Raw genomic sequence first — 271,866 nt, forward strand, 5'->3', positions numbered from 1 at the left:
GTGTTAGAGAGCTCATGCCGAAGAGCTTACAGAACACAGGAATATTTACACTTACAACATTTTGATATTTCATTTCTAAACGTCTCACAGCGTCAAACAGCATGCCGTTATGAAGACATGGGATGAAAGTTAAGACCAGAGCAGGAGACACCAATGATAATCTAACATGGAGGGTTCTGTCCTCTTGTTTTGGCTTTGTCTTTATTTAGTGCCTTGGAGGTTTGAAAAAAAAATGGGAAATTTGTATATTTTCTACTTATTACTTCTGAGGAACTTGCCATATACATTAGCACATAAAGTCCTAGAAAAGGTCTGCAAAACAACAACAATAATAATTAATAGAAAGGAAACTTGTGTAAGTGCACCATGACCTACGTTGGAAAGCTTTGAACCAAACCAGCAAGGAAAGAAGTCACTAGAAAACTGTGGTGGTGAGATTTAATTGTCAACTGGACACAACCTAGAATCACCTGGGAGAGTCTCGGTGAGAGATTGTCACCATTGAGTTGGCCCATGGGAGTTAGTTAACTTAGATTAATTGATGGGGAAAGGCACTACCTACTATGGGCAGCACCATTCCCTAGTTAAAGGATCCTGACTGATATAAGAGGGGATCAGATGAGCTGAACACAGGCAAGGAGGTAAGTGTGCATTCATTTCTCTTTACTGTAGATGTGAGATGACTAGCTGTTTGAAGTGCTTTGACTTCCCTGCATGATGATTTGCAACCTAGAAAGGTGAGCTGAAATCATTCCTTTCTCCGTTAAGTTGCATTTTATCAGGTTGTTTTTCATCACAGTGACAGAAATAAACAAGAACAAAGATTAAACCCATTGTAAGAATACTCTGTAAATACTCTAGATGCAAATCTACTGGGTCAGGGCAAAAAAACAAAGGCCACTGATCCGTGCTCTTAAACCTATCTACAATTAAAGGTCTTCATTAGGTTGTTTGTCTGTTTGATTGGTTGGTTTTGCTGGGCTACAAAGCCTCTCCAGGGATTTCCCCCTATCTTAGACTTAGTGGAATCACCTGCATGTGTGACCCCTGGAACATTTCTAACGCATTAAGGATCTGTGCCTTCGCAGAAGTCTGTTGATGCATACTTGGCATCGGCACCATGTCAAATCACCATGAGAATTCTACACAGCCAATCCTGGTTCATGTGCATTTCTCATATGAGCAAACCACTCATGGACTTAACTGCTATGGAATGACCTCTGCAACGGCCACAGAGAAGGTGGAGGATCCAAGTCTAGCAGGATGCAGAGGGAGTCAAAAGGATTCAAATCAAGTGGAGAGAGCACCAAGTGGAAGTTACAGCTCAGCTAACAAACGTCCCAGCAGTGTTCCTGTTATCCTAAGGAACTGACGCTTTCCATGTTTAATACTTCATTCCTGGATTAACCAGGGGCAAGCAAGAACTAGTTATAGGTACTTCTCGCTCTTTGCAGATTAGAGCACATTCTTGTGACTATCCCATAAAGGAACGGCTGTCTTTCCAATGTGTCCTGAAAGAAAGAAGATACTAGAAAATGTCATTTGCTACTCTGTCCAGCAAGAAAGATTTTTGCCATAAAAATAGAGCCTGACTCTTTCTTATATTACCACGGGGAGTGGCAAACATCAAGATGCTATTGGGAAAGGAATTGGGCAATAATTACCAAAATTTCACAGGTATTTGCTCCTTATTTAGCAACTGTATTCCTTGGTATCAAGTCTAAATTTATTCTGGTGAAAATAAGAAAAGACACACATACCAGGTTAGGGCTTTGTAGATGATTTCTACTCAAAACCCTTGGCTGAAAGACATTACATGACTCTAAGTAAACATCAATATCAAATAGGTATACAAATCAAACACTTAGTTATAATAACTCATAAAAATTTATTTAGAATAGTTCTTTGGCATATATATTGCCATTTATTAAAGAAGAAAGCAAATGTGCATACTAATGAGGTGGTGGATGTGTTTATTTTTATGAAAAGAATTCAGTTTTTGCCAAATATTTGATAGTACAGGATAGAAATCATCTGTAAGTTTTAGAGTTGATCGGTATTTTAGTTTTATAATCATCAATGCTATGAACACTATTTCACATAAATATATAGTACAAAGTGGCAGAAGTGTCTATTTATACCCATTCCATCCAAATTGAGCCAAGATTTATTGAACAATTTTCTTATGATCTTCAAGTTATCAACTCAAGCAGCAATTTTTAATTTTTAATTTTATTATTTATTTATGTTGGCTTTTTTGAGACAAGGTTTCTCTGTGTTAGCCTTCGCTGTCCTGGACTCCCTTCATAGACCAGGCTGGCCTCAAACTCACAGCGATCTGCCTGCCTCTGCCTCCCAAGTGCTGGGATTAAATGTATGTGCCACCACACCCAGCCTCTAAGCAGCAATTTTTAAAATCAAGCATTCTAACACAATACTACCAATAATATACAATATGTAATATGTGTGTATATGTATGTATGTATGTATGTATGTATGTATGTATGTATGTATGTATGAAATTGTGTGTGCTTTGTGTCCTGGAAGGCATTACAAAGTGCCAGGCAGCCTCCCAACCTGCCTGAAATAACCTGCTGATTGCCACTCTGAAACCAAAGGCCCCTTCCGGCTAAGTGGGGTAGACTTCCCAGGGTCTTCTGAGCTTTGGCAACGTGATGCCTCTGAGCAGTTACCCTTTTGAAAACGTACTGCTGCTCAGGAAAGGGACTCAGACATTTCCCCAGTCTTCAACCACCATTTCATCAGGAGCCTCGCTGGCAGCCGCACTCCAGCTGAGTTCTACACATGGTAAATAAATCCCATGAACAACAGTTCCCAATTTCACATTAATTGTTTGGAATCTCCACAACATCAAACATTTTGTTAAAAGTCTAGGAAGAAATAAGCGTAGCTCTTTTGTTGTCAGTGGCTTGTTGTGCTTTGCTGTGATTTGTTCTAAATACAGCTTAACAGGCAGATGACTGGTTTGTGACTAGAGTGTCTTTTTGGAGATGAAAAAGCAATCCAAATTCTTCCCTCCAAGGACGCGCCAAGCAGGCGCAAAGCAACATGGGACCATGGAATGGGTGCACTTGGGGAAACGCTTATTGCAAATTGGATTGACAGGGAGGACTCAGAGCTTTCCCTAGCACAAGTGCCTCTGAAGGGCTGAACGGGAAACACAATGCTTTAGGATTGAGACCTGGGAATTGCCTAAATATGAGAGTTTGGAATTGCTCGAGCATTAAGAGAATAAGCACATGAAATGAAATATCACAGGAATGGGGTATGATATGACCCAAAGCACATGTAGAAAAATGGAGGCAGCCTCCAGGGCCACACCCAGGGTTGGATCAAGGGCCATCTTGTTTCTCCTGGACAGCCACTCACTTTCTTCCTCCCTTTCCTAGCTCCCTTCTGCACATCACATTCACGCAGAAAGGGAAGATGGATTTCCCCATCCTGTTCAGCTCAGACCCTTATCAATCGGTCTCCTTTTTTTTTTTAACTTATGAAAAATAAAAACTTACCAGAATAAAGAGATAAGTCACAGCCAAGCTATCTATAATGAGACACCACCAGGGCCACAAGATAAGGGCTTTGCCTTTTCCCTTTTGGCTCTTTTAGACAGTGTTAGCAAAAGCATGGTTCCTACTCTGAAAGGACTATGGCCCAGAAACATGGATTTGGGTGGCCTGGGTGACATGGTCCACCATAGCAGCTGTTATGTGATCCCTTATTACTCACAGAACAAAACGCAGGGGTAAGTGAGTACGCTTCCTAAGCACACTGGAGGGCTGCTTACAGTAGGTAGGGAAAGCTGCTTCAAGTTTTAGATGTGATCTTAGGATGCTCTTAACTTTAAGTTGTTGAAAACTAGGAGTCTGTCTAGTTAATACATCCCAAAGCCTTGACCCGATAGTCAAGAGGATTTTAGGCCAGGTAAAGAAGTGTGTGATGGGTGACTATCAAGTCTGCGACACTCCACAATCATGCCGTTCCAGTCAGCCAGTCTGCAGAGTCCACATACTGATGGCTTTCCCAGGGAACTTCAGTTCGCAAAAGTTAATGTGCCAGCGACTTTACAACCAAATGAAGTAGCTCGAAGATAAAGTAATGAACAAAAATTCTGCAAAACTTACCCAGAAACACTGCCACTTCTTTAGGATACTCTTGGGCTAACTTTTCATTTCAGAAACTGCCTAGGAAGATTATTGCTGACTATACCCGTGTTGTAATGTTTGTAAGACATATTACAAAAATTCTTAATTTAAAGAGCTTCTATCATCCACTCATACCCCCCCCCAAAATGAAATCGTCTTTGCATTGTTATTCTGATGAGGCCATTACCCGAGCTATGGCCTGAGCATAGGCACTGGAATTAAGAAATTGATTTTTTTAGGGCTGGGGAGGTGGCTAAGTGGATGAAGCACCTAGCTATCAGGCCGGAGTATGCACTGGGGTTCAGAGCCTTAACACATAAGCAAGTGCTGCTGGACCTGGCAGCCATCTGCAATTCATGCATGTGGAAGGCAAAGAAAGGCTACCCCCAGTGTGAGCTGGCCAATAAGACCAGCCTTACCTTTAGCTGTAGGTTCAACTGAGAGACTCTGCCTCCGCCTCGGTGAATAAAGTGGAGACCAGTCTGATGAAGAAAGGCCCCAGACACCAAACTCAGGTCCCCACACAGATGTGTATGCACATCTAGGAACACACACACACACACACACACACACACACACACACACACACACACCATACATGAGAACCAGGCATGGTTGGACAGGTGATGCCTGCTTGTAATCTCAACCTTTAGGAGGTGTAGGCAAGAAGGTTTAAAGTTTAAGGTCAGTCAAGACATTGTCTCAAAAATAATCAAAAAAGAAAGAAAGAAACAAAGCACCCAACACAAAACAGAAAAACAATAACAACAACACCAAAACCCCAAAGTCGGGAGAAGCCGTGGGGGTGGGGAATGCAACTCCTCTATTAATGAGATCCATGTTGATTCTTGAACAAGTTGCTGAAGCTTTCTACACTTCATTCATTTCATCTGTAACTCAGAGCTGACAATACTGTTGTCCAATCATGGGCCATCAGAATATTAAATCAGAGTCCATGTACATTGACCTGAAAACTCCCCGTTCGAGGGAGACTTGCAGTAACTTTTCTTTTCAAATCATTATTGCCAAGAGAGAAGAGATAGTCAACTGTGTTTGCAGAAGAGTGACGCAGAGGAGGGAGTGAGCAAAGGGAACTTCTGCCCTCAACACACCAGGCTTTTCCTTAAAATCCTAACCCACATTTCTGCCCCTGGCTTAGTAAACACTTGCATATCCCCCTAAAGTTCGAATGTTCTGCTGACAGCTGGCCCTTAAGTGGGAGGGGCTCCTCCCCTGGAATTCTTTGTCTTTTTACCAGAAGCTAAACACGAAAAAGGCTCAGATAGGCTAGTGAGCCCAAGAAGAGCAAAAACAGCTATACTAATTAGTAGCTTCCAGAGCTGTTCAGCTTGGCAATAAGCTGTGAATTTATGGTTTTGTTAAGAGTCGGGATACATCCGAAATCTTTTATATAATATTAGATATGAAAATACACACCATCTGGACCTCTTGCTGATACCTTGAAACGCCTGCCTCTCTCAGGAATCAAACCCATTTTACCTGCTAGGGAATAAAACACCTGTTTCACATACGACTTCCCACTGTGTGATGAACATTTCCACCATCTCCAGCCAGAGAGGGGGGGAAAAAAAATGAAACTGTGGCTTCACATTGTTTAGTGGATTTTAAAAAGCTAGCGGGGTCGGGGGCTGTTTGCTATCTGGTTGGAAGAAGGCTCTGCAAATTGTCCCTAGAACAGCCCCGATCATTTGAGGGGAACCCTGCCTAGTATCAGTAAAAAAAAAAATGCATTTTCTTCTCATTATAAATCTACTGATGAAAACACCGAGTGAGAGGAAGCAGCCGCATCTTGGCTGCTGGCTGCATCTGTAATGAATAGTCCCAAAGTAGGCAGAAGGCTGTAATTCACCCGAGGAACTCGGCTGGTGACATGAAAGAGTTAAACAGTATAGGGCTAGCTCCAGAGTCTTGAGAGGGAGGGAAAGGGACTTTGCCTGTTAAGACATCTGCCGGCATTCTACAGATATGCTTCCTCAAAGCCTTCCTCAAAGCGGGGAGGGAGGGGTCTCTGCAAGTCTTCTGTTTCTACTTCCTCCAGCCTTTCTTTTTTTTGTTTGTTTGTTTTCCTTTTTTTTTTTTTTGTTTTTTGTTTTTATTAATTTATTCTTGTTACATCTCAATGGTTATCCCATTCCTTGTATCCTCCCATTCTTCCCTCCCTCCCATTTTCCCCTTATTCCCCTCCCCTATGACTGTTCCTGAGGGGGATTTCCTCCCCCTGTATATGCTCATAGGGTATCAAGTCTCATGGGAGAATGGCAAAGTAGAAGGATCCAGAGGGTCCTAGAAACCTACAAGTAGAACATTATGATAGGCAGATTTGGGCCCAGGGGTCCCGCTCAAACTAAGGCACCAGCCAAGGACAATACAGGCTGTAAACTTTAAACCCCTACCCAGATCTAGCCAATGGTCAGAACATTCTCCACAGTAGAGTGGAGAGTGGGATATGACTTTCTCACATACTCTGGTGCCTCACCTTTGACCATGTCCCCTGGAGGGGGAGACCTGGTGGCACTCAGAGGAAGGACAGCAGGTTACCAAGAAGAGACTTGATACCCTCCAGCCCTTCTTGTTTTGAGACTAAGATGGCCGAGTAGGGAATCGGGTTTGATTTTTCTTTAATGCAGCCACAGTACTGTTTCTGCCCTTAAAAATATGACAGTCCCCCCTACTAGCTTCAATGATTCCGTCAACACGTGAGCGTGTGGTTGCCTTCTGGATTTTGGAAGTGCGTAGGTTTGCATCAGAAGCTGGGTAAGGCCTGTGCTTCCCCCACACTCTCCACTTATCACACTGCAACCTCTCTGAGAGCCGTTCTCACAGTCTGGCTCATGCTGATGGCATCTATGTGGTGTCATTTGACATCCGCAGCATCAGTCCTTCGCACACGCTCTGTAAGTAATTCCAAGCAAACTCATTGGTTCTCCAGAGGAAAAGCTGGTGGAAACATAGTTTGGTTTGTCACTGGGATCTTGGGAAAAAGATGTGGACATTGTTTCTATCTTCCCAAGGAAGGGATTCTCAGAACAGCATAGATAAGTAGAGCAGAGAGTAGGTCTGATGCATAATGTGGCTGCTTTGGCAAAGTGGGGTGATGAACGGCATTTCTTCTCCTATGTAGTGGCAAGGACTGTTGGGGGGGGGGGCTTCTGGTTTTTGCACCCGCAATCTTAATGATTAATATGGACATGTACAACTTTATTACTTGGAAATATTGACAGATATTATTATTTTAACCCTATATGCTGGTCTTAGGTGTTTAGAACATTTTATAAAGCTAAGCCTCTCCTGGTCAGCTTTTGGCTGCTCAGGACCAACTGACAGAGGAAAGACCAGCTAAGTAATTGACTCCACCCCCTCCCCCCATTTCACTTTTCAAAATAACTGTGATTCTGGCCTTCCTATCTCTTCTTGAAGTGTCAATACAGTGTCGTGGATTTAAATATATCTGATATATTTCAGTAAACTGAAGTTTCGCGCTTGTAGATGGTTTGCTTTTCCTGAAGAGACTTTGGACATACCTAGTGGGAAGTGTAGCCGTCTTGCTGACCTCTCAGACTTACTCTGACTCATCCTGCCTCACGTGTGGACTCATCCACTGCTCAAATGTTGCTTTTCTGTTTCCCCAACAGGCACTTGTATATAGTAAAGGATAGCCCCGAATACACAGTCCTCCTGTTTCAGTCTCCCAGTGCCAGCATCACGAGCGCCCAGCTGGTCCATGCTGCTCTTAAAGGGACTTTCCAGTGTGGAAGTTCAGCAGACAGAGCTGGGAGGCATGCACCTGCCCTGTCCCATCACAGTGAGGCTGCCAGTTCCAATCCAGACAAATTTTACACGAACTCTTCCATCTCAAACACAGTGTGTTGGCGCCCGCCTGGAATCTCAGCCCTCAGAAGGTGGAGGTAGCATGACCAACAAAGTCAAAACAGCAAGAGGAACTCCACAAACACTTCAGTCTTAGTGGTCTTAAGCCTACAGTTCCCCCTTTTGCCAGCTGCCCCAGTTAGCCTATAAGGTTCTGTGGTTCTAGCCTCACAAAGCACAGGCAGATCTGAGGAGAAGTGAAAAACAGTGAGGCTATGAGCTTGAAAGTAGTCAATGAAGTCCCTCCCTCTTTCCTCCCTCCCTTCTTCTCATCTCCCTCTCTCCCTATCATCCATCCATCCATCCATCCATCTATCTATCTATAATCTATCTATTCTTTTTTCCTTCCTTTTTAGAGACATGGCTGGCCCAGGACTCACATGGATCCTCCTATGTCTGCCTCTGCCCCACACCTATTCCATTCAGTTCTCTTTTCTAGTAAGAGTTCCCCCGCTAGACATGTGAGTGATGTGGTTTTTCTGTCACAAGGCTGCCACTGCTGTTTTACTAACCATTCATGCGTACAGTTACTTTTCATTTTCTCCTTCTAAAAATTACTTTAAAATTTTTATTTTTATTTTAAAAGTGTGTCAAATATTTACAGGGTGTGAAAGTCAAATCTACAAATAAGACAAATTCAATAAAATCTAGCATCTGTCTCAGTCCCCTTTTTCCTCTCTTCTCATAACACAGCAAAGTCTTTTCAAAAATTATTTCTCTGTAGGTTATTATGTGTCTTAAAATTTAGGTTATAGTTTAACCCTTAAATTGCTTGTATGTGGAATTAAAAGTTAATTCCAAAAGTCTGTCCATTTATCTATTTATGATCTATCTATCTATCTATCTATCTATCTATCACCTACTTATCCATCCATCCATCCATACATCCATCAGCGATCTACCGCTTGCTTTGGCGGAAGCAGGAGAACCCCTGGGTCTCACTGACAGCCAGTCTAACCACATAGTTAAGCTCCAAGTTCAGTGAGAGAACTGCCTCAAAAAATAGAGAGAGTAGCTGGAGAAGACATCAGGGCTGACATCTAGCCACCACACATATGTGCGTATACATGATGCACATCCACACTTGGGCAACCACACATCCACACAAATACACACAGCAAAGTAAAACAAAACAACCATTTCATTAAGGAAAACAAAGGTTTAGTGTTTCCCTGGCATCATTACTTATCTTGCATGTGCATGTGTGTGTGCATGCATGCATGCGTGCATACATGTGTCCATGTGTGCATGTGTGTGTGCGTGCACGCGCACGCATATGCCTGTGTGTCTGTGTGTGTGCGTGTGTACATAACTGTGTGTGCATGCATGTGTGTGTGTCTGTGTGTGTGTGTGTGTGTGTAATCAGTGCATTATTCCAAGCAGGTTGGCAGGCTGCCTGGTACGTTGTGTGCCTTCCAGGACACAAAGCAAGGCACACACAATTGTACATGCCTTCACACAGACCAGGGAAAGGGAGGATGTCTAATAAGCATTTTATAAGAGTCAGATCTCAGTTGATAGAATCTGAGGCTCTCAGAAACTTTACAAGTATTCTATGTGTCTCTAAAACTCTCTGCACAGACCCTAGAAGGTTTCTGTTCTACTGGACAGGGCAAAAAAATAAAAAAGGCCAGGAATGAAAAAGGATGCATCCGTACCATACAAAATAGTAAAAATGAAATAGGGAAGGTGTGAAGTTAGGCAGTGCATTTATGTGCCGAAAACCAATGCCAAGAATAATTGTTATGGGCCTGGCTCCTAGAGGCGAGATTTGTTAGCAAAAACTGTCTCCAAATATTTATGCTCAGCTAAATAATTGCTAAATAATTCCAGATCTGGAAATATGGAGTCAGGACTAGTGTGAATTAGTAAATCTCTGAGAAGTATGCTGGTATTTTATCCCGGTCAATGATACTTTTCAACTTTGAGCATACAACAAACATCCCTTGTGAGAGTCTTTTCAGGCCCCACACAAAGATGCTTCTTTTGCAAATATTTCCTTATGATAAATGAATGCTTGCAGCAGCCCATTTGTCAATAGCATTTACTTTAAGATTCTTAAAGACATATGGAGGTCTGTGTTCTACCTTGTGGTGATGTATGCTCTTTCTTTAGCGTCTCATGGTCTGTGGAGTTGGACGGGGGCGGGGGTGGACCAGAGTGTGCTTCCTCATCACCTTTGACTGTCACCTTCCTGAAAACCAATATGTGTTTCTAACCTCAACTTTATGGCCTTGACAGGCACTTATCGAACACGATATTAAAAGCAGGACTCCGACATGCAGAGAGTGGAAGAAAATGTTTTGAATGATGCAAGAGACAAAGAGAGAGTATTGTGTGTCATGTTTAATATAGTTTCTGCCTTCTTGCATCAGAGTGGGAGATGGCAGCAGGCTTTTGATCCCAAAGTGAGATATTCTAAATTCAGGAGGAGTTCATTGAAATGGTAACCTGTATTTATATTTCTGACTTGTTCTGTTGAACTCATAAGAGAGGTTTTTCCAATATCGTAAAGAGAGCTGGAGTTTTGAGTGTATCCTGGCATAAACAAGCAATGTGATAAGTTACTTCCTCTCTTGGAGATGTCTCCTCATCTGTGAATGGGAAATGGAATACAATGGTGGCCAGACTTTCCAGTGAGCTCTACCCTGAAGCCAGGCACTTCTGACTTTTTAACACCCTGATATAGATACAGAGCCATAGATGAAGGAAGCCGAAAGAAGAAATCATTTTAGGAGCATAGCTGGAGGCTTGAAGTCAAGTCCTGTATTTTTAAAAATGAAACTTATTACATGTGTATGATGTATGTGCATGTGTGTGTGTGTGTGTGTGTGTGTGTGTGTGTGTGTGTGTGTGTGTGTGTACCATGTCACACATGTAGAGAGCAAAAAAGAACCTTCTAGAGTCAAACCTCACTTTCTGCTATGGGATTCTGGACTTGAACCCAGATGGACAGGGTTGGCAGGCAAGCAACTTTCCCTGCTGAGCCAAGTCTCTGGCCTAAGACTTGATTTTTACTGTATAGCAGAAACCTAGACCACGGCTGTTGCTTCATCACCACAGTATCCTGAGCTGCAGAAGAGCGTGGTATCAAAAAGCACATTTGGAAGAAAGGCTTAAAAATGATTTAGTTAGAGAAAAATGTACACATTATGTGTATTTTAAGAGAGTCTAAGAAATGGAGTCATCCCTTCCATGTGAGACAGAGATACAAGATGGAGCTTTGCCATCTATGCCAAATATATTTTGTCCACTAATGCACAAATAACACCACGTGCATTTCAAAAGCTCTAGCGCTGTTTAAACCAATGTAGGCCAAGTTAATGTAATTTGATATCTGAGCTCTTTCATTGAGCTAATGCCACACTATTTGTTTTGTTTTTGTGAGCACAAGGTGATGAAAAAGAGACTTGCTGTATTGCATCTTGGAATGGTGGCGTCGAGATTATTTTTCCTCTTTAGCTGGGAAGCCATGGCTCTTAAGCTGTGGTTGATTCTCATGTCACAGTACTCAAAGGCATGCCTCTGCTTCACGCTGCTACTGTTTCCAATCTGTAGATAAATGAACACTTGATAAAGCATTTTAATGATGCTAATATTAACTCTTTTCTAGAGTACTTTATCTGTTAGTAATAGTTATACAGATTTTGTTGAGATTTTTTTTGACATCTCATACATTTTAATAGAATATTAGGTTGTGATTAAGAAGAGAAACAGAGAGGCCACACCTCCTTCTCCTACCTTCTCATTCTTGTAGAAATTAGCAGAGGAATACCTGTTATTTTGTGTGCTTTGTAGGCCACTCAGTGTTTTGGTGAATGGAATGGTCTAAACCACAGGACTGCCGTGTAAACAAACATGATCATTAAAAACTATGCTAAATATTATAGCCAGTTGATTATGTAAATTTAAACAGTGTAGGAGAGAGGAATTGCTTATTAAATTAGTCTGTTTTTAGTTCACTCTGGCATTGTTTATTATGCAGCATAGCCAGATATTTCATAAATAGACTCCTTTTACAACTTGACAGTTTGTGGAATGCCAGCTGATTATTGCAATGACTTATGAGCTTGGGAGGCCACAGTAGTAAAAACTTACCTTATGATTACATCATGCAAGCCAGGCCTTCTGTATTTGGGGCTGGGGCTGGGGAGGCAGGTAAGAGGACTCTGATGGGCAGTTCATTCCAAAAGAAACACCTGTTACATTAATCTGTGAACCGGGTGATTGGTACCCATATCCTGCTACTGAGCTTCAGAGAGGCAACACACTAACATTTTCTATGAATAAATTCTATTCATAGATTTGATTTTTCCAACTTGTAACTCAAAAGTTGGAAAATACCAAACATTTCTCAGAAGGATGGGTTACGAATGTTGTCATCGGGGGGAGGAGAGACCTGACCAGGCATGCTGGAGCCTAAGAATAGACTGTGGCATTTCTGCATCATCAAAGCCAAGAAAGGTGGGCCCCATTGGGCGACTGGGGCCATCTTTCTTGTGGGTATACCTTAATTTTACAGATGTTTTGCTCTAACCAAGCCTGATGCTTTTAAGCCAACTCATTCCATTTCTCAAGCTCTTCAATTTCCTAGTGACCCTCGCTCTGTGTTGAATTCATCCCACTGTTTCTTTTGTACTTAGTGTTCGCAATGGCTAATAAGGAGGTCCTTTTGGTTCACAACTTCTCCTTCCCGTCTCTCTGCAGAGCCCTTGAGATACTTTGTGTATTCCTTCTGTGGGTGCCTTCTCCTGCCCCTCCTCCTTCTTGGCCCAATTCTTTCCCAGCTGCCTACAGTACTCTATTTTCTTCTCTGTCCTTTTCCTGTCCTTGTGCTGCGGGTGTCCCCTTGCTGAACCACTCAGACACTCAGAGCCACAACAAAGCGTCTGCCTGCGTTCTGACTGCTCGCATGTACACAAGCCTGTAGTTCTGATTTTGAAGACAACACAGAAACCACAATGTTGAAGGTCTTCCGTGACATCTTTATGCGTACATACAGTGACCTTCTGTCTGCCTGAATGCCTTTTTATGACTGGTTTCCTTTCTGAAAAATTCCCTCCTCCCTTAACATTCATGGTATACTATTTCTTTTTATTTTTCAAACTCATAGATGCATTTGAGCTTCCTTTGTGTTTTCAAAAGCACTTCATAGATATTTATGCTTTGTGTGTGTGTGTGTGTGTGTGTGTGTGTGTGTGTGTGTGTGTGTGTATTGTATCCACTTTATATAATAGGGCTAAATGTGTAATAATCACCATTGCACAGATGAAGAGGCTGAGATAATATAAATGAATTGCTCAGAAAGTCTCATAACTCATAACTAATGAAGTTAAGATTTGACACCAGGTCTGTCTCCAAAGTCTTGTCCTGTACTCTTTCAAAGTTCTGAAGATGGTGAAGACACAAAAACTCACTGTTCCATTGCATCTTTTAATTGTGGCATCCCAGTTTTCTTCTAATGATTTCTTCTGAAGGTATAAGCAAAATTCCTGGAGCTCTCTCATTTCCATGCCTTCTGTACATGTGACAAAGCTGTGTCTGGGCACACTGCTTTTCCTTTTTTTCTGAGACAGGGTTTCTCTGTGTAGGCATGGCTATCCTGGAATTCACTCTGTAGAGCAGGCCGGCTTCAAACTCACAGAGATTGGCTTGCCTGTGCCTCCTGAGTGCTGAGATTAAAGGCTCGCACCAACACTGCCTGGCAACTCCCTGCTTTTCTTTGCAATACCACAAGAGACAACACCTTCTGCCCGTGCTGCTTCTCTGGCCTTGACTTTCTCTCTCGACTTCCCCTTTCTTTCCTAGTTGCAGTGTTTTTCCCTCTCTGTGGCATCATGAGCTTGCAAGCATGTTTTCCTATTTCTCATTCTAGAGACATCATTTCTTGAAGCCATGCTCCCTGGCAGCTTCTCCTCATTTCCACAAAGATTCCACGCTCAGCTTTCCCCATTACATCACGTCTCATGCAAGTTTGATTTATGTTCTGGCTTTTCCTTTCTCAGCTCCTGACCAGACCTGTGGTTACCCTCCTTCCTACAAACAGGTTCACACAAGTTCCTGTCCTGACTGCCCTCAGCTGCCTTCCTGTCCTCTCCTGGGGACTTCTGTGGTCTCGTCTCTTGCTTAACTCTCTCTTCTGGCTCTTTCCCCATCCCTCCTCTGGATCCTGTTCCTCAGCCCTGCTATTGTTAAAGGTTGGGCTCCCCCAAAGTGTGGTCTTTTGCCATTCTTTTATTTCCCATTGACCTATCAACACTGAGGGTATTGTCCAGTTCTCATTTGATGATGAAACTTGCATCTCACCTGACGTTTTCTACTGGCTCCAGAATTCTCTGTACAATACTCTGAGTCAGATGGAAACCTGACATTTTACACTTATCACAAACAATGAGAAATAATCTTAATTTATCTTAAGTATGCCCTGCAGGCATCTGACATCTCGGTACCCACACCCCTTCTCAACATAGAAAGGTGCCATTTAGCCTTGATCCGCCCCCTCTTTTGTTCATTTTCCACACCAAATCCATCAAACGAAGCATCTCCCCCCAGATAGTTTCTAAGTCTACTGTCCTTGTTCTAGCTCTACATGTCTTAACATTTAACTCTTGGACAGACAGCTTGCTGTCCACTCTGGCCAGTCCAATGTGTCCTTTACTCCAAAGCCTGATCTTGAAGCTTGGGTCAGAGCAAATAAATCCCTTGCACCACTCATGCAATTCAATATGAAGCGTTCCTCTCTATTGTGCTCCTCTTCTGCTCTGCCCTTCATCTTTCCCTGTCTTTCACAATGCTCCAACCTCAGTGACCTCTTTTCTTGACTGGTTCCTCTGTGTGTTAAACCTTTGCATGTGCCAAACCTTGCCTCTGCCATGGTTTGCATAGTTGAATTAATTGACGTGTTTTTGTTGCACACCTGAGCTGATCACCTTATAGAAGGTGGCCATCCCTGTACCAAATGTCCATATCCCTGTGTCTGCCCGTCCCATCTTCTTGAGACAGGGTCTCATTGTGTAGCCCAAGTTGATGATCATGACCTCTAGCTCATGATCTTTGTATACTAACGGTGTCTTCTTCATGTAGTTGCTCATCCTTTGTTCTGTCTCCACTCTTTTAGAATAACACTGTCTAGAACTACTTTCCCACCGTGGTTAAAATATTCTTTCTTACTGTCCAGGATGCCTCCTGCAAAGCACATAGCATTATTGGTATCTTGCCATTGTAGGAGGAGTTACATGTCTAAACATAATTCTGTTCAGTCTGTGATGTGAATTGCTCTGTGATGCTAGTGGTTATCACAACTAAGAGAAAACTCCTCAAGTGCCTGTTCTTAGAGAGTATATTTATCTCATTTGTTCATTGTTGTAGCTCCTGGCTCTTCCTGGTAACTGAAACATCAATGTCTGACAATAATCTTCTCTGTGAATAAATGAATTAAGAAGCAAGTTTTGATCAGGACCAACTTTGGGAGGAAAAAGGCTGCTTTGTGCTGTGGCTCTTTCCAGAAGAATAGGACTGAACTTGCCTTTCCTTGATTCTTTCATTAAGATTCTAGGTCTGGAATCTTCATATTGTAAATTAAAATTTTGACCATGTTGAAAACATGCTTGATTTTTCTGCTGTGTTTTGTTAACCAGTAATACAATTATGGTATCTATTGTGTTATCAAACCTAATTAATGAATTAATCAATTTACTCAATTCTCAGGCAGAAAGATATTCTGTTTTCTAGTGTTGTCTACTAATTATGCAGTAAATCAAGCCTTTGAGGAGTTTCAACAGCCATTCATTTTTCATGAATTAATCTTTCCTCGTCTTTCTTCTTCTCTAAGGGTGAGAAAATCATGTAAACATAGAGCTAAGGATATATGAGTGTGAAAGTTGAGAGTATGCAGAAGTTGTAGCTGAATATGAAAAATACATGATTAATTTCCAGATAGAGACCTAACGTCATTGGACGCAGACAGAGTCAGTCTGTGCCACAGGGAGAACCTGAGGAGCAAAGACAGATAAATATGACACCATTGCTTTCTTAGAAAATGATAGAAAAGCAAATACACAACCTCCAAAGATAAGTAAGAATACAATGCAGTACATACAAGAAAAATCAGAATAAATGTCTAACTTACCCCTTTCACCATTTTGATATCAATACCTCCCTGGAGGTAACTACCATGGTTGCTGTCTTAGTTATGATTTCTAATGCTGTGAAGTGACACCATGACCACAGCAACTCTTATAAAGGAAAAACTTTGACTGGGGTTGGTTTGCAAGTCAGAGGTTTAGTCTATTATTGTTATGGTAGGAAGCACAGTAGCACAGAGGCAGACATGGTGCTGGAGAGGTAGCTGAGAGTTCTGCATCCAGATCTTCAGGCCGCAGGAAGAAAGAGTGAGCCACTGAGTCTGGATTGTGCTCCTGGAATGTCAAAGCCCAATCCCAATGACACACTTCCTACAGTAAGGCCACACTTACTCTAACAAGCCCATGGGTCCTAATCCTTCAAATAACATCACTTTCTATGAGGCTCTGGGGCCAAACTAGCACAGTTACTAACAACCATCATAATGTTCCCTTTTAATAAGAAGCTACTATATGCCAGCAGCTAAAGCCACCATCACATCATGCATATAATTCCATTTGATCAACAGATCAAAGTTTAATGTCATAGGTTATGAACAATAAAGCTACTGGCTGGCCCCAACTATAACTGAGAAGTTTGTCGGGGGGGGGGGTTGAAATGTTTTATTTTTAATACATTTTCATTAAAGTATAACTGTATTACTTCCACCTTTCCTTTCCTCCCTCTTGCTCCTCTCTTGCTCCCATCTTAAAATAACTTCTTTTTCTTTTAATATTATAGATACAGATGATAGATAAGGAGACTGATAGATAGATATGTGAAAGGTAGGTGGGTAGATGATAGATCCAGATAGATGGATAGATGGACGATAGATAGATGATAGGTAGGTAAGTTGATAGATAGATAGATAGATAGATAGATAGATAATGGAAAATGTAGATAGATAGATAGATGAGAGATGAGAGAGAGAGAGACTAACAGACCGATGAATGATATGTAGGTAGATGATAAATGGATGGTAGATATAGATAGGTTGGTAGGTAGATGATAAATACATAGATAGATGATAGATGATAGATAGATAGATAGATAGATAGATAGATAGATAGATATGCAGATGATATAATGGTAGATAGATGCACAGTTATATAACACAGCCTGTTCAGTCAGTGTTTGTTGTTTATATGAATGTGGTTTCAGAGCCAACTCATTCTTGGGAGAGGGTTATGCTCCATTTCTCAACAGTTACTGGTTGCCTGTAGTTCTCTGTCTAGGGGAGGGACCTCACGAGACTTCCTTCTTTCACAGTAACTTGTCTGTAACGATATTGTCATTACTCGGGTCTTGTTTATGCAGCCATTTCTGGAGAGTTGGTCTCACAGCAGACTTCCTGGTAATTCTGCCACTCCACCCTTCATGATGTTCCATGAGCTCCAGATGCAGGAATTGTGTTGCATATATATCTACCTCATAATCTCTTGATCTCTGCATTGTGTCCAGTTGTGAATTTCTGTGTGATTCCATTGTAGATATAGAAGATTTAGAAATGTAGTAAGGAACTACAGTGGTCTACCAAAGTGGCAGCAGTAAATTCTCTTCTAAGAACCCTAGGTCACTGACTAGATTTCTACCACCAGGCCTAATTTCCCTCCCGACAAGTGGGACTAAAAAGTCCGTTTAGACAGCTGCTGGCATATAGTAGCTAACCACTAATGTGTGGTGCCACTATTGCACCTTTATGGATATCTTGCCATGCTGGTAATTGTTGTGGTCTATTCATGTCCTGGCTGGGTATGATTATTAATTGCCTCTCTCCCTAGGCAGTTTGTATAGCAGTTTCTGATCCTATGAAATCAAGGCCTTTATGATAGATATAGCTCCAGTAATCTGGGCCCTGTGTTCTAGGTGTACAGTGTCTTCAGTAATAGGATTTTACTATCACCCTCTGGGAGGCATCAAAGGGCAGCAACAATAGATTACACTGTTTGGGGACCAGTTTGGATTCCCCTGACCAACCACTCAAAAGGAAGTTTCTTGTGACTGGTATTGAAACTTTTGTTAGTCTATGGTTCTTATGGGAAGCATTGTCAGCCTAAATGTCATAACTCCATTTAATATATATAATGTATTGTATATAGTTTAGGTAAATATAAAGGGCTGTGTTTCCTTGTGGCTTTATCCAACAACCTTGGTATTATTTGTCCATCATTCTTCATTCTTCTGTACTGACCTCCATCCCAACCTTATAGCCTGTCTTAACTAGAGCTTCCATTGCCGTGGTAAAGCACTGTGACTAACGACACTTGGGGCATGGAGAGTTTATTCCATTTCATAATTTCATACCACAGTCCATCATCAAAAGAAGTCAGGACAAGAACTCCAATGAAACAGGAGCCTAGAGGCAGAGAATGATGCAAGGAGCATGGAGGAGTGCTGCTTACACAGCCTGCTCAGCTTGCTGTCTTATACCACCTACAATGGCATGCCTAGGGATGGCACTGCCCACAGTGAGATAAACCTTCCTACACAAATCAGCTATCAGGGCAGTACCACCACAGACTTGCCTACAGGCCAGTTCCATGAAGACATTTTCTCAAGCAAGAGTCCTTTGTATGTGTAGGGGGAGGGGCCTTGTCCAGGCCACCGGAGATGAGGATGTGCTCAGTCCTGATATGACTTGATGTGCTAACATGGGTTGCGGGGCTCGCCTTTTCTGAGGAGTAGAGGAGAGGGGGAAGAGGGAGGAGGGTGGGACTGGGAGGCGAGGAGGGAGGCAGCTACAATCAGGATGTGAAGTGAATTAATTAATTAATTAAAAAGAGTCTGCCCCAGATATGTCTGGATTTGTGTCAGTTGACAAAGACCAGTCAGCACAATCAACCCCTTGCCAACTCCACACACAAACACTTCACTTATTAAGCCATAACAACTGTGGTCTCCTATGAAATAAAAAATAAGTTATATATTTCCTTACTCCAAGAGTAAAGAACCAGAGCACATTTACATGCGAAGCAAACAAACAAACGAGACAAAAACCAAAATACCCGAAGTCCAAGAGCACGAAGCTCAGTGTGAGACTTCTGGGATTCCTTACCTTCTAGGCTCCAAAGAGCTTGCTGGGGCACACAAAGCATATCCTGTAAGCTCAAGCTGGCTCCCACCAAAGACACCGTGCTGCTAGCCTCATACTAGTTATCCAAAATACTGGAGTCAGCACTGAAAGTGGGCTTACTTTCACCAGTACCCTCTTCTGGGCTCTCTTCAGGGACTGTAACCTTGCCACATAATGACAACCCTAACTTCTCTCCATGATCTCTTCAGGCCTGTAGTTTCTTCCTCAACTGAGGCAGCACAGTCACTGGTGGCTTGTCCACTTTCTATGGCAAGCCTCAACTGCAATCCCTTCATGCCTTCAAAACCAGCACCACCAGGGCAAATATTACCCATTACAAAGTGTGGCTGCCAGCACAGGGTATTGCCTTGGCCCTCTGTGAACACAGCTTCCGAGGACATGCTTTTCAGAAGATTTCACCTCAGTGATGCTGGTCTCTTCCCAATGTTAATTTCTCAGTTCCAACCAACACCATTGGTTGCTTCCAGCAAAGGGTTCGCATTAGTGATTCTTGATGTAGACAAACAAACAAAACCAAACCATGATGGTCCCTGGTGGTTTCTGAAGGACTCTCAGACATCCCTCTGAGATGTCACAGGCCAGGCCTTCATTGTTCTCAACATTCTTATCTTCTAAGCTCCCACAAAACAGCTCATGAAGGCTGAGAGACTCGATGAATTTTTCAGCCCAGAGTTGGAATGCTGTCACAATCTTCCCAAATACATATGGTCCAATCTGTCACAGCATTAACCCCACTCCTTGCACCAATTCCTGGGTTGGAGTTTCTATTGCTGTAATAAAACACCATGACCAACACTCCCTGGGGAGTAGAGGGTTTATTTCAGCTTACAATGCCGTATCATAGTCCAGCGTCAAAAGAAGTCAGGGCAAGATACTGTGGATAGACACCATTTATCAACAGTGCCTTCCTTTTACTCTTAACTTTATTGGCTGATCTGCAAAGACTACACCTCCTCTATGCTGAAGTCTGACTGTGTCCCCCAGATGCATATGTTGAAGCCTAACCCTCAATATGACACTACTGGGGGTGGGAAGGAATTGCGTTGCCCCTTCTACCATGTGAAGACACCACGCGATGGTGCCAGCTTTGAGCCAGAAAACATTTCTAGGAGAATCTTGATCTTAAGCACTTCAGCTTCTAGAATTATGAAAATTAAATTTATTGATAAGTTAACTAGGTTCTGGCATTTTCATTAAAATGGCCTGAATGGTTTGAGACATCCCACACTTATGGAGACCTCACAGAGGTTGATTGTGACACTCCCTTCAAGGGTGGTTAGTGGCATCGGTCCTTATCTCTGTCGTGAGAAGGGAACAGCACTAATTCCTGCAGTCACTTTCTGTGATAGCCATGGCTTACTGACAGGTCTGAAGAAGGAAGCTGATCATGCCTCATAATGTCTGCTTCAACTGCGTATTAAAAGTCTGGTCAATTTAGGTCTTGAGACCATTCAAGATCCCACAGCACACACAGCAGGGCAGAGCTGAATCCCAGCTTCCTGGAAAGTTTCCGAATCCTGGGAGTTACCTCGGTGTATTTGCAGGTCTCCTCTAGGGAGCATCACATAGCAAGCATAAGGTGACCACCAACAGTGTGGTAGCAGACCCTCTGGGACTCTCACCTTTCTGTGATTCTGGGGACTGGAAATCTATAAACCGACTCAAGTCTGCAGTCTGGTGATTGGTTGGGGGTCTCTAGGGTAACAGCTCAATTGGTCCCTCTAATCCCCACACCTTAGTCTTTTTATTGATTTCTTAAATGAATCAAAGAAGACATAAGGGCTTTGCTTATTAGTTTTAATCCTTGCAAGCCCATGCTTAATTAAGCTCACGCATGGATAGCGCTGAGTCAGAGTTGCTTGAAAAACTTTGGTTGCTTCATTAGCCTTGATGCCCATTAGAGTTGGCACTTGTCATTTCTGGCCCTATGAGCTTGTACCACGAAGTCAGCAGGTGTCAGATGCAGCCCTTCCTGTGAGTGTCGCTGTCCTAGTGCCACGAAGTCAGCAGGTGTTGGGTGTGGCCCCCTCCCGTGAGTGTTGCCATCCTAGGAAAAGAGCCAAGACTGTTCTCCCCACTATCCTCTCCTAGCAGTCCAGAATGGGCAGTCCAGAATGGGCTTTCTCCCTGGCACTCTCCTCCAGAGGCTCGGTGTTTATTTCCCAGTGGTTGTGGCGCTTAAACTTGAACATGTATCAGAAAACCATAATGTGTTAGAAGCACATCTGTTTGTGCTTAGCCAGTAAGATTCTAATTCAATAGGTGTGTGTGTGTGTGTGTGTGTGTGTGTGTGTGTGTGTGTGTGTGTGTGTGTGTGTGTGTGTTGGAAAGGGAGAGGGGGCAAAGGAAATCTGGGAGTGTCTGTTTCTGGAAAGTTCCCGAATGACACTGAAGCCGCTCGGGAGGGAACCCAAGCTTCAAGAAACTCTCCTTCTCCTCACGCCCTGTGATATCTCCATCTTTTATTAGAGTTACTGAGGACAATGCTCTACCCAGCTTCCATACATCAACCTTAGAGAAATTCTCAAGCAGTACCTCGCCCCCATGCTATCACATCAATGGTAGGCATTCTGAAGGCACATCCAGATGCAAGGCAGACCTGCATTTCTATTTAGTGTCTTCAAGATCCAGGTCCATAAACAAGCCTTGGCTTTTTGTAACATGTGTTACCACATTTCAGCAACTTTCTTCTTGCCTCTGAGTCCAAATTTGTCCTGCTGGTTTGTGTTAAGACCATGTATCAGGTTTTGGCCAGTGGTAATGGTTGGGAACAGCTGAAGGGAAGATGTGATAACCCACCAGCAAGACTGCCTTCCTTCCTCAGGCAACGGTGAAAATCCCATGAGGAGATGGAGTATTTCTTAGGAATTTTCCAGATGTTAGTAGATTCCAGATATTGCAAGTAGTCTGAATTCTCTCCAGATATCATATTCCTGTTGAGAGTCTGACCATGCATTCACCTCCCATAAGAGACTCGTGTGAGCTATGAATTTAGGCATGACTATAACTCCTCTGAGTGTTATTCTGGGCTTTTTTTTTAGACAGGGTTTCTCTATGTGGCCCTGGCTGGCCTGGAACTCACTCTGTAAATCAGGCTAGCCTCAAAGTCAGAGATCCATCTGCCTCTGTCTCCCAAGTGGTGGTATTAAAGGCATGTTCTACCACCACCTGGCTTAGGCTTTGTTTTGTTTTGTTTTGTTTTGTTTTGTTGTTGCTGTTGTTGTTGTTGATCTTAGCCCTGTATATATAAGAAGCAAGAGATATTTTTCTCCATGATAGTCAAAAAAGAAGTCTGAATTTCATCTTGGGCTCTGAGAGAGAAACTGCACATTCTAACTGAAAGAGGCCAATGCAAGCAACATCTCAGCCCTGAGTCCCTTGTGCCTTTTAAGTCATCTCATGCAACTAAAATGTAAAACAAAATTTGTGGCCAATGGTAAATTATTCTACCATGGTATCTCTTGCCCAATGTACATTTTGGAAGTGTTTTTAACTCCCCAATATACCACATTCCAACTTTTATATGAAGATTCATTTTGAGAAGAAATTAAAAAGCAACAGTGGATGATCTCATTTGTTGGTACCACCTAGCCATCTGGGGGTGGAGCCAAAAGTCAGGCTTTCAAAAGTATTAGGACCAGAACAGCTGAGCCCTGGAGAACAAGGGAGCAGGAAGAAACAGGTAATGTTATCAGAGGCACGTTAGCTCAGTTCTTAAATAAAGATGGACACTCGTATACCGGAAAGTCTCATTTGTCTCCTTCATCATAAGCCTATGTACTTGGTGGGACACACTTAGCCACCTTGATTATCCATCTCACAGGCAGCACATCCAGCTGGGAAAGCAATTTCCACAACCTAGTATGGCATGCTCTATTCAGGAGAAATAGGGAGGGTAGGGACAAATAAAAGCATATTGTGTCCCTCCGACCCTAACCGTACAACCACTGCAATCCTTCCTGGGATGTGGACATGAGGTCCGTATGCTGTAAGGAGCCCATGCGTATTTGGAGATTTTTGTCTTACAAACTGTTTCGTCTGTAGGGAAGTTGATCCTCTAAGCTGCATTTGATTTTCGTTCGGTGCTATCAGCAAAAAGTCATATGCGGCTCCTCAATGAATCAGAGCCTTCTTCATCCAGACAGGAAAATGAGGAAAGACACAGGCAGGTTTCACTATCCAGGAGTGGGATAGCGTAAATCTCCCTTTCAACTTTAACCATACGGGGCTTATGGAGCAGTTAAAAATCAGTCTGCAAGGCGCTAATGGCCTTGACTAAATATAAACAGACATCCAGCTCCCACACGAACAGCCAGGAACAAATGGCGTGATGGGGATGTACAATCAACACAAGTCCAAAGGCTCCATCGCCCGGAGAATGCAGCACATCAAAAGTGAAACCTCTACCTGTTATCAATTATGACAGCAACTTCTATCTCATAGCACGTCACATAGCAACCGTAACCAAGAACATCTGCAGTTTAAAGTGAAGGTGCCTTCTGCGCTAAAGGGGAGCAGGAAAGAAGAACAACACCTCCCCGTGAGCAGAGGAAAAGGCAGCTCATCCAAGCAGTCGCACGAACCACCACTTGCCGTATATGATGTTGGGAAGCAGCATCGTCCATGCTACCCGGTGATGCAGACGAAGCTTGAGCAAGAAGGAAAGGGATACAGGATCCTAGGCTTCTTCTTTTCATTATGCTGTATTTCAGATTTGAGCCAATGCCATGAAAAGAACACCACCTCTTCAAAAATACTGTCCCACCAGAGCATAGCTGATCACAAACATCTTCCATCTAGAAACAGACAAAAATAAAGTGATGCAAACGCCAAGAATTTTGTGAGCAAATGTGACTCAAACTTAAGTGTCTCGGCCAGACGCTGCTGCGCACGCCTTTAATCCCAGCATTTGGGAAGGCAGAGGCAGGTGGATCTCTATGAGTTCAAGGCCAGTCTGGTCTACAAAGCGAGCCAAGGACAGCCAAGGCTACACAGAGAAACCCTGCATCAAAAATAAAATACAATAAAAATGTCTCAAGCTGGAGAGATGGCTTTATGTCTACAGCACTGGCTCCATAATCCTGGAACAGAGTTCGGATCCCCGGAGCCCACGTAATTGCTGAGAAGACATGGTGTCCTGCATGTAATTCCAGGAAGTGGAGATAGGCTATCCCTTGAATAAAAACTAGCCATGCCGGTGAGCTCTGAGTTTGACTGAGAGACCTTGCCTCAGTGAATAAGGTAGAAGGAAGGATTCTCAACATCAACCTTGAGCCTACATAGACACACATGTATACATACATGTGCTCATATATAAGCTCATATAAAAATGGAAAGGAAAGTTAATTACATTTCCCATGATGTTTTAAAAGCAAAATTGCTTTACTGAATCCTCATACACCTAATTGTGAGCCTAAAGAATCCTCACGGTGGCTTTCAAAGGCTTAAACCATTTCTAGACAGTGCTTTCCATGTTACAGAGCATCTGAAGGCGCTTCGCTTATCAAAGCGAAGACCGAGTTCACTGGTGCTTGGTCCAGGCCAATCCCACGTTTCTACAACAGCTACTAAGAAAGCATATCCTTTGAAAATCAGTGACTGCAGGCTGAAGGTCACCATGCACTCTCTGTATGAACAGCAATTTAGAGGTGTATCCTCTGGAGGCCTTGTGTTAAAGTTTTGTGCCCAGGATAGTAGTATTGGAAGACACAGTAGACCTTTAAGAGGCGTGGCTTAGTGAGAGGTCCTTGGGCTGTTGGACGTGTAACCCCCAAGAGGATTCCGGAACTTTGGACTGTTTTTTCTTTCTACTCCCTGGCTGGAGATGCGAACAAACATTTGCTTTCAGGCTGTGCTACACTTGTGAGCGTTTCAGGCCGGTAGAACCAACTGTTGTTATATCTGAACCTCTCCAGATCCATAAGCACCAAATTAACTCCTCTTGACTTGATAAGTAGCCTGTGCCAGGTTCTTTGTCATAGTGTTACAAAGCTGACGCAGACAGGGTGTCACTGCAAGGATGCCTTACTCCCGCTCTAGGTGGAGAGTAGTAACAGCGGACAGATGTTTGGAGAGTTCCTTTACATCTGGCACACAGACAGTTCCTGCCCCAGGTCCCCTTATAGGGTAGGGTAGGGATGCGTCATACATTGAACCTAACTGATCCTCATGTGAGACTGTATTCAGTGACCTAAGGCTAAAGGCTTTACCTAACCGAGGAGAGCATTTGTTTTTCTGGCATCGGTGGCTGAGTACACGGGAGGCCCTGACCGCTGGGCTCTGGAGCAGTAGTAGTGATAGCATTCTCATCATCTAATATTTTACCATGGTGTAGGGTGATGGTTATTGGTCCTGAAACTTTGGAAACCCCTTGGTCTTTTGTTGCTTCTAACAATTCTATGTCTGCCTCAGAAACTCACCAGTTCCCATTTATTTAATGCTGGGGGTCACAGGCAGGGCCTCATGCATGCTGGACAAGCACCTTTGTCAATTGGGATACATCCTCGGCCCCTTTATTTCATTTTAAAATAGCCAAAATAAATTCTCTTGCTTACGACTAAGAAACACTACCAAAATAATAGCAAAAATTATTCTTCTATAAAGAATAAAATCAGTTGAGGAGCACAGTTCATTTTATATCAAGCCAAAGTAAGTATTGGAGCTACAAATTGAAATTAGTATCATTTAAATACAATACTTCATTAACTCCTCTCCCTAGAATAGACAACACTCTGCATGTTTCACAAGCCCATATTTCTGGAAAGATTTACTTGTACCTGATCTTTTTAATGAAAAATAATAGGCCATAAGAATATGGTATGCAGAGCCGGAGAGATGGCTCAGGGGGTAAAATGTATTTGCTTCACAGGCATGAAGACCTGGGTTTAAATGTATCACCCACGTAAAAACATCTATAACCCAGCACTGTGGAGGCAGAGGCAGGAAGATGGCTGTGGCTTGCGAGCCAGCCACACTCCAGGTTCACATGAGAGACTCTGCCTCAAGAGAATAAGATGAAGAGTGGTAAAGCCTGACACATCGTGTCCTTCTCTGACCTCTATGTGATCACATAGGCACGTGCCTTTGCACACACCTAAGTGCACATACACCACATGAGCACACATGATCCCCTACAAAATAAGGTTTTAAAAAAATAGTGTGATATACTGGGAGAAGAAAAAAATAATTGATTAAAATGAAATTGCCACCGTAAGTTTCAAGAGTGAGTACATAGCAAAAGCTTCCACAGAAAGAGAGAATTGGAAAGAGTAGGAGAGTGAACGCCACAACCAAGTTTTCCAGGCAAAACGCTCCTTTGGGAATCCTTGCCAGAAGTGTATTCACTCTGCTCATGTATTTTGTAAAGTGTTACCTAAAACTCAGACGCTCCCTGGTGATACAGAGCTGTACTCCCAGCTGTACTTCCAGGGGCTGGAAGAATGCAAACCTGAGATGTCAAAACTTCCCACGCTGTACCACGCCCTTACGCTGGGGATGGGGATGCACATACATGCCTTACAGTGTGCAGCTTGGTTATAGTAGGCTTTGAGTGTAAGATGCTGTCTGGCTTGTTTCTGGTTTTCTAGTGTGGTGGTCTCCCCTCTCTGGGATGGCAGCTTGTATCTACTGTTCAAACAGTGCCATTTTGCGGTGTCATTAGGGATGCTTCAGGCTGTCGTGAGAAGGAAGCCTTTTCAATCTCTCCTTGCTGGTTTCCCCCACACATCGGTAACACTATGTAACTCTGTAGAGACTGCTTACCAAATGTCATTTGACTCGGAGAAGTTTGCCTCAAGGATTTGCAGTGTGATCTGAGCTGAGTCCTTTGTAGGTAAATTATTGGTTTGTAAGAAAGCTATTTTTGCTGGTACTTTTAGCTGAATTACTTTGTGCCAAGAACCTTCGCTTTCCATCCCTTGTCCCTTTATTAATTAGATACTTCAAGGGGTCTTTTAAAAGCTTAAGTCCTCATTACTACACTTAAATCATATTCTCATTATTATTATTATCGCTTTTAAGCCTCAGTTACTATTTTTCAGTGGAGATTAATTACCATGGAAGTGAATAAAAAGAAGCGGTCCAAGTCAGCGATGCTGGCATTTTTTCCCCATATAAGTTCTCCAAAAACCACAGTTTCAGAAATGCCTAAATTTGAAATTTGCAAAGCAGATTATTCCAGGGTTTGTTTTCACCGTTGTCTGCTCAGAACAAGTGAGCCGGAGGTAGCTGTGCCTGGTGGCTGAGGCCTGTAATCCTACCTATGAGGGTGGCTGATGCAGGAGGATTGCCAATTCCAGGCCTTCCTGGGCAACAGAGTGAGTTTAAGGTCAGACTAAGCAAATTAGTGAGGCCCTGTCTCAAAATAAGAACCAAGAACTTTAACAGGAGCTATGGATGTGCAAAACCCTGGCTCCCACCTCTGGTATCAGAATGTGTTTGAGGCGAGTATGGGGAGACTGCTAGCTCCTTGTAGATCGTTATGTAGAGCTGTTTATAACAGGAAATAATTAGAATGATAGTGGAAGAACAAAAGTCCTCTGGAGACGGTGCACAGCCAGATATTAGCAGCAAAAAGGCATTCTCATCTCTAGGGCTAGAAAGACAAATGGAAGAGGCCAGGCACCCAGCCAGTACGCGTGGGTCAGAGAAGAAACAGGGAGAAAATAAAATTTTTGTTGGATACAATGCAAGAAAATGTTATCCGCTTTTCCTTCTTTCCACACCCAGTTCCTACCAGGAAGTTCCCTGGACAGAGCCTATCTGCCAGTCAGTTGGCAAGGACACCTAGGAAACGTGCATATCATCCTCTGTGATGGCAGAAAGGCAGGCAACTTCAGGGAACAGCCGTCTGAGACCCCCCGCTGCAGCAGTGAGGAGGAGGTCACACTACTACATCAGTACCGGAGCTTGCCTGAAACTCTTCCTTTTTTCTCTGACACATCTCAGCTCTCTCCCCGGCTCCCTGTGGTCAGCTGACAGGACTCACTGTTGGAGAGGCTGCTCTGACGACACACACCAAACGTTCTCCATGCCACCCTCTATTATAGTTGCTTTAAAATGGTCTTTATTTACCTTGCCTTAGCTATCTATTTTTCTTTCCTCTGTATATAGAACCCACTATAGTATCTGTGCTAATGAAGCCTCGTAATAACCATTACTATTACTGTGCTGTTATCTCGGGAACTGGCAAGGGTCCTGTGCTCCTTCAACTCCAGACTGGTTTCCACAATGACATGGCTCGAGCCAACGCCACATCACCATTTCAGAGTTTATCTATGTCCTCTGGAAAAAAAATATTTATTTACAGATTACACTTGCTATTTTTAATCTTAAGGGGGTGCCAGTGTAAAGAAGCCTCCAGATGACAATACTGAAAATAGTGTGTGTGTGGGGGGGGGGAATGTTGTAAATGGTGTTCCGTGAAAGGGTTGTCCCAGAGGCAGAGGAGGAGACAGTGGTGAGGATCAGGTGAAGGGGTGAAGAAGAAAAAAAAAAACAAAGGTCATTTGGTTATTGCAGAAATGTTTAAGGAAAACTGGCATTCTGGGCATGGTCCCAGCTACTAGCAAGACAAGAACACTCCATGTTTTCGTGGATCTTATTGACTAGTTGAAAAGGCAACAATGTAAGTTCAGAAATCAACCCTGTGGGGATGCTGCAGCTGGAATGGCAGTGGTCAGATCAAAGGTGCCGCTTCAGGCCACGTTCTCTGCAGCCATCAGGTCAAGCAGATGTGTCTGTTGGAGATAGAGGCGCACGTGCGTGGGAACACACACACACATTCTCTCTCTCCCTTCCTCTCTCTCTCTCTCTCTCTCTCTCTCTCTCTCTCTCTCTCCCTCTCTCCCTCCCTCCCTCCCTTTCTTCCTCTCTCTCTCTCTCTCTCTCTCTCTCTCTCTCTCTCTCTCTCTCTCTCTCTCTCTCTCCCTCCCTTTCTTCCTCTCTCTTTCTCTCTCTCTCTCTGATTTAGAGTCTGATTTAGGGATTTCTCCGCAGCTGCCCTGCAACCAAGGCTGATCAAGGCCACGGCTGCCTCGGTGGAGATAAGCCCAGAATGCCTAACACTACCACCACCCCCCCCAACCCTGTGCCAGGATACCTCCCCCTCGCAAGCTTCAGGGAGCCCACTGTCCCTGCCCCCCCTTCGGTCTGCAGTATCATCATCCCCAAGAGCTATGTCTAGTCCTTGAGCAACGGGGCCATTAAAATTCAAAGTGGCTACCCGCCAGTCCTCTTTCCTGCCACAGGGCAGTCAACCCGTCTTTCCTGCCCTATGGATATGGGAGAGAAAATGGCAGAGGCTCCTGTCAATGCCTTAGTGGGAGCTGTCCATGGTGACTCTCTCTGCCTCAGCTGACTCTTCACTGCGGCCTCCATGGGAGTTTTCTATGGTGACTATTCCTGCTTCGGCTGATTGCTCCATGAAAACCAGACACCTTTCCTGCCTCAGAAAGCCTGGTGCCGCCTCCCTGGGCCCACTGTGACAACAACCTTTCCTTCTTCAGCCTACTGCCTTCACGATGGACACATTGTAAACTTTATTACCACTCAAGGCAGAAAAGATTGGCCTAAGAAAGCTCCAGCAGCCCGCCCACCCCCCAGACCTCTGTAACTGCCATCTCCAGCCTCTCAGTAGGACTCATCCCAGATTATGCTAATTTGGGATGAGAAGTCTGGACAAAAACCCACCAATCCCTGGGCTTCCTCCAGATCAGGTTTGAAATCCCACCAATCCATACCCAGTAAATCACTTCCCCAGAAAGCTCTGTCCCTTTAGGAACCCTACCTAAAGGTTCTGTCTGCCCAGTTCCCTTCTCTCTTCTCCTGAGAGCAGAGACAGCCACTCTGGATTCCTCCCTTCGATAAATCTCTTTTAAGAGATTTACTGCCTGCTGTGACTCTTTCATCAGAAGAGGAGGAGGAGAAACAGAGAAAAGGGGCTCAGGCTCCAAGTCTCCCCAGTTCCTCAGGGCCTAGGGCCAACCCTTCCCTGGGAGCTGTATCATCTCTGTGGAGGAAGCCTTCTCTCAGAGCTGTGAGGTCCCTGGGCTCCCGTGCCTCAGGATACTCTTGGGACACCATCCCACCTCAGGCCTGGGATACCTTCCCGGCTCTCCGGGTTGTGGACACCTTTCCACCGGAGTACAGGAAGGCAGGTCACGTCAACCACACAACGCACACAAGAACAAACCCTTTTTCAGGTAGCTGTGCTCCGAGGATGAGGCACTGTGCTGAGGAACCCTGAGTGGGCACACAGGAAATCCCTCCCTGATATGGTGACTTTGGCACTGAGACCTGGATGCTGGCCTTGTAGAAGACTGTTCTGGGTAAGCCATCATCCCATTGGTGCCTTTTTTTTTTTTGAATAATTAAAGGGCAACTACTTGGCTAGAACATGAGAGGGAGGGACAGAGGGGAAAGGGAACGAGGTAAGGAGGAAAAGAAGGAGGAGAGGAGGGAGGGACAAAATAGGTGGTTACAATAGCAGTTTGTTTTATTAAACCCACAAATTAAGGTGGAGCCATGTACGAAGATGAATACTAGGCAGAAGTAGAAGCCTATATAAGGGAAGGGTACCAGTGTGTGTGGTAAGCAGAGAGAGTAGAAAGAACTGTGCATTTAAGGGGAGCAGCATATGGGAGGGTTTGGGGGGAGAAAATGCTGGTCAGAATAGAGTTTGGACCATGAGTTTTCGAACTAGGTGCCACCGAGATGAAGCTTTGTTTTTTCTGAAGAGGAAATCGGAGGCTTAATGACAGCTGCAGGTAAGTCAACTGCCACCTGCTCATGAGTACTTCAAAGCATGTCTCTTTAGCATGGATGTAAGTATAAACTTGAAACAACTGCCCTCATGTCCTAAAATACAATTTTTGAGGCAATCCTCATGTGACTGCATTCATTCAGTCATCGTGCTAATTAAATTGTGCCTACCTCACGTTGTGACGCCCCAACTTATTGTAAGCATCTATGTATGTGCTACTGAGCAAACGCCAAGTTGAACCCTCACAGTCGCTATTTCCTTCTTAAATGTACTGGCCAATAAGAAGTCACTATAAGTAGAACTATAATTTTCTTGGAGCCTGAGTGTAATTCTGGGCTTCCTGTCTATAAATAGGTTGGTCCATTCTAAATGGACCCCAATGTGCTTTCTTAAGTCACAATTACTAAGTCACCAGCCACAAACAGCTGATGTTGGGATTGGAGCTCAAGATGAGTACACTTCACATAGGGTATTTGGAGACATGTCCGCGGATGACTAATGCCCTGTATGGGGAGCAGGACACTCAGCTGCTCGGAATTCTTAGCAGCAACATCTGCCCTCACTGTCTGACATGTGCTGAGGAGACTTTAGTGCACCCAGAGCAGGTAGGACCTCAGCCTCCCAGGGGGTGAATGAAGACCCTTTACCCAGCTATCCATATAGACTGAATTTCGGCTTCTTTGAGGATAATGAAAACATTTGTAAATTGAATTTTGGTTTCTGGACGAGAAGGGTTTCCATAGAAAGTCAACTGAAAGGCTCTAAGTATCACATGTGTTGTGTGTTGTGAGGCAGTCTCTGGTTTAGAGTGTGTCCCGGGCAGCCCATCTGCTCTTTAGCATGGCCTTGAGGATATCATGCAACCTATATGGATGGCTTTTTTATATCTGTTTCTAATTTCATTCTCCTTGGTCTATGCCAAACCCCTGAGCATCATGTAAGGCTGTCTTGAAATTCTCCTGCAACTTTTATTAGGAAAAGTTATTGCATATTCCTAGGAACTCCATAATTTTACCACACAGAGGCTCTTTGTATTGCTGTGTCACTTATATGCACTTCTCTAATTAATTCTCACAATGATGTTCCCTTATTCTCAAAGAAAGGAAATGGAAACCAACATCAAGCAGACGGCCATGGGAGAGCTGAGTGTCACAGCTGGAGCTCCTGATTCCAGATGTGTCAGCTTTGCTTCCTCTGTCCGCTGTTCACCGGAACCAGCTTTCTAGGGCTCTGCTCACACACCTTGAAACATGCACTCTTTGAATGGAAGGCCTGGGATCAAGAAGGGCGAGGAATTGAGGGACACTATCCCAGGCTATGTTACAGGCTAGAGTTGAAGGCTAGTGATGTGGGAGCACGATGGGGAATGTTTCTAGTCAGTGCAGCTGTTACTTGGGCAGGACTCGGAAGCAAGCAGGATGCTGGTTCTCATGAGTGTATCAAGTCCGAGACTTCTGTTCTTATTCTGTTTCTATAAAGCTCCAATCCACAGAAGATACATGGCACACATTTTATTTTGCCACGGGGCTGTGAATGGTTTTCTGGAATGGTTCATTTACCTAGGTAGCAGTTGGTGAGTTTCTATTGTGCTCAAAGCAGAGAATAAGTCATGAGAGGTTCAGGGAGATGTCCAGCACCCTTGAACCCAAGCAGAGGATCAGAATTGCAGAACTGTGCACATGGGGCAGGCAACAAGGAAAGCCACTTGCCACGAAATCTGATAACTTGAGTTCCATTCCTGGGGCTACATGGTGGAGGAAAAGAAATGACTTCTGAGAGTTCTCTCTCTCTCTCTCTCTCTCTCTCTCTCTCTCTCTCTCTCTCTCTCTCTCTTCTCTCTCCCTCCCTCCCTCCCTCCCTTTCCCTCTCTCTCTCTCTCTCTCCTTTCTCTGTGTGTGTATGTGTGTGTGTGTGTGTGACACACACAAAGAGAAAAGAATGCCATTTATAAAAGAACTTAAAAATTGCAGAGACAATAGTACAGCTCTAAATAATAATAATGCAGAGTTTTACTTTTAAGCCATAATTACTTTGCAAGACATCTTGACTGTCATGCCTATAGGACAGTAAAATGAAAGCTTAGGGGAGAAAGGGCAAAACAGGTAGCACGTGGGAACAACACGGACATCACACTCTGTGGTAGTTCTGCGTAAACATCTCAAAAACTGCAGTTTCACCCAAGTCAGATGCATTATAGTCAGATGGCACACCAACCAAACCATGGCCCAGGATGGTAACTGGGTAAATACGCAGTATTTTTCTCCTCTCACATATATTCTACTACAACTGACAGAGCGTTGAGGTCATCGCTGTCTCGCCACTCCAGGAGACTGTTCTCTTCCTATTCCTCAGTGTCATTCCTGTAGGTGATTTAGCAGCGTTCCATCAAAACGCATTGTTAATTCATGAGCAGATTACACTCTGAGCAGGTAAGGCTTGCCACTCTGTACAGTGCTGCCATCCATTCCTTAACCTGCACACCAGCAACTGCTCTCTAGCCAAAGACCCATCAAGCCAGCACTGCAGTCTTTGTGTCTCCTGTAGGGCATACAGAATGTAGTTTTCCTATCTAGGCTTCGCCAGTTAAGAACGAGAAACCAACAATTATCAGAAAACATGAGCTTGTCAATAGATTGTTTATTCAAGTGCTTTATTTCTCTTGTCACTTCTGTGCCAATGGGTCACTAGCTAGAATTCGTACCTTCTGTTCTCTTTTTTAAAAAATTTACAGGTAGAAAAGTTGTTTCATGAAGATTATCTCTTGATTGGGAGAAGCACATCATAGGTTTGAAATGCTGGGCTCATGTTAAAAAGAACCACAGGATACGTCTGTGGAGTAGATGTTGTACCTTGTTAACTGTTGTCTCTGTTCCTTGCACGTCATCTGAAGCTTCCACAGCAAGGCACTCAGCATTTCCACAACTAAATAAAACATTGTGTGTGGGGGGGGGGGACGTGGCCATGGGGGCTGGGGAGATGGTTCAGGGCTCAGAGTGCATGCTGCTCTTGTAGGAATTGGAGTTCAGTTCCTAGCGTCCACAAGAGGCAGCTCAAACTCCTTAGAACTCTAGATCCAGAGGGTCAGATGCCCTCTTTATAGGCACCAACACTCTAGTGCACATACCACACACATACATATATACTCATAATTAAAAATAAAATCTTCTTTAAATTGGGTATCACTCTGTGTGAACTACAAAGTCTACTAATGATGTCAACCACCTTAAGGAAACACCTCACTTTTTACAGAACTCAGCGAGATCAGCAGTCTAAGGAGTGAGCTGGAAAGAGCTTTGCCTTGGAATTCCTAAATCTGTGGGGAATCATTTTAGTCAACATATTCTTCATTTGTTCTCCTCTTTGGGCCTATAGAGTTGCTCCCAAACCAACACGTACCAAGTCGGATAAAGGTAAGTGGAAGTTGTGGTATGTGTATTTAAAACACGTGGTAAGAACCAAAACAGCTCCTTTATAGAGGAGCCTTTGGCCTTGGTGTACATCCCATTCCCACAGCCTGTCATCCGCGGATGTACTTATAGCTATATTTATCTGCTTGGGTGAAGCAGAAACAGGGCAAGGTCCTGCTGTTCCCTCTTAGAAGTTCACTTGATCAGGCAGAGGAGTAAGTTTTCCCGTGTGGCTTCCTTCATCTTGGTTGTCAGTTTTTTTAGCAGCGAAAGCCTCATCAGCAGCTCGCAGCATCTCCAAACAAAAGACCGCACTGCCGCTTTAAATTTTCAGTAGGCAACTGGCATTTTATTATTTACGTATTTCATGTCATTATGCTGGATAATATAACAAATGATGCAATCAGATCCACAGGAAATTTAAAGTGGTGTACACCTGTTCTCACCTGGGAGTGGAGCGATAGCTCATCCACAAGCTTCCCAGCTGAACGCCGCAGCTACACAAAGCCTCTGCACAGAGCCTCGCTTCCAGACTGACAAGCAGGCTGGGGAACGTAAAACCGACTCCGTTAGCCTGCTCTGATGACCTTTGGGCTAGCGATTTTGTAAAATGGCATTTTTCTGTCTTCGAAAAATCTGCTTTCCTTTTGCTTTGTTCGGGCAGAGAAGGTAGCTTTCTAAACTATCTCTGACACAGGAGCACAAAAACTAGGTATAAATTACAACTGCTTTTCTAAGGTCCTGCCTGGGTCGGACCTCGAGGCTTGCAGAAGGACCCCTTTTGTCAGTGATGCTGTTACTTCAGCTCGGGAATTGTGTAGTGGACGTGCCTTTGCGTCTCCTGTAGTCTGTGAACTGAAACAATGTGTGTATCTAAATAAATTAATCACGACACATGCCCGAGTAAGTGTCCCACCCCCACCCACACTTCTTTTGAAAATTTAGCAAGTTATTCAAGGATGAAAATAAACCTGTAGCTGGCCTGTTGTATTTCTGTTGTCTGGGATACATACTCAGACACTGTTGGAAGGCTGACAGGCAGGCTGGACGCCCTTGTTTTCAGTTGTACACTGATTTCCAGGCCAGGTTCTCAAAGGAGAAATAAAGTGCAGGTAAAAGTTTTATTTTCTTTTGTAAGACCTTTGAGCCTTGAGATAAAATACATGACACCCATTGATTTGAGTTTTAGATAATCAACAAGTCTGTGGTACAGGAATGCCCCCAAACATCGCATGCTGCAGGTGTAAGGTATAAACCACGCCTCTCAAAACATGGAGTCCCGTGAAGCAACAACTACAGATTTAGAATTAAATCTTAAAAATACAAACTAAATTATATTACATGCGTACATATGAAATAGCATACATATCTCATATTAAATAATTTATTCTGCATGGTAAGTCCCAAATATTAAACAAGGCATATTATTCTAAAACATTGTATTCATTATCTACAATTCAATTTTAATTTTTTTCTCACTTACGCATATGGGTATTTTGTCTAAATGTGTCTGTACACCCTGTCCAGAGAGGCCAGAAGAATGTCAGACTCATCCCACTAGACCTACAGATGGATAATGGCTGTTAGCTGGCATGTAGGTGCCAGGAAGGGAACCTGGGTCCTCAGAAGGGCACCTACTGTTCCTAATGAGCCATCTCTCCAGCCCTGCAACTCAAATTCAACTGGGTGCTGTGCTGTGTTTTGTTCTGTTTTTTAATGCTTAGTAGCCAACCTACTAAAAAGAAAAAAGATTCCTGTTCCTGAGCTCCCTGGAAGCCTAAGACAAGCATCCCTTAGCTACCTTGTCTGGACCCATGAACACATCCCACTCACACACATTGTCACAGAAACACTAACTAGCACCGTACACAATAAGTGAGGCAGTGGAGGAGAGAGATCTTCTCCTCAATGTCTAAAGCTCATGTGTGTAGACTTCTCTCCAAAGATGTTTCCTCCCAAATGTAGCACAGCCCAAGGCACTCTACAATATCTACCAGGTACACAGAGACAGGCAGCCTACTTCAGGGTTTCTGAGCTTTGAAGGCCCCCTCCTCCCCCAATCTTTGCACACAAATCTCCACCATTAAGTGCTGCTGTCCAACAAATGATCTTGGATGTGACTTCTCCGACTCCATGGTGGGAAAATCACTTTCACTAAGAGACAGACTGATAGACCTCTGGCCAGTAGTAATCATAATCATTGCTTTATGGTGATGGGCTCTCTTGAATTTCATCTTGCACGGTGTATTTTTTTTTTTTAATTTTACTTCCCACAACAAACATGTGCAACATATCAAAACCTCTAAGGAAATAAGAGCATGTCTTCACCTTCCTGTTGTTCATCTGGCACCTGCAGATCATATCTTCTGAACAGACAGCTGAGCATCAGAGGGGCCTCACCCGCCCTCTCCCCGTGCCTTTGTTTCTTTGGTGATCATTCTGTAAGAGAGCTCTGCTCTTCTGGCAGTGTTCACAGCAGCCTAGCCACACTCTCACACAAAACCAACCAATCAACATTATATAAACACATCATTTATAATAATTACATAATTTATTATAATACATAATATAACGTACAGCAATGTATAAATTATATGATGTATTATATAAATGTGTAAATACATCTATATTTATATCTAACAAATATATATAGTAATAAAATTTTTAGCTAAATTGAAAATTTCATAATTTAGTCAGACTTGGTGGTGCACACCTATAATCCAGCTCTCAATAGGTAAAGGCAGGAGGATGCAAGCCTGCATGGCTACAAAGGCTTCCATCTCAAAAGATATGACATCAGCAAGGTCAAAAACAAATGTGTGGGATACATACAACTATCAGTGTTTGTGATAATGAATTATCATCTTAAAGTAATACTAATGACAAGAATCAACACCAGCACATACCATCTAGGGAGCACGCTCATGTGCTAATCACTTTACACATTTACATTTTCCAATCAACATATCAACCGATGGTGCAAACAGGACTATAATTTCAGATAAAGAGGCAAGACAGTGGGTAAAGCTAAGCAAGGGACTGGAGAGACAGCTCAGTAATTATGAGTACTTACTGGCCTTGCTGAGGATACAAGTTAGGTTCCCAGCACCCCATTGGGAGCTTCACAACTGCCTATAATTTCAGCTCCAGAGAGTCCAGCCCCCTAATCTGACCAACATGGGTACTCACACACATACACATAGACACAAATTAAAAAATAAAACTTTTTTTTAAAAAGAAAGAAAACTCACTACACATAATAATCAATCAAATCATTGAAGCAGGATTTTCAGCAATCCTCAGATCAGTGATTTTATGGTGATGACCATCTACAATGTCTACACTCCTTGGCTTTACTATGTGTCAGGGTGGGGGGCGGGTGGGGAGGGGGAGGGAGAAGGGAAGGTGAGGCGAGCATCTCTTGTCATTAGGTGAAGCTGTACATGAGTCTTTAGAAGTGCTCAGCATTATAATTCATCTTTAAATAAAGTGTTTCATAAGAATTACAAGATTTTGCAAATTGGGATTTTGTGAATTTATAGCACTCTCCATGATCTGCTAAATACAAAACTTAAACGTTCTTGCCTGAACTCCTCGTTCACCACCTGGTGGAACAGCGAGATCCTGAATGAAAAGTCTTTGTTTTCCATATGCGCAAGAATCCGCTCAAATGTTTGTGCGCCATCCTTGATGCTCATGCCCCACCTCACCTGCACACACTGGTTTTCCAGAAATAAATTGAATAAAAGAGATGTTTGTTTTTCCCTTTATTTTTCAAGCAAGCTGTCTTAGTACAAAGGTCTGTGTGTCTGAGCACACTGCCCAAAATAGATTGTCTCCCAGCTTCCTCACCCTCTAAATCCTCACAATACATGTGGGAGTTCCCACCCACTGGGCCCTGCTAACAGGATACAGGGAATGACGCTGTTCTTCACCTTTGAGCACAAAGTTTCAGTGTGAGTCGTTTGTACTTGACATTCCAGGTGAAAAGGAGTCCGAGCATCCTCATTGCACTTGAGGGGAGAAAGGGAAACAAGGTTGGGATGTGTTGGGTGCAACTGGTTCAGTCTCTGTCACACAAACTTCTAAAGGGTGCAAGGACTTGAGGAATTTTCCATGTGTTATCGTGTGATACTGAAAGCCATGGGGGTAGCTCTGCTTCACGGGGGCTGTCAGGCTAAGCATCAACCTTGAACTGAGTCCACGGTTAAGGTATTCTGCCTTCAAGCGGCCCATAGTTCCCTTTCAAGGCTACAACCAACCCGGAGGTGGGAGCAGTTGCATCTTCTCACCTATTCTGCATGCATTTAGTTACAGGGAAAGCCAGAGAGCAGGATCCTTCCGTGTGGGGGAGAGAATAAACTCCAGGCGATGAGTAGCTGCTCACATTGATGTAATGAAAACCATCTTAGCCCTAGTGACTGTACGCACAGCAGAGCCAATGAAATCAACACCCCAAAATGACTCTATACCACAGACCCCAAGCTAGTTCTACTCCCAAATATTCCAAGACTGTGTACTGCCGAGTTTTGATTGTTGGCTAGAGTTGGACTAAGATAGATGGTAGGCCAGTGAAGCTCACTTCTGAGTGTGCCCATGAGGGCATTTCTAGAGACCAGGAGGTCTTGAGGACTGTGACCTAATCAATGTGTTAATCATCTGATGATCTCCTAAGCTGGTAGCATTATCGGGAGGTAGGAGGCGTGGCCTCATTGGATGCACTGGGTCGCTGGGGAAATATGCTTCGGTCTGCATCTTGGGGAGGAGGACTTTCTCTCGGTTTCACGTCTTCCAGTAAGTGAAAGCCAGCTTCCAGCACATAGCTCTATTGCCATTCCAGCACATATTCCTACAGCACATGTCACCACTCCCAAGCTCACAGGGCCAAGTGGCCGTGGGTTGAGCCCTCTGCGACCAGGAAAATTCAACTTCATATATTCATCCTTTGTCTCTATCAGGCATTTCATCACAGCTGTGGGAAGCAGTGAGTTCGGGTGGGACTAGCTTCACCGAGGCCAAGTTTCCTCATCTAGCTATTATACATTGAAACTGTGGTATTTGTCTCTCAGGTATAACTCCGACATTTAAGCTATTATAGTTATTCTTTAGGTACAATTCCTTTAGTGGCATCTTGATGAGTTAGTTGGAAAAATGGCGGGGAAACTAGAAGGTTGGGAAGAACAAGGCAGCTCAGGAGAACTGTGGGTACCAGATCCAGCCTTGTCTCCGTTACCCGCGGGGAATTCACTGTGACCTCACTGTTGTTCTTTCACCGTTGAAAACAATGGCAGAGAACGCACCTGTGTCCATCTGCGCTGGTCCAATGGGGACTAGAAAAGAGGTGGCTTCATCATAGAACACAGGAGAGCTCCCTCACTGTGGGGATGGGCACACCAGCTTCTGTCATGTAACCTGTTCATATGTTTTTTGTTTTGTTTTGTTTTTCCTGTTTCTAGAAATTTCTTTTATTCTCTCAGGCTTTCCTTTCTTGATCTGCTTCTGGAATATCTGGGTTCTCTGATGCTATTTTATAGGGCGTTGCCTCTGATAGTCTTAATATATTACCTAGTTCTATGGCTGATCCCCTAAATCTGTATCCAGCATGACTTCTCTTGCAATTCAAATGCATGTATCTATACACGCATCCTAAATCCATAGAGGACATCTTAATTGTGTGTGAGGAGGGTGTAGAGGGAGGAGAGTTTGTTAGAGAGAAAAGAGTAATCCTTAGGAGCCACCCATCTTGTTTGTTTTAAAGCTTTATTTTACACACACAGACACGCATTTAAAGAAAAATCAAATACCAAAATTAACCAGGCCCAAAGGCCACACAACTCAATGAACGTCTGCACAGTTAGACACTCAAAATGGAAGCTGTGGGGCTTCACATAGAATTTTATACTTCCACTATCAAATGTATTTTATGTACTTATCTACCACCAAGACCTAAAACTCCATGACAGAGTTAGAACTAGAAAAACAATTAGCTTTATACGCTTTTACATTCGTTGCCGACAGTATTCCCTAACATTTAGCCATCCCTACTATCTATCCTATATGTTATCCTGTACCCGCACATACATTTGTTTACATGTACACATATATTATTGGCTAGATTCCACATATGCAGAAGAACACGTGGTGGTTTTTTTTGTTTTGTTTTGTTTTGTTTTGTTTGCTTCCTTCCTGAGAATGTCTGACCTTGATTCATATTATACTATCTTGGTTTTTTGTTTTTGAGATAGGCTCTTCCTGGCTTGATGCCTAGGCTAGGCTGGGTGGCAGCAATCCCCCTGCCTGTGCCTGTTTTGTGTCCTCAGTTTACTGTCATCCTGCTTAGAACCCTCCCAACCCCCCACCCCCCACCCTCCACTCCCCCACCCCTGCTCACTCCAGCGTTGGTTTACGTCCTCAACCACATCTCTCAGCTTCCTCCATCCCATATCTATGTTCCTCCTCTTTTTATTCCCTATCTGGATGCAAGGCATTACAATCTACACTGCCTCCAAGGCAAAACCGAACCAGGCAAAATCTCAAAGCAGAGATTGTCTTTCACTTTGTCTCTTGGTCACCAACTAGGTATTATCTACCTGATAACTGTCTTGTGGGATGTGTCCAAGGTACCAGTGGCTCTCCCATGGGGCTCTTTGTTCACATTGCAAAGACAAATAAAGTCAGTCCCCTTCCTTAGCGCTCCATATCTGAGCCTCCAGTTCCCCTGGTACTAGTGAACCTCTTTCTAAATGGTAAGAGCAGGAGGTAGAGATTGACTCTGAGTTTAGGGTAAAAACACCCCCCAAAGAAAAGTGACAGTTTCTTTCTCAGCCAAAAGTCAGAAATGTCCTTGGACCTTTCATTCTGGAGGCCGGAACTGTCTGGAGCGTTTAGAACGCAGTGTCTCTGCTTTCTCCATGGCCAGAGGCAGGGATGTGTGGAAGGGGCTCTAGCGTTTCCTTATCTCTTTCCCTGAAGGAACCACACTGGGGCCAGGGCACCTTGACACCTGGATGGAAGCTGGACTGACGGGCTCACTGGGTCCTTTCATCCAGCAAAGACCTAATCCAAAGCAGTGAGGCTTTGTCTCAAAAAAACAAAAACTTTTTAAAAGGGTCTGGGATACCTTAAGGATAGAACACACATCCAATGTGTGTGACCCAGTGCTCAGTTCCTCTTTCTGCTCAGTAAATACATAAATACATAAATAACTGTTTCGCAAAAGCCCAGGAAGCTAGCACCAACTCCTGAGTAGAAAGTGTGAGGGCTGACATGACTTTAGTTCAAATTACTATGCTTCAGAGATCTATAAAATAAAATATTTCTAACCTGCAAGCCTCATATAATTTTCTGGAATGTTGGGGGGCTGTTGTTCATGTATAACAAGCACCACATGTTTTCACTTCTATAAACAAGCTTAGTTTCCCTAACTGCACAGGATGTACTTGATCACAAGTAGGCGGGAGATATAAAAACAGGAAATACATCACAATGTGCTCTTACCCCTGATTGTACATGCGGGGGGGGGGGGGGGAGTACGGAGGCTTGTGAGTTTTGCTGTTTTAAGGCCCTGGGTGATATAATTCAGGGCTATACCTGGGGAATCTCAGGTGTGAACCTGGCCAGTATTTAATAGAGCTTGCTTAAAAATTGGTCCCCAAATTTATGGTAGCCGTCTTATTCTTCCCATTGGGATTTGCAAAAGCTGTTAAAAACCATACTGGAGGATTGCCTTAGGGCTTTTTCTTAACCTTTTAATTACTGAAGTGACCATATTAGCACTGTATCATGTACCCAGGTCATCCTTGTCTCCTCAAAAACGAACAGTGAGAAAACATAACCCAAAATAGAGAGTCTTTTTTTTTTTTTTACTGTGTCTTGGTGTCAGGGGAGGTCAGAATAAAGTGCTTGGATTCCCCAGAGCTAGAGTTATAGGTGTTCCTACGTAGTTCTGTGTCTTTAAATCCTTGATTATTTCTAACTCTTTATGTTCTGACATCATTTCTGTTGCTGTGATAAAATATCCTGACCCCTCCAAGAAAAAAAAATTAGGGGAGAGAGAGTTTGCTTATCTTACAATTCCAGGTTGCAATCTCTCACTGAGGGGAAGCCAAGGCAGGAACTCAAGCAACTGAGTCACCCCCACGGTCAAGGGCAGAGAGGAGTGAGTGCAGGCAGGCCTACCTGCCCACTTGCTCTCAGCCAGATTTCTCCTCCCTAACACTATTTGGGAAGTCCTGCCTAGGGAATTGTGCTGCCCAAAAGGGTCTGGGTCTTCCTAAGTCAATTAGCAGTAAAGACAACATTTGCAGACAAGCTTATAACTGACTTAATCTAGACAGTTTCTCAGTAAGATTCTCCCTCTAGGGTATGTCAGGTTGACAATGAAAACTAGGCAGCCTGCCAGGTGTGGTGGCACACCCCTTTAATCCCAGCACTTGGGAGGTAGAGGCAGACGGATCTCTGTGAGTTCAAGGCCAGCCAGGTGTACAGAGAAACCCTGTCTCAGAAAAAAAGAAAGAAAGAAAGAAAGAAAAGAAAAGAAAACTAAGCAGTACAATTTAAAAACAAATTTTGACATTTATTTATTTACTTATTGATTGATTGACTGACTGACTGATTGACATTGGAGTGGGCTTGAGGAAGGCTTGCACACCAGGAAACACATGGAGGTCAGAGGACAACTGTGGGAGGTGGTTCTTTCCTTCCATCATGTGGGTTCTGGAGATGGGACTCAGGTTGCCAGGCTTGGCAACGGGAATCTTTACCCACTTTCTTACCAGCCCCTCTTTCATTTTTTTAATCTGTAAAGTAATGACAGCCGCCCTCCCTAACCGTGTAGCATCTCAGTGAGCAGTTGATAACAAGACTCACGGGACAGGCAACTGCCCATCTTTAGCCAAGATGAGTCACAAGTTCTGAGGACGTATGCCTTTAGTGCAGTTCACTGTAACAAGCAACTAGTGGAATTAGTGTCTTTAAATCACACAAGAGACACTGACCATTATTGCTTCTTATTAAAAAAACATATTTGGGAGCTACAATCACAATATAAGTTTATATTAAAGAAAATTCCCAATAAAGGATAAAATTTCTATATTGCATGCCCTCATTTTTAACTTTCTGGGTTGTTTTTTTTTTTTTTGAGTGTGGCAACTTAAAAACAAACAAACAGAAGAAAGTCTTATTAGATACAGTAGTTATATTGATACATTGATTCAATATGTGATTAGCCTTGGACTATATCCCTTGTTAATCTTGGAAATGTCCCAGCCCTGCTGATGCTGACTTCTAACTTGTTTGAAATCTGCATCACATTGGGCTGTTCATCAGGACTACTGGGGATAGAACTCCATGGTTACTGAGGTTTTTCTGTGGCCCACATCTACTGAGGCTTCAGACTTCTCTTTCTACACAGAATCTGTGTCTACAGGGGCGAACATCAATGGCTGGGTGTTTAAACACAAAAAGGGCAGGCCTGTACTTAAACTCCTGTCTTTTAAAATGGCAGTAAAAGATACTAGTGTATCTTATTCAGTATGAATCAAGGAGAAGGAGGCCTCCACTCACAAGGGACGGACTCCAGGCTGCTCATATGGAACACTTTCTGTAAGGAACCACCCAAATGAGTGCTCCAGATAGCTCAGTCCCAGCTTGCTACTCAACCCCACCCCCCAACCCCCACACCCCCTGCCCCAGTGCCTTCTCTGAGGCTCTACACAGCAAGTACATGTTATGCCCTAAGGACTGGTGCTTTTTTGCTTTGTTTTGTTTTGTTTTGTTTTGTTTTTCAAGGCAGGGTTTCTCTGTGTAGCCTTGGCTGTCCTAGACTCACTTTGAGGACCAGGCTGGTCTCACAACGATCCTCCTGCCTCTGCCTCCCAAGTGCTGGGATTAAAGGCGTGCACCACCACCACACCCAGCAGGACTGGTGCTTTTTAAAATACAGATCTATAAAGGGGCATGGACAATGCTCACCCTTAAGCTCGTAGCTAGGACCAGGTGGAATGCTCAGGCGTTAGTGTTGACTGCTATTCTATAACTAAATGGGGGCAGGGCCGGGAGGTGCTGAGAGCAGGGTCCCAAAACGCGAAGCGTGAACTCCCCAGAAGAGTGAGTGTCCCCACCTCGAACTTGCCCAGCTCTTGAGCGTCTGTCTGTCTGCTGCTGCTGCTACAGACTGTGTGGTCCCTTTCATGTGAGGTCCTGTGGAGCTCTGGGCAGACGCATCTTCTCCAGCTGCTAGGTGACAACACAACGTGTGGCACGGCTAGAAAGCAAGAGTTCCTCTCCCCTTCTTCAGACTCTCTATTGCGACATGTCTAAGGCCCCGGGAACTGCAATATTAAAAGCAAACTTCCTGCAGTGAGCAATTATGGCTGGAGAAAAATGTTGGACTTTTTGAGACAGGATCTCATTCTGAAAGCTGGCTGGCCTTGAAGTCACTCTGCAGCCCAGGTGGTAATTCTGCTGCCTCAGCCTTTTGAAAGGTGGGATTAAGGTATGGCAGTATCATGCCTAGCAAGTGTGACTTCTTGACAGACAGCTCTCTGAGCAAATTGTATTTGTATGAGAAAGAACGGGGAGGGGGGGGGGAGGGTGAGGACTGTCCATCATGCCCTGCCCAGCTTGTCGGCACGTACTAGCACATCCACACAAGATATAATTTTTAATTAAAAATAATTGTTTTAACTGTATTGTGTATGGGTATCTTGTCTACATGTATGTGTGTGCGTGCCACGTACATGCCGGGTGCCTACCCCCACCCCGATCCCACCCCACCCCCCAAAAACAAGAAAAGAGCAGCAGAGCCCTTGGAACTGGAGTTAAGAACAGTTGTGAGCTGCCATGTAGATGCTGGGAACCAAGCCCAAGTCCTCTATAAGAGCAGCCAGTGCTTTTAAACACTCAGCCATCTTCTCAGTTGCCCTCCCCTTCAGAATACATACACACACGTATATGAGCTACGCATCTATAAAAAGCTAGCTTATTTAGTGTAATATGGTGGTCTCTAGTCGGACCCACTCCCCAGCAAACGGCATTCTTCTTTATGTCTGAATAAAACTCCATTGTATACATATACCACATTCTCTTCTCGTTTCCCTCTTGACAGACACCTAGGCTGATCCCACAGCCCGACTGTCGTGACTATTGCTACCTTAGATACAGATGCGTGGTATCTCTAGGCCAACTGGAAGGGAATGCACAGTATAAAACCCGGTTTTGTTATTATGGTGATGATAGACTTGACTTTTCAAAATAACTTCCATCAACGTCCTGTGACCCTGGCTGGCTAAATGCCATACTCATTCTATCAAATGCCACGCTAGCTTGGGGGTTGCTCACTCTTCGGTTGTTTTGAAGGGTGAGGCTAGCACAAGCGATGCCATTTCAACCCTGTGGTGAGTGCTGCTTTCAAGATGTGACAGTCAGAAAATTCTCACACACAGGAGGGTGTGTGTGTGTGTGTGTGTGTGTGTGTGTGTGTGTGTGTGTGTGTTGCACTTCCTTGGGATGTTTGGTAAAAATATTCTGCCAGTGAGCAGCTCTGTCCATCGAAGTAGAAAGGAACAGTACTGATCTTACCTTCATGACCCAGACTCATACCCTGTCCTGCCTGCCACAGCCAAAGCTATGTTCCCACCCACATGGCGGCTGCGCTGATGCCACCTAAGATCTTCCACTCTGCTTAGCAAACTTTCTGCTGAAAGATGACATTTAGATTGTGCCTTTAGGTATAACTTTTCAGAAATGGGGGAGGGGACTCTATCAGTTTAATTTCTGTTTTTAAACCATGTCAAGCTTTTTTTTTTTTTAGCTAAAACATCAGCTGCTTAATGGGTTGTCTTTTGAAAGCACCCTGACCTGCACAATCTAAAAACTAAATGAAGACCGTCACCACAGAAAACCAGGCAGAGCTAGCCTCTCTACAGGAACAATCCTCATTGGTTCATAAACAATTTGTGTTGAGACAGGGATTGGATTCCAAACAGGACAGTAGAAAACAAGAGCTAAAAAGCCTATGTTGTGACTAGAAAAGAGACTCCCCTTCTCAATGTCTTTCATTCTGGAGTTCAGCCCAAACCTGGTGGAAGGGTTGACATGTATGTCCGAGGGTGAGTAGCATTCAGGAAGGCCAGGCGAGCAAAGAGGTTAGGGTAAGAACAGCAGAGGTTGGACTCAATCAGGGCATCTTTTATCCATCTGTGTCAACATCCCACTAAACTCTACTCATATGTACCATGAATTCATGCTAGACAAAAGTTAAAATTAAAAACTACTCCCATAAAAAAAGAAATTGAAAGAGAAAAGTGTTCAAGTGACACAGCACCAATGACCATCCCTAGGATCCCGGAGCACTCTCCTTCCCTGACAGAATATGAACCTCTGTCAGGGACACTAGTGCATGAGATCTCCCCGGCATTTTTACGCCAAGCTGGTTGGAGGTGCTTTTGTAAATACACATACAGACCTAACATATGCCTTCAGTTGGTTTGTTGAAGGTGTTTCTGTTGAATCGCCCCCTTTAGGCACCAGTATTCTGTCAACCTCTTGTTTGTACGCAAGGGTGTTGGCAGGAAGATTCTGTTTTCCTCATTATACCACGCGTAGTTTGAAGGCTCTTTGATTGTGGTTTTATTTTAATTTTAATTTATGTATGTCTATGTCTTGTATGTACAGGTGCCCTCTGAGATCAGAAGAAGATATCAGATCGCCTGGAGCTAGAGTTATAAGAAGTTGTAAGCCGCCATGTCTGGGTGCTGGGAACTGAACTTGAATCCTGTGAGTGAGCAGGAAGCATTGACCTGCTGAGCCCTGGTACCAGCCTTGTGTTGCTTGTGTTTTGAGGTAGGGTTTCCTGTGGCCCAGGCTGGTCTTGAACTTCCAATCTATCTTACAAGTGCTTGGATTATAAGAATGTACCACCATACCTAGGTTTACCTGAAAAGGTATTTAATGTAAAATAACTAGGATAAGAAGGAGGGGAGAAGGAAGACAAGGAGATAGTTCTGAGAGGGTAGAAGAGAGTAGAGAAACATGGTTGCCATTTTTTCTTTTAAATCAACAGTAATCAGATATAATTTACATAAATTAAACACACCCATAGTAAAATGTAACCCTTTTTATTAGTACTGGCAACTTTTCCATCAGTGTGCCTATGGTCATGGTTGGTAGAACACTTTCATCACCCAAAGGACTCCTTCATGTACCACTGTAGCTAATACCTCACATGTTGCCCTAGACAACCATCATCCTTCTCCCATAGACTGATTTTTCCAGTTGTAATATTGCATGAAACTGGAATTATACAGCATGTGGTCTTGTGTCCTTGGCTTTTATTTAGGAATATGCTGTGCAAGTCTACGTTATGAAACATATCAATAATTCATTCTTTTCTGGTGCTGAGCAGTATTTCATACTATGGCTACACCACCAGGTTCGCTGATTTCCCTGTCGATAGCCATTTAGGTTAGAACTGCCGTAACAAAGCTGTTGAACAACTGTGAGCAAGACTTTGTGAGGATAGCACTTGCGCTCCTTGCAGGTATGTGGCTTGCAGTCAAATGGCTAAATCCATGTGATCCTGGATTTTGAGATGTTAGTAACTATACCTTTCTGCTTTGCATTATCCCGGCTTCCTCAAGTTCTCCCCCAAAAGCATCTCCCTTCAAGGAAAATGAATAGAACTGCCTAAAGAAAAGAAAAGGGAAAGAGAATGGAAATTTGTTTTCTCAGTGTCTTCTGATCAGGTCATTTCAGTCCTGCCACACTGGAGAAAACCCTAGAACTTCCTAAAGTGCCTCCTGGTCTCAGTGACTTGCCCATCAGTGCACTAATCCACCTCTTCTCATGTTCTGTATGACCTTACTCCTTCAATTCTGACCTTGGGCATCAGAAAGATCTCTTCTTCTTGCCATAAAGTCACCCAACAATCCTAAAAGCAGTTTGTTGTTCTTTTGAGACAGGGTGAGCTCAGGATGGCTCAGACTCACTCTGTAACCAAGAATGAACTTGATCTTTTAACCCTCTTGCCTCTACCTCCTGAAGGCCAGAGATACAGACCCTCTGGACTTAAGGATTTCAGTCTAACAACCCTGTTCTAATGCGCATGACTTTATAAGCGACCGTCCAGCAGCTTTAAATACCCTTTCTTTATTCTGCATTTTTAATGTACTTCAAGTCCTGGGAGACCAGAGCCATCAATCCAGACTACTATATCCATCAAGTCTATCTATTAAAATTTAAGGAGAAATAAAAAATTTTCATGACAAATTCACTAAAGGATTTTTATGATTTCTAAGTCAGCTGTACAGAAGATACTAGAAGGAGTACTTCATTCTAAAGGGAAAGATAAGCACCCCAAGAGGTCACAAGGAATAAATAACGTCAGATCAGACAACCAAAAGATATTTGAGAAAATGCCATAAAAACAACAAATGACAGGAAATAATATGTATCTTTCAATAATAACTTTAAACACTCTTGGTTTCAATTCCCCAATACAAAGACACAAACCGAAAGACTGGATTGGAAAACAGAATCTAAGTTTTTACTGTCTCCAAGAAATACACCTCACCACCACCAACAATAGACATCACCTTAGTGTAAAAGGGTTGGAAAGGGTATTATTCCAAGCAAATGGGCCCAAGAAACAAGCAGGTATAACTATTCGAATACCTATCAAAATCTACTTCAACTAAAATTAGTCAGAAGAGATACTGAAATTCATGCTTCTTAAAGAAAAAAAAATCACCAACAATGTATTACAATACTAACATGCATGACCAAACACAAGGGCACCCAATTTATAATTTAAAAAACCACTATTAGATCTAAAGCTTTTAATGAGTAATTTCAGTATTCTATTCTCATCAATAGATGGGTCATCTGGAAAAAACTAAACGGAGACACTCTGGAGTCAGACAACACCATAAATCTAATTAGCCTAACAGATACCTATATAACATCTCTTCCACACACCAAAAAATACATGTTCTTTTTAGAAGCTCATGGAACTTTCTCCAAAACGGAGCACATACAGGAGATAGAGAATGTCTCCACAAGTACAGAAAACAGAATAACATTCTACATGTTATCTGACCATGATGGAATAAAGCTGGATATCAACAGCAATAGAAACCACAAAAACCACATAAAATCAGAGGAACTAAACAACACACCTTTGAAAGAAACGGGGTCAAGGAAAGAAAAGAAAAAAATTTTAATTCCTAAAATTAAATTAAAACAGAAGTACAACATACCAAAATCTATGGACTAAATGAAAGTAGGTCTGAGAGAGAAGTTCACAACACCAGGTACCAACATAAAAACACTGGACGTATCAAGTGAACAATTTAATGATGCTCAAAGGTCTTAGAAAAACAATAACAAAAACCAAACTCAGGTCCTCGAGAAAGAGCAGCAAGCATCCTTAACTGCTGAAACCTACCTCCATCCACTCAACTGATTTTTGACAAATGGGACAACAACACACATTGAAGAAAAAAAGAATTGTTATCAAGTGGCGTTGGTCAAACCGGATAGCTACATGTAAAAGAATGAAACTAGATTCTTATCTCTCTCACCTTGCACAAAACTCAACTCCAAATGGATCAAGAACATCAAAATAAGATCTGATCCTTTTAGTCTGATAGAAGAGGAAGTAGGGAATACATTTGAATTCATTGACACAGAAAATAGCTTTATAAATAGAACCCCCCAGTAGCACAGACATTAAGACCAACAATTAATAAGTGAGGCCTCATGAAACAAGCACTACTGTAAAAACAAAGGACATCATCATTAAAGTGACAACACAGCCTGAAGAATAAAAAAAAATCTCTACTAGCTTTGTTTTATTTTTTATAGAAGTTAGTATCTAGAATATGCAAAGAACTAAAAAAAATCAAAACAAAATCCCCCTCAAATCCAAACACCAAGAAGACAATCCTTTTGAAAAATGGAACTCAAGAGAGAGTTCTCAAAAGACAAAATACAAATGGCTGAGAAATAGTTTTAATATTAATTAGTTATCAGGGAAATGAAAATTAAGGCCACTTTGATATTTCATCTTACCCTAGATTAAAACAAACACACAAGCAAAAATGCTGGAATGTGTGTAAGAAAGGAGGAACTTTCTTATTCCTCTTATTCACTGCTGTTAAGAGCGCAAACTGGAACTGCCACCACGGAATTGCATGGAGTTACATCAAAAGGTTAGAAACAGGCTTACCACGTGTCCCAACTAAGCCATTCTTGGGCAAATATCTAAAAGATTCTATCACACCACATATCCATGCTCATTGATGCTCTCCTCAATAGCCAAGAGACGGAAAGAACCTAGATATCCATCAACTGATGATAGGCTCTGTAGTAAGTTTACACAATGAAGTATTATCCAACTGTTAAGAAAAATGGACTTTAAAATTTGTAGGTAAATTGATGGAGCTGAAGACCCTGAGTGAGAGGACCCAGACTCAGTAAAAATGGCATGGTTTGATCACTTGTGCATGTTGGCTTTGGATCTTCAGATAAGTGTTTTATTTGGTATGCTCCTACCAATTACTAATTACAATTACTAAGAGGATATGGGGAGGGGGATGTCAAAAGATGCCACGATATAAAAGGTTAAGGGGGATAATGAAAAGGAAAGGATAACCTGCGTTAAGGTATGGAAGTGAAGGGTAGAGAAGAGACTATGGTGAGGGAAAAAAATCACATTCATAAGTAAAATTAAAGAGTTTTCAAAAAAGTTGTGAGAAAACCTATTACTGTATAGCTTCCTAAAATAATACATACATACATACATACATACATACATACATACATACATACCATACATACATACATACCATACATACATACATACATACATATAAAAGCACACAAATTGAACTACTCTATAACATGGAAACAATTTCCCACTAGATGCCACAGACTAAGAAAAGACCCAGTGCCAGGATGGGGTAGACACCCACTCAAACACTGTAAGATACTGTGTTGCCCTTCAGAACCTGATGCTAAGGCTCTTTTGTTAAAGAAACCACATACCAAAGAACATAGAGAAATCGATCTGATATGCTCCTGGAGCCTCATCCTTACTATCTAGCTCTTCGTGGTGCTAGAAGGTACTATACACACTCTTGGAAGAGAAAAGCCACCACCCATCTTACCCATCGGTGAACCCTGAAAGCAACAATAATGGTAAACATGGCGAGACACACCTACTGCTGCGATAATGGCATGAAGGTCAAGGAGTAACCAACCACTTTCTGATTGGATTCGAGACCTTCTCCACAACTTGAAACCCATTCTTGGCACCATTATTGGGGCAAAGAACCCATGCTGGACATTTCATAGGCCCTAGCAGTCAATGTGATATTATTACCCTGATAAATGGGTATAGTATTAAACTGCACAAATCTATGTGCAATTTATTATATTAATTAGTCATTAGGAATCAGTTTAATATTATAACGATAATGTTATACCCAGAAATCAGTGCATCTCTCAAACTGCAACAGAGAAACTTTTTCCTTGCAGTAGTTGGTGATTAGAGACCCTCAGCTGTTAAAGGTGCAGAGAATAAGAGACTGCTAAATGCTCAGCCCCACATGGATCATCTGTACCATACCTTCTTCTTCTTAGGCTCAGCTATCATTGCAGAAATGGAGAAGGAAGTCGTACAAGCCAGAGATGGTGGATTTCATACTCATCCAGACACAGTACTGGAGTTATACCTGAGAAGGCACAGCAATTTTTCAAAATCACTTTACGGCCTGATGCCAGCCTCCTCCCCACCTCCTCCCAGTCCCATTCGCATACCCCTCCCCCACCCCCTCCTTTTTCAGTAAAGAGGGGGGCCCCTAAGGGGTACAGCAGTTGTGACAGCGTGCATAAATTCATGCAAGCTCAAACCAGACAGAATCCTAACGTGAAAAGGGGAGGTGGACACAAAGCTCTACCCTTAGCTGAGGAGCTAATGGTGATTGACAGGTGCTGGGAGAGAGAAGGTAGATTTTTCCTAAGGGTGTATTCCCTGGTAGGTTGGTCCCATTCCCGTGGAAGGCTGCACATCCAAGAATATAAGAGCAGCACAAATTGTACTTGACAATTTCTTTTAAAAGGAAGAGGGCACAAAGTCAGGTGTGTAGGGAATGGTGTGTTTCTGGAGGGAGTTGGGAGGTAAATATTATCAAAATACTTTGTATAGAATTCTCAAAGAACAGAGAGAGAGAGAGAGAGAGAGGGAGGGAGGGAGGGAGGGAGGGAGGGAAGGAGAGAGAGAGAGGGAGAGAGACAGAGAGAGAGAGAGAGAGAGAGAGAGAGAGGGAGGGAGAGAGAGAGAGGGAAGGAGGGAGAGAGAGAGAGGGAGGGGGGAGTGAGAGAGAGAGAGAGAGAGAGAGAGAGAGAGAGAGGGGGGGGGAGGGAGAGAGAGAGGATATCTCAATGGGGAGAGCCAAGCCAAACTTGGTGGCATACATCTTTAATCCCAACACTTGAGAGGCACAAGCAGGTAGATCTCTAAGAGTCTAAGGCCAGCCTGGTCTACGTAATGGTGCCAGGCTAACCAGGGCTACATAGTGACACAGCATTTAAAAAAGAAAAACAGAAATAATGAGAAATGTTTGCATACCTCTTTCTGGCTTCACGATTGGGTTCCATTGAACTAAGTGTCTTTCTTTTTGCCAATACAGGACAAATTTGATTGTCGTAATTCTTATGAATGAAAATTGAATAGTGTGGTTTGGAATTGTAATTTAAATATATAGAAACACCTCAACCATTTTAATGCTATTGGATTCAATCTACACATCAACTGGGAGAATGTCCTAGTCCATGTATAAATTTATTTTTGACTTTTGGAGCTGGAAAGAGTACACTACTCTTCCAGATAATTCAAGTTCATGTCCCAGCACCCACGGAGCTCACACTAATTTAAACTCTAGCTCCATGATGATCTGACACCTTTGGCCTCTGGGCACCTGCACTCATATTATGCACACACACACACTCATACAATTTAAAATAATAAAAACTTTAAAAATTACTTATGTCCTTTTCTTCATTGGCATTTTATAGTTTTCAGTATATAAACCCCACATGCATTTTGATATATACCTAAATGGCTATATTTTTGAAGCTATTGTCAACATTATGAATTTTTAAAGACTTTTTTAAAAATTATGTTAAGTTTCTCTAACAATTACAAGTATACATTTTTCTTAGTTGAGTTTTAGTGGCATGCAGATTTTGAAGGATTTTCCTACTTTATCTTGGTTATTGAATTTATGTGTGTGCAATTGGTCATAGTAATTCTTTATTATCCTTTGCCATCTACAGAGTCTGTAGTGATGTCTCCTCTTTCGTTTCTCTCATGTGCAATGGTTCTTTCTTTCCTTTTTTGTTTGTTTGTTTGTTTGTTTGTTTGTGATTCTTCTTAGAGGCTTGTTATTTTTACTGCTATTTTCAAAAATCAACTTTCAGGTTTTTTTTTTGCATTCTTCATTGCTTTTTAATTAATTTTCGCTTATTATTTTCTTCTTTGAACTCAATAATGTTTAGTCTGCTCTTCTTTTCCATAGTTTTTAAGGATGGTATATTACCTTGAGGACTTCTTTTCTAATACAAGGATTCATTTAATTGTAATGTGTTTTGTTTTTGTACACTTCAAAAATATTTTCTATAGTTGTTTGAAATGTTCTTATTTAATCATGGATTATTACAAGTCCTAGTTTACCTTGTACTTAGAGTTTTTTTCTTTCCTATTACCTTTTTTATATTTGAATCCTGTTGTGTCTCAAGGCGCACTTTGTAAAATTTCAATTACTTTACTTAATTGGCACTCTCCACTGCACTGAAACAAGTGTTCTACAAGTGACAATATGAACTGAAGTAGATGAAAATTAGGCCAATATGGTGCCTACATACTAGTGATAGAAACACATTTCCAGCATGTTTATAAAGAAAGTTACTTCATTTGCTATATTTATCTTGAATCAAATGTTTGAAATATGAGAGGCCTGTTATTTCCAGTCATATATGTGATAGACTGTTTTGTGAACAGGATTCAGGAAACCATGCCTTTATCGCTCTCATTTTCACAACTAGAAGGAACTTGATGATTAAAACAAAAACAAAACAGCAACAAATCCCTTAACCTTGAAATGTCTGCAGGAAGAGAGGTTTGGAGGGAGTGTTCTGGTAAAACAGTTTCATCAGGTACCCTCTCTGTAGCTCTTTAAGTGCATAATTTGACTTCAGTTTCAAGTCCTGGTTTATATTTCTTACTGTTTCAAAACCCTTGGCATTGTGGGGGAAATAAACTAAGCTCTACTGATGTATATGGGTGGGAAGGTAATCTAGAAACTAGTGGACTTGGGTTGGCCTTCGCGATGAGTGGGTCTCAACCTGTGGGCTGTGAGGCCTTTGGAGTCATATATCGGAGATCCTATATATCAGATATTACAGTATGACTCATAACGTAAATTACAAATTAGTCATTCATAATAGCAATATTACAGTTGTGAAGTAGCAACAAAAATAATTTTATGGTTGGGGAGGCGGGGTTCACCACAACATTAAGGACTCTTTTAAAGTTAGCAAGGTTGAGAACCACTATTCTAGAGTCACAGTAACTCTGGGTAATAAAGCAACCCAGGATGCAATGGCCTCCAGCAAGGAATTATTTATATCCCTGAACTCCTAAATTCAAGGTCAGTGGTCCTCAGATGGTCTCTGTGCCTCACAGTGAGAAGCCTCTCTACCTCCTCTGGATGACAATCCATTTTTTTTTTAACTTAAAAACTTGTGTGTGTTTCCGTCTCATTTCCACGGTTTCTGATGAGAAACCCACTGCTTTTCACGTAGCTTCCTGTGTGCAAAGTGCTCTTTCTTCCTTGCTATATTTACGACAATTTCTTTTATAGTTTTAAAAAATTTGACTTTAAGATATGGTTGCCTTTGGGTTTGTCATGTTTGGGGTCTGATCAGCTCACTGACTCTGTGGTTTGATGACTCTTGCTACATTTAATAACGTTTCAGATGTTCTTTAAAAAACAAAACAAAACAAACAAAAGAAGTCTTGCCTTCTCTTATCTCTTTCTAGGATCCAGGTGACAGCAATGGCAGCAGAGCTGTTGTTACAGTCTCTCAGATTCCTAAAGTTTCATTTGTGTCCTGGGTAGGGTTTCTATTACCGAGATGAAACTCTATAGCCAAAAACAACTTGGGGAAGAAAGGGTTTATTGGACTTACACTTCGATATCACTGTTCAACATCAAAGGAAGTCAGGACAGGAACTCTCTAACAGGACAGGCACCTGGTGGCAAGAGTTACAAAGAGGCCAGGGAGGGGTACTGCTTACTTGCTTGCTCCAGTGACTTTCTTATAGAATTCAGGACATAGAGCCCAGAAGTGGCTCCTCCCACAATAGGCTGGGCCTTCCCTCATCAATTACTAATTAAGAAAATGCCTTACAGGCTTGCCTACAGCCCTATCTTATAGAGGCCTTTTCTTAACTGAAGTTCCCTCCTCTCAGATGACTTTAGCTTATGTCGAGTTGATGTAAAACTGTCCGGCACAGCTTGGTTTGTTGTTGAGATTCAGTAATGACTACTGCTCTGTCTTCCCTGCCAAGTACTAAGAGTCAACTTGAGGGATGGGCCTGTTTGTGAGGAGCGATTATGACTGCTAATTGAGTTAGGACGACCTGCCCACTGTGGGTGGCGCCATTCCCTGTCTGTGGAGCAAGGGAGCTGAACAGCAGCAGGCATTCTAATTCCTGGCTGTGACCGGCCGCTTCAGGCTCCTGTTGCCTTAACTTTCACACTAATGACATGCTATAACTTTCACACTAATGACATGCTATAACCTTCACACTAATGACATGCTATAACTTTCACACCAACGACATGCTATAACTTTCACACCAATGACATGCTATAACTTTCACACTAATGACATGCTATAACTTTCACACTAATGACATGCTATAACTTTCACATCAATGACATGCTATAACTTTCACACCAATGACATGCTATAACTTTCACACTAATGACATGCTATAACTTTCACACCAATGACACGCTATAACTTTCACACTAATGACACGCTATAACTTTCACACCAATGACATGCTATAACTTTCACACCAATGACATGCTATAACTTTCACACCAATGACATGCTATATAACTTTCACACCAATGACATGCTATAACTTTCACACTAATGACATGCTATATAACTTTCACATCAATGACATGCTATAACTTTCACACTAATGACATGCTATATAACTTTCACACCAATGACATGCTATAACTTTCACACTAATGACATGATATAACTTTCACACTAATGACATGCTATAACTTTCACACCAATGACATGCTATAACTTTCACACTAATGACATGCTATAACTTTCACACTAATGACATGCTATAACTTTCACACCAATGACACGCTATAACTTTCACACTAATGACACGCTATAACTTTCACACTAATGACATGCTATAACTTTCACACCAATGACATGCTATAACTTTCACACTAATGACATGCTATATAACTTTCACATCAATGACATGCTATAACTTTCACACTAATGACATGCTATATAACTTTCACACCAATGACATGCTATATAACTTTCACACCAATGACATGCTATAACTTTCACACTAATGACATGCTATAACTTTCACACTAATGACATGCTATAACTTTCACATCAATGACATGCTATAACTTTCACACCAATGACATGCTATAACTTTCACACTAATGACATGCTATAACTTTCACACCAATGACATGCTATAACTTTCACACCAATGACATGCTATAACTTTCACACCAATGACATGCTATAACTTTCACACCAATGACATGCTATAACTTTCACACTAATGACATGCTATATAACTTTCACATCAATGACATGCTATAACTTTCACACCAATGACATGCTATATAACTTTCACACCAATGACATGCTATATAACTTTCACACCAATGACATGCTATAACTTTCACACTAATGACATGCTATAACTTTCACACTAATGACATGCTATAACTTTCACATCAATGACATGCTATAACTTTCACACCAATGACATGCTATAACTTTCACACCAATGACATGCTATAACTTTCACACCAATGACACGCTATAACTTTCACACCAATGACATGCTATAACTTTCACACCAATGACATGCTATAACTTTCACACCAATGACATGCTATAACTTTCACACTAATGACATGCTATATAACTTTCACATCAATGACATGCTATAACTTTCACACTAATGACATGCTATATAACTTTCACACCAATGACATGCTATATAACTTTCACACCAATGACATGCTATAACTTTCACACTAATGACATGCTATATAACTTTCACACCAATGACATGCTATAACTTTCACACTAATGACATGCTATAACTTTCACACTAATGACATGCTATAACTTTCACACTAATGACATGCTATAACTTTCACACCAATGACATGCTATAACTTTCACACTAATGACATGCTATAACTTTCACACTAATGACATGCTATAACTTTCACACTAATGACATGCTATAACTTTCACACTAATGACATGCTATAACTTTCACACTAATGACATGCTATAACTTAACTTTCACACTAATGACATGCTATACTCCTGAACCATGACCCAGAATAAACCTATGCTCCCCTAAGTTGCTTTTTCCGAATATTTTATCACATCAACTGGAAAGGAAACTAAGATGTTCCTTCAGTGTCTTCTGGTAGGGTTTCTGGTTTTTTGTTTTTTGTTGTTGTTGTTTTGTTTGTTTGTTTGTTTGTTTGAAGCTATCCTTTCACTTTTTATTTCAATTTCAGCTTTATTTTTTCAATTCTAAAGTTTCTTTGTGCTTCTCACTTATAGTGTCTATTCGTTGTTATGTTCAAATATTTCTTCCAACCAAGATTGTAATTTCTTTTTCTTTCTTTGTTTCTTTCTTTTTTTCTTTTTCTCTCTTTTGTTTCATTTTGTTTGAAATAGGATCTCTATGTTACATGTCTCTGGCTGTCCTGGAACTCACTATTTGGACCAGGTTGGTCTCAAACTCCTGGAGATCCATTTGTCTCTGCCTCCTAAGTTCTGTGATTAAAAGTGTGTGCCACTATGCCTGGCCAAGACTGCTACTTCTTAGTGAAGTATTACTCCACAGCTTTTAATCATACAGATATATCTTAGTGGTAGAGTGTTTGCCAGCATGCAATGGGTTGGATAATCACCACTATAAAACAAACATTTTTGTAGATAAGTCTAATATTTCTGTAATCTCAGTTTATATATCTCTATTGTCTTTTTAGTGCTTAATTGATATATTTATTTTGTAAAAAATTTATTTTAATAGTTAACATTTACTTTTTTCAATTTCAATACTTTTTATAAAAATAGGTAAAATGAATATATATTACATTTTTCATTTGGAGTCCCAGTGATTATAGCAGATCTATTTTTTTTTTAAGACTAGAAATTGTTGCTGCAAGTCATAAAAATGTTAAAATATTGTCTATTGACAACTTTGATTTAATCCAAACTCATCTGAGCCTAAAAAGTTGAATAGACTTTCAATTTTGGAGCAGTTTTGGGCTCAGAACAAAAGTGAGTGGGAGGCACAGATATGCCCGGCCACAGTCCTCCATTCTGGTCACATCCTCCAAGAGCGCCAGTTACACATGCTATCAGTCCACTGTTAACATGGGAAAGCCCCAGTTACACATGCTATCCGTTAACTCTCTCCCCACCTTCACCCAATGCATGATAGGAGCATCCTAAGGCTGGGAGGGCTTATTTTGGTTAGCAGTTTGGTATGGGGGGGGGGGGAGGGGACAACAGTAGTCCATCCTGACAGGAACTTGGCAGCATCGTCAAGCAGCTGGTCACATTGCCCCAGGCAGCAAGCAGCATGGGATAAATACCGGTGTGCACCTTGCTTTCTCCTTTTCCTGTTTTTAATCCAGTCCGTGAGATGGTGCCAACAACTGTCAGGGTTTTCTCTCCTCAGTTGAACGTCTCTGGAAACACATAGAGATGTGTCTCCTAGGTGAGCCCAAAGCCAGTCAAGTTGACAAGGAAGAGTTCAACCATCACACACATCATATTGCGTGTGAACCAAGCCCACCGTTCATATTAAGCTGCATTCTACCACTGTGAATATTATGGGTTCGGAGGGATTTAGGACAACGTGTGTCTGATATACAGTGCTGCACAGTTTTCTACCCTAGAATCCTGTGAGCTTCGCCTATTCTTTCTTCACTCTCCTCTAGCCCTTATTGGCTTTTATATCCACTTTGAGAATTTCCTAGATAGTGGTATGATTTTTTTTTCTCCTAAATATGCCCTACTTGGGGCATTACATTATGGGACTCTGTATTTTTGTCTTGTTTTGTTTTGTTTCTCTGTGTAGCCTGGCTGTCCTGGACTTTCTTTGTCGACTAGGCTGGCCTCAAGTTCACAGAGATCCACCTGCCTCTGCCTCCAGAGTGCTGAGATTACAGGCGCGTGCCAACATGCCCGGCTGGGACTCTGCCGTTAATCTTTTGCTTTCACTAGCTTTCTGGGTTGCTGCTCTGGCAAGACGCTGCTTTGTTACTGCCAGGTCAGGGCAGCCGTTCCAGGCTTCCCTCTAGGGCTCTAGGCATCTTCCTGGCTGGCTGACATGGAAGTACCTGTAACTGTCCTCCTGGCAGCTTCCTCTGACATTGCTAGGACTGAAATAAAAGTCCTGAAGGCTTGACTGTGCACCTGATGTCTTTCAGTACCATCCTTAGGATCCGGAAGCATCCTTGTACAGCCTATGGAGTAGAAATCTAGACCTCTGCTTTGCTGTCCAGAGATGGCCACAGGGGGTGACTATGCTTTTTCCAGTGGTGTGTAGAAAGGCAAAGTGTGGCTACTGTGTAGTTTTCTGTCTTGGTAGGATGTCTCTTTTCTTCAAGTTAGAGAGAACAGGCTTTGGTGACTTCTTTTGTGTGTCTCTCTTGGTATTTCTGAATAGTTTACTTCTTTATTGTGTGTGTGGAATAGATAAAGCATAAACAAAACTCAAGGAGGGCAGGCAAGTCAGCTCAGTGGCTAAGAGCACTTGCTGGGCTTGGTTCCCAACTTCCATTTGGTAGCTCAGAACTGTCTCCCTCCAGTTTCTAGAGATTTACCACCCTCTTCTAGTGGTACACAGACATACATGCAGAGAAAAAAAAAACCATACGTATGTATAAAGAAAATGTAAATATTTGTTTAAAGAAAGAAGAAAACCCAGGGAATATTAGATTATATTATTCCTTTATTCTGAAACCCTTAGCTCTCTCTCTACCATCTCCTGGTAAGGTCACTTTCCACAGAAGCCCAAGTCCTTCAGTTGCACTTGGCAAAAAAACTAATAATAACAATAATAATGATAATGATGATGATGATGATGATGATGATGTAAAGCCTCTCATTCTTTTCACTGTAAGATGAACTTACAGTGAACATCTCTAAACATGACATCTATGTATTATGTTTTTGGTGTGTGTGACACTATACTGCACATGTGGAGGTCAGAGGGCACCTTGCTGGAGTCAGATCTCTCCTTCTGTCATGTAGGTGTTGGTCCTCATGCATGGTGGCAGATTCCTTTATTGACTGAGCCCTCTCGATGGACCTGACATCAATAGAGTCAAGAATTTAGGGATTCTTGAGTTTGGGATTTTATGAATAGGAAAACAAAGCAACAACACAAAAAAGATATTTAGATGTGATCTCAATAAAGTTGTTTTCACCAATGGAGCCATATGAACACAATCGAAAACAAATGGACATCTCCTAATCTAACAGTATCTTTTCACCAAAGAGCATTTACACACACACACACACACACACACACACACACACACACACACACACACTCAGATGCCAAAAATCTCAAAAGAAAGCTCTGTCCTTTCAAATGCACTAATGTGGTGTGACCAGAATACGTTACTTTTCTCGCTTCTATGTACTCAGAAGCAATCCAGGTACTGACTGGAAACAGAGAGGGAGGAGGTTCAGCTCTCACAACCTCACAACAGTGGGAATAAAATTGTTCATAGAAGGGCAGTCTAGAATTTTGAGTGAGATGCTTCCTCATTCATCCTGTGGGGCATGCCTCAGGGAAGTTCTTTCTCACAGTTGATCTCTAAAAACCCAAGTTATTTTTCTGTGCAGCGCACTAACCTACATATGCCCATGTTCTAGAATGACTGTCCAATAAGGTGGACCTCAATTATGTCCATGATGAATACCCATGATGATGTAATGGCAGAAGCTTGTTTTTAATTTTTAATTTTTATGTGTATAAATGTCAGACACCCTGGAGTAGTCCATGTTCTTAACTGCTGAGCCATCTCTCCAGTCTTTCTTTGTTGCTATTTTTCTGTGTGAATTTTTATTTATCTTTCTTTCTTGTGCTTTCACTCTGCCCGTCCCCACCCCTGCCCTAACCCTTTAAGCCTAGGAGTTATTGTGCTAGATGTGGGGGTTTTTTTTAAAGCAAAGAATACATAACTAATTAAAATTAAATAAATATTTTAGTGCAATCCCAATGAAATTAGGCTCTGCAACTGCTTTCTGTCAGACATACTGACAGTATGAGTCACCCTGTCTCTTCAGGTTACTGGAGACAGAGTTGAGACAGGCAAAGGCAGAACCCTTGGCTTTGCATCATGGCTCTAGCAGTCTGGAGAAGATTCCCCCAGCATGTGGGCATGGTCTTTGTGGAAAAGAGGGGTTCTCTTTATGGAAAGAAACATTCACACCCCCATAGTCTCTTCTTATATCAATAGAACTCTCTCTAGACTTGCTTGTTTCCCAGACATCCACCATGCCAAGTGTCAATCTCACCTGAGATCCTCCACAGAAGAGCTTGCAGTTGTCCGTGGTGTCAGCTCGGAAAGGAACTGGCTCAGGCTTCCGTAGGGCCAGGAAGCAGAGTTGCAGGAGGGAGCGAATGCTCTCACAGTCTCATCAATACCACAGAGCAGATGGATACAGCAATTAGTGTAAAAATAATTTTGCCAAAAATATTAACACTTCTAGACTTTTTTTTTAACCAGGGAGGGGTGAAGTTTCAACTCAATAATTTTCTGAATTTCTAGAATATTTATGGGTGAGCAACAGGGTGTAGGGGCTTTGGTTTTATATTTATGTGGAGGTCAAGGTAACTGATAGAAGCGAAATGTAGAATTGAGAGCAGAAAGGTTTTCTGGTTAGTATGTGCCATGCGGGGCATGGTGGTGCATGCTTGTAATCCCAGCACTCGGGAGGCAGGGGCAGGCAGATCTCTGTGAGTTCGAGACCAGCCTGGTCTACAGAGTGAGTTCCAGGACACAGGACAGCCAAGGCTATACAGAGAAACCCTATCTCAAAACTATTTTTTTAAAAAGGCGCTGCAACTCTTTAGGCAAAACACTGAAGTAATTGCTTTATTCTCAGTTTTTTTCAAGTTGTCCAGAACAGCTTAGCTTGATGGCTTGAATAGAGACTTTCTGCCGAGGACCAGAGAGAAAGTATCACTGGCTTGGTGGGCCATGCAGTCTCTTACAAGCATTTGGACTTGTCGGTTTGTTGCACAAAATGAGTTACAGAGAAGGTGATGATGGAAAGGGATGATAATGCTCAGTTAGACACAGTTTGCAACACAGGTGGCAGGTAGATGGTGACTCCTGAGCTAGAGCCATGATCTGGCCATTTCAGTTCCTCCATTCCATATAGAAATAATCTGTCTTCTCCCAAGTTAGAGCATTTAGTGGATGTATCAAACTCCTAAACAGCCTACACCTTTGAAAGTATTAAAAGAAGTCATCTTGGCATGCAGTTTCCAAAAGTTTTTTTTTATACAGTAACAAACCCTGTAGACGGTATGCCTCCCCTCTGGTGCCTTACTTACCGCCCAAGCATCCTGGTCTTCTGATATATCCTGATTTTCTTCTTCTAACTCTTTTTTCTTCTTCCTTTAGTATATACTCATTCATTCTTCCTTCTCTTTCCATTGGTCAGGTGGGATTTTGTAGGCTAGTGTGACATCCTGGTGAGGAGCAGTGGGTGAAAATGATGTCAAGAGCAGACAGAAGCCTCGGAGAAGAACCCAGTGCTTGCCGGGTGTGGTAGTACTCGGGCGGCAGAGGCAGACAGATTCCTGAATTAGAAATTCTTTAGACCACTCTGGTCTACAAAGTAAGTTCCAAGGTAGCTAGGGCTACACAGAAAAATCCTGTCCTGAAAAACTAAAGTGAAAGAAAGAAAGGAAAGAAGGGAAGGAGGAGGGAGGAAGGAAAGAGGGAAGGAAGGAAAAGAGGGAGGGTGGGAGAGAAGAAGGAAGGAAGGAAGGAAGAAATCTATCTTTATTTGTATCTAATGTGAATGTATAGAAAATTTAACGGAATCTACAAAAATAAAACTATTAAATGACCTTAGAGTAAATTCTAGGACAAATAAAAGGTTCCCTATATTTAGAACAAAGCATGAAAATATTTTAAGTAATACTTAGTACTGCATTAGAATAAAAATATGAAATAAGTTAAGAGTGAACTTGAGCAAGAGATGTAAGACTGCCCACTGGAAACTATAAAACATTCTAGAAGAGGCCGGGCAGTGGTGGCGCACGCCATTAATCCCAGCACTTGGGAGGCAGAGACAGGCGGATTGCTGTGAATTCGAGGCCAGCCTGGTCTACAAAGTAAATCCAGGACAGTCAAGGCTACACAGAGAGACTTGACTCAAAAAAAACCCAAAAAAGAAAAAATTCTAGAAGAAATAAAAATTCTCAATAAAGGAGAGATGATACCCTAAAATCATCTGTGAGATCCAGCAGGTCTCACACAGCCTTTGGGAGAAACCAGCAAGCTAAACCTAAAGTGACAGGAAACCAAAAAGACACCAAGTCCCAAAAATGACTTCAAGGAAAATTTGAAACTACAGACAACCCAGCTTCCAGGATGGTTCCAGAATTGCAGCAGTCAGTGCAGGTCCAGTGAGCAAAGCAAAGGGCAAGAAAACCAGGCAGGGACTTGAGAGGACACTGTGCAGTCATTGACTCTAGACAAAAGTGTTAAAGTTAATTTAATTCTAGAAAGAACAATCCTTTAAGCAAAACGTACAGAAAAAATTGGTGTGTGTGTGTGTGTGTGTGTGTGTGTGTGTGTGTGTGTGTGTGTGTAAGGGAAATTTGGAAAAGGGAGTAGAGAGAATTCTGATATAGATCTTGTAGCATTTACAGCAACTAGTTCAAGATCGACCAGAGATCTGATGTAAACCCTAAAACTAGAACTTCTAAAAGAGGAGCTAGGAAAGAAATCTCTGTGGCCTTAGACTAGTCTTTTACATTTTCATGTTTTCTGTCCAAATTCTATATTAATTTTAATTTTAAAATTTAAAATTTTAAATTTTTAAATTAAAAAATTTTAAAATACTCTATTTTATGATGATATATATGGCAGTCTTAGCAAATTCTTTTCATGGTAAGATGTAAATGTTGCTATTTTTTTTTTTCAAGAAGATCATGAGAGATGACATTTAAAGACTTCTGGAAGCCTCTTTATATCTGTTCATTTAAAATACAGATACAAAGCTGGTGAGCTGGCTCAGCCTACAAAGGCACTTGCTTCCAACCCGTGACCTGAAGACCCACATGGCAGATGGAGAGAACCAATTACCACAAGTTGTTCTTTGATGTCTACACTTGTGCTGCGGTGAGTGTATATGCACACACATACACACACACACACACACACACACACACACACACACACACTCAATAATAAGCATAATTTCAAAAAGAAAATCAAAATGCACCACAAAGAGGGAGGGCTGTCCATAAGTTATGAATCTTATTCCATTTTGTGTGATCAAATTTTTGGCTACATTGTTCTCACTCGCTCACTCACTCCACCAAATGTATTTCTGGGGCAGAATTTGAAAATACAAGACTCTGCTAGTACACTCTATATAGTTGCAGTTCATGTATTGAATGAAACCCTATTGATGTTAAATGCAGAATTCTGGCATCTGACTGGTTTGATTTTATCTGACATATTATCTTTTAAAGGTAAGAAAAAAATGCCAAAAGCCTCCATGAACTTCAGTATCTGGGGCACAGAACTATTAATGAAACCAAGTTCTTATTCTGAAAAATAAGGTTTCTGAACTGTACCATTTGGTATGTGAATTGCTGAGTGCATCTGGGATGTCGGCATTGCCCAGGCCAGCTTGTCTCTTACTGTGGGATTCCTAGTTCTTCATACACAAACCCCTGTTTGAAGTTTTTGTTTTTTTAATCTCCTCAGGCAAGGAAGATTCCTGTCCTTTTTAATTTCCCTTTCTTGGGCACATTACAAATACACTCCCTGCATTTCTTCAGGCCCGTTGTGGTCAAGCCAATTCTTCATTTTCTCTGCCTCTCACCTGCTTCTATTTATTTGTGTACACGATGTCAAAGGAAAGCAAAAAGCAACACCTCAGAATACCACCTTGAAAGCGAAAATGCCAACAAATTCTTTTCTGCACCTGAAGCTTTTAATTCTTTAATCCACCGTGGAATGTTGCTTAATTACATATTTTATTATGCAGAACTGAAAATTATGTACTTTAGTTTCCGAAACGATATGAAAGCATGGACTGTTTATAAAGAGAGAGAGGCTGGCTTACCTCTGGTTTTTCTCTTAAACATATTTGTGGGGTTCTCCTCTTAAAACTTGGCTCTTTGAGAAAAAAATCTCAGAAAGCTCTGGGGGAAAACAAAATTTTAAGTTTCCTTGAGAAATGAGAAGATTCACTGTTTGGCAAATTTGCCACATGATCTTGCAGCACTTCGGTGGGCAAAACCTGCCAGACAATTGGCTTCTTTCTGTAGATGCTTTGTCTTAATTTCTGTGAGTTTCATAAGTATTAAATAGAAAAACGTTAAAACTGTTGAGTCGGAGGATGATCACGGGGCTTTTTTCCCGTGTTTTCTTTTTTGTGTGTTTTATTGTTTGTTTATTGTTACAATTTTCCTAATAGTTTCTTATGAAAAAAAATGTGTGTATGCCTCTCATTCATAAGAAGACAACAGAATTTGGGGTTTTTACTCCAGGGTAAAGCATCTCACATACTGTTTAAATCAGTGCTCAACTTAAAAAACAAAAACAAAAACAAAAAAAACCACAAAAAACAAAATGCATGTTGCTTTGTATCTGTGAAAGAACTGGGTTGCACTGTATTCAGGAACTTCATTGAGAAAATGGGAGAATTGAATTTGAGGTTCATATGGCCACTTGGTAGCTGAGCAAGTCAGTTAATGTATTGGGGCTTTCCTGTTCACTTGTTTCTGAAGTGGGGAGGTTAGCATCTGCTATAAGTGCCTCCTGGTGGGATGGAGAGCCTTAAATACGACACGGTGACATCTTCTTAAACGAAGCACTTTTGAAATGTTGCTGTCAGCCTAAGCACGTTGGAGGGCAATGCTGGCAGAGAGGCCTCAGCAGGTTAGATGCCCTTGCATTAGAGTTAAAACTACAAATGTGTGGGAGTGACGCACACTGAGCTGCTGTTGGGCAGGTCTGTGGCCTGGACAAGATGGTCCCTTACATGGTGTCGCCACAGGAGCAACACATTAACGCGCACCGTTCATTATGTGTGCTTTAACACTCTTGAGTTAGCAGGCACCGTCAGATCTTCCACAAGGGGAAATCGGAAAGTTATAGACACCACGTTCTTAAGCGTGAGTTAAGGACTGTCACTGAAAGGAAGACTTATTTGAATGTATTTCTGAGTGAGCTCTCAGTAAAGAAATAACACTTGGTGCCAAATCGATCGCTTTGCACTTTCTCTGCTCTTACCTCGCACACAGCTCCACCACATCTCTCATAGCCACAGTGATGCCAAGCCCAGGTCAAGTGCTTTAGTTACAGTGGCTGGAAATAGCCCATAGGAAAAGATGACCTCATACCCATCTTTGGCACAAGGAAAATAGTTACGACTGAATTTTAGTAGTGTTCTTTTCATAAAACTAAATGTGTGTGTGCACGTATATGTAGAGGAATATAAGAAAGGCTTAAAAATGTTGCTCATATTTTAAACATTAATTCCAAACTATTTTTATTTAACATATGGTATTGTTAAACATGTATAGTATTCTTGACATACACCTTCCACCACAGTTTTGTTAGAGGGCACTTTATATTTTATCAAAAATTGTGCGTATTAATAGATTGTAGCTCAGCTTTTGTCCAAAGACATGCAAGTATCCACTATTTACATTTAAAGGGTCGCTTCAGAGGGAACCCTGAACCCAAGAATAGGCCTCTTGAGAAAATTCCTTCTACGAACATTTTTGATGGTTCCTGCCTTGGAGCTGCTGGGTCCCACGCTGCCATCCACATTTCTGGCTGGCTTTAGCACAACAGTCCCATCTCCATTGCTACATTACAGGCCACACACATTTTTGATGGCTCTCGTTGAAAATATCACCAAGCAGTTCATAATATATCATTTATTGAAAATACTGTGACAATCAAGGACCTTGTTATCAGTCAAATGTGAACAATTGGGACCCAGGAAGAATTTAATAATAGCACGTGTGGGACACCCATTTTTAATCACTCCTGAACCATTTCTTTTTTTTTTTTTTCTTCTATTCAAGCTATGTATTTTAGATAAGCATAGTTAACTATAAATACTACTGGGGTGGACACTTAGGCTCAGAATTTCTTAGTGCTAAATTCCAGTGAATACACACTTTATTCATATATACAGACTTTGTTACCAAGTGCCACACAAGTAGGGCACATATATTATTAGTTACCTTTCAAAGGTTATGTGTCAACTCTGCATATTGTGTGGCAAGAAGATACTATCAACATCATTTTTTTTGCATAATGTGCAAGTACTATATGGCCACAGAGTGTAATACAAATTAGTGGCAAAGTGCTGAGTGAAGGAATCCATGACAGACTCAGATGCGCACGGTTGAATATTACCCAGAAACTACCTGACTCCGCTAACATCCTAACAGCACGGAGCACTATGTCCTGCCCAGCATTCAAACATCTCTGAAGTACTGGGACAAGATGAAGTTTGCTAAAGGAATTTTACCAACAGCCATAGGCAACAAGAGAGACATGGGTGACAATGACATTGGGAAACAACATGGATCACTAGGAGAAATCTTCCAAAATACGCTGTTTTCCAACAGTTTTGCCCACACCTTCACGACCATCGTGGTTTGCCAACATGTGCTTTTTTTTCCCCTAAAGTAACAGAAAGTCATGCTGAAGTTCAAACATCTGGTAATTTTTGCTGGCACCATGGTGTTGCTTTCTAACACACTCGTTTCCTAGGAAGTATCATTTCAAAAGAACTCAAGACCGTTAGGAAGGGGTAAAATCTTACTTGCAACCTGATTTCTCTTTCAAAAAAAAAAAAAAAAAAAAAACCAAACACTTTTAATAAGTATTTTGGTATCTTAAGTGTTGGCTGGTTTTTGTTTTGTTTTGTTTTGTTTTTTTAATTAAAAAGGTGCCAATTCTACTTGATGCTCTGTTGACTCAAACCTGGGGAAAAGGAGGACTTGGTGGCATGCTAGTTGTTTGTTTTCTGTTTTTCTGTTTTTTTAACATTTGAATTTTAGCTCGCATTATCTTAATTTAAATGCCTCTAGCTCTAATAATTACTTTTCTGCACCCTGGCAAACAAGAAAGTTTGCATTGTTTTCTCATGTAGTTAAAAAAAAAAAAGAAAAAAAGGATAGGAAATGAGTTTACATCAAAGCAGCAGCAGTTCAGCTATGTTTCAGGGTAAGGTGTTAGTGGAGTTTTCAAGGAGCCCATTTTGGCCCAACAGGAGGGGCCTGCAGCTCCCAACCCTGAGCTCGCCAGGCCTGAGGAAATGGTCCTCAGGAAGAGGATAACTGCAGAACTCTGGCTTCATGAACACACCCCCATTATCACTCAGGGGACCCCCAAAAAAGGGATACAAAAGGCAAACAGAAAAACAAAAACCCAAAAGTTTTTCTAGAACCACAGCACACCTGCCACTGGGGCATGGAGGGCAGCTCAGAAGTCGGTTAGGGTTCTGGGGGTGTTACTCGTATTTTCTTCATGTACTTCTCAGTTTCGACAATGGCAGCCAAAGGAACTCAGGGTTATTTACCTTTCCTACTTAACAACTTGTAAAACAAACCAAAACCAAACCAAACCAAACAGCCCCCTCCCTCCCCTAAATGCTTACTGTGAAGGGTTCTCACACAGAAGGTCTCTTAGTTATGCTGCTAATAATGGCTTTTAAGAGTACACCCTAGCTTAAAGAAAAGTATTGCCGTAATTGAAGGAGTGGGAGGAAAAAGCGGATACAGCCTTTCCAAGTACTTATCAGCTACATTAAGTAATATCTGTTGAGGTCTTTGACTGTCCAGCGTAGTAAGCAAAAGCAGGTTGTTATCTTCTGCCTTGTGACATCCCATACCTACTTAAAACTGAGCATGTGTGCGACTTGAGTTCCGTAAGCCAGGGGAGTATTCAGTTCTCTTTACAGAGCCCACAAAGCCAGCATCACGTACCTACGTGACATGGCCATCCTTGAGCTTGGCTCGAGTTACTTCACATAAGCAGACAAACCCTGCCATGTCATACCGTACAAACAATTTTAATTGTGTAGTTACAGTCAATAACCACTCCTAATCAGCACATTTCTGCATAAAGAAAATTGTGATACACTTATAAAAACAGCAGCTGTAACAAAATAGCTGGTGTTTTCATAGTCATAAACTCATAAAAAAGAAATACACCTTTATACAGAAATTTTATACAGATGTCGCTTTAAAATTGATTGTAAACCAAAGGAAGACACATTGCAAACATCAATTATTTTCACATTAATTGCATAATTTTCTAAGGTGATCTATTAGTTTTATTTACCTAAGCTTATTTGCATGATAGTAAAAATTGCATACAACAACAAGAGTGAAGCTTCTAGAGTGAATTGCTTGGATAACATAGACTTTTATAGGCAACTGTGTAAAGCACATTTTCTCTATTTAAAACTTTTAAGACACTTTGTTTTACTGCCCATCAAAATACAGTTATAAATAGAAAGGAAATCAGTATGCTAACAAGAGAAGCAACATTACATTTAACAGAAATTTCCAAAAACTTAATTACAACATGTTGCTGCAGGATCTACAAATAAATAACGAGGACTAAATTGTGTTTCACATTTTCTTTTCCTTAAAAAAAAAAAAAAAACCAAAACAAAACAAAAATCATGTAACAATGAGAATGAAAGAAAGTACAGTGAACTTTTATTTCCAAAATAAAAAACAAATTTTAATTGCGGCAGTGCCATATAATACAAGGCATTTGTTGGCATATGTCATCTTTTAACTGCATTCCACAGTCTATAGTTCTTTTTAAACATACAATCGAGTAACAAACTCTTTTTTTTTTTCCTTTTTCTCTTTAAAATAAGGGGCCAGTTTCCAAAGACCAGTGTGGAGTGTTACAGAAATAATTAAAGGAAAGGCAGTCATAATCACAGAAGTTATAATGCTTATTTGAGGTTCCAGAATAATAATAATTAAAAGGAAAACCAATCTCTGGTATCATGCTGACAGGGCACAACACCTCGGTGCAGCCCTTGAACACAAATTCTACCACCAAACAATCCTTGTTGCTTCACCGGGGCTGCCAAGCAGTTTGTAAAACAGAGTAAAACCTTGAGTGCAGTTCTGTCTAGCCCATCCGACTTCCTGTTTGCGCAAGTTTCTGAAGATTCATTGGCCAAACGATAAACAATGAAGGGGTTTCTGAAGGAACGCAAGGTGGACTTTTCATTTTGTTAGTAAATACGAGTGATGCCGCGGCTGAAAGGAACGCCTTTCTCTCAGTCTTTCAAGTCGGCATTAATGTCCGTGCTCCCTTCCACTGACAGCTCATCCTCTAGTTTGACTGAAAAAAGGGTGTTGGTGCTTTTATCCTGGGCGTTTTCCTCCAAATCCTTAAGCAACTCTTCATCTTTGTACTCAGCCACATCCACCTCCAAGCCGGAGTTGTCCTTCAGCTTGCCGTGGTGCTTAAGATAGTACCGCTGGTTCTGAAAGAACTTGATGATGGTGTATTTCGGGAGGTCGAGCTGTGCGGACAGAGTCTGGATGGCCTCTTCATCCGGGTACAGGCCCACATCTTGGATGAAGCTCTGAAGGATCCCCAGGGCTTCCACGGAGATTTTGGTTCGTGGCCTGGTCTTCTGCCGGTTCTCCTCATCAGACTCTGCGGACGAGGCCACCGTGGGCTGCCGTGGGGGGAGCCTGGGGCCTGCCTGGGGTTGCGGCTGCGGCTGTGGAGGTGGCGGCGGTGGCTGCTGCTGCTGCTGCTGCTGTTGCTGCTGCTGCTGCTGCTGCTGCGGAGAAAACAAGCAGACAGTCAGGGATGCTGGAGTGAGAGGGGGTGCTTGCCAAAGCCTGTGCAGTGCCTGACAGGGAGGGGCAGACATTCAGAGAAAGAGCAGGCCAGCTAAACGGCCCCACAGCCTTTATTAAATAAACAAACACGCATCTGAGCTCAGAGCTGGGCAGCTAGGAAGCAGGGAAGCTAGCAGGGCTACTGTGCCCACTTACCAGCAATCTATGGAGGAGAAAAACAGCTGGGGGGAAAAAATGTGAGCCATGCACTTGCTGGGAAGGCTATGCACCAAAGGCCGCCACCAAAGCACATCATGATGTCATTAATTAATAGATTTAAAAAGAAGACTCCTTCTTAGAAAGGATTCCACAGACATCGTCAGAAGGTTGAACTACCCAGCCACAGGGAAAGCATTGTGCCTGGCCACACTGCGCTCTCCACCGGGAAAGCTTAGCTGTGCTGCACTCTGTGGCTGTACCATGGAGGAGCGCATAACAGCGGCCTCTCCTATTCTGCACACCTCTTGGAGGTGCAAGGATGCTTTGTGAAACAGCTGCAATTCTCTCTCTCTCTCTCTCTCTCTTACACACACACACACACACACACACACATACACACATGCGCGCGCGCGCTTCCCTACCAAACTGCACTAGGCTAACACTAAGTTTTTTTTTCCTTGCCCCCACCAAATAAAGGTTCACTCCATTCTACGCCAGCTGGCGAATTGTTTTGTCTATAGTAAACTACGATGTGACTAGGCTTTAAATTTAATGTATACAGACACTTTTTTCATAATTAGTATCTGCATATGTGCTGTAATTCCTGTACACAATTATACGTAACAAACGCGTGGCATGTGTCTACTGAGCACTCGGCATCCATAATTCTTATCAGCCAACCCAATCAACCCTGGGTGTGCAGCGCTGCGTCCCATTAGAGCATCCGTCCTGTGCTTAAGCCTTTCTTTCCTCTTATCCCCCTAAGAAGCAATTTTATTAAAAACAATTTACATTTTCAAACAAGTACTATTTTTATTACTTAACATATATCTTTCTTGTCTTTGTTTTAGCTGAAATAGTCGGGTTTTCGGGCTTTCACAATTATTTTAGTGCTTAATATCCTAAGGGGTTCTCTTTTTCAATTTGTTTTTTCCTTAATAAATACTCAAGGATTTTTTCCCCCCTGGTGGATGGATAACTCTATTATTTTAGCTACAGATATCCGTATTCTTCCCGGATAGCAACACCAAGAGGACATGTGGGTGATTCAACCAAGACGCTAGGCAGGTTCCTGGGGCCCTGGAGGCAAGGGCATTTTCCTCAAAGGAGAAAGCTTCACACTCAGAGTAACCCTCAGACTTCAAAAACAGGTTACACAGCTTAAATTCCACTAGAACACGCTGCTAAGTCCCCGAAGCCACAGAAAGCCGCAATACGTGGTCCAGTGCACAACCTTTTAATCAAGTTCCTCATGGACAGCAGCCTCTCAAAAAATAAAGGGCTATGCCGCCACACAGGCTACCTGAAACAAGGCTGAAGTGTTGGCTTTCTGGGCTTTGGCTAGAGCCGTGGCCATCCTATCGATCGCTGTCCTCGACACATCTGAAAACCCTGACTGAGGAAGCTGGCTTTCACGACACCCTCTTTTCTCCCTTTCTCCTGGCACAGGGAACTGGTGCCCGCTCACCTGAGGAGCAGCACTGGGCCATGGTGCAGGGGTCAGCAGGCCTGGGAAGAAAGCGCTTCTAGACTCTCCTTTCCCAAGGGTGCTGGGAGAGGGGCTCTAAGGAAAGACAAACAGACATGACTCGCCCTGTCCTGCCCTGGGATGGGTGGGGAGGCTGTGTGAGGTGAAAGGCAGGATGAGGAGCGTAAAGCAAGATGCCAGTGGGGGGGTTTCCCTACCCCACCCCCTTCACTTGGGACAGGTTCCAAGGTATGAAATGTGCGACCTTCCACCACAGCACAGTGGAGCTTCCTCTCCTCCAGGGTGGTATGGTTTGAATTAGCAAGTAGGTGGTGGTTTAAACACACACACACACACACACACACACACACACACACACACTCACGCACGCGCGCACGCGCCACCAAAAAATACATTCTAAGCTTTTATATTCAAAACCCAGTGCTAACCAAGACACCCTTACCAAACTTAATAGTCCAAAAGGAGGCTCCTGCCATGTTACGGTGCGGAGACTACAACCCAACAGCCGGAAAAGGCTTATCCCCCCTGAGCAAGATGGCAGCGTGTTGCTGTCTCCTGTAGAAAACCTCTATGTAGACCGTGAGAAGAGGAGAACCACTAATTTCCCTGCTAGGTTGAAGGCTTTGTTTATTTAGTGCTGTGCTGAACTGGCCAAGGTAAACGAACCTGAATCTGTTCTGCTGGAACATGGATGATGTGGGGCGGCCTGTCGCCATGGTGATGCACAGCATTGCTCTCCTGCTCATAGATGGCATCGCGCTCAGGCTGGGGAAGGCTGAGGAACCTTCGGATCATGGACAGGTTCTCCCACAGGGTCCTGTTTTCTGGAGACGGGTCTTCTTTCCAGCGCAACAGCTCACATAACCATCCCTTCAAAGCAAAGGGTAACAGGCCAGTTAGTGCTAGGGCTGGAATCTTCCAGAGATGCTAAAATGGAGACCCCAGTAGTTAGCTTTCTTTTTTTTTTTTTTAATCCACTCATCACACTCCAATCTGCTTTAATTTTTTTTTTCTTTTAATCCGTTAAGAGAGGATAGCTGCAGCTGTGGAGGAAGCAGCGGGCTCTGCTTCTGGCAAACGTTCAGATTTACATCTTAATGGGCAGACACATGGAGATGGCTTAAGTGGGCAAGAGCTCACTGTGCAACAATGAAGATCTGAGTTCGGTTCCCTAGACCCAGCTAAAAGCCTGTTACCTGCCACCCCAGGTACCGAGGGCTTGCTTACCAGCTTAGTCTAGTCAAATGGGGAGTTCCAGGTCCAAAAGAGACCCTAACTCAAAACAACAACAACAAACAAACAAACGAAAATAAACAAAAAAGGTGGAGAACCATAAAGGAGATAACCGGCCATCAGCCGTTTGCCTCGGTACGCGCATGCAAAAGCACGGGCAGCCAATATACTGAAGAGTCGTCAGGAGAGGCATTTTCAGGCCCCGAGAGCAAGAGAACACTCAGTAAGAGAGAACTGCAGTAAGAGAGATGGGACAGAAACAAGGAGGGTGGCGACCTTCTTGCTTGCCAGTGCCACCGAAGGTATTGAGGCGGCAAGGTCAGAGCTTTAGAAACAAACTGTCCCCAAAGGCTTTTCTAAGCTTACACTCTCTGTGTTAGAAAGGAAGGGTGGGACAGAACACCACGTGCTTGGGCATGAACATGGTTGGTGTTATTACCATGGGCATCTGGAGAATTCTGCAACAAGAATTTCTTATGGGGAACCCCAGCGTCCTGCTTTTATGCCAGTCAAAGTCCCAGTGTGACCCTGTGCCACTCTAAGATTTTCACCCGCTGAGTGATTCGACAGAGAACCGCCGATGCCATCTCAGACTTTCATCCTGTCTACCCTGCTGGACCAGAAGCGATAGTGGGCTCCGGCTGGATGCTCTCCCTCCCTCTTTCCTGCTAGAGCCCACCAGCCAGGACAGCCACCCTCTCAAACCACTGCACTGCCTGCTCACGGTTGGCTAGACTGGAGACATGTCATCTGGACACACTGGAAGGCAGCTCCACTACTTCGTATCTATTTTCCTAGATTGAAGCCATTTCCTTCCGTTATGTCTGTAAATTTTGCTGCTGGATAGGTTTTAGATATGTACCCCCTGAAGGCTTGAATGTGAACTGAGCTAAGATCGCTTTCCTAACTACCTTGTCTGCGTCCTTCACTATGACCTCTGACAGTACCTGGATGCCTAAAAACTGGTCTTATTTGCTTTTCCAGAGAAGGGAAAAAGCTTTCTAACTTGGCTGGTAGAGTACTGTACTAAACACTGAGCTGCTATCATTTTAGTTTTTTTTTTTTTTAAAGAAATAAATGCTTGTAGCTAAAAATTGTCAAAAGTTAAATTAAGAATGATTCATGTCAGAAAAGCTTCTTGGAGAGAGCTAAAAACACTGATGGTCTCATATCCTTCCGAAACTTCTTTAAGTAAGGCAGAGATCACTCGGCGCTTGGATATAAGTGAAAAACATGTGGATCACAGATGTTCTTTGGAAAAGAAAATCATTAGTTCCTTTAAAACAGCTAATAATAACAGCTAATTCCTAAATAATCACGCTCGTGCGGGTTTAACAAATATTTCAGAAAGAGAACCCTGACTCATTCAACAAACATTTTGCCTATATTGTCACTTCTGTGTCTCTGCACTTCCCAGACAGATCCTTATTTTTATTAATTGCCCATGACTAACATAACACTTCCAGTACTTTGCTATTAACCCCTGCCCTTAAATAATACTTCTAATTCCTTATCTCAAAATAAACGCGACGGATCTGCATTGAAGCGTGTTTCCGCTAGCCTTTTAGAGATAGGACGGGCTGGAGAGACTGAAGTCAGATGCTTCATATAAAAATGTTTGATGGTGCATCTGGGAACTGTTAAAACTCTACAAGGGTCTGTTCACCAAAAAAAGAGGAAGGAATGAAGGAAGAAGGAAGGAAGGAAGAATGAAAAGAAAGAAGAAAAGCAGGTTGTGCTTATGTGATCTTTAACGGGTAACACACATTTTTCACACTTTTTTGTCACAATAGAAATAGACTGATATATGCCCAACTAAGGTTGGCAAACAGTGACTAACTTTATACTAAATACTTGCAGTGCTGTGACTACCTAAATTTGCTTGCTTTTCACTCCACTGGTCATGACAGTAATCTATGATTTGAAGAAGGAACTAAAGAGTATATAAATGCCCTCTGATTCCCCAATACCTTTTTCTTAGGCCAGTCCCCCAAACCTTAGAATGAATGCATTTGGGAAGGTGATGAAGAGGCCTGAATGCTGCCAGCATCTGACAAATAAAACCAAGAATCCCCAAGAAGTACCATGCTGCTCTGATGGGGAGAGAGATAAGAATGGGATGTGGTGCTTTGTTGTAAGGTGTGAGCATCAGCCTTTGAGGAAAGGTCTCCGAGACTTGATGTGCTGTGTACAACCAAAGGCAGGAGGATCAGGGAACTGCTTTCAAAGTTAAATTAGATCACAACTCTTTAAACAGTACAAAAGACGGTGGTGACCTAACAAGCCTTCAAATAAAAGAGACCAACCCATTCTCAGAAAACTAAAATGGCACAAGGAACAACCTAAACTTTAAATGTAGTAAATTTACCAAGCAGCATCACACTGCATCTAATGAGGGCAAAATATAAACAGTAGCCACATGTAAATAAATTAGTACAACTTTCAGGATGTTACTACTTTTCAAACTGACAAAGTTTAATTTGACACCTTCTGTTCCAAACCCTTTGTTTCTATTCAAAATCACGCCTTGAGCTGTTGCTATCAATCACAGCACTTCCCTATTACTTTAAAAAAAAAAAAACAAAAAAAAAGAAAACAAAAAACCCCACAAAAAACAAAACACTGGCATGGACCCTGAATAAGCTGAAAATGCCATGCAGATGAATTCTGAGATAATATGTTCAAACCTGTTATATACAACACAAATCCTGTAAAGTTATGTATTGTAAACCTACATTTATTGAGAACTAAAAGTCTTAAATCCATCTGCCACAAAGGAGATACTGTTATGTACTTTATAGTAACCGACAGCCATCTGCAAATGTCTTGCTATCGTAAGCAAGAAAACAGTGCAGAGGATGCTAAAGTGAAGACGGGATAAATAACATCCTTCTGACTGATTTTGGTTCGGGATCTATTAAGGAAATAGGGAGAAATGGGAAAGAGAAAAAGCAGAGTGACTGCCAAACCCGTGTAACAAAAATCAAAACAAACTCAGTGACAACACAATGGCAATTTATTATGGTCCATGAAACACACGACTGTATGCTCATTTTAAAGGAAAAATTAGCAGTTCCAAACTCAATATTCTAATGATGTGCTTTGCTGACAGAATCTTGTTGTGCCACATTTAAATAAAAATCCTGGCACCTCCATCTCTCAGCTGCTAATTTCCAACCAAGCTCAATCTCTGATTTCCATGCCACTCTTTTTTAGAGCAGTGAGTTCAAGTCAATTCACCGTTAACATTTCAATGCAGAAAGAGATACCCAGTGATTCTGAGGCAGGAAGCGAATGTCCCCTAAGAAATGCATTTGTTGTACTTGCAAATCCTCCCATACACAGAGATACTTGCAAGGTCTGATCTGGAGCAAAACTGGGAGTTCCTAACACAACTAGTTTTCAAAGGGAAAATAGACTTTGATACTATGTGGGGAGAGCACTTAATGCAATATGCATATGTATATAATACCATTATGTACATATACATTTTAAAACTAAGAGCTATAAAGAGAGAAAGAAAAATGGCATGCTTTCCTGCTGCACCTAAGAAGGAAAACACATTTAAAAAAAAAATAGAATGGTAATTTGAGTTCTAAAAGGCAAAACATTTTAAAGTCTGTATCTATCCCCCCCTCCCCCTCATCTTTTATGTGTTATTTGCAGGAGTATTTTCTTCCAATCTCTGGGGCATATCGTATAATATATGATATTAAAAGAAATCAATCTAAATAGGAAAGTATTTGATACAAACATTTTAGTGCAAAGCATGAATTACAGTTTTGCAAGTAGTGGGAACAAGAACGGAGTACATAATCCATTAAACAGTACTTCTAACAAAAAATTCACTATTGTAGACTAAACTACACTAGGCATTTTGAATGAGTACATTTTCAACAACAACTAACTATAAAGCTAGCAATTTATCATTCAGGAAATAATTTCCTACTTTTAAAAGAATCTGTAAGTGTTACTTATGCAAATGAAGACAGTTTTTAATCTGCCCACAAACATGCTAATAGAGGGCAATTTTTTTTATTTACAAAGCTGCCGGCACTCAAGGGTAATTTCACATCAGTGTTCTCCTATAAGATGGGGAAATGGGTTCTAATTGTCAGAACTACCAAATCTGTCACCTTTAGCATAAAGGCTTAAGATGTAACAAAAGATGTCACCTGACTGCTGGTTTTAAACCACTCCTTCCACATTATGGAAAGTGATTTATATGCACTGTACCCTAAATGTACTATTTTAACATATTATTTTGGAAGTCCTCACTTTCAAAGACACTCAAGATCTACAATGTGAGGTCTGGATGGCTCTCAAGCCAACTCGCCATCTTCCACCCCAAAATGCTCCTAACTGAACCCTGAGATGTAAAATCCATGGCAGAGCAACACTGAAAGCATTTTAAATTATTTACTAGGTTAAAAGGGTGAAACGATACTTTAAATACATCAGATTTCATCATCTAGGCCATTTTTTGGTGGCAAAGTGGTATTGATCTTTCCAAACGCTTAAAATTAGCTAGTTTGCAGAAGGTCATTATTTGATTAAAGGCATTAAAGTTGAGGGCATGAGGCGATGCACTTCTTCTTCTCTCTCAATTCAAATCATCATATAATTTAATAAAAAGGATCTCATCTTGTCTTATAATAAGAACACTTGTCTTAGGGTAGTGTTCTTTACCTAGCATGTTAACCTTAAACGCCACAAAGTTCTTTAGAAGCGAAACCTCTGTTAAAGCCAATTATTCTATGGACTAAAGAGAGATTCCAGCCATCAACATTAACGAGGACCCATGTTCTCCTCCAGTGACTCACTGAGAAGTAACTCATCTTTCTCTTCCATTTAGCAGCATTGACTGTAGCACAGGGAGTCTAAGCAGACACTGGAGTGACTTCCCTGCTACCTGAACACTGGTCTTATTAAAGAAAAGATGGAGAATAAATTTGACCAGAGATGTACCAGTAAAAGCAGTTCCACACTGAAAGGGACAAGTTATATTCACTTTCTCCCGAGCTGGGTTCTAAAAGGAAATATAGCTTAAATATTCCTGTGTGCCTCTGATATATTCATTTTCAAGGTGTGGATTCAGATACATTTGTTAAAAAGAAGAAAACGTAATAATGAAAATATTTTAAACTACTGCTATTTTAAACTCTTGAGATTATTGTTTTTTTTTTTAAATTCCCGAGCTTCTTCCAGAAGCTCTCTAGTTTATTTAAGGGACATAATATCTTAGCCAAAAATCTGTGGCTTTCTATATTGGGGTAATAATAGGCCATAAAATGACTGTCTAGAAGTTTCTCATTTGCCCCTTTGTTATTAAGAGGTTAAGCAACTCTAGCACCGCTTCAGGAGATTTATTATTAGCATAAAAAATAGCATTTACACATGCCTAGGAAGGGCCTCTTGGAATTTAGTAAAGTTAGAAGGGCTCCCAGAGTCGCTGCAAACCATCTTTATTTTTCAACTTTGCTTACAACATGATCAGACTTAAAAACAACAACAGCAAAACCAAGTGTCATTTGTTTTCTACTGTTTTTATTCCAGCCTCTTCCCTTCCCTCTCTAAGTCACTGACATAAAAGGCATAGGCGGGGTGGTTTTCCTTTGGCTACACACAGATTGTTCAGTTCATAGCAAGAGTATCAAGTGACAACTTGGCCAGAAAAGCTACAAATGGCTCTTACTTTGAAAGGCTGCAGAGGAGGGAATCTCCAGAATTTAACATATTTTCAGGAGAGAGAACTTGAGAAGGTGAAAAAAAGGAGGAATGAAGAAAAAAAAATGGAATTCTAAAAAAAATCTTCTAAAATACCTACAACAGCAGTTCTCAACCTGTGGATTGTGACCTTTTTGCAGGTCGAATGACCCTTTTACAGGGGTTGCCTAAGACCACCAGGAAACAGATATTTACATTATGAGTCATAACAGTAGTAAAATTACAGTTATAAAGTAGTAACAAGATAAATTTACAGTTGGAGGTCACCACAACATGAGGAGTTATATTAAAAGCTCACAGCGTTAGGAACATTCAGAACCACTAGGCTAGAAGACAGAAATACAGTTGACAGAAATACAAGATTTCAAAACTGGATTTGATTTGATTTGATTTTTTCAAGACAAGGTTTCTCGTGTATCTTTGGCTGTTCCTGGACTTGCTTTGTAGACCAGGCTGGCTTCAAACTCACAGAGATTCACCTGCCTCTGCCTCTCAGAGTGCTAAAGTTACGGGTGTGTATCACCATGCCTAACAAGGATTTTAGTTTCAAAACATTAGATTTGGAAAATGCCCACTATAAAAGTTTGATTTTTACATATACTCCAAATCTAAGACAAGACAAAATCATGCTTAAATGCCTGATATGTGAACATGGACTCTGAAAATCAATCTTACCTGCCCCTCCCCACACACAGATAGACAGACAGACAGACAGAAACACACACACACACACACAACACACACACACACCAGCCAATGTCATTTTTGACGTTACAAACTTTTTAGCAGAATTTTGACATCTGACTCTCAACTCTCTAAGTTTTTCCTCTCATTCTTTATAAAGGGTGTCTCAAAACTAGAGAGCACCTGAGGTTCACACTGCAGTTCTCACTAACTTTGGCCTCTGCTTCCAGCATTAAGAACTTTCGACCGCTAGCTTCTCCCAATTGGAGCGCCTCTTCCTTAACTTATTCTTGAAGGCACCAACGTTCTTCAGTTACTTGCAATGGAAACCTTCTCCTTTCTTGACTTATGGGAGAAGCAGACCAGTGCTGGCCCCAGCTTCTTTCAACAGGGAATTGGCACTATTCACCTGGAGCTAACGAAACCCTCCAAAAAGCAGATGAATGTGATTCATAGCTCAGTCTGCAGACTAGCAGGCGTGCCAGCCCATTAAAGACTGTGACACAACAGTGTCATCTACAAAGCTCAACCCTCCAGTTTTAAGTGAGGTTATGGTTTCTATGCTGAGCTCCATACAGCTGGCTTTGGCCCTGTGGGGCCTATGGGTTGCAGGCTGGGCATACCTACGAGCTCTGAAAACTTCCAGACAGGTAAGAGACCAGGCTGATGTAGCTTTCTTGACTCCCCTTGAACATCTCTGGGAATGCGACTGCAGGGTGAAAACCTCCATTCCCCACATCCACCTTGTGACTGCACAAGCTGCCCTAGCATTCACTGTGACCTCTAGAGGTTCTCAACACAGGAGTAAAGCTCACGCCCCCACAGGCTTGCATTCGGTCCTATGCCTGGCCATGTCCCTCACACTCAGTTGAACTAATTATTAGCTACTGCCCAGCACAGCCTCATGTTCTGTTTTCTATTCTTTTACTAAGGCTTCTTTCCTCTCTCCGAATACTACTTTTTCCTCAAGCCATAGTCAAGCAAGCAGACTGATGGAGAGGCACACAGGGGACAGAAAACTGTAAGAATTTGAGCAAATCATCTCCCTGGGCCTCTGTGAAGACTCTCCTCTACTGTACAAAATCTGGATAGTAACGGCATTACCCTCACAATGGCTGTTATAAAATGAGAGAGTACATCCGGTCTGACGTCTGTTCTGAGATAACTACAGAATGCTGCAAATTTAAGTAAAAGTATGTAAACAACTCATAGTCCATTTGGAAAGACACAATGTTGAAACCCATTAGTTTAAAGCAGCTGTGACAAAGGTCATCAAGGTGCAGACACCAAGCGTGACATAAGAAGCCTGACAGAAACCTTGGGCAGGTTTCTCAACTTCTTCAGATCTCAAATATCTCCTTTGTAAAAGCAAGTCTGATTTTATCACCTAATTCAATATACTGAGAATTAGGAGCGAACACCCATGGAAGGGGCTTGGTACTCAGTAACAGTTTCAACCATAGCTGTCACATATTGTTGTTGACACTATCAAAGGGGCATCATCCCATGGAGACTGGAACGCATTAAGAAGGCCAGAGAGACTATGCTACCACATTCCTTTCTCACCTGGTTACGTCCTAAACAATAGCTCAGTTAACAACACTACTAACTCCACACAGAGGCGGGAGTGTTAAAGTATAAGTAGACACTCTTTCTGAAAGGTGAAAATACAGATGGCAATGACCCTTAAAAGACACATTCCTTTTCTGAGCCAGCAACTTTTCAATATTTATTCCAAAGAAAATGTAATATATACAAAGAAAGCTACATACAAATCCTTTACAATGATGTTTACATTCCCATCATTTGTGAGACAGCAAATGCTGAAAATAACCTAAGCTCACTGACAGAAAATTGATGGCTATTACAATATGCAAATAGACACAACACACACATATACATCTATACACACATATGCACATAAGTACATGTCTGTGTATATAAAGAGCCTAAATCAGGATATTAAATCAGAATATCTCTAGGTGATTGAGGTTATGGATATTTTTATGTTCTTCCTTATGCTTGTATTTTCTGATTTTTCTGTAGTGACTATGTAATAAAAATATGCATAGCAAATGGCTTTAATTAAAAATCTAATTTTTCTTGTCTGTCTCTTCTATAATCAACATGAGTTCCTGTCAACTCTAGCCCTCAGGAAGGCCTCTTGGATTTCTTCCACACTCACTACTCTGGTCCCTCAGCATTTCACTCTATGTCTTAATACTGATGACTTCTTTATCCCAGCCCATCCCCAACCCTACTGAGCTACATTTACTTCAAATAGATGAGAACACACAGAACCCTGTGGGTAGCAAACTCTCTCCTGCACTCCTCCCAGGGGACCTGAAAATATTCCAAGGCTCACACTTCAGTGAGTATAAAACCTTGGCAGAGCTCTCATCATGACAAACTGACATGCCAGTAAGTTGTGGGGCACAGTTATTAAAAATGGCCCATCCTGGGCAATGCTAAAAGAGTGTGCGCACCTCCATAATTCCTGGAGTCTCATGCATGGCTGCAAAGTCGAGCAGTGTAAATTTACAAGGAAGATGCTTTATTTAAAAGAAATAAGGGTTGAACTGAACTTGGTTTCCCAGGCTCGAGGAGGCAAAGGACTCAGGAAGGATCCTAAGGCAGAAGTCTGTGATGTGCTTAGAAAAGGAGAGCAGGCAGCCAAGAAGAGACTTGATACCCTATGAACATATACAGGGGGAGGAAGTCCCCCTCAGTCACAGTCATAGGGGAGGGGAGTAAGGGGAAAATGGGAGGGAGGGAGGAATGAGAGGATACAAGGGATGGGATAACCATTAAGATGTAATATGAATAAATTAATAAAATATTAAAAAAAGAAAGAAAAAGAAAAGGAAACTTGATTTTCCCCAAACCTCAACTCAAACACATGGACACACTTACAAAGTAGATGTGTGTGTGTGTGTGTGTGTGTGTTGCTTACTAATCACTATTAACATTTCATAGTGCTTCTTTCTTACTGAAAATTCTGAAGAGCCTTAAGAAAAGGATGATGCTGAATATTAACACATACCACATATGAGAGGGAAAAAACGTATAAAAATGAGAATTTATAAAATAAGTAATCTTTAGCTGGGCATGGTGGTGCACACCTTTAATCCCAGTACTCGGGAGGCAGAGGCAGGTGGATCGCTGTGAGTTCAAAGGCAACCTGGTCTACAAAAGTGAGTCCAGGACAGCCAGGACTGTTACACAGAGAATATAAATAAATAAACAAACAAATAAATAAATAAAATAGGTGAATTACTCGATAGGGTGACATGTTGAGTTACACAAATAATTTACCACTAGATTGCTTTAAACAAATATTTCTGCACTACATTTTCAACTGATTTATACAGAACTTTTCAGTACTGCAGACAGCTCCAGAAAAGAGCTATACTCTCCATTATGCATAGTTAGGATTAGGGTATTAAAAATTTAAATCTTTCCTTTATGATATTCTAGGAGAACGAACAGAGAGGTTTTAAGCCAAGAGAAGGCAGTCTGGAATTTACGAGTCGTGGGAAGTCAGACCCCAAGAGGGACAGCTATCTATGAACTCCCAACTTGCTGATAAGTCCGTCTCATGGCTCAAAAACCACATGATTCCCTCCAGTACGCAAACCTGCTCATCAGAAATTTATCTAATTTCAGAGAATCAAATCTTGTAATTCGTAAGTAGCTACTGAAGACAGAAGAAAGCGTGACTATTTCTGGAAGTATCCTGTGAGTCAAGGTGGTAATGGCCAAGCCAGAGGAGTTAAGCCTAGGTGCAGGCTGCCTCCACTGTTGCCCACCTAGGCCCAGCACAACTGGAGACAGCCAGGGCAGAAATGCCTCAAGTGTGACCCTGCTCTGTCCTCTGAGCGGGGTCCTCCCGCTGGTCCATACTCTTAGGAATACAAGGCTTGATGAGGTCACTCTACCTCCCTGCACGCAGGTCATCTCAAGGACCATGTCCTAGGCAGCCACAGTGGAGAGGAAGGGAACACATGAGCACATGCGCATTTTTCCTCATCCAATGAGGTAACAGCCATCCAGGATTTGGGTGTACATTGTTATTAAAAGTGTAGCTCAACTGGTAAATAAATTCCCTCGTGAAGTACAGCATTCGCTGTGGGTATCTACGCTGGAGACAAGGTTGTTGGTACCTTTTGGGGTTTTGTTTTACATGTTATTGCAATTATGGCAGTCCCCTCTTACTATGCTTTGGAGTGGCGGGCCCTTGAAAAATAAGCACACCAGAAAGCAATAAACAAACTGGAAGAAAATGTTTCCCAGGTAAATTCAAACATTCCTAGGCTAATATGTTAAATATGTAATTGTTTCCTCTGCACGATTTATCATTGATCTCATCTCTTTGGTGCCATAGACCCTTCTGGCAGTCTGGATAAAGCCCATGGATGTCTCTTCAGAGGAAGGTTTTTATATGTTTGAAATAAATACATAAGATTACAAAGAAAACCAATTATACTGATATACATAATTGGTTTACGGATAACTTAGACAGGGGTCGGGTGGGGGTAAGGGGGTGGGGATGGACCAGACTAAACTAATCTAACAAAAATTTCTGATGTAGCAAAAGGGACGGGTGTGGTGTGTGTGTGTGTGTGTGTGTGTGTGTGTGTGTGTGTGTGTGTGTGTGTGTGTAAATTAATACACTAAACTCAAATTTAAAGCAGCAGCTTCCTAGTGATAAAACTGAAAAAAAAACAGTATTTCAAGAGTTCTGTCGTGACATGAAGATGTTCTGCTGATGGCAAGTTTGTATTACAAATGTTGTTGGGATTTGCTGCTGGTACTGATGAATACAGGAAACACCAACTTGTAGTTATAAGTCACACAAAATGAATCTTTTTTTTTTTCATGCTATTTCATTGTCCCCGTGCAGAACACAGAATAAGAACCCCTGAATGCAATGTGTCCACAATCTTAAATGTACATATGCATACATACCTACACATTTCAAATACATACTAACACACTGCATATTATTTTTGTAATTAATCTAGATGTGAACTCATCAAATAAAATAACTTGTTATCTGTGTATTTGTGAAATGGCTTTCCTCCCCCTACCCAAAGGAACTTGTTTCTAGGTAGAGCTAAACGGTTACTCCTAGTAGGATGGCTAAATCCTACTAGGGAGTCTGAGCTTCCCACCAAAGGAGTTTCAGTGGTGCTGTACCTTTGAGTATGTGTGTATGTGGGGGTAGGGGGTGGTAAGATGGTTCTCATAACATCAGATTCTTAGGTATGTTTGACAGAAGAAAACTTTTATCAGATTTACGTAATTCAGTTCTACTGACGACTGCTCCTGAAACACTCCCATGGCATAAGCAGGGTCAAGGAACAACTACACTCGGGTATGCATAGCACACTGTTTTCCTGTTAGTGGCACAGACTTGAAGACTGAGTTTATAAACTCTAAATGCAGCGTCAGTACTCTAACCTGGTTAGCTTCCTACCTTGATACAGTGACTCTAAAGGTAAGCGAGGCTGGGAGAGCATCCGCTGAGAACTGGGCCCAGGGAAGCCTCGGAAGCACTCGTGGCTTTCCAGACTAGGGTCTCCCAAAGGGAAGGAGATAAGAGAGCAGGACAGAGACAGGAGACGGGGCACAGGGATGGAACAGAGGCAGGGGTACTGGGGGTGGGGACAGGGAAGATGGGAGCTAGCACAGAACGGGAAGCTGCCAATCAAATGGGGCACTTGGCCTGCTCAGTCTGTCCCAAGGGAACAAATGGGCATCCAAGAGGTGCCTTTCAGATGAGCATACAGGGCAGGAGACTGGTCCACTAGAAAGGGGAAACAATATTAAGAATGAAGATGAAAACTGAGTGTAGGAAATGACTGAGAATACATCCATCCCTTACCTTGATATCACAATGATGATCTATAGAAAATCTACCCGGCAACAACAAAACGCAAACTGAAAATTAAGCCTGATGGATAAGGCTTTAGTCTTTATGATCATCCAGGGTCCAAGTTACTTACTTTCTTTAATCAAAATTACTAAAATAAAATTATTCTACATTAGGCTATTACTCTTCCCCCCAATCCAGAAACAAAAATGAACTGCCAACCAGGAAGAGAGAAGGCAGTTTAGGCAGTAACAGCTTGGCATGGTCTAAGCCGCATTTCCTCAGAGCATTTGTTTGTGAGTCTATATTTTACATACAGCCTTTAGTTCCCTGACCTTATTGAGAGCAATTTACTTTTACCTAATCTGCATTTCATTTAGAGCACCAAACTACCCGGGAAGTAGCCAAGGAGACAGAGAGCACTCATGTTGGTGCTGGGAGGAAACCGTGAATGGTTCTGTGGAGCCCTTTGGGGTAGGACACGTCCTAGCAAGTACACATGCGCTGTGTCCCAAGTCATGGGCTGCAAATATGGGTGGGGAGCCTCCTCTCAAGGGAGCTGTCTTCCACATTCCTTTTTCTTTTATTTTCTCCTTTCCTAGCCTCTCCCAAACTTGTGATTTTTTTTTTTTTCTTTCACCAGCCTGGAGATTCTCACACTGCCCTGATTTTTAACTTTTTAACATGCTATTCTTCCCAGAAAACATCCGAAAGGATAAAGGGCAGTTAAAGTGGACTTCAGATGTTGGTTACAAACCTAAACTGACATTCTCACAGACGCTGTTAACAACGTTCGAACCACAGCATCCTGGCAGCCCCATGTCCCAGCGCCCATGAAGCCGTGCCCGTTCTTCCACTGAGTTCCGCTCACCACCTGCTCTACTCTGCCTGGACCGTGCTGGGTTGCTGCATACTATAAGGGAGGGCTTCCAGCCACCGCCAACGAGTCTCAGACCAAGATGCCATCCATCTTGGGCTCGTCTCAGTCTGTACAACACGGAGCTCAGACACAAGAGTCCAACACTCATGCCACTCAGAAACTATTCTCCTTGATCTCAGACCCCAAAGCAGCATTCCTCACCTCACCCCACGCCCCCATGCCTAATGAAACCTTCCCATTACTCAACCCCTTACCTTTTCTGTGGCTTATTCTCAAGCAAAAGCACCTAGGGACAGTACTGTCCATCAAGACAGAATCCTCAATCAGACACACCCCCTAGGTTTTACATTGCTTGCACAAGGGCCTCCACTTCTGTGACAAGAAGGATTCTGGGTGACATCTTGACTCAGTTGTAATAGATGAGTTGTATGGAAGATGGTGGATGAACCCAATCTTCCTCAATAAAGCAGGTCACCAAGAAGAGACCTGATACCCTATGAGTATATACAGGGGGGGGAGGAGGTCCCCCTCAGTCACAGTCATAGGGGAGGGGAGTAGGAGGAAAGTGGGAAGAATGGGAGGATACAAGGGATGGGATAACAACTGAGATGTAATATGAATAAGTTAATAACATATTAAAAACAAACAAATACAGAGGCTGAGTAGGCTATAAAGACAAAAATAAGCAAAACTAATGAATTTACAAAGATAGATGAAGGGTACAGAAAGGGTCAAAGCTGAGTGCGATGGTGTGCGCGCACCTTTAATCCCAGCACTCAGGGAGATAGAGTCAGGCAGATAGATCACTGTGAGTTCAAGGCCAGCGTTGTTAACAAAGTGAGTCCAGGACTACAACCAAGGCTACATAGAGAAACCCTGTCTCAAAAAACTGAGATGGGGAGACATGAAGAGGGGGAGAGAGGCAGAGGAGGAGAGGGAGAGGGAGAGGGAGAGGGAGAGGGAGAGGGAGAGGGAGAGGGAGAGGGAGAGGGAGAGGGAGAGGGAGAGGGAGAGGGAGAGGGAGAGAGAGAGAGAGAGAGAGAGAGAGAGAGAGAGAGAGAGAGAGAGACAGAGACAGAGAGACAGAGAGACAGAGAGACAGAGAGAGACAGAGAGACAGAGAGAGAACGAGAACCTAAAATAACTCTGAGGATGAACACTAACAGCTGAAACAGAAAGGATCTGACTAGTAGGCAAATCCTTTATGAAATGATTAATTTTCCCTTTAGAGTGACACCCCGGGCCACACAAAAGACAAGCAGAAGATGTTTGATTTCATAGCAAACAGAGAACGCACAACAGCCAGGTCAGAAAGGAAGCTAGCTCCAGTGACCCAAGAGGACTTCCACGTAAGAGGAGAATGAACAACGACCCTGGGAGCTCAGCAAAGACGCTGTGCTCTGCAGGAAGAGGAAACCTGCCCCATCAGCCAACAGAACATGGAGGAGCTTGAGAAACCTGCTGAGAGTGGCTCACAATTAAAGTAGTAAGGCAGAAAGACAGAGGGTATTTTGTTTGTCATTTAATGGCTTTGGGCTATATCTGTATTTTAAATGGAGCCATTGGTGTTTCTGTGCCTCCCTGGGCCCTTTCTACATTTTTTTTTTAACCTCCCTTTCCCACCAGCTCTGGTCTTCATGGAGCATCTAATCTTCTGAGCCTGGTGGTAATTCTGGCCTTTTGCCATTCTCCGCTGTGCTGGCACCTTCCTCTAGCTCTCTCTGGTATTCTAGTGCAAAGGCCACCACTCTCCAACTCTATCTTTGAAAGGGACTACAAGCCAACAAGTATTCATGAGATACATTTTTCTGGCTGAGACTGTTAAGTTTGGGGACTGTCTGACATCTGGCCACAAAGGCTAGAGTAACAACTTATTAACTGCAAAAACATCAATAATGAAAACTACCTTTGGAAAACCATGTATACTCAATCTTACAAACTCACTCAAGAAGGGTTTACTCTATTAAAAAAAAAAAGCATAAGGGCAAAGGGCTATTACACAACAACAGAGCAAAAGAAAAATATTTTAAAAAGAATAAATGAATGAAAGAATAAAAGGAAGAAATAACGAACGAAAGAAAAAACGATGCCCCCCAAATCGCCCTAGAGACCACATTTTTCCCCAACTTAAGTTTTGGTTAAAAAAAAGTATAAAAATGGAAAACGATGAGGTTTTAATAAATAATCTGAAGGAGGGGAAACCCTAGGTAACTTCTCCATTTTTCTATACTTAACTTCTTTTGATTGCATTTTATTTTTATTTAAGGACATCTTACACACATATACATACCCCAACCTTTAAAAAAAAAAAAGGGCTGAAATTTTAGTTACACCACATGTGGTTTTCATTTGTGAAAAATGAACAAGCTGTTTGTGGTTAAACTGTCTAATCGCCTGTTATCAATCTAGCGCTGCATTCAAGATTTACAGGATACATCAGCTTCTGTGCCACACTAGCTGGAGGGGGGGAGGAGGAGGAGAAAGCTTATCCTGCAGAATAATATTTCCAATGCAGCCACACTCGCACTACATCTGGTTGTGCTGGTAGCGGCAGTTAAATTGAAATATTTCACAGCGTGTGTCAGAAACATGCAGAATGGTAATTATGACAGATCTGATTAAGCCCGAGTGCCACAAGCTCCCTGGCCAGCGCTGGTTCTGCAGGTGTGACCTTGTGCGTGCCTGCGTGTGTAAATAAAATTAATTACAAGCGAGAGGGTGAAGGCTTCGGTGACATCACAAAGCGGAGAAACTCCCGAGGGGGAGACCTAATGGAATATTTTCCCTCAGTCTAATAATACAGTTCATATTGACTTGAGGTAATTAGTGGGATCATTAAAGCAGTTTTCCCGGCGTATTTGGCTGCCTGATCAGATTAGTGAAAATGTTCTTCAGAACAAGCCCTGTGTGGTCTGCCAGAGAGGAGGAAATAAAGAGCAACAAAGCATATTTTGGAATGATAAGCAGTACTGGACTTTCACTCCAGGAAAACCTCCCTCTTTCCCCCTGGAGTCCACACACCCGACGTCCTGTCCATTGCAATCCTTCCTCGGTGCACTTACCGACATTCCGGATTCTCTCTCCGCCGTCTCCTTCCCCTCATGTTAACTCAGAACCACTTCATCACTAACAGCCATCCTCAGCTCCCCCAACAAATCTCCTCTAAACAAGGCAATTCTAAAACCAGGGGAAACTATCCAAAGTGACTGTTTTACTATTAGCTGACAATATGGGGCAACTGGGAGAGGCTACCACACACATATCACACAGGCAAGCGCACTGAACGGGGAAAAGAGCTGCCACTTAGAAGTCACCTGCTAAACAAAAGCTTCCTCTCTTACGTAACCCTGAACACACTCAACGCTCCTATGTGGATGTCACAATAGGGCTTCACGTAGGAGGACGAAGCTGGGTCGCCCATTCTCTTCCAGTTGAGCAGATCGCAGAGCCTCGTCAAGAAGAGGGCCATTTGTTTGAAAATACTCTGTTGAGCACACTCTACCTTGCGACTGGAATATGCCAAGCGCTGTCACAGATGGCAGGCTCTGACAGTTCCCATCCGTAGTGTCGACACTCGACAGTTCAGCACAAGATCAGTGACATTCTGTCTCATTAGAACCACGCTAATTATCACAGCTAGTTCCAGGGAAACCATGTGTTGCGATGGTCAATTTGAAGGAGTCTGTGCATCAACAAACTGGTAATAAGGATCAGACACCTTATTATACGACAGCATGCTGCCTATGATCTGATTTACGGAATCAGAGGCACTGGGGCGGCCGAGGAGGCTGGCAGTTTATGAAACAGTGTGTTTAAACCCAATTCCTGCAGTATACTGCCTGAAAGGAGAACTGCTTGAAAATGACACAAAAGCAACTGGAATTGTTGAATCAAAAAAAAAAAAAAATCAAAGGAGAATAGATTTTTTTTCCCCCTCCTATTAACCTACAGAAGTAGATTAAGACCCAGGGAGGAAAAACAACTTCATCAATTCGACAATTAGAAATCAACTTTGCAAATGGATTAGATCTGGTATTTTACAAGTTATTTAGCAGCCAATTATAGAATGGCTCTCTTCCTGTAAGTCTTTAAAACACAGACATTTACTTTTTTTAGTTGAAAATCTGATTTTGTGCCATTTTACCAAGCAAAAGAATTACATACCACACACAAAAAAAAAATGCTTAGAACAGATTCTTTTTAAAAAATGTTAAACCGCTGAGGCTACTTGCTAAGGCCCTGATGGCCGGAGAGTGGGCAAGACTCATGTTCTCTGCCCAGGTCCTCCGAGGTACAGTTTCTTCCGGAGTTATTTTTCTATTGTTATTCTGCATAAACTAACTTTCATTGCTCACTCATTTCATAGGGCTTTTATTTTTCAGTTCTCGTGATGGGGGATGGGGGGGAAGGAGCTAAAATTAAAATAAAACCTACCTTCATTATGCAAAACATAAAAGGTGATGACTGAGACTCCCAAGAAAAAGCTCACCTTGCCATCAGGCCGTTTGCTGAAAGATTACACCTGTATTCCATTCTGTGCAGACATTTACCGGGGTGACATCAAGTTTTCAGATGAACTCCAGTTAGGAGCTTTCCCCCTACAGTTTGCTCACTGCCATCTGTCTATGTCAACGTTGCCTGTGAAGAGCTGACCTGGCTGAAGCCTGAATACCCGTGGGCTTCTGAGTCAGGAGCCTCCCTGGCGTTCTCAGGGCACACTTAGTGGCTTATGCTACCATTTTAGGACAAAAGGTGGCCTGTGTTAAAGGAGATGCTTGAAGTGCTTGTGCTTTCTAATGCCCTGAACGACTGCCCTGCGGCCACGCACACAGTCACCTTCCTCATTTCCTCTCTTGAAAACTTTCTTTTCAGAGCTGGTCCAATAGTCACACAATTCTTTTTCTTTAAATTTTCCCTAAAGTTCCTAAAAATGAAAAAACTGTGCTCAATGAGCTGCAATTGTACTTGTTACAGTTAAACCTATTCAGCTGGTACAATAGTAAATAATAATGATAATAATAATAATAATAATAATAATAATAATAATAATAATAATAAATTTGTGGCTTTCAGTTAACCTTGGGGGCTAAAAAGGTCTTTGACTTAGGTAGGAATAGTATTTAAGGGGTAAAATATTCATTTACAGAACTTTCTAGCAAAAAAATGGACAAGTACACACCTTACTTAATAATGCTGGACCTGAAGACTCAAACCTTAGACTTACCAAAACATGTCGTTTGTTTCAGAACACAAAAATATAATCCTATCCACAAATTTAATCCTAACTACAAATTTGGTCCTAAAAACATTATCTGACACGCAATGGTGGACTGCCTGCTGTCAAGAGTGGCTGGTACTTAGAGCCATCAGCACCAATAGGCTGGCTTAGTATTCACCTGGAAACAGACAAATAAATCCATGTTCTGGAAAACTAGAACAATATGGATTCCCGGCACTAGCACACACGACAACACCCTAAAACGGAGACCAATGAACCCCTCCTTCTTAGTCAAGATTCCAGTGCAGGGGCTTCTAAACTTGACCTAGCAGGAAGGAAATGAGAGCTGCAGGGGGGTTGTGCAGGCTCTGAACCTCTTTCTCCTCTTCACTGCTCCTCTTTCCCTTCCTCCTTTAGGCAAGCAGATGTGAGGAACCTGAGCTGCCACTGGCCAAGGTCCGGCTCTCCCCAGCTGGAAGGAAAGACTAGGTACAGCTCCAAGCAAGGAACCTCCACACAGCCAGGAGATGGGCTCTGAGGACACAGCGCCGGGAACTTCTCACAGCCTGCTGCGGAGAGATGTGGCACCAGAAATGAGAGAAACTGTGACTCACACGTCTGCGGGGCCTCCTTGAGTGCCTTAAAATAAGAGTCTGCACAGGTGAAATCGTGCCACAGCAGCGTCTGTGACGTGAACATCCTAAAAGAATGAATTAGCACCCAGCTTGTGCCCGAGTGCCAACTCCGCTTTAACAAAACGAACGGTGCCTTCCCTAACAGGTTAGGATAGAGTGTCACAGGCTCCCTGGTTTATTTCGAGGTGTTGTCACTATAAACTCTTTCATACACGTTTATAGCCCTATTTCTAGCCCACCCTGATTTGTGACAGGTTAATTGTATTTAAGACATCTCAACTAACCAAACCTACAAGTCAGAGCTATGCTTAACTTTTTTTTTTTAAACCTACGACCCAAAACACTGAAGATCTGTTTCTCCTCTCCCTGAGTCCTTCTCACTCACACTACAGCCCTGCAGCTCACAGCCAGAAGTGCCTGAAATTGACAGAAGAAACCAAAACAGCTTTAAATTATCTGGTGTGTTCTACAAGCCAAGCTATTTTAAAGTGAAAAAAAAAAAACCTCTTTTTTTTTCTACCGTGTTTCAAAAATAAAAAATAAACACTACTTATGAATCCAGCTCAAAGCAAGGCAGCCAGAGCCCCCTCCCTTGTAGAGGTTAAAGGTGTGTGTCCAGTCAGATGCACTCACAGCAGCTAGCTCCCCTCCGCAGCTGGAAGAAACACCGTGACCTGTGAAACAGGTGAGAGGAATTGCCTAACGCGGATGGAGATGCAGCACAAAGCCTTGACTCCGCGCATGCAGCTGGGGTCTACAGACTACACACTGCAGACACAAAATTCAATGTAAGAACTGCATGTACAAGGCGAGGCCTCCAGTGCTGCTAATGTCCCCTTGCTGGGCACACACCTGAAGTCTCAGAGCTCTCGGGGGAGGGTTTGCCGTGGAATAAAATTAGATTCTAACATCTGCCACTATTAAGGAAAACCTCCACTTCCATCTCCCATATGAAAACACTGAAGCCAATGAACAGTAACCAAGCCTCGACACAGTAATGGTTATTACCCAAATCAACTTTTTTTTTTAAAACAGTAAAATTAGCGAATCCTGCTCCCATAATAATTTGAATGTTATCAGACTAAATGTTTGATAAAATTCCAATTTGACTCACCTGGAAAAACTGCTGCTTATTTGAATATCCGAAATAGAAAGTGTATTCACTGGTAGCTAGTCGCCATTACCTTCAAAGCTCATCATCTTTTTCAAGTTTGCATTAGCCTGCTTTTCTAGCCAAGCACAAAAGTAGCCTACCTCCCGTCCTCACTTGCATATTTCATTCAGACATTTCTTTCAGAGGAAAGACAACCTCATTTCTATTATTCATCAAAGAGATGAGATTATGTAGTACAGGCTAAAAGGCAGAATCAACATGGGTAGGCTCCGGGTACAGAAAATACTTCATACCTTAGTCACTTGTGGCACATGCTTTACCTTCTAAAATGGAAGGTATTCTGACACATAAATACATGATAAATAAATCACTTTTCTGCATCGAATGTTCGGGACGAATCTATTACTGAACATATTATAAAATGCTGTCATTTGTGTACAGGGCCCTGTAACTTAAAGGCTTATATGCAAATATCATATTTTATACACACCCTACCTGGAGGAATGCTACTCTCTTCTGATGAGCCCTGACTTGCTGTGTGAGGTGTAGACAATTATCTTAGAAGTTACAAATTTTTACCATGTAAAGGTCAGTTTGAAGAAGTTTTATCTTAGCTTTCCTGTTTCCTTTAGGAGACATATGGGCAGAACAAAACTTAAACCCAGCGGCCACCTTTGTTGGTCAGATTTCCCATTGTGATACAGTCTCTGGACTCCGGCTCCCAGGTATCCCTAGCTTTACATGTGTTTCCATAAAGAGGGCAGTATAATATCCAAACTGCATAAGCAAGAAAAAAAAAAACTGCAACAATGCTATAGGAAGTAGAATCCATTAGCAACTGGGGTAACTATTAGAGGGGATGGGAGTCACATGTCCACTTGGCTTGCAGCCTCTAACTGGCCCCTTGGAGTTCCTTCATCCCACTCATAGGAAGAGGAGAATTTGGGGTGTTCTTGCGATTCAGAGAAATGGCACATTCTTAGAAGCTGCCTATCAACACTGCAGAAACATAAAGCCGAGGCTCGGCAAAGGACCGGGCAAAAATGACAACGTTTAAAAACTCTACAGAGCACCAAACAGAGCTGAATTAGCAGACTGCTGCTTCCTACATGGTTCCGAAGACAGTAAGTCAATCCAAAGGCGGGGACCCTCCACTATGACACAAGGAAGAGGCAAGCCACAGGTGGCTGGGCATTCGTCAGAAAGGAAGCCGAGAGGGGTGGGAGGAGCCGATGGAATTAAATGACAGGTGACAGGCCACGAAATGATCCGGTCTGAAAAGCTTTAATAGTAACTTTTGTTTGTTTTGTTTTCACGGCTGACCTGATTATAATAATGTGTATCTTAACTCCTCCATTTTGGAGATTTGGAGAAAAGTGCCTGGCCCCTGTAGGAAGGCAGTCTATTATGTAATTGGACAGGCCGGGGTGAGGTGGGGGTGGGGGGTGGGGGATGGGGGGGTTGGGGTGGGCTGTAGGATCAGAAAGAAAGGCAAAATAATATATATTTAAATAAGAGATCCTCATCATAATTAGACTAAGTAGTCAAAACAGGACTGTGCCGGGTGAGCGGGGAGTGAGAACAGGACATGTCTCCTTAACGCGCAGTCTTGGCATGTAAATGAAGACATCTGAAGAAGCACACAGGTCTGAAGCGGCTCGAACATTCTATCATAATTAGAAACATTTCAAGAGCCCTGTAATTTCCAATCAAAATTACAGTAATTTCCGATATGCGAGCCATGATTCATGACAGGATTTTACATTCCATGAGAGATTACGGTGGCCTGATGTATGACACGCTGAGTACAGCACTAACACAAACAATTCAGTTTAATGTTTAAACAGTACTTGATGTTTAGAATCTCACAATAAAAGAAACATATTATTGTAGAAATTATCACTTTGACAGTGATTGAAGGGTAGGCAGGCATGCGGCCTATAAAGCTATAATTTTTTTACAGTCCACAGCTTGAGTTCAATCATTTTTATATAACATTTCCAAGATATCCCTTAAGTGTTCATCCGGCCTACGACTTAAACAGGAGCAACATGTTCCTAAGGTAAAAAAAGCCCCCATTAAGTGCCATTATTAATGCAGACAGAGTAAAATTTTAGGAAAAGCAGAAAAAAAAATATTGTGCTATAAATTTGTCGTGCTGTGAGTACTCCCAGAATTGTATATTTTATCACAAACTGACAACAGTTAGGATGATCTATAAAAGAGCATTTTGCGATTATAAGAACAGTTCATAGCATACCATTTCAAGTTACCCAACTCTCACCCGAGCCCTTGTGTGCCTCTGAGTCCCGCCTCAGTGTTTCCACGAGAGGGAGGGAATTGTGTCCTCTAAGCCTTTAAAAAGGATTCATGGCTCTGGTGATAGGCTAATAGACAACTGTGAACTTGTCCTACCAGACGAGTCATCCGCACACGAGCAGCACAGTGGTAACAGGCTGCATGACCTAGCCGTTGGTTTTACACTGCTTGGAAGAGTTCCATGGCTGCCAGTTTAACTCTATGCAGTCATGAGAGTTGGTCAAGTTTTCTGAGTGTAGTTCAACTCGTCTTGTGTACAATGACAGAAAAACTAAAATCACTAATATGTAATGGTGTGTGTGTGTGGGGGGGGGTGCTTTGTTCTAATAACTATAGAATAGCTGTAGGTAGACTAACTGCCAAAATAAAGAGTTGTCTGATGATTTGGGAATAAAAAAAGTGAAGGTCACCTGAGGAAGGATGAAACAACAGCACTTCACGCGTTCTGTTACTACGCACCAGCCTAGTAAACTGTAGTCGTGACAGCCCACTTCTGACTCAGAGACTGCTTGAGGTATCCTTGCTGGAGCTGGGGTGGGGGTGGGGGGCAGGGGGGGGTGGAGGAAATCCAGGAAACCCAGCAGCCACATCCTACATCACCACCCCACTGCTCAACAGTTTTCTACATAATACCGGAGGCTGCAAACTTCTCAGGGACGCAAAGTCATACTGGACACAGACATGCCTTTCCCTGACCGTGCCACAGGCGTCACGGATGGACATTCTGATGCCGGGTAGAGGCGCTTACCTGGCTTTTCGTGGCAGCAACCTTTGCAAACAGTGCTTGGGACACTTTAGCACGCTTCATTTCCTGCTGAATCTCGTCATAAATGGAGGCATTAATGTTCATTGTATTGTTCTCTGGCTTCCCATTCCTCTCCGCGGCCAGGGTAGCTGTTTTCACCTACAAAACATTTTGAGCGTGGCTGTCATTTTTCATTAGGCAAATTGATCCGGAACTTGTCGGGCTCGCCATCCAAGCTGGGCATCGTTACCCGTTTTATGATCAAGGAGATCACCAGTGCGGTCACTCAACATTAGTTATTGCCCTGAGATCAGATAGCTTAAGTTAAGGAAGTCACACTGTCACAGATGATTGCATCTGTAATGTGACAGCAACTGCCAGATGACAAGCAGGAAAAAATAATGCCATAAAGTAAGTTTTCTGGAAAAGAGAGGAGCTTCAAGGACTTGAAAACACTAAACTAATTGTCTCCCAATTACCTCCCATTTCAGCCCCTAACAAAGGAAATTTACAATTAAAGTCATAATGCACGGTGCTGTGTCTTCGCTGGGTGCCCAGTGCCTAATAGGCAGTTACTTCACTGATAGCTGTTAAATACTATGGCCTTTTTAATTTCAGACTTTTTTTTTTAAATGCCTTTTCCTCTTGTTTCATTTTAAAATCTTCCATAATAAAGTCATTTTCAGAACTGCATATTTAAATCTTCTATCCATCCATGAAGCAGGTAGAAAGCTTTGCTCAATTATCATAAAGGCTGGTTGCATTTCACACACGATGTCCAAGCTGTTCTGTCTGACTATTTCATCTTCTCCTGGCATTCTGGTTCGCAATGACTTCCTTTTGACTTATAGAACTAGATGATCAGAAAATGTTTCTTGAAATGTAATTGAACATTTGTGTCAATTCACTATATATATACATATATATGTATATATATAAAACATTGGTGAACTCTATATATATATTCAAAATGGATAATCTTGGCTGAAGAAAAAAAAAGTCCCCCACCAACCAAGACTGGGGGTTTGAAAGCCAAATCACAACCTTAAAATCCGATCCAATTATTATTTTTAATCCCAATTTTTAATTCTTATCACGCAGTTATATGAAGCAGTCCTGAAGCTCTTCATATGAATGATAAGCTAAATTTTTCTAAGGAAGCTGATGAAAATGCAATTGAAACCTTAGTACAGAGAAAGGACCATGCTGCTCACAGCAAAATGAGGCAACGAGGAGCTGACTTCTTTAGGGCCCTTTACAGACACCAAGGTTTCTCTAGAAACTTACCATCTTGCAAACTAACTTTGAACAACAGAAAAAGCACATATTACGATAAATGCACATGTAGTAAAAATATCGAACTGTAGTGTTCCACATTCATTTCACTCCGTTTCCAAAATGCTTTGCGTGAAAGGGAGCAGAGGTTACCCCAGAAGGGGATTAAGTTCTTGAAAAATAAATATAAGACCTCTGTGAAAGGTACCTTCTGCATCCTTCTAACATCTAGCCTGGAAGCAAAGTCATGTTTCCCTGACTTATCTCCAGGAGACAGGTACACAGCAAGACACCCTCCACGCCAGCTCCAGCAGCAGAAGGAAAGCATTAGGCTGTGCGGTGGCTGGCTGCACCACAGGAAGTGGCAAGCACAGCAGCGGGGAAGGGAAAACTGTCAAGCGGTCTCAGTGGGAGTGGCAAGAGATCTCCTGGGCTCCTTTTCCAGCTCTGTGTCTATACCGGCAAGGGGTACATTAAGACTGGAGGCCACTAGGAACCCACAGGGCTTTGAAGCCATAATCTGCTAAACAGCAGTTAGGAGCCAGAAGAGTTAACACATTACCATAAATTGCCTACAAAGTTGCTTTGGTGAGATTTGAAACTTTGCTCTGGGGTGGTCTTGCTCTGAGGCAGAGGGATAGATCTGATCACCCCATGGGGTCCCTTCTAATACCTATTTTTCTCACTGCTTTAATGAAAGAGAAAAGCCATTTCAATTGCTTTGAAAATTGAATGTTATGGAAATGGGAGCCCCAAAGTCCAGCACACTAGAAGGAAGAGTTTCCTGACAGCAATAGGTGTAGCAACAGGCACAGCTCTGGCTTTAGGAAACTTGGATTTCACCTGGTGTCAGCAATTCTCACTCGTTTGTAAAAATTAAATTGGAGAGTTTAAGTTTCTGGGATTCTGTTTATAAAAAATGTCTTTAGGTTTTCTGTAAAGCAATTACAACTTGAACCAAGAAGCCAGAATCCTAAATCACACACACACAGAAAAAAAAGCAAAAAAACAAAAACAAAAACAAAACAAAACAAAAAAAAAACATATGCTGGCTTCCTGGTGTGTGTGGTGAGGAAAGAAAGCAGAAACACAGCACTAAAGGAAACTTTAAAAAATAGACAGTACCTGGCTGCATTACTCAGTCAAAAAGTATTCAGCAAAGCTCCTCTTACTGGCCCAGATACGCATCTTATCACGGATAAACCATTAGAATTCTACAACTGCATTTTTTCCTAAACACAGGCGATTGCTTAAGGGGAACTGACTTGGGCAGCTTTTCAAAAAATATGAAAGCTGAATTTTTTTCCCCAGGTAAAAAATGGAAACAAAAATCTTTTCTACTTCACTCTACTAAGTACTATTTTTGCTTAGTACAAAAAAAAAATCTTTAATCCTGGTTTAGCTTTTAATATTATATCATCCATTAAAATTCATAAAGTAGTTCATCCCAGGCAAAACAAACTACTCTACGCTCTTCTCCACAAATAGCACAGGAGGTGAAATAAATGCAGTTGCAATTGGAATAGCTTTTATCAAGGTAGATACACGACTCCATTATTATGGTGGCGCCAGGGAAGCAGTTAAGAGTGGGTGCTTCTATTCACCCTCCCATGCAGGGGACAGGCTCAGCACTGGGGTCTACTTTTCATTTTGCTAAAGTTTTGCAGCAGAGCACACATTTTACATGAGAATCCCACTTTGCTTCTTCACTGATTGCTAAATGCACCAGATCATACTTTCAGGCTTATGAGACTAACACCCCCTGTCCTACGGGCAGACGAATGTGGTCTACCTGACGCAGGAAAAGCTGAGACGCTGCCTGCCAGCATAAGGTGCTTACAAACACGAAACCAAAGTCTTGTGCTCCTCGATGAGTTATGAGAACAGAGGCTGACACTTACTGGCTGCGTTGTGTGTGAACATACATAACAGGCCAAAGTAGGTGCTACGATTCCTCCGCTTTAAAACTGGAAAATTCGTTAGAACAGGTCAAGTAATGTGTACTGCTAGTGGCAGAGCTCTGAACTTCAGTTTGCTGGAGTCTGTGTTTCTCTCAAAGACTGGGGAGTTAGTTAGGTGGCATACATTTTTCTGTGGGGTCTTGTTGCTTAGAAAAATCCTTGGTGATCAAGATAGGCTGGGCCTGCTTTTCAGAAGCTCTTTGCTGAATCTAGCTCATTACATTCTACGTCTTAGAAGCTAATGGTTTTATAGCCAACATAAAAAACTAATCCAAATGTATTTTCCATGGTATGCCAATTACCTCTTCTTAATAATTCTGTGGGCCTACTCAGGGGGTGACAAAAAACAGTCCCATGTAACACTGCCTTTAGTGTCGTGGTTTGAACTTTTTAGACCTGATTTTCTTTCATAGGGATAATATTATTACTTTGCAAATCTAGAACTGAAAAAGCCACACCCTTTAGAAGACAACTGGTAATGAGAAATACTCTACAAGTACGTAACAGCTAATGTTTTCTGAGGAATCCACAAGTGATGTTCTTCTCAGGTGCTAAGATCATGCCTGGAACTGAACCTGGAGTCAAGATGAACCTGGGCCTCATTACATCATGGGGGGATTTGTTTTGAAAAGACAGAACAATACGGGGCCAGATTAACTATATATTCCTTATATGGAATTGGTACACTTTTCAGTTCGTTTCTATGAAACACCATACCTTACTTAGAAAGGAGCTAAAGAACGCAGGAAGAGATGCGAAAAAACCGTAAAGTCTAAAAGAACTATATGGTTCGTTTAAAAACTACAACTTGTCAAACAGCCCTCATAGAAGTTAAAATTGGAAAATGTAACTCCAGAAGTCACCATGTATAAAAATACACAAATAACACAAGGCTATACCTAAAGTAGAAGACATTAGCTGAAGCCCATCTGTTCTGCAGGACAAATCACTCCCAGGAAATAATCATTAGTTTTTATTTATAAAAATCCCTCTATTAAAATCATTAGGCAACTTTCCACAGCATATTCAAAAAAAAAAAAATCTGCCAGACAGATCAAACATTTTCTTATGATGAAGGTTTTGAAAGAGAATTTACTTTACGCTACCAGAAACAGCACTGTGCAATCATTCCAAGTAGATCCTTTGTCAAACATTTAATATACTGCATCTAGACAACATCCTCAAACACTCCCGTTTCCTCTGACTTTCACCCTTTTCCTACAAACTAGGTATTTTGAGATGTCTTGAGGTAAAGGAAAATGCAACAAATTTAATTATGATTTGAAATTTTTAATTAATATATTTCACTTTTTTTTTTTCATTTTTCTCCTAGCATAGGCTGGTGTTAGGATTCAATGAATTAATGCATCTGATGACGCTTAGAAAACTGTGAACCATTATCAGCCACAAGGTAGTTTTCCTTAAAACTACAGCATGGGATTTAGGAAAATATGCTTTGACAATCAGGTTAAGCACAAAGCTTCCCACCCCAAGAGGAGGACAATGACCACTCCTGGTTGCTTGTACTGGATTACCCGAGACAGGACCTCACTGGCAGTGTAAGACTATGACTGGACCAGCCATGAGCTTTGTTGTTTCCTGTAGCTGAGCTGTTTCTCAGTAAGGTATTTTTAGGGTACCCGTCTGCAGACCCCTCAATCTATCCAGAGAAGCCTCATGTTAAAGATGACTTAAAATCCTTGGTCTAGGGTGCCCCAGGAATACTGCAAAACCTTCCGAGGTGTAAGCTACACACTGTAGAAGCTGAAGGGACTCCCATCTCCCAGGCTTGAAAGCATCTTGGGTATCCTGTGAGTCACTCACTAAGGGCCTCTGCCTTTCAACTCTGATGCTTTGTTTTTGTATTTGTTTTTTCATCAGAATCAGAGTCCAAGTCCCAACTCAAAGTTAGTCTCAAAATAGGTTTCAAATGTATTGTTTTACAGGAAATGAAATGCATAGTGATTTCACGAAGACTATTCTCTGGTAATATACAAAACTGAAGACAGTTTTGAAGGCTGTTTCTGTGTGTTTTCTACCTTTTCTTGCCAGTTTAGTTACCTGCATATGAAAAACTCTCCTGGGGTTGTATGTTAACTTCAACTGCTCATTCACAACAGTTCTAACTCACCGAGCTTGAGAGCATGCTTTCTCCCAACTCTATCCATTTTACAGTGAGATAACAGATCAAGAATTTCTTAAAATTTAATGTGCTGCTTTAAAGGGTAGAATGGAACCAATTGGCAGCAAACACGGTTAGAACAATGAGTAATGCAAATGAACTCATTGAGGAAAAAATAAGACACATAGGCCTACATGTATCAAACAATCACCTCTGGATGTGGTTAGACAGCCAATAAAATCGTGCTAAGAGAAATCTGGAAGCATCTCGCGAAGGAGCTACAGTGTCTACCCCTGTCCCGTCCCGTAGTCATCACTGGCTGAACAACCCAGGCGGGGGAGCTTGGTTGGTCTTAACCCCTTTGAGAAGAAAGGAATACAGCAAAAGATGTCTCAACCAAGAACCCTGCAACTTAGGAAAAAGTAAATTACATATGTTTTCTAGCCCACAGAGCATGACATATAGTGTCTTTATAAATACACACACAGGAAAGCTATTGAACAGGATCTTAAGAGTATGTAGAAATTGTTACTTAAGAATTAATACAATTTTGGCTAAGAAAACCCTCAATGAATAAGGATTAGTGTGATCATCAGAATCACATTTAGAAAACAAATAAAATCTTCCAAATCCTAGGAAATGGAAGCTGTATAAGCACTAAATTAAATAATTGGGCAGATTAAAAAGAGAAGATGCTCAGTGGTAAAATTCATATTGTTATTAAAGAAGTACTTTAAACAGCTCAGAACAAGAAAGAGGAAGGGCAGGCTAATGGCCCCAGTTGTAGAACCACCTTCTGAATGGCTACTATAAATAATAATAATAGTAATAATAATAATAATAATAATAATAATGGTATGGTAAACACTGAACATCTTATATTTCTTTATATGATCACCTACACAAGTCATATATATATACATACAGAGTTCCTAATTCTGTATTTTATGGAATCTTTTATAGATGAGGTTGCCAAGTCAACTCAGTAGCTATGTGCAGGCAGGCAGGCTATGTAGGAACACAGCGACCCTTCTCTCGTGCAGAACAGCACTATCGTATTACAGCCTGCTCCTATGGACATCAAGACAAATTGGTTTTCATTAAAAAATTACTTTAGAACGTTAAGTCAACAGCTCTAGACCTTCAACAAGTAGCTGATGAGTGTGTCTGGTCTTTGTTCACAAAGTTCCTATAACAGTTTCGTTTCTTACCATTGAATGGGCTTTTCCTGCATTTCTGTACTTAGAAATATATGAACTTTTTGTTTATTATTGATTAAATGAAATTATTATCATCATATGACTGTGTTATGATATTATACTACATGGGCACTCTGAATTTGTGTTCTGTATTCAACTTTTTAAAGAACTTCAAAGGTTCAAAGGTTATTTTAGTTTTACAGGTTTGTACCTGTCAGAAACTCAATATGGAAGACAATACATTTGCTTATAGATTTTAAGTGTGGTCTATCAAACTTTCATCTAACAGTTTGTACTGAAAGTTCATTTCTTAACTTCTCATAGTAGTTATAAGGATACTTTTAAAATTTGATTTAAAACAACAATACACAACAAAGTTACCTAGCAGGTAGATTCTTTCTTTCCTTCCTAAAAAAGTGGAAAACTTTGAAGACCTAGAATGTGCCCATTTCTGGGAATACAGATAGAATTCTTTATCAGTCCCATTTAAAGCTGCCTTCAAGGATTGTATTAAACTTAATTATGAAAGATTACAAACGAGATGATATGTAATTGGTACCAGCTGCAGTCCGTATTGGAAAGCATAAATATAAATGGAATTGCTTATTTATTTTTTATTTACTATTCAAAAGGCAGTCTTCACACTAGTGACATTAGCCAGGCCTTATTATTTCTGCTGTAACGTGTCTAGGTACCACTGTAATAATGACAGGAGAGGCAGATAGGTCAGTTCTTCAACCCTTAAGAACCTGAAGACTAGGAACAACAGAAAACAGTTTTCTTTCCTCTATCTAATTAGGAGTGGACTGTTTTCCATCAGAATTAGTATTTGGGATGAAATGCTCAAGCAAGTCTACGGAACTTTTAAAAATCTGTATCTATTTATCCAATTTCTTGCTGAGAGCCATCATTAAAAATCTTTTAGGGCAGGAGGAAAAAAAAAACTGCAAAGACGAGGTGGCTGCACCTGGGGAGGGCGGCTGGGTGGTGTGCTCAGCAGCGGGGCGGGACCCATGGCGGAGGCAGCGTTCAAGCTCCTCTCCCTCTCATCCTGGTATATCCGGTCTCTCTCGGCTTCTGGCAACTGTAAGAAATTCTGCATAGCCCGAAGGTTTACCAGCAGAGACTGGGATGCAGTCTTGGGGTCCTCTTCCTTTCGGAGGATTTCAGAAAGCAGTCCCTGCAGGGGGAAAAAGACACAGGGTGAGCTTGCTCCAGCCAGGGTGTGGGGAATGTCCCACCCCTGCCTTTTCCATGCCCTTCAGAAAGTGAGCAGTCAGAGGCTTTGCGTCTGTAAAGGAATATATTAGCTACAACTGAAGTGGTGGAGAAGAGAGCCTCGATTGTGTCCTCGATTTTATTAAGCATCTGCTTTACATAGAGCAGAAACTGAACCGGCCTAATTGGTCTCCTTCCTTTGAGTAGCTTAACTTGCCGTGAAATCTTTCACAGAGAGTTGGTGGAAGGAAGTTAAGAATGAGTGAAATCCCCACAGCACAACAGCATTGAGCGGTATAGTTCTCAAGCTCCGAGACAAAGGCCCAGGGCGACCAACAGCTCAACGTGTTAACGCACAAGCCATTTCTAGAGGGATGAGCCAAGCATATGAGGAAGAGACCAGGAAACGAACCGCAACACATCAATTGAAGACCGTTAAGGCTTTTGTTTATACAGACAATATTTTGTTATTCCTTAATCTTCAGTTTATAGAAGGTCACAGATAGCCATTTGAATTTGCACTTTAAAGAGAAACAGACTACCACAAGCAATTGTAAAACTTTCTATACCATACATATAGGTTGAAAACTTTGCACTTCAGAAACCACAGATCCATCATGAAGTGCATAACCACTCTTCCACACTGTAAAAATTTATCCGATAATTTGACATATTGAAAAGAATATAATCAAATGTCTTTTAAAAACTAAAAATCACTGTTATCAACAGCAAAAATGTACACACACTAGACACTTCTCTTAAGGTGTGTCCTCCCCCCCCCCCCACAACAACTCAATGTTAATAGTTTTATTTTTTCCTTTGGAAGAATTTGTTTTTAGATGGGTGCTTTCCTCCTAATGTATTTGGAGAGTAGTCTGAAGCAAACGTACAGCACCGGCTGCTCTGACTACATGATAAGACTTCAATCTTAAGCCTGCTTCCTTGACTCAGACATATTAGCAAGCCACAGTAGCACTGCATTTGCACAATTTGACAGTCCACCCCACCCAAACCTTGCAGAAATGGTCAAAAGCGTACTTTTGAGTGAGAGAGGGCAAAATAGACTCCCCAAAGCATTAATATTGGGGTCTGTTTACGGTTTCTCAGAACTATTAACCTGGTTTCCTTCCAAATTCCTCACATCCACGCATCATGTCGCCTTCTGCAGTATGTGCGCACAGAGAGGATGAGAACACTGTCCCTTTAAAATAAACCACTTGATTTATAAGCTGGTGTTTAAGGGGAAAAGAACCCCCTGCACTTTCATATGAAATGGTGATTAAGAACTGAGGTGCTGCCGGGTGTGGTGGCGCACGCCTTTAATCTCAGCACTTGGGAGGCAGAGGCTGGTGGATCACTGTGAGTTCGAGGCCAGCCTGGTCTACAAAGCAAGTCTAGGACAGCTGAGGCTACACAGAGAAACCCTGTCTCATAAAACCAAAACCAAAACCAAACAACAACAACAAAAAAGAACTGAGGAACTGAGGTGCTTATCTTTCTGTCCTTGGTGCTAACTAGTAACTGCAACTGTGTCTACTGAGAACAAAACATCCTGCCATCTGAACTCAGATGCAAACAGGTATTCAATCATCCAGCTGTTTGCCTTGTACTAGGCCAACCAATAATCGGACAATTTCTGATGCGTCTTGTGGAAATGAACACACATGTCACACGCAAACTCTGTGTCATTGCTCCTGCAAAAATGCTATATACTTAAAACAAACAAACAAACAAACAAACAAACAAAAACTGCTTGGAAACAAGGCACGGTGGCATGCTTATACTCCCAGTCCTAGGAAGGATGAAACAGTAAGATCACACTTTTGAGGCCAGCTAGACTACACAGCGTGACCTAGCCTCAAAAACATACATACATCATATATACATATCACACACACACACACACACACACACACACACACACACACACACGCACACACACACACAAAACAAAAAAATATGGCTGGTAAAGCAATATATAGCAAGTGTACAGGAATGTGTAAATAGATCAAAACACTGAGTATATACAAAATGCCATGAAATCCTCAAGTATAACACACTAATGCCTTATAGTTATGTTGTTTATACTGAAACAATTATGTGTATGTAGACTACATATAGAAAAGGGGGACACTGGGGTACACCCTAACCGTCATTATGAACTATGACTAATGTCAGGAAAGAATCAAGGCCTTGAGGCCTTCCAGCCAAGGCAGTCGAGCACGTCACTAAAGTCACCATTGTGTGGTACTTTGTAAAATGTCAACCTGCATGATGCTGCTAACTAGTCAGTAAACTCAGAAACAAATCAGGGGCAAAGATACCCTGTAAATATTTCGGTTCTTCCTACAGAGTACTTGAAATAGACGTGTTAACTCTCAAAAAGACAAAGTAATACTTCACGTATCTCTTATTGAAAATGTTCCCCAGCAGAAAGAACTATGGTACGAAAGTCAAGTCCATGAGAAAAGCCCACAAAACACTTTCTTTGAAGTCCTGTTAACAGAAGACTAAGTCAGGGGTGTGGCTCGGCTAGAAGACAGATCATCACTTGGGAGGGAATTTGGTTTGAAATCAGCAAACCTTCCATTTAAGCACAGGAGTGCTGCCTCTGCAGAACCCTTGCCCCAAAACTTAAACATCCCTTGGAGTGGATGTAGGTTTCCTGCCTGGAGTTCACCAATTCTCTGATACAGTGTTGTAAACCCCAGACAGTCAAAGAGCTTAAGCAGGCAGTGTAGACAGTCTACTGTGTTTCAGAAAACTTTTTTTTTTTTTTTTTGGCCCAGAGCTTTCAATGAGGGGAGTGCCCCCTGGTGGAAATGCCTGAAAAATGTTGTTAGAAACCATATGATTAGTGTTAATTTTTAAAAATTACTTAGAGATATGGGACAGCCTGGATGGGTATGAGCAGTGTTAGAACCCAGATACTAGAGTGCACGTCTTGGTCCTCTTCGGCTTGTTGTTGGAATGGCTTATGAATTCAATACGTATGGGACCCCTTTCCCCATCTTATATAGGTAGATACAGTGCAGTCTTTCCAGGTTAGGCTAAAGTCATTTGTATTCATTCCTCTTGACTGACTGACTGACTGGTAGATCATTACCCACAATCCATCATACTACAGAAATGTGAAGGCCATGCACCCTGTCATATCACAGAACCAGCCGAGGTACCAAATTTAAGTTCAGCCTTTTTGTGTATGATAGGTGCTCAATAAATTCACTGAACTACATTAGGTAAAATCATTAGTAATCTTGTTTCCACAAGGAACTCAAAAACTTAAAATATTATGAAGGGAGTTCCCAACACATCATACATATTAATTTCACAGGAAATAAGAAGCTGCCATTCATTGGGATTTCACATCTTACAAATAATTAGATGTGTGTTGTATATATGAAAATACAAATTTATTCTGCATTGTCATTACTTAGTGGTTAAGTGAGAGGCCTGTTTTTTTTTTCTCAAATTCAATTAAAGAGTGCATTTACTTATAAATTCCTAAACCTCTCCTTTTCACATTCCGACAAGAGTTGTACAAGTTATTACAAGTAGAATTCATTAGTAATTGCAAAAGAAAGAAAACCTCCAATAAATATTATCAGTACCTCCAAAAGCTCATTATAAATTCTTTAAAACAGCAGATAAGCGAAAGAGACGGCCAATCTGAACAAAAAGCCTGTCTGGCCTCCAGTTTGTCTCCTCTTTGAACATAATCACTGATTAAAATAGATTTTTATCAGCTCTGTGGAACTTCAAAGCCCTCAGAAAGAAAGAAAAAAAATTAAAAAACGATTTGAGGAAACCTCTCCCCTAAAGAGAAAGATTAGAATATTCTTCGGGCTCCCTGCCTGTTTGGTGAGTTCCTGATCACATGTCCAGGTAAAAGACTATTTTCAAACTCCACCTGCTCATGGAATCATGCCAAGCAAGTTATAAGGAGATGCATTCATCCCTGTCCCCCGGTAGGCTCGTCAAGAGCTGCCACCCAGATAATGGCACCTTTTTACCTTTTATTCAATAGTGATATGGATAGTAGACTTTTCTTAAATTACACTGAAGAATTATAGGAAGACAGGAGTGATTTCTGTTATACTTAAGCAGGTGAATTTCTCTCCACCACATAATTCACAGAACTCAAATTCAATAAAACATTGCATGATGGTCCATTACTGTTATCAGTTTTGAAATAATCCATCTTCGTTCTTTATTTTACTGGAAAAATAAAGTGTGCCAAAGACAGGTGGGAGGAGACTGAGGGGGGAAAAGCCACTGAACAGCATCAGAGTTAAACTCTAGGTTTTATTTAAGTCTGTAAGGACATACATTTTCTTTAACTGACAGCGTTAGAGAGAGGTGAACTGAAAGGTGTAAGGGCTGAAGCACCGGCACTCACGTCTGGCCATAGGTTGCCATTAAAAAGACATCAAGTAGACATAACCGAACGAATGGCATATGCTAAAAGCTACTATCCTCAGCAGCAGTGAAATAACATACGCCTATCATTCAGAAAGGGAACACTCCTTAACACAAGCAATTATATAAATTCCACCATAAATGTTCAGAAATGGTAGACTTTCCACCCCCCTCCAACATCATATGTGACAGTCATGAGGGGATTATGGTTTAATTTGGAAAGCCCTATTTGAGATAATGAGGAAAAAAAAAAAAATAAAGTTGCTCAGAGCTGTCAATGACTAAAATAATCCTAACCGTGCTACTTACTACGCCGATGGACTACCATACTCGGCACAGGGTGCGGTGTCTTTCTCTACCCATATCAAAACTTTGCCTTTTTTTATGCACATATTTTTACGGTAATGTTTGAACCCGGGTTGGAACAGCACGCTGAAACAGGAGCACACCAACTCCGAGATGTGCGATGTAACTGCAGAGCTCTTGTCGCTACATATGCATCAGCATGTGTATTTTCGTACCCCGCACTCACACCCTACTCTCACTCTGCACCTGCTTTTATTGAAATGCATACACTCTGAAATAAACACACTACATGCATTCATATGAATGTATAATCACTGAACTAAATGCAGCTGTGTGTCGGCGCGTGTATGTGGTTTTTAAGTATGACCACTGAGAAATACATACATGCTTGTGTGTGCAAAAGCTGGCTGTCAATGGACATTTAAATATCCACATAAAACATCATATTTAAAAAAAAAAAAATCCAAACAAGGGCCAGCATGTCTTTCCACTAAGACACACCAATCACCAATACATAAAGGTTTAAAATTAAGTCAGTTTATCAATAAACCCAGCGCTCCAAATAATTCTTGAGTGGTGATATTTTTTTTTTCTTCTAAATTGCCCATTTAAAAAGTGGTATATGGTTGAGGCTATACCATGCTGTCAATACTCAGAAAAATGAACTCACTGCTCCTCATGTGAACCATGGAGAACAACCTTTTTAAAGGCACTAATTCATCTAAAAAGAGAGAATTCACCACTTACTGTAATAAATCCTACAGATAGCCACAAACGTTCTGTGTAAGAACCAGAGACAGACAAATAGTCAGCACTTGGCAGCCACAGCTCAGAGCTAACTACGCTGGCCCCACCCTCCACTCTTCTCACACACAGCACACACCCTTTCTGCTTTAGTATACAACTATTTGCTCAATTTTTCAAGGGCTTATCAGTAAATCTATAATCTGTGTCTGTGTCAATGCTGTCTTTGTCTGAAGGCTTTTAATTGAATTCAATAAACATTATCCGACTTTTATGTAGAGTTCCAGTTTTGGGCCCAGTATTAAGCATTACTGGTAATTACTGTATTTACAAAGTAAAGAATGTGACCACAAATCAGAATTTCTAGGGGGTGACTTTTGATGCGCTGATCTTTTAAAATTATCGCCCCCAACTGAATTAAAGGGTCATATTAAATTTACTAGCTAATAATGAAAACAGTTTTAAAGCTGTAAAAACATGGATCTTGGTTTAAGAAAAAAAATACAAAGTTTTAACCTAAGACATAACCCAGTGTAAAATCCATCCTTTTAAAAACAGAACAATGACAAACAAAAAAGCCGAGAACAGAAAACAGTCGAAGAAATTGAGAACAAGGGCTGGGAAGGCCGCACTGGGCCTCCAGGACCTCAATCTAGCTAGTCAGAGCCAGCTAAACACAGGCAACAGCTGGGGCTCTCCCAGGTACAGGAACTCTGCTGACAAGGAATTAATATTACATTATTTTTATACCAGAATTTTATTTTTATAATTGTGTAATAAACAAAATAGAATAAAGATAAAAATTAGTTGGGCAAAAGAAAAGGAAAAAAGAAACAGTAAAAACAAGAAAACTAAAAAAACAAAACAAAACAAAACAGAACATTGTCATCAATGTTAAATGTTCCTATTTTAGTGTGCCTTGGCTAAAAATAAACACCATATACTTTATATTAGGTTGTAAACACACACACACACACACACACACACACACACACACACACACACACATAAAACCTTTATAAACTCTAAGATAAAAGATACTCCCCTGCAGAGAGTATGTCTCACAAGAATTTGCCCAGGAGGGAAAAGGCGTAAACATTAGGGCCATCTGTAGGCCTCAATGGGAAATCTAAATTGAGTATTCAAAACTAATGCCTACAGCCAACCCAGCACAAGGCCTGTTGGATAGATAGGCCTGAAATACCACCAAGCCACACCTATTCCTCCACTGCCCAGGGAGTGCTACAGTTCGATAGGAGGATAAGAGATCTGTTTATAACCGGGCGTGGTGGCACACACCTTTAATCCTAGCACTTGACAGAGGCAGGCGGATCACTGTGAGTTCGAGGCTAGCCTGCTTACAAAATGAGTCCAAGATAACCAGGTCTACACAGGGAAACCCTGCCTCAGAAAACAAAAACAAAAACAAAATTTAAAAATGATTTGTTTGTTTGTTTTGAGACAGGGTTTCTCTGTGTAGCCTTGGCTATCCTGGGACTCACTCTGTAGACCAGGCTGGCCTCCTACTCAAGAGATTCCCCTGCCTCTGCCTCCTGAGTGCTGGGATTAAAGGCATGCACCATCATTACCTGGAGTGAAAAGAGATTTTTTTTTTATGGCTCTGGACTTATATTTTTTTAAGTGTGCTTTCTCTGGTCTGAGGTAAGGTTTGTCAAACCACCAGAAAACCTCTAGGACTCTGGGAAAGGGGGCACTGTACAATGTGCACACAGTGTCATAAGAAACCACACTTTGGCCAATGCATATAACACTACTACAAAGATGAGGGAAAACAAAAGGTTGAGATGTAGAAGAACGTAAGTCACAGAGAAAGGCAAACTAAGAAACACTTGTGGAGAATTAGATGACGCAGGTCACCATCAAGCGATATTAGCATCAAAAAAAGAAAAAAAGTTGTTAAAGAATTTCAACAAAGCACATTATTTAAGTCTGATACGAACAGAAACGTGGAAAAAGACACTAGGCTAGACACATCTTCACCATCTATTACTAACAACTTACTACCCCTATGGGATGAGTATAGACAACGCCCGTAGTTTGGCCCTGAAAGGAGAGCACAGCAAAGGGAAAGAAGTGACAGAATTTAGGCACCACAGCAACGAGCAACGTGATCCCATGTTAAAGGAAGTTAACCCAGGGCAAACGAACAACCAGCAGCATAGATGCGGCTCAGGCGTGAAGCAAGGGAAGGAGAAGAGAGGCAGAACAACCAAACAAAACTGACCTGAGTTCTGTTAAAAGCCACGCGTGCAAACACTGCCTGGGAGATTCCTGCTCGCTTCAGTTCATCCCGCACCCACTGGTAGATTTCTGAAGAGACTTCCGTGTTCGTTGAAACCTGCTGCTCCAAAGGCTTATTCATAGACCTACTGACAGGGGGAGGGTGGTTCAAGTATTGTTGGTTTAAGGACTGCTGGGCTAAGAGTCTGTTGACTGCATACTGCTGGTTCAGCAACTGGGCCATCACCAGCTGCTGGTTGACCAGCTGAGGGCTGATAGGTGTTGACACAAGCCCAGGGTGCAGGTTCGGAAGAGGGGTCCGGACAGAGGGCTGGCTGCCGTGGGAGAGCTGTGCAGGGGATGGAGGCTGCTCAGCTGTGTTCCCTGGGACAGGCTGCTGGCCAAAATTGACGTGGTTGGCACCTTGCTGGGATAGCTCAGACAGACTATCCATTTCAACTAAAATAGGAAATAAAGGAAAATCAAGTTCAGACAGCAATACAAAAAAAAATAATATTCTGATCATTGCTAATGTAAGAAATATAAAGAAGACAGCAAGCAAAGGACACACTGCAGAGTAAGGACGTCACGATACAGGACACAGCTGACTTAGGCTGTGGGTGTTTTCCTCTGCAGACAGTTCCACACAGGCTGAGTACAGACTAGCACTTCTGGTTTGAAGTGTGGCTTAGTTTTAAGGCAGCGGTTCTCAATCTGTGAGTTGTGACTTCTTTGGCAAACCTCTATATCCAAAAAAATATTTACATTGTGATTCAGAATCATAGCAGAATTACAATTAGGAAGTAGTAACAAAAATAATTTTATGGCTGGGGTCACCACAGCATGAGGAACTGTACTGAAGGGTCACAGCGTTAGGAAGGTTGAGCGCCACTGACTTAAGGCATAAAATCTACCATATACACGTTTGTGTGTGTGTGTGTGTGAGTGTGTGAGTGTGTGTGTGTGTGTGTGTGTGTGTGTGTGTGTGTGTGTGTGTGTATGCGCGTGCGTGTTTGCTTTAAAGTCACACTATTTACTGGTTCTCAGTTATAAGTGCAAGAAGGCTTTATAAGCAATGGTTGTTTCTTTTAAGATGGCTTCAAAAATATCGTTAGCTACGTGGGTAACTAGAAGCCATGAGCTAAACTAAAAGCAAATAAACTATGATTTAAAAACAACAACAACAACTAAAGACAAAAATTACAGATACTTCTTTATTATATTAACTCTAGCAATCCAGGCATAAGAAGGAAGCAGTATGTATGATAAGGGTATAATAAGATGGGCATACCAGCCGGCTGCCATGCTTGGCATCATACGTGGCTTGTTTCATTTAAGTCCCATCACAGACACTAAGGACATCAGCAAACATTTCTGAGGACGAAGGGAAGGCATGGAGTAGAGCAAGCCAGCACACCCAAGTGTGGCCAAAGCTCCTGTGCTCCTAACAGAAGCTGTGGTTCTCAGCAGATGCTAAAGAAGGAGCAGGGAACTGTCCTGCTACAGTGGTGGTGGCGCTGTCACCACTCTGCGATTTATTCCCACCTACCCGGGATGAGTGCTTCTCCCCTGGCTAGAACATTCGTGTGGATTGGCTGAGAGTCAGCTCTAACTGTGTCAAATGCTTTGCTGCTACACAGAAGAGACTAGAGGGAGGCTAGAAAGCAGAGTGTAACATAAACAGGTAAGCTTTTTCCGAAGGGCCACATTTCCCATGTATAGGCTCTGTTTGGATTTTAAATCATCATCATTTCTCCTTTCGTGAAACGCGCAGATTTTATAATCAGAGGAACTGGTCATCTTGCTGTACTCAATGATAATATGCAAAAATGTAACGAAGAATGAGAAGAAACCTTAAGTTTCTACCAGTGATATCAGCCCAACTGGGCCACTCACATGGAACAGTGGTTCAAGCAGTTATTCCAAAAACCGGTGCATTGCCTTCATTACAGCCCTAAGCTATAAAAGGCAAAGAATCTGTTTTGGTAGATGGATGGCTTTTCTTCAAATATTAAAAGCTAAAACATGCTCAAAATTCAGGTCTCTTGTCCCTAAGTCTTTAGGAAACGTTATTATTGTTGTTATCATTAAATGAATGTGACGGTGATTAACAGAGATTTACAATAGGGCATGAGGGGCTTTGTCTAAGAGGCACCCCAATCCTGTCTAATTTTAACAGGTATTGTTTGGAAGGTACAGTATGTGAAAAAGGAAGGTACATTAACCTTAACCACAGTGTTTGCTCCCGTGAGCACTAACAGATTCACAGCAGAGAAAATGCCAGACTCCATCCAAATGCTCAGCCACAGCATGTAACTGTGACCTGTCATTTTACACCTCAGCTCATCTTGATGCATGTCCTACGTAACAAGTGTTGACCTAACACAGCATATTCAGAGAAGGCGCTAGGCTGGAACTGAAAGTTCAGAAATGACAGTGTTGGTTCTGTTCCAGATAGGAAAGCAAGTGCCTACCTACGGCGGGGTCTGAAGCCATAAAAAACCCACTCCATCTCAGTGGTAGAAAGCAAACTGTCTTTAGCAAGTCAGATGCACTTACGTATTGTTTAAAGGCTGGTGTGAAAGCAGGCCCTTTCTCTCCCCCCCCCCCACCCAAACAAAAGCAAAAACCCTTAAAGCATGATTATGTCTGTGAGAAATCACAGCTGATATTAGTTATTCAAGGCCTGGTTAGGCCTTCACTGAGATGCTATAAAATGACAGCTCTCCTCCTCACGCCTCGATTTCCTGCGTGTCTGACAACCGAGTCAGCGCGGCTGATTTAAACACAAACATTTATTGAATTTAATTATCTCATTATACTCATACCCACTCCCCCACCCCCAAAGAAACATTCTAAATTGATCTCTAATTGGGCAATCAAAAGATCTGGCTTTCGATGTGACTTTGATAAACCCCCAAATGACATGCAATGGTATGTCGCCGCTGCAAAAGGGGGTGGGTTTTTTTTTCTTCTTCTTCTTCTTCTCCTTTTGCTTACCCATCATATCCTTTGTCTTCTTGAAATGTTTGTACCACCTTCCAAATTCTTGACATTTTGCTGCGGAGACATTTGCATAGTACGTGCTGTTCACAATGGAGGAGATCATACTCTGTGTGGAGAGGGAGAACACGTGTAATACATCATGGCACGAGGTGGAGGCGGGGGGGGGGGGGCGCATTGCCCACAACTTCAGCTGTGGGAACTGCTTTCACTTTCTCTAAATCAACTGGGACCAGAGCTTCGGCGTCTTGGAAGTCATTAAGTAGATCGTCGAATGCTTATCTAAGTAGCAAGCAGAAGCTCACACACCACTGTCTGCTCTAGCAGTCTTTACCCAGTCTCTATCCAGATCCCAAGGAGGCTGGTTTGCAGCATGGTGACTGAATATGACACGTTTGCTGTCCGAAGCATAGTCCAGGCACCACAGCCATGGACACTGCCTGGAGGCCTGCCTGAGATCCAGTCTGGAGGCCTTTCTTTGACCTCCGCTCTCCGGCTGCACCATCCAGCCTAGGACAGAAGGCATGGTCAAGTAGGAGGGATCTTTTTTTTCCCTCATTTTCTTGTTCATATTATAGTGCTCAGCTGCTGGTACATTAACAGTGCTCAGAGGTCCCACTTGAGCCAACTATCAAGAGCCTGTCTCAGAAGATGAGCATCTTCAGACTTGATTGCTGGCTTTATCAAGTAAAGAAAGCTTGAGTTGTGAACTTCAAATGCCCAGAAAATGTTTAAATACATACATTTTTGTGCTAATTAAATTTTAAGAGTTCCATCTACCAAAAAGAAAAGAAAAGAAAAAAAGAAAGATAAAGAAAGGACTATTTGTCATTTTTCCCTTGTTTTAAAAACGAAACAAACAGCTGGGCGTGGTGGCGCACGCCTTTAATCCCAGCACTCGGGAGGCAGAGGCAGGCGGATCGCTGTGAGTTCGAGGCCAGCCTGGTCTACAAAGTGAGTCCAGGACAGCCAAGGCTACACAGAGAGACCCTGTCTCAAAAAACCAAAAAACAAAACAAAACAAAACAAAACAAAACAAAAAAACGAAACAAACAAACAAACAAAACTTGAAGAGCTGGGCATAGTGGTGCATGCCTTTAATTCCAGCACTTGGGAGGGAGAGGCGGGCAGATCTCTGATTCCTAGATAAGCCTGATTTATATTGCGAGTTCCAGTCCAGGTCAGACTCACAGTGAGACCCTGACTCAAACAAATGGAAAAGCACTGAACATAGCCAGCCCTTTAATATGTAAAAATGAAGACAATAATGTTAATGTATCACTAAGAGAAAGTTTAAAGTAAAAGATAGAAAACTCAACCACATTTTCAACAAGCAAAAGCATTTTTCCCAGATAATTTTGGTTAGAGTAATTGCTGTTGACTTCATTCCTGGTTCACCCACAGTCTCTAGTAGCTAAATTAACTCCCTACTGAGCCTTACGAGTGAGACTGAAGCCCCAAGTCTCCTGGTCCTGTGAGCTGATACTTAAGAGCTTAAATTTCAGACTGGCTGCTCTACAGGGGAACAGCTTACAGAAGACTCCATTGTCAGGAGGCCACGAACAACCAGAAAAGCCAGTTTGGGGACAAGAATATTTTTATATCATTATCTTCTTCACGCTACTTCAAATGTAAAGCTCTTTGGGTTATTATTAACTCTGACATCCACCATTGGTGTTAATTTTGCAGTGCACACACATTCCTGTAATGTGCAAGTTTCGGGGATCCTCTATAGAACTAGGTAAGCTGGGGTGCATTATTTATGTAAAACACAGCTATCTCTCCAATGAGGCCCTGTGATAGCTTTTTTTTTTTACCTCCGCACACTTTCTGCTTTATAGTCATTTTTACATTTTATTTCCCTAATAAGACATTCTTAATGCACTCGTGAAGCCCTGCCATTAATCCAATAGCTTGCAATTTCACTAAGAGCCTTCCCCCCACCACCACCACCACCCCCGGTCCACAGTGCAAAAAGACACTTAGCAGGTTGCCAAAAGCAGAGCTAGAGGCCTACCTGGTCCAACAATCCACCAACTTCCGTCTCACTTACTGTACTAAGAACAGATCAACACTATTAGACTACAGTACAACTGTTGAGATCACTGCTAGACAATGACAATCTGCAGATGGAGGACAGCTGATGTTCCTACACTTTGGCCCAATTTCTTAAATAAATAAATAAATAAATAAATAAATCACACTTTACCGAGACATTCTGACACTCTCGTATGTTACTCTAACACAGCATAGAAGTTCACACATGTAGAGACATCCAAACTTGCACATTTTTGCAGAGGTTGTCGGTGACCAGCCAGTCTGCTTTGTTTTCCCTAGTTCTATCTATCACACTTATTGATGCACTGGCCGGTATGAAGAACACAAAGATGGGAAAGACACAGCCTCTGCCCAAGAAGTTTGTCACCTATTAGGAAGTAGGTGATGCACTACGACCTTTCAATATAATGTGACTCTTTGCACGAATGGTGGGAGAGGAAAGGGGAGAATGCATAATGTGAGTGAAAACGTTCTGAAATACTTTAATAAAATTAAAGCTCACGTGTAAAAGTGCTATGCAGTTCACTATTATCCATACATAGAAAGTAACATCCATACGTGCCCTGTTATCAACGCTTCACCCGTCCCCTGCTCAACCCTAAATTTGTAGGCTGTGCTGTAAAGTGGTGTCACTATGTTAGATTACCTGGACGCCTTCTTCACTTCCCTACTTCCTCTTTGGACTTATATTGTATGCTAACACAGATCGGTCAAAGATGCTTTCAGTAGGGCCACTGAAGAGACGGGGGAGCAGGAAAAGGTGCCTGCTAAGCCAAATTACCTGAGTTCAACGCTCAGGAATTATATAGTAAAGAACTGACACTCCTCACACACACTCTAGCACACAAACATGTTCATACACACAGGTACTCACACACACACACCACACACAGAGAGGGGGGGAGAGGGAGGGAGGGAAGGAGGGGGGCAGAGAGAGAGAGAGAGAGAGAGAGAGAGAGAGAGAGAGAGAGAGCCGTAAATAACAGGAGAATAGAAAATTTAATTTTCAAAATTATGTCTTCTCGTGTATGTGTAGGTGTGTCTCTTCCTTAGTTTCAGAGACAGTCTCTTCCTAAAAATAGAGCTCATGGGTTGAGCTGACTAGCTGGCCAGTTAGCCACGGGAACCCTCCTGCTCCAGCTCGTAGGTACTGGAATTCCAAGCAGCTGCATGAAGCTCCCTGTGTTAAGTGCTGGGGATCCATTTCACGTCTTCGTGCATGTGCAACGAGCGTAGTACCCACTGAGGCCTCTCCCTATCTCCACAGAAATCTCCTTAGGAAAATCAAAGGATGCACTAATTCAGTGTAGTACTGAGTCAGGTCAAGGCAAACAGCAAAGAAACACCTTGCCATCTGTTTCAACATCTCAGCTCAATGAAGCTGGGATGATCTCACAGCAGATACCAGGAAAAGACACCCAACTCCTCAGACCTAGCTGTAGGCCCAAAGCTCTTGCAGCTCTGACTAGGAGCTGTCCATCCTTCAGGCTCTACTGTGGCCTGCGTCCTGCCAGGCCATCCCACCTTCCTAACACTGCATACACTGAACATTTCTTCTAGACTTAACCCCAGATGGCCTGGGTGCTCACCACAAGGTTGACCACACCTAGTGATGGCAGAGGGCCACCAAAAGGAAGCACTCCTTTGGGTCACTGGGATACCCTCCTCCCCTTTATCTTCAAGGTCAAAGGCAATAGCATTACTGTCAAGTGAGCCTGTAAATCCCAACCTCTCCAGGTTTTTCTTTTCTTCTTCTTCCTCCTCTTCCTCCTCCTCCTCCTCTTCCCCCTCCTCTCCTTTTTTAGACAGGGTTTCTCTGTGTAGCCTTGGCTGTCCTGGACTCACTTTGTAGACCAGGCTGGCCTTGAACTCACAGAGATCCGCCTGCCTCTGCCTCCTGAGTGCTGGGACTAAAGGCATGTGCCACCACTCCAAGTCAACTCCACAGATGTCTCCAAAGAGGCTGATGGTGTTTCCTGCTCTGCTTCCTTGGTGTCTACAGATATGGGCACTTTCAAAGACACAACTTGTGTGGTCAGTCTGTGGTCAGTAGGGTAAAAACATCAACAATGTGGGAGTCAATTCATCCAACTGACAAAATCCCCACACTATAAATTCTCAGTTCAAATGCTGCCACAGGGCACACTAACCAAAACTAGCCTCAGATCCCAGTGTTGGGAGATACAATTTAAAAGTTGGCAGAAACTGGCCGTGGATCTCCTAACCCTGGTGTGACACAATATTCTCATCCTAGTAGCCAAGTTGTAAGCTTTTCTAAGATCCATAAAGCACACGTCTGCTCCCCATGAGGAGCTTGGCTCTTCCCGAGTCTGCTAAAGTTCCGATCTGTAAGAGTGCCATCTTCCCAGAAACCCCAGCCCTCTAGAAGGGTACCATCTGCCACAGGCTGAGCCTCCTTTTCAGCCAAATACATTATTTATAACCTTTCTAATTGTGAAAAGGTAAGGGTGGAATTTTTCTAAAGCCTGACTTACATATTGTTGGAACATTCTGAACCTTTGCTCGAAAATCTGCAGGTCTCTCAATGTGAAAAACGGAAAAACGCAAGGAGCTGGTTGAGGTTACATAATTTTTCCAAATGTTATCTTCTTCCAAGCCCCGGCTAGGAAGCCACATGCGCCGCACTGTCTATGTATAATGCACTAAGAAATGAAGGAAGGTGGCTTTCGTGTGTAGCTTGGTCATCTCAGTGGCCAACCAGACTGGTCTGGGAGAAGTTCAGCCTTCTCAAGAACAAGATTGCCAACTGGGAAGGGACAGTGATCTGATTACCCTTCAAATTGCTTTGTTGTGCCTTTAACAACCCCCCTCAAAAAAAAAACACCCCAAAACAATGCTAATCAGGTTATTCAATCATTTAAACCAAAACTGTTCAAGCTTTTCTGCCAAATCAACCAACCACAGCAAAATCTGTTATCTCTGATTGCTCAGCTTCCAGTCAAAAAAAAAAAAAAAAAAAAAGAAAAAGAAAAAGAAAAAAAAACCCAGTTAACCCCCACTATTCCAAAAGTTTCCCAAAACACCCAGAAGCAGGCAAGCTGGGGAGGAGGAAGAGGCCAAGCCCTTTTTAAAGGGGTAAGCCCTGCTGCTCAGCATTTGCATAGGACAATCTATTCCTAGATGCCCGTCAGCAGCTCCCTGGTGTTTCTGAGATCGCCATGTTGGCCTTGGGCTCCCTACCGTGGCTGTTCAAACAGGACTGCAATGTCAGGATCATAACTTGCTTGGAACTTAGGTCTGGGCTAACTGAGGTGGGAGGAGAAAGAGGTGGATTCTACAAAATGGTGGTTCAGCCATAGCTGGAAGCTTGCAGGCTCCTTCAGCAGTGAGGGCAAGGGCTACCACACCTTATTTACACAATTATCTAAATACGATTAAACAGCTGATGGACAAATATTAAACTGGAAAATGTATAGTCATTTCAGCTTAATGTAATCCTCTTTCTGTAAACACCCAAGATGATTTTTTTTTCCAACCAGAACAGTCCTGACATCTCATAAGCCTAAGGGTGAATAGCAAGAGATTGTTTTTGATAGTTATAAATATTCAAAAGACATGCAGACCATCTGCTTTCATAATACAGGTAAAGCAAGACTGAAATGGTGGCTGCTGTATAAAAATGATTCTTTTAACAAAGTCTTCCTCTCCTCGAAACTATAAAGACAGATGTCAAAAACTGTTTACACAGAGCAATCAGGAGCGTGTAAAATGTAATATTCCTTTTACACACAGTGCTTGCTAAAGAGGTTTTTTTTTCTTTTTCTTCCCATCTGTGTGTTGCAACACATTTCTACAAGTTAAAAACATTTTTTTTTTCAAACAGAGATCTCATGAATACCCAAAAACATGCGATCTGGTTTCTGAATGCTAATTAATTTCAGCTAAGGAATCAGAGTATCTTCTTCCTGTAGGAAGGAATCTATGTTTTGAATTGGAAAACTCCAGAGAGACAACAAGGGGACTAATGACACACAGGTTCGGTTCCGTAAGGCTAATCTCATGGCTTTACCTCACTAGAGTGTATTTGTTCTGCCCAAGCTTGAAATGAGAACATGTCATAGCCAAAGTCTTTGTCAGAAAGTTGAAAATAATTGCTTTCTGACAGAAATACCTGCACATGGAAAATATACAAAAATAAAAACAAAAACCGACTTTTAAGTCCTGTCTGGTCTGAATGCTGTGGGAAACTCAAGAGTTATTTCCAGTGCTGGAATACTAATCTTGACATCCCCTTTTTATTTATTGTATTGGCGTCAAGCGTCAAGAAGGCATTAAACACATTTTTGTAATTTTCAGTAAAATGAACATTTTCCTAAACAATCTACTGAACTACCAGCTCCTTGGCATTTTCTGTTTTCTTTCTTTCTTTCTTTCTTTCTTTTTTTTTTTTGAGAAGCACAATTCCCCAGGTCTGTGTGTCCTTCCTCCTTAGGTAAGACTTGACTACAGACGGCTGAATCTCCTTACAGTTCTTTATATGTCGGTGGAAAAGTTGAAAGTCAAACTTGAGCTTTCTATCAAACACAGCTGAATCAACCATATGCAAACACTATTGTGATAGAGATTCTTTGTTAATGGGGTCTTGTTGGAATCCCAAAGAACATAAAGTACCACATGCAGGATCTTTCTTTTAAAAAGGCAGAACCTATAAGATGAGGTCTGGGCCTGAGGATGTTGGAAATAAGCAGGTAGTCCCTATCTGGTATTTGGGGATGGGAAGGAGGGAAAGGCACTTTTCTTTATGAAAGCAGGTGGCAGGACCACCAAGTGTCATACCCTCTAATGTCCTTGTTAGCTGGTGTCCCCCAAATTTTTCCCTCTGGGGTTTCTGTTCCATTCTAAATTATTATTCTCTTGGGAGTTACAACCAGAGCACCTTTGAAATCTCAATTTGTTAAGAAAAAGACAGATCACTTGGAAATGTCATTTAAACTTAAGTTGTCAAAGTTAGGGAGGGGTCCTGCCATTCTTGATCAATCCTGGTGCCTGAAAATGGCATTTTCATTCAAAGTAGTCAGGACATACCACTCAAAATCAAAACTCATTATAAAGGTCTCAAGGAAGACCAAAGAAAGTGAAAGAAAACACCCCCATCTCTGCTCTCATTTCCCCCCCCAATATATTTTCAAAAGTGAAAACATCATTATTTTGCAAAGCACAGATATCTTTGTAATAAATATCCAATAACACAAGTTGTAGCTTTTAAAGAAAATGCTGGTGTAGTTTCTGTTTCTCCCATATAATTAAAGCAATCTTACAAAAACCCCAGATGATATCATTTGACCAAACTCTCCAGCCTGCCCTTTTTTCTATAATCAAGCCACTTAAATATGCAAAGAGCATAAACTGTAAAACATTTGCATAAAGGTCTATCATTGGTATTATTAGAAAGAGTATACAATGTTTCAAAGCAAGTATACACTACAGAGAAATCTGAATCCTCACTGTCACTTCCAACAGTGTTCAGTCTGTGAGGGGACAAAGACACCATGGGAGAATCAGTTGTGCTAGAAACACATCACCCCTCAAATATACCCTGTACACATGTCTCCTGTGTTTGCAGAAAGCTTGGAGTCTCTTAGCATCTCGCTTGTGACATAACTATTCAAAATATAAATGTTATTGGGTTAAACATCACAGTAATCTAAGTAGCATTTTCTTTAGATATGCCGAGTTTGGGTAAATCTGGCTAGACACATCTGAAGCTCCGCAGTCATTTACACACTGGGGAGCTGCTTGCTGACTCCTTAACTGGTGGCCTGATGTGGAGGGATGAATGATTCATCTTTACAGAAGAAACAATGTCTAGTACCTGAACCTAGAAGAGAGAAAATATCAGACTGGCGATGAATTCCTCAGGTCTTATACAGAGCTTTCAAGCTTTCAAACTGCTTTAAGATGCAAAGTAAAAGGAGGAAGGAACTCTACTACTTTGAAAGATTCTCCTTTCAAAGCATAAATGCTTGTGCTAGACTCTTAAACTATCCACAAGAATGTCAACTCTTTTTGAATTCTTTTTTCACATGAACTCTGTTAGATCTGAAACCATATTGCCTAAATAGTGTGTGTGTGTGTGTGTGTGTGTGTGTGTGTGTGTGTGTGTGTATGTGTGTGTGTGTGTGTGTGTGTGTGTGTGTATGTGTGTGTGTGTGTGTGTGTGTGTATGTGTGTGTGTGTGTGTGTGTGTGTGTGTGTGTGCAGGGCGGTGGGGGGAGGGGGTGGGGATGCCCATCATATACCAACTGTGAGTGTGAGACCACAGTACCTCAGCTAACCTTTAGGAACCCTCCTCTACCCATTCCCCGACAAGGCAGATTATAACTTTCGGTCTGTACAAGCTCTCAGAACTCTACTGTAGGGGCTGCAACACCATAATCATATGACTACTACCTCACAGGAAACTAAGAGAGGAAGCTTGCCTTTGACTTCAGGGTTTTTGCTTACCTACCACTTTCAGACAAGATTCCCCATGTCTACTACATAAAGGTAAATCGATGTCATCTCTGCATTAAACATAAAGAAAAGTAATAGCACTGATCTGGCTTCAACCCTATCGATGCTAGAACAATCTTTCTGTGTAGGAAAAATGCCTCTGGCCATGACCTCTACAGTGAAATGACACTACTACATTGGGATGGATTGCATAGCACAAAATAAAGAGCTTCATCCGTGCTGGAGGGATGGGTGCTCACCCAGATGGGTGGACACACAAGTCCCTGAGGCTCTTAACAGAATGGCTGAACAGTTATCTATATTTGCAGCTCTCTCTAAATGCAGGTGACTCTGGACCTTTACACAGCCAAATTTAGATCATATGTTTAGAGCCCTAAATGAAGTCGGCCGTGCCAGACACTGGCTTTAGAGCATCGATGGAAGAGTCATGAGCCAACATTGGGTGAGGCCTCCAAGTTGGCAGCCTCAGCACCTGTCTGTAGATGACTGGGCTGTTACTGAAACCTAGCCCACCCCCCTGAATCCTTCCCTTAAATCTGAGAAGAAAATGGACAAATGGAAATAACAGCTTAAAAAAAAAGTATGAGTCTTGAATATGACACAATTGAAACTACTCTGAAAAGACTAAATGTATGCGCAATAATGCTAGAAATACGTCAACAAATGTGTGTGCAATAATGCTACAAATATAACCAACAAATGGATGTGCAATAATGCTAGAAATACATAAGAAAAGTGTGTGTACTAATGTTAGAAATACATCAACAAATGTGTGTGCAATAATCCTAGAAATACATCAACAAATGTGTGTGTGCTAATGCTAGAAATACATCAACAAATGTGTGTGCAATAATGCTAGAAATACAAATGTGTGTGCAATAATGCTAGAAATACATAAGAAAAGTGTATGTACTAATGTTAGAAATACATCAACAAATGTGTGTGCAATAATCCTAGAAATACATAAAAATGTGTGTTAATACTAGAAATACATCAACAAATATTTGTGCAATAATGCTAGAAATACATCAACAAACGTGTGTACAAAAATGCTAGAAATATGTCAAAATGTAGAAATACTTCAACAAATGTGTTGTGATAATGCTGGCAATACGTCAACAAAATTCATGCTTAACAGTGATATAGGATTAACTCATTTTTAGCATTTTTCATACCTCTGGGCCATTGTATTCCCAAGACTATTGTTCTGTTTAAAAACAGGTAAATTCTACAATCTATCAAGAACATTATAAATACACAAAAACACGGGATAACCTGGAATAAGTTTTTCTAAGCAAAGCGTGGAAGTCATTTGCTCCTGGGTTAGGTAAACTTCACATGCATAGCTACATCCAATTGAGAAATGGCTTGCAAAGTCAGACACTGCAGAGGGGAGGTGGTAGCCCTACCACCTACCAACAAAGCTGCCAGCACCACCCATGAAATAAAATGTGGTGCCATCATATGATGTTGTTTCGGCTCAGCAGAAATTCCTGAATCCATGCTATGTCCAGGATCCATGATTGTTGAAATGAGTAAAAGTTAATCCTAGGGCTTGTGCGAGGTCCAGTAGGTAGAGGCACTTGCTGACCTCCTGAGTACAACCCTGGAACCCGTGTAGTGGCAAATGAATGCCAACTCCAGAAAGTTGCTTTCTGACCTCCACACAAGTGTCATGATATGACCCCTCCTCCTCGAACAGGGGAAGAAAAAAAAAAGTGTTTTACAATGTGGGGGGGGAAAAAAACAACAACTTAGTTCTGTTAACACAGTCAATTACAGTGCAGTCTTCCTACTTCACAGGTCTTTCCAGAACAGCATAGTGTTGGGTACATGAAGGGCGGGAAAAGCTGGGGTGCTGAAGAAGGGGGTGAAATCAGCTAACGAGTTAACATCCTCTTTGGCATTGTGTTGTCTAAGGTATCAAATCTGCTTCATTGGCAAATGGACATAAATTGATAACAGGTTTATATATTGAAACACAGGTTTCTATCTCCTCTCACTTTCATTAAAAGTGTCATATTTATAATGATTTAAAGGTGATACTAAAAGTATCTATTAAAGTTGTAACTGACATACACACACGTGTATGTGTATATACACGTATGTGTATATGTGTGTGTGTATATATATATATATACCTTTGCTTTTCACATAAGTTTTAGAAAGAAAGAAGCCTGAATCAAAATAAATCTAACAATAAACTCTTTCCTCTCTCTTTTGTTTTCTTTTTCAAGACAGGGTTTCTTTGTGTATCCCTGGATGTCGTAGAACTAGCTCTGTAGTCAGGCTGGCCTCAAACTCAAAGATTGGCCTGCCCCTGCCTCCGGAGTGCTGGGATGGTATGCACCACCACCCAGCCACAAGCTTTTCTTACACCATGTAGCACACAGAAATGTGATTTCAAGCCACTTGTCCGATTTGGACATACAACCCAAGTTATTTATTGTCCACTTTTGAACTGAGAGTTAATTGTTCTCAGTGGTTTGGGGGGTGTTAGCTCATTCTCACAGCAACAGCACCGTCCTCTCCCTCCTTTACAGATGAGGAAATCCCATCATGGAAAGCCAGTTGTTGACATTTCTGATGTCATGATGCCTGAGCTAACTTACTCAAGTGTTGGGGGAAGGCAGGGACACAGAAACACGGATGTAAAGAGGCAGCAAAAAGTAGCTGAGGGAAGAATTATTCTTTAAAAAGAAAAAAATCAGCACATTAAAAAGCAAAAAGCAAATGAAATCAAGCTGTCAGTAACAGGGGCATCAACACACAGGCAGGTCCTATTGGGATCTGTCACAAAGCCCTTACCTGTGTCAGTCCAGCCCCACAGTTTTGATATACAGTGTTTGATAGACAAACACCAGATAATGGTGCAAGTGTGGGACACAGTCAGTGGTACCTTATAGCGAAAGACCATGTCTTATTTTCACAGATAAAAATGAGATAAGTGGCAATTAAGGCTGTAATTATTTTTTTTCTCCTTTTATTATTTAATTAATTTATTCAGATTACGACTCAATTGTTATCCCATCACTTGTATCCTTCCATTCATCCCTCCCTCCCGCTTTCACCCTATTCCCCTTCCTTAGGTCTAAGACCAAGGGGGACTTCCTCCCCCACTATATGGTCATAGCTCAGCCGTTAAAGGCTAGGCCCACAATCCAAAATACAGGCTGTAATTATTTAATGTCTAAGGTATCATTTGGTTTGCAACTTTAAGCCCTGAGAATAAACTAATAAATTAGATTAGCATTTCTATAAGAAATTATTACAATATGAACTGTTTTCTAATGAAAAAGATGATTAAAGAGAACAAAGTTTTAGAGTAAGAATGAGAGAGAGAAAGACAGCTAAGAGCAGTGGGCTACCTCTTGTATGAGGAAGCATTCTGCAGCCTTGTGAACCGGAAGTGTCCCTGATGGCGCTCCAGCACCCCAAAATAGCCCCGTGTGTTAGACCACAGTCCTCTTATATTTCTGTAGTGTCCTTCAGGCATGTACCCCAGGGTGTTTTACAATCATTATGAGTTAGAATTAAAATCAAAGCACATACAATTCCTAATAGGACTGTTTTAAAAATGCAAAACAGAACAAATAACTTTTAAGCCTAGATTTAAAAGTCCCAACAGCCAGTGCCTTCCCCGCCTCCTTGGCAATGAGCTGCAGGGCAGGCTGCTGCTCTCTCCTGCTAAGTTCCGTAGTTCCCAAAGAAAGAGGAGAAAATTGGATGTGTGCGTATCTGTTGGATCATTCTGAACTGGAGGGAGGGGGCTGTTTATGAGTTTCTTAGGGGTCCAAATCTGCTGCTAAACTAAAGTGAACTAAACAAGCAAATCTGGATAAATCCGAACTTGAAATTTCAGTACTGAGAAAGAAAACGCTCAAAAGCAGCCCTAAACTAGTTCTGTTTAACAAGATAAATAATTTGGTGAGCATGACGTGGTTGTCAGCTCCCCTCCCCATTTTAAAAAAAAGACAATTAGTTCAATAGTCCTTCTCTCAGGCTAGGCCTTCTCCTATGCTTTGGAAGTATCGTGAGCTCACACATCAGAAGGAAAAGGGCCATGCTCTCATGATGGTTATTTTCCTTGTGTTAGTGATCCTAAGGTCAAAGGCAACCTAGTCTGATCTGAAACAAGGTGTCAGTAAAAATGATTCATTACGTGAAAATGAAGGACTTACACATTGTTAAACACTTGAAACTGACATAGCCTGAGCTCTATTGTGAAGATAGAGCCTAGAAAGTATTTGAGATCGATTCATTCGTGTTAGACAGTTGCTTTGTTAAGGTTAGTTTTTAGGATTCATAGATGTGAAGGTTAGAAAAAGCTAACCAAGCTACTCTAAAAAAAAATCCTACACATCTAAATCAGCTAAGGATAGGCCTGATGTGGCTCTTAAGAAAAGAAAACTTGCCATTTGGAGGACATTTTCTTGCAGTTTACATAGACAGTAATATTGCTAAGTGGAAAAGGTAAATGATGTCCTGACTGGTTTAAGAGGTTAAATTATGCAAGTCATGCCAATTCACACAACTCCCCAGGTAGGGCTGGCTTGCCAGTTACATTGTCAGCCCACTCCTGACAATGGTGGTTACCAACTAACAACCAAACGACAGCTATTTCATTTACCGGGCACTTCAGCATCTGACAAAGCAAATACTAATAGAGTTCAAGGCCAGCCTGGTCTCATAGCCAGCTCCAGAACAGGCAGGACTACAGAGGGATCTCCAAAAACTATACACACACACACACACACACACACACACACACACACACACACACACACACGGCAAGGCTCATGATTAGTAGGATTGAGGAAAAGCTTTGTAATTGTAAAAAGGGTGTTGGGGGGGGGGGTCCTCTAGGACACTCCCTCAGAGGTACACTCCCGTCAAAGGTGCCTGGTGTCCAGGCGCAGATTTATAGCTCTGCACTAGGAAGGGGCAAAGACATCAAGAATAAAAAAGCTGCTCTTCAGGATAACTGCCAATGATGTCCTTGAGCAGCAGGGTAGACCCAGCTAAGCTAATGATAAAAGGCTTGCACTCTGAAACAAATCTGAGGAGTTTAACTGCCCACTAGACCCACCAAGACTAAATCTCAACGCCAGGCTTCAAATCAAAAGGCCATCTTGAGCTCAATCACGCCTACCGACCCTGCAGATGTGAAGAGCTGAAGGGAGGTGGCCAGGGATGAGTGACTCTGGACCCTCCCAAATACAGTCTCATCCAGCAGATGCTCCCACCCTCTGCCCCCACCTCTATGATCTAAACCACTCCCCGGGCTCTAAACCAGGGGCCTGAGACAGCAGTCCTTTTTTTAAAAAAATATTTTTTATTAATTTATTCATATTACATCTCAGTTGTTATTCCATCCCTTGTATCCTCCCATTCCTCCCTCCCTCCCATTTTCCCTTACTCCCCTCCCCTATGACTGTGACTGAGGGGGATTACCTCCTCCCCTTGTATATGCTCATAGGGTATCAAGCCTCTTCTTGGTAGCCTGCTTTTAAAAGAAGTCTACACACAAACAAAACCCATGACACAAAACACATGTGAGAGGCAATTCTCTCGAGTTAGGATAAACACAGCGAACACCTACACGTTTGTCAGAGCTCCAAGAAAGCAAGTGTGTCCTGAACACCTGGAAACACCTTTGTCTGTGTGTGTGTGTGTGTGTGTGTGTGTGTGTGACTGAAAAAGACCCAAGGTTTAGCCCCTGGGCTCTGAGTAGGAAATTACTATGCAGCTTATTGTTGCCATGGGCACCCATCCAAACAGTGTGTGCCTGAGGTTCCTCATCTGAACACGGGGCTAGAGCTCTCTGCCACTAAGAGTGAGAGAAACACTCTGTACATCAAAAGCACCACAGGAGTCAACTACACACTGCTAGTTCAGCTACCAAGAAGGATGCCTGACCCACCGGCAGCCTGTCAATATGTTTGAAAAGTTTAATATATATTTTGGAATGAACAAGTGTATTAATATGTGAATACATTTCATAGTCTTATGTGAAATGTGATATATGAATACTGATGATATTCTCAGGAAAGATCACTACTATTAATATTTTAAGCGCTTTTTTTTAACATGTCATTTCAGTCCACATAACTACAAAAAACAAAGTACATCTTTTTTTAAAGTACTTCTGTATTCATACACTAGATTTTAACACTAGGTTACACTGCTGACAGAAAACCAAGTGAACACTGACTTTCTCAAATGCCCGTGGAGATGACTTTCAAGGCTCAAGGAAGGAGTGTGTTTACGGGCTAAGTAAGTGTCAGGAGGAGCAGACAGTGTAGTTTACTATGTGTTTTGTAAGCAACTGATAATAATACTTTTAAAATTAAAAAACAAAAATTTAAATCCAAAATTCCTTGACAAATGCTGTCAGGAAAAGGAGAGCTGAAAAATCACGTCCTCAGTGTGGTTTTCTTCTTTGTGTGTTTGGGGGGGGGGTGTGTATGGGGGTGTGGGTGTGTGTCCGTGTCTTTATGAATTGAAAATAAAAATGACAGTCCTCATTCACTTTATGTAGGACTTGGCTTGGAGCTATCTCTCCTCCAAGTTAAAAAAAAAAAAGGAGAAGAAAGAAAGAAACAAAAAAATGGTCCCAATTCCTTTTAAAACCATGGAAACTGCGGGTGTGTGCATGCACTTGCACACCAGCAAGTGTGATGAAGGATGGAGGAGGGGAAGTTAGGAAACATTCACAAAACAGATTGAAGAAAAGCCCCTCAGGAATACCTGACTTCAACATTTCTAGAAAGAAACATTAATTAGGCAGAAATAACAATTGACCTTTACTTACGGTACCTTTAACAAAATATCTGTCTTTGTAGCAACGTATCTATTTAGCTAATGTTTGATTGAATTTAGTATCTAAAGCTCTAGGGAAAACGGGCATCAAATCTAATGTTTTATTGTAAATCAAAATATTTACTTTTATAACACCCAATTTACATCCTAAATCCGTAACCCTCAAAAGTTTCATGACAACAGGCTTTTTTGTTCTGGAATCCGACTGTTTTCTTCTATGTAGTTGCCACTCAGAATGCAACAACCGACCCTATCTAACCACATCCACTGAAAAACGCAAAGGCGACAACAAAGCATCCAATCTCAGATCTATAATGAGCTAAGCATTTTTAACATCCTAGAACATTTTACAAAAATAAACAAGCACGTGATACAGAGAACTTAATAAACACATGTCACTCTGCTTGGGCAGATTTATGGTAGGAAAGTAGGAACAGAAATAAAAGCATGAGCTGTAAATCAAGCCACATACCCACTTATGGAATCTCTCTGCAGCTGGAGAAACCCTTAGAAATATTATCAGAGTAAACACTGTTGCATCAAAACCTAAGCATTCATTGTAAAAATCAACATCTATTTTTAAATGCGGCATGGGGCAAGAGCACAGCCAGAGGAGCAAATCAGGACTGGGATCAGTCATTAGACAGCACCTTGACTAATCTATAAGGACCCATGCTCCCACACTGTCAAAGGAGGAGCCAAGGGGAAAAAAAAATCATCCCTTCTAACTCCAAGAATCCAGGTTCAACTGGTCATTTGCTTAGCACGTAAAGGTCAATCCTACCAGTGCTGGGGACGGGGCTTGCTGAGCACCCCAGGCAAGTTCCTGGGAAGGCGCAATCCTGTCCCCTCATACTCTCTAATAGCAATAGATTTAGGGTCCAGTAACTCTTGTCACTGGAATGTTTTAACATATTAAACAAAACTTCTAAGGTCTTTACAGTAAGATAAACCTGTTAAGTACTGTGTTAAATGTTCTCATGTCAATGAATTGAAAACTGCATGGGAAAAGTAGACTTAAGGCACGTGTGGGGATCAAGCTGCATTTTGTACATGAACAGTATTTGCTAGGCATTTTTCAACATAGTATTTCTATCACCAAATCTCAAATACAAGAGAAAGAGGAGTTTTGTCAAACCCAGTATGTATTTTGGGTGTAGGTCTTAGGCAGCCTTTATCATTCATCCTGCCTAACTTTACCACAAAACCAAATGAGAAGTAGCTAATAACGAAAACACCCGTGGACTCCTTCCAGAGGAACACATGATGACGCTGCAGAATATGAAATAACTTCATCTGGAGTTCAGTCATTTTCAAAATACTAATTTCAAGTATCTGTTGCTTCTGCTAACATAGGCATGATTATTTCCAAAGATATTTGTGGAAAAAGAGAGACTGCCATTGTAGCTTGGGGTGCAATGTCAGCCTAGCTCAGTCACTTAGGTATGGCTATGGGTCCTCCAGCCGTGCAAGGACATGCTCTCCGCTGAAGGCCTCTCTTTAGAATTCCGCAGGATGCAACGGGCCCCAAGATGAAGCCTCGGGTTTCCTTTTGTCAATCTGCTTACCGTGATGACTGCCCTACGCTCAACTCATTTCTCATGGTGGCATTAAACAGATCCATAATTGATGCATAAGCCACAAGAAGGTGGAGCTCATTGGCTGCGCGACCGTACGACAAATACTCATACCAGATCCTCCTCTCCAGCTCAAAGAACAGATTTCTAGTTTTTGCCTGAGCTGACTTCCGAAATCGATAGGACACACACATCGCATGACAACGCAGGATATTGCTACATTGGGTGTTTAGAATTCTGAGTAACAACAACAACAAAAAGTGGTTCATTCTAGGTCAGTCTTCCAATTTCCAAATGCTAATAAGCAAGCAACATGCTCTCTGGAGTTGTCTTCACAACACAGTCCCAGAAGTAAGTCGCTCTGCCTCATTCTGCATCAGACTGACTTAACTGTTGCAAATTTATTTAAATTACGTTTGTTTTCTGGTTATAAATTCTCATACTCTCTATTCCAAGGATAAGAACAAGATAGTTGCTGACGGGATAAATGAATTGATTTTTTTTTTTTTAAAGTTTGCTTTCAAACACAAGAAAATGAACATTTAATAACACAAGAGAATACGGAGTCTGTCTGTGGCTGCAGCTTAATCTAGATTTGCTCCTTTCCTGGAACTGCTGACACCAAAGCAGGGATCCAGGCCTACAGTGGAGCGAGGCTGAATGCACTGACTGCTGGGAACCGGCAGGCTACAGCCCACAGGCTTCCTCTAAGGTACCCAGGAATCCTCAGGGGCCTTGCACTAAAAACACATGGAATGAACGCCCACCTCAGTGTTGTAAAAAACAAGCTCTGGGACCCTATTCCCCTCCAGAAATGATTATGCAGAGTAACACAAGTTAAAATACTTGCCAGACCTATATTCACAATTACATTTTAAACTCGAATTAAAAGACAACTTTAAACAAGCACTCCAATTATTACTGTATCTTGGAATGCCCTCAACAGGGGTGAAGGCACTAAGGAGTGATGCTGGACCACACTCTGGTGACTATCTGCTGAGTTTTATCAGAAAGGATGTTTGGCTTTAAACTTGGCATCAACTAATAGGAGTTTTAGTCCTCTACCAAAACTCTTCCCAGAAAAATGAAATTCAACAATAATAAATCTGTCTCATTTCAAAGAAAAAAGGAGTCCATTTTTAAAAGGTAAACTAATTCTTCACAACTGGCTGTAAACTCCTAATGGGCAATAATTATGGACCTTTTTGTTCCAGGCAAGAGAATTCTTATATTTATAATTAAGATACATACATAATTTACAGTTATTTTCCACAAACCCTTTCTCATTTTTTATAATAGAGCAAGCACCTTATAATGGTACCATGGTCTCAGGTAGCCAGCATCCTGAAATTGTGCACAGTAACACTGACACCATCCTCCCATACACCAATGCTGAGGAGGTCCTGCCACTGTGAGCCTGCCTCAGAGAGGGCTCGGGGTACTCAGAACTTGATCTAAGTACCAGCTCTAAGAATGAGCTGGCAGAGTGTGGTGTCTTCTGCCAGACTGTGTTTCCTAGGCACAGCCCCCACCCCGCCAAGGGAGACGGGGCATGAAAAACTCTGCTCAGAATGGATCAAGCAGATTTTTTTCTCAAAGGTCACCAGTGGTCAAATCACTTAGCATTTTTAGCAAATTCTTGCTTCAGATACCAGTTGCTTGAAACCAGGGACGCCCATCAGACCTCAAGCAGTAGCTGCCCACGATGCCATTTTATTTATGACACACTGCGCTGAGTACCTGTGAAAGGGGGCACTCCTTGGCCAGCGAACTCTGGTTCATGTCTTTCAGCAAGTCCTTCAGAGCATTCCTTACTGTGGTGTGCGACCATTGTTCGGGAGGCAAGTCTTCTAGTTTGGGGCAACTATTTGAGACATAGATTAGAAAGAGGATTATTACAGGATTGCATCCTGCTGCAGAACATTCCTTTAAGACAGACAGATTTCATTTTGCGCATCAAACAGATGCATCTGGAGATTGCTCTCGGTCTCCTGATTGTTCCGATTAGTTAATTACTTTATACAACACATCTGCTGTATCGATGCATGAATTATACATCAGCTGCCTGTGGTGGCTATTTTTTCATGTTACTTCTACCTTCCTGCTCTGATGCGCTTGGGAAGACAATTTAAGGTGTACTGCTTTCTCACAAGCCACCGTGAAAAGCATTAACGTATTAACTGATTTCCTCCCGCTACTCTGTTCAGACGAACTAAAATGGCAAAAATACATATATATATAAATAAATAAGATCATGGCAAAAGCGAGTAAGGCATTCTTTCACAAATGTACACAGATGGCACTGTTCATGATATGCAAAAATATTTTTTTCTTAAGTAAACTTTATGTAAAATGCCTTCTTGTAATGCATCATTTAACCGACTAAAAGCAAAAAGGTCTTATCTTTCAGTGGCATGCAAAAACACATACATTTCAGGGGAGAGGAGGTAGATTTTAAAGTCCTATGTTGAGGTTAAGAGAAAAATAACAGAAGGGGTGAAGTCACCAAATTAATTTGGATTAGCGTGTCTCAGACACTGAGTTAATAAAAACCGCAAGCTGGCCAGAGAGGCGTCCTGCGCACACAGGTGGGGAGAAGGGCTCCCCTTAGGGCTACTGCGCCAACTCACCTGTGTAGCTGGATTTTGAGCGTGACCACATGGTACACGTCCTGAAGCATGTCTGCTACCGTGGCATCGGGGGCGTCTGTCACATACGACAGTGGAACCGGATTCCACTTCCCCACCTGGATGAGCCCTAGTCCAGATAAAGAGAGGACATGCTCAGTGCTGGCTCTCGGGCCCAGCAAACGAGTGCTATGCTCTTCTGCACTGCCCCCACCACAAGCAATATTGTGATTTCTGTTTCAATGATTCCCTCTCCCTCAAAAAGGCAGGTCAATGAAGATATTCACAGCTCAGCTTTCCAAATTGTGAAATTATGTAAATGACTTATAGGGGCTGTTTATTATTTTGGAAATAAACACCCATCAATAAAAATCTATGCATCAGGCCGCAGTGTCCTAACTTAGAAGGAAGTTCTAATAAGACATAGCCGAACCGGTTCTAAATGGCTTTATGATTTAGATAAGATTCCCTATTGCAGTGGGAATCAGCATTGAAAAATACTTTACAGCCCATAAAACCATCAGAAACAGAATAAAAGAAACAGAACTAGATATTCAGTCATAAATGCAAATTGACTCTCAACAGTCCATCTGCTCAAATACGCTCCTCACTTCCTTGTGGGTCCTCAGTGGAGCAGATTATTAAGGTCAATAAGCATACTAATGATTCAGCTGAAGTAATTTAAAAAAAAAAATCCACCTCGACATTCCACATGAGCAAAATGTGTGTTAACTAAACCAAACTGAATTAAGCCAATTTTTAAAGCCACAGTCTATAAGGAAGCAACATAAAACACAGGCTGCAGCTCTTTGACTAAAATGCTCCCCGCTTTGTCTGAGAGGTAAACAGGAGGACCAGCAACTTCCCAGCCCCACAAGCACGCCATTTACCTTTGGCCTGGGCAGCAGAGCTGTGCGAGTAACCTAGAGACAGCAACGCCATCTCTATCAGCTGATTGAAAAGCATATCCTTTCTCACCAACACAAATTCAGCATGCTCCTCCTTGCAATCATACTCAATGGTGTTTTCATAATGTTCCACCACGCAGAAAACTGGTAGCATGGTTCCTATCAAAAAGACCCGAGGAAAAGATAGAAAACCAACAGTCTTCAGAAACAGTCTGGGGGGAGGAACACCTAAGCTATGAAAATAAATCTTCAGCACAGTGAGAGGAGCCTCACAGCTTCCCAGACAGTCTGGGAAGAGACACTGGCACAAAGACACGCATGCAGTTGTTTATACTGTTTGAAAGTTGTACAGGAAATACTTTAATTTCCTTAACATGAACTTGGTCTTGAGGTAACATGGGCTCACCTCTCATTTTAATAGTGCATCTTCCAAAATCGGGTGAATGCAGAATTACTTATCTGACCAAGCAGCAATGCTGACGAGAGACAAAATAAGTGTCTGGTGTGATCTGCTGTTAAGTGCCACACACGGTACACAGAACTCGCTGTACTTGTCGTCACAGAGCCCACTTTCTTAGTGCGCACACACTTGCGTTATTAACATCCTTCACCTGCTGTGTCCAAATTATCCCAGGACACAATTAGTTTTCTGCCCCTTCTCAGTATTTCCTCTAACTGGTTCCATAGAAGGAACACAAACCTTAACCGAACCAATGCTTGTAGACACTGTTTGAATGCACATAACATAGGAAAATAACACTTCTATGACTGCCCATTTCATCTACCTGAGGGGGGAGAAAAAAAAAAGACATGACAGCAGCTGTACGTCTTTAACATTAACTATTTCTGCTGCAGTAAATATGATACAGATGGCAGAGAGTACAAGGAGAGCTGGCCTTACTGACACGGACGAGAAGCATTGACTGCGTGGGTCCTGCTGCTTCCCTGGTGCCTTACTTTCACCCAGTGCAGTAACTCGGTGGCACAGGCCATACGACTACTGTTGGCACAGAGGCTTGCGCTAGAAGCTAGCATCCACCTGAGGTGGCACTCAAGGTATTAATCCAGTACACTGACAGACTTCCAACAGTTACAGAAAAGGGTTAAAAACAGATGCATCTGCACAGTACTGTGGCACACTGCCAGGAGGGTATCATCTTTAGCATAAATGATGACAAAGGTTACTTTAACAGGGCGCCCAGGATCCCCCAATTAGTTCCACAGTATCCCTCTGCCTGTATCAGCTCCATACTCCGGACCTGCGATGGACTCGCAGACTCCGAACTTCTGAAGGTGTTAAGTGCGCATCGACCATCGACCGCTGCCTGGGATCAGCATTTCCTACTGCCAGGGAGGCTCTTTACAAATTCTCTATTTGCTTGCTTCTGCTGAACAAAAGCCGGTCATAAAACAGCTACATCTTCCCACACGTGTGTCTTCTCCAAAGCTTTGTGAACTGTTCACAGGAGATTCCAGCTCTGACAATTAAACCCCTTTAGGTTTACTTAGAAAAGCTCACAAACTCACTCGGAAGTACCAGCAGGCTAGGCATGAAAAACAAGCCGCAGAGCTTGCCAATAGTCTTGTCATTCATTCAGCTGTTTTATACCAGAGAGAGAACCCGTCAGGGATCAGAAGAGAACTTGGGGAGACCGCAGCAAAAATAGCAATATGCAAACTGGTGATTTTCTTCCTTGGCTTGAAGGTATTTTGGCAAAATCTCTTAAACAAATAAAAACACCCAACCCTTTTTTCTTAGTGCTTTCTCAGCTTAGCCACAATTTTTATCTAGCACCTGTCAAACAGAAACCATGCACATGAAAAATAAGATTTTAAAAAAAAAAGCTGCTTTAGAATTTTTTTTTGCTGTTTGTATTAAGCACAAACCCTTCTAGAATTAAACTATGTTTTTAAGCTATGTGATTTTTGAATGTACGTCATTTCTTAAAGCATTTGAGCAGGAGAGAGATGACCGTGCTCTGCTTCCTCGTCTACTGATGTCTGTAGAGTTGGGTTAGCAAGCCAAAAAACATATATACTGGGTTTTTCCTCCCATGGAATCAAAGAGAGGTGTCAAACAGGGAGCAGCTTTTCAGACCTCAGCTCTGCGAAATAACTGAAACCTTTTCAAACCACTGAAACAGCCTGGATTGACTCTGTGCTTAATTGATCAAATTTAAAGGTGCCTTATAGATACTAAAGGTGGCTCCGGATACGACAGCAACAGGATCATCTAATTGCAAATCCGGTGCTGGAACTGGCACAGTTGCCCTCCTGTTAGTGGGAGTAATGGCAAACAGGAGCCTTCGCTGGACTGCCTGCTTGTTGGAGCTGGTGTTGGGCCAGACTTCTAACTACAACAACTTCATAGCCTTCCTGCACTAGAAAGGGAGAGTACTGGTCACTGCTGAAAGCTAAAAATACCACATGATTTAAACCTGAAGGCAGTCTTACAGGCTTTTGCTGGAGGTTTATGGGCCTGTGTAAACAGCACGGCTGCCATACGGAGCAGTGAAGGCTGTAGAATCCTTGTCTAAAACTGTCCTGGCATTAAAGTTTGCTGTGCAAATATCACATAATACCAGAGACAGCTGAAATCTCCTATTTAGGAATTTATGGAACTTGTGTGTTTGCAGGCGTCAGAAAGTCTTTTTTACAGAGCCTCAGCACTACACAGTACAATATTAATGTACTCTGTTTGAAAAGCCATAATAAATTATATTTTTAATGCTCTTACCCTGGCTTAAAGATGCATACATTCTTGGCAAACAATCAATAAATAGGGTAATCATGAGTAGAGGCCAAAGAATTTGCTGAAGTGCTGTTTTTCCATTTTTAATAGATAAAGATCTAACAATACGGACTGCTGTGTCTGTTTATTTCAGGATCAATATATTCTTTGTTTTCGCCAAACCAAGGAAAAAAATAAATGATTGTATGATAAATGTTATGCATCAAACACAATGAAATTCCTCGGCCTCCTAACTTTCTCTACTTAATATTCGTGGTTGGTAAAAGATGGCATTATTATTCTTTGCTTAGCAAATGCAGGAAAAATCTGACTCCTATATGTTCTTCAATGACACAATAAAGACCCCTGTGAGGCATACAGGAAACCCCACACAGGAACTGTCTTATGGGGTGTACAATGTCCAACACAGGCAAAGTTGTTTAAACTCCATCAATTTAATACTAGTAGAAAATCACTTGTTTATATATTTTTTCCTTTATAAACTGGTCTAACTCTTCCTTCCCTTTACCAAAAATGTACAAGTATACCAAAAAAAAAAAAAATTAAAAACTAAAATCAGAGTATTTTTTCACAGTTAAAATATCACTTTGCTCTTCAGAAAATAAACCACAATAAATTACATCACAAACCTTTGTTCTCATACGTCAGGGCCATGTCCTGAAATCCCCTTACAGTTAGTAATCTCAAGGAAAAAAATCTATGGTGATTCTCAAGCAAACCTCAGTGTCTTACTCTAACTCAGGGTCAGTTTAAACACCAGCCGCCTGCACATCCTTAACCGCAGTAGTATCTACAGATGGACCTTGTGTAAGTGGTGACCACGACGCCTTAACTCAGACTTTTACTATCCAACTATTCCAATGCTTCCTCCAGTCTTGAGTTGGAAAGAGGCACCACTGAAAAACAGCACTTTCAAAACATGACTGACACGACAGCCCAGAACGTCACTTCATTTCACATCCGAAAGAGGTCTAGAAAAAGAACAGTCACAGCATGTTCCAGCCCTCCACCTCCACACAGGGTGGCCCTTTGGGCAGAGATCAAGCAGCTTTCCAGGATTTGGCTGGCCAGTATTTACCTTTCCTAAGGTTGGTTTTCATCAGATGGCCCGAGTGTTTTAAAGGCACGCCCTGCATCTTTGCACCTGTGCTCCCAAGCCTTCCTCTTCCTAGTGGGCTCCCGTTCTGCTCCAGGCGGGCAATCTTGGCTGGTGGGCCCTTCGGATCGCTCACATTGTTAGACATTTCTGAATGCTCTTTCCCCTGAGTTGCCTCGTTCAAATGATCCATACTCAAGTCACTGTCTTACAGATCACCTGCCAGAACTGAAAAAGAAGACGTTATCAGTGGATGGAGGTCCGCAACTACGCCTGCCCCATACACGTCTGGTCCCTAGACGTTCCCCTCCACAGACGACACATTTGTGCAGCTACTGTGATGATCTAACCACACTGTGCTTCTGTATCTTGTGGAGTCTGAAGCAGCACACATGGATGAAAAAGTAATTTCTCATCTAAAACTACAAGGAAAAACGAGCTTACGTTCGGAACAGGGATAACCCGCAAGATTAAAAAGACGTACTCATACATACACTCTCAATTTTTAAAATTAAAAGTTCATGACAGACTGTGACTATAAGATTTTTTTTTTCCAATGAAGGATGGAAAGATTACCAGTGTAAAGCAGTGAGCTTGCTAGGTCCTTCCACTCTGACACACACTGCAATCTCTATTCCAGAAGAAAACCTCAGCGGAGCACTGCCAACACCCATATGCTTCTTAACTTGCCACTTGCTTTATGAGTCAGGGCAGCAAAAAGTTTTCTACTATCTGAGTCTCACGAATTCCGTGCTGTTAAAGAGCTCAAGCCTCTGCTCAAGCATGTGGCTGGATCACTTCAGCCCTAAGCACACAGGAAGGCGTTGAGGAGCTTCCTCAACTATCTTGAGTCTTTTAGCAGGACAGCTTGTCTTTTGGAGTTAATATTTAGGTGTTCATTGCTAACTGGATGCTGTTAGTAATTTAAATCAGAAAAAAAAAACCTGAAAATACTTTATGATAACACATCATAGACAAAACACAATCTCCAGTATTAAAAATTAATCAGCATACAAGGGCATAAGCATCATAATTTCAGAAACACATTAACTTTCAGTTGTATTGAATATCAGACTTCAATTTTGAATACTGTTTATAATAAAGCAACTGCACAATATACTGAAGTTACTTCTAAATTAATAGTTTTAAATAGGGCTGGTCAGTAGAAGTGTGCTACGAGCTTTCATTAGCCTTGAAGTATTGGGGATATTCAGAAAGCCAGAGAGAATATGACGTCACTTTTTCCAGCTGTCTAGTATTTTGAAATATCTTATACACTTTTAAAAATAATTACAATGCTCAAACTCTTTGGCTCTGGGTCAGCTGAGAGCAGCTTGTGTTAGATGGCTTTTCTAGAAACATCTCTCTCTCCTTTAAGTCCACCCTACTTCATCCTATATAATCAAGAAATGGGCTGGACATGTGATCTGGGTGCTTAAAGCAACCTTAAGAATGCCAACCCAGGAACTACAAGGTTTGAGAAATAATAGTTATTTATCTTTGTATTCAAGGGTGGCAGGCTAAGAACTAAAGGTTTACCCTTGATCTTGGTCCCATCTGGTTTTGGTTACGAGGCTCATTAACAATAAATGCATATTTTTAAGACTACATTTTAATCGTGATCACTCCTTTCCATTCTATCAAGCTGCAGTCTAAAGCTAGAATCAGAGTGAAGATTATTAACTTATTCAAATTACGATGCAAAGCTGATTTTTCCAAAATTGGTTGCCTTACCCTCTTACAGAAGACAAAATTTAAAGCATATGAATTGCACAGAAAAAAAAAAACTGACCCTTGGGGCAACTTAAGAAAAAAAAGAGGGGGGGAGAATTCCCAACAGTATCAAAGTTAATACTACAGAGCATCTTAGATAGTCACCAGGCTTAGCAGGGCTATGTGCTGGAAAAGAAAGTGGTGGACTTCAATTTAGTTAATGTATTGACAGTCAAAATATCACACAGGTCATGAAAAGCTGTTTTTTGAATACATACCTAAAGCATCTACTAGACACTAGGTCATTTTCTAAAAAGGTTTGCATTATAAAGTAAAATTACATGCACATAAAACATTCAATCTAATACTCCTTTAATACTCTATGCCAAGGCATATGTTCATCAAACGCCAGGTTGGAGCTGAGTCCAGCCATGGCCAGGAGGCCTCCCTAGACTGACAACACCTAGCACTAACTGGTCTCCACCAAAGCCCAGCTCAAGAGTTTTGAGATACAGTTTTAAAATCCTTTTAGAGCACTCTATGGATGGCACACAGAAAGCAGGCTACTTTCCCAAAAACTCATTTCCCTGTCCATAAAATCAGACCGCGTAGGATCCTTCTTGGACTGAGCTGATGTAGTGAACTGCATCTCAGTAATTATTTCCTTCAAGAAGCAGGAAATAAAAGCCCGAAATTCTGATTTCAAGAAAGTACTTTTTTTTTTCTTTCTCTTTCTCTCTTTCTCTCTTATTTCTTTGCATCGTGGGTTCCTTTTCAAGAGTTCCTCTTAGGGTCCTTTCCTTCCCGACAGAACCCTAGAAGCATATTTGAAGAGCCTGTGCCCTTATCCATTCCATATGGCCGGCACGATCCAGGCCAAGCTTTCACTGTGACCTTTTAAAGAGACAAAGAAACAAACTACTATCTAGCAACAGCAAAGCTGCAGTTTTACTGAGTGAAATTAGCAAAACCGACCTGAAACTCACCACTTCAAAACTTGACAGCATATAAATAACAAAACAAAGGAGATTTCCTTTGCAGCCCGGGTTCTTGAAGTGAAGTTCAAGACTGGTCTTTTCTATGTCCTTTTTATTATTATTATTATTATTATTTAAAAAAAAAAAAAAAAGCAGCAGACCTGAAGGCGACTTCCCCTGAAATTGTATTATTTTCTCTTCCCTTACCCCCGCCCCGCTAAGCGGGGGAAGGGCAAAAACAAACGTCTAGAAGAGTAGATATGGGAGGAGGGGGGTAAAAAAAAAAGTCACAATTCGAAAAACATCATAGCTAGCTTGTAAAATGTCTAACCTCAGAGAACGGGGTTTGGAAGGGGAGGAGGGGAGAGTGGGAAGGAGGGAGGAGGGAGAAGGTAAAATTGATCTGACAAGTGATTCGTTGGGGGGTGGGGGGGAGTCGTAAAAACAAAGCGGAACCCGTTAGGAGCTGTACACTGGTGGTACTGGGGAGGTGGTGACAGAGGACTCTCTTAAAAAGAAAGGGGGGGCGGGAAATCACTGCGGACAAGGACCCTAGAAAGGGTGGGGAGAGGAATTAAAAAAAAAAAAAAAAGGTACCCTCCGCCCCCTCCTCCCGCTGAGCTCCTGAGAGAGCGCGGAAAGTCAGCTTGGTGTCACCCTCGCCAGACTCGTCAGAGACCCCAGAACGTAAGGGAAAGGAGACCTCGCTTTCTTCCCAGCCGCCCCCTCCCCCTCCCCAACAATCGCGACTGCGATTAACAAACCTTAAACTTTTTCCCCACCGCCTCGCACCCCCACTGAGGGTATCTAGCAGGGGCCTGAGAGGGTGAGGGGTAGAGGGTCGCGCCAAGAGCCCCGGGAAGGCACTAGGAGGCCACTTGGGAGGCCGGCGTCACCGACAACCACCCGGGGGACCCTCTCCCTGCCCATGGACTCGGGGACCCGGAGCGCCCGGGAGCAAAGACGAGGAGGGAGGAGCAGGGGGGGGAGGGGGGAGATCCGAGGGCAACCCCGCCGCCGCCTCCGCGGCCACTCGCTCCCCGCCCCCTCCCCCCAAAAGTCGCCAAGCTCTCACTCAGCCCGAGTCGGAGGTAAACAAGGAGCTCGACAATGGCAATGAGACTTGGGGGCGCAGCCGCCGCCCGGAGGCCCCCAAAACTGATGCAGAGTTGCGCGGAGGGCGGTGGGTGCCCGGCTGCAGGCGGGGTCCCCACGCGGGCGGCGAGGCCGGAGTCACCGGCGGCCCGGGAGAGGCGCGCGGGGGTCTGCGCGCGCGTGTGAGCGCAGCTCCCCGGACGGCTGCCCGTCGCTCGTTCGTGTCCCCTCGCGGCCGCTCTGCCCCCATTAAACCAAGAGTTGACTCATCCCGGCCGCGGTGGCCGCCGCCGCGCCGCTCAGGGCTCCGCGCGTCCTCCCGGGCTGCAGCCCTCGCCGCCGCCGCTGCTGCCGCCGCCGCCGCTGTGGCTGCCGCTTCTTCCTCCTCCTCATTTTAATGCGAGGCACCGGCTGGCAGCGCAGCCTCCTCCCGGCCGCCCGCAGCCTGCTACCCCGGCGGGGCCGCCGCGTCCCGGGCGCGGGAGGGGGAGCGCGGGCGGCGGGGGCAGGGTGCGGGAGGGCCGGGAGGGACCGGGCTCAAAACCCGGGCTGGAGGGCCGGGATCGGGGGAGGGGCGGGGGCGGCGGCGGCGGCCCGGGAAGAGCTGAGTGGGGCGCGCGCTGGCGGCCGGGCGCGCGAGCATCCGTAATGAGCCGCGAGCGAGAGAGGCGGGCGGCCGGCCGAGTGTACACAATGCCCCGCGGCCCGGGGGCGCGAGGAGGACTCGGGGGGGGGGGGGGCGCCCCGGGCAGGTGCGTGCGGGCAGCAAGGAGGAGGAGGAGGGGCGACTCAGGGACCCAGGGCTGCCCTGGAGAGACTGGGGCGGGGGCTTGCAGGTGGCACTTGAGGTGGGGGCGCAGAGGGACGTGGCTTGAGGGAAGAGCCCCACGGAGTGCCTGGGTAGTAGAGCAAGACAGGCGAGAAGCCTGGTGACGCTCTCCCCAATACTTATTCTCAAAGGAATGTGGTCTCTAAACTGCCAAGAGTGACATCCACTAACTGAGTTAAGGCTTTCGAACAAGTCAGAGCTACTGATACTTTGGGCTTGTGAAACATGCGGCGGCCCGTAGTGCTGGAGTTAAACTAAATTTGGGTCACTGGAAACACACCTGACTTGCTATTACAAAGGAAAAGATGTCATCATTCTTAAAATACTTCCCATCGGGCGAATATAGGAAACTTTGGGTTAGTGAATGCATTTGTTATGGCAATAAGTACTTTCATGATCAGGAGAAAGATCCCCAGTTACATCATTGGCCATTATTACACAGTATGACCATTTTTAGATAATTAGCTAAACACAGTATACATGAAAATAAACACTATGACATCTCACCCAAAATAAAAAATGCATCTTTTAATCACTAAGGTTTTTAGCCCCACCCGAAAGCAGTTTATCAAGCAAGAGGCAAGTGTTACATTTTGAAGAACTATTTTGAAGAATTCAGTAGTAAAGGAAAGATGTAGATCAGAAAAACACCATGTGATACTTTTCTTTTTTTAAGCAACAAGTTAGGACAACCGCAGAGATAGGGACGAGATATGCAAATGAAGCTCTTTAAAGCGACCAATACACTCTCAGGCACACTGTTTACACTAGAAATCTAAAAAAAGCAGAAGGTAAAGTAGAGGAAATTATGGCCTCTTGGGAAGGGCAAGTTTAGGAGAAGCACAAAGAAAATAGATTGCTCCAAGAGTACCCAAGTTCGACCACAAACCGAAAGGTTAGTCAAAATTGAGAAAAGCAACCGTGAATTAAAAAAATGTGTGTGTGTGTGTGTGTGTGTGTGTGTATAATCGAGGCAGAAACAGAACATCCAAAACAAGGGAAGAAGTTTAAACCACCTTCACCACAAAAGGGTAAGAGTACATTTTTTAAAAGTTAAAATGTGTGGGAAATGTGGAGGCTATTTACAGTATAATAATCAATAAGGAAAAATACAAATACAGCCAAATATAGCACTTTGTGTGGGAGTCTGTATTGTGACTGGAGGCTAAACTTATTTTGAAAGATATTTGCTATTTAAAAGAACAAACATGATTATCTTGATGAGAACAATGTTGTTTTTCAATGGGACACGTTAAAATTTCAGTCTCCAATGTGGATATCTGAATAGCCCTTCAAATTCAAATTGGTAATACCTGACATGTTTCCCAGAAACCTGACCTTTCTTAGTAGGTACAGTATGTCCTAGTGTCCTGCTGGGTGAATTAACATACAGGGGGGGGGGGTGGAGAACTATACTGGCCGACAAGGCAACAATATGTCTCTAGCTCATGGGACTCAACTTCAACTGAATTCTTAGAAAAAGAAGGAAGGAAGGAAGGAAGGAAGGAGCAGACTAGCTGGCTGTTGGTCAAAACAAATTTTGAGCTAAAAGACAAGAACATTAAAAACAAGAGGTTTCTAAGATGTCATATTTCAACAGGGGAATGAAAATACTATAAATGTTTCTCCAATAATTTTACACAAATAAGTATGACAAAATGCCTTCTGATTGCCTCAGACTCCCAATGACCTGATCAATGCTAATGTAACCTGGGAAAGCTATTCATAAACAAAAAACATAAAAGTATAGAGTAAGGACCAGCGTGGCCTTGGGAAAATGACAGAATAAAAGAATGTAATGGCATCTAATAATGACTTTATTATAAAGAATAACAGTATAGCAAAATCATCAATCTACTAGTCACATGCATATATTAATTTCCCTAAAGCAAATTCTTTTTTTAAAGAATAAACTATATGTTTTTTTTAATTGCACAGGTAGAATGACACACAGGCTGATACCTAGTAAGATGCCATAGTGATTATTTTTATTACTTTATTATTATCTTTATCACTATATATGCTCATGATAGTGTGTGTATGTGTGTAATCTTCCTCTTTAGTACACTCGCTATGGCCACTAGGCACTGGCCAGAAAAACTCAATCAAAATAATAAAAAGAAAAGGAAGAAAATTATATCACCTTCCAATATCTGGTAGCATAAGCCATCTTGGGGTGGGGGTGGGGGCAGGATATTACCTGATTCTACAGGTACATCTTGTCTTTAGCCATAAAGATACAGGCAATTGTTGAAAAAAAGTTAAAAACAAGATAGCATTTATAAATCTCGCTATCAAACTGGAGGATTTCAGCAGTCCAAGTCCTGGGGCACCAGGGCATGACCTATTCAGCACATGGATGCAGTCAGAACAGAGTCCATCTCTTCTCATGTGAAAGAGGCATCTAAACTGGCAACACAAACGAAATGAGCATGAAATATTATAACAAACACACAGGACTTTAAAAACTTAATGAAAGGACGCTGCATGTTTCAGATGTTAGCCAAAGGCGCTAAAACACATTTAGAGTTGTGAATAGTGTGTACAGTCATAATAAACAGAGAAGGCATTTAGAACTGGATGCTTTCAGATACGGCAGCTCCTCTGGTGACTGTTTGTAAAGCTCACCAGCATAGTGCTTTCTATAGACATGGTTTGGTTTGGTTTGGTTTTTATCTTTTTAAATTGAAATACAGTTGGCCATCTCCACTCAAAGCAGCTCCATCCACATAACACATTGCTTTTTGTCATGTCAACTCTTTTGTTTTTGGCTTTTGCTGCAGGTGGTGTTTTCTGTGTATGAGTTTCTGGGAATATGGTCTGTGTTGGCCATATAAGGATATCTACTCAAGCCATATGTTTTGCTGTCATGTGTCTCATTTTTGTCTGTCTGGGATGTCAGTACTGATTTCTACATCGTTTCTCGAATGGACCAAACAGCATTTTGCTAGAGCACGGAGGAAACACTGGGGCCGTGGTCCAAACAACTTTGTCAAAACATACTGTCGTGAGGGAATGCAATATCCTGTAAATATTTGCAGCCTCTTGTCTCGCATCATCTATGACCAACATCGTGACAACTGCTTACAGTTTGAGAAAGAAGCCACTTGTTCAAGTTCATAGGTTTGCAGTCTGTCTGCATGCAGCTTTACAAACTAGAGCCCAAACCTTTGGAGGTCATGGCAGAGCATATGCTAATTGACTCACTCTGATCTGTGGGTCCTGCAGTCAACTTAACCCAGCCTTGAACTTGGGGAAGTTCAAGTGCACCCCTCGGGATTTGCTCTTACTAAAGCCCCAACCAATCCTACAAGTAATGGGCCCTGGCATATATTCTTGGAGCAATCTATATTTCTCCTTTGTAGCCGTCATCACATTCTTAATCAACTAACCATCTGAGTGACTATCAGTCAAGCAGGCATCTCCCTGGGGCTGAAAGCCCTTGCGTGCAGAAGTCTCTGCTAATTGCCACAGATGAAGAACTGGATACAGTATCCTTGCAATAGTTACATTATGACTGCGTAGAGAAGAGCAAGGAGCCCTCGGTGTTCTTTGCTACCAATCTTCACCATTAATTGCACTGACAGTACCTATTGAGAATCGCAGGAGCGAGGAAGCAGGAATGGTGCAGAAGGTGCTTGCATCACTTATCTTTCTTTTTCTTCCCCCCCCCCCCCCACACCCAAGACAGGGTTTCTCTGTGTAGCCTTGGATGTTCTGGAACTCACTTTGTAGACCAGGCTGGCCTCGAACTAACAGAGATCTTCCTGCCTCTGCCTCCCAGGCTAATGCTCAATGAGTTAAAATTATGTAAAACTTACAAGTTAGGGTCTGGACAGGTGGCTCAGAGGCTAAGAGCACTGGCTGTTCTTCCAGAGGACCCAGGTTCAATTCCCAGCACCCACATGGCAGCTCACAACTGTCTGTAGCTCCAGTTCCAGGGGATCTGACATCCTCGTACAGATATACATGTGGGCAAAACACCAATGTATGTAAAATAAAAACAAATAAATCTTTTTTATTTTTTTAAAGTTACAAGTTAGTTCTTCCTCCAGGTGTGGTGGTGCATGTCTGGTGGCGCAGGCCTTTAATCCCAGCACTCGGGAGGCAGAGGCAGGTGGATCTTTGTGAGTTCAAGGCCAGCCTGGTCTACAAAGGGAGTCCAGGACAGCCAAGGCTACACAGAGAAACCCTGTCTCGAAAAACCAAAACAAAAAACAAACAACCAACCAAAAAACCAAGTTAGTTCTTCCATCCCTCTTCAAATGCTCCATGGTCCTGCCTGGCTAGTAGCTCACGCAGTGGCACAGCATTATAGATTATAGAACATTTCCCATTACAGAAAGTCCTACTGGACAGCACTTACCTAAAGAACTCCTGTAAAAGATGAGTAAGTGAGCCCAGGATCTGATCAGGAGTCTTAGAGGTGCTGACTGGCTCTCAGACATTCTAATGATGTCTAAATGGAGATCATTTTCCATTTTAAAATTAGCCCATAGATCTGGAATGTTACAAGGAATGAGACTAGTATACCACTGAATACAAATTTAAGATAACTTTCCAGACATGTCTGCATTTGAGAGGGTCCTGCAATACACTTGGAACAATATGCAGTTATTATAAATACTGCTTGCTGTGATGCTTCAATACCATTATATACGAATGTGAGAAACCACAGCCGCTCCACCCGTCGCCCCAGCTTCTTGTGATGCTAATACAGCCCACCTTGGATCTCCGTCATGCTTTAACTGTAGATACCTAGATACCTGGTACACTACAGGAAAAAAAAATGTTAAAGGCTGAAAATAGTTGCAGGAGAAAGCAAAAATATAATGACGATAAGCTTTAGACCCAAGATTTTAAGGGTTTGGGGCTTTTCCCCACTCAAGGAATTTGGGTTTCAGTTATAGCCAGACTGGTAGTGATCTAAAGATATCACCTAATTCCTCTGATGTTGGATGTAAATGCCCAACGGTAGATTCCCAACAAAAAAGAATTTTTGCTAGCCAGGATTTATTGAGTGAAATATTTTCAAAACTACCTTTCCTTCCAGAGACATTAGTAAAAAAATCTTTGACAAGGTCTAGTGGAAATAACTTCATCAAAGTTGCCATTTCTATCTAGACCCAGATCTAAAAACCGAGTAAAAGACCAGTGAAAACTCCTGCAGTTGCCACTGAGTCCACTCAGAATAGGCCTACCATTCTACCTTTGTCTCCAGATGCCTGGCTTTATCTTACGGCTCCTGGAATGAATAAACTTCAGGCCTCTTTTCTCTTGGGACGGCTCAGCTATCCCCTTTATTATACAGGCTAGATTAGCCTTTGCTGTCCCAAACCTGGTACGCTGCAGGGGGAAAGGACTCCAGCTAGAGCTTCAGCTTATTTTCTGCTGCCTCTGCGTCTCCATCACAGGGCTCATCCTACCAGCTCTGTAGCATTCAGGGTTCTTATACAGATACTTCCAAACTGCAGGGATCCAGGCACCTTAAAATGTATCGTGTGTGTGTGTGTGTGTGTGTGTGTGTGTGTGTGTGTGTGTGTGTGTGTGTGTCCGTCTCCAGGTTCTTTCACTGTGCCTGCCGCCACAGGAAGAAATCCCAGAACTGTTTGCATGAAGGAGTGCTTAAGAGTCTTCGGAAGGAAAGGCTTTGGGGGAAATCACAGCCCACTGCCAATTGAATGGTTGAAGATGTGTGAGCCAGGCAGTGTTTTTTTAAGGTTCCCAGGATGTCTCTGCTAAATGATCAGGTCTGGAATCCACTAGCTTAGGCAGTACTCTGGAGACAGGGACTCAAACAGGCCCGCTATGACACCCTTGGACTAAGGTTTTTAACCTAATCCTGGGGACACTTTGAAAGACAGGTTTGCTCCAGGTACCAGCAGTGAGGGGCTCCAAAAGTCAAGAAGTAAAAATGTGCAAGCATTTGTTTCAAACAGACAGAGAGAGGGTTAGGAACAGGATATTAGATCACTGAGTTGGTAAAAAGGGGGATGCTGTCCGAGGAGCCGTGATAAATTAGCATTTGGGCACTTGTATGAGATTTACTGGGGTGCCAGAAATCCTATGCAGGTATGTGATTTATCATCGCAGACATAAGCGACCAACCACAAAATTACACATGGAAGCTCTGCTCTACCACTAGTCTATTATTTACTGGAGCCAGAACTATCCAAGTTTCCTCTCTCTCTCTCTCTCTCTCTCTCTCTCTCTCTCTCTCTCTCCTCTCTCTCTCTCGCTCTCTCTCTCTCTCTCTCCCCCCTTCAGCACAGTTGAATGTGATCACACACACACTCCCCTTCAAAACCACTATTTAACCTTGAGTGGGCTTTTCAAATAATTGAGAGCTTTTCTTCTTTTTCTTCGTCTTCTTTTTTCTTTTCCAGGCTGTCACTGCATTTGAGCAGAACCAAAGTATTCACACTGTACGTGCCCTGGATGCCCTGACACTAAGTGACATTTCAACCTTGATCAGGAAAGCCAGAAGGGCTCTAATTCCAGTGAATTCCAACAGCAACCCTTGCCAACCTTCAGCCAAGACAAACCAGTCAGGCGTCCTTAAAGATGTGGATACTGTCATTAATGTCTTCTGGTTTAGTTGCATGGCTAAAGAGTTTGATGCCACAATAGGCTCAAATAACGTCTATGAGGACATCAGCCAAAAGCAGTATCTACATCTAGTACTGTACTGCCATGAGCAAGGAAATGCCACAGGACACTAGAGCAGGGGATGGCCCACTGCAAAGGAAAGCCACAACCTGAGACAAATCCTTCTCGCCTGGAAAATGATTAGCCCTCATTTTAAAGCTTGAAATCTGATGAAGCAAAGGAGGAGGTGAGCTCCAAAGTAAATGCTATTGGGCTGATGGATTCTTCAGAAGAGCCCAGCTTCCCAGGGCTTTGTCCTTACCTGCCAACAGCCACAGTCCAGTCTGTGCTAGATCATTATTAATTCATAGGATGAGTGTCTGACCCCAGAGATAATTAGCCTGGACTGAGACTCACCAACCAGTATCTCACCCATTTCGAAGGTCCTCCAATGCAAGAAGATAGATACTTTTTACTCAACACAGTATCTTAGCAAAGGAGGAAGAGAGCAGAAAGACTGAAACAAATGAGCACAGTCAGTCCAAATAGTCTGTGTCTCTTTTCCCAAAGCCTAACAATTACATTCACAAAATAGTGCCTCTTCCCTCAGTGGCTCAAGTAGAAATGCATCACTGAGAGGATGGTATAAATGTAGTCTATGTAATAGTCTATACATTGTTTATAGGTGATGACTTTAGACTATTTTTTTTAACAAAGTTCTTAAGTCTAAATTAATTAATTTCAAATTTAGCCAGTTATCTCTCAGGTAGGAATAAGGATGAAATGGTTAACTTCTCACCCAACAGCTACAAACATTCTTTCCTATGTGATGTTGCCCTCGATACAATGTTATAGCAGTTGTTTCTGCTGATTTTGTATTAGGGATTTTCATAATAGCAGTAAAATTTTTAATGAACTGGCAATTAACTTATAAATTATATTTTACTCAAGTTCATATTTATATAGATTATTTTTCTGATATGCATTACTAAGGAATATTAATATGTAGTGAATCTAAATTAAAGATACATTTATTATGTGTAAAAGCATTAATTATTATAAATAGCTTTACAATATAACTATAGAAGGCCTAGTTACCTGTCCTGAAGGTGGCTCTTCATTAACATGTTTATTGTAAAACTTAATTTATTACAAGTTAGGAAAGATGTTTTCTTCAAGGTTGCCAAATACAAATAGCCAAAACAAACCGGGTATGGTGGCACATGCCTTTAATCCCAGCACTCAGGAGGCAGAGGCAGTTGGCTCTCTATGAGTTCTGAAGCCAGCCTGGTCTACAAAGTGAGTCTAGGACAACCAAGGCTACACAGAGAAACGCTGTCTCAAAAAACAAAACAAAAAAGCCAAAACACTATTAATGTAACATATATATAATTCCTGATTATTTCGTGGTTCTTCTTGCTGTAGGTAGTTTATTGTATATATGTGTAATGATAAGTACATATATAAAAATATTAAATTAAAAATTAAAAAACTTAATTTATTAGATAACTAGCATGGACTAGACATTTACATGTAAATTTCCAGCTGATATAAAGCAAAAATTTTATAAATAATACTACACTATAACTTTTATAAAAGAACTAGAGAACCTTGAGGCTATTTTTTAATCATTTAATTTTATTTGTAAAAGGCTTTTTTCATTTGTATTTCTTACACATAAACACATGTGAGAGACAAACAGCATATTTGTGAACACTATTGATAGGGACCAGCTTATAACTGTCTGGAGACTATGCAGCTTGACGGACGGTCAGTACCAACCCTTCTCCCGTCACGTCTACAATAGAAGCAAAGCTCCCTATTCATGGTACATTTAATGTAAATGAGATTTCTTATCTCTTTGAATGTAATTAAGGCTCTTGAAACCAAGTCTTGAGTTCACTTTGTACAAAGAGAAGTTATCACTAAAAAATTTTAAAAGCTTTAAACAAGTGTAAATATCTCTTGGAGGCTGGGAAGAGCCACAGTTTGAGATATAAAACCAACTCTTGTGGAACTCTTAATAGATTTGAAAAACCCAATGGTCTGGCCAATATCCAAGTATGTTTAAACATCTATGTGTATGTATATGTATATACATGTGTATATAATGTACATATGGAATAACATGTAAACATACAGTTAACAGTTGCATAACATGCAAGAGGGGATTACTCAATTAAAAGTGGGACACCATTGTTTTCATCAGAAGCCCTTTAAAACCCACAGTTAATGTAACACCCTATTATTAAGCAACTCCCACAGAAAGGGTATCTGACATAGGAGAAAACAAGAGTGAAAAAAAGATAGGGAAACTAGGTGTGGGGCTTCCTTCCCACTCCACTATCCGGCTGAGTGGCCATAAGCTAAGCAGGATTCAACGCCTATAAAACGAAGGGGCAGAAGAAGCAGGTGTTTAGGGCCAGATCAAGGTATGTCTGCTTTACATTAATGAAAAATTGAAGTTCACTTTAAAAGGGAAAAAACAAGGAAATGTCTCACTGCTACATTAGATGTTTGTCTATATATAAGAGACAGGTGTCAAACAAACAAATTAAAAAAAAAAAAACCACTAAGACAAAGAGAAACTTTAACTCACCAGATTCCATCTGTTACATTTGAATTCATGCATAACTGATTATCCATGACTGGGAAGTTCTTTTCTCAGTAGCCGTCCACAGTTTTCTAAACATTAGGTATTAAATCACTACTAAAGTAGAAGGTATTTCAGAAACAGCAAGGCAGAATAGGAATATTTTTAAATGAAAAATTACATGCTGGTTAATAATAATACAGCTGACCTATGTTTAAGGGAGAGAAATTTTAATCATGTGCATATTAAATATTAATAACCTATTCTGTTATTGTTATAATAAGGTTAAGTAGGCTTCTCCATGCTTAAGGAAAGCGAGAGAAGGAGGAACACAAAATAGTACAAAAGATACAGAGATGAGAGACAGACATAAGGAAAATGTGTCGATAATAAACAAGAGGAAATGAGAAAGAAGGAGAGGATGAGTGTGGAAGCTAATCTCTGTGTGTCATTATGACTGCCAGAGTACTGGCAAAGAAGCAGCATCCTTTTATTTCAATTTTAATCATTTCTGAATTTTAATACCCAGCTCCTTTTGTAATTCTCCTGGCATTCCCCATATGCCTCCATCCCAGCCAAAACACCAGTGTAAATTAAATGGCAGCCAACCACACTACTGATGTAGCCTTCCCAAAGAATCTACCAGGTGACCAAATGCAAAAAAAAAAAAAAAAAAAAAAAAGGTAAGCCTACCTTATATCCCTCAGGACCTCCAGCCAATTAACTGGCTCAATGTCTGCTACTTTCTTTAATTTTGAAAAGGCCAGTGGTTAGGGAAGCTACAGAAGAGAATCGTTTAAAAAAAAAAAATCCAGCAAGCCAGTGGTAATACAATAATCAGTGACCATCAGGGCCTGGGAAAATGAGTTTGCTCTCACTGGCACTAAGGAGCATCACATGATTATTTAATTACAGCTCTAATTTTTGTCTCGTGGATGGCAACATATCAACAATTAATAGGGCAGATAGAGGAGAGTGTGTTTTTAAAGAGACAGAATGTGCGTGATAATGCAATAGGTCACACAGCAGTGCACCACTTAAAGGATATTTTTGTGTGTGTGTAACTGAATAGGAATGCCTTGCAAATAGTCCCACACATGCTTTAAGAAGATAATAAAATTTTTAAAAGAAGTGTCTCTTTTTTTTTTTTTTTTGAGATAACTTTCAAAGAATGCCCGTAACCTCTCTGAAAGTTAACATCCCATCCGGCTACTGAGCCCTATTGTTGACTCTTGTGTGAGTTTTAAGCAATGAAAGGATACACTCTCAAATAAACACCGCAAATCCTATTCTATTGGCAAATGAGATACAAAACTACAGTTTTTGTCTTCACGAATTCATCATGGCTGACATCTACTTATTGGAGTCCTGAGAAAATACCACTGTAGTTGGAAAGAGGAGGGTAGAGATGAAGGAGGCATGCAGCACTCCTGTGCACTGTGCTGGGCTCTGGGGTAACAGCTAGAGCCAAGCCCTACATGGTTGCCCAAAAACAAGTGCAGGCCAGTGCTTTGGGCTGATCCTGAAGAAGTCTGTTAGCACAGCCCAACTTCTAAAGGGAGACTTAACATAATCCTAAAGGAAAGCTGGTGAGCATAAGACAGAAACTCTAGTACTGCTGTCCAAAACACGGTGGAGGACGGAGCCTCCGACACTTAAAGAAAAACTTTCAATAGCCTACCCAGCAGGCATCATGGGAGGATTAGATGCACATCCATCAGCAAAAATGGAAAGCTAAAAGAAAAAAGTCTCTTTCCTCAATAAATCTTTACACTCAATATTACCCAATTATTAATTTTGCTCTCCTTAAATGAGTACTTACTGTATGGAAGATAAGAGATGCTAACTTGCCTATTCAGTCTCTCCTATTTTATCTGGTATAGAAATGTAGCTTGTACTTACTTCCTTCTGTAGTTTAACACATTGTATGATAATAAATAACAGCAATACCTGTAAAGCTTGCCAAAGGATGAATGCTCCTGTGTTTCTAAACGCTACCATACGAGGTTACAAGGTCTACAAATCCATCAAAGGAATTCAGTTAACCAATCCACGGCAAGTGTTTAGGTAGCAAAACCCTGTGGTTCCAGTTACCGTTATGCTGTGACAGAAGCCACAGCTGAAACATAGGTTAGAGATTTAGACAAGGAGCATCATCATGGTGGTCGGCTGTTCAAATATATATTTAATTTATATGGAATTAAATTATATGGGGTTATATGGAATTGAGACTAATGTAATTTGACTAAGGAACATTGACTACAATGATTCCACAAAAAAATATTCATCAGGCTAAATCAACTCCCTAGGCTTCTTGTGGTCCACATTGGCCAAAGTCATCAAGAAACAAGGAAAAGTGGGCATCTCAAAATACAGGGTGGAAAAGCTAACGCTGCAGGAGCGGTAGGCATATCTAATGCCAGGAGGAAAAGCCATGGAGCCAGCGCTAATGGAAGAAGAAAAAAACAAAGGCATTCCTTAACTTGCAGAAGTTTTAAAATTAAAGCAAAGTACCTTAGTGAAAAACCTTTGATGGTTCTTGACCAAAAATGTGACTCCATACATTCGAAAAGATATTTTTCAAGAATCTAGCAAGCAGCAGCTTGTATGCAAGGGTATACATCATTCTTCCTTAACATGGTTGTTAATACAGTTAGCATGTCTCAGAAAAAGGCTGTAATTAACCGTCTACTGCTCTAATAACACTAATAAGCATACAGTATGATTACAATACAATGACTCCATACACACTAAGGCTGTCATTTTTAAACTTTTAAGATAATGTTCTAAATTGTTTCTTAGTCCTCTTAAACCATCAAAAAAAAAAAAGTAGCTCACCTAAGAGTTTTTGGAAGCATGGTTATTAAAATAGGGATCCTGCCTCCCACAGACTAGAGAACTGTTCTATCATAAAGCAGGGTATCTATTGTTTTATTTAGATTATTTTGTGGATTCTACAGAACCTTTAAAAATGTAAAGCAGTAAGCATTTGTATTGTGTGCCTCATTCACTAGAAGAATATTTCCTTGGCAAAGGAACGGCTTGCTAAATATCAAGAATCACATAGAATTAATTGTTGTTGATCTCCAATGATCCCCATTGTCTGCTTCACTGGAACAAGAAAACCCAATTGCATTCAACATCAAACAGCTAATTATGACTACAAATCTACTCAAGGATACCTCCATTTCAGAAGATATCTGCACAGAATGAGTGCTATTTTATTTATAAATATATTACCGTGAGATATTTACAACCTCAAACTTCTTTCACCTTAAAGTCCTTAACATACTAAAAACATTAAAAGGACAAACTGTCATTCACACCCTTTTAGCAGCACACCAGAAACCACTGAGGAAGGTTACAGAAGACTTTCTAGCCATCAGCTCTGGCTTCCAGGAAAACTGCATCTGAAGAATTCCCCACCACACAGATGACACACTAGCTTTTCTTTAACTGCCTCAAGGAAAAAAGGTCTAAGAATTTCCCTCTTGGGGACTACTAGCACATCTCACTACCCAGCAATGAATGCCCACTGAAAAACTGTCCTTGGCACCTGGCTTCAAATCATCCACAGCTGAGAGGGAACAAAAAAAAAAAAAAAAAAAAAAAAAAAAGCTAGCTCCCACAGAGACAAATGCCCAACTACATCACCAGAGCAAAATGCCTGTCAGTCACTGTGGCTGCAACCTGGAACTGAGCGCCTGTAGAAACTTCTCTGATACTTACCCTCTCAAACACCAGAGGCTGATCTTCGACTCTAACCCTAGAAGGTCTTTGATGGGGTGACAGTGCTGAAGTTCCCTCCCTGGCAGGCTAGCAAGGCAGGCTAGTCCCCGAATGAGGTGGTTACCAGTTGCCTCGGAAGCAGCTGGACCATGTCTGCAGATCTGAGGGAGCCCCACAAATCAGGTCATAGCTCTGAGCAGAGTCCAACCCCCCCCCCCTCCTTCAGCTGGGTAGAACGCCCTCTACTTCCTGCACACCTGGGTGGGTGGAGAGAAGGGAGCTGCAGAGGGAGACTGGCTGAGATTCACAGACATGTCTAGTAAAGTCACAACCAGGTGGAGCCAGACATCTACCTCTGTAAGGGTTTCGTCCTCAGCACTGGGGACCTGCACCAGTAGGCACTCAAAAAATATGTTCAACAGTAAGTGGGCTCCAGAATGGGTGATGGGGAGAATAAATTAACACACACTTAAATGCTGTCTCCAGCAAGACCTGACCTCCCCTGGAAACAGAACAGACTCTGAATGTGTGGTTACAAGGTGCTTCTCCATTAAATGTCAAATAACTGGACCAAATAAATCCCAGCAGAAAGTAGTGGCCTAAGTCCTGGGATATATCAGCTAACTACCTTTCATCTCTCATAACGGAGCCAGACTCCCCCGCTAACTGCATCACATCCTTGGAAGTCCATTGAAGGAGATGGTTAGAATTACTATTACAAACCTTCAGACAGCAACAACTGTGCAAAGTGATACAGAATGACTTGAAGGAATAAAAATAGGCCAGTATGCTAGAGAAACGCTCTACTACTAAATCTCACCCGGAATATATATACACACAATCTGTATCTATTTACTCTAAAATGAAATATCTGATCTTAAAAAAGACTTTAAAAAAATAAATAAATAAACAGCAAAAGGTACCGCTGGCATAAGATCAAAAGTACAAAATAATGTGTGTTAATGTGTTGATCACACTCTAAGAAGACATCGAGCTTAAATAGACTCACCATTGAGAACAGCAGTGATATATAAATTACCACTGGAGAGGCTTTTTCTTTGGGAGAGTGGAGGGAAGGGAACCTTGTGTAACGGATTTGATTTACATGCTTGCCGTATTAAGACCATATTCTGCACTGATGTCAGTGGAGTCCGTGGTTAGAGGCTGACAACTGTGTGTAGGCAACAAGAGCGAGAGCTCGTTAGCCAATTTAAACAATAAGCGATGTCTCAAGTTAATCATGAGGTTCGGCACTGAACTTTAGAAAGATTTTGAGGTTTCAGGGGGGACTTTGAAAGGGAAAGGACCAATAAATATATTCAGTATTATAAAATAAAAGTAGCAAATAAAATACAAGTAGCAACAACCCCTATTTTGAGGATGGCAGATTAGCAACAAGAAAAGTAAAGAAGGCAAGACCATGTTTAGAGGGGAGCTAAGAAGCCATCACTCAACCAGCAAGCCCTCCTTTGTAGGCATGTTTGCAGAACTGCATGAAAAACTGAAGTGTTCCATTCCAGAACTGGAAGGGAAGAGGACCTTATCACAGGCGTCATCTAAGGAGTCAGATAGTTTGATCTGTTTGAAACTTTGCAGAAAGTCAATTTAGCAAACACATACTTGACTGTGCTTGAACACATCTGTCCGGGGGATGCCTCAAGATGAGTTCAGTTCAGTGGCATGCCAACGTGCTGGGGGTTTGATGGGGTGCAGAGGAAAAATGTCCAGCATTTCTCCCAACTAGTTTTCACATGACAGAAATGAGAAGATGCTATGATTCTTCTTTAAAGTTTTGCCACTAGGGAGTGGGGAGGAAAACTGTGGACCCCTTCTTCCCTGCCAAGAAGAGTGTGAATCCCTGGGTTACAGCCCAGGTAGATATTAAAACAGAACAGAGCCGTTATTTGGTGGTGACAGGAATATAAATACGTGCACTAACCTATAAACTGGTATTTACTTCAGGAAGGTAAGTAATATTTTTCCTCTGATTGCTGAGCTGTCAGTTTAATGCAGCGTAAATAAACAGTAGGTGCCTGCTAGCTCGAAGTAGGAAGTGCTCATTGCACACGAGGAGCAGATTACTGAAGCCTGGTGCTCATCATGCTGAAACATAACTTTCATTTTACCAGAAAATATACCCTACTGTGGGTTATTTTTCGTGCCTGATCTATTAATTAACTTAACTCTATTCTGTCAAAATGTAAATCAATTTGTAAAAAAAAAAAAAAATCATCATCACAGAGTTTTGGAATAGGAAGACCAAATCAATTTCAAAAGCAAATACTAAAAAGGAATGCTTCATATAATAAGCACAAGCTACTTAAAGGCAAAAAAGGTTAAAGAACATATTTAAATAAAAGAACTGAATAACCTGAGCTATTTACTTTACTCGAATTCTTCCTCCTCTGCTAATTAAAAGTAACTGGCACCTCTAATATTCTGCCACCTTATGCTTGTGTGGTCTCTTCCATATACATGCATAGTTTGCTCTCTGAAACATCTAAAAGGAAACCACTTATGGGAATTAAGCTGTGCTCTCTTGTTTCAATAGGAAGAAGTCTGAATAATCCCAAGAGACTAGCCAGGTCTGAAGATCCCTCCTACATTCATGTACAATGTGGTTTTCTTCCTATTTTATGTATGGTACAAAGCTATTGCAAAATATAGCAACTGATTTTCCCCTTACATATGGGTGCTGAGAGAAAATGTTTTGTGGCATCATTTTAAATGAGAATTCATCTAAAAAAAAAAGTGCCTAGAAGGATTTTCCACCTAAAACATAACACAATTCTGATAACCGACCAATAATTTGCAAAGGAAAAAGGTGTTTTTTTTTAAAAAGAAAGAATACTTTTGCATTCAACTACAATATCTAGACATAATTAGAAGACTGATTTAGTCATATGCATTTATGTACTTCATCAATTCCAAGCACTAATTTAATATTAATTGCAATCACCCAATATAACACGTATGGAAGAAATGATGTGTTTGTACGAAAGGCCTATCTATGTATGTCCTGTTTGGAAATTTACAGAGCAGATGAAAACCACTGGAGTGCTTTAGAGAGTCCCTGTTACATGCCCATGTAGTGTTTAGTTTAACACTGTTTGTAACCAAAAGATTTCTACAATAATGAGGAACAGGTGCCTGTCACCTGACCTTTTTAGGCCTAATTTACAACCCCCAAACTGTCACATGAACAAATAATTGAAATTCCCTCCTAGATTTTTCAGACCTTGCTAGTCTAATGTGGTGTTTCTCAGCCGTCACACAGCAGCATCACAGCTTATTCAGTCACAGGTTCATATAGCTGACAACAGACTTCTTTGAAGAATAAACCAATATTCATTTTGTTGTTGCTCTTGTTTAAGATGCCGGGAGACAAAGGAACTACTTTTGCAGATTATCAACCAAAGAATATATTAATTTATTACGAGTGAACAAAAGGCATTCCTTTTGAATACTTTTACATACAAAGAACTATTATTTATTACATATTTCAGCTTGTGGGAAAGTAAGGAATGCATTGATTCTGGAAATAGCTATGTGGATTTGGGAAGTTCTTTAGGTCTTTATCATCGTTCTCCTTCCCCTACCTCAAATACATTTTAAGAAGCTATTACTTCAGGGAGGAAATTCCTATTTGTTCTTTTTTCATCCATCATCTGTATTCATTATTCAGAAAGGAAAACAAAATTGAGCAGTGATTTTATTTCTCTTGCATAACCTTGTTACATGTAGCCATATTCAAATTTAACAATGCTTTGTATTTTATTGCTCCTGTTTACATATTATGTATTACATATGACTGAACAACTCTACATTTAAAATATTGTTTCCATTAGAAAAAAATGAACTAATAAGTGTCAAATAGAGATGAAGAATAAACATACTTGGTATATTTATAAGATGGAGTCATTTAAAATGCACACAAATAGGATGAATATTTCGCTACTGTTGCATGTTATATAGCATGCACATTGCTTAAAGTGTATTTATTTAACAATGCCCTTAACCAAGTTAATTAAAGTATTTCTGCTTGGTGACTGTGTTAAAGCTTGGGAGGTAGTGAATGATGCCGCCAGTTACTTCTGCTAAGTTAAGTTGAAATTAAGCACTTATTATAACCTTTCCTAACAATGTGAGAAAGACTGAGTAAATATATTAAATTTGTTTCACAACAGATGCTTGGGTTGTTAATATTTAAGATGCCTATTCATGCTATTCCTGTCTGCACATTTGTCAAAAATGTAAGCTTGAATGCTAATGTTTGCCAGCAGACTGGAGCAGCCAGTGTATGCAGTTACTACTGTTCTACAAAAATAATATGCCATAGAAATAAAGAACCGCTGCTAACTCATAGCACGAGTTCCACATGGGAGATTCATAAAGGATTTTAGAGCCAACACCTCAACCCTGGCTTTCCTCAGACTTAGTGTGGCCATGACTGACTTATTTATTTATTTATTTATTTATTTATTTAATTTATTCATTGTAGGAGAATCTGACTACAGAATAAATCTCACTCTTTCAGAAAATCCACTTAGGATAAGGTGTAAATTTAAGTAAAGTTTGGAAAGCTGGGCTACAGTTAGCAGCCCAAAACATTGTAAATCCCAGGTACTGCTTAAGGACAAAACCTGACTCCTAGCAGAATGAAGCTCTGACTCTTGTCCACTCCCCTCCTGCCTTCTTGGGCAAGTCGGGTGCTCGGGCCTCCAAGGATATAAGCATGCAACCCAATCAATCGCGAGCAGGAAGGTTCTTTCCAGAACTAGGTGTCTTCCCTGTACCTATGACTAGGTGAAACCCAAATCCTAAACCTGGGAATCCGGTATGTCCCAGAAAAAGTTCCCCTAGGAAGGGTGCAGAAGTCAAAGTTGTCAAGAGGGCCCAGTGGTTGACATCTTGTTAAATAAAATCTGGCCCTAGTGGAGGCCAGGGCCAAAACCTCTACCCTGAGCTCTACGCTGCTGTCTTCTCGGTCTTCTGGGATCGTCCCAGAAGGTACCTGTTTAGCGCCTTTTGCCAAGCACTCGCACGTGTCACTCTCCGGACCTGCTACTTGCCCCCTCAGTCCCTCGCATTCCGGCTCTCCAAACCCCAGTTCGGGCGCCCTGGGAGCTCTGCAATGGAGGAAAACTTGAGAAGGCCGCTGCTTTCGGGTGTGTACCGTCGCAGGGAAATGAGGAGTTGACCGGGGGCTGCACCTGTGAGACCACAACCCCAGCAGAGACTGTACGCACGTAGCCTAGCTTCCCGCCCAAACCCAAACCTGAATCACCCTCCAGGACCGACCCGCGATCGCCAGCGAGGGCTCGACGAGCGCTGTACTTCGGCTCTAAAACTCTGGGCTCCAACTTGAGCGCCCAGCGCCCGAGTGACTCCCAGGATAGAGAAGTTGCCACAAACTTCCAGGGCCCCTCTCCACCGCCGCTCGCCAGCAGCCAAGTAGGGCTGGCCGGGAAAGGACTAGGGGAAATGGGCCAGGATAGGATGCTGAGTGAACTCCAAATCTGACGCGCGCGACCTTTCCACTCCACCCGGCACCTCGCCGCCTTCCCGGCAACAAGACTCACGGAGCGGCTCCCCTTTCCCTTCTCGCCCGCTGAGGGCTTCCCCCTACCCCGTATTACTTCTCTAACAGGGCCATGCCCACGACCTAGACGAAAGTGTCTAACCATGGTCTGCTGGGCAGGTGTGCCGGAGAAGCAAGGACCCCAACTAAGTCCGCATCCCGGCCATGTCCCTCACTTCACCAGCCCAATCCTCCCGAGTGCCTGCGCGCGCGAGAGAGAGAAGGGCAGGCAAGACCCCGGCACGCGAGGGGCGCAGAGTCGCCCCAGCCGGGGCCACTGAGAACTTTGGATCGGTTCCGCATCCGCAGAAAACGGAGGCGAACCGAGCAAGAGACCCAGAGCGTGAGCAGCACTGGCAGGGAGCAAAGGAGCGGGACTCACTCAGGCGTGGAACCGGGGCAGAGCGGGCCAGCGGTGCGGGCCGAGGCCGGGTCGGCTCCCCGCGCGGGCGCGCCGGGCGGCGGACTTCCCGGGCGGCGGCTGCAGCTGCTGCCACCTCCCCGCCGCCGAACTGCGGCCGCCACGGAAGTTAATGGCAACTTGACTTCAAGTTGTCTCCTCTCCCCATCCGAAGTGGGCGTTTAAAGGGGGCAGAGCGCGGCGAGCTGCGAGCGGGGAGCGCGCGGGGCCGAGGGGGAAGGGAAGGGGCGGGGGCGGGGCGGGGCGCGGGAGGGGGCGCGGGAGCCGCTCAGAGCCAGCAGCGTGGAGCGCAGCGCGGGCGATCGGGGCGCCCCCACGAGAGCCGCCCCCCCCCCCCGACTGCCGCCCGGAGGCCGCGTGTTCCAGGCGCACCGCGCACTCGCCGCTCGCCCGCGTAGGGGGCTTGCGGACCCCGCAGCGGGAGCGACCGGGCCCGGGCCTGCCTCCCCCGCGTCTGTGGCCGCTTCTCCCCCTGGCGGCGGGATCCTGGGCGGCCGGTGGCTCCGAGAGCGCGCAGTGGAGCCCTAGCCCGAGCCGAGCCGAGCCCGAGCCACCACGGCCGCCACATCCCTGCGCGCCGCCCGGGTGCGGGTCGCTGCGAGAGAGCGGCCCCGCGGCCGCCAGGGTAAGTGTGGGCGCGCCCCGGAGCCCCACCGCCCCGGCCCTCACCTGCACCGCCCCCGCCGCGTACCCTCGCCGCCCGCCGCTTCCTCTTGTCGTTGTTTTCCTGGGCTTTGGGGGTGCGGAGCGCGGGGCACTGGTGTGTGTGCCAGCGGAGGAGGAAGTCAGGTGAGAGGCCCCGAACACCCCCCCTCCCCAAGTCAGCCTGTGTGGGGTGTGTCGCTCCCCAGTAGGGGCATGCGGGCCAAGTTTTTCCCCTCTCTTTGATGTTTGATGGAGAAGCTCTTTCCTGGAGGGGAGCATCCTTCTCTTCAAGCTAATGAGCTCTCTCCTCTTTCCCATCCTCTTCTGCTGGGCACCCCTATTGAGTGGACAAGGAAGACGAGGGGGGCTCTTGAAGACCTCCTTCTCTGCCCCAGCCATTTGTATCAGTATCCCTTTCCTGTCGGCAGCTGTAAGTCGATGCACCCCACCAGGAGAAGATGCTTAAGCTGATGTCCAAGTCACCTCTGCCACCCTGGCCCACCCAAAAGCTGGGGCAAAGAGGTCAAGAAATGCGAATTTCATAGGAGGGGAGGCAGGGCCCAGGGATCTTTCAAAGTGGAGACGCTCCAAAGAGCTCTGAAAGATCAAACTACCTGGAGGTTCGGGACCCCCAAGCTAGGGAGAAATTGGACTCTATCAACTTTAGCTCACTCCTCGGCCACTCTTCCCACCCTCCCCCTCCCCCCCCCGCCCCCATCTCTAAGGAAACTATCAGCTAACAGGTCTTTTGTTTCCTGTTGTGTCGCCTCTGGGAAATTTGCATTGAACGTGAAGACAGAAAATTACTACTGTTTACTCAAAGTTAAGGGGGTTGCAGAACGAAAACAGTTTTTACTTTCCTCTTTGTGTGTTTGGCAAGGAGTGGAGCTGTTAGGTTCGTGGCAGGAATTGCAGAAGCTCAGTTGTAAAAAATAAGGACTGTAGAACTGCCTCGGTCTGTTTTTAGCAGCTGCACTTTCTTGAGTTCTTTCACATAAGGCTTGCTCTCTCATTAAGTCCCCATAAATAATTGTATGTGGAGCGAAGACACTTAGGGTGGCAGGACCGAGATTGCTAGGAGTTCCATTCCTACAGCTCAGAGCTGTTTGCAGGGAAGTTCCTGGAAAGTGACTGTGGGCTGAGAATTCAGTTTTTCCTAAAAGCTCAGTCAGGTCCTCATCTTCTACTTTTGTCTATGAATCAAGCACAACACAGGGTGACTAGCGATTTGAGCTTTGGTGGCAAACAGGTTCTATGGTTGTTTGGTTGGTTGGGTTTTTGTTTGTTTGTTTTCTTTTGTTTTTTGTTTGTTTGGTTTTTGGTCTGAGGTCGTTCTAAATGAAGCAGAATGGCAAAGTGCCTGCTGCTCACCGAGAGGCCCCTCCCTTGTCTTGAATTCCCTGGAATTCTCGTCTTTTTTTCAGTTGCTCATCTTTTTATTCAAGAGACCATTCCAAAGACATAAGGATGTAAACAATGATGAACTGACATTCATTTGGGGAACTACAATTCCCCCCCCCCCCTTAAGACGAAAAGCCCCCTGGAAAGCAAAGCAGACAGTTCTGTGTGATTACAATGGGCAAAACAAAGTAAAACATGGGTTTCCCTCAGTCTCCCCCCCCCTCCCCCCGCAACACACACACACAAGTCCTGGGTGACATCAAATCCTCTTGCCTTGATTTTCCAAGAAGCTCAGTTGCCTGGCTAGTACCAGTGTCCCCCCTTAGAAGGACCGCTGGGTGGGAATGGAGGCTGTACACGTTAGCCCCCTCTCTCCCCCTCCCCCCGTGAAGCTTAGCAGACATTCAGCAAAATGCATCAACTTTTTTTTTCTCTTTTATAACCTTATATATTTACCTCGTAGTTCAGATTATCCGCTAAGCCCCATAATTTAGGGTAATATCTTTCCTAACTTAAAACAGGAGGACATTTTTGCCCCAACCTTTTCGAATTTCTTTCTCTTCCCTTCCCTAACAGTCATGTAGAGGCAGCATCTAGGCTCTCTCAGGGTACAGGCATCCCTCCCGCCGCACCCCCCCCCCCACCCCCCACCCCCCCCCCCGCCACAAACACACGTACAGTGAGGTGGCATACACTCACACAGAAACACACACACACCACACATCTTTTTATAAATCATTAGATTTTTGTCATAGGAGCCAGCATGAAGTGGTATAATTAACAGCTAAAGATATTTTAATCATCTTATTTTATGTGTGTGGGTCTTTTGCCTGAATGTATATCTGTCCATCATCGACATGTCTGGTGCCAGTGGAATTCAGAAGAGGGTACTGTTACAAGTGGCTGTGAACCTGAGTCTTTTAAAAGGACAGACAATATCTAAAGCACTGAACCTTCTCTCTGGACCATATTAAGTTTTTTTTGTTTTGTTTTGTTTTTTGTTTTTGAGACAGGTTTTCTCTGTGTAGACTTGGCTGTCCTGGACTCACTTTGTAGACCAGGCTGGCCTTGAACTCACAGCGATCCTCCTGCCTCTGCCTCCCAAGTGCTAGGATTAAAGGCGTGCGCCACCACCGCCTGGCTCATATTAAGTTTGTCTAACAAATCTAAATGCTGCATAAGTAGTTGAAAGACCAGTAAATCTGAAACATACCAAATGATAGATAATAATAGTTAATATCAATAGCCACACTGATTATTTCAGAAAAGAGTACAGTATTGCCTACTACACTTAGTAGGAAAATATCATGAAAATATGAAAAGATAACTGGGTCAGTGAGGGCTTTGCATCAAGGAGAGAGACTTCTTCCCCTTTCTGACTGCCATACAACCCTGAGCATGCCTGGTCTCTAGGGCAGAGGACACTGGGCCTGTGAGCCAATGTGGTGGGTAAGAGGTGTTTGCCACCAAAACTGCCAACCCCAGTTTGGTCCCCAGGTCCCACAGACTCGTCAAAGTTACTCTCTGACCTTTGCACAAGAACCAGGCACACCAACCCATGCAATAAACAAATATAACTTTACGTTTTACTTTGTTTTGTTTTTTTGTTTTTCAGAGACAGGCTTTCTCTGTGTAGCCTTGGCTGTCCTGGACTCACTTTGTAGACCAGGCTGGACTCAGAACTCATAGTGATCCACCTGCCTCTGCCTCCGAAATGCTGGAATTACAGACATGTGCTACCACCACCCAGCTAACATTTGTTTTTAAGGAAAAGAAAATACAGACTGAGGATCTGCGCTTAATTTTCAGTCAAACCTTTAGAGATCATTTAATCAGATGTCTTAAGTGGATTGCCCCCCCATGCATACTGGCAGGGATTTTGGGGTTCAGAGCTTATCACAGAGTAGAGCCACAATTTTTAGTGTAAGAATGAATAAATAATAAAAGAAGTCATTCATTCCATCTTTGTGTGCTTGGCATTTTTTTTTCCTCAAGCTGTACAGATTTGGTGTCCTTGAAACTCACCGCCATTACTTAAAGTCTGGTATTTGTAACAAAACAAAGCAGATTTTTGAGGATGGGCTTTTGGTTTGAGTAACAATTCAGATTTCTAGTATCCTAGGATCAGCCTCAAGTGCTTTCTTGGTCTGTTTCTTTTCACTCCAGGCCTTGAGCTAATGGAACAGTCACCAACTTGAAAGTTTCATGTACCAGGAAAAAAAAAAAAAGGTTACTCAGGAAGGTGGCATGCTGGCACTTGTGAGCATGATTTAGGCTCTGCAGTACTCAGCCAGGACTCACATGGCTCTGCAGAAGCATCCTAAGGTAGTGCCCACTACCTTGTGCCCAAAAGTAGGGAGCTGTGGTGTTCAGGACACAGATCTGAAGACTCCTGTATCGGTGGCAAGCCTTGCTCTCCATCTACCAGCTCAACTGTCCTATCTTGCTCTGTGGCCCATATCTTCCATTCTGGTTGAGCCAGAAGGGGACAAACTTGTAGGGAGACATAATGTGATTCTTTCAATGAGGCACAGCACCCACCTCCACCAAAGTTAAGTCAACCCCATCAATTTTATATCAGTCTTTTACATCGACTAATACTACATTTTCTTTCTTTTTTCTTTTTTTCTTTCTTTTTTCTTTCTTTCTCAAGACTTATTTTCCTGGCAAAGTATGATAAAATAGAACTGTAAGCAACATCTGAAAATGTGATCATTACCAAAATCTGAACATTGACCTTGAGCAGTCACCTCTCACACTGTAAGGATCAAATGTTTTACATACCCTTGTAATGAAAAAATATTTGTTCATTCACCATTTGTGCAACATTTTGTTCATTCAATAAACATTCATTAAATACCTAGTAGAAATCAGGAACTCGGCTAGGGACTGGGAATAAAGACATGATTAAGAGTTGTCTTCAAGCCAGGCTTGGTGACACATGCCTTTACTCCCAGCACTCAGGAGGCAGGCAGAGGCAGGTGGATCACTGTGAGTTCAAGGCCAGCCTGGTCTACAAAGCAAGTCCAGGACAGCCAAGGCGACACAGAGAAACCCTGTCTCAAAAAAACAAAAAGAAGAAGAAGAAGAAGAAGAAGAAGAAGAAGAAGAAGAAGAAGAAGAAGAAGAAGAAGAAGAAGAAGAAGAAGAATATATTCTCCTATTGGTCAGGAAAAAGCCATTTCAATGCTAATAGAAGTACTAGAGCCTATGGGAACACCTAACAAACATTCCAACTAGGGGCATTTTTAAAAGTTCCATAGAGGAACTGACACTTGAGCTAAGTCTTGAGGCGAAGTGGGATTCCTTTAGATAGATAGAAAGGAAGAATACTGAAGCAGAGCGATCAGAGCGGGCACTAGTCCTTGTTTGGAGAACTGTGAGGAATTCAATGAAGGTAGAACTTGAGGGGATATTCGTCAAGACGGAGCCCAGTCTGGTCCACATTATGAAGGGGTTTACAGATCTTCTTTGGAGTTTGCTCATCGCTTATTCCTAGGATGGCAAACGTTCTAATTCTCACCCGGTGAAGCATAAATGTAAATGAACAAAACTGACCCAACTAAGATCATAAACAGTGATGGTGTATTAGTTACTTTTTCTCATTGCTGTGGCAGAACATCTCACAGAAGCAACTTAAGGATTTCTTTGGGGTCACAATGGGGAAGGGGAAGGCCTGGCAGCAGGAGGGTGAGGCATCTGCTCCGAGGAAGCAGAGACAGAGACAGAGAGAGAGGCAGAGGTGCTGGGCTCAGTTCACTTTTTATTCAGTTTCAGTCCAGGACTGTAAACCACAGGATGCTCCTGACCATATTCAGTATAGAGCTTCGCTTTTCAGTTAAAACTCTCTGGAACCAGCCTTACAGACACTGAGTAAGTATCCATGGTGATTATAAATCTAGTTAAAACCTGGGTATGGTGGTGCATGCCTTTAATCTCAGCACTTGGGAGGCAGAGGTAGGTGGATCACTGTGAGTTTGAGGCCGGCCTGGTCTACAAGGCAAGTCAAGGATAGCCAAGGCTACACAGAGAAACCCTGTCTCAAAAAAACCTAAATAAATAGGTAAATAAATAAATCTAGTTAAGCTAAAGGAAGGCCTGGTGGCACAGGTCTGTAATCTCAGCACTTGGGCGGCAGAGGCAGGCGGATCACTGTAGTTCCAGGCTAGCCTTGTCTACAAAGCCAGTCCAGGACAGCCAAGGCTACACAGAAAAACTGTCTTGATAAACAAAAACAAACAAATCCAGTTAAGTTGACAGTTAAGAGTAACCATCAAGCTGGGTGTGGCAGTTCACGCCTTTAATCCCAGCACTAGGGAGGCAGAAGTAGGTGGATCTCTGAGTTCAAGGCCAGCCTGTCTACAAAGCAAGTCAAGGACAGCCAGGGCTGTAATAGAGAAATCCTATCTTGAAAAAGAAAACAAACCAAAAAACAAACAAACAAACAAACAAACAAAAAGCCATAAAGGTGGTGGCGCTCACCTTTAATCCCAGCACTCTGGAAACAGAGGAAAGCAGATCCATGTGAGTTCGAGGCTAGCCTGGACTACAAAGTGAGCCCAGGGCATCAAAGGCTACACAGAGAAACCCCGTCTTGAAAAACAAAACAAAACAAAACAAAACAAGAGTAACTATCCAAAAAAGGACAACAGTGGTCTGAAGAATGCATTCTGTCCAAGAAAAACATCAGATTTTCCAGTTTCTAAAGTACAACTAAATCCCATGTTTATATGAGAAATTGAAATAATAAATATCGCTGGCTTATCTACATGTTAAAGTACACTGATGTTGGCCTGTAGACATACTTTGTGTAGTTTATGTATGTGCATTTCTAGTAAGGCTAGACTCTCTAGTAATCATGGCAGATTATATTTCACATTAGAGTTCTCCATAGTCATATGCCCTAGACTTCTGAGGATTTATTTTTTAATTGACTCAGGGGCTGGCAAGATATCTTAACAGATAAAGTGTTAGCCTAGCCATCAAGCCTTAGAGTCTTAAATTGGATGCCTGGGGCCTATATGTTAGGAGACCTACACACATGTACCATGACTCATAATGCACTCATACACACATATTACATGCATAAATAAATGTAATAAAATTTTTATTGTAGAGGCTGGAGAGATGGTTCAGCAGTTAAGAGCACTGCATGGTCTTCCAGAGGTCCTGAGTTCAATTCCCAGCAACCATATGGTGGATCACAACCCATCTGTAGTGGAATTTGATTCCCTCTTCTGGTGTGCATGAAAACAGAGCACTCATATACAGAAGATAAATAAGTAAATCTTTTAAAATTTTTATTGTAAAGATAAATGAATAAATAAAAATTGACTCCTCCACAGGCAATGAGGAGGGAACTCAGAGATCTTTTCCTCTCACTTCTGGACTGTTTTCTACTGATAGGCTCAGAATGAGGGGTAACACCACCTTCCATTGTGTGGGCCCACCACGGCCCCACCAGGCTTGAGTGGATGGAGCCAGTCCAATATGCACACAGATGGCTTTAGCTAAAGTAAATGGGTCACAAACGTGAAGGGCCACATAACCAAATTACATTTTAAGCAAAATAAGCACACACAGGCAAAACAGCCTAAAGCTGTTACTTCCTCTGTGGCCTTGAGGAAAGCTGTTTTCTGCCTCAGTTTCCTCAGGGTGATAGGGATTGCATACTTCATCTGTAGGAATTGCTGGAAAGACCGTGGAGTTTGAGTTTAAAGACAACAGCTGTTCCTTTGTCACTAGTTCTGTGTTTGTCATTATTATTCTAATGGGAATGGAATTCAAGGACAGAACAAGGAATGCAAAGTAAACTGAATATAGTACAAGGTGTGTGTGTGTGTGTGTGTGTGTGTGTGTGTGTGTGTGTGTGTGTGTAGGGGCTACCAGAATGAGTCGACGGTGTGTCTGACGATAAGTGCAGCCTCCATTTCTTCGATATTTTTTATGTAAATATTTTAGAAGACTTTATAGACCAGGCTGGCCTCGAACTCACAGCGATCCACCTGCCTGTCTCTGCCTCCCGAGTTTACATGAGGTTTTTACAACATCTTCTTCTATGTGCGTGTCTTAGTCAATGTTCAATTACTGTGAAGAGACACCATGACCACAGCAACTCTTATCAAGGAAAGCATCTAATTGGAGCTTACTTACAGTTTCCGTGGTTTAGTCCACTATCCTCATAGTGGGAAACATGGTGGCACACAGGCCGACACTGTGGTGGAGATGCTGAGACTTGGGCATCTTCATCTGCAGGCAGCAGGAAGACAGAGACAATGGGCCTGGCAACCCTCCATGTCACACTTCCTCCAACAAGGCCACACCTCCTAGTCTATGTCACTTCCTAATGGCCAAGCATTCAAACACATGAGCCTATGGGGAACATTCCTTTTCAAGCCACCATCGTGTGCTGTGAAGATAACAAAGGCCCAGGTGATCTGTGCTCTGTGCCAGCCAACGAACGGCCTTTGAGACTCATTTTCACTTTGGGATCCTCTCACACATAGCTAGGAAGAGTAGCACTCACGTGTAATCCCAGACCTAGGAGACAGAAGCCTAGGGTTCTAGAGTAAGACCCACAAGAAAGCCCTGTCTAAAAAGCACAAATATAAAAAAAACAATAATAATAATAATAATAGAAGCTGGAAAAATCACCTGGTTTAGCTAACAGAAAAGGCAACCAAAGCTCTAGTTATGATACAGACAGGTCTAGAGTTCACTATAGAGACCAGAGTAGCCTTGAACTGATAGGGATCCTCCTGCTCAGCCTCCCAAGTACTGGGATTGAAGGCATGTACCACTGTACCCTGCTTACTTTAATAATGGTTGCCTGGCATAGTCTGTTACATGCAAGCTCTGCTCCATCCAGGATGCCCTCTTGTGTTTAGAGCCTAAGGAAGACCCTGTAGCAGACAGTGACCAGGTAAGCAGGCAGCAGTCTGGAACAAACCAGTGCCCTGTTGTCAGACACATCTGATGGGTGTGTTTCCTCTGAGTTTGTGGGAAAAGTCAATTCTGGTGATGAATTTTAAGCCCCCTTTTGTTGTTGTTGTTGTTGTTAGTTAAGCTACTCTGGTTTTCTTAAGCTCATAGCTAGGCGTGGTGGTGCATGCTTTTAATCCCAGCACTCAGGACACAGAGGCAGGCGGATCTGTGTAAATTCAAGGCCAGCCTGGTCTACAAAGTGAGTCCAGGACAGCCAAGGCTACAAAGAGAAACCCTGTCTCAAAAAGGCAAAAATAAATATAAATAAATAAAATAATAGTCTTCTTCTTAGAATTGATTAGTTCAAAGAGTTTACCCACATGAACCTCCCACTCCTTTACTTTCACAAAAGCAACAGTGAACAAAAGGTTCTCAACAAATGGCAGAATGACAGGGCGGGCGTCTGGGAGGAGGGGCCGTGGCTCCATCCCTACCTTGTACCACACTCAAAATTCCTTTCGTGTAGATTCTAGAAATAAATGTAGAAGCTTGGGGCAGATGAAATGGCTCAATTGGTAAGGGTGCTTGGTAGGCATGTTGCATATTAGAGTTGAGTTACTGAGAGAAAAGTTCATTTTCCTGCCTTTTCGCGTGTCTCACAGAAGACTCCCGATTGGCACAGTTGGGTCCAGCATCCATCCTGGGTCTAATACACTGACCAGAGGCAGAATGATATTTAAGAAGGGATATAGCGCCTTTTGTCCATGAGAAAGTAGAATTAAAAATGGCATTTCCAGTTGATGGTCCCTCTGTGTTTCCTCCTCAGCAGATTGGAGGCAATGTGGGGAAGTTTTGTGCTTGGTCGTGGTAGATTTTCAAGGCTGTACTGTTACTGCATATTCACATATTGACTGATACATCTTAGGAGCCATAAACATAAGTGGTTCATTTTACAAATGGGCACATTTATTTGCAAATTATTAGCCAAGATCCATCCACGTGCAGACATGCTTTGTTTCAGTCTGAATATACAATAAAATTATTTTAAATAACTTTAATCAACTTCAAAAACAGCAAATTCCAAGACAATTAGGTTAACTTTAAGAACTCGTATTTATTGAGTTAACAGATGGTAAATTAAAAAACAATGAAGCTAATTTTTAAAATCATTCATTGAATAAAGGAAAAAAACCAGACTTATTTGACAAACTGTTTTTAAGCTGGCTTTTCATCCTAGTAAGCATATTTTAAGATTCCAATTTTGGGAGCTTCTGGAAAGATACCAAATGAGTTGCAGTATATGAACACTCTTCCATTGAATTACTTTTTTAAAAGCTTTGGAATCATCCGAAAAATAATTTTATGTATCAGCAATAAAAATATAAGAAATAAGCATTTCTCCATATTGGACAGATGAGGCATCTGCTTCTACAGTTCTACTCTGCTCTCCAGGGTGTTCCTGCGGTCCTTCACCTGCCTTGGGGATTTCCTGTGCCTGTAGAAAGAAGCCGCTGCTGGCCAGGACTGCAGTTCTGTTTTCATGCACACCAGAAGAGGGAATCAGATTCCATTACAGATGGTTGTGAGCCACCGTGTCATTGCTGGGAATTGAACTCAGGACCTCTGGAAGAACATCCAGGACTCTTAACCACTGAGCCAGCTCTCCAGCCCTCAAAATTGCATTTCTGCCACACAGAAAACTCACTTGTGTGAGGTCTTCTGGATGAAGTCCACCAGTACACTATAGTACGCTATTACGTTAGCTTCCCCAGCATCTGCCCCTCTGATCTTTTCTCCACTTGTAAACATCATCTGAATTTACCCGTGAAGGGATAATTTCTGTGAATGGAGAGGGAAGCCCGGGGTTGAGGTTCTTCGCCTGTTCCCACCAGGATGGGGATTCCTTGACAGTTCCTACACAGGAGCAGTAAACACATCCCAGCACAAAAAGGCTGTGCCTGCTTCCTGTGCTCCGGCTCAGTCGTATGACTTGCCCAGACTAGAGATAACACTATAGCAAGAGAAATATCTGCACTGAGTTTGAGATCAGTCAAATATGAGAACTGGACTGTGGAGGTAGAAACGGGAGGGGTTCGCTAAGCAATTTGGAATATGTCGCTTCATTTTAAAATTGTTTTTACGTTTGCTTATTTATGGGTTGGGGGCAATGCCATGGCATACGTGGAGGCCAGAGGACAATCTGTGGAAGTTGGTTCTCTCCGTCCGTCCACCATTTGGATACCAGGGATTGAATTTAGGTTGTTAAGCCTGGCAGCAGGTTCTTTTACTGGCTGAATGATCTCCATGATCAGGAATGTGTGTGCATGGTTAATTGTTCAGCAGTGGCCTGGTCCTTCCTTGATGATGACCAATTGGAAACTGTGATGCAATTTGTTTCATGGCCGTACAAAGTCTACCTAAGATCTACTCTTCCTTACATTGTCTATGCTAATTAATAATGAATCAGACTGCCATTTTCTGCTTTGGTAAATGTGTTAGTTAGATTTTGGGTTGACGTATGAAAACACATCACTAAAAGGATTCTAGTTAAAGAGAGACCTTATCATTGAAACTTTAGCCTTGGGCCATTTCCCAAATAATTGGTCTTATTATAACCTTTTGATAATCTGAGGCCTCTTAGGAATGTGATTAGAATAATGTAGCAAGAGAGAATTGTTTTTAATCAGACAAGAACAGGTTAAAAAAAATAAGAATAGATTGTGACAAATGAAAAAATACAGTAAGTGAGATTTCTGTACATATCAGAAGCTTACATGGAAAAATATTTGAGTCGTTCCTAAGGAAATAAATATGTTAAAAGAAAAAAAAAAAGGAACCTAGGTAGGCAGGTTGTGTGTTTCAGTGTACAATGTGAATAGATGTTTGCCCCTCAGGGAAGCAAACATCACTTTCCTACAACACTACCACTAACAAGGGTCACACACAGAGTACTGCATCATATATACTGAATGTTTTATTTGAGTGTGTCTTGAATTTATGAGTAAAATAAAGGTTTCTCCTAAAAAAAAAAAAGATGAAACATAAGCTAGAAGAAAATAATGAAATTTATAACAGGAAGGAAAAAAAAACCAGTTGTGCATAAAAGCAGTCTTGGTGGGGCTAGAGAGAAAGAGCTCAGCAGTTAGAAGCACTTGCTGCTTTTCCAGAGGATGGGAGTTCGGTTCCTACCCTCATGTCAAGCTGCTCACAACTGCCTGAACTTCAACTCCAGGGCATCCAACACCTGATCTCAAAGGGCACCTGAACTCATATGTATACACACACACACACACACACACACACACACACACACACACACACACACACGTAATTAAAAGATAAATAAACCTTGCATTTGTTTGCTTTTTTTTGTTTTTTTGTTTGTTTTTTGAGACATGATCTCTCTACATAGAAGCCCTGACTGTCCTGGAACTTACTATGTAGACCAGACTAGGCTCAAACTCAAGAGATCCACCTGTCTCTGCCTCCTGAGTGCTGCAATTAAAGGCATACACCATCATATCCTGCCTGGAAATAAATCTTTTTTAAAAGACTGCTAACATTGTAAGGCTCTTCTTCACAGCAAAATGAAGGAGTGGAGATGAATGCCTTTCATAGGAGGTAAAAATGTAAAATTGGAGAACAAAGAAATGCCTGCAAGTGGATGGGGGAGGGGGCCATGCTGCTGCATACCTCCTGGAATGTGTTTTTTTTTTTTGGCTAATGTTTTCAGTGCTGAGGTAAAAAAGAATTCAGGTCCTTGTGTGTACCAGGTCGGCTGTCTGGGTTTCTGTGTCAAGTTGACACTAGCTAGAGTCACCAGAGAGGAAGGAGCCTCAGTTGAGGAAATGCCTCCGTGAGATCCAGCTGTAAGGCATTTTCTCAATTAGTGATCAATGTGGGAGGACCCAGCCCAAGGTGGGTGGTACCATGCCTGGGCTGGTGGTCCTGAGCTCTATAAGAAAGCAGGCTGAGCAAGCCATGGGAAGCAAGCCAGTAAGCAGGATCCCTGCATGGCCTCTGCATCAGTTCCTGCCTCCTGTCTCAAAAAACTAAAATAAATAAATAAATACAATAAAAGACACCAGGGAAGTGCTTCTGTCAATGAGCTACAACCCATTCCTTGGTTCTCTAAGACAGGCTTAGGTTGGCTTAAAGTCACTTTATATCACAAACTGGCCTCAAGCTCTCATCTTTCCTTCCTTTCTCTCCTTCTTTCTCTCCTTCTTTCTTTCTTTCTTTCTTTCTTTCTTTCTTTCTTTCTTTCTGGTTTTTGCGGACAGAACTATGTGTAGTCTTGGCTGTCCTGGACTCATTTTCTAAACCAGGCTGGCCTTGAATTTACTAAAAATCTGTCTGCCTCAGCCTCCCTGAGTGCTGAGATTACAGGTATGCAGCCCTGCACGTTCCTGGCCTCAAATTCTTAATCCTCCTGCCTCAGCTGTCCCACTCACCTTGTCCCCAGGAATGGATGCCCAGCTTGTCCTCAGCCTTCTTTAAAGATCAAAACCTTTGTTATTCAAAGATTTGAGGTAACCTTTCACGTAATTATATTGGAAGCCAGTTTGTTTCTGCATTTTTTTACACCAGTTATTTAGCTTATTTGTGAAAGCAGCTAAATAAACTTTTAAAATCTTCCAGGTATCGGAAAATAGCAACGAGGAGCTGGTTCTGCAAAAAATTTGAGTGAAGTGCTGTCTATAATTCTGGGGGAGTAGAGATAGGGGAACAGTAAAACAATTCAAGAATGGGAAATTTCATTTTAAAAAATGAGTGCTCAGCACCGAAGGTGAAGACAGACTAGTAAGTGGATCAAGTACAGTGACATCAAAATGAATTAAGAACAGATGCTGTGACTGGAGAGCAATGGTTCAATGTAGTTCTGAAAAGGAGGCTGTAACTAATGGCTGCGGTGCCCAAGGAAGGGGGGGGACAGAAGGTTAGTGCTCAGCCACTAGACAGCAATGCACTTTACAGCACTGGACAACAGTCCCATGCAGGCACCAGCAGAATTGAAAACCTGTTGTTTCTTTTTCTTAACAATTACAGAAGATAATAGTAAATAATGCATAGGAAGCAATAAGAAACTATGGGCAAGTCCAATCAAGATTAAACATTATGAATTATGATAGAAATTTTTCCTGTTCAAATGGAAAAGATAAGAATGAAAGTCTAAACTGGGTGGTGGTGGCACACACCTTTAATCCCAGCACTGGTGAGGCAGAAGCAGATGGATCTCTGTGAGTTCAAGGCAGTCCTGGTCTACAAAGCGAGTCTAGGACAGCCAAGTCTGATCTCAGAAGCTAAGCAGGGTTGGGACTGATTAGTACTTGGAAGGGAGGAGTAATTCTTAGAGCACATGGCACAGAGAATTTTTAATGGTTAAGATTTTTTTTTTCTGCTGTACAGTTTTTCTATCCAAAGTACATACAGCAAAGCAATAATTAAAGAATTTCGAAGGGAGGGGACACAAGAGGAGTTGGATGGAGAAGAGGAAGGGACAGGGTGATAAAGAGGCAACCCACGTATGAAATTCTTTTAAAAATAAAACTAACCAGACATTGTGGCGCATGCCTTTAATCCCAACGCTTGGGAGGCAGAGGCAGGTGGATCTCTATAAGTTCAAGGCTAGCCTGGTCTACAAAGAGAGTTCCAGAATAGCTAGGGCTATTACACAGAGAAACCCTGTCTCGAAAAACCAAAACAACAACAACAATGACAACAAAAAAACTCATAAAAATTTCAAAGTACATACGGCACTATGAATATCGAGTAAAACAGAGCCTTTACTTAGCAAACTGTGGGTTGGGAAGATGGCTTAGTGTTCAATAGAATGATTGTCACACAAGCCTGGGCACCTGTCTTCAATCCTGAGCCATGTAAAGCCAGGCACAGTAGCATGTGTCTAAAATCCCAGCACTCCAGTGGTGGCAATGGGAGACAAAGAATCGTTCTGGGCAGCTGGCTTACACTACACAGTAGTGCACAACACAGTGCACTGACATGCACACGTACACACACTCAAAACAATTTAAAGTAAACAAAAATTAGTTTCCTAATCATTAATAGTGTAGTTAAGCAATAAAGGAATAATGGCACTTAAAAGTATATAGCAAAAGCTATAAACAAAAGAATTTAGCCAGGCATAGTGGTACACACCTTTAATCCCAGCACTGGGGAGGTAGAGGCAGGGGGATCTCTGTGAGTTCCAGGTCAGCTTGATCTGCAGAGTGAGAGTCCAGGACAGCCAGCCAGGGCTACACACAGAAACCCTGTCTTGAAAAACAAAACAAAACAACATCAAAAAAAGAATTTATATATTCTATCTTTCAATTTTTGTTTATTTGTTTGGTTTTTTGTTTTTTTGAGACAGGGTTTCTTTGTGTAACAGCCTTGGCTATTCTGGCCAAGTAGACCAGGCTGGCCTCAAACTCACAGAAATCCGCCTGTGTCTGCCTCCCAAACACTGGGATTAAAGGTATGTGCCACCACCACTAAACAGTGGATTTGAGGGGGATGGGGAGACAGGGTTTCTCTGTGTACCCTTGCCTGTCCTGTACTCACCTTGTAGACCAGACTGGCCTCAAACTCACAGGAATCTGCTGCCTTTACCTCCCAAGTGCTAGGATTAAAGGCATGGGCCACCACCACCCAGATAGACTTGTTTTTTATAAGAAGAACAAAATATCTGAAGCTCCATGACTGATTCTAACCCAGACATATGTGATCTACAGAAACAGAAAGGTTTTTTTTGTTGGGGTTTTGGTTTGGTTTGGTTTTTTTGTTTTTGTTTTTGTTTTTTGTTTTTGATGCTCTTGTTTGGTTTGGTTTAGTTTGGTCTGGGTTTTGAGACAAGGTAGCCCTCCCTGGTCTGTAATCCACTGGAGTGGATCCACTGAGCATCTGGGGAAGGAAACTTTAACAGAATTCTGGAAGAAAAAATAAGTAAAAAAGCGAAACTCATCTCTGAGCAGGAATGGTAATTAGGAGGACCATTCTGATCAATTTATTAAGATGTATTATAAAGTTATAGAAATTATGTGACATTGGCAGTAAAATAGATTAATGAGGCAAAATATCCTCCAAATAAGTTTTACAAAAGAATAAAGTGTTTGATAGTGATAAGAGTACAAATCAATGTTGAGATAAACATTTTGAAAATTACAGACAGATTGATTTGTAAAAAAGAAAAATGTTTAATATATGTATGTATATATTAGGAAAAAAAAGTACATGAGGGCTGGGTGTGGTGGTGGCCGCCTTTAATCCCAGTACTTGGGAGGCAGAGGCAGACAGATCGCTGTGAGTTTGAGGCCAGCCTGGTCTACAAAGGGAGTCTAGGACAGCCAAGGATACACAGAGAAACCCTGTCTCAAAATAAAATGAAATAAAATAAAATGAAAGCACAGGAAGTCTGATGGAGCTATTTTCATGGCTTAGAATGTTGTAATATATACAAAGTGAACAATAAAATGTACTTGATTACATTTTAAAACAAAACAAGCCAAGTAGCCTACCCACAATCATTTGAACATAACAGAAAAGGTCAATATGCTTTTGACACACGAGCTCCTGCAGACTCATAACAGCGACCAGCCAATGCATATGATATAGGAATGGAATCATACTTTACAGATGATGAAAAGTGGCATATTTGCAAACATAGAAAAACATCTTTCCTTAATCATCATATGAATATTCACTGAAACAAAAATAAGTTGTATTTTCGTTTAATAAATTATCTTTAAATTAATGTCAAGGACTTATACTCCCAGCTATTACATTTAGATAAAAATGGATGAAATCCAATGAAGAGTTATTTAAAGACATCAAAAACTATAGATGGAGAGAGCTTAAGAGCCTCCAGGATGCAAGGAGTCCAGGAGACTTTATATTTGCCTTACCTGCCGGGAGCTAAGTGGAGACCACCCTTTAATGGAGACGGGATCTTTCAGAGGCTCAAAGTACCTTAACAATTTCCCACCATTTACTTTTTGCAAATAACTGGCAACACAAATCAATTAGACTATAACACCAACAAAAGGTTTTTGTCTTTTGACTTAGTTAAAGTGTCTCTGACAAACTTAAGCTATTTCCTTTTGAAACCTTGTCTCATGCATGAAGAGATCTGCTCATACGGATTCCTGATGGAGGGGCTCTTTAGGCTGTGCCTGGATCCCTCATCTTCATTGGTCCATTTAATGCCCACAACAACCCCAGATGGACCTGCTGTTACTAACTCCATCTTATAGAGAACTGAAACTGGCTGGCCAAGGGACTTGGTCAGTATGATACAGATGTGCGTCAAGGATTGAAGGCTTGTCTGATCCAGAGGCACTTGAATCTACCTTAGGCTCCTGGAAACACCCTAGCACCTCGGGAGTTGCCCCATAAGCCATGTGTGCCCAATCTATTTCATTTTTGTAAGTATTGAAAACAGTCTGAAGATGGAGACCAAGGCTAGAGATGGGGTTTAGTTGATGTTCCCAGACCACAGACTATCAGGTCTCATCCAGATAGCCTGTTTCCTTTTCCTCTGTGTGCCCAAATGGCCTCCCCATCAAGGGGAATTGATCAAATCTGAGGCACCAGAGTTCTTGTCAGAGGCAGTCCCCACTCCCCCCACAACCTTGGAGAATGAGCTGTCCATTGCTTATGTCTGAACTGGAGGTCTAGGTTTACTGCATGTGTTGTCCTTAGTTGGTGGAACAGTTTGTGCAGCCCCTACCCTGGGTCCAGACCCCCCTTGCCTTGATGGTCTCCTTATGGAGATCCTGAACCCTCTGGGTCCTTCCAACCCTCCCCACTATTCTTCCATACCACTGTCAGCACACCACCCAGAGTCCAGCAGGGAGTCTTAGCAACTGTCCCAACCTCCCACCGGGTGGAGTCTCTCAGAGGACATCTATGTTGGCTAACATTCACTTATAAGTGAGTATATACCATGCATGTCTTTCTGGGTCTGGGTTACCTCACTCAAGATGACCTTTTCTAGTTGCAGGCAATGGGTGGAACAAGGCATGTTCTTTTTTTAAAATATATTTTATTAATTTATTCATATTACATCTCAATTGTTCTTCCATCCCTTGTATCCTTCCATTCTTCCCTTCCTCCCATTTTCCCCTTACTCCCCTCCCCTATGACTGTGACTGAGGGGGATTACCTCCCCCTGTATATGCTCATAGGGTATCAAGTCTCTCCTTGGTAGCCTGCTGTCCTTCCTCTGAGTGCCACCAGCCATTTTCCTAATTAGGAATCAGTGGGGGAGGTCCCTGCCCATTGTGGGTGGTGCCATCCCTGGCTTGGTGATTCTGGGGTCTGTAAGAAAACCATTTGAGCAAGTCCTGTTTGAATTCCTGTCCTGATTTCCTTAGATGATGTGTAGCGATACAGAAGTGTAAGCTGAATAAACCCTTTTCTCCTCAACTTGCTTTGTGGTCATAGTGTTTTATCACAGCAGAAGTAGAAACCCTAAGGAAGACAGCACATCACCTGGGGTGGTAGTTCCACGGTGTCCCCAGTTCCTGCCTCAAAGGAAGGAGGGAAAAAAACAAAACAAAACAAAAGAAAAACAAAAAAAACCCTAAGCACTTATCAGACTGGGCCATACTTTTAATACAAAGTAAACAGAAAAAAGCAACTCATAGAACTATAACAAATTAAAAGTATGCCTTGACCGAGGATGGGCTCAGTGGTAGATCACTTGCTCAGGATGCCTGATGTCTGGGTTTTTAGCTACAACATAGGGAAAAATATATAACTGAAAGCAAATATTCAAAAAGCCTAGCCATGCCAATATGAGGACAGTAACACAGCAACCTCTTTTCTCATTTTCTCAAAAGTATAGGACTATTACTTATTACATTGAAAATGTACTTTATTATACGTGTTACAGAAATATATTAGGCAAGAGCATGGGCAGATGGTACACACTGCTTAGGCCTTCTCTGACTCGGCGCATGGCCTCAGCAGGATTCCAATGTTAACATGAAAAAATAAAAATAAAAATGAAGATTAGCTCAGTAACTACCTAATGTGACAATTGTAACATAAATTCATCTTCAAATGTGTAGAACTCAATCTGGTCAATTCGTTGTTCTTTTACAGGCAACCCCATTTTCTTCAGAGTACTTGGTGACTAGGCAGAAATGACAGTTCTCGCAGCTGGTCCCCAGGTAGGCACACCAAATAGAACTTTTGTGGCTTTACACTGTTCTCAATTCGTGCTTACTATAAATTCTCCAACACAGGTTTCTAGGAACCAACCAACCTGCGATTGGTTGAGGGGGCTGTTTATGAACTTGTTCTAAGAAACTGACAAAAAACAAATACCTGAGGGTTTTTTTTGGGGGGCGGGGGAGGGGTTTTGTTTTGCAAGAATTCAGAGCTCTCTGTTCACAGCCTATCTCTTTGCATTCTGGCGGGAGTGATTGGAGCCACCCTGGAGGCCAATATTGTCTTAACCTCCACCAGCTCTAAAGGAGAGCGCTTTCCTTCACCTGGCTGCTGGCAGCCCATAGGGGTGTGGCTTTCCTCAGCACCTCCATCTGATGGGTTGAATGCTTATCAGGAAAAGCTGTTTAAAATATAAGGCCCCCTTTAGTCCCAGTACTCAGGAGGCAGAGGCAGGCGGGTCTATGTAGAGCATGGGGGGGGGGGGGAATTAAGACCTTTGCTTATGAACTGAAGTCTGTCTGAATTGAATATCCCTCAGAGCACCTGAAAACCAGTACACTAGCACACCTTTGACACTATCTTTTTTACCCTAGTGTGGAAGACTGAAAACCTTGGAAGCTTTTGGTAAAATGTCCTCATGACTTGAAACAGTTTCACTAAAGCTGTGGAAAACAATATATGTAGCCAAGTGTGGTGCCCCCTCCCCCCTCTCTCCCTCCCCCCTTTCCGCCATCCCCTCCTCCCCTTCCCCTCCCCCACCTGTATCCCAGCACTTGGGAGGTCAGAGACAGGCGGGTTGCTGTGAATTCGATGCCAGCCTGGTCTACAAGGCAAGTTCAGGACAGCCAAGATAACACAGAGAAACCCTGTCCTGAAAAACTACAAAAAAAGGAAAAGAAAAGAAAAAACAATATAGTGCATCTTTAAATCTATTAATGTCAAAGTTATGGTTAGCTGACTTGTTGGCTAATGAAATTGTAAGACTTTGTAGCAACCCTGGCCAGTTGAACTACCTGGTTTTAACCAGAGGGTCTTGTGAAATCGCAAAGGAGGACTTTACCTGTGATGTCTAAAAGCTGTGAGAAAGGCAGTCACTTCTGATGGGTCTGTTAGGTCTCACTCCGGGATGATACTGGGAGCCCTGGACAAGTCTGGCGTTTCACTGATGTGCTGTGGTCACCATCACTGGCAACACCCTTTGGTTAATCTATGTAATAATTACATTCTGTACCAAGGTCAATACTTAGCCTGTTGCTTTCGTGTCAGAATGCTGTGTTTTTCTAAAGCTATTACTTCTCTCAGGCTCATTCCTGGAAGCTTTTCTGAGTTTATCAGCTGCTTTCCAGCCAGTTCTGTCATTAGCTTCCTGTTCTGAGATGACACACAATGCCACTTGTCATTGGTCGTTTTTGGTTTGTTTGAGACACGTCTTGTGTAGACTAGGTTGGCCTGGAACTCACAGTCTGTCTCTGACCTCCCGAGTGCTGAAATTTCAAGCTTGTACTAATCAATAAGTGGCCTTTACTGGCCAGCTGTTTTTTTCCCCCACTCATATACATTACATCCTGACTGCAGTTTCCCTTCCCTCCACTCCTCCTGGCCCCTCCCCCACCTCCCCTTTCCCCCAGATTCACTCCTCTTTCCTTAAAAAAAAAAAAAAAGCAAGCCTCCCAGAGATATCCACCCAACAGGGCCTAACAAGTTACAATAAGAGTAGCTTTGGCCAGCTTATAAATAAAACCAGTGGGGCTGGAGAGACGGCTCAGTGTCAGAAGCACTGGCAGCTCTCTCACAAGACCCTGGTTCAGTTCCCAGCACCCACATGGCAGCTCACAACCATCTGTAACTCCAGTTCTACAGAATCTGAGACCCTCACACAGACACACATGGGGGCAAAACACCAGTGCACATAAAAATAAATAAATAAATCATCTAAAAAGAAAACTATTGGCTCTGAAAAAAAGGTGAAATTCTCATCTTCCATTCCTTTGTTTCTGGGCAGCTTAGTAAGTCTGTACTCTAGAGGAACCTTTCCCGTGAGGGACTAAAGGACATTAGAGACCCCTCGTTACTCTGATTATAAAATTAAAAAAAAAAAAAGGAGGAAGAGGAACCGGCAGGTAGGGTAAAGCTTGGTCAATAAAGTTATCAGGGAATGGTTCCAGGCTTCAAAAACAGACTTGTTATTTTGGTCTTTAAAAACTGAGCTGGGCTCAGGCTGTGACAGTGCAAGCCTATAATCCCAGCACTCGGGAGGCAGATGCAGGCAGATCTCTGTGAGCTCAAGGCCAGCCTGGTCTACAAAGTGAGTCCAGGACAGCCAAGGCTACACAGAGAAACCTTGTCTCAGAAAAAACAAAAACAACAACAACAAAAAAAAACCCAAAAACAGAAACTGAGCTGGGCATATTGGCCCACACCTTTAATCCTAGCCTTTGGAAGGCAGATGGGTGGATCCTCATGAGCTGCAGACCAGTAAAGGCTACAAAATGAGAGTCTGTTTCAATAAATAAATAAAAGCTTGGTGAGGGTCAGTAAGATAGCTCAGCAGATAAGGGCACTGATCACCAAGCTTCATGACCTGAGTTTGGTGGCCAGAACCTGCGTGGTGGCCGGAGAGACTGGACATCTGCAAATTGCCCTTTGACCTCCATGCATGTGCCTTAGCCTACACTGCTATTACCCTCCCCAACACATACACAGCCTTTAATCCCAGCACTCAGGGAGGCAGAGGCAGGCAGATCTCTGTGAGTTTGAGGCCAGCCTGGTCTACAAAGAGAGTCCCGGAGAGCCAGGGCTGTTACACAGAGAAACAGTATCTCGGAAAAAGAAAAGTAAAACTGTTTGATGAAATAATAAGCTGTTGAACGCATGAACCAAGAGTGAGTAACTTAAGGGGTGAGTCATACGAGGGCTGGGAGAAGGAAGATACCGTGAAACAAAGGAATGAGGACTTCCTCTCCGAAAAAGTGACCTGGAGCTGAGAATCAGGAATGCACGGGTGGCTTCCTGGAAGGGGACAGGCAGTGTGGTCTGTGAGCCTGCAGCATTCTTATCTCTAGGAGCGTAAAAGAAACATAACCCCCAGTTACTGACTGAGCCTCTCAGGGTAGTCACAGAAATGAAGGTTTTTAAAAACAATCTCTTTGGGTTAGATTGGGTTATAAATCCCATGCTAATGAAGGCTTTTAAAGGAGAGTGGTCTCAATCAAGGTCTTATTTCTAGGATCTCCGGGCTGGAGGTTCTGTCTAAGAGACTATATATTGTGTAACAGAAAGGACAGCTGGAGAAGGGTGTGGTGATGCCAGCACTTGGGAGGCAGAGGCCGGCAGATTGCTGTGAGTTTGAAGCCAGCCTGGTCTACAAAGTGAGTCTAGGGCAGCCAAGGCTCCACAGAGAAACCCTGTCTTGAAAAACCAAAAAAAAAAAAAAAAGCTCCTAAAAGCCTTTTAAAAAAGAGCCTATCAGCTCACTGGGGGGGGGAGGGGGGGGCAGAGTTTGGGTCTGCCAGCTTGTCTGAATGGTGACCCCCAACATGTTAGATCCTGCAAAATAAATGTTGTTTGCATACTATTTGAGTCTGGGGTTCTTTTCTTTAGCATGTTCCGGACCCTAACAGAACCACCCAAACCAAGCAGGAAGCTGCTCCAACAGGCCTAGTGTAAGGCCGGCAGAACGCACACCGGAGTGGGGGTGGGGGGGTCACATTTCCTGGAGGAGAAATGAGCTTCCAGGAAGCTTTTATCCTACTAGGAAAATGAGTCAGGACACAGAGACTCAGGAGTGACTATGTGGGACACAGAGCAGGTGTGAGCAGCTGAGACTGTTAAAGTGACACATCCAGACACTAAGGAGATATGCATCTCAGTTGTCTCTGCTGAGGGGTATCCTGTGTGCTGGGATTGTAAGCCCTGCTCCAGCACACCTAGCTGAGAAAGATCTGAAGGGCAGTCTCCATGAAGCAAGGTCACTCACTGCATGACGCCTCACCACCTATGTTCCAAACTTGAGGAGAAAACACGGTCAAAGTATAAAATTTACCACAGTCCATCTTGATTGTCAAAGCAACTAGCAAGCCTAGGCCTTGGGAGCCTGTTCAAAGGGCAGATTGTCAGTTAGGCGTGGTAGTGGGCCTGTAATCCCAACCCTCAGGAGGCCAAGGCAGGAAGGTTGTCAGTTCCAGGTCAGCCTGGGTCACATCCCAGACCATATGCAAATAAAACAAACAACCAAAGCTAAAGTAAAGGAAGGGAGGGAAGGGGAGGGAGGGAGGCCCTCGAGCCACACCCTCGACCTGATGATGCCTCAGAACTACATATTGTCAAGGGTAACTCATGTGCACATCAGTTGTGACTACCTTAGGAGCCTATACCTGGCAAGCAGCATTCTAGATAGCATGTTACATAAAGTGGTTATTGTGTAGGGTGATCAATTCTGAAGCTGGGACCAGATCAGCCTTCCTAGGAAGCAGCAGGAAGATCATCCACATAGCCCAGACAGGGAGAAGAGTAGATGGTACCAGCTTAGAGAGGCATCCTGCCCCACAGGGGCAAGTTGAGACACGCAGGGATGGCCAGGGACCGTGTGATGAGACGGAAGCTAGCAAGCTGCTCGTTTTGCGACTACCCTCACCCCATTTCTAACAATTCTAAACTGATGGGGGGGGGCCTCCAAAAAATGGATTCACCTTGGGAAAGTGGAGCCACAAGCAGTATGGGTAAACTTGTAGAGAATTTTAAAAATAAATAAATAAATAAAAATCCACTAACTGTTCCATCTTGCCATCTTGGCCTCACTCCAGCATGTAAATAAAGTTCCATTTTCTATTCCTCTTTACCTGATCTGATTTCCATAGGCCCAGTTCTGGAGCCTAGCAGGGACAATAAACATTTAATTAATAGTCCCATTCTCCTCCATCCTGAACATAATTTGGTTCACTTTAAGCCTGCAAGCCAGTTGTTGTTAAAGTCGAACGTGCTTCCGACTGACTCCGAGGGCTTGTTAAAACACAGATTGTTGAGCGTCCTCCCGGGTTTCTGATTCAGTATGTCTTGGGTGGAGCCCCAGAATTTACATTTCTAATAAGCTCCCAGATAGTGTTGCTATGTCTGGTCCAGAGATCGAACTCCAGAACCTCGAAGACAACCCATTCAGAGTTGGATCCCAGCCGCCAGGGGCAGCGGCTTGGTAAAGCTTTGGAATGATGATTCTCAAACAGATTCACCTTGCTCGTTGGTTGTGGAACACATAACTTCATCCTCTTTCATGGGAGAGGTGCTCTTCGAGAGACTCGCCAAGCCAGCTCAACACACCCGAACTGGGCTGTGTCCTGATCGACAAAGCACATCCTCTGATAAAACACAAGGACGTCATGGCAACATCAATCTGTCGTAGAACTTTTCTTTCTCTCGTTCTTTCTTCTTTTTTCCCTTTTTCTTTCCTTTCTTTGTTTCTATCTTTTTTTTTTTAGTAGAAGTTTTTAAACATGAGTTCTCATTTGTATTTCTCTCACCTCAGTCCAGTGACTATTCCTGGGCTGATGTTGGCCTTTGAAAAGCTCTGTGAAGACCTGGTTTTGCTCAGGTTCTCAGCCTTCCTTTCCTTTCTCATTTCCTGCTTTGTGGCACAGTAAGAGGGGCAGATAGGAATGGTAGAAACATATTTCTCCTCCTAATAAAGTTTGGCTTTCAAGTTTTACTTTTTACAGAGTAAAGCCTGTCTGGGAATATGAGAGACCGACGACTAATTCTTTCTCGTTATCTCTACAGTCTTGCGGCAGCAATCTTCATCTCTGCATCCTGGGTGAGGGTACCTCCAGGCAGCAAAGGCAGTCACATGTGCAGAAAGCACATCGGTACAAGGAGAAGCAAGCCTTCATCTCTCTGAAAATGGGCCAATGTTGATGTAACTATATCTCTTTCTACTTGGGAGAAGTGCAGGGAAAATCACAGGTACCCGAACAGGGCTTCAAAGCTCAAGTGTGCACGTGCGCCCTTGGCATCTGGTTTAGAGGCAGATACGGTGGGGCAGGTTTGAGATGAGACTCAATATTCTGATTTCCTACCACAGGCTCCACAATGCCAGACAGCTGCTGGGCATGGGTTAGTGTGGGCTTTCTCTGGGGCAGAGTGAGAAGGAGAGCACCTTCAGGCCAGAAGCACAGGAAACAGCAAACGGTGTACACTTAGTAAGCATAGACACAGCATGAGACATTAACTCAGAAGCACACTCATCAAAACACGGTGTTATTACTCACCTGGGGAAGGAAAGGGCTGCAGGTGAAGGTGGGCCTGTCAGGCAGTTAGTGCTTTCCAAGCTTAAGTCCCCTGCAGGAGTTCTTGGATCTAGTCACCCTGTCACTGGGGAAGAGAATCAGAGTTGCATGGTGCTAATTACCATGAAGCTGCTACCACCTCCAAACATGTCTAAAGGAGATGGTTTCTGAGAAGTAACATTTCCCCTTTTCATTGCATACCTTTAACCTATAGAATAAAGCCTAAGGGGGTGGAGAGATAGCTCTGTGGTTAAGAGCAGTTGCTGCTCTTGAAGACCAAGAGTTCGATTCCCAGCACCCACATGGCAGCTCACAACCATCTGTAAATCCAGTTCTAGGGCTTCCTTTTCTGGTTGCCATGGGCATGTAGCACACAGACATATATATATATATATATATATATATATATATATATATATATATATATATATATATATACAGGCCATGGACCCACACACACATAAAATAAGACAATAGTAAAATTATATGAAGAAGAATAATCAAGCTGGGTGTGGTGGCACACACCTTTAATCCCAGCACTGGGGAGGCAGAGGCCGGTGGATCTTTCATAACAAGTCCAGGATAGCCAAGGTTACATAGAGAAACCCTGTCTCGAAAAACAAAACAAAACAAAAGTTAACCTTCTTGTATTCCCCAATATGCATGGTCCACTTTGAAGAAAATAGAAATACTCTGATACATAACAAAATGAGATCGTGAGTGCAGAGCCCTTCGGCCTGATGGCAGGGTCAAGCTCATGACAGAGTGTCCTAAAGCAGAGCTGTTCAGCTTCTGTCACCTTTCACATTCTCAGCATCTCTTCGGGGACCAGTAAAATGATTCTTCTTTCCTGGGTGCTACCTTCAATAATTCTTCTTCTTCTTCTTCTTCTTCTTCTTCTTCTTCTTCTTCTTCTTCTTCTTCTTCTTCTTCTTCTTCTTCTTCTTCTTCTCCTTCTCCTCCTCCTCCTCCTCCTCCTCCTCCTCCTCCTCCTCCTCCTCCTCCTCCTGACACAGGTTTTCTGTGTGGCCTTTGCTGTCTGCTGTCTTGGAACTTGCTCTGTAGACTAAACTGGCCTTGAACTCAGAGATATACCTGTCCCTGCCTCAGAGAAGGGCCACACTGCCATGCCCAGCAGCTGTCTGGAATTATGGGGGCCTGTGGTAGGAAATCAGAGTAATAGGCCTCACCCAAAACCTACTTCATCTTGCCTGCCACTGAACCTGATGCCAAGGGCATATGTGATCCACCTGAACTTCGAAGCATTGCTTTGGTACCCATGCTTCCTCCCCCACCCCCCTCCTCCAAAGTAGTGCTGAGGCCACCACACGTCATCGCTTCCCTTTAACAAGACAGCCTTGGTAGAAAGAGTTGTTCAGTTTAAAGCAACCCTGTAGACTTAGGTTCCTAGGACTGAGGCTGCATGAATAGGAAAAACAACATAAGTTGAGTTTCGTGTTCCACCTTTTGGCCCGCTGACAGGCACTGGGAGCTGGTTGGCAAAAACTATAGCCCAGTCTGCTCTTTGCAAGGTGGCTTGAAAAAGATGTTTGGAAGCAGTGGAAATCGTATTCTCCCGACTTTATCTGTAGGAATGTGAAAGTGTGTGCACCAGCAGCTTGTCCCTTTGAAGTATTTGTGTTCATTTTTCTTTGCGAAATAAATATCAATAATTATAAATTATTAAAATGTGGTTTTAATGTTTTACAAGCACGTCTGATGTGTGTACTAGCAATGAAGATAGGGTCTCAAATAGAAACAAATGAGTCATCAAGCCAAGTTCAAGTACAGATAATATATTGATGTCTCTTAATTTTTTTTCCTTACAGCTAGTTGTAGATTTGACCTATTATTTCATTTGCGGCTGTGTCACTTAAAATGTAAATATGTTGTCTCAAATTCTTTGGGTAAAGTTCTGTGTATAAATAAATACAAAGAAGTAGCTAATGGTCACATTTCACAATCGTTTCCTATTTAAATGTAACTCTGATCCCTTAGTCAGGAGTCTGTGTAGTTGTTGGCTGATCCCTGCAGTTTCTGACAAGCAAAGCTGATGGATCTTTAACTAAAAGTGAAGGATATGGTCTTTCACACAAATATACTAATACCAGAGAAAGCGGGTTGAGAATAATTGTTCCTTCTCTCTGTCCCTTTATCCTCCCATGCTCTGTACTGAACCTAGGTAGGGTGGTGCTTGGGCAATCTAACTAATAGGTTTTCTCCGATGACGTCAACGAAATGAGCCAATTCAAGTCAGATAAAAAGCATAAAGGTAAGTTTACAGGGTGCAGCTCTTGGGTGGGTTCACTGTCTCAAGGAGTGAGGTCAGGGAAGTCGCCAAGGGGAGGGAGACAGAGAGGAGGGGGAAGGGAAAGAGAGAAAGAGCAAGCCTGCCTGCAGGGAGAGAGAAAATGCAAAGCCAGAACCAAAGTGTCTGGGTTATGGGAAGCCCAGGCCCTGGGGCTGGAAAGTTCATGGTACCGTACAGGGTGCTGTTTGCCCGCCACACCCTGTAACAGGTAGGGACTGAGGGATGCTGGGAGAGCCTGAAGGCCAGGTCCACTTTGGTATGTTAAATATGCACCTCAGCTGTTTGTAAGACTCTGAAACCCTACAATAACCTAGACCCCAAATAATGTTCTTGACAAAAAAAATGTATTAATACATAAATAGGAGCCTGGTAGATGAACCGTTCTTAGCTGCAGCCATGTGGCCTTGGCCTTGTGTTTTCTGCCCAGCCCATACTGGATGACATTTGTTTTAGGAAGCAAAAGCTTAAAAATTAACAAAAGTGGCCAGGCAGTGGTGGTGCATGCCTTTAATCCTAACACCCAGGAGGCAGAGGCAGGTGGATCTCTTTGAGTTCAAGGCCAGCCCGGTCTACAAAGAGAGTTCCAGGATAGCCAAGGCTACACAGAGAAACCTTGTCTGATAAAAACAAACAACAAAAAGTTAGAAGGCAAAAAACAAAAAAACAAAACAACAACAACAACAACAAAAAACCCACCCCTGTGATAGGAAAAGCCAAGTGTAGCTTGACTTTGTCATGTTTTGTGAGATTCTTTACAAGGATGTTTATCCCCGACAGGGTGGCTCCTTGAGCGAGGGCACTTGCTGCCATGGATAATGACCTGAGGTCTACATGATGGAAGGAAAGAACAGACTCCTGTGAGTCCTCTGATCTCTGCGTAGGAAAAAAAATACGAGGATGCACAAAATGAAGCATTGGCATCCGCTGGAGGAAAGTAGGAAACACGCTCATGGCCAAACGTTGAGGCTAGTTTAATAAATTATGATGTATAAGTTGAAAATCTCTTCACTTCCAAAAGGAAAAGTATAGAGAAACTTGTGATCGTGAATCCAAAAGGAAAACTCAAAACTAACTTGTGGGCACTGAGATAGCCCAGCGGCTGAAGGCCTTGTAGGCACTAAAGTGGCCCAGTGTTTGAAGTCCTTGTGGGCGCTGAAGTGGGCCAGCAGCTAAAGTCCTTGTGGGCTCTGAGATGGCCCAGTGTTTGAAGCCCTTGCTACTGCACCTGACAACCCAAGCTCCACTCCTGAAATCTACAGTGGAAAGAGGACTGACTCCTGTTGGGAGTCATTCCTCTTCTTCTACCATATGCTAGGGATTAAAAACTCACGCCATCAGACTTGCACAGCAAGGCCTTTTACTCAATGAGACTTTTGGCCAGCCTAGTATGTTTTGTTTTGTTCTCTTTTGTTTGTTTGTTTTTCGAGACACAGTTTCTCTGTGTAGCCTTGGCTGTCCTGGACTCACTTTGTAGACCAGGCTGGCCTTTAACTCATTGCAATCCGCCAGCCTCTGCCTGCCAGGTGCTGGGATTAAAGGTGTGCGCCACCACGCCCGGCCTCACCATTATGTTTTTAAAGGCAGGGATTGACCTAACTGGGGTAACCAGGGAACCGAAGGCACCACAGACACACATGCTGGGATCAGGTGGGCTGTGCTTGGCCTAAAAGAGAGCAGATGAATGGAAGTGGATGGCGACTTATTTTATGTATCTAAATCAAGGAGTGGCTCATGATGGGAACAGAGAGACAGGCGTAGGGTCAAAAGACTCTGTAGGGACTGGTCCCAGGCCACAGTCTTCCTGGAGGAGGAAACTGGTGTAGATAGTTAACATTTGCCCCTGGGCCAGAGGAAGGCTTTCCTTGGGGTCCTTGACGTGGCTTTATCCTAGTCAGCAATACGTATTCACTCAGAACTTCATCTACTTTCCACAGAGAATAATAGTTTACCTTAAAAAAAAAAATGAGTTCTAAAGCTGGGTGCGGTGGCACACACCGGTAATCCCAGGTGAATCACTGAGTTCAAGGCTAGCCCGGTCTACAAAAGTGAGTTCGGGACAGCCAAGGCTAACAAGGAGAAACACTGTCTCGAAAAAAAAAAAAGAAAAGAAAAGAAAAGAAAAAAAAAAGAAAGAAAGAAAGAAAGAAAGAAAAAAAATGAGTTCTAGAGCTAGGGTTTAGAATATTTGCCTCACAAGCAGGAGGCCTTGGATTTGATCTCCAGTAACACACACACACTTCTTTGAAAGCTCAACTTTTTTTAAACTAACAGTTATATAATATAAGGTAGAAACAGAAGGCTGGAAAGAGCACTCAGCTGGACCAGAGTTCCTAGCACCAACAGCAGGTGGCCTGCTCCCCCAGTTCCAAAGAATCCAGTACCGTCTTCTAGCCTCCACTGGCACCTGTACACACACACACACACACACACACACACACACACACACACACACACACACCAGATGAGTTATACATAAGAATAAACCCATGCACTTTTCATTTTACAGACATGGGATCTACAGCAAAAGCGTCAGATTTGAGAGTCTGTCCACTAATTATGGTAGGTACTCAAAACATTAATAAAGAAAAAAGAGCCGGGCATGGTGGTGCACGCCTTTAATCCCAGCACTCAGGAGGCAAAGGCAGGCGGATCTCTGTGAGTTCGAGGCTAGCCTGGTCTACAAAGCGAGTCCAGGACAGCCAAGGCTAACACAGAGAGACCCTGTCTCGAAAAACCAAAAAATAAAAAATAAAAATAAATAAATAAATAAATAAAATTAAAGAAGAAGAAGAAGAAGAAGAAGAAAAGAGTAGAAAGAAAGAAAAAAGAAGTAGAAAGCAAGAAGTCGTCCTGTGGAATAGTAAAATGACTTCATTGATCAGTCAGATAAGCTGTGAATACTTTGGTGAACTATTTCCTGGTGAGAAATAATTGCACTCACTCAGGTTTACAGTTTCTTGGAACATGAGCAGTCCCTGGCCTAGCTAGTCCAGCTCTGCTAGCTAGTGGAGCCTGCTTTAACATTCTTGCATAGATAAGAGAGCTCCTGAAGTCTGCCCACTGCATAGCAGTTTCTTTGATGGCAGATCTGGCTTTTTCTACTGCCCTACACAGACATACTAAGCCTCAGGCACTGCTAACACATCAGAGAGGATGAGAAATGGCCCCTTACCCCAAGGGACTACACTATACCCAAAGGAGAAATAATTGGAAATAAATAGAAAGTTAGGTTGAGGACTATTCTGCAAAAATGCTTGACAGGTGCTCACCAAGAATATTGTGTGCAGCTGGGCTGGAGCTACAGGAAGACCTGGAGTCCTGTGTTAGCAGCATGAGGCAGAAAGGTAAGAAGAATGTCACCAATGACAAAAACCAACTCAGGGGCTGTCTATCCCCTGATGGAGGAGGAGGCAGGGTGACATGAACTAAACACCTGTGATTCCCTAGTGGGACACAAGAACAGGAAAAGGACACTAGTGTAAAACTGGTAAAGTATGGATAGTCCCTAACGTGTGTGTGTGTGTGTGTGTGTGTGTGTGTGTGTGCGTGCGTGCGTGCGTGCGTGTTTGACTTTTCAAGACAGGGTCTCTCTGTGTAGCCTAGGCTGTCCTGGACTCACTTTGTAAACCAGGCTGGCCTCAAACTCACAGAGATCCACCTGCCTCTGCCTCCCAAGTGCTGGGATTACAGGCGTGCGCCACCACAACCAACTAGACCCTAACTTGTTTAATTATACTGCACTGACATTAATTCCCTATTTTCGAGCATGGCATGTATGTATGGACATACATAATGCTAATATTAGAAGACACTAACAAATGGTACAGGGTCTGTCCTACCTGCAGATCTTCTCAGAGTGTAAAATTATTTCAAAATAAAAAGGGTTGTTTTGTTTGTTTGGTTTGGGTTTTTTTTTGGTTTCTCGAGACAGGGTCTCTCTGTGTTAGCCTTGTAGACCAGGCTGACCTTGAACTCACAGTGCTTCCACCTGCCTTTGCCTCTACCTCCTGAGTGCTGGGATTAAAGGCGGGCACCACCACGCACAGCATGGTGCATTGTGCATGCCTGTAACCTCAGCATTCACGGAGACAGAGGCAAGCCGATCTTGAATCTTTGTGAGTTCAGGACCAGCCTGATCTACAAATTGAGTCCAGGACAGCCAAGACTACACAGAGAATCTGTATGGAAAAAAAAGAAAAAGAAAAATAAAAGAAAGAAAAGAAAAGAAAAAGAAAAAGAAAAAACAAATAAAAAAGAAAGAAAAGAAGAAAGAGACCAACAAAGCATGTAGATAAAACCACTCAGTCCCACATCTATGGGAGGATCTGCTTTTCTGACCTTTTTAGAATCCCCAGCCCACAAATCTTCATATACTTTTATTACTTCATTTAAGAAACAAAAACAAGGGCAGGGCGGTGGTGGCGCATGCCTTTAATCTCAGCGCGCTCGGGAGGCAGAGGCAGGTGGATCTCTGTTAGTTCAAGGCCACCTTGTTAGTTCAAGGTCTACAAAGAGGGTTCCAGAACAGCCTGGGTTACACAGAGAAACCCTGTTAAAAAAGAAAGAAAGAAAGAAAGAAAGAAAGAAAGAAAGAAAGAAAGAAACAAAAGAAACAAAAACAAATACACTAGGTTTTAGAACTACTCTCAGACCCTCTTTCTTTTCTTTTCTTTTTTTTTTTTTTTGAGACAGGGTTTCTCTGTGTAGCCTTGGCTGTCCTGGGCTCACTTTGTAGACCAGGCTGGCCTCGAACTCACAGCGATCCACCTGCCTCTGCCTCCCAAGTGATGGGACTAAAGGCGTGTGCGCCACCATGCCCGGCTTCAGACCCTCTTTCTAAGTACAGTTATACCATACTTACATATATATATATATATATATATACATACACACACACAGTACTTGGAAGTGCAAGAGGCAGGAGTATTTTTTAAGTGCCATGGCCAAAAAGAATGGCCCATAGGCTTAAGAGACTCTCGGGACAGGACCTGGGCTGGAGTTGTGAGGCTGTCACCGGGACAGACAGGCAGCTTATGCCTGAGCAAGGCAAGGGGCTGTAGAAGAGCCATAATGCTCCAGATGCCTGCCTAGAGTGCTGCTAAGGGATGGACCTTAGACGAAGGGACTTGGAAAATAACCACGCATAATGTACCAAACTCAAAAGACTTTGTGGATGTGAGATCAGAACTTACGCTACCCATATAGTAGATAAGGCAAGATATCAGTGGAGGAAGCCACACTGGAACAGGAGAAAAGATGGGGTGATCAGTCAAATGCAAGAGCACTTAGTAGGCTACTTTTGACACACTCTCATGAATGGAAATCCCTTTGAATATTGGTTTACCATAAAAAGCCAAAGGAAGAAACTCGTCATGAACCCAGAGAAATCAGCACCTTAAAGAGCAGAGATAACGCAGGCAATCTAATATACACTAAGTTAAGTATGGCTACTTTGTACGAACAGACCAATCTAGACACATTTCAAGAATAAGCTAGGAGCCAGGCTTAAAAAATATATATATTTTTAAATAGTTACCTATTCACTTACCGCGTGTGTGAAGACACATACAATGTGTGCGTATGATGCCCATGAAGAAGGCCAGAGGACAACTTACTTGCAGGAGTTGGTTCTCTCCATCTGCCAGATAGCTCAGGTCATCCCAACTGGCAGCAGGCACCTTTATCACTGAGCTATCATTTTAAAACAGCATATAGTCGCTGGTATTAAAACCTCAGTAAAATCATTAGATACAACTGAGAGCAAGAATTTAACACAAGAAAATATATGAGAGAATCACTCAGGAGAAAGCCAGAGTGCAGGTTTAAGAGCCTTCGAGAGACGTCTTGAAAAGGGTTTTTTAGCCTTTAATCCCAGCACTCAGGAGGCAGAGGTAGGTAGATCTCTGTGAGTTCGAGGCCAGCCTGGTCTACAAAGTGAGTCCAGGACAGCCAAGGCTACACAGAGAAACCCTGTCTCTGAAAAACCAAGAAAAAAAAAAAAACAATGACTTATGGAAACTAAGGCATTATGGAGATGGCTCAGATAGTAAAATGCTGGCTGTGAAATCATGAAGACCTGGCAGCTCTGTTAATCCCAGTTAATCCCTGCTGGGAAGGAGCAGGCAGGCAGGGCCACTGGGCCTTGCTGACCAGCCAGCCTCACTGGTGAGACCCTGTCTCAAAAAGCGAGATGGCTGGCACCTCCTGAGGAATGACATTGGAAGTTGACCTCTGGCTTAGCTTCCATGAATGAACACACACACACACACACACACACACACACACACACACACACACACACACAATATGTTCCTCTAGAAGCAGTTCTACAAGGAAAGAGCAGAACAAAGAGTCATTTGATCTATGTACCTTCGTGGTCACCCATCTCTCTAGTACTTGAAAATGAGATAATATGGCCATATGCTCTGTTCGGGTTAATCCCACCCCTGGTTAACTCCAACACAGGGCTCCTCTCTTGGACTGTGCTATCGCTGACCAGAGGCATCCTTTCTTTGCATCCTCCAAAATCCTTGCTCTCTTCTAGACTGACCTTACCTTCTGATTGTGCTACGAGGAAGCTCCATGAGACCCCATTCCTGTCTTGTTATGCCGTATCATGGTATATAGGCAGCCAGCCATTCTTCCCCCCCCCCCCTTACTTCTGAATCACTGGCTCCAAACTACCCTATTAAGTGCTAAATTATATTCTACACCAAGAGTTGGGAAACGGCGAAAGCCAAACAAATCCTGGCCCACTGCCTGTTTTGTATGGCCTGCAAGCTAAGAATAATGCTTGCACTTTTAAATGATCGGGAAAAATCAGAAGAGTAATATTTATGGCATGCTTCAATTATATAAAACTCAGATTCTAGTGACCCCCCCACCCCCATTGTCCAATAAAGTTTAATTGAAACTCAACCACACCATTCATTTATGAACCGCCTGTAGCTGTGGCGCTACAACAGAGCTGATGGTTACAGCACAGAATATATGGCTCACAGCAACTAAAATATTTACTATCTGGCCCTGCACAGATGAAATTTGCCAATCTGAATCTTTGTTCTGCTTCCTCTGCCGACTTTTTCCCGTGCATATGAATCCTGCCTCTCAAATTCACTTGAAATCTACTCGAAGCCAGCATCATTGTCACCTGCTTCTTTTGTCTCTCTGGCACCTGACTCCATGTAGGACAGTTATGAATTATTTCTTTAGCAAATTTTGACATGTCAAGTACGGGATTTTAAGAAATGAATCTGACTTCGCAGTACAGAATGAGTTAGGAGGATAATAGCAGCTCATGCGCATTCATTTAGGCTCTGGGGGTGGGGTGGGGTGGGGGGCTGGGTTGTTGTAAGGCCTGATTACATGCAGTTGAGAGGGGATGGTAGAGCCAGGAACCTGGGGAAAGATCCGGTTAGGTGACTTGAGACAAAAGGGAGAAGATAGGAGATTTAATCTGGCAGGTGAAATACGGTCTCCAGAGGCCTTAGCCTCACACAAGCCAGAAAGCAGCAGATAACCGAGACCAGCAAGCCCCTGGGGACAAAATGGGGATGGGTAGAGCCACCAGGCACCTGAAGGCCCACAGGGCAAGCAGTTAAGGCACAGTGACCAGAGAAGTCAGCTGTCTGTAATTAGGAGACAGACCTTAGTAAATCTGAGGCTCCAGGAAAGAGTTCAGAGAATCAAACCGTCGGTGAACTGGTGTTCTATGTACCAGAACTGCGTAGTAGGCTTTGAGCTCAACTGGCTGTAGAGATACTGATGTGCCATGTCCTTTGGGACCAAGTTGGATCTTAGCTCCCTCTGCTGAAGACTAGAGACTTCGGTAAGGGTGGCTACACTGTGAATGATACAGACCCTCAAATATGATTGGGTGCCTGAATCACCGGACGTTAAGTTGGAGGTGCTGGGCCTCTCCTTCCCCTCCCCCAAGGCATCGGTGCCAGGAAGGCTAAAGGTTAGCTGTTGAAGTAGAAGAAACTTGGCAAAGCCACCTAGAGGATAAAAGGGTTGTCTCGTGCTGCAGCCAGCACCGCCCCCTCTGACCACATCCCCTGGAGTTCACTTCTACGGGCAAAGTGCTTCTCTCACCATAAGCCTATCCATAGGAAGCTTTGTTCCAATTGTACACAAGCTCAGTGTGTGCTCGGTTGTCCCCGATTGTCCACAGTCGCTCCACAGGGTGGGTAATTACTCCAGCTTCCCCATTGCCCACGGGGAATAACTCACAGGGCATTTTTACATCTGTGCCCTTGGGACAGTAGCCACTGGCCCATTGGGGGACATAAGACAAGACAGGTGTGACCGAGAGATAGCACTTTAAACTCTACTTGATTTCAAGTACTTTAACATTTAAAATGATCCTGCTAGGCATGATGATGCATACCTTTCATCAGAGCAAGGGGGGGAGGTGGCAAGGCAGGTGAATGATTGAGCTCTGCCAATGCTGCCCTGTCAAAAGCAAGCACAACAAAACACCTTATCCTGGCCGATGGAAGTCTTCTGAGCACAGTTACAAAATCCTTGGCTATAGCAAGTAAATGTTATGAAATACACATTAAGATGGAATGGGGTATCCTAACTGAGTTATACTATAAGTATAAAATGCCTATCTATTTTCAAAGGTTGTGAAAAATTCAATATGTTACAAATAATCATTGAAATGTGATATGTTGGGTTTAATGGAATAAGAGAAACATAGTAATAAGATTGACTTATTTAACCTGCTTTGCTACATTAAAAAAAAAAACAACAACAACAACAACATAGTCTCAGTATATAGCTCTTGCTGGCCTGGAACTCACTGTGTGTTCCAGGCTGGCCATAAAGTCATGGAGATCTACATTTCTCTGCCTCCTGAGTGCTAGGATCAAAGGTATAATCTACCATGCCTGGCTTACTTCTTCTTCTTCTTCTTCTTCTTCTTCTTCTTCTTCTTCTTCTTCTTCTTCTTCTTCTTCTTCTTCTTCTTTTTTTAATGTGGCTACTGGAAAGTTTAAAGCTGCCAGTTTGGCTTGCATGGCAACAGAAGTTGGAGAGTTCTTTTCTTCTGTGTCCCTCGTTCCTACTAGGACTAAGAGGCTGGGTATCCCAGGCCTTCTCAGCTTCCTCTTCTAGCTCCTTCTCTCTCTGTATTAGCTTTCCTGAGGTGATGTCTTTCTCAATCTGTGTTTTATTGTTTGTATTTTGTTTTGTGTGCTGAGACAAGCTCTCCCTATATATCCCAGACTGGCCTAGAACTTACTATGTAAATCAACTTCACCTTGAAATCAAGGGAGCCTAGAAAGGTAAACCTTTGACTCCCATGTGATAAAATTCTAGGCATTTGCCACCACCTTAGCCTGAGATATTGCCTATCCTAAGCTCTTCCTCCTGGCCCCAGACAGGGTTTCTCTGTGTAACCTTGGCTGGCCTTGAACTCACAGTGATCCACCTGCTGCTGCCTCCGGAGTCCTGGGATTAAAGACATACACCACCATGCCCGGCTCTTAATGTACTTGTGCAAAACCTTTAAAAGTTCAGGATTTAGTCAAGGCCATTCAGAATTGTTTCAGACTTCATGTTACCTGCTCATCACCTCATCATGCCTTTTAAAGATTACTCCATTTGCCTTTGAAAGATCACTGGCAATTTTTGAGAACTTGGGTACAGTTACCCAGTGGAACACATCGTCGTCGTAGTCTCTAATAAATTTATGCTTCTTTACACCCTCCTCTGATCTGTTCAGGTGGTGGCTTTTTTTTTTTTTAACTTGGTTAAACATTTGGGCAAGTTTATGCATTCTTCCTGCCCTCACTGTTAGGGAACTGAGCCAGGGTCTCCAATCTGGAGGTGAGAAAGCGGACCAAAACACCAAACTCTTTATACTTTGTTTCTCTTCTTCCTGCAATTTGCCAGTCAGTGGCTGATTGTGAGCCCCAGAGAGGGGAGAGGCAGAGGGAAGCAGGAAGCTCACTAACTGGCGTTGGATTAAGATGGTGCCGCCCTGGCAGGGCAGACATGTCAAGCTGACACTTTCTCTGCTGACACGGTGGAGGGTTGTTGAACGTTTCCTCTTCTGGGTCTCTCAAGGGCCTCTTTTGATGTGGTGGCATCTGGCATGTCCTGTGTAGCTGCCTCCCACCCAGCCTCTCTCTGCCAGGGTCTCTAGTGATTTGCCCTACAGATTCACCTAGGGGCCTCTTGGGAAGATTATTTCCCTACTCCTCCTATCTGATTCCCTCCCCACCCCCCACACCCCATTACCCACCCCCAACCCCTGGCCTTGCCTCACTCTTGCCCCTCAAGCTCCCTCCCCTCCCCCCAGCCCCGCTGTCAAAGAGAATTTGCAGTCAACACCTAGACTAGCAATGGCCGTCCCAGCCTGAGGTGAGGTGTGGCAGTCCATGCCCAACTCCTTGGTCATAGGCTCAGTGGCAGCGCCCAACTCCTCCTTAGACCCTCTTAACTAGCTTGGAGAAGGTGGCAGGGTCTCTGCACACGGGGAGGTGGATTCTAGGGTAGCTCCCTTCAAATTCTTTCTCCTCACACAGCCAGCCCTTTTTGAACTTTCAATCTGACACTCTTAAATACTCCAGGTGGGCCAGGGCTTCCAGTAAATTTGCTGCTAACTTTCACCAAGGACTTTTGTAAATTTCCATATGGTCTTCTTTTGTCCCACGAAAGTCTCTAATGTGGTAAGCCACCTGAAACTACCCATTTAGTATTTTGATAGACCCGATTATATCACAAAAAGCTGTGCTGGAAACGAATGGAAATAGACAGAGTTCATGTGGACCCTTTATAATTGGAGCTTGGCAATGTAAGAAAAGAAAAAGAGGTCAGTGCATAGGTAAGAAGTTTAAAAACTAAAGTTTTTAGTATAAGAGTTTTGTGATTCCGCCCCCCACCCCCCACCCCCCCCACACAGCAAAATAAGCAGGTCATTACACGTTAGAAAAGATCCTGGGTTAAACGTAAAGGGAAAATAAGGTTTTATTGTTCTTTGTCTCTGTTTGTCTCTCTGTCAACTCTCTCTCCCCCTCTTTTCAGCTGTGTGTTTTTAATGAAATAATAAGTATTGAATGTCTCCAGAGCTGTGTGATTTCCTTTGATAACCGTTAAGACACCAGAGGTTCCATTGTCTGATCGTCTTTGATCTCCACAGACACTCTTTTTTTCTTTAGCATTGTAGCATCTTTAGTTTTTTTTTTTTTACATGAGTGAGAAGCAACAATAGTTAACACTGTCACCATAATGAATTTGAAGAGTGTGGCTATGTTTGCACAAGCAAACCGTTTGCAACCACCGTCTTTTTCTCAGTGGATCATTTCATTTGCAGGAAGAGAGGGTCACTGGAGCAGCCACTAGAGCACTTCTTATAAAAGGAACAGGGGGTTTTGAGCTTTTGAACCATTTCACTGTCTTAAAGTCCTGGCAGAAAGAGCCTCCCTATTAAAGACCAAACCAACCAACCAACCAACCAAACTTTTGGGTGATTCTTACAGGGATAGTCGGCGGGTGTCTAGTGCCCAGCCTCCTTCCATAGGTAAGTCCAAAGTAGGAAACTGCAAAATCTCAATGTTTTATAGGTCCTTCGAGGTATCATTCTAAAAACACAACAGTGAGGGGCTGCTTAGATGGAGAATGCCCCACGGGTTCCCACTGATTGTTGTGTGAATTCCATTCAGGGGCACACTATCCACTGCGAGGCTACACAGGAATTGGCATGTGCCATGACCGTTCTCAGTCACCTCACCTGCGTGCTGCTGAAGGAACAAAGAGGAAAAGAAAAGGAGGGTGTAATGGTAATGGACTCCCTTTGTCTCCCAGGGAGGCGTCCTTTTAAATGAGGGGCTTGAACTTGACCTTCGGAGGCACAGAGGTCCAACGCACACTTTGGAAAGTAGCATTTAAATTTTAATAGAGACAGTTATAACCAAGCTGAATAGTTAATCTTTTAAGGTAACAGATTGGCAAAGAACAAAGATTTAAGAAGAAAGTCTGCGAACAGACATGAAAGTATGGTCCTCACTCCACCCCAAGGTGGCCAGCTGCCTGCTTTCAGCTAATCCCCACCGACCCAAGTTTACGCCTGTGATTTTCATTCAAGCTCATGATAAGTCTGGACTGAAGGATGTGAGACTAAAAACTTCACGTAAAAAACTTATTTATTTCTTTTTCTATTTTTTTCTTTTTATTATTCATTTATTTGTTTGTTGTGTGTGCATATGCACACATCCCACTTTACCTATGTCAATGTCAGAGGAAAACCTTTGGGAGTTGGTTCTTACCTTCCACTTGAACATAGCTTTATGCTGTCTTGTGAGCCCTAGAATAATACTAGCTTGCCGCCTTCCCTCGCCTGGCTATAGGAATGCTGGGATTACACATCTGGCTTTCTACGTGGGTTTGGGGATGAAACTCAGATTGTTAGGCTTGTATGGCAAGGAGTTTACCAGCTGAGGCATCTTCTGGATCCCAAAACTGGATTTTTAAGATTAAAAAGAAAAAAAGTTATATTTTTCAGTGTTGGCAAAATGGTATGGAAAGAGGCACTGTCATATGCTGTTGGTGAGAGTGTAAATTTTTAAAATCTTTCTGGAAGGCAGTTTGGCCATATCTATTGAATGCCTTAGAATTTTGCATAAAACCTTTAAACCAGTGTTTTCACTTTAGGGGATTCGTGCTAAGAAAATAGTCATAAATGTTTGCAAAATTTTAGCTGCAAGATTTTTATGGAAGTTTTTTTGGTGGAAACAAGAACTGGATAAGACATAAATATTTAACAAGCAGGCTCTATTCAGCCATTAAAAGTGATACTAGAGAAATATTTAATGCCATAGAAGGTAGGGAAGCTGGTAAAAAAAAAAAAAAACCAGAAGGTTCAATGAGGTTCTATTTTGTAAAAAATACTTTTTTTTTTTTTTTTTGCCTCAAAAACACTGGATGAAAACAAATTGGAACATTAGCAGTAAGTAGTTTCTCAAATAATAGAATTATTCATGACATTTTCAACTGGAAAATAACTTTACATTTTTATGTTTTTAAAATATTTAGTATAGTAGGAACTTGAAACTACAAGAAAGTAAAATAAAAATAAGAAAGTAAAATAAACTTGTATCTGATTGGCCTACAATTTCATTATTTGATAGAACACACACACACACACACACACACACACACACACACACAGTCCTTTCATCCTCCTTCCTCAACTTCCCAAGTAATAAGCTTGGCCAAATACTTTTTCTTTTTTAATTAATTAATTAATCAATCACTTTATAACCTGATCCCAGCTCCTTCCTTCTCCTCCTCCCAGTCTTATCCTCACATCCCCCGTGCTCCATCCCTGCCCCCTTCTTCTCAGAAAAGGTGAGGCCCCCAAGGGGTACCAATCTACTCTGGCATCTCAAGTCTAACAGGACTAAAAGCATCCTCTCCCACTGAGACCAGACAAGACAACCCAACTAAGGGCAGGGGATCCAGAGGCAGGCAACGGAGTCAGAGACAGCCCCTACTCCCACTGTTTAGTGGACCCATATGTTGACCAAGCTGCACAGTTGCTGCTTATAGGCGTAGATGGCCTACGTCCAGCCCATGCATGCTCTTTGCTTGGTGGTTCAGTCTCTGTGAGCCTCCATGGGCCAAGGATAATTGACTCTGTAGGTCTCCTTGTGGTGTCCTCGACCTCTCCTGCTCCCTCTATCCATCTTCCCACTCTTCTAGAAAACTCCCCAAGCTTGGCCTAATGTTTGGCTGTGGGTCTCTGCATCTGTTTCCATCAGCTGCTGGGTGAAGCTTCTCAGAAAACAGTTATGGTAGGCTCCTGTCTACAAGCATAGCAGAGTGTCATTAGTAGTGACAGGGGAATGGATAAAGGAACTGTGGTACATTTATGCAACAGAAAACTACTCATCTATTAAAAACAAGGAAACCTGGAGATTTGCAGGCAAATGGAAGGTACTAGAAAAGATGATCCTGAGTGAGGCAACTGAGACCCAGAAATACGTGTATGTTTTGTTTTGGTTTTGTTTTTTGAGACAGGGTTTCTCTGTGTTAGCCTTGGCTGTCCTGGAGGCACTTTGTAGACCAGGCTGGCCTCGAACTCATAGCAATCATGATATTTACTCACCTGTAATTAGCCACAAATACTTTTTCTTAACTCCTGTAGGCATGCAGACCCACAGCTCCCATTGCTTTGCAGTTAAGCAGATACTCTGTTGAAGAAAAGTCTGCCTTGTGGCAGCTGTGTCTCACCTCAGCGGACACCCCACACTACCTGGCCGTCCTACTTTTCTCTAGGAAATTTCTGTCTTTGCTTCAAGTCAGACCTGCCCCATCTCCACGGTCCATGTCCCAGAGCTTGATCTACTTCCTAATTTAAAGGAAATTCATAACGTTTCTAAGTCTTCTATCTTCTCCCTAATTCCTCCTCCTTCTTCGCAGCGTTGAAGGCATTTGTGTGCTTCGTTATTTAACTAGGGATTTTGTATGTTTTACTACTTTAATGGTTTTCGTGTTTATAATTGCCCTCCCCCCAATACGAGGATTACTTTATTTAAGTTGCAAAATGAATTGGTTTTTATTTTATTTTATTTTTCCTAAGTGTTCAAGAATTTAAATAGCAAAGTGAAGGGCCAGGAGCTGAACTTAGGGAAAGGGCTTTGGTAGATAGAGCTCAAGGTGACGATGTGCAGTGAAGGCAGCATGCACATCTTTGAAGTTCTCCTCTGCATCTCCTTGCTAATTGGCCTGTTTTTCCCCCCCACTCATTAGATTTCTTTTCTTTCTTTCTTTCTTTTCTTTTTTTTTTTCTTCTTCTTTTTTTCTTTTCAGTTTTCTCTGTGTTATCTTGGCAGTCCTGGACTCACTTTGTAGACCAGGCTGGCCTCAAACTCACAGCAATCCATCTGCCTCTGCCTCCCAAGTGCTGAGATTAAAGATGTGCACTACCACGCCCCGGCTGGCATTTTCTAATTATTAAAAACAAAAATCACCATTCAAATATTGTGGGCGTGCTTTCTGATCATGTTCCTAACTTTCTCAAAATCTTATTTTCAGTACACTCAGTAACTTCATGGAACAAAACCACACAAATCTTTCTTGTCTAATGTACTCTGTGTGCCTGCCATTATCACATAGCACTGTGCACAAAGACAGGAAGCAAAGAACCAGCTTCACAGGCCAAGAACCTCCACTGCTGTGGAACTTGCAACAGAGGTGGCCTGTGAAGCCGTGAGAGCTGTGAGGAACGTGTTTAAAACGTGTTCATTACATCTATTCATTTGTGTGTTGAAGTGCGTGCTCAGCCTGATTATGCCACAAGTACTCATGCGCAAACCTGTGGGAGTTGATTCTCTTCTACCATGTGGGTCCCAGAACTCAGCTACCTCATCAGCCCAAATTCTTTTCTTTTCTTTTTTAAAAAATTAATTTATTCACTTTACATCCAGGTTGTAGCCCTCTCCCTCCTCTCTTCCTAGATCCCACCCTCCTTCCCCTGTGCCCCTCTCCCTCCCCTCTCCCAATTCCCCAGAAAAGGAGAGCTCTCTCTACCCACCCACCACAGCTGCCTCAGGACTGAGAGCATCCTCTTCCCAGTGGCCTGGCAAGGCACTCCAGGCAGGGGGAAGTGATCAAAAAGCAGGAAGCAGGGTCCATGTCAGAGGCAACCCTCCCGCCTCCCTCCCTGCCCTTACTAGAGGACCCACATGAAGTCGAGCTGCCCATGGGCTACACTGTGTAGGGCGCCTAGGTCCAGTCCATGCATGGCCCTTGGTTGACGCTTCAGTCTCCACAAGCCTCTCTGGGCCCTGGTTAGTTAGCTGCCTGCTCAGGTTCTTTAAAGGCCACTTCAGAAGTTACCTCCATCGTGTGGTTTCTTCACAATTATAAGGTTTATCAGCTCATAACTAAGTCATGTCTTGATGAATAGAGACAAATAACAATCTCAGGCCAGGCTGTGATGGCTCACGCCTTTAATCCTAGCACTGGGAGGCAGAGGCAGTCAGATCACTCTGAGTTCAAGGCCCAGTCTGGTCTACAAAACAAGTCCAGGACAGCCGAGGCTACACAGAGAGAACCTGCCTCAAAGAACCAAAACCCAACAAACAAACAAACACTTTCAGAAATCAAAATAGAGGCCATTGGGTCATGTGAGACATTGACAATTGGACTACAGCTCTTTCGCAGGATCATCTGGAGTCAGGAGCTAGAAGATTAAGTGTAATGCACAGGAAGCTCTAATGATGACCACAGGGACATTTCCACATAAAGGCACCAAAAGAAAAGGGATGTAGGCATTTGTGTCATCTTCATTGGTGACGTGGGGGTGCTAACCTTCAGTCAGAGCTTGGGGGAAATAAGGACGTCATTTACTTTGCCACCCAGAAACAGAAAGCAGCTGTAACACGGAATCTGAGTTTAAAGATTGACCTTCAACCTTTACCAATGCATTCACAAATAGAAGTAAGTAATATCCCATTCCCCCCCCCCCATCTCTCTTTGAGGTGGGGTGGTCTGAGACAGGGTTCCTCTGTATAGTCCCAGCTGACCAGGGTCATCTCAAACTCAAAGGCCTGCCTCAGCCTCCCGAGTGGAGTGCTGGGGTTAAAGGCATGAGGCCTCATCATCTGGCAACTTCTTTTTCTCTCTTCCAATGCTTCCATTTGCTGTTTTTAAAAGTTGGTTATTTAGCTGGGTGTGGTGGCGCATGCCCTTTAATCCCAGCGCTCAGAAGGCAGGGGTAGGTGGATTGCTGTGCTTTCTAGGCCAGTCTGGTCTACAAAAATGTGAGTCCAGGACAGCCAGGACTGTTACACAAAGAAACTCTGTCTCAAAAAATCCTATATTAAAAAAAAAAAAAAGTTGGCTGGGGCCTGGAGAGATGGCTCAGTGGTTAAGAGCACTGACTGCTCTTCCAATGGACCCTGGTTCAATTCCCAGCACCCACATGGCAGCTCACAACTGTCTATAACTCCAAGATCTGACACCCTTACACCAGCACACATAAATTAAATAAAATATTTTATTTTAAAAAAGGGTTGATTATTTCTAGAGGAATAAGTTCTTATACTTGCCTTAAATGTTTTTAGTTTTTCAGCAAATGATCATTTGACCTGAAAAAGGAATTGAATAACTTATTAATTTAAGATAGGGTCTCTCTGGTTAGTCTGGAACTGTCTCAACATTTTGGTTGCAAGCCTAGCCCTTAGCCAGGCTGGCCTCAGAGTCCCAGAGACCTGCCTGCCTCTGCCTCCCAAGTGCTGCTCTTGAAGGGGCTCTTTATTATTCCTTTCCAGTATAGGCTTTGTTTCTTTTTTCCTTCTTCTATCTTTTCTTTAAGTACAGCACTAAGTAGTTTATGTTGAAATTCTGTCAAGCCTTTTTCTGCCCCCAGATTTATTTACTTGTTTTGGTTTTTCAAGACAGGGTTTCTCTGTGTATCCTTGGCTGTCCTGGACTCGCTTTTGTAGACCAGGCTGGCCTCGAAGTCACAGAGGTCCACCTGCCTCTGCCTCCCAAGTGCTGGGATTACAGGCCTGCGCCACCACACCTGGCTCTAACCATACAGATTTTAGGGCACATATTTTGTGCATAATAGATGTATTATATGGGCTACTAGGTGATGAAGCTGTGTTACTGTTGCTGGGTCCTCAGGTATTGTAGGGAGACAGGATCGGTTCCATTGTAAGCCCAAGTAGCCAGAAGGTGCAATTAGAATGTGAGGCAACTCATTCTTAAACTCATTCTTCAATTCACCTTAAAGATGAACTCTCTAGTCCTCTCTCAAGTTCTCACTATGTGTTACAAGAGGATGATGCTCTCTGAAAGTGTAGGCACCCAGATCCAGAAGAATCACATGATTACAGTAGAAGTTATAGACTAGGTTGCACTTCTATGCTACAAAGGTGGACACTGGGAAATTTAATAAAACTGCGCTCACAAGATAATAAATATCATTGCCCTACTCCTAGCTTTATGCATGACAGTGCATTGAGGAGAGCCTGGAAAGAGAGATATATAGTAAGTGTTGAGATTTAATAGATAAATAATAATCTAGAGGCAATCTGCCAGTAACAGAGATGTATTAGGTCAAGGAAATGGACACACAACAGTGTGTTGTGGAAAATGTCTTTTGGTACTTGGAAAGTTGCACACAGGTGATTCAAGCAGCTGAAGGCCAATCTCAGCTGCACAGCAAGTTGAAAGTCAGCCTGGACCTAGTGACACCCTATCTAAAAAACAAGCACACAAACAAAATGTCAGTTATTAAGTTGGGGATGTTATGGCGCACCTTTATAAACCAAGTACAGGAGGATCAGGAGTTAAGGTGTTCAAGGTCAACCTTGCTTATAGAGTGATTTCAAGACCAGTCTGAGCTATATGAGACAAAAGAGAGAAAAGGGGAGGAAAGAGAGGGGAGAGAGAGAGAAGAAGAAAAGAAGAAGGAGGAGGAGGAAAAGGAGGAAGAGAAGGAGGAGGAGGAGGAGGAGGAGGAGGAGGAGGAGGAGGAGGAGAAGAAGAAGAAGAAGAAGAAGAAGAAGAAGAAGAAGAAGAAGAAGAAGAAGAAGAAGAAGAAACAACACCAGGTAGGCTGCCTTCTATAGCCCCTCACAACTTTGTTCCTGGATACCCAGCCTCAGGGTCTTCTCTAGCACTGCAACAGAACACCAGCTTTCCCCCTACCCCATCCCTCCCTTGTCTTTTGTGGATCTCACAGACCAACCCCCATATCCCCTACCAGCACCACCTGCACCCCGTCTCCCTTCTTGTCTTATCACAGTGTCCCACCCCCCAGCTCTGGCAGATACCCCCAGCTCAACTACAGGCCACACCCACCAGGCCAACGGGGCAGAAGACCTTCTCCACCCTCTGTTTCTGAGGAGACAGAATCTCTCAGGATCCTCCCTAGCATTGCAACAGGACATCAGCTACAGGCGCCCCCTTCTCTTTCCCCCAGCCTCCAGGAACATACCAGGCAAGAAAGTCAGTAAAATGCTAACTCAAAGGCAACACACTCTGAAAATTCAGAGAAGAAACAGAAACCAAGGAATGAAGTACCCACCCAACAAAAGCAAATTAGGACTAGACCTAAAATCACTCTAGACCCCAATGCCTACACACCATCTTAAGAACACAGTCAATAACACTCAGGGCAGGAAGTCTCCACCAGAACCCAACTGCATACAAGAGCACACCACACATATACCAACAGCTGAAACACAAGAAAGAGACCTTAAAATCAACTATATGAAGATGATAGAGGTCCTAAAAGAGGAAATAAATAAACCCCTTCAAGAAACCCAGTAAAACACAAACAAAGGAGGCAATGAAAAATCTCTTAATGAAAGTCAAGAAAAATCAAACAGTTGAAGAAAATGAACAAAAATGTTCAAGACTTGAAAATGAAAATAGAATAAAGAAAACAGAAATGAAAAATTTAGGAATTTGAACAGGAGCTATAGAGGTAAGTTTCACCAACATAATATAAAATATGGAAGAGAAAATCCCAGGCTTTGAAGATATAATTGAAGAAATGGATACACCAGTCCAAGAAAATGTTGAAGCTAAAAAAACTCCTGGCACAGTGTGATTTGCTGCCAGTGTCTCTGAGAGTTGTGTACGTTGTAATTTTAGACCCTGGTTTTTGTCATTCCAAAGCTAAGGTTCGGAATTTGTAAGATACTTTACAATAATTAGGGAAACTTCTTATAATCTTTCTTTCCAGTAAATAATGCCTTTTGGAGGAAAACAAATAAACAAACAACAACAACAACAAAATCCTGGCACAAAACATCCAGAAAACTTGGGATACGATGACAAGACCAAACCTAAAATTAATAGGAATAGAGGAAGAAGAAGAATGCCAACTCAAAGGCCCAGAAAATATTCTCAACAAAATCAAAGGAGAATGCTGGGCGTGGTGGCACACGCCTTTAATCCCAGTACTTGGGAGGCAGAGGCAGGAGAATCACTGTGAGTTCAAGGCCAGCCTTATCTACAAAGTGAGTCCGGGAAGCCAAGGCTAACACAGAGAGACCCTGTTTTGAAAAGATAAAAACAACAAACAAACAAACAAAATAAACAAAGCCAAAACCAAAAAAATCATAGCAGAAAATTTCTTTAACCTAAAGAAGGAAAAAAAGTCCCCTTGCTACATAATAATCAAAACACTAACCATACAGAACAAATAAAGAATATGAAAAGCAGAAAGGGAAAAAGATCAAGTAACTATAAAGCCAGACATATTAGAATTATACTTTTCTTTCTTTCTTTTTGTGTTTTCTTTTCATTTACTTATTTGTTTGTTTGTTTATTATGTATACAGTGTTCTGTCTGTATGTACACCTGCAAAACAGAAGGGGACATCAGATCATACTATAGATGGTTGTGAGCCACAATGTGGTTGCTGGGAATTGAACTCAGGACATCTGGAAGAATAATCAGTGCTCTTAACCTCTGAGCCATCTCTCCAGCCCCTCTTTTTGCGTTTTCAAGATAAGGTTTCTCTGTGGAGGCAGGCTGGCCTCCAACTCAACAGTGATCTGCCTGCCTCTGTCTCCCTGAGTACTGTGGTTACAGGTATGAGCCACTATGCCCACCTTATACCTTCTTCTTCTTCTTCTTTTTAGTTTTTTTGAGACAGGGTTTCTCTCTGTTATCTTGGCCATCATGGCTGTGCTTTGTAGACCAGCTAGCCTTGAACTCTGCCTCACAAGTACTGCGATTACAGGTGTGGGCCATGGGTGTCTCTTCTTAATGGAGACTCTAAAAGTCAGAATGGTCTGGGTAGAAGATGCCAGCACAGACTACTATACCCAGCAAAACTTTCAATCACCATAATTGGAGAAAATAAGATATTCTGTGATAAAGTCAAATTTAAACAATATCTTTCTACCAGTCCAGCCTTACATAAGGTGAGAGAAGGAAAACTCTAACCCAACCATGAAAACACAGGAAATTAATAATGTCAAACCAGTAAAATCAAAAGAAGGGAAGCACACATATACAGCATCACCACCAACACCAACAACGACAAATGGCAGGAATTAACAATCATTAGTCATTGATATCTCTCAGTATCAATGTTCTCAGCTGCCCAACAAAGACACAGGCTAGAGCCAGGCGAGGTGGCTCATATCTGTAATCCCAGCACTCAAGGGGCAGAGGCATGTGGATCACTGAATTTGAGGCCAGCCTGGTCTATAAAGCAAGTCCAGGATAGTCAAAGCTACACTAAGAAACCCTGTCTCAAAAAACAAGAAGGAGGAGGAGGAGGAGGAGGAGGAGGAGGAGAAGAAGGAGAGACATGCTAACAGAATGGATGTGAATATAGGATCCATCCTTCTGTTGCAGTCAAGAAACACACCTTGATCTCAAGAATAGGTATTACCTCAGGGTAAAGGGCTGGAAAAAGATATTCCAAGCAATTAGACCTAAGAAGCAAGCTGGTGTAGCCATTTTAATATCTATCAAAATAGTCTCCAAACTAAAACTAATCAAAAGCTATAGGAAAGAGTACTTTATACTCATCAAAGGAAAAATCCATCAAGATGACATTTCAATTCTTTTTTTTGGGGGGGGGGGTGGAGGCGCTGTTTTTGAGACAGGGTTTCTTGGTGTATCCTTGGCTGTCCTAGACTCACTTTGTAGACCAGGCTGGCCTTGAACTCATAGTGATCTGCCTTCCTCTGCCTCTTGAGGGCTGGGATTAAAGGCATGTGCCACCACACCGGTGACATTTCAGTTCTTAACATCTATACCCCAAACATAAGGCACCTTCTTGATGAAAAAGAAACACTAGTACAGCTTAAGTCACATAATAACCCTCACACATTAATAGTGAGAGACTTGAGTAGCCACACTCTCACCAAGCAATAGGTCATCCAGACAAAACCTAAACATTTGTTAAAGCAAACTGACCTAACAGATATTTACAGAACATTTCATCCAAACACAAAGAATGTACCTTTTTTGCACCTCACAGAACTTTCTCCAAAATTGACCACGTACTTGGACACAAAACAAGTCTCAGGAGAGACAAACAAATTGAAACAACTCTCTGCTTCCTACTAGACCACCATGGATTAAAGCTGAGTATCAACAACAGAAAGCCTACAAACTCATAGAAACTAAACAGCTCTCTACTGAGTGAAAAATGGGCTAAGACAGGAATTAAGAAAGATGTTAAAGACTTTCTAGAATTCAATGAAAATGAATGAATCATACCCAAATTTATGGGACACAATGAAAGTAGTGCTAAGATGAATGTTCATAGCACTAGGTACCTTATTAAAAAAAATGTGGAGCGATCTCATACTAGCAACTTAACAGCACACCTGAAAGCTCTGGAACAAAAAGAAATAAGCACACCCATGAGGAGTAGATGGCAAGAAACAATCAAACCAAGAGCTGAAATCAATGACAGAAACAAAGAGAACAAGACAAAGAATCAAAGAAACAAAGAGTTGGTTCTTTGAGAAAATCACAAGATAGAAAAACCCTTGTTCAAACTAACTAAAAGATGGAGAAAGAATAGAAAGGATATATATATATTATATAGGGATATATATATATATGAAACCAAAAGGGCAACATAATAATAGACACCAAGGAAAGCTAGAGAATCATAACAACATATCCTATTTATTTATTTATTTTGGTTTTTCCAGACATGGTTTCTCTGTGTAGCCTTGGCTGTCCTGGACTCACTTTGTAGACCAGGCTGGCCTCGAACACTCAGCAATCCACCTGCCTCTGCCTCTGGAGTGCTGGGATTAATGGTGTGTGCCACGATGCCCAGCTCATAATAACATATTCTAAAAACCTATACTCCAGAATATTGGAAAACCTAAAAGAAATGGATAATTTTCTCTAAAGATACCACTTACCAAAGTTAAATCAAGATCAGATAAACACATTAATTAAACCTATAACCCCTAGTGAAATAGAGCCATTATTAAAAGTCTTCCAATGAAACAAGCCTAGGGTCAGACAGTTTTAGTGCAGAATTCTATCAGACTTTCAAGGAAGAGCTAATACCAATACTCCTCAAATTATTTCATGAAATAGAAACAGAAGAAACATTTTGCAGTTCATTTTATGAGGCTACAGTTACTCTGATACCCAAACCATATAAAGACTCAACAAAGAAAAAGAATTACAGATCAATATCCCTTATGAGCATAGATGAAAAAAAAATACTCAATAAAATACCTTAGAAACTGAATCCAAGAACACATGAAAACATGTGAAAAATCAGAAATAAGACAAGGTTGTTCACTCTTTCCATAACTATTCAATCTAGTACTTGAAGTCTTAGTTAAAACAATAAGACAACTGAAGTAGATCATGGGTATAAAAATTGGAGAAGAAGAAAAAAAACATCCTGAATGATGAATCCCACATCTAGAAAGATAAATATGGTATATATTTACTTATATTTGGTATTAGCTGTTAAGTCAATGATAAGCAAGCTACCATCCATAGGAACCATGGAAGTATGTATAAAGTAAGAAAGAGGGAATATGGAGAAAGACAGCTAATATTAAGGGCCATTTGAGGGGTAATATGGGAACCTAATGTAGTAGAAGCTTCCTAAAATATGTACATACATGAAGGAATTCTAAGTGAAATCGCTAACTAATGGGGAGACAGAGCCCTCACTGGCCATCTCTTGTCACCAAAGCCTCCAGTACTAGGATTGGGTTACATCTAATTGAGTTGTTTGCCAAAGGTTTGACATCCTTAAATAACCAAAGTTGTTGCCAAAGCTATAAATTGCTCTCCACAAACTGACACCAAGGCCACAGTGATGAAGACAACACCTATATAATTCACTGAATATGACCAAGTCGATCTAGTGCCTCCATAGTACTTTTACCCTTATATTTTTGCTGCAGGAAGGTACTCTGCGTGCTACAAAGGGAGAAAAGCAAACACCAGCCCAACCAAACCCTTTGATCTGCAATGGTGTTCTGCCTGCAAGTTATGTTAGGGTGATGTTAGTACAAAGCTTGTAGGAGTAGCCAACCAGTATTGGGTTTGACTTAAGGCCAGTGCCACAAAATGGAACTCATACCTGACACTTTTGGGTGATCAAGAACTCAAGACTAGATAGCTAATGGACCTAGGGTAAAACCAAAACCTACTATTCTAAGACAAAACAAAGCAAAACAAAATAAAACTGACTTTTAATGACATACGGCCATACTCATAGATCAGTGCTTGTTCGCTCAACCATCATCAGAGAAGCTTTCTCCAGCAACAGACAGGAACAGATACCGGGATCCACGGCTAGACATTACATAGAGAGTGAGAGACCTTGGAACACTCAGCTCTAAGTGGGGTGTCTCCATCAAATGCCTTCTCTTAGGGCTCAGGGAACCCTTGTGGAGAAGGAGGCAGAAAGATTATGAGAGCCAGAGGGCATGGGTGACATGTAGGATACAAATCTCTACAAATTAATATGGACAAAGCTCGTATGAACTCATAGGGACTACGGCAGCACACACAAGGTCTGAATGAGTCTGCATCAGGGTCTCTGTATATATATATTATGGCTTCCTGCTTAGTGTTTTTTATGAAATTCCAGGGAGTGTGAACTAGTGGGTCTCGCATTCATGTACTTTTTCTTGCCCTCTTTTTCTTCTGTTTGTTTTGCCAAGTCTGATGTATTAGTTTTATATTAGATTAAATTATATAATTATCATATGATCCCTTAGAAACCTATTTGTTTTCTAATGAAAGAAAAAACTATTTTCAATAAAAGAAAAAAAAACCAGAAATGGTTTTCACATCATGGTTCTTTGCTGAGGATGTAGGGATCTCTGGAGTGATGGCTTTGTGACATGACAGTGAGTTTGGTTTGACTTAGCTGGGGAAGGCATAATGATTTGCAGGTACACTGTGATAAGATGCTAATTTTAGAGGTTATTGGGATAAACTGTATGCATTGTATAGGGTTGTCACTTTTATCTCTTTAAATATGTCTGTTTTTATTACTTTCTGATGACTGTCTCACTGTGCTAAATATTAAACTAGCTCCTTTTTATTTAGTCATTATTTTAAAGAGTTATGAGCTTCATTGTGCCAACTTTTTAATTTAATTGATTAAAAGCAAAACTCATTTTCTTAATCACAGTTTGCCTGGAACCACGCAGCTCAATGAGAGTAGGAGAAAGTATGAAACCCGTAGTGCTTGGAACTAAAAAAAAGTTTTGAACAGTGCAACAAGTGTAAAATCATACCCAAATAAATGATGTCAATTAAGTGACGGAGATGTGTTTTAAATAAAGTAACCAATGAATGGGAATATTTTTATATTCCAAAAAATATTAAGCTCTTATTTTTACTTTTATTCTTGGTTTGGAAATTTTATGCATTTTTCTCAAGAACAGTATAAGACTAGTGGGCCCGTTAGTGAGACTGAAAACAAAATGATCGTTGTCTGCTGCTGGATTTTGGGTTCAGTGTTGTGGAGAAGGAAAGAGAAATGGAGAAAGGGAGGGAGGGAGGGAGAGAGGAGGGAGGGAGAGAGAGAGAGAGAGAGAGAGAGAGAGGGAGAGAGAGAGAGAGAGAGAGAGAGAATACTCACTACACTCTGTGTTTACACCATTTATACAGTGCAGGCACACTGGTCTCTCGGTTCGGCATGGGTGTAGACATTCACACATTTGATTCTGTGGTTGGGAAACAGATATACATTACCTTTGATCTCCTTGACATAGTGTTTTTCATACATGTGATTAAGTCTTGGGCTGTAATGAATCGTATACTTTAGTAGAAATTTTCTTTTTCTTTTCCTTTTTGAGGCAGGATCTCTGTATGCAGTCCTGGCTCACCTGAAATTTAAACCAGACTGACCTTGAAGTCACAGAGATCTATCCTCCTCTGCCTCAGGTGCTTGGATTGAAGTCATGCAGCCAGTCCCTGTTAGACTTATTCTAGAATAATTAATGTTCAGTTGTTTAAAGCCCACTTATGGCTCTTAAAGTATTCTTTAACCCCCATCTTCTCAGCCCCAAGGGTTGTAGAGACAAAGAGGCTGGGGCTCAGGGCCTTTCAAGGTACTAGCTTGTTGGCAGAAAAAAAAAAAAAGCAGTCACAGATGTCATTGTTACAACCCGTGGGCTAAAGAAGTACTCTACTTCTATAGACTACGTGGGGTAAAGTGTCTCATTGAAGGGCAGTGGGGACGCCAGAGGAAGGCGTGGAGGGGAGATGGGCCCTGAGGGGAGTCTCTTGGGAAAATCAGGATTAAACTGGGTGTAAGAGGCATAGGAAAGTCATGTGATACTGGGTAGAAAGCTACAGAGTAAAGATGCCAGAGAGAATATTTGGAGGATTTGTCTTTATTTTTTATCTAGTATTTATTTATTTTGGGTGGGAGGTTTTGAGACAAGGTTTCTCTGTGTAGCCCTGGCTGTCCTATACTCACTTGGTAGACCACGGCGGCCTCAAACTCATAGCAATCCACCTGCCTCTGCTTCTCAAGTGCTGGGATTAAAGGCCTGAGTATTTGTCTTTAAATGCAATGACATTCCATAAGGCATATTTCACTCACGGAGAAGAAGCAACATCAAGTTTCAGGTTTGGAAGACTGAGAATGCCGTTTGCGTCTGATCATCCAGGGGCCCTTCTATACAAGATCCTCTGCTGGTTCTGAAAGGCAGGCATTTGAACACTACCTATTTTGCTGAATGCAGTCTCTACCCAGGCACCAAAGTTTCCCTTAGCTTTTCTGCATTCACTGTATTATAAAGAAAATAGAGGTGTTATTCCCACAAGTAAGTCCACATGGTTGATATTATGCTTTTATCTGGAATTAACAATACACCGGGAGAGAAGTTTGCTCTCCTTTAGAGCCATCTTGTAGGGCTCCTGGCAAAGCTGTGCCCCGCATGTCTTCATGACTGATGCAAAGCTGAAGACCACATCAAGGACATGAGTACCGGATGTTCTCACAGGCAGGCAAACACACACACACACACACACACACACACACACACACACACACACAGAGGCAGTGAACTTACAAGTATTTATCACAGAAACAAAGGCAAATGTGTAGCCAGGTTTTCCTTTCTTCTATGGTATGTGGTATTTTTATGCCTTTAAAACAACATTTGTGTTATTTCTTTTGGTCCTGAGAACAGGAGGAGCTCAAGCAGTCGGATACAGATAGTGGTCCTCGTGGCATGCTTGTAGACCGACAAACTCTGAATCCCCTACAGTAGTTTGAAAACGATCCGCTGACTCCGGTCCCAGGTGCAGGTCTAGTCACACAGCTGACAGGCATCTAGGAGACCCTCACTGCAGCTCTGAGTGGCAGAATCACTGATGTAGGTCCTTCCATGTGCTTTGTTACAGAGCTAAACACCTAGAAAACAAACTGAGACTCAGAAGTACATATTTGAGCTGAGCCACTAAGCTAAAAACAAACCAAACCAGACAGACTAATAAACAGCACAAGCCTCTGAGGTGGCTCGGTGGGTGAACACATTTGCTACAGCCTGATATCCTGACTTCAGTCTTGGGAGGGAACTCACATTGTGGAATGAGAAAACCAACGACCACAAGTTTCTCTCTGGCCTCTGTATGCCATGGCATGGCAGAAACGCCCCCTCGATGCAGCAAACACTAAAAAAAAAAAAAAAAGCCTAAAATTCAGAACTGATGTCTGTGGCACTACTTTTTTTTAGTTTTATACTTTCCTTAAGACGTGGTGGAAGAAGCCCACGTTACCACTGTCTGAAGTCAGAAGCAGGTTTTACCAAGCAAGGACTGCATAGCATCTCTTTCTTCTTGGCACATCTCAATTTGTCTTAAGAAAATGTTTTGGCCAGGTGTTGGTGGCGCACACCTTTAATCCCAGCCCTTGGGAGGCAGAGGCAGGCGGATCACTGTGAGTTCGAGGACAGTCTGGTCTACAAAGTGAGTCCAGGACAGCCACGGCTACACAGAGAAACCCTGTCTCGAAAAACAAAAAAGGAAACTCTGAGAAACAGTTCCCTTCAAATGACATGAACAGTCTGTTGTCTCACTAGCAAGTCTAGTGTTAGCTTTCATTCTACTTCTAGTTTAATTAAATTCATTAACTAACTTTAATACTTAAAAAAAAAAAAGAGACAGGACCTCCCTATATAGTTCTGGCTGTCCTGGACCTCCTTATGTAGACCAGGCTGGCCTCAAACTCACAGAGATCCTCCTGCCTCTGCCTCTGCCTCCTGAGTACAGGGATTAAAGGCGAGCACCACCTTACTTGACTTTAAACTTTCCTTATTCTTTTACATATATGCAATGGAAAGTGATATACCCATTCTTATCTGCTTGAGTTTTATTCATAGATTTACTTCCTTCATTTTAGCTGTGTGAGTGTTTGCCTGCATGTGTGTGTATGTGCCATGCGTGTGCCTGGTGACTGTGGAGGTCAGGAGAGGGCCTTGGACTCCCTGGAACTGGAGCGACAGATGGTTTTGATTGACCCTGTGGGGGCTGACACACTGAGTGCTCTTACTGCTGAGTCCAGCAGATGAAGGCACCTGCAGCCAAGCTCGATGACCTGAGTTGAACTTCTGGACTTCACATGGCAGACGGGAAGGACCGTCTCTTTATCTCCCACTCGTCTACTTTTGATTTCAAAACCGTCCTGATTTGTCCGTGGGATCCCTGTATCTTTAGGCAGTGTTTGGGGCTCTCCTTTGCTGTTTTGAGGGGGCTGACTGTGGTCTTTGTCCTTAGCCTCCCCTGTGTGCCCACGACCAGCATCACAACAAGCCAGTGATGTGTATGTATGATCACGGAAGGGCCTTTCCCAGTATCCCCGATGTAAGGCTGTGAAGCAAGGGGGAAGATTCAAGAGCAAAATCCCATTCTCAGCGTCTTTTCTTTCTGAATCGTATCCATCAGAGCTCATCTGAAAAGCAAAAGAACTTGAGTATGATGAGGCGCTGTGATTACTATATTAATGTTAGCATTATGTCATGATAATCCTTAGTAGAGGAATCTACATAAATATGGGAGAAGGAGCAGATTTAAAAACCACTCCCTGGGCTGGCAAGACAACTCAGCAGATTAAGGCACCTGCAGGCAAGGCTTGATGACCTGAGTTAAATTCCTGGGATTCACACCGTAGAAGGGAAGGCCCAACTCCAGTGAGTTGTCCTCCGAGCTCCACACATGTACCATAAAATGATGTAAGTAAAAAAAAAGGAAAGCCCAAACAAAAAAAAAAAAGCACTAACTGGCTTTTCTGACATCCTGGATCTGTGAAAACTCAGAGCTTGAGGAAACTCCAGGAAGCCAACATGTCAAATGCTGAAGGCAATATGGAGGAGAGCTGCTGAAGACATCCAGAGGACGCAGGCGGTAAGTCAGGGCATCTGCTGTTCAGCAGCCCTAGACCGTGACAGGGAAAGTGGGCCACATGGTGAGGGTGGGAGGGTGTAAGGGCAAGCTAGAACTACAGACACCTGGACAGGTCTTTCCTTGCATCTAACCCCGATGCCAGTCGGCAAAGTCTAGGCTATGTCCTCACCTCCACCTTCAAAAAGCCTCGTGCAAATCTCTTTTTTTTTTTCATCAACTTTGACCTGGATCCATAAGCAAAAAGGGATGCTGGGAAGGTTCATCTGGCTTAGCCAAGTTGATAAGTCATCAATATAAAACCTTGACAAGCATTATCTGTGTAACGCACATATGCTTATTTTGCCTGAGGGGTTGAGTCTTTTTGTTTTGTTTTGGAGACAGGGTCTGTCTGTGTAGTCGTTGGTGATCCTGGACTTAACTTTGCAGACCAGGCTAGCCTCAAACTCACAGCAATCCGCTTACCTCTGCCTCCCAAGTGCTGGGATTAAAGGCGTGTGCCACCACCGCCCGGCTCACGTGGCTTCCTATAGGAGGTTAGATTGCCTTCCCGACATGGTGCTTCATAGGGAGGCATCCCCATACAGCAAACTGGCAGCTGTGAAAACCTTTTGAGGTCTCACTTCAAAGCCATAACAACATCCTTGTGTACTTTTTTGTTTGTTTGTGTTTGTTTTTGTTAGTGCTTTTTAGAAGGTAAGATCAGATTCCAGATTCCAGAGAACGGAAAACTTCTTATGGGAAGAGAGGCCAAAAGCTGTGGCCATGTCCTTCAAAATACAATAGCAGTTTAAAAATAAGATTACCTTTCAGGGACTGGCTAAAAAGCTCAGCTGGTGAAGGCACTTGAGACACAACTCTGGTGACCTGAACGTACTTCAAGAGAGTTGTCCTCTAACCTCTACGTGGGGGGTGTGCTGGCATATGTGCAACCAACCCCTTCCCCTCCCCCACCAAATTAATTAAAATTCAATTTTCAGTTAGGTTTCCTCAGTAAGACCCTCCAGCCCTCCCATTCACAGGTTAGCCCTTATGTCAACCACTCATACATGGTGCTGATTCTGTCCCTCTCTCCCGCTTGGCGGTGACAAGGCATTTTTGACTCTACAACTGGCTACTGGCATCTACTAGACAGAGAGCAAAACCGGCACCAGTTATCCTTCCCCTTGTAGGACAGCCCCTCCAATAGGGGCTGATGCCTCATGCTGAGGAGAAGTTGCTCTACATGGATATAATTCCAGCTGGTTGCCTGAGGGCTTCAGTCAAGAATATTTCACAGACTGAAGTTATTTAAAATTTTGAAAGGATCATAAATTTCTTTGGGGGGGATGGAAAGGGCCTTCAGGTACAAGACCTGCCTTTTAGTCATTCATTATTTACGAGGGAACCATTTTAGACAGAACACAGACCACTCGGGCTCTTCTATAAGATCAAATGGCAATGATACCCAGGCTCTTGAGACTCTGTTTCTTATTTTCAACTTTCACCTCTCATTGTAGCCTCTCAGCAAAACCTAAGAGATGTGTTTGCTTGTGAATGTATCCAAGTGTATGTGTGAACACACACACACACACAAACACACACACACACACACACACACACACCATGCTTTAGCGATTTTTGTCAGAAGTCTTTGGAGGACTTTACAGCATTGTGGTAAAGGCTAAGAGGTGTGTATTAATTGGCCAAAGTCATGGACTCATTAAATTGGAAATAATTCACATCAAACTGGTGATTTTTCCAGCTGTAGCTTTTATATATAGACTTACAAAACCTTCTGTGGATATCCTCCTAAACTGTTCTTAGGAGAAGCAGAAATCTTTAGAGTTTTCCCTCTCTGGCTAAACAGAGCAACCTAAAAACTAAATAGGATAAAGTGGTGAGAACAGAGCCAAATAAGCCAACATTACATGCAACAATAATTAGATTATTGTAGGGCAGAGAGGGATAAAGTATAAAAGGAGTCCCAAGGGTAGTTTGCCATTGTTTCTAAACCAGAATTTTAGAAGTGGGAATGGAATGACAGCAGTTTGGCTGTGTGGCTCTGCTCTACGCTCCCACTCAGGCCTAGGTGTGCTGGTGGCTTGGATGGCCACCAAGTCAGCTCCTTCACCTCTCGCCCTAACACAGCCCATCTGCTCCTTCCCGAAGGTATGTGATCACAGGTGTGTTATCGAATCTCCTCCCAACTGACAAAGCAGTGAGTGCTAATGACAGGGGAGAAAAGCTACATAATTTGAATTCCTAAGTAGAAGGGTATTGCATCAGCTCAGGCCCAAGGAGGGAGGAAGTTCTTGAAAATTCAAGAATCCATTGTGATCAACAAAATAGTCCCCAGATCTCTGATGAGACCACACCTGCTGCCCTGGCTGCAGACTAATTCCTCTTTTCTGCTTCAAGGGTAGGTGTTAGGAGAGGGGCATTTTACTGGTGAGAAATTTATTGCTGAAATCTGTTTGCTTAACAAAGCAATTATTGATAACCTGTAATTGCTGCCCAAATCACAAACTTTCTAGTAATTCTTCATCTGGAGAATGATAGGTTACTTCTATTTCAGAGAAGACTAACAAATAATATTATAATAGAAACATATCTGGAAAGAATAACCCTTAAATTATGAAATGTCATCTCCACACATTAGACTGATGTTTCTGAAGCAGTGAGCACATTGCATTTTCTGCTTTAGGAGTTAGCCTTTGACTCTCTCAACGGGTATCTCTCACTTTAGGACAACAGCCGTGGACAACGAAACTGGCGTCTCTAACTTGTCGTGTCACAGAAACGAGATCTTTTACTTGAGAGAGCTCAACAGGAAGAAACATTTTGAGGAGCAGATAGAGGACCTTTGGGAGAGCTGTCTGGAAGGTAGTGACTCTGCAATGGGCACCAGGCATGCTTTATCAGCCTCGAAGTAAGTGCTCTGTTTCATTTATTTATTTATTTATTTATTTTTTCATTTGGCTCTCAAGGCTCTTCCTCCTTATGCTCAGAAGTTGACAAGAGCAGCTTCTGTGACACTGGCCTGTATCTTGAGCTCTTGAACTTGAAACGCACTGCCTTCCACAGCACAGGCACTCATTTAAATGGCTCACACCAGGGGCCCAAGCCCTTCCCAAGCCTTTCGTTCAGTTGCTTCTTGTACGTGAGAACAGTGAGACTAGCAAGTTGTGACCTTTCCGACAGCCCACGTGACATGTGGAGAGGCGGCCATACCTCTTCAGCGGATGCTTTAATACAGACAGAAGGAGTGCAGTGGAAGGGTCCAAATTTGGATTTGAAAGAAGAGGGGACATGTTTTTAGCCCCCTTTTTAAACTTGTAAAGTAAAGACAATCCTGCCTAAGCTGCTAAATTGTAGCATTGTGGTAACAATACCTTGGATATGAGTAAATTAGTTTTGTAGCTGTTTACTCCTTGGCATAGTATAATTGTAACTAACTGATAACTACATTGTTAAAACCATAGCCCTTCAAGCGTGCTTTCTACTTATTTTTTTATATTTATATCTTAGACATATGGATTTATTACTGAAGCACAGATTTTAGAAGATTAAACGTTGAAACTTAAATGCCTGGGAATTCTAACAAGAGGTACGGGAGAACCAGAGAGGCATCCTAGCTTTCCAAGACCAAATGCACCACATTCTCTTTGGAATTTCCCACAGCATTGTGGTTTTTGCAGTCATCTAATCTAAAGAGCATCTTTAAATACTGTAAACACTGGCTAAAAACATCTTCTGGGTTATCAATTTTAAACCAGAGTCTAACTGAGAGTGCTGACTGCACCAAATAGTGCTGAAACAGACAGAATTTGTGTCCTATTTTTGTGTTCCACGCCACCAGGAACACCTTCCTTACAACCTATTCTTCCAAGGTGCTAATTCATTAAATGAACAGCACACGTTAACCCCGCAGGCATCACATCCTTCAAGATGCTCCCACGTTGCCTGTATTCCTCATACTCCTCAGGATGGTTTGGGGGCCACAGAAAGCCCAACAACTGTTTCAGAGCATGCCTCCTGGAGTGTCAAAGAATTATGCACAAATAAAAGCCTGGGAGGAATGTGTAAGATGCTCAAGTAAGCATCTTAAAGAATGGATAGGAAGGACTCAGAAGGTTTAAACCACCAAGCAGAAATTGAATTAGAAATGGATAGGCAGAAAGGACATCTGAACAGAGATGTAAAACGAAATACATAAACAGCAGACTGGAGTCTCAAGACCTGGTGGGACAGAGCTGTCCACTGATTCTAAATGGAACATTCCTTTGATGTGCTGTGGTTTAGACAGCAAGAATAAGAACATAGGCATATTAAAAAAAAAAAACCTGAAGAAATGCTTTAATAGCTTCCTTCCCTCCCTCCCTCCTTTCTTTCTTTCTTTCTTTCTTTTCTTTCTCACTATGTAGACCATGTTGGCTTCACACCCAGAGATCTACTTACTTCTGTCTCCTGAGAGCCAAGGTTAAAGGCGTATGCTATCATGACTAGATGTACTTTGTTCTTTTTATTTTATCCTGTCCTATGTCAATTACTATGGCTTCGAGTCTGGGATTGAGGGGTGGGATGTGTGCAAGTATGTGTCTTCTGTGTGAGCATTTATGCACGTGTATGTATGTGTTTCTGTGGGTTTACATATTGAGCCTTAATTGCAAAATAATATTTCTGAGGTGTTGTCTCAGGTAGAGATAATTTAAAAAAAAAAGCTACTGCTTATTATCCATATATTTTGCTTGAGTATAGAAAAATACATTTATATTTCATTTTAACAGTGAAAAGCTGGCCATAAAAATAGATAGCTCCACATATGAAAGATAAAATGGAGAACTCTCACTGAGTCAAGTGTTCTAGGACAAAAATATGCTTGTGCAGTTCACTACTATTGTGTACATTTCACTATGGTTTTGTGCCTCTTTAATATATTCCGATTCTGATGTTACACTCAATTTATTTACATACTTGTTGACTCACTCTGAAACCTAAAATGTCATTTCCAGCCTTCCCAAGAACATTTCTTTCTTCCTTCCTTCCTTCCTTTCTTTCTTTTTCAAAACAGGACTTCTCTATGTAGCCTTGGCTATCCTGGACTCACTTTGTAGACCAGGCTGGCCTCAAACTTACAGAGATCTGCCTGCCTGTGCCTTCCTGAGTTCTGGGTGCAGCACCACGCCTGGCTGAACATTCATTTCTTTAGGCTGATACCAACTCTTTTGTGTCTCTCATCCTTATGGAAGTCTACTGGAATAAATTGTACCTTCTAGCTCACAGTAGCCAGATTCTTTAGCTGGATCTGCAGAGGACCCCAGTCCTGTCCTGCCTATTGAGTTTCATTGAAAGCCAGAAAGCAGAGGTTTAAGTTTTGAATGGGTGTGTCTAGGAACTATCCTTATTTATAAGCTAACTGGCTACATTCCTTTACAAAGAAGTTTTACAGGTTGATTTCAAGTAACAAATCAAACTTCAAGGTTTTACTGGCACTGTAGATAGCATCTTTGGTTGTCTTTTTCTCTGACCACAAACCATCTATAGCCCATGAAAACACACACACACACACACACACACACACACACACACACACACACTCATACTCACTTACACACACAATCACACTCATACACAATTTCATACATATTCTCTGTCTCCCCCCCCCCCCCCCCCCCCCCCCGCCCAACATTTGACCTTTAAGTTTAGCATAGTCTCTAGAATGTCATTACCTTTTTTCATATTTAATGATTTATATATTGTTTACATACCAGAGACATGCACACACACTTGTGGAAGTCAGAGAACAATTCGTGGGGGTTGTTTTGTGGGAGCAGTTTCCCTTTTACCACCATATAGATTTCCTACATGGAACTGCCATTTTTAAGGATCTTCTAAGTCCTTTTTCTCTGTTCACCCCCGCCCACACCCCCCTCCCTAAGAGGCCGTCAACACTCTCCTTCACCTCTTTGGTCCACATATGTGATGTACTTGGGAAGATTGTGTTCTTTCCTCCCGAAGACCCTAGAAAAACACCATCAGAAAAATCGCTTCTATGGATCAGAGTTTCCATGGTTGAAAGCCATGACTCTTGTGTCTTTCTCAAGAACAAATGCTCAGCAGTAGATGGTCAACACAGAATGAGCACAGTGGTATTTTTGTAGACGTTTTGTCTCATTCTGCTTTGCTTGGACATTTTTTGTCTTCTCAGTCTTTTGTTTGTTTATTTTAGTTTCTGTTTTTTTAATGTGTTATTTGTTTGTTTGTTTTAAAAATAGAGAAAGAGTAAATGAATGCAAAATTGGGTGGGAGGAATTTGAGGACAGAAAATACCATCAAAATATATCCTATGAAAAAAAATTGTTTTTTTTCAAGACAGGGTTTTCTTTGAGTAGCCTTGGCTGTCCTGGAACTCACTCTGTAGAACAGGCTGGCCTTGAACTCAGAGATTCACCTGCCTCTGCTTCCCAACTATTGGGGCTGAAGGCATGCACCACCACTACCTAGATGAAAAATGTTTTAATTAAAACAAAAACAAAAACAAAAAGTTTCCAGCTGTGGTGATATAGGATGGTAGGATTTGCTAAAGGGGAGAGGCAAGAGGATCAGGAGTTCAAGGCCAGACTGAAGTATGTGTGTTTGTGTGTTTTAGCCAGTTGTGGTGGTACACCTTACTAATCCTAGCACTTAGGAGGCAGAGGCAGGTAGTTCTCTGAGTCTGAAGCCAAGCCTGATCTACACTGTGAGTTCCAGGACAGTAAGAGCTATATAGTGAGACCTTGTCTTAATGTCCCCAACCCCCAACAATTTTTTTTTTTAAAGAATGAAAAAGAAAGCCTTTGGTGTGACCTGAGAATCAGATAACTTCCACAAATTAGTTTGGAGCTTGAGACAGAAACAAGGTGACCTGGGACATGTTCAGGTCTCTCCCAAAATGAACAGAATTGGCTTGAGCTGAAAACAAAATAGGCATTACTATTTTCAAGTCATTGTGAATTTTGCATGGAGTACTCTACTAGTTCTAGAAAATTCCTTAGAGTTACCACAAATTCTCAAGAGCAGCTCATGAGTGGTAAGGATGAGCACACTTCATAGAGGCCTTTCAGAGTGACTTTTCTTTCAGGGCCTACATGCTCTGTGAGAGCTCAGATCACGGTGCACTGGGAATTCCAGGATGATGTCATGGGTACCCGAAACACGTGTTTAGGCAGTAATGATGCCATCTACATTTTCTGGGTGTCATTTCTGACAAGGAATCTGAGCTTTCTGGCGAGAAGGATGCACATCAGGGTGTACAGAGAATCATGTTGTGGTGACTTCCGCCCTGGAGCACAAGCACAGCTTCCTGTTTTGGTCTGATAGTTTCCCCTTGGGCTTTCAGAGATGCAAAATTACCCACACAGAGATAGGTTGCCCATGAGAAGAACATATGTCTTATTTTTGGAACACTTTCTTTCACATTATCTCTGTTATTTTGTTCTACAAATCCTGTTTCCCTTTGTATTTTATGTCGTATCTTGACAGTAATTTCACCCACCTTGAGAACTACATTTTCCCCCTTTAAGGCTTATATTTCTTATTTATTTCCTTCATCATCTCTAGGTCCTGCTCGTGTTACTGTTTTATTCGTTTACAATATTAATGGCCTTCTTAAGGTCTTAAGATAGACGTTTTAATTCATTAGATCAACCATTTGGAAATACTTGTGAATGTCTCAAGTTACCAAGTGGGGTGTGCAAAGAAACCTTCAACATTTTTTCTGCATCCAAGTTGTGTATAATTTGGGTAGGAAACTATGTTTGCATGCACAGCAGTAAAAAGAAAAGATGGTTACTTCTTCAGAAGGAAAGGAAGGAGGGTCACACTCATTTATCAGTCATGTGCTTTGTGACCATTGGACACATTCATATGTGAATGGCCTGAGTAAGTATTTGTTCAGGTGTTCTCATTGGATTTTACTGTTAAATTATAGGATTTTTTTCATGTAGCATGTATGCATGTGTGTGTGTGTGTGTGTGTGTGTGTGTGTGTGTGTGTGTGTGTACATGTCTATGCCTAAAGGAGTTTTAACCCAACAACATGGCTGCTCTGACAAGGGATCAAATCTAGAGACCTAAGGTTTGTGTGATCCAGCTGGGATCCAGATATGCTCTTAGTTCATACCTATAATGCCTCTGGCTGGAATATAGATAAAACATACCTTTAATTCCTTCGGTTGGAAATTAGTATACACCTTTAATCCCAAACAATTGGGTGTAATTGAGTGGCAGACAAAGTGGCATATCAGAGAAAGATTTGACAGAATGAGACAGAGATAGGATACACCTAACTCTCGCAAGAACAGGCAGGAAAAAAGAAGGCAGAGCAGTACAAAGCCAGAGCAGGAGAGTGTGTGGAGACAGTGCAGTAGAGTTTGGTGCAGTTCAGTTGAGTGTAGAGGAGTTCTCGGGGTTCAGAGACAGTGGTTCCAAGTACAGCAATTCAGTGAGAATCAGAGAGAAGCCAGTTTTAATCAGTCAGCTTGGAGGGAAGTTTTGAGCCGGAATTGCTGAATTGAACGAGTCAGTCAGAGCTCAGAAAAAACTAGAAAGGGTGTGCTTATTCAGCAGTAAGTTTTAGAGGATGATAACATCCTCTAGATTAGCAAACAGAGGCTTGAATCTGAAGCCTTCAAGGTCAAGGCTTGCAGAAGATTAGATTGTGCAGAAGTGAAATACTCTGGGCTCTGCCTAAGCCATGCATTAGTAAAGCTCTCATCTCATTCCCTTATCTGAGGAAATAAAAATATTTACATCTATGTTTCGGTATGTGCTTTTTTTTACTCATTAGCTCAAACTTTTATGTTCCATGAAACCCATTAATATTCTCCATCCCCTTTGGTTTTTCAAGACAGGGTTTCTCTGTGTAGGCTTGGCTGTGCTGGAACTTTCTCTGTAGACCAGGCTGGCCTCCAACTCAGAGATCTGCCTGCCTCTGCTTCCTCAGTGCTGGGATTAAAGGCATGTACCACCATCCCCCGCCATACATATTTTCCTTTAAAAAATGAAATCTTTGTACATATGTGTGTGTGTATGTGAGTGTGTGTGAGTATGTGTGTCTGTGTGGATATGAGTGTGTGTGTGTGTGTATGTGTGTAGATATGAGTGTGTGTGTATGTATGAGTGTGTGTGTGTATGTGTGTGTGTGTGTGTGTATGTGTGTGTGTGTGTATGTGGAGGTAAGAGGACAATCTCAGTGTTGGTTCTGCTGTCATCTTGCTTGAGCCAAGGTTGTTTTTCTGATGTACACATTCGACTGGCTGGCTGTGAGCTTTTAGAGTTCCTCTTATCTCTGCTTCCTGTCCCCTGATGGGTACACTAGGACTCCAGACAAGTCTTCCTCTTATGTGGGCTCTGGAGAACTGAACTTAGGTCTTCATGCTTGTATGCCATGTGCTTTTACCCACTAAGTCACCTCCCCAGACTCTGCTTTTTTTTTCTTCTTCTTTCTTTGTTGAGACAGGGTCTTACTATGTTGCTTTTGCTGGAGCGATCAGGCTGACCTCAAAGTCACAAATATCTGCCTGCCCCTGACTCCTGAATGCTTGGATTGAAGGTATGCACCACTATACCTGGTTTCTGGTTACTTGTTTGTTTTTGTGCTTTTAATAACTAATGCTTTCTGAGTCTTGTCATAATCATAAAGTCACTGAGGTATACCCCTGTGCTTTCTCCAATGACTAGGTGTACATATAACAAAAATACGAATTCAACCCAATGTGTTATTCGTATACGCTTGCTAGAATGCTAGAACTACAACACACTGTGAATGAAAACATGAAACGACAAAGCATGTTGAGATTTAGTCTGAGAAACATGTATCTCACACGTGTCTCTGGTACTTACACTTTTACATCTTATCTGAAATGAAATGAAAACATCTATTAAGAAAACCACTTGTGCCAGGCATGGTAGCACATGCCTTTAATCCCAGCACTCAGGGAGGCAGAGGCAGGCAGATCGCTGTGAGTTCGAGGCCAGCCTGGTCTACAAAGTGAGTTCAGGACAGCCAAGGCTACCCAGAGAAACCCTGTCTAAAAAAAAAAAAAAAAAAAAAAACCCAAAACCAAAACCAAAACCAACCCCTCTTCCAGAAACAAACAAACAAACCCACTTGTACATATCAACAGCATCCTTGTCATAGCAGCTGACCATTGGGATGGCCATTAATAGAAAGTGGACACACATTAGGTTACCTGTACAGTAGAGTCTAACTCAGCCCTGGAACTGTTAGACATCATGGCTACACACTAGGACTTGGACTATTCTCAAAGTATAGTGATGAAAAGACTTCCCACAGTGGGTATCCAATGTGCTTTCTTTTATGCCAACTTCTAGAGTTGACAGAAACTTACCAGCAATGAGGCATGGGCAGCTGGTGGCCCTCATTCATATGCTGTTGTCTAACCTTCCTGTGACAACACTCAATGGAGACCAGCCTCTAGAGCATGGTTCAGGCGAGAGGACAGAGCTCTCCTCCTTGACACTAGTGCCCTGTATCCCAACTAAGAGGCCTCAGAACCCTGCCTTGCTCTTCCCACCATGAGGATGAAATAAGGAGGGAAACATAGGGATCAGGAAAGGAGCCAACGCCAGACACTGTGTCTGCTGGCACCTGGACCTTGGACTTCTCAGACTAGATACTTTGTCACAGAGTTTGTAGCTTTTGTTACGGCAGCACTGTAGTGAGTGCAATGAGGGAACATGGATTGAACAAGAGTGTGGAAGTGTTCTTTATCTTGACAAGTGTGTAAGTAACAGAGGGAGTGTATTTGTCAAGGCTCAGTGAAGGTACACTTCATTACATGGAAATAATATCTCCATAGAAACCATGAAAACAGTCTTAGGTGACAGGTTTGGGCAATTAATTGGATAAGAATATGTAACATTGTTTAAGTGTGGAGTTTGTATGAAGTGTCCTAGAAGTCATAGCTGGGAAATGTCTCAGTTGTGATAATTCAGTGAGTGACATACCCTTCTTGGATTCAAGGTTTCCCTTTATAGAACTGAAACAATACTTTCCACCAGTTGGTGTTTTAGGAGTGTATGCAGGAGGCTTGTGACAAGGGCTGACACAATGTGTTGAGAAATTAATGCCACTTGAATAAGCTCTAGCTTTCTTTTTCTACTTGTTTGTTAGTGAGTAAAGTGTCACCTGAGGTTTGAATGCTGCTGTTTGCAAAGCTGACACATTATGAACAAAAATACAGAATATAGAGGAAGATCACACCCAAGAGAGAACCCAATACACTTTCCTTTGAACCCAGCGGTTTCTTTTTGTTTTTTTGTTTTTTGTTTTTCTGAGGTAGGGTTTCTCTTGTAGTCCTGGCTGTCCTGGGCTTGCTTGTAAACCAGGCTGGCCTTGAACTCACACAGAGATCCATCTGCTCCTGCCTCCGGAGTGCTGGGATTAAAGGTGTGCACCACCACGCCCACCTTGAACCCAGTGGTTTTAAAACAAACAGATTATTGGCTACGATGGGCCATGGATTTGGAGAGGGATGGGGGGCATTTTGGGATCTGAGGGACGGTGAGCTATGAACATAGCAGTTGCTGATTTCCACGCTGTCAATGTGCTTTTCATAGCTAATCTCAAGTAACCAAACTGGTTTGCAAAATTCCTGAGTATTTACCCATCACCTCTTTCTGGCTGGTGCTTGCCAGCCCCAGAACCCACCTGACCAGAACCCACCTGACCAGTGTGTTCATTGAGGCAGAGAATGAGAGAGAAACAGATCTTCTTTCCACTTTGCAAGAGTTCATTTGCCCACTGGAGACATTGCTCTTAATATACTGTTTAGCATTACATCTCCATTCCAAGCAGCTCTCTAAGCCTGCCTGCACCGTTTTCTATAGTGGCACAGAAATATCTTAGTTTCTGATGTCCACTGCTTTTCAAAGGTTCTTGACTGGATTTCATATCTGGCTTACTGCGGAAGAAAGAAACCATATTTTCTTTCTTTCTTTCTTTCTTTCTTTCTTTCTTTCTTTCTTTCTTTCTTTCTTTTCTGAGCCAGAGTTTCTCTATGTAGCCTTAGCTCTTAGCTGTCCTGGAACTCGCTTTGTAGACCAGGCTGGCCTTGAACTCACAGAGATCCACCTGCCTCTGCCTCTCAAGTGCTGGGATTAAAGGCATGTACCCCCACTGCCTGTCTGGGCTGAAAGGACATTTTCGTAGCACATGCACCATCTCCTACATCCCTGTTAGTACACTAGACTCTTGGCCTGAACGTAGGAGCAGCAGAGCTCTCGCTATAAACCTCTGGAATGCCAAAAAGCCAGCTGACCCTTAGCCAGTATCACTGATCTATTGGTAGCAATAGGGGCATAATAGTCAAGACTCCATAGGGACACTTATAACCCAGAGACCAACTAGATATGGTAAATGAATAGTTCCAGATTTTTTTTTTTTTTAAAGACAAAGTCTCACTATGTCGTGACTGGCCTGTATCCCCCTAAGTAGACCAGACTGGCTTCAAACTCACCATCATCTGCCTGCCTCTGCCTGCTCTGAAAGGCACGTGGTGCCACACCCTGACCCATTACCATAAGTTCTTTGTCCTAGAAGTAATAGTAATATGAAATATTTATCTAAAGATCCTGTCCTTCAACATTATCTTTCATAAAAAAAACAAAACAATCCGTACGTCCACAATTTCACAGTAAATATAACAAAATAACATGATGTCACCCCCCAGAATTAGTTTTCCTAAGCTCGTATTTACATGAGCATATTTATTTCTTTGTATTTTAGATACATTGGTGTTTTTGTCCACATGTGTGTCTGTGTGAGGCTGTTGGATCCCCTGGAACAGGAGTTACAGACAATTGTGAGCTGCCACATGGGTGCTGGGTGTTGAACCCAGGACCTCTGAAAGAACAGTCAGTGTTCTTGACTGCTGAGCCACCCGTCTCTCTAGCTTCTCAGGCACATATTTATATCGTACTGAATTATTGTTTTTAGTGCTCAGTGCTGTAAGGAACATGGAAAGAGAAGTGACTGGAAGGCGTTTCTCAATCAGTCGGTGGTTGCTACTGTGGCAGGCTACATGACCACCCTTTGCCCTGTGTGCACTTAAAGGCATTCCCAAATTCTCTATATGACAAGCAATAGCTAGTTAAAAGTCCCCCAGTGTCCAAGCCAGCAAGATGGCTCAGTGTGTGCTGCTATCGCCGAGTGGCTGAGTTCATGGACATGAGTGGCTCACAACTACTGGTTCCAGCAGGCTGATCCTCTAGCTGCTAACAGACACACACTATCACCTGAACTTCTGTCACGATGTAGGACACTGCCATCCCCAGGAGACGCCCTCAGACTCCTCCATAGTAAATCCAGTGTGCCTCTCCCTAAGACAGTCCATGCCCTGGTTTGATTGCCCAATGAAATCATTTTGTTTCTTCCCACCCCTAGCTCTCTAGTCAACTTGTAGGGATTGTGAAATTGCTTTATACGTTCCAAGAATGCTGATAGGTAGGTCGTCACACACTTGAACCTGTAGGCCATTTATTTCACTCTGTAATGAAATGAAATCATTTTGTCTAGATGAAATCCCCAATGGAATCATTTTGTCTAGAGTCGTGGTTCTCAACCTTCCCAATGCTGTGACCCTTTAATACAGTTCCTGATGTTGTGGTGACCCCCCCCCCCAAACCATAAAATTATTTTTGGTGCTACTTCGTAATAGTAATTTTGCTATTGTTATGAATTGTAATGTAAATATCTATGTCTCCCGGTGGTCTTAGGTGACCCCGTGAAAGGGTTGTTTGACACCCCACCTCCACCACCCACAGGCTTCTAGCTTCATAGAAGGGAACCTTACACTGTACAAACAGTTGCGCATCTGCTTTCACCCGGCACCGGCATGATGTTTGTTATCATCTGCACTAGGTTTTATTTTAAGGCAGTCTGTAGCAAACAGTTCAGCCATTACCTGGTGACAATGCCTAATCGTCCTACGTTTTAGCAGCAGGGCCGTTTTCTTATAGTCTTTGTTTTGTAGACCTCTGTTTTCATTGCTCTTACGAACACACCTAAGAGTAGAGTTGCTGGATCGGAGGGCAGGTGTACATCTCATTTTTAATAGTGTCCTCAAGATTTCTCCAGAAACAGTTGTGGTCTCCCTGAGTCTACACCACACTGTAGTTGGCCAAACCCTAGCATTATGTAAGAATTCATTCTCACCCCATAGAGAACTCCCTTTTCCAAGACCTAAGTGGTAATTACTAAAGGCTCCGTCATAATTAACCTCATTACGAGGAGCTAAATTTTTCTCTGCTCTTTTTCCTTGCCACCCCTAGCCCTCTAGGCCACCTGTAGGGATTGTGAAATTGCCTCATACCTTCCAGGAATGCTGGTAGCTAGGTTGTTACACACTCGAGCCTGCAGGCCATTTCATTTTGTGATCTGTGGAGATTTTGTGGGAAGGAGACATCTGCCTTCTGGCCTCCTGTTTGCTAGGTGCTCTAGGAACAAACACCTGTGCAGTGAAGACTGAGTGAGAAGCACCTTGGACGAGCTCACACACCATTTCTAAGCCTTAGGCTCTTCCAAAAATGGATGATAAAAGGATATGTATGTATTTTAGTGGGTTTGTGGGGGACCAATGAGTCAATTTTTAAAAGGCGGCTAGAAGAATGCTCAACATGCAGGAAAAAAAACACACACATGAAATGATGCTCCTTTCTTTAGGTCATAAATACAACTTCATAGGACACACATGCTTTCTAAGTTAGTGGCTGATTTACTATGTGAGAATTTCCCTTAAACCACAGTACCAAAGGCGATTAACAACAGCTGTAATTCAAGTGATGCACTTACTGTCAATCCTATAGCTTTGTCATCCCAGGATTTGGTGAAAAGTCAATCTACCCAACACCTCCCATACCTAGAGACCAAGCTCTTCCCTTCTGTGTTTTGTCTTTTGCTGTCTTTGTTTTGAGGTGCCCTGATGAGATTTGCACTACTTGAGACAGAAACTCTCCTCTCACCCTGGATTTCTCTTCTTTCTTCTTTTCTTTTTCTGTTTTTCTAGACAGGGTTTCTTTGTGTAGCCTTAGCTGTCCTGGACTCTCTTTGGAGACCAGGCTGGCCTCTAACTCACAGAGATCTGCCTGTCTCTGCCTCCTGAGTGCTGGGATTAAAGGCATGGGCCACCATGCCTGCCTCTCAGCTTTCTTTCTTTCTTTCTTTCTTTCTTTCTTTCTTTCTTTCTTTCTTTCTATCTGTTTTCAAGAAAGGGTTTCTCTTTATAGCCTTAGCTATCCTGGACTTGCTTTGTAGACCCAGGCTGGCTTCGAACTCACAGTGGTCCACCTACCTCTCCGGAGTGCTGGGATTAAGGAGTGTGCCACCATGCCCGGCTCTCTCTTCTTTCTTTTTTAAACTAGAGGAGTAACTTAGTCCACAGTGGGTCTACATGTAACTCAACTGAACCTATGTCCATTGCTTTACTCAAGAAATGAAAGCGCCTTTATCTATGCAGGAGACAGAAAACCTTGATATCACTTCTCAGCAGTGTTGAGAACCACATGTTTTGAAACACTGTGTCCTACCTACATCCGCTATAGAAGACTTCCAAGTTTTCTTTGGAAAATGGTTAGGGAGTGGAGCCCCCAAGAGTTGCTTCCTACTGAAAGCAAGATAAAATGGTATTCAAGGATCTTCAATGGCAGCGAGCACGTGACTGCTTTCCTTCACTGTACTGACTTCCATCAGTCAGCTTATTTTCTGGAGTCAGGTTAAAAAAATCTAGCCCTCTCCTCACAACATAGAGAATGCATGCGTGTAAAATCAGAGGAGAGGCTTGACCACTGTGACCTGCTTAACATGTTTACACGCTTCATTTCAGCTGAAGGATTTCAAATCACATCATTAATGTGCTGAGAAATATTGAACTGGAAAAAAAAACCCCTGGCATTGTTTTTCCCTATGTATAGATTCTACCTCTGCTTAGGGCTTCAGAACAAGAAAGCATCGGTTGTCACCTTGGTCACTTCCTTGTGACCTCCAGCATGGCTTGCATTTTAAATTGAATTTGGTTTGTGGTGTCTGGGAGTGGGGAGTGGAACTCCACAGGATGCAGGAGGAAGTCTAGATAAGTCCAGTTGGTATTAAAGAAATGCTTCTGCAAGCAGAAAAAGAGATGATATTTGGTAAAAATGAGTGTTGTTTTCCCTGGCTTCGGCATCTGTTTGCGCTCACAATGGCCGCTGTGTTTTTCTGTACCTGGTAGGTGGCCTCTCCATGTATCGATGAGGCACTGCGTGAAAATGTGCCTCCTTATGTCAGAGGGAAATTTGCTTTTCCGTCTTTGCCTTGCTCTCCCGTGCCTCCCTTTGTTCTAATCATACACGTGAGGAGAAAAAGCCAGTGATACCAGCAACTGCTTTCTTCTCCAGCCACTTCTTTGCAGGTAATAATTCAAACGGATCTTTTTCAAACTCATTTTCTTCTTAGAAATGGCCTTATTGCTAACAGTCTGCTCTCCAGTTGTAGTTTATCAAACAGCAGATCCGCTGTAAAATGTGACGACTGGATTTCATGTGTTTTGCCACCCCCTAAGAATTCATTGCCCACAGTGCTTCAACTGCTGTTCTAAGAGACGGTTTAATTTTTGTGGTACGTTGATTGATAACTGGGCTCCCTGGTAACATGGTCTTCCTTGGGTAGGACTGCTGTTTTCTAGGTCTCAGATCCCCCGAAGATGCTCCATAAGTCCCTGTATGAAGCAAATCTTCTACACCCTAATAGTAATATCGCCAGTCTCAAAATGAGCAGAGCACACACACAAAAGCCTGTAGATACCTCTGTGCCTGTAGGTGATACAGTGCGAGAAGGAGTTTCCCCCTGCTCTTAGGTATTATGGAATCAGAGAGGCAGAAAAACAGACCAACAGCACCTAAACAAGCAAACAAACAAAACTGGACGATTTGCCACAGTTCTGAAGTGATGTAATTGGTCCCTGCAGAATAACGAAGTTGTAGGCACTTCTTTACTCCTTGACTAGTTTTCTCTGGTTCTCAGGTGAGCTATGTAGCTTTCCTGTTATGCACCTGCAAATTAAAAAGTAACAATAACAACAACAACAATGAATATGGAAAATAAAGACTTGGCAAAAAGAAGAGAACAAAGGATTGGAAAAATGGGCAGAAAGCTTCACATCTCGAAAGCATGGACCTACCATGTAATCAAGTTTAAAAAAAAAAAGGCGAAAGATTTATACAATCTGAAGAGAAACCCTTGATACCCTATGAACATATACAGGGGGAGGTAATCCCCCTCAGGAACAGTCATAGTGGAGGGGAATAAGGGGAAAATGGGAGGGAGGGAAGAATGGGAGGATACAAGGGATGGGATAACCATTGAGATGTAACAAGAATAAATTAATAAAGGAGGAAAAAATAGAAAAAAATTATCTAAAGGGTCTAAAAAAGATGTTTTAAATTGTATAAAATATTAACATTAATCAATAAAGTTCAGATAAGCTGGTAAAAAAAAAAACTCATGGTTTTCAAAGGTAAAAATACTTCTGCTCCTACACAGCTGGACATAGGGACAGGTGACATAGGCTCTAATAAAGTGACCAGTGCCCAATGGTGCATTTCTAAGTGTCCAAAATGGATGAAGGCTTGATAAAGCCTCAGCAGTTATTTTAGTTGGAAATATATCCTTTAAATTTTAAAAATTTATTATAATTTATTCAGATTACATCCTGAATGTTATCCCCTCACTTGTATCTTCTTGTTCCCACCCTCCCTCCCTCTTCCACCCTATTCCCCTCCCCTAGATCTCTGACAGAAGGGACCTTCTCCCCCACCATATGATCACAGCCTATCCGGTCTCATCTGGACAGCTTGCTTCCCCTTCTTCTGTGTGCTGCTAGGCCTCCCCACCAAGGGGAAGAGATCAAATCAGGGGCATCAGAGCTCATGTCAGAGGCAGTCCCCACTCTCCCCACAACAGTAGAGAATGTACTATCCATCAGCTACATCTGAACAAGGGGTCTAGGGTTACTGCATGCAGTGTCCTTGGTTGGTGCAACAGTTTGTGCAGGGCCCCCTGGGTCCAGATCCATGCATGCTCTTTGGTTGGTGTTTCTATCTCTGTAATCTCCCCATGGGTCTAGGTTAGTTGACTCTGCTGGTCTTCTTGTGTTCTTATCTCCGCTGAGTCCTTCTATCCTCCCCCCTCAACTCTTCCACAGGATTCCCTGAGCTCCACCTAAAGCTTGCCTGTGCTAACTCCCAAATCTTAGCATTGCTGTGATGCGCACCAGTCACTGGATGCAGTCATAGACCGCATGCTGGGCTTTGCTTTGAGTTCCTTGGAAAAATGTTGGAAGCTTTCATGCAGAAAACTGAAATGATCTGATCCATGTTTAATAATGTTGTTTTAGATAATGTTTTCTCACTGTAAATGGTTAAGAAAGATGTTAGGGTTGATTGGGGAAGATCCAGCAGAAAGTTACTCAAATTATCCTCACAAGACTACAGCAAGGTGATGGTTATAGGGTGAAACAGTGAACTTCGGACTAGAATTTTTTTGCTTCAGGAAGAAACAATAGGAGTTGATCAGAAAAAATCTTCAAGGTATGGCCACAGAAGAGGAGGAATTGATGACATTGGTTAGGAGTAGATATATGGATACCACAAAGGTATTGATTTGAATAATTGGGAGAACAGAGTTACTAGTAGAAACAACAACAACAACAACAACAACAAAACAAAACCCCAAATCTTCCAGCAAGCATTTTTCCAATAAGGATAGCTTTTAAAGATCATGATATTGGACAGGTTAAGACAGATTAAAGGATATCTAGGACCTATCAGTTATGCATTTGACCATCTGAGTCCAGAGATGAGGAAAGAATCCATGTTGGAGACAGAAATTTGCATATCATCAGCATATGGATGATATTTAAAGTCACAAGAGTGGGTGAGATCTCTGAGGTCATCTCTTTTTTTTTTTTTTTTCTTTTTTTTGAGACAGGGTTTCTCTGTGTAGCCTTGGCTGTCCTAGACTCACTTTGTAGGCCAGGCTGGCCTCGAACTCACAGCGATCCATCTGGAATTAAAGGCATGCGCTACCACGCCCGGCTGCAGTCATCTCTTAGAGAAAGGTTTATGGCCTGAATCTTGGGGCTCATAGAGAAGAAGATTAATCAGTAGATGTTACAGACAATGAGTAGATAGATAACCATGTCACATGCTGCTGAAAAGTCAAATGAGATAAAAATTGTCAGGTGGCCCTTTGCATTTAACAATAGGATCTAATAATGACCTTCAGGGGAACTCGTAGTCTGCAACTTACGGAGGCCTATGGGAAAAGCTTCAGACGGCTGCAGATAGAAGCATCCTGCATTCGAGTAGGCCGTAGTAACAGAACTTGATGCTGAAGAAGGAAGTATGAAAATCCCTTCCACTCCCATCCTATATACTGGAGTATTGAGAAGATGTGATGTTTCAAACAAGCAAGCAAGTAAACAAACAAAAATAGCATAGTATCTATGTGAGCAGTATTACTATAGGTAACAGCCTTCAGTGGGAATCATGCCAACCAGGAAGGAGGCCTTGCAGAAAGCGTGTGTGCATATTTGTATTGTCAATGTATTTATCATATTTGTGGCCTTGGAAAGAGCAAGAGGCAGCGGAAAAATGAAACATTCCCCTATCTTTAGGAAAACAAAAGTTAAAAACTGCATTGAAAACTGGATCAGGGTGAAGCTGTGTGGGTACACTTGCTAGGAAGTTTAACCTCTATCCAGCACTTGTGAGGTCTGGGCTGACACACAAAAGTGTATAGTTTTAAAAACAAATTTCATTTGAAGTTTTTTTATTTTCACTCTGTGTGTATGAGTGTTTTGCATGCATGTATGTCTGTCCACCACGTGTGTACCTGATGTCAGTGGAGGTCAAAAGAGAGAGTTGGATCCCCTGAAATGACTTTCAGTTGTCAGCTGGCATATGGGTGCTGGGAAAGGAACTCAGTCCTCTGGAAGAGCAGCCAGCCAGTGAGTGCTCTTAACTGCTGAGCCATCTCTCCAGCCCCAAAACATCTCATTGTGATTCAGAATTTGAAGGAGAATTAGTAAAATAGGAAGGGATGATCAGGTTGATTTCAGAAGTGGAAAAGTGTGGCTGTTCCCTTATTGGGGTGTGTGTGTGTGTGTGTGAAGGAAATGCATATATGCAGGAAGAAGAAAATGCTATTACTGGTTTGTGTATGTGGCATTGCACTTTTGGCTGTCCAAACCAACCAAACTCCAGCCTCTTAATAGAAGGCTGCTTCAGAGCTTAGTTATTTATTATACAGGACAGGCAGTTCTAGCCCTGAGGGCAGAGAAGAGCATTAAGCACACCAATTCAGGATGGTCATTCAATATCTTTGCCAATATTTCTGATGGTGGCTTTATGACTCATACCTGACCAATCTAGAGTGGAGTTCAGTGTGGGAAGTAGAAAGAGAGATGAAAACAGACCAGGGGAGGCCCGACTAGCTCCATGACCCCCTGCTGGTCTTCAGCTCTCAAAGCCCTGGGAGGGGCCCCTTAATCTGGCTCTCCAACGCCATGCACGCAGTGATCCAAAAGGATGGCTCAATAATACCTGGAGACTTCCTGGACCTTCTTCAGTGTTGCTGCCCCTAATATTTCTCCTCTAAGTAACTAATCTCTTTTCTTCCCATCCCAACTTCATTCTATGGTTGGATTTGTCTCTCAGTGTCAGATTTTTTTTTAACCTCCCCTTTTCCAGAGTATCTCAGACAGGAGGCCTTGTACCAACTTCTCAAGACTCTGTCCTGACTCTAGATCTCCTATAAGGGAGGAGAGGGCATTTGGTATACCAGAACCACATGTCCACCATGCGGAGCGGAACCAACAGTGCTCAGGACATTTCTTGGTGGCACAGTACCACCACAGAAGCAGAATGGGACCAGTGCGGCCATTTCCAGTGAGTGGACACTGTGACACCCGCTTAAAGCCCCTTTACTTCTTGTAATTCACTAAGGAGTTCAACACGCTCTACAGTTTGTCTATGGTATCATGAGCTATATAGGCTGGGCATGGTGGTGCCCGCCTTTAATCCCAGCATTTGGGAGGCAGAGACAGGTGGATTGCTGTGAGTTGGAGGCTGGCTTGGTCTACAAAGTGAGTCTGGAGAAATCCTGTCTCGAAAAAAAACAAAAAACAAAAAAACAAAAACAAAAACCAAAAAAGAAAGAAAGAAAGAAAGAAAGAAAGAAAGAGAAAAAGAAAGAAAGAAATTGAGAAATTGCCCTACTGGGAGTGTTTTCTGAGCATTTGTTCGCCTGAGCTGACATCCCTATTATCTCTCTTAAAGGGAGGTATTTGAACAACTTACCCTACCAGGAAGTGAGAATGGTAATTATGTTGGTAATCACCTTACCACTCACCCTGAAGCAGATTCTAAAATGAGGATCTGCACATACCTGATTGATAAGACAAGGATTCCCAGAAGAAACCAGCAAAGGAGCGGGACATAAGGGCATTGAAAGGGCCGAAGTTAAGTGAAGTTGCTTTCATGACAAGTTCTAGAGTTCCACAGTGGGCCGCTGTCGCCCAGTCCTTACAGAGGAACCTTAGGTGTGAGCTCAGTTGTCACAAGGCCGCCTGGAGCTAGCTGGGGTTTCATATTCTTGCATTATCTGACTTTGCTGACTAAGCCGTGCAAGCTTTCAAATACTTCTGCTTCAAGGACTTCTGATAATCCCTAGAAGAGCCGCATGGGTGGGTCAGAGAACGTCAAGTTGTAGATCAAGATAGGGATGGATGGAACAATTAAGGGATTCACAGGGGTGTGGGAAGGGCTCTGTGCTGTTTGTCACATCATCAGAAACATTGACAAGAGCCTTTGTGGTGCCTGAAGTGCTGTGTGTGTGTGTGTGTGTGTGTGTGTGTGTGTGTGTCTGTATGTGTGTGTGTGTGTGTTGTGTGCAGGTGTGTTAGGCCATGTAGTTCTCACCTTGCCTCTTTGACTTACCTCTTTGTATATCAAGAAGCTGCAGTGTTCAGTAATTGTTATGACGGTTCAAGCAAAAACTCAAATTTTTGTCCAAAGGCCACGCCCCAGATACATCTCTTTTTCTCTTTATTCTGTTTCTCACTGGTCAGCATAATAATTAAGTGAGGGGGACAGTAGGCATCAGGATGTTTATACAGGAGGAACAGCTATGATAAAACAGTTTGTCACTAAGAACTGTGGCAGAGAATGGGGAAGGATTATTTCAGGGACAGAAGAAGAGACAACTGAGAGAAAATTTAGGGATGGTTTTCAAGTTCATGGAAGTTTTTAACGCAGAATAGATTGACCAGCTGTGCATGATTCTGTGACACAGTAGAATAAAATAGACACTGCCTTGCTATTATAGCGGGAGGGTTTTAAGTTGGACCGAAGTGAGTGTTCCCCAGCCAAAAAGGCAGGAGCACTGGAGTGAAATTCTATAAACTCAATTTAGAAGGAAGAGAAAAGGGAAGAGGAAAAAAAAAAAAAAAAAAGAAATGAAAGAAAGAAAAGCTGTCAGCCCAGTCTGGGTGGTGCAAATGTATGGGATGTTACCTTGAGCACAGCTGCTCCACACCTGCAGCCTCTGCAGAGGGGGGCTGCCAACAAGAGCAGCGATGTCATCAGAGTGGAGGCTGTCAGGAAGCTGCTGGCAGTACGGACATTATTGGATTAGTCATTTGTTTGTGCCCAAGAAGAGACTCACACTGGTCTGGTCCAGTCTGGTCTAGTGGTTTGCCTCTTCCCGAGAGCTCTCTTGTTCACCTTGTGTCCCCTTTCCCCTCAAAGACAAAGCTCTCAAGCACCATTATATATGAGCATAAAAAGCTGCAGTATGATATAGAGCCATTATATATGTGTGTCGGATGCTGTAGCATGACACGGAGCCATTGTATACATGTGTAAGATGCTACAATGTGACACGGAGCCAATGGTTGTGTGGATGCTGCAATGTGACATGGACCCAATTGGTTGTGTGGAAAGCGAGTGTATGGGCTCCCTGCTCACCATTCACAGAGCTACATATCTTGGGGTTTTAAAAAAATCTATGTGTACATGTGTGTGTTTGGGATGTGTGAACATGTATGCAGGTGGCTACAGAGGCTAGAAAGGAGTGTCAAATCCCCTGATCCTGAAGTCCCAGGCAGTGTGAAGTGTCCATTGCTAGAGCTGGCAACAGCTCCAGTCCTTTGTAAGCAAGCACTTTAACCTGTGGAGTCATCTCTCCAGCCTAACATATACCTCACTACGTTCTGTTTTGTGTCATCTGTCCATGGAAAGTCTCTGTCCTGGGGGCTGGAGAAATGGTCCAGCGGTTAAGAGCACTGACTGCTCTTCCAGAGGTCTTGAGTTCAGTTCCCAGCAACCACATGGTGGCTCACAACCAGCAGGTTGTATATGCAAATAAAGCATGTTGTTCGAGACAGGGTTTCTCTGTGTAGCCTTGACTGTCCTGGACTTGGTTTGTACACCAGGCTGGCCTCGAATTCACAGTGATCCACATGCCTCTGCCTCCCACGTGCTGGGATTAAACCCGGCTCACAATAAATAAATCTTAAGGAAAAAAAAAAAAGCCTCTGTCCCTGAGGCTTTTCTATGCAAGACAAACATACACACACATTAATTAAAAATAATTTTTCAAATTAATTGTGTAAAGAATTCTGTACATAAGATGAGTGTGGTGGCGTATACCTTTAATCCCAGCACTTGGGAGGCAGAGGCAGGTGGATCTCTTGAGTTTGAGGCCAGCCTTGTCTACAATGCGAGTCCAGGACATCCGAAACTACACAGGGAAACCGTGTCTGGAAAAACAAAAAACAAAAAAAAAAAAAAAACCAAACAAACAGAAAAAGAACTCCATACATGCGTGCATACGGTGTAGTTTGATTACGTTCACCACCACCCTCCACTCCTGCTCCAAACTCCTCCCAATTCCATTCCCTCAACTTCATATCCTTTTCCCCCTTTCTTTTGTAGTCCACTGGCTTTAATTTGTACTGCCCATAAACTGATGAATGTGGGGGCATACACTGAAGCATGGCGAACCTACCAGGGCCACACTCTTACAGAAAACTGAGTCCCCCTCCTCCAGAAGCCATTACCCCCCCCCCCCGCCCGCTGCCCCCCCTTCTCTGTATGAGCATGGTGTGCAGTCAAGTGGGAGCTGGAGGCTGGTTTCAGGCATCACCCTTCCTAGCTCTCCATTTTATTCACCAAGGCAGGGAAGGCTCTTGCCGAAGCCGGAGCTCACAGCTTCTGCCCTTCATGAAGCCAGCTTGCTCTGGAGACTCTGTCCCCAGCTCGGATTACAGGTGCTCTGCCACCTCTGGCTTTTATGCGGTGGTGCGGGGAGGGGGTCCTGAAGATCCAAAGGTTCATCATCTTTGAGGCCAGAGTCTCCAGGGGTCTGTTGTGACCTAGGACCTTTCTTTCTCTCTTTGCTTCTTGGCTACCATGAAATGAGCAGTTTGGTTCTGTTGTCTATTCTTAATGTATTTTGGCAAACCCTAGGCCCTAAAGCAGCAGAGCCAGCTGACCATGGCCTGAAACCTCTGAAAGCACGGATCCAAGTAAACCTTTCTTGCCGTAAGTGGATTTCCTCGGGTATTTTGTCACAGTCATACGAAGTGGAGTAGACCCTTCCCTTCAGCCAAAGCATGCAAACAGATACTCTATATACCTCCTGAAGGCAGAAGCGGAAGCCACACAGTCCTGAAACCACTTCTCCTCTTAGTAGAGTGCTGCCTTGTCTTCGGCGGGAAGAAAAGCCCCCTGTCTCCCATTGCATAGGGACCACTCGCAGTAACACTGCGCACTGACCTTAAACGTTGTCCCTCAGACGGAAATGCTGGCATATCGTTAGCTTCGCTTTCCATTCAAGAAAACTGTCTTAGCATAGTCGCTGGCCCAAAGTCCTATAAATAAGAGATGACAGCATGGTTCAGCAGGACTGGCTACTCTGTGGAGCCTTGGTTTATATCCAGAGGTCGGAGACCCTAAGGATTCAAATTCATAATGATGTGCCTTGGGTGCCCCTGTCAGCACTTACCTGAATGACGTAAGAGATGCCTATATAGCCACAGCTGAAGGATCCAGCTCTGGACATAGATGCTCAAACTACCGAGGGTAGCACTTGTGTGGTTTGCACCTGTGTGCCACTTTCAGCATAAGGAGTTGTGAGTGACAGGGACCTTCCCTGTGAACGCTTCCATCTCCTGAAACTCTGGGAGCACGAGAAGCGACTTCGAGAGTCACATCCCTTAAACAATTTGGCTGCTTTAATTAATCAAATTACATTACTTTCAAGCTTTTCTCCTCGTTAAGTGAGAAAAGTTACCCACTTAAGATTTAAAAGATTCTGAACAACATAGAATGAAAAAATAAAGAAGTTTTGGGTTAATGATTTTAAGTACGCAAAAATAAAATAAAATAAAATAAACAATGCCTTTCTTTGATAATTCTAGCTAATTCAAGTTCTAATTCTAGCAAGAATAAGAAAAGGTGAGTTTATTAGAGAAGTAGAGTTATAAAATTATTTACATATGCTAAATTTAAAAATAACGTTTTAAGAACCATCAGCAGTCTCTTTCCTTCCATGACAATCGCTACTATGGGTTGCCTAGTACTGGCTATAGTGACCGCAGACATTTTTGCAATCTGGTTAAAGGAAGCATCTGTAGGAGATGCAATTAAAATAGGAGCCACTCGTGTTGCACCACAGATACTCCATACTTAGGGTGCTGCTAGTCATCTCAGTGTGGCTTTGCCTTCTAGGAGCATGCATCCTGTCTAATGTACCTAAATACCTGGTCCTGGCAGAAGCTGGAGTTACAGGTAGTTGTGAGTTGCCCACAGTGGTGATGGGAACTGGGGGTCCTCTGCAAGGGCAATAGCTCTTAACCACGGAGCCATCTCTCCAGCCTGGACCTTAGGTTTTTTTTTTTTTTAACATTTAATGTATTTTCTTGTTCCTTTTTTTAAAATAATCATTATTTCACGTTGGAATTATGTTTCTAATTTTGGAGTTCTTAGAGATGACCCTGAAGTGAACATTCAGGGTCCAAATACGCAGGTGTGGCGTCAGTCTACTTGAGCTTCAGGTAAGAAGATGAGTCTGTTGAACCAAAGAGGAGTCCTGTCACTTCTCAGGGTTGCAGAATGAGCTCAGGAGGATGGCCTTGGGTACCAACTGATATTTGTGGAGGGAAGAACCAAGGCCATGTATCTCATATTTCAAATTGTGTTTCAGTGCTTTGAGAGATACTTCACACACAAACAATAATGCAAATATATATGTATGTATATGTACACACATTATATATGATATATATGTGTGTATATATGTATATATATATACACACACATACACACACACACACACACACACACACACACACACACACACACACACACATATATATATATATATATATATATATATATATATATATATATATATATAATTTGTATGTGTGTTTTTCCTGCATATATGTGTGGCCTGGTGACTATGGAGGCCAAAAGAGGGCACTGGATCCCCTGGAACTGGGGTTACAGACTACTGTGAGCTGTCATGTGGGTGCTGGGAACTGGTCTTATGGAAGTGCAGCCAGTGACCTTAGCAGCTGCACCATGTCTGCAATCTCAAATACAGCACATTTAAACTAGACAGTCTGATCAGCTGTCTTCTTTCATCATAGGGAAGAAACCTTGGGCTTTGCGTGTGTTCTGGACAAGTGCTCTGCTACCAAGAAAATCCTCACCCTGGATCAAAGAAGTTATTCCAGCGCATCCTCAGGGTCCCATCACATGCACAGTGAACCACTGATTTATTTTCAGTGACAACTAGCTAGTTTTTATTTTTGAGATGCTTATGAAACACAATCCAGTCATAATAATTATTGTGAGTCTCATCCATAGTATCGACTGCATGTGTGGTTCATTCTTTTGTGTTGCCGAGTACTATTCCACCATGTTGCAGATGACGGGCAGGGCTTGGGTCCATTTTCCTGTGTGGATCATGCTTACTTGCATGCTTATCATTAGGGATGTCACACACCCGTCTTCTACTATGTCCACTGTGTAGCAGTCTTTGTGTTGACAGACACATTAATCTGGGGACAGAATCCCTGGAATTTGATTGCTTGGATTACACGTGGATATATGTCTCATGCTTCAAAAATGTATCAAGTGGTCCTGCAAAGCAGTTGAACTGCTTTACACTCCTATCAGCAGTGGGCAACTCTATTTGTGTCAGATGCTTCCTATGAGCACAGGAACCAGTCCGGAGGCCTGTGACGCTGTCTCCCTGTGCCTTTAAGGAACTGCCACAGAGGCTCTTGCCATGTGCTTGGCTCAAGCATCTCCACTTTCCTCTGATAAGAAGTCTGCTCATGTCTTTTACTCTTTGTTCTCCTTCTCAGACTTTTTCATATTTAAGGAAAAAAAACCCCACATTTGGATACAAATCCTTCATCAGATATACAATTTGCAAATATTTACTCCTAGTCTGTAGCTTTTATTTTCAATCTCCAACAGTCTAGTTCAAAAAGCAGAAGTTTAAACATTTTTTGGGGGGGCTATCTGATGTATCCGTGCTTCCTGCTACAAGACTGTAATTTTTGGATGGCGTCTAAAGGAAGCTTCACCTAATCAAACTTGCACAAGTTTTCTCCTGAAAGTTTCACATTTAGGTCAATGACTCATGCTGAGTTTAATTTTATGGTGTGAGATATGGATCAAAGTTTATTTTTTTTCTTGCATATGTATATATCCAATTATTCCAGCACCATTTGTTGAAAAGACTAATCTTTTTCTACTGAATTTCCTTTGAATCTTTGTCAAAATCATTTGTCTCTGTGTGTGTGGGTCTATTTATGGGCTTCTCTTCTGTTCCATTCGTATATCTGCCTGTCTCTACATCACCACCCAACTGTCTGGAAGATCGGTCCTCCGTAATAAGCCTCCATTCTCCAAATGTGCTCATCCCTTTTCAAAGTTGTTTTTAGCTATTCTAGGTCCCTCAAGTTTTTATATCAATTTTAGAATCAGTTCGTTAATTTCTATATATATAAAAAAAGAAATCCTCGTAAGATTTTAATTGGGATTGTTTTTAAATCTATGGACTGGCTGGATGGAATGGCCTTCTCTCGGGATTATTGAGTTTTCTTGCCAACGAATAAAGAACATGCCACCTTTTCTTAATTGTTCCCAGTAATGCTGTGTGGGTGTCAGTGACCAGAGCTTTCGTGAATTTTGTCAGCTCTGTTCCTAATTATTACATTTTGTTGGTTATTTTTAAAATGACATTATTCTTAAAATTTTAACCTCTCATGGTTTGTGGCTAATATGTAGAACTACAGCAGGTTGTTGCGTAATAGCTCCTTTATCCCGAAATCCGGGGCTCCACTCATCTTATGCTTACTTGTTGATTGACATCTGCTGGAAGGTGGACATCAAGGCCAGGATGGAGCTTCCAATCCATGCTGAACGCTTGGGTCCAGCGAGCCAAGATCTTGATCTTTACAGCACCGGGAGCAAGGATGGTGATCTCCTGCCACTCACTCACTGTAGAGGTCTGATGATTTTCTTTTTTCACAGACTGTAGTGGATTTTCTACATGATCGATTATGTCATTTATGAATAATGGCAATCTTATTTCAGTGTTTCCAATCTGGATGCTTTAATTCAGTTATTTGCTGATTTGCTACTGACACAAAGTCCCTCTGTGTAGCCCAGTCCCACATCCACCTTAAATTTTTCTGTATTTGTTTTCCTGCTTTATTGCAGACTTCAGGTTCCAGCGGATGCTGAAGAGATGCTGGGTACAGGTTTCCTAGCTGTGTCCTGTTCTCATGAAAGCTGCATTTAAAGTGAGCTGAAAGCTTGGTTATAGGTGTCGTTAATCAAGTCCAGAAGGTTCCTTTTTATTTCTAACCCTAGTCTCTTAACAGTTTAAGAGAATTTGGGGTGCAGGTTGAAATTTGTCAAATGCCTTTTTTTTCTATGTTTATTCAGATGTTCCCAATAGTTCATCTCCTTCTGGCTTTTTTCTTTGTTATTATGGCAAAGCTTATCAATACATTTTTCTGTTGTTGAGCTAACTGTGCACACTGAGGCATAGTGTTGGATTTGATGTGCCCAAATTCTGGGCTGACTGTCACCATCTATCATAATGTACCTTGGTCTGAAGCCTAACTGTGTCATCTTCATCTATTGCTTGTATCAAGGTAATTTTGTCTCATCAATGCAAAACACTCCTTCCTTCTTATTTATCTAGAAGGGCTTGTGTAAAGTTGACACTATTTCTGCCTTCCTGTGTTTTAGCAGTTATCTGTGGGAAGTTTTAGAAATATTAATTCAATTGCTTTTATAGATAGAAGGTTGCCTAGTATTTTTCTTGAGGGGACTATACCAGTTTGTATCTTTTAAGGAATTTGTCCATTATAGCCAAAGTGTGGTGTTTGTTTTGTATATAATAGTCTCTTGGTACCTCTTTGATATTGCAAAATCTATATTGATGTCATATGTCTTATCTCTGATATTAACTTCTTTTAATCTTTCATCACTCTAATCAGTCTTGTTAGAGGTCTATCACTGTTCTTTCTTTATTTTTAATTTTTTCTTATTTATTTTTCTCTCACACAGCCTTCTCTCCCTCTACTCCTCCCAGTTTCCCTCCTTCTCCCCTCCCCCCAAGATTCTCTGTTTCTCCATTTCCCTTCAGAAAAGAGAAGGCATCCCAGGCATATCAACCAAACCCGCCATAACAAGATACAACAAGACTAGGCACAAACCCTCACATCAAGGCTGGGCAATGCAACCCAGTAGGAGGAAAAGGCTCCCAAAAGCAGGCAAAAGAGTCAGAGGCAGTCCTGCTCCCACTGTTGGAAGTTCCACAAAAACGCAGGCTAAACAACCACAACATGCATGTAGAGGACCTAATGCAGGCACAGGCAAGATCGTGATTGCCGTGTCACTCTCTGTGAGCCCTGATGAGCTCTGTTTAGTTGATTCTGTGGACCATGCTCTCCTGGTGTCTTCAACCCCCCTACCCCTCACTCCCCAGTGCCCAAAATCCTTCATTCTCCTCTTCTTTGGGGTTCCACTGAACGTTTGGCTGTGGGTTTCTGAATTTGTTCCCATCAGCTGTCAAAGGAAGCCTCTACCGGTGACTGGACTAGGCAATCTATGAGTATAGCAATCTATGAGTATAGGAATCATTTTATTGACTCCCCCCTCCCCACCCCCCCAGGTCCTGTTTGATTGTACTAGGTCTCTGGACCACCTAGCTTCTGGTTCTTGGCCATCCAGGCAGGGTCAGTCATGGGCTCCCTCTCGTGGCTTGGACCTCAAGTTAGATCAGTCCTTGCTTGCCACTCCCTCAAGCTCTGAGCCACCATTGCCCAGCACATCTTGCAGGCAGGACAGGCTATGGGTTGAGGGTTTTGTGACAGGTTTGCTACCTCAGACCCACCACTGGCTGTCTTGCTTGATTGAAGAAGGTAGCCAGTTCAGGTGCTGTCCTCTCCATTACTAGGAGTCCTTGCTAAAGTCACTCTCATGTGTTCCTGGAAATGTCTACTGCACACGGTTTCCACATCACCTCCAAAATGCCTCCCAATTCTAGTTTGTCTCTCCCTGTACTTTCTCCCTCCATCCTCCATCCTTCCTGTTCCCACCCCCACCCCAACCCACCTGCAAAATCTATTTTATTTTTTCTTCCTGGGGAGATCCATGTGTCCTCCCTGTGGATTGTAGTGTGATATCCTTCTTAGAGTGGAGAGTGGGATATGACTTTCTCACATACTCTGGTGCCTCACCTTTGACCATGTCCCCTGGAGGGGGAGACCTGGTGGCACTCAGAGGAAGGACAGCAGGTTACCAAGAAGAGACTTGATACCCTATGAGCATATACAGGGGGAGGTAATCCCCCTCAGGAACAGTCATAGGGGAGGGGAATAAGGGGAAAATGGGAGGGAGGGAAGAATGGGAGGATACAAGGGATGGGATAACCATTGAGATGTAACAAGAATAAATTAATAAAAAAAAGGAAAAAAAAAGAAGAAAAAAAAGTAAAAAAAAAAAGAAATTAATGAATTATATAAGCTTTAATATGTATGAAATAACTTAATTTGGCTTCAATTTTTTTGCTTGTGTGTGTGTATGTATGTGTGTGTGGTCTGTGCTTCTATCCATCTGTGCCTAGATTTATTATTATTACTATTATTATTATTATTATTATTATTACTACTACTACGACAATGACTACTACTACTACTACTACTACTACTACTATTGTTTAGACTGGCTGGCCAGAAGAAGCCCCCAGCATCTTCCCTTGTCCACCTGTCAGCAATGGTATTAAAAGTACAAACCACCATCACCACGCCCTACTCCTCTATGTGAGTTCTGGGGATGGAGCTCAGCCTCCCATGCTTACATGATCAGTACTTGACCCACTCACTCATGTCTTCAGCCCCTGTTCCACTTTATAATGTTCCATCTTCTGCGTTTCATCTGTGGGTTGTCTCTGTTGTTGCGCCTTCAAATTCACTAATCTTTTCTTCTGCAATGTCTAATCTGCTAATCTCAGACGCTGTATTTCTCATCTCACATATTTGGGTTTTAATAACCACAAGTTCTACTTGGTTTTGTTTTCCACTTGTCTTGTTTTTGCCTAACTTTTTGAACATATGGAATATAGTTATAATAACCAGTTTAATATCCTCCTCTGCTAACTATAACATCTGTGGTTAGTTCTTAATCAGATCCAATTGATTGATTTATCTCCTCATTATGGATAATATTTTCCTGTGTCTTTGTGTGTCTGGGAAATTTTGATTGGATGCCAGATATTGTAAATTATACCTTGTAGGATGCTGAGATTTTTGTGTTCCTATAAATATTGTCGAGCTTTGTTCCAGGCACAGTTAAGTTCCTTGGAATCAGCATGGCTCTTTCTGGTCTTGCTTTAAAAAAAATCTCTAGGCAGACTGGAGTATTGTTAGTCATGAGCTAATTACTCTGCAGCAGAAGTGATCCTTTTACAAGTGTCCTACCCCAGGCGTCGGGTACTGTGAGGGTTCTTGGTCGGCTTCGTGCCACCGGCCCTCTGCCCTGACCGTTGCCTGGGCATTGCTCCTTCTCCTTCTAGGTGATACATTATCTGGCAGTTTGCTTGTGGGGATGTGCTGGTGTGTGCTCAGCTGAGCCCTCCAGGGGCCTGGCACACAGGCCTGGGGTTCTCTCTCTGGGCAGCTCTTTCCCATAGGCATTCCTTCACTTGAGTGGATGCTGTATCCTCCTCCTGTGCTCCACTCTGGAAACTTCCCTGGGGCAGTAAAGAAGGCCTGTTTTGTCTATTTTTCCATCTCAGAGACTACCAGCATCCTTCATTGCCTGATGACCCAGGGTCTTCTTGGTTAAGATGGAAGAATAAACTGGTTCCTAGTTTCCTTTCTTAACTGGAGCAGAACCAGTTCTCCTGAATCAACCTTTTCTTTATGACGTGTAGGTAGGTGTTGAGTTGCTTGTTTGTTTTGTCTTGCTTTCTTTTCTTTTTGACATTGGCTTTTGTACTGTAGCTCAGTGTGACCTGGAACTCACAGTGATTGTTCTGCATCAGCTGGGATAATAGGCATGTCTCACCACACCTATATTTTTGTTTGCTTGATTTTGCTATGTACCCCAGGCTGGGCTAGACTTCTTTTTGAAAATATTTGATTTTGTTTATTATTGTAAATCATCATCATCAGCATCATCACCACCACCACCACGATCATTGTCAGCGTGTGTGTGTGTGTGTGTGTGTGTGTGTGTGTGTGTGTGTGCACGCACACGCACATGTGTCATGAGGTGAGCCTAGGGATCAGAAGACAGCCTGCAGGAGTCCATTCTTCGATTCCACTGGAGTGGGCAGGCTTTCATGCTAGGCGCTTTTACCTGCTGAGCCATCTCGTCAAGCCTGGTAAGGAACTCTTGATCCTTCTGCCTCAGCCTTCTGAGTACTGGGATTATCTATGTTTACACGAACATGTCTGGCTTACCTTAGATTTTTAAAGATCAGAATAAAAAAATTAAATATTTCAGAAATCATAAATGCACTTCACGTTTGCTGGATAGATGTTTGACAATTAAATAAAACAGTAACTTAGTCTCAATTTGAACTTTTTTTCTTTTTCTTTTTTTCTTTCTTTTTTTATTTTTTTAGACAGGGTTTCTTTGTGTAGCCTTGGTTGATCTGGATTCTCATTGTAAATCAGGCTGGCCTGAAACTCATAGAGATGCGCCTACCTCTGCCTCCTGAGTGCCGTGACTAAAGGCATGCGACACCACGCCTGGCCAATTTGAACTTCTTTAGGTAAGACATTCTCAGCTTGCTGGATGTGGTGGCACATTCTTTAATCTTAGCACTTGGGAGGCAGAGGCAGGTAGATCTCTGAGTTTAAGGACAGCCTAGTCTACAGAATGAGTTCCAGGACAGCCAGGGCTACACAGAAAAACCCTGTCGTGGGGGGAAATAATCCAGCTCAGTCACCTTGTGTCTGCTGTGCCGGAAGAGTGGTGATCTGAGTCCCAGAAACTCAGAACTCCCAACAGTTGTTGACACTTTTTGGAATAGGCGATTTCTGTTATTTTTAGAAAACAGAAAGACTGCATAAAAATGCCAGAAGAAACTACTTTTGAAGAACAAAACAGAAGCTGACTCACTGAAGGGACTACTGGGAGTAGTTACCCAGAGCCTGTTGTAGGTCAGGAGGCTGATTTAAGGTTATTGCTTTTGCAAATTCTGCAAAACCAAAAAGCAAGAAACAAAGCCCACACCAAAACCCCACCACTAATGAAATGAAACATATCCCTACCCCCCTGGCTTTCCAATAGCGACTAGATTTCCTCTACAGTTACAGTCTCAAGGGAACTGTAGACCCAGGTCTTATTCTCTGGATTCCTCTGGTCTCCCTTTTCTAACTCAGATTAATATTGGCTAATGATAGACTGGAAAAACTGCCCCTTCTGATAGTGCTCTGACCTGCTTGACGAGATCCCTGGAACTTTAGCATGTGGGTTTCCTTGGCCTTAGGAGAGTGAAGCTAGAACTTTCCCATCAGACACCTGTCCAAACCCGAGGATGCTCATTAATTCTTGGCATAAAGGCATCAGTTTGACAACCCAGACTGCTGTATTTAATCTCCTCAGAAGAGACATGAGCTGGCTTTGAATTAACTGTGGGTAAGCAAAACTTAGTCTTGTTGCTATGACTCGATTTTATTGCGTTAAAATATTCTTTAAAATTTAAAAGAAAATATTTTATTTATTTTTATTTATGTATAATTGTGTGTGTGTGCGTGTGTGTGCACCTACATGTGTGTATGAGCACCAAATGTGTGCAGGTGACGGTGGAGGCCAGAAGAGGACCATCAGATCCCCTGGAACTGAAGTTACGTGGAGGTGTAAGCAATCCAATATTGGTGCGGGAAATCAAATCTGGGTCTTCTGCAAGAGCAGTAAGTGCTCTTAAACATTGGACTAACTCTTTGGCCCATCATTTAAAAAAAATTCTTACATGACCTTTGTAAAAGGCCACGGCTGTAAAAATACTAAAAAAAAAAAACCAAAAAAACAAAAAACAACTTAATGCTGTTAATGTTATCAATAATTGCTAGTTTATTTCTGAGTTACAGATGTTCTTTTCTGACTATGCACCTAGTACTGTTCTCAAACTTATGCAAACATACTTTTCTTAAAATATAAAACTGAGAGAGATCTCTCCTAGTTAGAAATTTAATAACAAAAGGGTCATATGTAAGTAGAAGTAAACATGGCATGATTGACTACATTTTTATATTTGTTTAGATATATTTTTCTTTATAATTATGTGTTTGTGTGAGGGTATGTGTGCATGCATGTGCATAGGTGCCTGAGAAGACCTGAAGATGGACAGGATGCCCTACAGCTATAATTGTCAGCTGCCTGAGCAGGGAGGTGGGTGCTGGGTACCAAACTCTTGTCAGTTGTAAGGACTAAGTACTCTCAGGCATCAGCTGTTATCTCTAGCCCCAACTTTGACATTTGGAGTCATTCTGTCATGTGACTTACTGTTCCCAGGTCTTGGTGCACATTAAACTCCACTGGCTGTGATCATTTGCAGGCTCCCTGCTTCCTTCACAGCACTTACACCCTGAGCTGCGCAGACTTACCAAGTCAGTCAAAAGAGTACTGAGCAAAGTGCTGTCTGTGGGGGAAACTTGTTTTCCTCATCTCAAACAGTTGACACCACACATGTCAGAGTTCTCATTTCTTTTCTCAGGCACATCTCACGTTAGTTCTGCACATAGTTTAATGCAGACAAACTAGGAGAGTCATTGGTATTCGTTTTCCTCCATATAGACCCATCTACACCGCTGTTCTTTCCACCTGACCAACCCTTCAGACTTGGGCTGTTCGAATTCAACATTTCTTGTGTTTTGCAGAAGAATCAGTTAGTGAAATCAGCTTTTTAAATCCAAGTAATTCCTTAAATGGAAAAGGCGAGAAAGCATGAGAATGAAGCTGGGAAGGGAAGGCTGCACTGTAGGAGCAAGTTAGAGAGCGAGATTTTAGTCACAGGAAGCAAGCACAGCAGCATCCCACTCAGAGAGCTCTGCGAATCCATGGAAATGACTTACCCTCATGGTAACCTCAGTGGAGGGGCACAGGAGCTACAGAGCTCATACAGCAATGCCCCTTATATACGGTATGAGAATTGTTCCTAGATGCATCAATTCTAGAACCTTCCAACCTATTGAACAGGTGGCAAAGCGAGTTCATAAGGACACCTTCAACAGAGAGCTGCTAACCTTAGAGATGGAGGTTAGGCCAAGTGAAAACAGTGACAGGGAGGTGACTGAAAAAACAATGGGTAAGAGTTACCGACTATGAACTGATGACATGGCTTTGCAGATAAAGGCATTGGTTACCAAAACAAGGTTCTGAATTTAATGCCTGGAACTGATTTGGTGAAAGAAGAAAGCTGACTTCCCCATGTTGTTCTCTGGCCCTCACATATGTGCATGTGTATGCACTCGCGCGCGCACACACACACACACACACACACACACACACACACACACTAAATGAATGTAATGTTGTTTTGTTTTTCTCTTTTTGTTTTTAAGAAACAACCAAACATTAGTATCTCAGAACCACTGAAGTTCATCTTTACTCATGGCTGTGAGGACACGGTTATGGGTTTTAGTTACTCAGAGACCCTGACTGATAGACTGTCAACTGAGACACATCTTATGCTATGTCAGGGAGGAAACTGAGTCTTGAACCGGCAATGTAGTGGTGAACTGTGTCCCTTTGATTGACAAGGGCTTTTCCTAACTAAGCATATGATGTAATCCACCTTAGGGCTCATATGATATTCCGTAAGTCTGGGAGAAGGGAGAAATGAATGACTAATGATTACCACATATCAACACTGACAATAACTTCAGATGGAACAATGAGTTGAATATAAAAAAAAAAAGAAAGAAAGAAAAGAAATAGGAAACGTGGGGGAGTTTTGAATAAATTTAGGATAATTGCTAACTGACATAGCAGAGAAACTCAAATGGAAAGAGAGCCATACATTTAAGAGACTAGAACTTTAAAATTTGATATGATGAAAACATCATGAAAAGAGTCAAAGTCTGGAAAAAAAAAAAGTACTGATATTGTAGATGAGTTTTTGAATATGTCAAGAACTCAGGTTTTGGATGCAGAAAACAAATGAGTATGGAAGCAGGTAATTCACAGGAAACAGCATCTGTTTGGATGATAAATGTACATGACATACAAAAACAGTAGTAATGACCTGAGCAAATGGAGATAAGGCTTTCCCATAAACTGCAAGCAGGGGCGACAAGAGCACCATATTGAATTTCGGTTGTATTTTTGAACATAACTGTTGATTGTTTGACTGAGAAATGTGCCTCACAGTCTTGGGCATTCGAACTCCTGGATCCCAAGTGCTGTTTGGTGGTGTTTGGGGACATTTAGGAGGTGGCGTAACTAGAGGAAATATGTCAATGGAGGTGTGCTTTGAGATTTTAAAGACTCCCACCATTTACGGTACGCTTGCCCTCTGCTTCCTGCCGTGGTTCGCGGTATGAGGTCTCAGCTTGATGCTCCAGTACCTGCCTTCCGCCATGCCTCATCCCATTCCGTGGGAATGGACTCCTATCTCTCTGGAACCAGAAGTCCAAATAAGCCTTTTGCTTCCGTAAGTCGTCACGGTCATGGTATTTTTATCCCAGCCATAAAGAGCCTAATGCAATTTTAAAAACATGCCAAGCACACATCCTCTGTGACCCAGTGTTACTGTACGCATGTGTTCGTGACTCCTGTGCTGGGATACTGGTCCTTAGCTGCTGTTGTCATTTCAGGATGTCCCCTGCTGGCATGGGACCAGAAGGAAACAATCTTCTCTGATTGCAGCCCAGATGTGCTTTCTGATCTGACATGGTATCATGAGCTGCCTCTTTACACCTTGGCCACCACAGCCTGAGGTGCTTCCTCTGCCATGGCGGGTCTGGTTCCCCAAAACCAGGAGCTAAAATAAATGTCTCATGTCTTACGCTGTTTCTGCCAAGGATCTTTATCACAGTAACGGAAAAGTAAGTAACTCATCCAGTAAAATATTTTAATCCAGAGACAAACTTGTACAAATGTATCCATATTTAACTACAAACACTCCCAGTGAAGTATCATTTATATTATACCACCATCTAAAACCTCCAAAATGTTCATAAATAAAAAGATTAGATGAATGTATTATAGTGCACATTTATAATGAAGTTATTAAAAAGCAGAGGGTAGATTTATATGGGCTGACATGAAAAGTCTAAGGTGAACTACTATTAGAAAATCAAATGGCATCCCTCCCATGACTTAATCCTGTATGTGTATATCACGTGAGTGTATTGAAAACATCTGTGAATGAATGAAACTGCTAGGGCAAAGGGCACCAGGAAAGCACATAGGGCCCTGGTGAATATTGATTTATTTTTGGACCTGAATTCTTAATCTTTTTATAAAAGCCCTCTTTTTCCATTCATAGTACATGCTTTGAAAGAGAGACATCCTCACCTTCGCTCTAGAAATAGAGCGTGAGACCCAGTTACACAGGAAGTGTGTAGCCATCCCCAAGTCCCAAGTGATGTCAGGAATATTAAAGGTTGCCAAATGGTCAAGTCACAGTGGATGGTCAGCATATGTGTGAGTCCTGGCAAGCTTGGACTTTGCTTCTAGAAGGGTGGCAGGTGAAAGAGCAGCAACTCTGGACAGGATGGGGTGAGGAGCAAAGCAGAGAGGATGAAGCAGAGCTTGCGTTTCCAGAGCTAGATCCCTACACACTGCAGCTAAACCAACCAGATTAGGACCCTGTTGCGTTCTTCAGCCAGCTTCAAATTAGAAAGCTACTGAGGCAATTGTTTCATATCTCACGGGTAGCATGTGCTTAGGCAATAAAAAGTACTTTACAAATCGTAAGAGTATCTACTTTATAATCACATTTTTACCAAGATGTGCACCACAAGGGGCGAGCCATGCACTCATGCTTGTAACTCCAGAGTGCGTCAAATAGCTCCAAAGTCTCAACAGTTTAAAAAGAGACAACTTGAGTTTTATCAAGACACAGATCCAGTAAGAATTAGCACCTGTTATTAGCTTCTGTTCCTCATTGTCACTGAAGCATCAGGCAAGAGACATGCAACTAGGATCACAATGGAGCCTAGTGCTGGCAAGTTCAAGTGGACATTCCATTTGGAGATGACGCACACCTAATGTTTCATTGGCTCATGCAAGTCACATGATGACTGCTCCTGAGGAGCAGCCTTACCAAAGCCCACGCTGAGATAGGACAGGTGGAATACATGGGATTTACTTCCTTGTAACTCATCCATAAATTTCCCTTCTTCCTTCCCTCCTTCCTTTCCTCCCTCTTCCCTCCCTCCACCTCTCTGCATTTCCTCCTTTTTTTCCTTCTGGGGACTGAAGCTAGGGCTTTGCATAAGAAAGTGCTCAGTTTAGTTTCAGTACTCTCAAAGCCACCACCTCAAGCCCATCTCCTGATCATTTTCTCAGAGCATATATAAATTTTTAAGCCTATTAACAGTGGGTTAATAATTTTCTTTTAAAACAAAAATCGCCTTAACTTTTTGGTTGCCATTTTTAGCAGATATAAAGCAAACTGGCTCTTTGCCATGTTCCCATGGGCGAACAAAGGGCCTGTATATTAAGTGGTGAGGATAGTGTAGTCCAATTAAAATGAACAAGTAAAGGCCCACCTTTCAGAAAGTTGGTCTTATTTCATAAGCTTTGAGTAATAAAAACTCTACTCTTTGTAACCATTATGTGTGATGAAATCTATTTGATTTATGTTGAGGCAGCTGACCTAAAGACAAAACATGAGAGCTTTAAGGACTGATTAGAATTCTAGCATAGGTGAACTCCTGGCTCGTTTTGGTATCATTTTCACAATAATAATAATAATAATAATAATAATTATTATTATTATTATTAATCAAATTTACATTTTTCTCTTTACATTTTTATTTATTTATTTATTTGTATGTGCTCACATGGGATAGCAATGGCGTGATGCTTGGAAGTCAGAGCTGGGTCCCTCCTTCTACCATATGGGTCTTAGAGGTTAAGTGGGGTTGTTGAACTTGGTGGCAAGAGCTTTTACTGACTGAACTATCTCACCAGCCTTCATTCTTCTTTTAAATACTATTTTGCTTGTTGTGTCTGTAGCAGGGTCATCTTTCTGTGTCCCATTTCTGATGCAGTCATTTAGAGTTTCCTTCTAAATCCACCCCTTCATTGGAAATAAAATTGTAATAACTTCGGTAAATGCTAATGGAAATCAAACCAGAACAACAGAACGTTATATTCTCTGAGAATAAATTTAGCAGTTCCATTGTGGTCAGGGGCAGCAGGCTCTATCAACTGTGCTGAAACCAATCGGACTTCCTTGGGTAATTACAGCAACTTTCTCAATGTTACCAATTGTAAGGAACCCACTTGTTCAACAGAAAAGGAATGATTAATTACATTATGATGTTATTAAGAAGCAGGATGTTATTGTATCTATAAGTAATTTAAATTATAGGACAGCGGCAAAGCTAAGACATTCATTATCAGCTAGAGTTAAAACGGTCTGGGTAATAAGGTTGGATACACTGAAAAGCAGAGTCCCAACATGCTAGCTTATCAGGCATTTCTATTTTTATATTACTTTTTTCTACTTTGAAAACATTTGGCATTTATTTATTGGGGCAAGGGGTAGGTATGTGCCATTGCATACATGTGGAGGACAGAAGACGACTTGGAAGAGTCAATTCTCTCCCTCCATCACATGGGTCCTGGGGACCAGACAGGGAAAAGATCTTTACCAACCCTACATCTGAAAGGTCTAATATCCAAAATACATAAAGAACTCAAGAAATTAAACACCACCAAACCAAATAACCCAATTGAGAAATGGGGCTCAGAACTAAACAGGGAATTCTCAACAGAGGAATATTGAATGGCTGAGAAATACTTAAAGAAATGCTCAATGTCTTTAGTCATCAGAGAAATGCAAATCAAAACAACTCTGAGATTCCATCTTACACCCATCAAAATGGCTAAGATCAAAAACTCAAGTGACACCACATGCTGGTGAGGATGTGGAGAGAGAGGAACACTCCTTCATTGCTGGTGGGAATGCAAACCTATACAAACACTTTGGAAATCTATCTGGCACTCTCTCAGAAAACTGGGAATAGGGCTTCCTTAAAACCCAGCTATTCAACTCCTTGGAATTTACCCAAAAGATGCTCCACCCCAGAACAAGGACATATGCTTAACCATGTTCATAGCAGCCTTATTCATAATAGCCAGAACCTGGAAACAGCCTAAATGTCCCTCAGTGGAAGAATGGATAAAGAAACTGTGGTACATATACACTATGGAATACTACTCAGCTATTAATAGCAAGGAAATGCCAAAATTTGTGGTACGAATGGATGGGACTAGAAATGATCATACTGAGTGAGTTAACCCAGAAGCAGAAAGACTCACATGGCATATACTCACTTATAATTGGACACTAGCCCAAAAGGCATATGCCATGAAAGTTTTCACTTAGCAGGAGATTGGGATAGATTTGAGGACAGCCTACTGGGACTCTAGGTAAGAGAAATATAGAAGAATGGGGAAATAGAAGGATCTAGAGGGTCCTAGAAACCTACAAGAAGAACATTGTGATGGGTGGATATGAGCCCAGGGGGGTCTGCTCAAACTACTGCACTAACCAAGGACAATACAAGCAGTAAACATCAAACCCCTACTCTGATCTAGCCAATGGACAGGACATTCTCCACAGTTATGTGGAGAGCGGAGACTGACTCTGACATGAAGTCTGGTGCCCCATATTTGACCACCTCCCCTTGGTGGGGAGGCCTGGTGGCACTCAGAGAACGAATAAGCAGGCTACCAAGATGAGCCTTGATAGCCTATGACCATTAAGTGGGAAAGGAGGTCCCCCTCAGTCACTGACATAAGGGAGGGGAATAGAGTGAAAGCCGGAGGGAAGGAGGAGTGGGAGGATATGAGTGATGGGATAACAATTGAGATGTAATCTGAATAAATTAATAAAAAAAGTGTATAACTGGAGTGTAAGTGTCCACCTTTTTCATGTAGGGTTTGAGAATCTACCAGGGGTTCTCAAGCTTAGAAATCAAATTTGCCAACTGAACCACCTCCCTAACCTCCCTGGCTTATTATTTATTTTTGAAAATGTGTGTGTGTGTGTGTGTGTGTGTGTGTGTGTGTGTGTGTGTGTGTGTGTTGGTCCCCACCTTCTACCTTCTTTGGAACAGTGTCTCTTATTTCCCACTTCAGATACCCCATACCATCTGCTTCATGGGCTTCTGGGGACTCTTCTTTCTCTGTCTCCCACCCTGACAGGAAGTACTGTGATTACAGATGCTAACCATCACATCTGCCCTCACACAAGTTCTGGGCCTCTGAACTCCAGCCCTGGTGTCTGCACAACAAGCATGTAACCCAACTGAGCATTTCCTCAGCACTCCATTCTTTATCATTCTAAATTGAAATAATTTAAATATCCATCAGCAGATGAATGGACAAACACAATGTTCTGTATCCATATTATATGATAATATAGATGTATACTCAGCAATGAAAAAGATACAATTACTGAGCCAAGCAACAGTATAGATGACTCTAAAGAGCATCAGACTAGCTGTGTGGTGGTGGCTCATGTCTTTAATGCCAGCACTTGGAAGGCAGAGGCAAGAGGATCTGTATGAGTTCGAGGCCAGCTTGCTTGACAAAGTGAGTCCAGGACAGCTAGGGCTACATAGAGAAACCCTGTCTTGAAAAAAAAATCATACTATACAAAGCATACACTCCCCCCTCTCCCCCCTCTGTATCACACACACACACACACACAAACACACACACACACACACACACACACCCCATTCCACAAACATATTAGATAGTTGCATTTATGAAAAACTAGAAGAGAAACATCCTATTCAGACTAGTGGTTACCTGGGGTCTGGTGGGGCTGGCTGGAAATGAGGTCCAAGAACTTTTTGGGTAGTGGAATCTTACATTTCCTATCTGTAATGGTAGTTGAATGGGCTAATAAGTTAAACCAAAGTCACCTAAAATGTGAGTTGTACATCAGTCAAGTTTGTTTAACTTAATTTATTATATATATATATATATATTTCATTTTCATATTTTCATTTGTATACATGGGGTGTTTACATGTGTGTGTGTGTGTGTGTGTGTGTGTGTGTGTGTGTGTGTGTGTGTGTGTTCACAGAAGCTCAAATTTGATGTTAGGAATCATCCCTGACTGCTCTTCCACCTTATCATTGAGGCAGGAGCTGTCAATCAAACTCTGAGATCACTGATGTTGCTAGTCTTGTAGCTTGCTGACAGGATTCCCTGTCTTCACCCTTTGAGGGTAGCCTTGCAGGCTAACCATGATGCCTGAGCTGCATTTCATGTGGGTTTGGGGAACCTGATATCTGGTCTCTGCACTGGCATGCTAGTGTTTTAGCCACTGAGTCACCTCCACAACCCCAGTCAAGCTGCCTGTAAACAGACCAGATTCAATTTGCTTTGTTGTCTCTGGGTTCTCTCCTGGTGAAAATGTTTGAACGCCTTTGACTTTGGGTTGGGAGAGAGACTTGCAGGCCCTGCATAGGAAATCTGTGTTAATGTCTCCAAATTTCATACCCTTTATCATGATGAAAGACAGATAATATTAAGAGAGACTATTTTTTACACATAAAGTATAAGATATGAAGTCCAAATAGAGATCCTCATTAATCATGGTGTGCCAAGCAACGTTAAGTGTTGGGAGTCCATCCAAGAATAAGATAGTTCATGTCCAACACCCTGAGTGCTGTATTCGCAGCACTTAGCGCTGTACGTTTAACACTTGCTTAGCACATGTGTTGAGCAAAGACTTTGAAATCTAGTACAAGGGCCTAGCTTGCATCACTTTATAGACAGATCATTGCTAGACAATGATGCTTTCAGGTTACAGGAGAGAGGGGAGCAATCATCAGCCCAGACTAGACATATAGAGGGCATGCTCTCCATACTGAGAAAACTAAAGCAAAATATAGATTTTTATCAGGCAGAAAATACATCTATGTATGGGCATAGAGATCCACTCATTCGTTGAAAGAGTATGTATTTACCGTGGAGCTGTTACCTGCTAGGAGCTGTTGTCAGGGCACAGGACCACAGGTGACTGACAGGAAGTAATCACGTCCCAAGCTTATGTTCTAGTAGACTGACAGACCATTTAAGGAGCGTTCTTAACCCAGAACTATGCTGATAAGGGAGAAATATGACGAGAAAATGGAGCACACGTAGAGAAGGGAAGACACTTTGGTGTCTACGTGGTGAAGAGCTGTCCGGGAGGGACTCTTTCTTGAAGACCCTGAAGGAGGTTAGAGTGAGCCATGCCCGTCTCGAGGGGAAGTGTCTTCAAAGCAGACAACAGGACGGGGGCTGGAGAGATGGCTCAGAGGTTAAGAGCACTGACTGCTCTTCCAAAGGTCATGAGTTCAATTCCCAGCAACCACATGGTGGCTCACATGTCCTCCTCTGGTGTCCTCTTCTGGCTTGCAGGCAGGATATTGTATACATAATAAAGAAATCTTAAAAAAAAAAAAAAAAAAGCAGACAGGACAACCCTGAGAAAGGCAAAGGTGGGGATGTGCTTGGTGTGCTTCTGGGACTGGGAGGCCGCGTGGCTGGAGAAGTGTGGGCAAAGGAGCAAGAGAGGAATAAAATTTATTTATTTATTTATTTATTTATTTATTTATTTGGTTTTTCAATACAGGGTTTCTTTGTGTAGCCTTGACTGTCCTGCACTCACTTTGTGGACCAGGCTGGCCTCTAACTCACAGCGATCCACCTGCCTCTGCCTCTCGAGTGCGGGGATTAAAAGCTTAAAGTTAAAATTTGAGATGTCAGTATAAAGGATTGTGAAACATTATAAATAATGGGCTAAATGTGACACATTGGATCAAAACTTGTTAAATTTGATTGTCACCCTGACAGGACCTAGAGTCCACTGAGTGGCATATCTGGGAGGGCATTTTTAGGGGGGGATTAGCTGACAGGGGGCTAAACTCCATCCTGCCCTCAAGTGAAAAGTAGCCTCCTTCCTGACCAGCGACCAGTGGCACAGATAGGAAAAGGTCCGAGGAGAAAGCAGCACTGCCTCCCTTTGCTTCTCGCTGCTGAGTGTGTCTACCTTTGCTGCTGTTGCTGATGCTACAGTCCTTCATTGACTGCCCACTACAGTTCCTTCAGTTTTCAGCAAGGACTGAGGACCGTTGACTCACCCGGAGTCTTCAAGGCCTTTAGCTCCAGATTGGAAGGCACCCGGCTTCATGGCCTGAGCAACTATGAGGTTTACAGCCTTTCCAGCATGCACTGCCTTGCTCTTGTTGTGTAAAACACACACACACACACATACACACACACACACACACACACACACGAACGGTGTGCTGGCACACATGCATGCCCATACATGTACAGAGAGAGAGACACACACACAGAGATAGAAGAGTCAGGGGTTTCTGTTTCTCTAGAGAATGAGCCTCATAACAACTGTACTGCTTGTTCGCTGGGGGAGAAAACCAATCACATGGAACCAAGCTTTCAGCAAGTATCCAAGTAGAGATGCTCACAATCGCTCAGGTGAGAAGAGAATAATATTTGAAACGATTGAGTGCAGTGAAGGTGGTAGGTACTGAAGAGATTGGTTTTTATATGAACTCCAAAGGAAAGTTGATCAAGTTTCTGCATGGGTTGGATATGGTAGCACAAAAATGTGAATGGCTTTTACCTGGGAGGGGGGGACACTTGCAGCCTGCAGAGGGGGATACAAAGACAAGGAGACCCATTGGAAGGTGAGGTGGAGAAGGTCAAGGCACCAGGGATGGTTCTAACACAGAAGGCTGGCAATACTTGCTCGGTGGGTGGTCCAGGAGGACTAGAGTTGTAGTCCTCCTGTCTCATAAGCTCCAGCACAGGAGACTAAAGGTTGGTGTAGTCGTATTGTGAACACTAGAGGAGGAACCAGCTCAGTTTTGTGGAGGTGGGTGATGCGCTCACATTTGGAACCCATGGAATTTTCATTACTCAGCCATGTCAAGGTGAATCACCTGGAAGGAAGTTGAAAACTCAGGCATAATTTCAAGGCTAACAAGGGCCAAGCATTAACATCCCTCGGATCCCGTGTAACTAGGTAAAATGTCCACCATTAACTCCCTAAGTCCCAGGTTACTTATGATTACAAGGCTGTGCAGCATCAGGAACACTTTTCAATATACAAATAGGCATTGACAGAAACAAAAACCATCATGCTTTGTGTATAATGGGATTAAAAAAACCTCTTCCTTCACCACCAGATGAATGTCCTTTACCCCAGTTAATATTTTATGGAAGAATATACATTCTGCCACTGGCAAGTTTTCACCTCCAAGCAAATTGAGAGTTATTTTTTAAAGATAGATTCTGAGTTGAGAAAATGGCCTCACCAGATGGGCCTGGTGGGCAAGCTTGTGGGACATTTTCTTAATTAGTGATTGATATGGGAGGGCCCTGCCCACCATGAGTGGTACCACCCGAGCCTAGTGGTCCTGGGTGCTATAAGAAAGCAGGCTAAGCAAGCCACAGGAGCAAGCGACTAAGCAGCGCCTCTTCTATGACCTCTGTTTCAGTACCTGCCTCCAGCTTCCTGCTCTGAGTTCCTTGGATGAAGAACTAAACTTTAAGATGAAGCAAACCTTTTCCTTTTGGTCATGGTGTTTTATTACAGCAATAAAAGTCATAAGTAGAAGAGCTGACAGGGGACAAGGCACAGCCTGCCACAAGACAGAAACCATAGAAAAAACTTGATTTTTTTTCGTCATCAGTTTTGTCAAGTTTGATCTTATCCTTAGGTGTGCTGCCATGTTTTGTGAGCAACGGTTCCATGCTGATTCCAGACATAGTAAATAGAGGTTGCCCCCACCATCCTTCTCATCGGTCCATGCTCTCTACGACTCCGCCATCAACTCTTATGCGTGGACACTTCTGTGGTTCTGTGATCACCAGTGTGGTCAAGGGTCAGAGATACTGCATGATCCTTTCATAACGACCATGGGATTTTCAGCAAATGATTGACAAATGGTGGTGCCTTGGAGAGGGTTTAGAAGAGGAAAGCATGAGCTGAGATTGGAATGTGGAGAACACCAATGGCTAAGGGCTGGGTAGTGCCAGAAGACACATGAAAGGAGTGAAGAGGAATGTTAGGAGACCTGAGGGTTATGGACAGGGCTACCAGGATCTAATAAGAGCTGCCCTGCTGTCTTTCCAGTGCCTGGACTACTCTGCTTCAGTTAGCTTAAGGCACTCATTTTCTTGCTACGAAATAGGACCAGTCCTGTCTCTGAGGGCGCATTTCCATAGTCCTAGCCTTTCCTAGATAACGACAAGCACGATTCATTCTTACCTTTCATGGCTTATCATAACACGGTCCTTTCCTGATGCCTCTAAACAAAAGTAGTAGCCTTTTAATATTATCTGATTATAGAACACCTCAGTGTCTTTTTTCCTAGCACCCATCCCAATGTGGAGCTATTTAATTCGTTTCCTTCTTTCTTCTTTTTAAAGATGTTTTTGTTTTTTCTTTTTGCGATTATAATACAATACATTTCTTCTTCCATCTATTTCTTTTTTAAAAAGCAAAAGCAAAACAAAAACAAAAAAAAAACCCCAACCATTTCCTTGACTTTTCTGTACTGGAATATAGACTTCATGGTGACTCTGTTGTTGACAGCAGCTTGCCCAGGGCCTAGCACTGTCCTCCCACATAACAGGTGGTCAGTGGCTAATTACTGACTGACCAAATGTTGTAAGGCAAGGAAGAAAGAGCAAAGATGCAGGAAATGGCACGGATGTTAGCTCCAGAGGAAATGCTTAGGAGAATGGAGAGGTCCTCACCACGGTTGACAGTCTTTGTCCTCTAACAGAGTTTGTTGGGAGACTGAAAACAAGGACCGTAGAAATGCACGGAGATTTTAGTGTGACATACTATGGCGCAGTATAAATGGTTCATGTGCTCAGAGACACCAAATGAATGACATTATAAATACTTTTTAATCTCCTCCCAGCACAAAAGCTCAGAGGCTTTTTCTCTCTCTGGTCTTAACCCACCCACTCGTCACTCTGGGGCTGGGGAAAATGGCACTATTGCAGGGCAGTGTTTGAAATGATGCCTTCAGCGCCTGCTGCCTCGCAAATGTTCCAGGCCTGTGTCTGTTTTTTAAGACTGTGGAGTGTGGCTCTTTCAGCTTTTATTAGTCTAAGGTTACATGATGGCTGCTGATCATTTTTGTCAGTTGTAAAATTTTGATCAGCTTCACTTTAGAAAGAGATCACTCATAGAAATTCATGATCATCAATATGAAAGAGAAATTTTTGCATTAAAAACACTCACTTGAACATTATTATTCAGCCAGATAATAGGTTTTGATTACTTAAATGTGTCAGGTTTTTTTTTTTTATAGAGCTTAACAGATATTCCATCTGCCTTTATAAATTATTTAATGTTAAGGTCTGGCATTCTGGGTGACTCTGCATGGGCAGAAGTGGGGGTGGGTGAAATCTGGTCTTGGGTGTCACTTGTCACACAAGCGTACTTGAACACATCTATTTTTCCATCTGATCCCTAGTGATCTTTGCTCACAGTGCCTGTCACATTGGTTGTCTCATTTGGATTTAAGGCAGTAACTCCCTTGAGGCACCACAGAGAACGGTCTTCTTGTAGGTATAGCCATTTCTGGTTAGGGTAGGGTGGGTGAGGGGTGGGGGTAGGGAGTGGGGGGTGAAGGGGGTGTCTCCCCTGACCCCTGGGCCACACCTAACCAGTCAGACTTTCCTGTCCCCTCTGTCACACCAGAGAGGGAGATTCTGATGTTGCCAAAGTTTTCTGAGAAGAGGCAGTGGTCACTTGTTCATAGGTCTCTACCTTGTCTGGCTCAGCCTAGAGAGTCCACAGCCCTTCCTAGGGCTTTGCTTCCTGCTTTGGACTTCTTTATCTCTGCTGTCTGCTGAAGTCTTTCTCTGAAATAATTAGATTGGTCCAGCCTAGCTGACTGAGCAGAGGGTGAGCCTAATTCAAGGGAAGAGCCGTTCACACTCTGCGGCTTGGGGTTCTGCTGGCTAATATTTTAGCACTGTTATTGGAATATCACTCAATTACACAACGACATTTTTATTTAAAAGTAAAGAGTAGCAGGAAGCCGAATAAGGTGCTCTATGCCACACCTCAAACTCTCCTATTCAGGTATTAACAGAAAACTTAGAAAGATTTCAAAGAGAAGGTGAAGCCGGGAAGGAGGTGGAGGAGACACTTGAGGAGGCCTTTGCTTCTCTCGCTTTCTTTTCAAACTTTAATTTATTATAATTTATTCAGATTACATCCTGAATGTTATCCCCTCACTTGTATCTTCCAGTTCCCACGCTCCCTCTCTCTTCCACCCTAGTCCCCTCCCTTAGACCTCTGACAGAAGGGGACCTCCTTCCCCACCATATGGCCACAGCATATCAGGTCTCATCCAGATAGCCTGCTTCCCCTTCCTCTGTGTGCCTCTGGTGCCTCCAGAAATGATCAAACTGGGGGCACCAGAGTTCATGTCAGAGGCAGTCCCTGCTCTCCCCACAACGATGGAGAATGAGCTGTCCATTGGCTAGATCTGAACAGGGGGTCTAGGTTTGCTGCATGCAGTGTCCTTGGTTGGTGCAACAGTTTGTTCAGCCTCTCTTGGGGCCAGGTCTGCCAGCCTTGATGGTCTCCTTGTGGGGCTTCTGAACCCTCTGGGTCCTTCCATTTCCCCATTCTTTCATACCACTCTCAGTGCTCCACCCTGAGTCCAGCAGTGAGTTCCAGCATCTGTCTCGAGCCCCCATTGGGTGGAGTCTCTCAGAGGACATCTATGCTGTGCTAATATCCACTTATAAGTGAATATACACCATGAGTGTCTTTCTGGGTCTGGGTTTCCTCACTTAGGATGATCGTTTCTAGCTCCATCCATTTGCCTGCAAATTTCAAGATTTCCTTGTTTTTAATAGCTGAATAGTATTCCATTGTGTAAATGTACCACCGTTTTTTCATCCATTCTTTGGTTGAGGGACAGCTAGGTTGTTTCCAGATTCTGGCTATTATGAATAAGGCTGTTATGAACATAGTTGGTCTCTTACTGGGGCATTCTGTGTACTGAAAGGATGGAAGGGTGGTGGAGAACTGTAGGATGGAAGGTTGGTTTGATTTTTTTCATTTTAGGGGATGTTATATGTCAACAGAGATGCTATAGAATCCATTCTGGCTTGGGAGAAGTCCCACAAGCCTCACATCCAGTGTGTGCAGGCAGCATAAACCTTTGAGAGGAAATCTGTTGGCTCTTACACAGTTTAGGAGACTTTGAACTTTCAGAGTAAATTAGAAATTTCCATGCTACGTCTTAAGACTTTAATATGGAGTCATTTGCATTATTATACTATTGCATGCCGCTTGGCAACACACTCACACCACCTCCAGCATCTGTGTTTTATGTCTGTGACTACGTGCTCTCTGAAGGCAGTGGCTCAGCCATATAATTCGCAGGAGTCTTGGGAAACAGAATTTTATGATGTTTGGCTCAAATAAGGCCCAAGGAATGCTAACTAACCTTTCCACTAAGGCCTTTTCGCTCCCCCACCAAGGTATTTCTAATTCTTTGCCTGGTCTTTCTGATTAGGTTGTAAGCATAGTGAAAGCAGAGA

At 42.5% G+C, this 271,866-nt stretch overlaps 2 protein-coding genes across 8 annotated transcripts; one reads left to right on the plus strand and one right to left on the minus strand.

Moving 5' to 3' along the window:
- Positions 1-70,121: 70,121 nt before the first annotated feature.
- SATB1 (SATB homeobox 1) lies at positions 70,122-165,049 on the minus strand. Of its 7 annotated transcripts, none has more exons than XM_084753322.1 (12): positions 165,029-165,049; positions 140,816-141,061; positions 136,968-137,144; positions 136,081-136,207; positions 135,191-135,314; positions 116,517-116,628; positions 113,521-113,975; positions 105,556-105,768; positions 98,035-98,190; positions 74,268-74,471; positions 73,581-73,676; positions 70,122-71,886 (listed from the first exon to the last, which is right to left on the minus strand). In XM_084753322.1, exons 2-12 carry the CDS (start codon positions 141,024-141,026, stop codon positions 71,377-71,379), a joined length of 2,385 nt encoding a protein of 794 aa, XP_084609448.1. In that variant the 5' UTR covers positions 141,027-141,061; positions 165,029-165,049; the 3' UTR covers positions 70,122-71,376. The 7 variants fall into 7 exon arrangements, with proteins under 7 accessions (XP_084609448.1, XP_084609446.1, XP_084609447.1 ...); XM_084753320.1 differs by lacking the exon at positions 165,029-165,049 and adding an exon at positions 164,321-164,513; XM_084753321.1 differs by lacking the exon at positions 165,029-165,049 and adding an exon at positions 158,358-158,528.
- LOC311580732 (uncharacterized protein) lies at positions 164,104-186,904 on the plus strand (the record flags this gene model as incomplete). The annotated part of the gene is made up of 5 exons (XM_084752406.1): positions 164,104-164,467; positions 164,527-164,984; positions 170,183-170,278; positions 183,437-183,504; positions 184,099-186,904. 3 exons carry the CDS (start codon positions 164,104-164,106, stop codon positions 170,276-170,278), a joined length of 918 nt encoding a protein of 305 aa, XP_084608532.1. The 3' UTR covers positions 183,437-183,504; positions 184,099-186,904.
- Positions 186,905-271,866: the final 84,962 nt, after the last annotated feature.

Source organism: Acomys minous (assembly GCF_964271855.1).
Source record: "Acomys minous genome assembly, chromosome: 13".
Taxonomy (NCBI): Eukaryota; Metazoa; Chordata; class Mammalia; order Rodentia; family Muridae; genus Acomys; species Acomys minous.

Bases quoted from the DNA above. Each gene is read 5' to 3' on its own strand.
- SATB1 (XM_084753322.1), bottom strand. From the start codon at position 141,026: ATGGATCATTTGAACGAGGCAACTCAGGGGAAAGAGCATTCAGAAATG. The intron at 137,145-140,815 runs GTAAATACTGGC...TCTTTTTGATAG, and splicing joins GAAAACCAACCTTAGGAAAG to GAACCATGCTACCAGTTTTC. The intron at 116,629-135,190 runs GTACTCAGCGCA...CTCTCCACACAG, and splicing joins AGGAGTGCCCCCTTTCACAG to AGTATGATCTCCTCCATTGT.